Source organism: Schistocerca nitens, chromosome 1 (assembly GCF_023898315.1).
Source record: "Schistocerca nitens isolate TAMUIC-IGC-003100 chromosome 1, iqSchNite1.1, whole genome shotgun sequence".
Taxonomy (NCBI): Eukaryota; Metazoa; Arthropoda; class Insecta; order Orthoptera; family Acrididae; genus Schistocerca; species Schistocerca nitens.
This window is the reverse complement of record NC_064614.1, coordinates 1,136,320,837-1,136,609,194: the sequence shown is the minus strand read 5'-3', so window position 1 is coordinate 1,136,609,194 and position 288,358 is coordinate 1,136,320,837. Positions and strand designations below refer to the sequence as shown.

At 39.7% G+C, this 288,358-nt stretch overlaps 2 protein-coding genes across 3 annotated transcripts; one reads left to right on the top strand and one right to left on the bottom strand.

Moving 5' to 3' along the window:
* Window positions 1-79,868: 79,868 nt before the first annotated feature.
* Window positions 79,869-80,778, bottom strand: LOC126238740 (ankyrin repeat domain-containing protein 49-like). The gene has a single exon (XM_049947809.1). It carries the CDS (start codon window positions 80,690-80,692, stop codon window positions 80,147-80,149), a length of 546 nt encoding a protein of 181 aa, XP_049803766.1. The 5' UTR covers window positions 80,693-80,778; the 3' UTR covers window positions 79,869-80,146.
* Window positions 80,779-81,185: 407 nt separating this feature from the next.
* LOC126199530 (cohesin subunit SA-1) lies at window positions 81,186-231,076 on the top strand. 2 transcript variants are annotated; one of them, XM_049936454.1, is made up of 23 exons: window positions 81,186-81,350; window positions 81,499-81,687; window positions 108,758-109,041; window positions 115,965-116,158; window positions 116,314-116,487; window positions 132,849-133,053; window positions 134,360-134,585; window positions 134,703-134,856; window positions 134,997-135,145; window positions 143,249-143,471; window positions 143,648-143,866; window positions 144,106-144,288; window positions 149,420-149,632; window positions 162,234-162,401; window positions 165,852-166,040; window positions 167,337-167,490; window positions 191,688-191,717; window positions 192,378-192,511; window positions 197,794-197,964; window positions 216,483-216,691; window positions 220,490-220,647; window positions 225,009-225,075; window positions 226,861-231,076. In XM_049936454.1, exons 2-23 carry the CDS (start codon window positions 81,518-81,520, stop codon window positions 226,865-226,867), a joined length of 3,681 nt encoding a protein of 1,226 aa, XP_049792411.1. In that variant the 5' UTR covers window positions 81,186-81,350; window positions 81,499-81,517; the 3' UTR covers window positions 226,868-231,076. The 2 variants fall into 2 exon arrangements, with proteins under 2 accessions (XP_049792411.1, XP_049792418.1); XM_049936461.1 differs by lacking the exon at window positions 191,688-191,717.
* Window positions 231,077-288,358: the final 57,282 nt, after the last annotated feature.

Here is a 288,358-nt window from a genome sequence, read left to right as displayed (position 1 = left end):
TCCCTCATGTTTTAACAGATGTCCTATCATCTTGTCCCTTCTCCTTATCAGTGTTTTCCACATATTCCTTTCCTCTCCAGTTCAGCACAGACCCTCCCCATTCCTTACTATCAGTCCACCTAATTTTCAACATTTGTCTTTAGCAGTTCACCTACTTTTCTTTCTTCGTTTGTTGTCCTTGTGTCGACGTACTGTGTTGCTCCACAGGCTGAAAAATGGGGTTTGTAATTTGGACACTGACTACAATAAATAAAGTAGCCAATAGGTGCACAGTTGTGTTTCACAGATGTTTACTTTCACTTTTCACCCCCCCCCCCCCCCCCCATATACACATTTAATATGGCAAGAGCACTATTGTTTAACTTTCCATAAGCCTCATCAATAGTTTGTAGGCAAACATCCACATACTGCTACAATAGTTTCCTGTTGAACATCAACGAGCAGCCCTCTTGGCTCTTGTACATATTGTATATTACCTGTCACTTCCTATAGCTTACTCCTATTTTTCTCAGAATTTCGAACATCTTGCACAATTTTACATTATCGAACGCTTTTTCCAGGTCGACAAATCCTATGAAAGTGTCTTGATTTTTCTTTAGTCTTGCTTCCATTATCAACTGCAGTGTCAGAATTGCCTCTCTCATACCTTTACCTTTTCTAAAGCCAAACTGATTGTCACCTAGCGCATTCTCAATTTTCTTTCCCATTCTTCTGTACATTATTCTTGTAAGCAAATTGGATGCATGAGCTGTTGAGCTGATTGTGCAGTAATTCTCACACTTGTCAGCTCTTGCAGTCTTTGGAATAGTGTGGATGATATTTTTCTGAAAGTCAGATGGTATGTCACCAGACTCATACATTCTACACACCAATGTGAATAGTCATTTTGTTGCCACTTGCCCCACTTATTTTAGAAATTCTGAGAGAATGTTATCTATCCTTCCTGCCTTATCTGATCTTGAGTCCTCCAAAGTTCTTTTAAATTTTGATTCTAATACTGTACCCCCTATCTCTTCTGAATTGACTCCTGTTTCCTCTTCCATACATCATACAAAGCTTCCCTCTCATAGAGGCTTTCAGTGTATTCTTTCCACCTATCTGCTCTGCTGTACCTATAGCCTTAGAGAACTTCAAGTGTATCTCATCATTCCGTAGTGTTCTGGATCCCACTTTTTTGCATATTGCTTCTTATTTGCTAATGTCTTAAGCTTCGGCCTACTCTTCATCAATACTATATTGTGATCTGAGTCTATATCTGCTCCTGGGTATGCCTTACAATCCAGTAACGGATTTCGTAATCTCTGTCTGACCATGATGTAATCTAATTGAAATCTTCCCATATCATCCGGCCTTTTCCAAGTATACCTCCTCCTCTTGTGATTCTTGAACTGAGTATTTGCTATTACTAACTGAAACTTGCTGCAGAACTCAATTAGTCTTTCTCCTCTCTCATTCCTTGTCCCAAGCCCATATTCTCCTCTAACCTTTTCTTCTGCTCCTTCTCCTGCAACTGCATTCCAGTCTCCCATGACTATTAGATTACTCAGATAATACACATATCTAGAAGAAGAAAAAGGAAACTTTACCTGTTGGTCATGTCTAACAAAAATAGTTTTGATATTGATGCTAGAGCCCATTAAAGGCATACTGCAAATTTTAAAGAAAATAATCCAGACATCAAAGCAAGTGCATTTTAAGAAGAAGATAGCCACATCAGGACAACAAAATAAAGGAACTATGGGATATGATAAAGGAGGACACTAGTAGAACCAGCAGTGCAAAGGAACAGGTAACCTTAATAATAAATGATACACTGGTAACAAATTTTACTGGGCAGTTTGCTCCACATTTTCAGGAATTTCAAGGCTACAGTTAATGCACTGTTTTTATGGGTTCGTAACCCTTTCTTTCTCAAGAGGAGCTGATCACCTACCCACTGTGAAGTCAATATTTTATCTAAAATCAATTTAGTAGGTGGAATAATCCAATGGAGTTATTGGCTATCACACCCCATCTGGGGTTGTTCAGCCACTGGGTGCAAGACTCTCTATTTGCTACCATCTCAACAACTTGCACTTCAATGAATATGGGATGAAATGATTAGCACAATCACACAGTGATATAGAAGCCAGGACCGTGTAAATTAGAGGTGGTGTCAATAACTGCAAGACCATGAGCTGCTGATTAATTTAGTAGATGCATTTGTGCAGTTACTTTTAGATGAAGGATTGTGGCATGCAATGATGCTGAACACAACTTTGGTTACAAAAATATAACAACCTCCCCTTTGGGATCAACAGTGTGTTGGTCATACTCAAACATGTCATGAACAACTTATCCTGGGTGTAATTTAGTGTGTCAACTGTCTGGATGATATAATTGTGTCTGGTGCAGCCTGTGGTTAACACTTACACAAAAGTGTGTACCCTTTGACACATTCCAAAAGAACAGTTTGAAAAGCAGTCTTCACAAATGCAGCTTTTCCAACCAAGTGTCTTCATTTCAGCCACTTTATTAGTAAAGATGGGCTGTTGCCCACAAAAGAATCTCTATAGGCCACTGACAGACTCCCAGCTCCACAAACCTTTGAAGATCTGCAACTGTTTCTTGGTGCACTCAAGTACTATGGCAGTGTCATTCCTAATGCTGCCAAATCCTCATCTCTCTCAACAGGCTTTGAGAAAAGGTAGCTAAATCTCAATGGCTTGTTGCTTGTCAGCACACCCTACAGATACTCACAGATACCCAAGAGGGGTTTGAAGTCTGCCACTTGTTTTTATTCATGTATATAGTCCATCAGTGTTTAGTGCTCACAATGTGATTCTCAGAATATGTAATGTGGACTTTCTTGTTACATAAATATTCAAATGGTTCAAAATATTCCTTTGTTGGCAGCCCAAAAAACTACTCACAAATTGGGGAGCACATATTAGTCACCCTGTATGATGTTTGGAAGTTTCACATGTTTCCTTATGATACCAAATTTAACAACAAAAAAAGGCAGCACAGCAGCTCTGCCTCCTTGCTAGCACTGCGCACTTTCTTTTCCTTTAAACATCTCCTCAATGTAGTGTGCAGCATTCTGCGCATCACTATGGACTCAGCTTGTTGAGTGGTCACTCCACACCCCATTGAGGATGCATCCTGCATCTCTGTCATGAGTCTTGGATTGTTAGAATCAATATGTTAGTGTGTCAACAGTCTTGTGGCCCAAGACAGATGCCAGTCTAAAGCTGCTGGTGTTCAACAGCATGGCACATATAAACAAGCAGGCCTGTCCAATACAGCACTTTGGAGCCTGGCATGTGAACATCCTTTGGCCTGGAAGATCAAGTAGTATCTCCACAAAGTATGAACTAATATAGTTCCACTTCAAATTCATTAAATAGGTTGTCTCTAACTTCTAACTTGGCTTATCCATTGTCATCCTGATTATGTCTTAATTCATTTGCACATGTGGACTAATCACAACAAGGTCCAGTAAAACAGTTTACACATCTACCCTACTCCCTAATTTCACAGCTAACTCAGACCAAGCATTTCTTCCCCAGGCCTATGATTACCTATCATTGTGTCCTAAAATCGGAACCATCCTACCTGACATGCTTCCCACCCAACCTCCACAACATCCTATTCCATCGTTGTGCCACTCCCAGTCCCAACCCTTTGCCACAAGGATTGCATCCATACGAAAGACCAAGGTGCAAAACCTTCCCAATCCACACACCCAGCACTTCCTATTCATCCTGTCACAGGTTTATCCTACCCCATCAGGGGCCAGGCCATCTGTGAAAGCAGTCATGTCATTTACCAGCTCTGCTGCAATCATTGTACAGCTTTTATATTAGTATGACTACCAACCAGCTGTCCACCAAGATGAACGGCCACTGCCAAACTGCGGCCGAGAGCAAAGTAGACCACCCTGTGTTACAACATGCAGCTGAATGTAACACACTTGATTTCAATGGCTGCTTCAATACTTGAGCCATCTGGATTCTTATCTCCACCACAGCTTTTCTGAACTGCACAGCTGGGAGTTATTTGTACAACATATTCTCCACTCCCATAATTATCTCAGCCTCAGCGTATGGTAACATACTTGCCCCACACCCTGCACTCATCAGTTTCCAACCCTTATGTCCTATCATCTCCTCTCCATTCTCATCTCCACCCTGTTTATTTGCAACCCTCTGCCAATGCATCCCCCTGTCTTTCCCAGATCATCTACTTTTTTGCTCCCTTCCTTTCCCCATCTCGGCCCAAGTTGCTGGAGTTGGCAGCTGTGTGTTTATGCATGTGTATGTGTGTCTTACTGATGAAGACTGTGGCGAAAAGCTTTATTTGAGTGTCTTTTAATTGTGCCTTTCTGCAACTTGATGTGTTTTATTCAGGGTAAGTAACAATCTCTCTTTTCCTATGTTGTTGACATTTCTTGGTTAGTTATTCTCAAGAAGCATCCAGTAAGCCTCATATCCTGTCATGAAATGCATGTTGTCTAACTTCATCTGGAAGCTATGTATTGCTTCAATTTGTCCATTAATGAGATCTGCACTATAAATAGGGCAGATTAGTCAGTTGCACTGAAGTCTTCATCCTAAATCCTTTTGGCATAGCAAGGTAAGCAGCTAGCTTGATATTTTACACCAATTTAACCTAAGCTACTCTTACCAAAATCACACTAATACAACTACAGCATTCAAAGCAGTACAGATTTTTTCTACAAAATTATAGCAAACATTGTTAGTACTGTCCATTAGAAAGCACACCTCAATCCTCATCAGATACACAAAACCCTTACAAAATATGCTGTCATAATTATTACAATATAATTATTCACCATATCACTACCATTAAGCAATAGAAGTTATGATTTTAAGGCCAATGGTAACCTTTTATACCATTGCTTATTATACTCCTTTACTTAATGCATGCTTGAACATAAATGCAAATGCTAGCCAAATCTGCAGGTTCTGCTATTGTATTTGATCACAAATGGCACCTGCACAATGTTCTCAACATGTTTCAAGGGTCAGTCATGGTCAGAACAGTGTTCCATGTAGCTGTGAGTGCATTACATTGCAGCCCATTGCATTTGAATGTGGGCAAATTGTTGCTGCTCATAAGACGGATGCTTCAATAACCAAGGTAGCCAAATTGTTTTATTTGCTAAGTCACACAATGGATGAAATTGTGTGTATTGAGTAATCATGATGGATGTTCACTGAAGAGGACTGTGACAAAAAATAATAAGGTGACAGCTGCAATGGGCACTGCAGAACTAAATGTCATACTTGTGAACCCTGTCACTACCAAAACAACATGAAGGACTACCATAAGCATGGAATTGCAGAATGAGCTGGAATGCCAAATGCATCCCTCAGGAAAATGTAGTGTCAAAGCCATAAAATCTGGACTAAGGGGCAATAGAAGAATGTGACTTGGTCGGATGAGTCTTTCTTCACACTGTTTTAACTTCTGTCTGAGTTTACATCCCAAGAATTAATCATGGCAGCACTTTGGTGATAATGCAGGCAGCCCTGTAGCAGTATTCCATGGGCTCCAAAGAGAAAAGTGATAAAGTTACAAAAGGGTCTTGAAAACAGTAGAGGGGAGCCATGTTGAAATCAGGCCACTACCAATTTGGTCACAGCTGATGAGGAGACTGCATGATCAATGACTTTGCAATGCTTCTGTGATGACAGACCTTACTTGCCACCTATGCATGATGTAACCAGCAGGAGTGCCCCTTACAACAACGATGGGTTCACCAACATGTTTTGAAAGATTTGGTGCAATGCACAAGCTGATGTAAAAAGCAGAAATCAACACAGAGAAGCAGTATTTAAGGATGTGCGAAACAGCTGGGCAGTGGTGTGACTTCAATCCTGTGCTACTCCACACTGCACCACTGATGCAGATGCTTTAGCTTCATCTGGGACACAAACCATGGCCTGCCACATAAACCTCTGGATGCCAGGGACAGACTTGCACTTGGCCGCCATTCCAAGAGGATCGAACTGCAACTCCCCCAACCAGTGTACCACACACTCCTGGCCTGGCAGTGTGACAGAAAAGGAATTCAGCATGGTTGCCACTGGCAGTCACACTCACTATGTCCAGGAAACATGGGAACCTGAGGACACAGCAGGAGAAAGTGCAGTCAACAGCTGGAGGTCATCCCCACTGAGGAAGATGCCACCCTTAATGATTGCAAATAAGCCTCAAAGAAGTACAAATTGTAACCATCATTTTTCCTTCTTCAGCTGCTCAACACCATCCCCCAGGAGAGAATCCCAGACCATCCTAAGCCAACAGACCTGTCCTTTTGAAATTGGTGTCAGAATGACTGCTGAGGATGAACACAAAAATGAAGATATATGGATAAACAGAAGGTAGCTGCCAGAATCTTGGATCTCCTGCATCAGAGACATCCTGTAAAACAATATAAGTATGTGCCATATTCAGTGTTTTGTTAGAGCCTGTATTGTTGTTTTCCTAACCTTTCTTCCTCCTTTCATTTTTTGGGTATACTGATAATTGGGTCCATAGCAAGTAGGCAATATAGAGAAGCAATTTCAGCTCAGGATGCTACACAGCAGTTAATAAATCAAGTAGCTCAGATTTTGGGCAACTAAGGGAGAAAAGGAGAGAACAGGTGCTTCCTAGTACACCTATCTTGGACACCAACAGCACTGCATTGGTCACACCATTTTTGAGTAAATCAGGGGAGAATGTCTTTTTATTTTTTGATAATTTGGACACAGCCACTAGGTTTGGAAATTGAAGTAATGAACATCTGTTGAGGTAGCCAAACTAAAACTGGCATAGGACACTAGAACGTAGATGAGTTCTAAGAAAAGTTAAGTGAAGCACAGTTGTTCTGTGTCCTCAGGGAAGGGTTTATGGATAGATATAAAAGGAAGAATAATCATGTTACTACCATGAGAAACTGAACAATATGTTTCAGAAGCATGGGGAATCAATATAGAATTTTGTAGACCATATTTACAAAATTAATGCCAATATATATGAGCTAATGAAAGATGGCAATGCTAACAAAGATGTCTTGCTGGAAGATGAGCAGAGAGCACATGGCACATTTTTATGCAGGTGACAGCCAGAAATATCTCAAAGAATTTGGACTGAATTTCCAATACAAAGCAGTAGAAACAGCATTAGTGCTAACTGAAATTGATGTCATCATCAAGCCACAGGAAAAGTAGGTCACATTTAATACTGATGTTAAGTGTTTTAGATGTGGACATACAAGGTATACAAAGCATAATTTCAGAGAACATCAGAGCCAGATATGCAGAAGTTTTGACATTATGAGCTGAAATGTAAGGACAGAGATTCAGAGAGACATAGAAGACAGTCACAGAGCAGACCTCACACGTTGCAGTTAAATAGGATGCGGGATGGTGTGACCACTGTACAATGCTCCCAGTAAGAGTTAACACAAATGCCAAACTCAGTGGCAGACTTTTTTCTTAATGGTTCAAAACAATGGCTCTGAGCACTATGGGACTCAACTTCTGAGGTTATCAGTCCCCTAGAACTTAGAACTACTTAAACCTAACCAACCTAAGGACATCACAGACAACCATGCCCAAGGCAGGATTCGAACCTGCGACAGCAGTGGTCTCACCTAGAACTGCACGGGCACTCCGGCCGGCTCTTAATGGTTCCTTAAAGGAAGTTCTGTAAATTTTTGTTAGATATCTGTGGCAAGTAAGGATATACGAGGTGTGGCTAGAAAAAAACCGGACTAGTACTGGTGAAACAATAAAACGAATGCAATAAGGCTGAAAGTCGCGTGGCCTGTCACAGAAAGAACAGCGTGTTAACATCAAATTTTGTTTCAAACTAGGAAAATCTGCAAGTGAAACGTTTGTAATGTTACAACAAGTGTACGGCGATGATTGTTTATCGCGAACACAAGTGTTTGAGTGGTTTAAACGATTTAAAGATGGCCGCGAAGACACCAGTGATGACACTCGCACTGGCAGACCATTGTCAGCAAAACTGATGCCAACATTGAAAAAAGTGGTAAACTTGTTCGACAAGATCGCCGTTTAACAATCAGAGCAGTGTCTGAGTTAACAGGAGTTGACAAGGAAAGTGTTAGGCAGATTCTTCATGAAAGTTTCAACATGAACAAAGTGTGTTCAAAAATGGTTCCAAAGTGTCTCACAATTGAACAGAAGGAACGCCGAAGAATGATTTGTTCTGACATCCTGGAAAACATTGAAAGTGATCCCACCTTCTTACAAAATGTTATTACTTGCGATGAATCATGGTTTTTTACTTACGATCCCGAAACTAAACGCCAATCAATGCATTGGAAAACTCCTGGTTCTCCACGACAAAAAAAAGCACGAATGTCAAAATCGAAATTCAAGGCAATGATGATTGTTTTTTTTGACATCAAAGGGATTGTGCACATTGATTGGGTACCAGAGGGACAAACAGTGAATCAGCATTACTACATTAGCGTCCTGGCTACCCTACGTGAGCGAGTATGGAGAAAACGGAATGATTTGTGGAGAAAAAAGTCATGGATCATTCACCAAGACAATGCCCCAGCTCACAGTGCGTTGTCAGTGAAGACGTTTTTGGCAAAACACAACATTCTCATCTTAGATCATCCACCCTACTCACCTGATTTGGCCCCCTGTGACTTTTTTTCTTTTCCCTAAAGTCAAGTCAGCTTTGAAAGGAACTAGATTTGAGACTGTTGAAGCAGTAAAAGAAAAAGCGACGGAAGTAATGTATGGACTTACCGAAAATGATCTGCAGCATTGCTATGAACAGTGGAAAATTCATATGGAGCGGTGTAGAGACCGAGGAGGAGAGTACATTGAAGGAGATAACATGAAATTGTAAATAATTGTAAATAAATGTTTTTTCCAGCATCAGTCTGGTTTTTTTCTAGCCGCACCTCGTATTAGATAAAGTGAAATTAAATTCACCATGCCGGGAATTGAACAGCATGGTGAGACCATGTAGATTCATTCGGTTCAACACTAATAGGTTTCCAAGTGCGGTGAGGTAACTTCCAGGTTGATGCAGAAGTTCTTCCTGTGGTTGGCAATAGCTACAAAGTAATTCTCTCACTTTTAGAAGAATTCATTGGATTGTTTGATCCTCCTTGTCCACTGCCTGTGATGTCACTAGGTCAATGTCATATTCCCACTGGAAATGGAGCACCTTTTTATAGTAAACCATGTCATATATCTCTAACTTTACAACCTGCCATGGAAAACTTAATATGTCAATAGCTTCAAGATTGGGTCATAGAAACAAGTAGTAGCCCCTGGTCAGCAACTGTCATCATAATACTGAAAAATCACCAGATGGCTGCAAAGCATATTGGTTCTGTTGCCACCACTGCTGTTTAAATAAAAACACTGTCAATTAGTTAGTTATTTTCATGTTCTAAGTGCAATTGTGGCTGAACTTAGTGCCCATGAGATGCCTATCCAATGTCAAATATAACAGAAACATTAGACAATGTGAAATGGATACCATCAATTAGAGGTAGCACCTGAGGATCATCCAAAGACACCATTCTCAAACCCTTCTGGTCACTACCAATATCACCACATGCCTTTTGGGTTGAAAAACATGCCAGCTACTTTCCATCAATTGGTACATTATGTGTTACAAGGATTAAAACTGAGAGATTTGTTAACATCGAGTCCAGATTTCCAGGACAGTTTGTACTGTCCTGCAACTCCAACAGTTATGATTTTTGGACAACATGGTTGTGGATATGAAGTAGCGATTAGTACTATTAATCAATTATTCAAATCAGTCTTAATCACATTTATTAATTATTATTGTACCACCAACCAGTTTCAACCCGACGTAGGGGTCATCTTCTGGGCATTTACACCATTGTTCGCCTGCTGGTGGTGTCACTCCTGTCTACATAACGGCATGATGATAATCAGTCACTTGTCATGTTTAATTTCTATGATAGCTGTACCAAATCAGCAGGCTGAAACAGTAACCCATGCAATGGTAAACTGATGGGATACTCAAGTTCAGGACACACACAACAGTGATAACTGACCGACGTATGAACTTTATGTCTGATTTAAGGAAACATTTACACGAGTTATTGCACATTAAGAAATTTCAGACTAGTGCTTTTCATCCACAGGCAAATGATCAAACAGAAAGAGTTCATCAGATGATTGCAAAGATGTTAAGCTGCTATGTTAACTCACAAGATAAAAACTGGGACCCTCTGTTTGCATACATCACAGGAGCATACAATTAAAAAAAAAGAGTCCAAAATACCACAGGGCTGCTATGGATACTTTAAAAAGTAGACCACAAAGGTTCAGTAAAGTTTAGATCTGGGTGACTTTGATGGCCAGAAGAGATGTGACAATTCATCCTCATGCTCACAAAACCAGTCCTGGATTATGTGAGATGTATGAACAAGTGCCCTGTTGTATTGGAATACAGCATCACCATAGGGGAACAAAAATTGTGCCATGGTATGGATCTGATCAGCCAATACTCTCACATAGTCCTTGGCAGTAATGCAACATTAGAGAGTAACCATTACAACAGTATGGCACTGATAGCTTAGTGCGGGCCAGGATTTACTGCTGATGGTGGACATTATGCAACTCAAGAAGGACTAATGATGGTTACAATGTCTTCTTTATTGAGGGTTGTTTGCGATCATTAATAGGCAGTGCAGAGAACATGATGGTGTCCCTCCTAGTGGCAATGGGCTCTGGGTACTGACTGCACTTTCTGCCACTATCCTGTTGCTGCTGCATCATCAGGTTCCCACATTTCCTGGTCATAGTGAGTGTTGCTGGTGGCTGCAGCTGCAAGGACTTTGGATTGCATCATGCTCCCGGCCTCAGAATGTACTAGTCTTCTGTTGGTACCCCGGAAGGGGCAGTGGTGGCTGGAGCCTCCCATTGTACTCTTGGGATGATGGCCAAGTGCAGGGCTGCCTGCCCCTGGCTCCCAGAGACTTATACGGTAGGCAGCAGTTCATATCCCAACTGAGGCAGAAGAGTTTGTGTCATCGGAGTGGAGCAGAATAGCACAGGCTTAAAGTCACATCACTGTCCAGCTGTTTGACAATGATGAGCAGGTTCACATGTCCTCAACTACTGCTTCTGCTGTTTACATCAGCTAGTGTGCTGTGCCAAATCATCCGGATTGCATTGGTGACCAACCGGTTGTAGTAATTGGGTTGCAATACTCCTGCAAGCTGTATCACGTGTTGGTGACAAGAGCGGTCTGTTGTCACAGAAGCATTGTAAAGTCAATGACCATGCAGTCACCTCACCAGCTGCAACTGACTTAGTGGTGGCCTGGTTTCAATACAGCTCTCCTCTGCTGGTTCCAAGACTCTTTTCTGACTTGACCCCTTTACATTATCCCTTTAACATTACCTCCAAGTAGACAGTGGCATACTAATTTCATTGCAAAGCATATGTGAACTACTGCTACTTATTACAATAATGTGATGCTAAGGGAATTAGATTAGGGAATGAGACACTAAAAGTAGTAGGTGAGCTTTTATATTTGGTAGCAAAGTAATTGATGAAGGGTGAAGTAGAGAGGATATAAAATATAGACCAGCAAAGGCAAGAAAAGGATTTCTGAAGAAAAGGAATTTATTAACATTGAATATAGATTTAAATGTTAGGAAGTCTTTTCTAAAGATATTTGTCTGGAGTGTAGCCATGTATGGAAGTGAAACATGGACAATGAATAGTTTAGGTAAAAAGAGAATAGAAGCTTTTAAAATGTGGTGCAACAGAAGAATGCTGAAGACCAAATGGGTTGAACACATAACTAATGAGGAGGTAACAAGTAGAAATGGGGACACAAGGAATTTGTGGCAAAACTTGGCAAAAAGAAATGATCAGTTGATAGCACAGAGTGTGAAACATCAAGGAATCAGCAATTTACTATTCAATGGAAGTTTGGATGGAAAAAATTGTAGAGGGAGACCAAGAAATAGATACAGTAAGCAGATTCAGAAGAATGTAGGTTGCAGTAGTTATTCAAAGTTGAAGAGGCTCACACAAGATAATGTAACACGGAGAGCTGCATCAAACCAGTCTTTGGACTAAAGACCACAACAACATTACAATATATTTGTCTGTGTAATGCATAAGTCATGCCTATGAGAGAGAGCATGCAACAACTCTATAGTTATTTAAGTTTTAGCTACTGTACAGTTATTTAACCACTTCAGATAAGATAGCAAAAGAAGGTATAGCCTAAAGAAGACACAATAGTAGAAAAAGGAGAGAAAATTATACAGAAATTAAAAAAAGGAAATAATATTATGGTCAAAAATTGTGAACAATGGCACTTAAATATCATTGCTGTGTTGCTGTGATATTGATAAGAATATTTCAAGATGCCATCATGGATACCCCAGTTTACCTCCGTTTAATATAGATATGAGGCCACCCACATTCCGCATCAAACTTACGTTTTGTGTCTTTTTGATTCTCCATGAATGTTTAAATTCGCTATTTGTTGTAATATAAGGTTCAAAATTGTATGTATAGGTAATTCTGACTCTGTCCTTTTTGTATGTAACCACTTTACTAAATATTAACACTAAGTCGTTTGTGCTTAATCTTATGAAAATATCAGTACTGTGCAGAAATGCTGGGACCCATAGATTAGGAAATAGTGGAAATGATTGATTGAGTGAAAGCTACATTACGTAAAACAGATTTGTAAAAAAAATCACAGCTCAGCAAATTACAGTTGTATGTTCCATAGAGTAGTTGCCTTTATGATTAAACACCTTGTAAGAACAAATTGTAATGCTGAAATGTGATAACTATTCAAACCAGTAGAAGGTCAATATTTTCAAAATACTCTTAAAACAATTACTTATCCAACAGCAAAGAAGCTAACCATATTAAAAATCAGTTGAACACAATAAACAGTTATTCGCAAGAGCATCAAGTAAGCTGTTAGTTTCCCCTTGCTCTCAGTCATTTCCAGTACCAACGCAGCAAGGTCGTTTTGGTTGATGTTGCAAGACCAGATCAATCACCCAGACTGTTGCCATTGCAACTACTGAAAAGGCTGCTGCCCCTCTTCAGAAACCACATTTGTCTGGCCTCTCAACAGGTACCCTCCATTGTGGTTGCACCTGTGGTACGGCTGTCTGTATCACTGAGGCACGCAAGCCTCCCCACCAATAGACCAACAGCAGGGCCCATGGTTCATGGGGGTTGGAGGGGGGGGGGGGAGGTCAAGATTATTAAAATGCTCTTCAAACAATTATTTATCCAACAGTAAGGAAGTTGACCATATTAAAAATCAGTTAAACACAATAAACAGTTATTCGCAAGAGCATCAAGTAAGCTGTCTAAACTGAAATTACACTACAACACTACAAATTGCAGAATATTCGTAAGCCCCAATCTTTGGGTAATGTAATTGTACAGCTGCTTATTCTATGTAATTTCTGGTACCACCAAATAGATTACTTAGACAGGCATTGCATTCTTCACCACCAGATATCAGGTTTGCCAAACCTTCTACTACAGAGATCACGAAACTCATAAGGTGACTAAAAAGCAGTAACCCTTCAGCTAGTTACAGTACTTCGAAAAGTATGAAACTCTTGTTGCCATCCATCTTGAGCCATCTTTGTAACCAGTTGATTTGTCAGGGTGTATTTCCTGAAAGGTTGAAGTATGTAATACAAGAGTCGTTCAATAAGTACGGCCCCACATTTTTTCCTCAGAACATATTTATTGTTAAGAGTCAGAATTTAGTGACAATATACATCAACATGCCTTGTCCATATCCTATTTTTCTACCTAGTCTCCATCATGTTCTATGGCTGTATGCCAATGTTGTGGAAGAGCATGTATTCCCTGCTGGTAAAAGCTCTTCTTCTGTAGGCATAGCCATGTTTTCACTGCATGACTGACACTCTCGTCTTCTTCAAAGTGTTTTCCCCACAGAGAATCGATGTGCCTGTTGGCACAAATAATGGCATTCGCATGATTCAGCATGTCTGGAGCAGTGGCTGTGACAGGACATTCCAAGCACGCTGATCATGGAGCTAGTTAGTTAGTTAGTTAGTTAGTTACGTATTCCATTGATCAAAAGCACAGAAAAACCGTTATGATGTGGAACGTGTCAAATGCACAAGAAATGCGCACAGGAAACAAGTTTCTTTTCTTTTTTTTTTGTTTACATCTTAGTGTTATATCTAAATATTTCTATTATCTATCTTATTCCCTTAAATGGCACAAAATGCATACCGGTAATCACATTTTGTTTGTGTTTTGTAATTATGACTGTCTCCATTCATTACACTTATTTCTTCATTCTCTTTTGCAAATACAATTCTTTTAAGGACATACAAAGAATAAATAATCAGTAAATTAGACTTGATGAAGTAGTCCTTACATGGCTGACATTTGCTTAGATTAGCAGTTGTTGCATTTTGTTCTGAAGCTTGAATATCCTATCCATATAACAAAGTGTTGTGGCATACTAGACTTGCATTTGGGAGGGTGACAGCTCAAATTCTTGTCTGACCATAATGATTTGGATTTACACAATTTCCCCCAAATCACTTAAGGCAACTACTGAGATGACTATTTTGAAAGTTTCCTTCCTCGCCCTTCCCTATTCTGAGTTTGTGCCCCATCTTTAATGACCTAGTGGTCTACAGGAGGCTAAACACTAATCTTCCTTCTTCTATTCATGTAGACTGTGTGTGCCTCACACCAAATTTCAATTCCATATTGCATATATGAGTGGATTAATTGATAGTGTAGTTGTTTAAGGGCAGGAAAATATAATGCTGTCATTTGACACCATTGTGTCACTACGGGTACATACAACTAAAGAATGTGGTGAACAACTTCTTGGTACAGAAATAATTAGCACACCATTCAAGTGACAAAATTTATTGCAATATATTATTTAATATGAAATTTAACAAAACAATTATTATTTTTGTTCAAAGTGTTACATGGCATTTGGAACATTGAACTTGACTTCAGCCAGTGCATTTTTCTAGTTTGCTTCTTTGTTCCCTCTCTTTAATGTAACGTGGCCAATGAGAAAACTCATCATATCTGGCATCTGAAACAGGCCTCACCTCTCTCTGCGATGTTTTCACTGCATCCAATATGGGTTCTTCATCTTCAAACTCATCCTCAGTCAATCGCAGACATCTTCTTTTCATTGAAGCGGAGCTGTTTTCCTTCTCCATTAGAATTAAAGCTTCAGCTATCTGGTTTCTGAACTGCAGCATATCCATTCTCTCTTTATGTCCTTTTCCTTTGGCATCCAGATCTCTCAGGTACTGTAGCCATGAGTTGCATATGGAGAGATTGATCATGTGAAAAATTACTTTTACAGGCTACTTCTTAGTTATGCTGTACAGTGGGCACTTTTGTAGCTGGTTAGCTCTGATGGTCCCAATGGAAAAGATCTTTTTCAAAAATTCACACAACAGTGACACAGATGTAACATAATTATCGAAATATAGTTTGTACCCACAACCTTGTGGAATGTGTTCATTCAGTCACATCACAATGGAACCACCAAGGCCCAGGTGCTTGTGATCACTTTGAATTTGCATACTTTTTTCCTGATATAGTTCAAAATTGTATACATTCTGAAAACTCCATAACGAACAAAATTTTTTAGACCACCAGGGATTGGTTTACCACAAACAAACTGCTTCATTACAGTCCTTCCTATAAAAGGGATCATTTTCTTATCAATACTTTACCTTTCTTCTTGTTTCAGACTGAGTGAAGTTTCCCTGATTCTATTTAGCAGTGGTCTCACCTTCTAAAGTTTGCCTTCTGGGGAGCTACCTACCATATTTTTGACTAAACAAAGATGATTCCTCAGTTTGAATATTCTAGTCACAGAAAATGGGTCTGCAATCAAAGATGTTCTTGTGTAAGGCTCCCAGTACATATGCAATCTGGTACATCCTAATGTACCCATCAAAATATGTACTCCAATAAGTTTTCATCTTTCAGAGCTGTTTTGTTCCAAAAGCAATTCCAGAAAATCATTGGTGAAGTATTCTAAAAAATATTCAACAGGACTTCTTACTTCTTCATCAGCTGTAATATCTGGGCCACTGAAAGTAGTGTCAAGGCATGTGAAAGGCATTTTTTTACGTCTGAAGTTACCTTGCAGCTGTTCATTTTCTGCTTATGAAACTAGAGTGTGTCTTACATGTTGTGAGGTCCGGCACTCCTATTGTGCTTCTTCATTCCTCATACCTGCTGCATCTCCAACAGTTTCAGCTCCAAACTCTTCACTGTTTGAGAGCTCTGAAAGCTCACTGTCATTGATCTGTAGTAGAATCTCCTCAATTTCCATGTCAGAAAGTTTTGCCATATCAGAGTCTGAAAAATTAAAATATTTACTGAAATGAGGTAAGTGATGTGTAAAAATAATTGGAATATCCATTAAATATATTGATGATGATTAGCTTTCAAAATTATTTCAACCGAACATCAAAAACATTACCTACAAAAACGAGAATGCCCATGCAACAAGAACACAAGTCATTACAATGATATCAAATGACAACAACCAGATTTGAAAAAAATTAGCTAACAATATAACAAAAAACATTCACCAAAATAACACAGACACACACAATAAGCCTACATTTAAGAAACTTGTAACACTTTTGTCTTCTATAAATCTTTTTGACAGGCTCAAAACAGAAAGGAAAAAATGTGAAGCACATTCCACACACTACACACACATAACACAGCACGACAAATGTTCTACTGTTGACTTCCCTATTCAAAGGAGAAGAAAGTGCTCCATGTGGCACATGCCTGTACTATATTGTTGTCATCTACCACGAGCATGATGAAACATAGATGTTATACGTTGCCACTCTACGATCAGTGAAACATGATGGTGTCAATTGACAATATGATGATTGAAAAATTTTTTTCACCAGAAAAGTCAGAAATTTGCATGGTTTTTTTGTATGAAAATTTCAATGACAGAAATGTGACAGTTGGTTTGATAGATCTGCTGTCACAGGTTTTCACTTTAAAAAATGTGATGTTCAAAGTATGACAGTTCATCTGTCACATGGTTTCATAACAGCATCAAATTACACATTGAATACTGATATCTTTCTAAAAAGAATACAATGAAAGCAATATTTCAGAGCATTATTGGCTGTGATTGTATCTTTTGTGTGTTGAAAATATTGAACTGATGTCAGTTTGTGATAATTTGGTGTGTTACAAACATTCAATTTAATTCAGTTTGTGGTTTATTTTTTTGGAAGAAACGCCACCAGTGAGGTGTCGAAATATCAGTTGGTGTACATGCAATGCAAGACATCTTCATAACTGTTGAGTCAGTGAGACTGACAGAGAGTGCAGACAGCATTTAGAGGCAAATCGAATAAGAATTTCTCAAGTGTGATCCAGTATGACTGAACAATGGAAGAACGGGTAGCAGAATCTACTGTCCAGGAAGTGGGAGATGGAGTGGCAGCTTTAAGGCGAAGTGACTTTGCCACCATCAAACTGAACTGTTAGTCACGAGTCTGTGTAGTCATGTTTCTTGAGGGACGGGGAGAGGCTAACACGGTGCTGTAGCTTCCGGATGAAGGGAAATTTGGTTTACGGCTCGCCAACAGTTTCTGGGCAACAGAAAGAGGTACCTTCTCCTCCACCCTTATCTCCTGAACAGCCTGCTCATCTTGATAGATGGGACAAGAACGAGAAGCAGCAGCATGTTCTCCATGACAATTAATGCAGTGGAGGGAAGGAGATGGACAGGTGCCCTTGTGTGCATCCCTGCTACAAGTGACACATTTGGCCACGTTTTTACAGACGTGCTGGTATGATTAAACTGGTATCATTTGTAACACCTCAACGGATTGGGAATGTAAGCGCCCACAGAGATGACTTCATAGCCTGCCTTGATCTTGGTAGGAATTGTTAACCGATCAAAAGTCAGGAATAATGTGCGAGTGGGCATCAATTCGGCAGCTTCCTTCTTCGTAACTCTATGACCAGCAGTAACGTCCTGATCCAATAGATAATTAGTTATTTCAACCTCCATCAAGCCATCCAACAGCCGGGTGTAGATAACACTGCGGAACGAGATAAGTGTCCTGTGAGTCTCCACTTTTATATGATATTCGTGGAGGGTTTGGGCCTTGAGTAGTTTCTGGGCCTAGAGAGTATTACCAATTTCCAAAAGCAGTGTTCCATTGCGGAGAAAAGAGCATGACTTCACATGGCCGGTGATACCATTTGTATAACAAAGGGGTTACAGAAGCAAAAGTCTGGTTTTCATCTAAACGTGAGACTACTAGATATCGAGGCGCAACAGGAAGAGACAGGAGCAGGCAGGAGCCTCATTCCACTTTTTGTTTATGTGAAATACTCGGAGAAAGAGAAGGAAAATCAGTCATTAGGAAGAAGTCCCCCATGATTGCCAGCAACTCCAATGGTGCGCTCCTTTGAACAGCAACCCTCCAAAGGCGAGCCCCCCGCCTAAGGTGATTGTCCACACCTTAGGTCACACCCCCTGAATGACAGACAGAGGGACCAATTGGCAGAGGAGGAAGGTAACAGCTCAGGCAATCACCCCTCCCTGGTCCTGGCCTGTACCAGGGGGTACGTGCAGACCCTACATGCCAACCCAGGGCTGGGAATTACCCGTTACCCACGTCAAACACGTGGGTGGCCGTCAGGCACACACAGGGAGGAGGAGAAAAGATAAGAAGGAAAGGAAGAAAGGAGAGCAGAACAAGGAAAAAAAGGAACAGGGAAAGAGCGGAACAGGGAAAACTCAACAGGAAAAGAGGAAACAGGGAAAGAGCAAAACGAGGAAAGAGGAGGACAGGGAAAGGGCAGGACAGGGAAAGGGCAGTACAGGAAAAGAGCAGTGCAGGGAAGGAGCGATACAGGAAAAGAGCAGCGCAGGGAAAGAGTGATACAGGAAAGGAGCAAAAAAGTTCAAATGTGTGTGAAATCTTATGGGACTCAACTGCTAAGGTCATCAGTTCCTAAGCTTACACACTACTTAACCTAAATTATCCTAAGGACAAACAATGCACACTCATGCCCGAGGGATGACTCGAACCTCCACCAGGACCAGCAGCACAGTCCATGACTGCAGCGCCTTAGATCGCTCGGCTAACCCCGCATGGCGAAAAGAGCAGTGTAGGGAAAGAGCGATATAGGGAAAGACCAGTATAGGGAAAGAGCAGTACAAGAGAGAAGACACCTACAAGTAAATGAACGCAAATGAGATTCAATAACCCATAGAGGCATGAGACATCTCCCCAAGAGAGGGGAAAAGGACAGAAGAAGAGGAGACAAGCAGCACCGAAAGAGAAGTCATGCTGCGCGGGCTGGGGCCCCGTGGTCGGCAAGCACGTACTCACCAAAGAGCAGTGAGCCCCCTGGGAGTTGGACAACATGGAGGAAAGGAGGAAGTGTAAAAATGTTATCAAAGAAGAATTTAGAAGACTTAACAATGCACTCAGAAGAGAAACTGACAAATTGAAAGAAATGTATATAGAAGGAATATGCAATGAAGTAGAGGACCTACAAAGAAGAGGAAGGTATGACTTTAGTACCAGAAAACAAAGGAGCTGGGAGGTAGAGATAACAAAAGAGTAAGGACTTTCGGGATAAAAGACTTTAGAGCACAAATGGTCACTGAACAAACGGAGGTGCCAAAAGTATGGGAAGAATATATAAAGTAACTCTATGATAAGGAACATCCCCCACAAGGCATTGAAATAGGGACAGGTAAAGAGAATGATGGAGATGAAAAAGGACCTAGCATACTGGCAACTGAAGTAGAGAAGGTGATTAAGGACATGAAGAGGAGAAGAGCCACAGGAGATGGTGACATACTGGTGGATTTGCTGGAAGAAAGTGGAAAAGAGGCTTTTAGGGTGTTGACACATCTAAACAAAATCTAAGAAACTGGGGAATGTCACAATGGTCGCTCTTGAGAAGAAACAACAAGACAAGAAACAGTGATTTCACAAGAATCAGTTTAATCTCACGCGCAGTGAAGATTATTGCAAGAATACTCAACAGATGGCTGGAACACAAAATCGCATAAGTAATAGGGGATTACCAGTTTGGATTTAGGAAGGGAAAAGGAACGAGAGACACCATCAACATGGTGAGGATATTGTTGGAGAGAGTTTTGGCTGTTAATGAAGAAGTTTGTCTTTGTTTTATAGACTGGCAGAAGGCCTTTGACAGAGTCAACTAGATAAAATTGATGAACATCCATAAGGAAATGAGAATAAACTGGAGAGACCGAAGACTAAGTCTCAACTTGTACATGGGACAAAGAGTAAAGGTGCAGCTGAATTATGGAGAAACAAGCAGCATGGTTATAGGAAGAAGCATCAGACAAGGGTGTTGTCTATCGCCGAATCTCTTCAACCTGTATGGGGAATGGCTGGCAAGAGAAGTTTTGAAAGGATGCAGAAACTTCAGGATAGGAGGATGCCTCACCAATTCCATCAAGTATGCAGATGACCTGGTAGTCATCATCATCATCTTGGACAGTTTCCAGCCACTGGCTGGGTCTGTCGGGAACACAAGCCTCTCCATCGTGTTCTGTCTTTCCACCATTCCCCCTCTTCCACCTTCATCCAGTTCTCCCCTCTTCTCGTCACACATTCCTTCACTCCCTTCACCCAGCTATCTCTTCCTCTTCCTCTGGGCCTCTTCCCCTCCAGTTGCAGATCAAACATCCTCTTTGGAATTCTTCCCTCATCCATTCTCTTCATGTGTCCATACCACTGCAGTCTTGATTTTTCTATCCTGTCCTGTACTGGTTCCTCCTTTAGTCTTTCCCTCACATACACATTTCGCAATCTGTCTCGTCTTGTTACACTCAACCTGCTCCTCTGGAACTTCATTTCACTAGCCTGTATTCTACTTTTGTCGCTTTTGTGCATTACCCATGTCTCATTTCCGTATGTCAATATGGGGACAAAGTAGGTTCGGTATATAATTCCCTTGGATTTCTGTGGCACCTCCTTGCTCCAAATAAGCCCCCTAATGCATTTGTAGAACTGCCCTGCTTTTCTGCACCTTTCATTTATTTCCATTGCGTTTCCCCCCTTACTTTCAATCATGCTTCCCAGGTACTTGAAGTTCTCTACCACTTGTAGTTTTTCCCCTCCACAAGTTATATCCACATTTGGCCTATTCTTCTTCCTTGTTGTGACAATTATTTCACTTTTCTTTGCAGAGAAATGCATTCCATATTGTGCTGCCGTTGCCTCCCATACATCTAACTGCTCTTGCACCTCCTTCTCGCAATTTCCCCATAACATCAGGTCATCGGCAAAAAGCACTGCTTTCATTTTATGATCTCCAATTGCATCTGATACTTGCTGTAGGATTTCATCCATAACAATAATAAACAATAAGGGCGAAAGTGCACTTCCCTGTCGCAGCCCATTTTCCAGCTTGAACCATGCAGTACGTTCCCTCCCCACTTTCACACAACTCTCACTTCCCTCATACATTTTTCTGAGTTTTCGTGTTATCTCTTCATGATGACCTGGTAGTGCTTGCTAAAAATTGAAGACATCTGCAACACGTGATGAACCAGTTGATGGAAACTGGAAGGAAATATGGCATGGAAATCAACATCAAAAAATCAAAAGTGATGTGGATATCAAAACAGGAGAAACCTTTGAGGATAACCATTGACAATCAGGAACTGGAGGATCTGAAGCAGTTCAAGTACTTGGGAAATTTGGTGTCAAAATATGCCCAATGCACCAATGAAATTCGAGCAAGAATCACTATGGCCAAAATTGCGTTCAATAAAAAGAGGAATCTATTGACCAGCAAATTAAACTTGGAATTAAGGAAGAAACTGGTGAAGTGCTACATCTGGAACACTGAACTGTATGGAGCAGAGATGTGGACCATGAGAAAAAAAGAGAAAAAAAAACCTTGAAAGTTCTGAAATGTGGTGCTGGAGGAGAATGGAGAAGATCAAAAGGACCGATTGCGTGATGAATAACCCTGTACTGAGAAGAGTAGGGGAGAAGAGAGACATTCTGAATACAATTCTTCAGAGGAAGGCCAACTGGATCAGACACATACTTAGACATGGAGGGCTCATACATGAAGTTATTGAAGGGAAAATTAAAGGAACAGTAGGACAAGAAAGAAGAAGAATTCAACTTTTGGATGACATGAAAAATGGAAAGAGATACAGCAGACTGATGGAAGAAGCTGAAGACAGGGAAATTGGCATCAGAAATCCTTTGTATGAAGACACAGATCTGCCACTAAGCAGAATACTACTTAATAATAGTAATAATAAAATAATGATACCTCCATAAACAATAATCCCAAGCAATAGTAATAAGGGGTTTTTCCCCTGACAAGAAAACAATCAGTAACACTTCAGTACTTTACCTAAACTTTGCCTTATTAGAAAGAATAACTGTTCGTGGTCAAATTATGTTTAATAACTGTGCTGCAGTTCTGTTCTTTGTTTCTGTAGTACATTGTGTAGGGTGGTCATGGTGTGCTTTACTACAAGGTATGAAAATTTATTTGATACCTTTTTCCAATTATGTATCTACTTTAATTGATGACTGACATTCAATATTACTAATGCTGTCAGTAACTTACACCTAGCACTGCTAGACGGGAGGGGATGTAGTAATGCCTAGCTACCTAATCCATATCGATGCCTAGTGAAACCTTGAATGAAGTCTTGATGAAAGATGGTTTATACCATTAATAGATATTAATTTGGGCAAGTTGCCCTCTACAAGATACCTAATCTCGTTTGGATTCCCAAGTGATATTGATTATGTTAACATTAAATTAACCCTTAAGCCTTTGGTACTGGTACTGATCCCAGTACATACATGCTTGCTTGGTATTATAATCATGACTTAAGCAGTGGACTATCTTTGCTGTAGTTCAATATCTTGGGTTGTGTGATGTACCTTTTGCATTTCTTGCTTTTATGTTTTCATTTTCTTTAAAGGCAAAGAGAAAAGATGAAGCTGTAGCCCAGTGTAGAGCCTGCACCTACCGTCATGTATTTTTGATTTTCAAATGCTAGAAAACGTAAGACATTTTTCCTGTGGCTTGGTAAGAGGAAGGACTTGCTCTGAACGAATGAACGAAGGTAGACACGTTATTTTAGACCGTAATCAGCGGTAGCCATTTTGGTTATGAGAATAAGTGAACAGTCTGTATTTTAGATGTGTGTAGAAGAAATAATACATTCATATTTCGTTAGTGAAAAATCGAGTTATTATTCCAAGAAGTACTGTAATGTAGAAGAATTGAAGTCCACCTGTCTACTTCGGAGTTATCACGAAGATCCAATTACCATATCATGGATACGGTCAAGATTTTGTAGGTGGATACGGCAATCGGATGTATTATTATTAATTGGTAAGCATAAATCTACAACAAGAGAAAGACTATTTTGTCCATGTAGCACTGATATGAATTAATATGAACACATTTACAGACATTGCCCAGCTTATTGTGCTTGTCCGAGTGCTGAAAAATTAATCTCATTAATTCCATATATCTAAACATTTCTATTATTATATATTTATTGTTATATTATAAAGTGTCGACAAGTGACAGGGCTGATACATAGTGGGCAAAACTGTGAGTACTAGTATTGTTAAGATAACGAATATACATGTATGTTAATAATTTCTTTGTGTTCCATGTACTCTGATGACATGATGGAGATGATGATGTAACAATGGGAAAATTCTAACTGAAAGAAAAAGAAATAATAAATAAATTAGAAAGAAGAAGGCAACCATACCAAGAATGGGCAACAAAGTACAATAGGGGGAAGTATCAGTTACTAGACAACAATGAATAGACTGTACAATGCATGTAAAAAATGCATTCCTAGCAGACCTATTAGAAAATCCAAGCACCTGTTTCCTAAAATCCAGAACCTGAAGCTTCAGAGGTTAACACAATTGCAATAAAGTAGAGAGAATTACATTTCCTTATTAGTACAATTACATATAGCTGTATATGCATTCTGTCATACGAAGAACAGTGCAGAAGTAAAATCAAAACAGAGAAAATACTAATTTTGGTAACTACAGAGGTGTAAAGATTTCTGTAATGGATGGACAAAACAATAAGAAAATGTCATTTCAAAATCAAAATGCCAGTGTAGTAGACTTGCATTTGCAAAATGTAACAATGAGTGGTTTGGAACCATCAAGCAATGATTATTTGGATGCTGGGAGCTACGTGCCATTGTTGCATTCATGCCCGTACATACAGAACATTTCATTGCAAGCAATACCTTGATTACAGGAGATGAAATTAATGACACTTTGAGGCAAAGGAATATTTTATATGAAAGTAGTACACGTAGTACAGGCACAGATACTGACAGGCATAGGCCAGAAGTGACTAGGGAAGACATGTAAGCCTTATTTTGAGCCTTAACAGAAACAATACAAACAAACATGAATGCAATGAAAGCAGACATAAACATAATAAATTCAAAGATGTTGAGTTAAGACACAATACAAAGAGGCATGTCTAATATGAAAGCAGACATGACCACAATAAAGTCCAAGATTCGGAAGGTAAATACAAACATGATACACATTTCAGGCAAGGTAAAAAATTTGTGCACAGAACTCAATAATCTGAATATAAAGTTCACATAGCAGATTTTGCAAATCTCCATGGAAATGGATAGGAAAATTACTGAACAAATACAGATTTCATTTCGCAATATGAGTGAGAAATTAAAAGACAGAGTGGAAGAAAAATATGAAACATTATCATGCACATTTGGACAGGATCTATCTGGAATCAGGTAAATGCAGGATAATTTAAAGGTAATGTGAAATATTAACATAGATAATGTAGAATCAGAAGTAGTGAAGCAGCATTCGTCCTGTGACAACTTACCAGAAAATGCAGAGAAAATCACTATGGAGATAGGATTACTTAAGTTAGAACATAAAAGAATCAACTCAGATTGTGTTTTCATCTTCTGTATTATCCTTTACTGTTTCCAATTCTGGGAACGGAAAGACTTACCTTAGGGGTAATCTGCTCCCGGGATTGGAATGACTCCTTACCTTCTCCCGTAAAACCCACATCCTTTCGTCTTTCCCTCTCCTTCCCTCTTTCCTGATGAAGCAACCGTTGGTTGCAAAAGCTTGAATTTTGTGTGTATGTTTGTGTTTGTTTGTGTGTCTATCGACCTGCCAGCCCTTTCGTTTGGTAAGTTACTCGGTTGCTTCATCAGGAAAGAGGGAAGGAGAGGGAAAGACGAAAGGATGTGGGTTTTAAGGGAGAGGGTAAGGAGTCATTCCAATCCCGGGAGCGGAAAGACCTACCTTAGGGGGAAAAAAGGACAAGTATACACTCGCGCGCGCGCGCTCGCGTACGCGCGCCCACACACACACACACACACACACACACACACATATATATATATCCATCCGCACATACACAAGCAGACATTTGTAAAGGCAAAGAGTTTGGGCAGAGATGTCAGTCGAGGCGGAAGTACAGAGGCAAAGATGTTGCTGAATGACAGGTGAGGTATGAGCGGCAGCAACTTGAAATTAGCGGAGGTTGAGGCCTGGTGGGTAACAGAAGGTGTACACAATCAAAGGCAGAGCCACGTGTGAAAGCACCCACGTGATTTACAAATAACCTGCCTACACTGTGAAGCTTTCTGTGTGGGAATGACCAGCAACAAACTGTCCATTTGCATGAATGGACACAGGCAGACAGTGTTTGTTGGTAATGAGGATCACCTTGTGGCTAAACATGCCTTGGTGCATGGCCAGCACATCTTGGCAGTGTTACACCGTCCGGGTTTTCTGGATACTTCCCACTAACACCAACCTGTCAGAACTCCGGAGATGGGAACTTGCCCTTCAGTATATCCTCTCTTCCCGTTACCCACCAGGCCTCAACCTCCGCTAATTTCAAGTTGCTGCCGCTCATACCTCACCTGTCATTCGACAACATCTTTGCCTCTGTACTTCCGCCTCGACTGACATCTCTGCCCAAACTCTTTGCCTTTACAAATGTCTGCTTCTATATGTGCAGATGGATATGTGTGTATGTGCGAGTGTATACCTGTCCTTTTTCCCCCCTAAGGTAGGTCTTTCCGCTCCCGGGATTGGAATGACTCCTTACCCTCTCCCTTAAAACCCACATCCTTTCGTCTTTCCCTCTCCTTCCCTCTTTCCTGATGAAGCAACCATGGGTTGCGAAAGCTTGAATTTTGTGTGTGTGTTTGTGTTTGTTTGTGCGTCTATCAACATACCAATGCTTTCGTTTGGTAAGTTACATCATCTTTGTTTCTTTAATATATATGAAGATGGTATCTAGTGTCTCGGACATGTCCGAACTTGGGATCTCCTGCTTGCATGGCAGACACACTATCCATCTGAGCCACTGAGGACACAGGATAGTGCAACTGCAGGGACTTATCTCTGGCATCCCTCCCATGAGACACACATTCCCAACTTATTGTCCCACACTATATTCATAGTGCCACTGCCCATTATACTCATTACTCGCAGCTTTTTGCCAATTCCCATAAGAGTTCGGGCACTGTTTGTGCATCTGCACAGAAGAAGATGGTCAAATGGCCGGTGAGCCTTTTTTTGTCAATATTCATGTCTATGTAATATGTATGTACTATTGTCAATTTTATGTGAAATTTTATTCTTGGAGGAGAGCTATTTATGTCTGTATGTGAAGTGCAACGCGTTGGGCAAGTAAAATACTTGCATGTGAGAAGTGATACAAAAATAGTAAGGCCTGATAAAAGTGAAAATAACAGCTGAGCCATGATAAGAGTAAATGCTACAGTCTAGGAAAGTGAATACAGTGAGTGTAAAGTATGTGTGATGGAGAAATCAGAGGAAATTCGTATAACCACTAATTGATGTGTGAGGACCGCTGAGCTACAATGCACAATGAAAGATAATGCCAAGTCCTGCAATGTGGCCCTTACCTTCAATTTCACTGGCCGCAAACTTCATCCAGGTGCGAGATGAGGTATTGGTGTTCTTCGGGCTGAGTTTGAGCTGAATCTGTCGTATCCCGTTTACGGGCTGGAGGACATACACAACACCAACTTCATAAGTCTGGAGCGACATTACAAGGGATGCACAGACAGTGCTGGTGCTCATGTAGCGCTTGGGTCACTGTGACGGGTGCATTAAACAATGAGCTGCTGCTAGCCATAAGTACAGAGAACAATGGGATAGTGTGTGCCAAAAGGACACCTTCTCACAATAGCCATTGAACCGAAAGCAAGTGAGAAAAACAATTTTTAAAACAGGGTGAAAGGACAAATTAAGAAATTTACGATGTGTTTCCTGTTCACACCATACAGATTAACAAATGTAAGGATAAATAACAAACTAAGATGGTAGCACAACATGGACATGCAATTATGTAATATAAGTACATGTGAATGTATTTATGTGTATGAATTTGCAATGGACAAAGAAATGAAGCTTTGTAGATATATATGTAATAGCATAATGGTATTAAAACTCCATTGACATGCACTAAGTGACCAAACTATGAGCCCCAATGTAAATAAGACTACTGTATACTGTCTCCCTAAATAAAGAAACTTATTGCTGACAGTATACAGTAGGGGCACATTTGTGATGTACCTTTTGCATTTCTTGCTTTTATGTTTTCATTTTCTGTAAAGAAAAAGGGAAAAGGTGAAGCAGTCGCCCAGCATAGAGCCTGTGCCTACCATAATGTATTTTTGATTTTCAAATGTTAAAAAAATAAGATGTTTTTCCTGTGCCTTGGTAGGAGGAAGGACTCGCTCTGTGCTAATGAATGAAGGTAGACGCACATTATTTTAGAGCGTAATTGGCGATAGCCATTTTCAGAATGAGATTTTCACTCTGTAGCGGAGTGTGCACTGATATGAAACTTCCTGGCAGATTAAAACTGTGTGCCGGGCTGAGACTCGAACTAGGGACCTTTGCCTTTCGCGGGCAAGTGCTCTTACCAACTGAGCTACCCAAGCACGGCACACACCCCGTCCTCACATCTTTACTTCTGCCAGTACCTCGTCTCCTACCTTCCAGACTTTACAGAGCAGGAGAGCTTCTGTAAAGTCTGGAAGGTAGGAGACGAGGTACTGGCACAAGTAAAGCTGTGAGGAAGAGGTGTGAGTCGTGCTTGGGTAGCTCAGTTGGTAAGAGCACTTGCCCGCGAAAGGCAAAGGTCCCTAGTTCGAGTCTCAGCCCGGCACACAGTTTTAATCTGCCAGGAAGTTTGATAGCCATTTTGGTTATGAGAATAAGTGAAAAGTCTGTATTTTTAATGTGTGTAGAAGAAATAATACATTCATATTTCATTAGTGAAAAATTGAGTTATTATACCAAGTAGTACTGTAATATAGAAGAATTGAAGAAGTCCATCTGTGTACTTCATAATTACAATGAAGATCCGATTATATCATCATGGACACGCTCAATATTTTGTAGATGGATATGGCAATTGGACATAGAATTATTAATTGGTAAGCATAAATGTACAACAAGAGAAAGACTATTTCATCCAAGCAGAACTAATATGAACCCATTTACAGGAATAGCCCAGCTTATTGTGCTTGTCCGAGTGCCAAAAAATTAATCTAATTAATTCCATATATCTAAACATTTTTATTATTATACATTTTTATTACATTATACTTGTCATACATTACAGAATGTGGCATGATTGTTGACCTCCTGGTAAATGCTAAAAGTGAGTTAAGTAAGCAATACAGTGATAGACATCCACATGTCATCTCAGAACAAGGAGTTCAGAGATTTGCCTGCACTATAAAGCAGGTAAAGTGTCAATCTGTGGAAGATATAATGACAAAATACAATTCTGATGAAGGCAAAATTGTTCCAGAGCACAACATTGTGCATACATTGTTTAACAATGGACTCCACAGCAGATGAGCCATTTGTATTCCCATGTTGTTACAATGACTTTGTCCATTACAACTATAGTGGGCATGACCATGGATCAATGAAAACATGTCACTTGGGCAGATGAATCACATTTATTGTTACACAAGGTAGCTACGTGTGCATACGCCTTCATCCATGTGAACAGCTGCTTGCAAAAGGCACTGCGTTATGGGTGCAGGCTGGTGGGAGACATTCACCTGGGCCTTCATGGGACCTATGTTAGTAATCAAAGGCACGTTGACAGCTGTGGACTACATGAACATTGTTGTAGACCACTTGCATCCCTCCATGCTTGATGTCTTCCCCAACAGCAATGGCATGTTCCATCATAATAATAGTCTCTTTCCCAAGGCTAGAATTGTGCAACAGTGATGTCAGGAGCATGATAGTTGACTCACATTCATGTCTTGCTACTAAAGTTGCCTGATCTGAAAATGATGAAACATATCAGGGATACTACTGGGCACCAGCTCCTCACCCACAAACCACTGACCCGTAATATATGAAAATGTGACCTGGTTGTAGACATCCGGTGCCACATTCATCTGGAAAACTCCAAATGAATGTCAATTCATACTATGCAGAATTGTTGTTGTATTGCATTCCAAAGGTGGACCAATATGCTGTTAAGCAGGTGGTCATATGTATGTACTGATGCATTGGAGCAGCCCTTATACTTATGTCCATAACTTTGAATTATGTCCAGAAATACTACTGATGACTAGAAAAGGATAATTAGAGTATATAGAGGATAATTAGATTATATAGAGTATAATTAGAGTATACAGGGTGTTACAAAAAGGTATGGCCAAACTTTCAGGAAACATTCCTCACACACAAATAAAGAAAAGATATTATGTGGACATGTGTCCGTAAACGCTTAATTTCCATGTTAGAGCTCATTTTAGTTTCGTCAGTATGTACTGTACTTCCTCGATTCACAATCAACATGTGTGGGCTGACGAGAATCCGCACGCAATTGTGCAATCACGTCATCAACACAGATTTTCTGTGAACGTTTGGACAGGCATTGTTGGTGATGTCTTGATTGGGCCCCATGTTCTTCCATCTACGCTCAATGGAGCACGTTATCATGATTTCATACGGGATACTCTACCTGTGCTGCTATGATTAATGTGATTGGAAGAGAAGTAATAAAATGAGCTCTAACATGGAAAGTAAGCATTTCCAGACACATGTCCACATAACATATTTTCTTTCTTTGTGTGTGAGGAATGTTTCCTGAAAGTTTGGCCGTACCTTTTTGTAACACTCTGTATATAAATTTCATGTGCATTTATCTGGAACCAAACTTCACATAGTGACTGATTACAGACCACTAGTAACTCAGTTTAGTCTATATTCACACTTGGTTGACAAAACTGGTTGTCTCCAGATGCAAGCATTTCGTAATTATACAGCACTTATTCAGTTCTACATAGGCATGCTAACATTGGTGTTTTATCCAGATTACTGAGTGGACCAGACATTGACTTTGATAGTCAGGAAATCTTATCTTTTCATTTAGATGAGGAGCTCTCAAATGCTGTGGGCTCTGCTTTTGCTTCAGATGAGGTCTCCACACTGATCAGGGTCTTTGTCTTCAGTTCATTTGAATATCTGTTCTGATAATCAATGAGTACACATTTTATTTTATGCTGCATATTCAAGGCTGTTTGATGTCAGGAAATATATCAACCTACACTCAGTTATCTAGAGGTCTCTCAATGCAGTCTGTTTCTCAGAATGAGTCATACAGTTAGAGGAGACAATCCTATCTCTATGGGACATATCCCCATATCAGCCAACAACCTATTTTCGGAAGATGTTGTACAAACAAAACTTATTATTCAGTCACAGGGGGACAATTCCAAGGGCCTAAAGGGGCAATTGCTAAGGGCTTAGATGGCCAATTCATCTTAGATGGTTGGTTGGTTGGTTTGGGGTAGGGGAATAAACAGCGAGACCATCAGTCCCATAAGATAGGGAGTCCAGTGTGCTAACCACTGCACCACCTCGATCAGCTATCTTACACTAAAAATGATTTGCTTCACTGCATTATTCTCCTACAACGTAGCATGTCATAACTACACACTTATTAGATTGGCATAATATTGCTATGTATGTTTGCCATGAATCACTTGAATTTTCATTGTTGACCACTGTGTTGTTTCTTAAGAAGCATAATACCACGATACGACAAATATACCATATCTCTGTGAAAACTATCACATAATATCAGTTATGATTCTGGGTGATACAAACCTCAGCGCAGGTCTGGTCTAGCAATAGTAATGCTCAGCTCACCTATGTATATGCACACCACTGCTTGATAATAGTGCTACAATTACTTTCCTTAAAACCCTCGTATATACTTATTTTTAGTTTCTTACTTTGTAAATACAGAATATAAAGAAGTAGTTAAGCGATAGATAAGTATTATAGGCACTGAATTATTAACTGCTACTCAATATTCCTTATTACAGTCATTTAAGCTTATAGAACCACTGTCATGCTGTGGTGACATGCCTTGTCTGCCTCAGTGACAAAGACAGCCATCCTATAGGTACAACCACAACAGAGCAAAGCTCTTTACAAGGAAAATACAGCAATCCTGAACCCCGCTACATACCTGAACTGTCTGAAAGTGAGTCACAGTTCCATTTGAATCTTGAGTTATATGTAAGCGATCCATGAGGTACCTGAGTTAGGTAGCAGTGTGATAAGCCCAGTATGGCCTCACCATAGGCAAGTTGGCCATACTTTCCATATAGAGAGGGTAACTGTGGAGAGATTAACATTTGGTTCCTGAAGAAAGGCTGTAGTCTAATGGTTACAGGGGCAACAGTCTGATTGATTAATTAATCTGGCCTTGTAATATTAGCCAACATGGCTTTGTTGTAATGGCACAAGCTGTGATGCTAGCTAAGTGCTGAAGTGGTTAGTATCACTGGATCGTGTGCTGTAGGTCACCAGTTCAAATCTGAACACCAGAAAATATTTATTATTTAGTATTTAGCAGTTCTGGAAAGTTCTTTAAATATTGTATGTTTGCCATGTCAGTCACTGGAATACTCTCAAATATTCAGTGTTTATATAAATTACAGCATTCTGGGATGTTTTATGTTTGTATAAATCTTTCTGTAAGAGCGTATGTTGGTGTCAGTAATAAACATGCTTTCCATGTCAAGTGCTGCACTTTACTGATGACACTGTCCACATATAGTGGGAATTAATAATGTGTGGTGACAAGAAGAACACGATTTCTGTTCAATAGGTGACTACAGGGTTATCAACTCAACATCAAACAGGGGTAACACAGGAATAGGACAAATAATTAATTAAAAATAGACGTGATTGAGCTACTGTGAACATGTGAACACATTATCATAACCCAGATAAATGCAATGTCCCGAACCACCAATATTGCAAGTGTACATGCCTACTGGTTCTACAGATGATTAGGAATATGAAAAAATGTAGGTTGAATAAAAGGAAATGTTCAGCTCATTAAGGGAGATGATAATTTAAATGTGATATGTGACTAGAATTTGATAGTAGGAAAATGAACAGAAGGAAAACAGCTGAACATGGCTAACATTTTTTCCAGTTCTAGCATTGTATGATGAGAATTCTGAGACAGAATTTCGCACCAATGCCAGTAGCTGTGTTACAGGTGCAGCTCTAGTGCGAATTCAGGAAGGTGCTTAAAAATTGATAGCTTATGCTTCAAGAGTATTCACCAAGTTTGACAGATGTATTCACCAAGTTTGACAGGAGCTACCCTATAACCAAGAAAGACAAGAAAGAGTACCTTTCAGTCATTTGGGCTGTCAACAACTTCTGGCTAATTTTTTCATACATCATTCACTGTTGTGATGAACCACCATGTTCTGTGCCGGCTGATTAATCAGAAGGATCCATCAGCTCAACTGATGACGCAGGCACTGATGCTTCAGGAGTATGATGTCATAGCAGTATACAAAAGTGGACAGAAAGTGCAAGGATGACAACTGTCTTTCAAAGAATGCTTTGGCAGAAAATGGCAGTGTGAATGAAATCTTTGTCATCACTGTGTTAAACAATGTAGCTGCTGAACAGAGGGAAGGTCCAGCACTGCTGGAAACCGTGACTGCCTGGAAGAATGAAGAACTCACAAAAGGAGAATTCTATTCAATAAATGGGAACCTGTGTAAGAAAACTATGATCCATGGGGTGGAAATGGCAACTTATCATCCCAGCTCATCTGTGCCCAGCTATCCTTAAATATTTCTATTCTGCTCCAAAATCTGCTCACCTAGGATTCATGAAGATTCAAGACAGAATCAGATGCATACATTACTGTCTGGGTCTCTATTGATTCATTTGACACTATACTTGCCACTGTAAGGAATACCAATGATGGCACAATTATTTATGGGGCACCTAGTACCAATCCTGCCTGTAGCAGCACCATTTTACCAAACTGGAATTGATTTTTTGGGAAGGTTTTGAAGTTGACAAATAAGAATCAATGGATAATAGTCTGCAATGACTACCTCATGTACTATGCTATCACAAAACCTGTTCAAACTACTGAAGCTCCAGAAATTGCAAAGTTTCTTGTAGAAAGTTTTGGAGCACCCCATGTGATGATCATTGACTGTGTAAAAGTTTTTCGGTTTGGAGTAGTATCAGAGGCAATTTCATAATATGACATCACCCACAGAATAAAAACTGCCTCCACCCACAGACAAATGACCTAACAGAACAGTTTAACAAGACATTTGCAGAAATGCTCTAGATGTCAGCTGAAGTTCAACAGAAAGATTGAGATACAATACTGCCTGTCATACAACACAATGAAGCAATGCACTACAGGCTTCACATTGTTCTTTCTGCTCCTTGGCTGCAAGACTAAAATAGAAATGGATACACTGTTCCCACTTACGATACTCAGGATGATTGCATGAAACATCTCATCACTGGGACTGAAGAAGCAAGACAATTTGTTCAGAAAAGGAGCCTGGAAGTCAAGAGGAAAGGCTGAGAATGCTATAACACTAACCACTGGCCAGTGAGGTACAGGCCGGGAGACTTGGTGTGGTATCACCATGGCACCTGCCGCCAACGGGGCTGCAGGTCATCTGTCATAGAGCCCATGGCCAGCCATTCTTAGCACCTGTGCAGTACTGGTAAGTTGAACAGTGGTAAGTTGAACAGTGTCCCATGTACATAGCCACCTCCGCAGTAACATAGCAATGCCCGGTTGGTGTACCCATGCCAAAAATGCTGCACAATAGTACCACACCAGTCAGGCTGTGCCATACTACAGCTGGCTCATTGATGGCAGGCATATTCCTACACTTCATTGGTTTTTATAAGCATATGCAGGAGCACCATACTCGAGCTTGAATCAGCCCCATCATGGATTTCACTATATCTGATACCATGACACCACAACATTCGGTTCACCATCATCAGGACTTCAATCCCACTCTGGTATTGGACTAACCAGGGATTCTACTTCATGGCACTCCCATCTTGATTTTATCCATGGACTCCATGTATTGCTGTTCCAGTGGCAGTTGTAGCCAAGTCATTGTAGAGTGCTATTATTCTGTTTTCAGCTTCATAGCAGTAGGTGTTGGATTTACTTCATAAAGGACGTCGAGACATAATCCATACAAAGCAATAGGCCAGGCAGCACTCCATGTGGTTGGGAATGGACAAGGATCTTAAACACATGATTACATATCAGAAGGAATGTGTTGAGATCCTACCTGCCTCCTCACCAACAGTTTTTCAACTGTCCCTGACCAGGCACTCTCTGGCAAAAAATTCACATCAATTTCACAGAGCTGTTTTAGGGTTTGTGGCAGCTTATTGCAGTGGACACTTTTTCCAGATTTCTTTTGTGGTTCCTCTGAACTCCATGATGTCAACCAGCTCAATTTGAGTTTTAGCAACTATACTATCCCAAAATGGATTACATACTACCATTGTATCTGATAATGCCCCACTATTGGCTTCAGCAGAATTTGCATCCTTCTGTATGGCCAATGGCATCACCCACATCCGCTTAGCACCTTTTCCCCACAATCTAATGGTGAAGCAGAACGATTCATACATACATTCAAGGCACAAATGTCAACATTAAGGCAGTCCTACTCTAAGGAAATTGCTCTGTTCCTGTTCTTATAGACAAACAGCACGAGTCTCTGGGAGATAAGTCACCAGCTGAACTTCTGCAAGGGAGGTCTCAAGGGACTATGCTACATCTCCTCCATCATCCACATTCTCTGGATGCTTCAGTGATGTCCTCAAAATTCCAGGCCACTAACAAAGTGTACTTCTGGGTTTTTAACAGGGGTCATTCATGGGAACCTGGGACTATAGTTCAACCTGTGGACAGAGCAACCTATGTTATCTGGGATGCTATCATCACACACACCAGAATCAGCTGCATTCTTGTGCTATTCCTGATTCTGCTGTGGACCTTTCTATTCCAGAATATGTTCCAGCACACAATGTTTCTCCAGAAGTTATCCTTGGTGGATTTTGTACCAGCTGTCTGGCTCTTCCAGCATAATTCCCACACTGCAACCCCCATCGTCGTGGCCTTTACTGGGTAGGTCACCTCAGCCATGGGCACCACTCCCTCTGCTACCATTGTTGCAGACCCTGGTATTGCAGCCTCTGTAGTCACAACCCATAATACCCCCGCCACTATGGTCATTGCCATGAATGCCGCATCTCCTACTACCCCAGCAGCAACTGCCTTCCTCTTCACCATTGTCTGCTGAGATGCTCATGGATCTGGACATGCCTTTGCCCAGTCATTGTAGAGTTGTATTATTCTGTTTTCAGCTTTTCCTTGTGGAATAAACTTACTGTCTACTCAAGCCTGCTGTTATTTTTTGCTTCCCATTCATGGCCACAACACTTGGTATGGACTTTTATCCCTGTGAGGAAATGAGACTATCAGAAAAATTACTTAAGTGCTACTTAGGGTTGTTTCATATCCTTTATCACTTGTTGGGTTCACATATGAAGTCAAGAAGACTAAAGTGAAAAGATCGTCCATGGCATCCTCATGAAGCTTTACTACAGTCCTGAGGTGCAGTTACTGACGGGAAGTCAAAGAAACTGTATATCCACTCGATAACAGCAAAGCTTTGGTGGGAAGGGCTACCTACCACTCTCATCATAGTGAAGAGTTTTGTGACAGCACAAACATAATGTGAAGGTCTGCAAAATCTTCTGTACAGAGGTCTACTGGCGAGAACTAATGCTCAAAGTAGAGCCCTGTGTCATGAAGGAAAAACATAGCAATGCAGAGAGTATCAGAAAGCAATCAATGACAATCAGTTTAACTGTAAATGTAGCATTCAGGGACTTGAAAGCAAATATTCTTTTCTCTGTTTATCTGAACCTGTTTATCTGAACCTGTCTTAAACCAAAACAAACAGCATACTTTGTACCAGAGGGTTATAAATATGGAAACAGTTTTTGCAGATCTTAGTACTGTAATGGTAGTACTGTTATGTACATGTCTAGAGAAAGAGACTTTAGAGCACAGGATCTTAGATGGATGTATATTGAGAACCATTTTGAAATTGTTGGTATCATATGTGATGTAAGGGAAGTTTTTTGTGTGAATCTGCTGTGGCCCCCAACTCAAATAAAAATACCTTTTTAGATAACTTAGATAAATTTCTACATAACAAAGCGGAAAGAACTTGTAATGATACCAGGGAAGATCCAGACTTTGATGTAACATACCTAGCATTGAGAAGTTACCAAATATGCTAAGGCCACACAATTTCAACAAAGTGAATTCTGAACCTGCAAGACTAAAAGCATGCTTAGATAATATTTTTGCCAATTGTCCTCGTGATATGTATACTACCAATGAGAAGGAATTTATTTTCTCATGTCACTGTGTGTTAACAATAGAGTTAAAATATTTTATAAAAGGGGACAGGAACAAGTCCCTACAGTTATTAAAGTCTAAAAATACCTTAATAATATCAAAATACATTCTGTGAAAACTAATACACCAAATGATCATAACTGGCTGGGACAAATTATTTCTAATATGTGGTTCCAATGCCCAGCTACTAGAGTGTGCTAAAAAGTACAGCCTCTAAATTTTTATGTGAAAACTCTTAAAGTTTTTTTTAAATAAAACATACTTTATTAACACTCTATATATTTATTCTTTTTGTTTACATATTTATTTTTCAACGTAGTCACCCTGGTGATGAACACATTTATCTCAATGAGAGTCCAGTTTATTGATAGTGTCACTGTAAAATGTTTGACTTTGTTGATTGATTGATCAATTTTTATTGGTCCAGTCATATCACACAGCACAAATTGTATAATTGATATTGGACAGGTCAATGAAAAGTTGAAGTAATACGTAAGTCTTAGCAAATAGTACCAAATGAAAATTAGGTGCACATTCTTACAATTTAATTTTAAACAATATTATGAGAGGGAAAGCTGCCACTCACCATATAGCAGAGATGCTGAGTCATAGATAGGCACAACAAAAAGACTCTCACAATCACAGTTTTTGGCCATTAAGGCCTTAACAGCCGAAAGCTATAATTGTGAGAGTCTTTTCGTTGTGCCTATCTTTGACTCAGCATCTCTACTATATTGTGAGTCGTAACTTTCCTTCTCATAATATTGTTCCATTTCATCCTGGATGTTCCATTGTTTAATTTAATTTTTAAGTAACTTTTTTATTACATATTCAGAAATTGTTTTATGGAATAGAAACAGTGCTTTATTAGAAATGCCTTTAGTTCCATTTTAAATTTTGGATGCTTAGTGATTTTTATTTCCTCTGGTATCTTATTGTGTAATACTACACCAATGTTGATTATGCTCCTCTGATACGCTGTAGTCCTGTGAAGTTTTTGGTGAATATTTAATTTCACTCTAGTACAATAATTGTGTACATTTTTGCTTTGTAGCAGTTTGCCAGTTTTCAAGAGGTGGTCTCTGGTGAACAAGATAGTTCCATAAATGAACAAGCTTGGAACATTCAGAATATCAGGCTCAGTGAAATGAAATTTTCAAGACTCCATCTTTTTAAGGCCACAAATTATTCTTAGAGCTCTTTTTGGTATTCTAAAAACCTTCATGCTGTGTTGAGTGTCTGCAGGAAATGATCCCATATTGAAGCAGTCAGCGCAGGGGAACTGTGCATAATATGTCTGCAGTGCTGTTGTTTTGTTTGTTGTAGAATTTAGTGTTCTTAGACCATAGCTCACAGATGAGAGTTTCCTAGATAAGTTATTTATGTGTATGTTCCACTTTGAGCCTTGCTGAACCCACAGACTCAAAACTTTTATGACAGGGGATAATATTTTACTCATGCTTGAATAGACATTTGGTTAGAGGTAGGAAATAAATGAAAGTTCACACATACAGTTTCTTCAGCATTTGCAAAGAGTTTGTTTTTTGTGAATCACTCAGAAAGCCTTTTCATAGAACTTTCTGCTGTTGATTGCAAAGTTTCTGGGCTGGATCCAGTAAGCAATATGCTGACGTCATCGGCAAATAGGACAGTTTTTTGGGGACTCATATATTCAACAAATTCATCCAAATTAATCAAGAAAAGCTGTGGATCTAAGATTGAGCCCTGTGGCGCACTATATTTTATTGCTTATTCACTAGAAAGGAAGCAGTTGTTTCTTGTTTTCTTCTTAGTGTTGAACTCATACTAAAGTGATACCTTCTGGCTATGTGTTTTTTTTCGTACGAACATAACCAGGTATGTGCTACACCTCTTACCCCTTGTCTTTCGAATTTTATTTTATGGTTCAGGACATTGAAGGCTTTTGACAGGTCTAGAAATATTTTTGCAGCTAATTTATGTTGCTCAAGGGATTTTAAAGAGCAGTCTAAGAATTAAAAAATTGCTGTCTATGTAGATTTAGACTTTCTAAAATCATGTTGTTCCGCAATAAGATGTGAATATTTACTTATAAAAATTAAAAGTCTGTCATGAAAGAGTTTTCTAGAATTTCTGAGAAGGAACTGGCTGTTGCTGTGACATGGGTCAGTAATTTGATATTTGATTAGAAGAACTTTTTTTTGGCAGCAGTGAAACTTTTGCTGTTTTGAGAACACCTGGAAAGACACCAGTTTCTAGACAGAGGTTGCAAATTTTTGCCAATGGTTTTGCTATGTGGGAGCATATACTTTGAAGGACCAACAACCTCACCTCTGCTTACACAACTTTATCATTATCCTAGAAAGTGTTCCTTAAGCTTCGGAAGCAGATGAAAATATGATGGGGCCATGTTGGGTCTGTTTTCAGTATGACTCATGACAGTGAACCAAGGATGTAAGATTGTTGCAGATGTTGCAGTGTTTGTGTGTGGTCTGGCTTTATCATGATGAAGGACAGGGTGCTCCATGGGTGGACAAACTGGACAAAGCCTTTTAATATGTGCTTTCAGTTTTCTCAGGGTCTCTCATGCACAAACATAGTTACATTACAGACCACCAAATTACATGCAGAGGGCTGCAACTTGCATCAGCAATGTGAGAATTTGACTGAGTAATATGCATGACATGTAACACCTCAACCAATATTGAGAGCACAATAAAAAAATTCAGAGGTATTGCTTTTCAGCACACTTTCATAGTATATGAAACCTCTGACAATTATTAAAGTAAGTTAAATGCTCATCTTGTTCCAAAGAACTGTCATAAAAGAAGAAAGGATAAGCTGCGGCACAACAAGGAATTGGAAAATCTAAAAAATAAACTACCGGTGTTAAAAGGCCTCAGCAAAGTTACTAATTCTAATGAAATTAAGGATGTGCAGTATATTATTAAGAAACTGTAACAGACAGAGTTACAATTGGGCAAACAAAGATACAACACAAATTTTATAAAAAATATTAAAAATCAGTGCAAAGCAGCACCATCAGTAATCAATACTCTCAGAAAGTGAAGTCAGTTCTGTCTAATACTATAGTCTGATTCACAAATGATGCATGGGTGGGGGTTGCATTGTTGCCAGTTCCAAGCAACAGCAAAAAAAAAAAAAAAAGTGTAGCCTGGAAATTATATCTCTCACTTGCTGATGTAAAATTTGTCACTACCACCACCATCAGCAATGATAACTTACAACAAATAGTATAAAAACCCACTAAATAACTCACCACAATCATGTTTAATGCTCACACTGGCTACCTCATTCACAACAGAGTGCTCAAATACTACTGAATAGTCATTGGCTGTCAGAGAATGCATGCCTATATTTGCTCGCCATCATTTCTTGACTCCAATTATAACAGATTCATTTAACAAATCCTGTGTGAGCTATACAAAGGAAATCAAAAAGTTGATCAATAAACCTAAGAAAGTGTACATAGATTATATTAATTAAGGTTTAATCATCATCAGGCCAGATATTAATTAAGCAACATTAAGGAAAAATTGTCAAAAAGGTGAAAATTCATATCGTAGTATTTTTCAATATGTCAAATAACCTACTGAGAAAAAAACGCATTACACTGTAGCAACATTAACATATTCCATTAATTTGTGTCTTGCAGATGGTGTTTTTACTGATTACCTCAACTATGCAAGAGGACTCCATTCTTTAAGAAAGGTAGCAAATCTGAGTCTGTAAACTATGGGTCAATGTCACAAATCCCAGCACAAGCCAAAACTTATTTATTTATATATTTATTTTTGTGTTCAGTAGATCCTTGATGTGAGTGATTTCTAGGATGTAGAATGTATCAGATTATTATAGTAATTACCAATCTAAATGGTCATGAGGCTTACAAACTAAATCATATGTTAACAGATACATGAGGTTCAAGTGCTTAAACAACAACGCAGATTATAGAAGTAATAATGACTACACAAACAAATTACAAGTTTTACATTCTAATTCACATAAAAAGCATTCTGTCATCAGTTGATATGCCATTGCTGCATAGTCAGTTCTTGTAGGGATGCTTAAAATTAAACACAATTTACTAAATGTTACACACTGCCAAAAAAATTCCCATAAAGAATAGAAAGACCTATTCAAAATATAAAGTTTCAGCTGTTTTTTGAATTTAGTCACATCCCCAATGACAATTTAACATGGAGTTTATTGTATACTTTTATGCTTGAATAATGTACTCCTTTCTGTACCATGCTGAGATTTTTTATATCTTTGTGAAGATCATGTTTATTTCTTGTATCATGATCATGATATTCACTGTTTGTTTTGTAAATTGCACGATTATTTTTCACAAAGCACATTACTGAAAAAATATACTCAGATGACATGGTGAGGATTCTGATCTGTTTGAATAACAGAATGAGATTTTCACTCTGCAGTGGAGTGTGTGCTGATATGAAACTTCATGGTGGGTCAAAACTGTGTGGCAGACCGAGACTTGAACTTGGGACCTTTGCCTTTCGTGTGAAAGTGCTCTACCATCTGAGCTACCCAAGCACGACACACAACCCATCCTCACAGATTCAGTTCTGCCAGTACCTTGTCTCCTACCTTCCAAACTTCACAGAAGCTCTTCTGCGAACCTTGCAGAACTAGCACATCTGCAAGAAAGGATGTTGCAGAGACATGGCTTAGCCACAGCCTGGGGGATGTTTCCAGAATGAGATTTTCACTCTGCAGTGGAGTGTGCGTTGATATGAAACTTCCTGGCAGATTATAACTGTGTGCCAGACTGAGACTCGAACTCGGGACCTTTGCCTTCTGTGAAGTTTGGAAGGTAAGAGATGAGCTACTGGCAGAAATGAAGCTGTGAGGACAGGCCATGAGTCACGTTTGGGTAGCTCCGATGGTACAGCAATTGCCCGCAAATGGCAAAGGTCCCGAGTTTGAGCCTCGGTCTGTTTGAATAAGTTTCCGCAAGAGCATCTGGGGTGCACTCTAGCCATTATTCTGATGGAGACTTTGTTTGCTCATGCCTGGTTACCCCAAAATATTATTCCATATATTCATATAAATGAATGGAAATATTTTAGGTATGCAGTTTTAATTGTTTCCCAGTCAAAAAAAGATGAAATTGAGTGAATGGCAAATATTGTTGAATTCAGGTCATTAATGTGAACTGAGCAGTTTAGATTGTTGTTTATGTGTAATCCCAGGAATCTGAAAGAATCAGCTCTCAATATTTCTTTGTCACCACATTTTATTTCAATATTTTTCTGTTTTTTATTTGCTGTTTGAAACTGAATGGATCGAGTCTTGTTTGCATTGAGTGACAGAGCATTTGAAGTGAGCCAATCAGAGATTCTTTGAATATATTGGTTGCAGTGGTCTCTAGACAACAATTGGGTGTTTTGTCAGTGATAATGGTTGTGTCATCAACAAACAGGGTTGTGTCATACAGCATGACAGTTCATTGATCTGTGGCACTCCACATCTTACTGTGCTCCAGTCAGAGCAAGCAGGTGCCATTGCAGGCACCTTCTGCCTTCTGTCTTCTAGAAATAACTCAAGCCACATTCTTATTTTATCATTTAACCCATACTGCCAAGCCTTTTTAAGTAGAATTTTGTGATCTACACAGTCAAATGCTTTAGACAGATCACAGAAAATTCCAACTGGTGACACTTTATTGTTTATGAATTCAAGGAGTTGATTTGTGTCCCATTCCAACAGCTGAAAATGCCTCCTGACGGTTTTCAGATTCTCACTATTGATTAGTCTTAAAGCTCTATTGGTAAAACTACAATTGTTAGCTGGGCTTACATCATGCATTTTTAATAACTGCCCATCATAGTTGGAAAGGCCATTTAAGATTTGTGTTGCACATTTGTTATCAATTCTGTTATTGTCTACAAAAATATTGTCAATCAGACTTATGCAGTTCTTAGTCATCCTTGAGGGAAAGTCAACTGCCCTCAGATTAAAAGAGCTCATTGCATTCTCAAAATCTGTTCTATCATTATTACAGGTAAGGAAATACACATTAAAACTGCCAAGCATGATTACTTCTTTGTTTTTTGAGAACAGGTTTATTAAAAGTGATTCTATTTGCTTGACAAATATACTAAGCTTTCCTGAGCGTGCCCTGTACACAGTAATCATGTAAATAGGCAAAGTATTAATGTGGAGTTCAATGCACCAAGCCTCAAAATGTTAATCTACAGACTTGCACACTATATTCTTTTTGACATACATTATTACTCCACTTTTATTCATTGTACTTTTAGTATAATAAGCTGCTAGGTTGTACTTATATAGTTGCACCATTTCAGTCCTTTCTGTCAAATGATGTTCAGTAAAACATAATATGTGGACATTGTTTATTGCATCAGTGTCATTAATGCAAACAGACAACTGATCTAGTTTGTTTCTTAGACCCATTATATTCTGATGATGACAATGATGATGTTTGGTTTGTGGGCGCTCAACTGCGTGGTCATCAGTGCCTGTGCAAAGTCCCAGTTTTTACACAGTCCATTTTTTTTCACAATCCAATCTCATAACTGTCACAAATGATGATGATGAAATGATAAGGACAACACAATCTCCAATCTGGCTGGGAATCGAATCCAGGACCCCATGATCCAGATGCAGCAATGCCAGCCATTAGACCACGACCTGCGGACATTATATTCTGATGAAAAATACTAAGTTTGTCATTTCCTAAATTCTTTTTTCTGATGTCACTGTTTTGTTGTACATTGAAATTAGAGATTATAGGTGGTGTATCTGCAGATTCTTGACTTAAGTCAGCCCTGGTACCGAGGCTGGGTTAGAAAAATCCTGTAGAGTTGTGCGTCTCTTGGTTCTTGTGCTGCTTCTGCTTTCATCTGTTACTGCTGACGATGGTGAAGACACATCAGGTGGAGAAGGGTCTTGTACTGCTGTAGATTGTAGAGGGACTAAGACTGATGAAGCATCTTGAGCCACTGATGGAAGGTCAACAGTTGATGAAATTTCTACCCGTGCTGCTGGTGAATTCAGGGGAACAGCAGTTGCAGATTTGATGGCTGTCTTTTGAGAGTCCACTGTTGCTACACCTGAAGTTTGTGGTAGTGTTCTTGTTCAGTCGCCGCCCACGGTGGCCACGTGGTTCTAGGTGCTGCAGTCCGGAACCGCGCTGCTGCTACGGTCGCAGGTTCGAATCATGCCTCGGGTGTGGATGTGTGTGATTTCCTTAGGTTAGTTAGGTTTAAGTAGTTCTAAGTTCTAGGGGACTGATGAACTCAGATGTTAAGTCCCATAGTGCTCAGAGCCATTTGAACCATTTGAACCTGTTCAGTAATCTGTTGTTTGCACAGGTATGGTTGGATCTTCAATGCTTGTCACTGCTGGCAGGAGAATTGGGATACTGTTTAATATACTTGTTGATTGAACAGCTTTTGTTATTTCAGCACACATGGTGGCTTTACCCCTGCTATTTCAGTACAGACCATGTTTTGTAAAGTGCTCTCTCACAGAACTGTCAACTGGTAAGAAAGTTGCATTGGGAAATGATTTACGAATTTTTAATAGTTTCCTATTATTGTTTGTGATTTCAATATTAACAATGATTTTTCTATTAAATTATGTCTCCATGGAATAGCAACAACAAAGAAGGTAATTTGTGGGTTATTTCAAAGTTTGTCTTTCAACACCCTCATCGCCCACCTGTTAGTATCTATCAAAGTATCATGTATGAACAAATGTATGGGTACCTAGAACTGAATATTCCAAGATGGCCACCAAGTACGATACAGAGGCATATTTCCTCCACAAAAGTACTTACTTAAGAATAAATAGTGTTAAATTCAAATTTGTTTTGCTTTGCATACTTACTGTAGCAGTACTGTCTGTGTTTGTCACAGAAGTGAATTTAGTGTTCTTACTGCACTTTTTCTTAAATACAACTCATGTTGTGAGAAGGGGGATTTGTTACTAGTCTTGTAGGAAGTAGGCTGAAATTTTGCATGACAAGTTTTGAAAATTCTATGTAAGCTTTCTTAATTGTTAAATTTCCTTAAAACATGGCAGCTGCTAGCTTCAGTAGTGTCTGTTCTTGGCATAAAAGTATAGTTAAACATTTATAAATCACATTTCCCAACACATTCCATATTGTTTACTAGATAAATAGATGCAGTTTAGGCTTAAATTTTTTGAGTTATAAATGGTTAAAAACCTAATCAAATGATCTTGGTAATGCAAATTTTCTAAAAACAAACAAACTGCCAGTTCATTCTTCTGTAATTTATCTCTATATCAGCACAAAAATGTTAGAAACAGCACAAAATACTATTAGTGTAGTTCTTGTTTACATACAGAAAATTTCATGTCCTTGACAAACTTGATACATTCTTTAAAGTTAAACTTAATTCTTCTTTTGCAACTGACCATGAATGGGAAATGTGGGAGCCATTATTAGGTTGTGAGAAGGGAGATTTGTTGCCAGTCTTGTAAGAAATAAAAAAGGGAATGTAATCTGATAGTTTTATTATCAACACTAAAAACATGTATCTTCTGCCGTCAGAGTCAAGTGGAGAGGAACCTCGGGCAGGACCAGCAGTATGAAATGTACAGCATACTTCAGTCAATGTCAGGAAAACTAGGAATGTGCGAAGTGTTAGGAAGAAGGAAATGCTGCTGCTAGATAGTAGTCATAGATGAGGTGTAGGCCTTCACTTACAGAAATGTTTAGGTACAGCGTACCAGGCTACCAGCATTTTAAAAATGAATGAACTGCTAAGTCAAGTGGTCTTTATGTAAGGATTTTTCAAAGAGGACCATGCAGTTACAGTGGGTGGTGTAGGAAACAGTTTGGACAGAGAAGGGGCATATGAAATAGTTGGTGAGTTGGACAAGTTAGCTTCCCTGACTCACAGCGCCAATGTACACTTTGCTGAGCTGTTTCAGAATCATGATCAGCCATACATTAATGGAGATGTGAGGCGGATTAATGTGGGATAAATGTGGGATAAAACTGATAACAGCTGACTTTGCACATTTTGCTCTGGTGCCTGTTGCGACTATCGTTAGATAGGGTTCCACTAGGCATGGTCTTCACCTAAACATGACTGGGGAGGGAATATTGGTACAGTTGATTCATGAAAGTGTAGAGGGTTGATCTTCGACGATGCATGGTCAAATATCTGTTGCCACGGGTAGGAGAAGTAGATATTTTTTAGGATAAATCCAGACAGCAGTTTCCCCTCCCTAAAGAGTATCTCTTGAGTTAAGAAACTCTGAAACAATCACTAGTAAGATAGACTCTTACACACATACAAGGTGATCAATCCTTAACACAATCGCCTGGCAAGGACTTTGTTACCCCGCCCTTAGCTAGCTGTAGGCGGCACTGGTGGGGTGTATATTCCCCCTTCGCTCTGATGCCTTTGTTTGTGTAGAAATCTTGCACGGGTAGCACATGTTTGTTACATGACAATTCAGTGTACTGAGTGAAAGTGTTTCAAGTAAAATTGGGAAATACAAGTACTCTATTTGCCAAAGAGTAATTATATATGATTCATATGTGCGTACAGAATCAGCACTTGCAAGAAGATATTTCAAGAGGAATTTCCTGATGTGATTCATCAATTGATAAATAGATTTTATGAAACAGGAACTATTCTTGATATGAAATATAGACAATCACATGCAGTGCTTGTAGAAGACACTCTGGGCATGCTCTGGAGAGATCGCCTAGAAAATCAGTTCAACTTTTTTCTCAGCAAATGCGAATTTTGTATGATTCTGCTCAAATGACTACAAAGTTACTGAAATTACAGCCCTATAAAATAACAGCAGTGCAAGAACTTAAACTGGGTGACCCTGTAAAAAGGTTGTGGTTTTGTGAATGGATTGTGAATAGGGTGCATGACGGAGAAATTGACATCAGCTAATTTTCTTTTTTGACAAAGCATGGTTCCACCTAAGTGGATATGTTTATTCACAAAATAATTGTTGTTGGAGTTCTGATAAGCCTAATGTGATACACAACAACCCCTGTCTGCATGATCAAAAAATAGGACTGTATGGTGCTATTAGTGGTGAGAGAATAATAGGGCCAATTTGTTCTTTATTCAATATACAGTTAACAGTGGAAGATTTGTTGTTGTTGTTGTTGTGGTCTTCAGTCCAGAGACTGGTTTGATGCAGCTCTCCATGCTACTCTATCCTGTGCAAGCTTTTTCACCTCCATGTAATTACTGCACCCTACTTCCTTCTTAATATGCTTAGTGTATTCATCTCTTGGTCTCCCTCTTTCATTTTTACCATCCATGCTGCCCTCCAATACTAAATTGGTGATCCCTTGATGCCTCAGAACATGTCCTACCAACAGATCCCTTCTTCTAGTCAAGTTGTGCCACAAATTCATCCCCCCCCCCCCCCCCCAATTCTGTTCAGTACCTCCTCATTTGTTACGTGATCTACCCATCTAATCTTCAGCATTCTTGTGTAGCGCCACATTTTGGAAGCTTCTATTCTCTTCTTGTTTAAATTATTTATCATTCATGTTTCACATCCACACATGGCTACACTCCATAAAAATACTTTTAGAAAAGTCTTCCCAACACTTAAATTTCTCTTCTTCAGAAACGTTTTTCTTGCCACTGTCAGTCTATATCTTATATCCTCTCTACTTTGACCATCACCAGTTATTTTTCTCCCAAAACAGCAAAACTCATCTACTACTTTAAATGTCTCATTTTCTAATCTAATTCCCTCAGCATCACCTAATTTAATTTGACTACATTTCATTATCCTCATTTTTCTTTTGTTGATCTTCATTTTATATTCTTCTTTTGAAGACACTGTCAATTTCATTCAACTGCTCTTCCGACTCCTTTGCTGTCTTAGGCAGAATTACAATGTCATCAGCAAACCTCAAAGTTTTTATTTCCTCTCCATGGGTTTTAATTCCTACTTCAAATTTTTCTTTTGTTTCCATTACTTCTTGCTCAACATATAGACTGAATAACATTGGGGATAGGCTACAACCCTGTCTCACTCCCTTCCTAACCACTGATTTCTTTTCATGCCCTTCGACTCTTATAACAGCCATCTGGTTTCTGTACAAATTGTAAATAGCCTTTCACTCACTGTATTTCACCCCTGCCACCTGCCATCTGGTTTCTGTACAAATTGTAAATAGCCTTTCACTAATTGTATTTGAGCCATGCCACCTTCAGAATTTGAGAGTATTCCAGTCAGCATTGTCAAAAGCTTTCTCTAAGTCCACAAACGCTAGAAATGTAGGTTTGCCTTTCCTTAATCTATCTTCTAAGATTAGTCATAGGGTCAGTATTGCCTCATGTGTCCAACATTTCTACGGAATCCAAACAGATCTTCCCATAGGAAGGGAAAATTGCAGCTCTTCAAGCTGACCTAGACAAGGCAAGGGAGGATCTGGACAGGTTAAAGAGGGAGAAGGGTGAACAGAGGTGGGAAGTGGCAACAGGTAATAGGGGGAACAGGCAAAGGAGAGCATCAGACAGCTTTGTCATAAATCTTGAAAATAGATTTAACCTGTTGCCTCAGTCAGAATCGGATGAGCCTCATGTAGCTGAAGCTGTAGAAAGGGCACAACAAGCTTTCAAGGACTTGAAAAAGGTAGGGAAATTTGTAAAGAGAAAGAAAGTTCTGTTGTTAGGTAGTTCCCAAGGTAGAGGTGTTGGCCAACTACTGCAGGAAAATCTAGGTCCAGAGTACCAGGTCACAAACTTTTTCAAGCCTAGTGCAGATCTGGGTCAGGTAACAGAGGATGTAGGTGCTTTATGCAAGGATTTCACAAAGGAGGATGCCGTGGTTCTAGTGGGTGGTCCGGGAAATAGCATTGGCAGAGACTCTGAATATTCCATAGAGAGTGACCTGGTGAAGATAGCATCAGCAACGAAGCATACGAGTGTGGGATTTGAGTCTGTGTTGAGACGCCATGGTCGGCCTCATTTGAACTCTTCTGTAGGTAGGGTGAACTTGGAGTTGGAGTGGCTGCTTAGGACAGATATAGGGTCCCATATTGGTTTGATTCCTGTGGATGCTATCAATAGATGGGACTACACTAGGCATCGCCTTCACCTCAATAGGAAAGGGAAGGGAAAACTGTCTGGGTTGATTGCAGAAACCCTAAGGGGCGACACTGGCACAAGTGGTAAAATACCAGTGGTCACAGGTGTCAGAGGGATGCCTTTTTTAGGATAGGGAAGGGGGAAAGAAAACGAGTTTTAAGAGAGATTGGCAGACACACTCAGTTTGAGAAAACAGATGAACAGGAGTCAGATTTTACCATACAGCCTCCATTTAAACAGTGTTTAACAGAAAGTAATCAGAAACTGCCAGTTCATCTTCGCCAAAGCAGTTACAATCCCATCAGTATGCAGTATCAGTTATCTTTATTACACCAGAACATTCTGGGACTTAGAAATAAAGTTGATGAACTACTCATTTGTATCGATGAAATGAATTCATCTAACCAAATTGACATAATCTGCCTCTCTGAACATCAAGTGACCACTGATATAGATATGTTAGACATTTCAGGATTTAAGCTAGCTTCCTACTTCTGCAGAGTGGATATGGATGGAGGAGGAGTTGCCACATTTATCAAAAACTGCCATAAATTCAAGAACATTGACATTAATAAATTCTGTTTAGAGCAGCATCTAGAAGCATGTGCAACAGAAGTAGAGTTCCATAACAGATCCTATATAATAATAACTATTTACCGAGCACCTGCAGGAAATTATAATATATTTTTAGATCATCTAGAAGCTCTTTTGGGTTATTTAACAGGAAGAAAGAAAGAAATTTTGATTGCTGGTGACTTTAACACAGATTTTCTAATGCAATCTTCAGTAAACATTCACTGCAGTTAGTAATGTTGTCCTTCAATCTAACTCACACTGTAAACTTTCCAACTAGAATCACTAAATCCTCAAGGACAGCCATTGATAACATTTTTATAGACAAATCAAAGGAACAAAATCATATCATAAAACCTGTTATAAATGGACTATCAGATCATGACATGCAGCTCCTTGTTTTAGATGTAAATTCTAAGCAGATTATCAAGACTGCTAAATCTGAGTACAGGACAGTAGTCAATCAACCAAAAATTGAGTGTTTTAGAAAACTGCTCAAAGATATGAACTGGAAAGATGTTTATAGTGCTCATGACATGAATGAAAAATATAACACATTCATGAACAATGTCAGTACCATGTTTGAAAACTGTTTTCCTCTAAAAGTTACTCAAATTAAACAGAAGTCTATAATAAAACCATGGATTACACAAGGAATAAAGATTTCCTGTAAGACAAAAAGGAAAAAGTATCTGTTGACCAAGATTAGCTCCAGTGCTGATGATTTAGCTAAATACAAGGAATACTGTAAAACATTAAAAAAAGTAATTCAGACGTCTAAACAAATGCACTACGAGAAGAAAATAGCAATGTCAGGGAACAAAATAAAAACAATATGGGATATAGTGAAAGAGCAGACTGGTAGAACCAGAAAGGAACAGGAGCAAATAGCACTAAGGGTAGATGACACATTAGTAACTGATGGGCATAGTGTAGTAAATCTATTTAACAAGCACTTTATATCCGTTACTGATAGAATGGGACTTTCAGGATCAGTAAATAATGCCCTTGAATATCTGAAACTTGCCTTCACAAATAGCTTCAAGTACACGAATATATCACTCACTTCACCAAAAGAAATAACTTCCATAATAAAATCTTTAAAAACAAAGCATTCTAGTGGGTACGATGAAATATGAACAAAGTTAATTAAGGCATGTTCTTGTGAATTTAGTACAATTCTAAGTTACTTGTGTAACCAGTCAATTATAACTGGGACATTTCCTGACTGGCTAAAATATGCAAATGTTAAGCCTCTATTCAAGAAAGGGGATAAAGAGATACCATCAAACTACAGACCGATTTCACTTTTGCCAGCATTCTCAAAAATTTTAGAAAAAGTAATGTACAGGCAGCTGCTCAACCATCTGACCACAAATAACATATTATCAAGAACACAGTTTGGATTTCTGAAGGGTTCTGATATCGAGAAGGCTATTTACACCTACAGTGAAAATGTACTTAATTCATAAAATAACAAATTACAAGCAGCAGGTATTTCTGTGATTTGTCAAAGGCATTTGATTGTGTGAACCACAACATCCTTTTAAGTAAATTAGAAATCTATGGTGTCACGGGCAGTGCTCACTAACAGGAAACAAAGGGTGTCAGTGCAAGGGACTAGTGAATTAAGTCATCAGTCATCAGAATGGGAAGAAATTACATGTGGTGTCCCACAAGGATCCATCTTAGGGCCATTGCTTTTTCTTGTGTACATTAATGATCTCTCATCAGTTACACTGCCAGAAGCAGAGTTCGTTTTGTTTGCAGATGACACAAGTATTGCAATAAATAGTATGTCAAGTGTAGTTCTAGAAAGATCTGCTAATGATATTTTCATGGATATTAATAAATGGTTTAAAGCCAACTCACTGACATTAAACTTCGAAAAGACTCACTATATGCAATTCAGAACCTGTAAGAGGTTTCCACCCAGCATATGCATAAAATACGAAGAAGAGCAGATAGAAGAGGTTGACAGTCTTAAATTCCTGGGATTACAACTTGATAATAAATTCAGTTGGGAAGAGCACACCACAGAACTGCAGAAACGCCTTAACAAATCTGTATTTGCAATTCGAGTGTTAGCAGACATAGGTGACATAAAAATGAAAAAGCTTGCATACTTTGCCTACTTTCATTCCATAATGTCATATGGTATAATATTTTGGGGTAACTCTTCAAGTCAAACAAAAGTTTTCAGAGTCCCAAAATTGTGTAATACGTATTATTTGTGGAGTAAATTCACGGACGACCTGTAGAAACCTCTTCAAATAACTGGGTATACTAACAACTGCCTCTCAGTATATTTACTCATTAATGAAATTTGTCCTAAATAATATATCTCTTTTTCCAACAAACAGTTCAGTTCATACATACAATACCAGGAACAAAAATGATCTGCACAAGGACTTAAAAGCACTTACTTTAGTTCAAAAAGGGGTCCACTACTCAGGAACACTCATCTTCAATAATTTGCCAGTAAACATAAATAATTTAGTTACAAATAAAGATCAGTTTAAAAGGAGCCTGAAAGACTTACTAGTGGCCAACTCCTTCTACTCCATTGACGAATTTTTTAGTAGAAACAAATGATGTATTGTATATATTCATAGTATTAGTATTGTAATTTCAGCTTTAAAAAAAAAAAAAAAAAAAAAAAAAATACATGTTCCACATCCACGAGGATCTCCTCAGCACGGATCTATGGAACGAAAACTAATCTAATCTAATCTAATCATGACTTCTACCAGTTTTTCTATTCATCTGTAAAGAATTCATGTTACTATTATGGAGCTGTGACTTATTAAACTGATAGTTTGGTAATTTTCATGTCTCTCAACACCTGCTTTCTTTGGGATTAGAATTATTATACTCTTCTTGAAGTCTGAGACTATTTTGCCTATCTCATACATCTTGCTCACCAGTTGGTAGAGTTTTGTCAGGGCTGGCTCTCCCAAGGCTATCAGTAGTTCTAATGGAATGTTGTCTACTCCCGGGGACCTGTTTCGACTTAGGTCTTTCAGTGCTCTGTCAAATTCTTCATGCAGTATCATATCTCCCATTTCATCTTCATCTATGTCCTTTACCTTTTCCATAATATTGTCCTCAAGTACATTTCCCTTGAATAGACCCTCTATATACTCCTTCCACCTTTCTGCTTTCCCTTCTTTGTTTGGATTTGGTTTTCTGTCTGAGCTCTTGATATTCATATAAGTGGTTCTCTTTTCTTCAAAGGTCTCTTTAATTTTCCTGTAGGCAGTATCTATCTTAGCCCTAGTGATATATGCCTCTGCATCCTTACATTTGTCCTCTAGTCATCCCTGCTTAGCCATTTTGCACTTCCTGTTTATCTCATTTTTGAGATGTTTATATTTCTTTTTGCCTGCTTCATTTACTGCATTTTTATATTTTCTCTTTTCATTAATTAAATTCAATATCTCTTCCGTTACCCAAGGATTTCTACTAGCTCTCATCTTTCTACCAACTTGATACTCTGCTGCCTTCACTATTTTATCTCTCAAAGCGTCCCATTCTTCTTCTAGATATGTAAAAAACATTTTGTGGCCTTTTCTGGACAATTAACTGAGACAGAATGTGCCTCTGTGTTCTTTCAGCAGGACTCTGTGGCTGCACCAACTTCTCATCATAGGAAAATAATAATTAGTTTCAATATAAGAGTTATTATTAATGACATATGATGACATATGGCTTCCTTGTTCCCCCTGATTTAACACCTTGTGATCTCAAGGTCCAGGGGTGGGGGGGTGGGGGGGGGGGGATCAGGTTTGGGTGTGTATCATAAAAGGAGAAAGTGTACAAATCAAATGAACACACTTTAGATGAACTTGAAAAGAATGTTAATCAAGAAATTGCTGCCATTTCTCAGAGGGAACTAGGGAACTGCAGAGTGTAATGAGAAATTTTCTAAGCAAGTGTCAGAAATGCATGAACAGTGAAGGAAGACAGTTCTGGCATCTCTTTATTTGGTATATGTGAATAATATACATTAATTATTATTTTATATTATGTTGTGTTAGAAATAACTTATATGACAAGCCATAGTATTTTTACAGTGGACCTCCTGTCACCTATGCTCACCTGCCACAACGACTGGCCGCTCACTGTGAAAGCAGCTGTGTTAATGATTGATCACCCTGTACTAAGTGTTATACAGAAAAAGAAATCACTGGAAAAAGAAATGTGGGACATTTCACAGATTTAACAATCCTCCTCCAAACATGCAATCAATTAAAAGGAAAATAATGCAATAATTTGAAGCAGAGCTCCAATCTTTGAACTGCACAGTAATTAATGTCACTGAGCACTGGTGTAGACATGGAAATCCAACATGTAGTATTATCATTGTATGAAAGGACAGATTCTTATTGTAGGACTACTTCAAAGGGCAGAGGATCATGCATTTATATCAGAACAGGAACACACAGGTTAAAAGAGGAAAAAGATTGTGGGAAATGGCTAAAGACAACAAACAATGGGTGAAAGGGGAACAGCTCTTCAACTTCTTCATCTACATTTGAGCTTAGAGTACTGAATAAATTTGATTTGTTACCTGAGGGGAAGATTCTCATACAGGTGTAGGGAACAGTAGGATGCAGCAGACTTCTAAAAAAAGAAACAAAGTGTAGGTCAGTACCAAAAGAGGAAAAGAGTTTTGCTGCTACATAGTAGCCATGGGAGGGGCATAGGCCAGATGATGTAGAGCAAATTAGGAACTGGGTACTAGGTCATAAGTATTGTGAAGCCAAGTACTAGCCTTAGCTAGATTGCAGAGGACACAGAGAATTTGTGCAAAGATTTTGACAAAGAGGATCAGGTTATTGTAATAGGTGGAGTGGGGAACAGCTTGACTACAGACAGTAGTTACAGCATTAGGGGGACCAGGGATGAAATAGGCTTAGCACTTACATAAACAATTATGAGTTTCATGGAGGTCGAGAGTACTGTGACCAACCCTGAGTTAACACTGCTGTGAGACATGAAATGCCGAGTTGAGCAGGCTGCTGCTGATTGAAATGAAACCTCATATGAGTGTAGTGTATTTTGTTACAATTGTGAGACAGGGACATACTAGACATGGAAAACACCTGCATAGGAGAGGAAAAAGTAGGTTTCTACCAGAAAATGTACAGGGGGTGCAGGGGCAGAGCACCATCACACAAAGCAAGATCCATGTGTTTATTTGAGTGAGAGAAGTACCTTTTTTAGGTTAGAATCAGGGTTCAGGCACATTTTTTGAAAGAAGCAGAATAACATAAAAGCCCCACAAAATGCTCAAGATTACACAGAAAAATATGGTTAGCTTATTTCATCTAAATGTTACAGGACTGAGTAATAAGCCAATAAGGTAGAAGTGCTTCTTGTCTGTTTGGAAAACTTAGAGATCTCCTGTGCCTATCTGAGCACCACATAAACACTGGGGTAGATAAATTACATATAAAAGATTACACTCTAGCATCTTACTCTTGCAGAACAAATTGTTAAATGTATTAAGACAGCGCATGAGTTCAAAAATATTGAGACAGGTAGATTTTGTAGTGATCAGCACATAGAAGTGTGTGCATGTGAATTATTACTGAAAAACAGTTCACTTAATTGTAACTGTGTGTAGATCTCCACATGGAAATTTTAAACTGTTTATGTGGAATTTGGATTCCTTATTTTGCTGTCAGACAGCAGCAAGCGTTTCGTAGTCTGCGGTGATTTCACTGCAGATTTTCTAAAGGATTTCTGACAGGTAAAATGATCTGGAGTCCTTAATCAGATCCCTCAATATGTCTCATTGATAAACTTTCCAACATGGGTGGATAAAGGTAGTAGGAAGCCAACTGATGCTTTCTTCAGTGAAGCTCAAAGCAAGAAAATAACTGTTTACCCAGTAACAAATGTTCTCTCTGATCATGATGTACTGTTAGTTAGGATCAATTAGTGCCTTACATTATAGATACAGTTAGAAAAATTAATGACTCCAGGACAAATGTTTTTAAGAATAGTTTACAGGAGAATACCTTGAATGAAATTTATAGTGAACCAACTGCCAACATAAAATTTAATCTATTTCATGATTTGATTTGATTTGATTTTTTATTGGTCCAGTTTTATCATATAGCACAAATTGTACAATTGATATTGGACAGGTCAAAGATAAGTTACAATAATACATAGTATTAGCAATTAAAATTAGGTACCTACTACAATTAATTTTGTTACGTATTCAGAAATTCTCTGACAGAATAGAAACAGTGCTTTATTAGAAATGCCTTTAGTTTAGCTTTAAATATTGGATGAGTAGTATTTTTTATTTCCTCTAGTATCTTATTGTGTAGTATTACAACAATGTTAATTATGCTCCTCTGATAGGTGGTTGTTCTGTGATATTTTTGATGTATATTTGATTCCCTTCTGGTACTATAGTTGTGTACACTTTTGTTCTGTAGCAGTTTGCCTGTTTTCAGGAGGTAGTCCCTAGTGAACAAGATAGTTTCATAAATGAATAAACTTGGAACATTTAGAACACCAAGCTCAGTAAAATGGGATTTACAGGACTCCATCTTTTTAAGACCACAAATTATTCTTAAAGTTCTTTTTTGTATTCTAAAAACCTTTACACTGTTAGTTGAGTATCCCCAGAAAATGATCCCATATCGAATTAGTGAGTGGAACTGTGCATAGTATGCCTGATAAACTCATATCATTATTTTACAATAGTTTTCCACATAAACTAATCAGAAAAGATATTAAATAGCCATGTAAAAAACCATGGGTCATTAGAGGGATTAAAGTATCTTGTGAAAGAAAAAGGGAAATGTATCTGTTGGCAAAAAAAGTAGAGATCCTGCAGTAGTAGCACCCTACAAAAACTTCTCAAAATTACAAACAGAAGTTATTAAAAATCAAGGAACACCCACATAATGTCAGAAACTCCAACAACAGACTGAAGGCAATACGGAATTTAGTGACATGTAAGACAGAGCATCCAGCCACAGAACAGGATAATATTACTATTGAACTGAATGGTACGGCTATAAATGACAATCCACAGGTAGCAAAGATATTTAATTATCATTACTTAAATGTAGTAAAAGGTATAGGGGCATGCAGTTCAAGAGAAAAATCACAGCAGTATGTTGAAAATGCAACTATCATAAAATTCAATTATATGAATATATCACCAGCTTTTCTGAAACTAAGAAAAATATATTCCCACAAAAACAAAAGCTCATCTGAATCTGATGGTGTTTCCTATAGACTACTAAAGATTTATACCCATATAAAAATCCCTTTCTTTTCTGAAATATGTAGTGCATCACTAACCCAAGGTATATTTTGAGAGATACTGAAATATGTTGTTGCTGAACTCCAGTTGATTGGATTTCAGAAGAGTTGCTCTTTGAGAATGCGATTTTCCTGTTCACTCACCAAATTTTGCAAGCATTAGATAACAAAATAGTGCCAGCTGGTTTTCTGTAAGCTATCTAAGGCATTTGGTTGTATGCGTCACAGTTTTCTCCTAGATAAATCAAAGTTTTATGGGATTCACAGCATAGCCAAACGATAACATCATATCTAAAGGATGCAAGAAGTTGTACTTCGTACTTCAAACCAGTGTAATCTGGGGACATTATTCTGACTGGGGAGAAATCACATATGGAATTCCCCAAGGATCAATCTTAGGTCTGCTGTTGTTACTCATGCATATTTTTTTTTTCCCCAGATGACACTAAACTTGACATATGCAAGAACTAATCAGTTCATGCATATATACAGCAACAGAAGGAATAGTAAATGAGATCCTTAAAAGCATCATCAACTGTGTTTTCTGCAAATGGTCTCACCTTCAGCTTTAAAAAGGCACAACATGTATAGTTCTACACATCTAGGAGTGCTACACCAATGATAAACGTAACACACGGTAAGGAAATAATAAATAGGGTGGAAACTTAAGTCTCCACATTGATGAGACTTTAAACTTGAAAAAGCATATTTTGTAACTCCTAAAACGACTGGGTTCAGCACATTTGTACTTAGAATCATTGTAAATCTTAGGGGGAGAGAAATCAGTAAGCTGAGATATTTTTCATATTTTGATTCAATAGTCTCATGTGGAATAATGTTCTGGGGTAACTCATCTTTAAGAAAGAAAGCCTTCATTGTTAAAAATCATCTTGTAGGCATCTGTTTAAGGAGTTGGGCACTCTTGACTGCTGCTTCACAGTATATTTATTCCCTCATGTAGTTTGTTGTAAATAATCCACTGCAGTTCAAAAGGAACAATGGCGTACATAATTACAATACCAGAAGGAAAAATGGCATTCAGTACTCCACATTAACGTTGTCTTTAGGACAAAAAGGGGCGATTCTTCTGAAAAACCTAGAATTCTCAGCGAATTACATTTTACCTGGAAAAATCAGGGAAATCTCAGGAATTCTGTGTTTTCAACCTAGTATTGAAATGTAATTTTATTGTGTTTTATAAACCATAAATTTTAAAATAGTAAATATTTCAAAGGATGTTATTTATATGATTAACATTTCATATAAATTATCTATGTTTAAAAAGTGCAGTCAAACTACTTCTTATGGCCTACTATATTGCAACTGAGAGGAAAGAAAAATCATTATTGTGGTATGCTGCCCCCCGCTCCTTCCCCCTTCCCATTCATTTATCATCATCTTCCTTCCCATGCCTGGAATTCACAGGAAATTTTTTTAAAGTCTGAGTAGCCTTCTGGAGGGCACAATAACTCAACCAAAAGTGATTTAAAATGGGACAGTAATTACTAACATACATCTGTGTGTTTAATAACAACAATAATAATAATAAATTTATAAACGTTCAGCATGTAGCCATATTTACAAATTAACTTGTGATGTCAATGTAAAATGACTCATTCCACATTATTAAGCTTTATCATGTAACTGATCCATGGAATATGAAAGTAACTAATCAAGATATAACCGAGGACAAACACTTTGAAATATCAACTATTAAATTAACAGGACCAAGAGGTTAATCATTTTACATGTGTATAAATCTCCCAGTGGTAGTGTGGCCACTTTTTCAATGAATTAACAGAAGTTCTAGATAAAATCTCAAGAACAAAAGTCAACATAATTTTGTGTGGAGACATAAACACAAATATCATAAATGAGACTAGTAGCACCCTCATAAATACCCATCACTGTTTTGGCTGGTACCTGTTGAGCAATAGTGCAACAAAGGTTACTTCCATGACTGTATCAGTAATTGACTGTGACTCCAAATATTGACAAGAAAAAGTGTGATGTACCTGTACAATATCTTGTACTATCAGACCATTTCTGCCAAATAAGAACAGAAAAATCAGGTATGGAAAAATCTCCTAAACTGTAAGTCTACAAAAAACATTTATCAGAAATCAAAGTACAAGATTTTTCAAAACAATTAGCAAACCAAAGCAGGGATGAAGTGTACAGAGAAACAAATTTAAATGTGAGATTCTTTATTTCCCAATGTTATTTAAAATCAACTTTGTAAACACAGTTCCAAATGTATCCACATCAGTATCAATGCCTCAAAAAAACAAATAAACAGGTATTGAGATGTCCTCCCAAACATGTAAGACCACAGTTCCATGAAAAACAGTCACAATGAACCAGAGTTGTTGAATTTAGCTAATGACTGGTTCTGATCATACCTAGCAGATAGGGTACAAAGAACAGAGATAACATGTACCTCAAGAAAGTCTAAAGTTTAAGTAAGATGTGTATCAGAGCCAAAATACATTAATATAAGAGTTCCTCGGGCTAGTATTTGGGAACTAGTACCATTCTTGATATACATCAGTGACTTTCTGACAGTGTTAGTCATGGGAAGAAAAATCTCTCTGAAGATGACAGCAATATCATGGTACTGAGAAAGCAAGAGAACTTCTTGCATAGAAAAGAAACCCTCAAGGGAGTTTACAGTTCATCAATAAGCAATAAAGTGATACTGAACATGAAGAAAAAATATGTTATAAATTTCAGTTTGAAGACAGAGAGTGACATTATTAAATGAAATGTAGATGGCATCTCTGCAGACAATGCAAAATTTCTGGAACACATGAAGATACTTGCAAACAGGTAACAGCCAGTATCTTTTAGTTACATGATATTCATATTATGCTCAATTATTAACTACTACATTCTTTTCTGGGGATCAAATGCACAAAATCTGAACACAGTTTTCAACCTCCAAAAAAGGGCCATAGGAAAAATAATCAAAAATAAACTCATTGTAAACTGCATCATGTGAATACATCTTTTTCATAATATTGTTAGCAAACAGTAGCATACATAACATTTGTAATTTCTGCTCGAACAACTCTGTTCATGTCCATGGGACAAGATCTAGATTGAATTTACATTTACCAAGAAATAATTAATGTAAAAATCAAAACAGCATTTTCTACCAAGGAATAAAACTGTACAATAATTTGTCAAAGGAGATGAAAGAAATTGCTAAAAGAAATTTCCTTAACCCTTGAGCAGGCGCACCTATGTGTAAAGTGTGCCAACTACAAATAATGTTGTCTGCAGCATTCTGTTGTTGTTCTAGAGTTGTGAGCTTGTACCTATTCCTTTATTATTGCTTCAGCTAGTACTGTGATAAGTTGCACTGTCATATGTCCAAGTGAGCAACAGTAATATAAAATAAACAGTGAGGTAGGTGAGATAAAATTTACAATCCATCCAAGATAATGAATCCAATTCCATGCTAGCAGTGCAATCCACGAATGAGGCAGTTGTCTATAAGATAATTAGCAATCAGATAAGCAGTTGGGTGAGATGTGATGTAACTGCACCATTTAATGTTTTGAGTGGGCCATTACTGTGGGGTAACATTTGTAAGCAGCAACAGAGTGATATAATGAATGTTTATTTTAATATAGTTTTATGAAACAGTGATTTAACTCATAGAATGTAAGTTTATTTCATTGTTGTTTAATAAAACTAAGATTAAACTGTGATTTTGCTCATACATGTAAGGAAACATAAGCACAGCTATTCCTTACGTGTGTACAAAGTACACCACACGGCCGCTCTTCTTATAAAAAAAATGGCAAGCCCACTTGAGGCTTAAAAAGACAGTTAAAAAGTACCTGTTAACCCAAACATTTTATATACTGAAGGCTTACTTAGTTACCACAGATTAGGAGTTTATTACAAAGTATAACACAAATAATAATAATGACAATAAAACATCTAACATCCCACATAACACTTTTACTTTTCCCTTCTTTTTTTTCCTTTTCAGGATAAGCTCACTCCCAAAGCTATGCAATGTATAATACTAACACCTTATCCTCTTTTGGAACTCAACATCTCACTTGTTATAGAGGGACACTGACTCAGTTTTTCAGGCTATCAAATGGGAAGCTGTGGTTTACAAAATGGTCCTGACATCAGCTGACAGTACATGAATGTTATGAATCAACATGTGTATAGTGTGTGCAGTGACAGGGAATGAAAAATGAATGATCATTGTAGCATTAGCCTTTTATCATTATTTAATAACTTATTTGTAAAACAGTATTGTACATTAGGGGTAAACCGAATGAGGCAGCACTGTTTTAAACAGTGTCCTTGTATTCAAGAGGGTGGAGTCTCCAATCTTCATCCAGCCATCCTGATTTGGGTTTTCTCTGGTTTCCATAAATTATTTCAGGCAAATGCTAATATAATTCCTACAATAAGGCCATGGCTGACCCACCTTCCCCTAACTTGTCATTCTGGTCCTGTAAGTCTGTAAATTTCTGTGCATGTGAGTTATTTTATTTTTGTTGTTCTTAAATAATACCAAGACATGTCCAATATCCTTGTAAAAGAGAGCTACAGATAATTAAAACAACTACTAATATGATATTAAGTACCTCACAGTTTGGTTACAGGAAGGAAAAGTCAGTCATGAAAGCCACAGAACTCTCAGTGAGGGACATTTTATCAGCATTTGAGGACCATGCTCACATACATGTAACCTTCTGTGATCTGAGTAAGGCCTTTGCTGCGATGAACACACTGTTTTGCCCTAAACTTGATGGAATTTGTGGCAAAATTTTGAAACTTTTCATACCTCAATACAAGAAGTAGGCGGTATGTGCTGGAAGTCAGCAATCAAACACATTCAAAGTTAGGAGTATCCCTGGGATCTAAATTACGAGCTCTTCTATTCTCTGTACAAATAAATGACTTACTAGGAAATAGATGTAAAGATGTTTAAATATGCAAATGGTACAACTTTTCTGCTTGTAAACTATGTATTTGATGACATTGTCAACAATATGAATTTGGTAAAGTAAAATGCAGCATCATACCTTCATGCAAATGGTTTACAATCAAATGTAAAAAAATATCCAGAATGTGAGGTTCATTCTATTGAAGACCAAAAAAATAGAAAAACAAAATGTAAAATCAGTAGACATTACACTTGACAACAAACTCATGTTGAACTTGTAAGAGTTTGGCTGTCCAGAGTAATGTACAGGGTGTATCAAAAAGAATCATCCAATTTAAAAATAAAAAAATCGTCACTGTTTGTCATCTGAGGTACTTGCATGAACAACATACTGTGGGAAAGAGCAAACTCTCAAGTTTTACATGGTTCCCACAAGGTAGCAGCAGTGTGTATTCAAATCAGTTCTAGTAAAAATGGTGTCAGGACAAAAAAAGTGTTTTGTGTTCTATGTCTGTGCTGTGCAGGTTAGTAATAACTGTTCAGTGTGGCTTTTGTACAAGATATGGTATAGATCCTCCTACAGTGCAGAGCATTCGACGATGGCATGAACAATTCTGAGAAACGGGTTGTTTCTGTGACGGCAAATCGACAGGCCATTCCTGAGTGTCTGCTATAGTTTCATGAGAAGTCTGCAGAAATCCATTCATCATGCAGCTTGACAGTTTAACATGTCCCCAATGTCTGTCTGGTGTGTGTTGCGTCAACGTCTACACATGGAACCAAAAAAAATTTAGCTACTGCAAGCTCTTTGTGATGGTGACAAACAACAACAAATGGAAATCTGTAATTTCATTCTTGGAAAGATGGAAGATGACAGTTTTCTTCCACCTTTCCATTTAAATGGAATGTTACCTTGTAACTAAACAATAAGTTTAGTAATGAGGCAACATTCCATTTAAATTGAAAGATGAACCATCATAATGTGAGAACATGGGGTACGGAACAACCATATGAAGTTGTGCAACATGAGAGGGATTCTCCAAAATTTAATGTGTTTTGTGCAGTTTCACGGGAAAAGGTGTATGGTCCATTTTTCTTTTCTGAGAACACTGTTACAGGGAGCACCTATCTGGATAAGCTTGAGAACTTTCTTTTCCCACAGCTGGCGATTCAAATGACTTCATTTACCAACAGGATGGGGCATCACCGCACTGGCATCTGGAAGTGCAGGGATTTTTTAATCAAACGATTACAGAACAATCGATCAGTCACACTTGACCAAATGATTCAGCCTTACATTACTGGCCTCCAAAGTTACCAGACCTGACTATGTGACTATTTCTCATGGGGGTTCATAAAAGAATATTTATGTGCCTCTCTTACCAACAACAATGAATGAACTGAGACATCGCATAACAGCAGCTGTGGAAGCTGACCCTCAAGACATGTTCGCTGCTGTCTGGGAACAATTTGAATATTGCACTGACATGTGCCGTGCATATCAAGGGGGGCAAATTGAATGTCTAAAAAAAAAAAACTTTTTGAGTTTCCTGTTCATCAAAAAACAAAATTCAATGTATATGGTCATTAGTTTCAGAAATGTAGATGTGCCAAACTGGATGATTCTTTTTGATACACCCCATATTTGTGGAAATGACTAATGTCCATATCACTTTTGAATTTATAAGAATAGCATTTTTTGCTTTCTGTCGATCTATTTTAAAGTATGGATTAATACTCTCAGTAAACTGTAACAGAATTAATGACATCATTGTGATTAAGAAAAAGGCAATAAGAGTAACAGCAGAGTTGACAGTAAAAACACTGTAAACCGTTGTTCATTAGGTATTAGATTTTAACAGTAATTAATTTATATGTTATTGTTACTCTTAATTACATACTTGGGGAACCACATAATTTAATTGTAACACCAGAGACATAATTATAATACAAGGACCTGTATTTTCCACTCTTACCATAGAATTTATTGGCAAAACTGATAACAGCTGTGTGTACATGACAATGAAAACATATAACAAATTGTCTAAACATACCCCAAGGATGCCAATTAAATTATTTAAGAAAAAGTAGCACAGCTTCTTGTTACCTAGCCATTTTATCCATTTAAAGAATTTTTAGAAATATCCACTATGAGTGTAACAACATATTTGTGTAAAATTAATAAATCAAATGTATTGAAAGTATGTAATAATGCTGAATGTGGTAAAAGACTAGATCAAGCCAGTGGCATACTTATGTGTTCAGTGAAGCAATGTTGTCAGTGCTTGCCATGAGGTATGATGGGAAGGAAATAAGGTGTGTCAGCTCCTTGTCTATGTAGCCAATGAGGGAGTTGACAAGGTGTTTCAAAGGAACATTGTCACATTCTCATGTGAATATATCACTACTTCAGAGATCTTGGCACATTTGAAAGAACAGGAAAATACAGGGCTATTACAAATGATTGAAGCGATTTTATAAATTCACTGTAGCTCCATTCATTGACATATGGTCACGACACACTACAGATACGTAGAAAAACTCATAAAGTTTTGTTCGGCTGAAGCCGCACTTCAGGTTTCTGCCGCCAGAGCGCTCAAAAGCGCAGTGAGACAAAATGGCGACAGGAGCTGAGAAAGCGTATGTCATGCTTGAAATGCACTCACATCAGTCAATCGTAACAGTGCAACGACACTTCAGGACGAAGTTCAACAAAGATCCACCAACTGCTAACTCCATTCGGCGATGGTATGCGCAGTTTAAAGCTTCTGGATGCCTCTGTAAGGGGAAATCAACGGGTCGGCCTGCAGTGAGCGAAGAAACGGTTGAACGCGTGCGGGCAAGTTTCATGCATAGCCCGCGGAAGTCGACGAATAAAGCAAGCAGGGAGCTAAACGTACCACAGCCGACGGTTTGGAAAATCTTACGGAAAAGGCTAAAGCAGAAGCATTTCTTAAACAGGAAATTGGAAAACCAATGGATCGGTCGTGGTGGAGATCATGATCAACAATTCATGTCATGGCCTCCACGCTCTCCCGACTTAACCCCATGCGATTTCTTTCTGTGGGGTTATGTGAAAGATTCAGTGTTTAAACCTCCTCTACCAAGAAACGTGCCAGAACTGCGAGCTCATTGATGGGGACATGCTGCGCCGAGTGTGGGAGGAACTTGATTATCGACTTGATGTCTGCCGAATCACTAAAGGGGCACATATCGAACATTTGTGAATGCCTAAAAAAACTTTTTGAGTTTTTGCATGTGTGTGCATTGTGAAAATATCTCAAATAATAAAGTTATTGTAGAGCTGTGAAATCGCTTCAATCATTTGTAATAACCCTGTATTTTGACAACCAAGAAATAATGTTATTTACACTATGCTAATAGGTCTTACTCTACCCGAAGGGGGTCAAGCATCTGTGACAATGAAGATTATAAATTTAATTGATGCTTGTTTCACTTGCAGCAATGTAAGTTGTGCCATTAGGTCCCAACCTAACTCCAACTTGGTAATTTGTCATATATTCAGAAAAAAAAACAGTCAATATTTGTGACAATAGGAAAGAAGAGAATGGTTTCTATTTCAGCACTAGAAATTAATTTTCTCTCCTCTCTTTGGCTACATGAAAGTATCATCTCACTGGCAACGCAAAACTGACACATTGCCAGTCTATGAGCAGTAACACTGCCACAACTGCTGCTGGCCCTGTTCTTGACTTTTTGCCCTGGTGACTAATAAAGTATCTGAATTCAAATCTGAAGGTGCTGTAGTCATCTCCAATGGGAACTTGTGAAACAGTAGGTCGCTCTTTCTCCAGGAGAGGAAAAAAATGTAATGAGTTGTGCTAGTAATGTGGCGTAGTGGTTAGCATCACAGCCTGTTGTGTTGTGGATTGCCAGTTCAAACCTGGCCACCTGTAGTTGTATGTTATTTTTTAGTTAGCATTTATGGATGGTTATCAACATCCCTTACACTTGTAAATATAGCAGCACTGCCTATATAGGATATCAGTCCTGATTTGGTTGTACATTTGTGTTAGTAATAAAAGTGCTTTCCATGCTGTGTTGTACTCCACTGATAACCTGCCATTGGATTTGGACTTGATTGTGGTTTCAATGTGACAATTATTGTACAGTAAGGAAAGAGGAAACTACAGTCATTATATTTACAGAGGACTTGCAGCTCTACTATATGGCTTTAAGATGAAACATCCCATTGGGTAAAATATGCCTGGGGTAAATAGTCTCCCATTTGACTCCCAGGTGGGGATTGCCAAGGAGGACATCATCAGAAGAAACAAATCTACCATTCTATAAGACAGAGCCTGGAAGTAAGATCTGTTAATAAGATAGGTAGATTAGAGAATATAGAAAGAGAAATGGATAGACTGAAGTTGCATATAGTGGGAATTAGTGAAGTGCAGTGAGAAGAACTTCTGGTCATGTGAGTACAGCATTCCTAAGACAAGATCAAAATGAGACAACACAGGAGCAGCATGCAATGAATTAGAAAACAGGTATGTGAATGAACTACTATGAACAGCACAGTGGACTCATTATCATAGCCAACAAGGATACAATGTCAAGATCAATCACAATATTACGGAAGGGAATCCAGCTAGTAGAATTTCACAAAGAGCTCAGGTTTAATCATTGTTAATAGTTTGTTTAAGAACTGTGAAAGAAGGATGAATATGTGGGAGAGACCTGGAGGTGCCATACGGTTTCAAGCAGATTACAGATAATGGTAGGACAGAGCTTTTGAAACCAGATTTTAAACCACAAATCATTTCCCGTAGTAGACATGAACTGTGATAATAATTTATTGGTTATGAACTGCAGATTCAAACTGAAGATATAAGGAAATGTAGGAATTTGATGGTATGGGATCAAGGTAAGTTGAAAGACTGTTGAAAGTTTCAGTGGAGGCACTAGCCAACAATTGAGTGGAACAGGGGAAAGGAATACAATAGATGATGAACTGGTAGCTTTGAGAGATGAACTAATGCTAGAAATAGATAAAATTGGCAAAAAGATAAGACCTACCAGAAAACCTTGATAACAAGGAAGTTATTGAATTTAAAAGGAGATGATAGAAAAATGCAGAAAATTAATTAAACCAAAGGTAACATAAATGTCTAAAACATGAAATTGGCAAAAACTGAAAAATTGCAACACAAGAATGGCTTAAGGGCAAATGCAAAGCTGTAGACGGTTACACACCTATGAAAAGCACAAATACAAAATCAAACAATGGAAAATCCAGAATGGAATGTAACAATATTATGAAAATGATAGGTGCTACTCACCACATAGTGGAGATACTGAGTCGCAGATAGGCACAATGGTCTTTCCGTTGTGCCTATCTGAGACTCCGCATCTCTGCTATATGGTGAGTAGCAAGTATCGTTTTCATAATAAAACTGCAAATAGTGTGCATAGGAAAATTAAATAAACCTTTGGAAGAAATATAATTGCCTGTGTGAGTATCAACTGCTCTGACGACAAGTGTGTACAAAGCAAAGAAGGAAAGGCTGAAAGATGGAAAGAATATACACCGCAGAATGGCTATACAAAGGAAAGACACTTAAAGACTATGTTACACAATGGTTAGAGGGAACAGTTGAAGACAAGATGGGAGATGTGATACTCAGAGCAGAATTTAAAAGAGAACTGAAAGACCTAAGTGGAAACGAGTGCCTGGTGTAGATGGCATACCCTCATAATTACTGAAGTTCTTGGTGGAGTCAGCCATGACAAAACTAGTCCACCTGATATGTAACATACATGAGACACAAAATACCCACAGTCTCCCAAAAGAATGTAACAATCCCAATGCCAGACTGTAAATCAGGTGCTGACAGACGTGAAGTTTACTGAGTCATCACTTTTGTGAGTTGTGGTTGCAAAATACTAACACAACTTACTTACAGAAGAATAGAGAAACTAGGAGAAGTGAACCTCAGTAAAGTTCAGCTTGGATTTTAGACACACATGAACATGCACAGCATTGATGCCCTTACAACTCGTTACTGACAGCCAATCGCAGCAAGCACAGTATCCCTGATCTACGAGGGCTATCCACAAAGTACATTACGTTTTGGAATTAAAAATAAATAAAGTATTGGAATTTTTTTTTTATTATATACAGATGAAAGCCACACTTAAATACTAGTTTTCTACATAGTTGCCATTTAAATTAAGGCACTTATTGTAGCGATGGACGAGCTTGGAAATTCCTTCGTCGTAAAATTCGGCCGCCTGCGCCTTCAACCACGTGGTTACCTCTTTTGGGACAGAAAAGGTGTGATTTTTGTGGATTTCCTGGAAAGAGGCACTACAATAAACTCTCAAAGGTATTGCCAAACTCTGCACAACCTCAGAAGAGCAATACAAAACAAGCGTAGGGGAAAGTTGGGCTCAAAGATCTTGCTGATTCACGACAACACCCGGGCCCACACGGCAAATGCCACTCGTGAAGTTCTCGAATCTTTTAAGTGGGAGTTGTTTCCTCATCCACCGAGCGACTTCCACTTATCCCCAGCAATGAAGAAGTGGTTGGCTATGCAGCGTTTTGATGACGATGCACAGCTTCAAGAAGAGGTAACCACGTGGTTGAAGGTGCAGGTGGCCGAATTTTACGACGAAGGAATTTCCAAGCTCGTCCATCGCTACGATAAGTGCCTTAATTTAAATGGCAACTATGTAGAAAACTAGTATTTAAGTGTGGCTTTCATCTGTATATAATAAAAAAAATTTCCAATACTTTATTTATTTTTAATTCCAAAACGTAATGTACTCTGTGGATAGCCCTCGTAGTTATCTAAGTACAGTGAGCATAACACATACAATATAGTCAGCCAATTACAACATGACTATTTTGTCGCATGACCACATTATATACATATAGTATAGAAATAAGCAGAGCTATGTGCTCATATATAATTTTAGTTGTCACAAATACTGATTGCTTTTTCTTTCAGGGATATGGTCAGGCTGGGATGTAAGAGCATAACCTAAACTGCTGCAAGTGAAGCAATGACATACCTATTCTTGTTTGTGAGAAATATTTGGCTGTTTTTTCCAAATTTGTTGTGGTTCTGTATAGCAATTTCCAAGAATATGGTTGGGCTTGGACGTAGCAGCACAACATAAATTGCTGGAAGCAAAACAGTGACCATTATATTCTTCATTGCCACAAATATTTGGCTATTGTTCTACAAGTAGGTTGTGATTTCCAGGAGTGTGGTTAGGCTATTATTCTCCAAATATTTCATGATTTCTGAGGATGCGGTTAGGCTGGGATCCAAAGGACCACCATGAATCGCCACCAAAAACCTGGTTGTTTTTACTGATGGATCTGTAGCATAGCCCTAGGTCTAGGTCTAGGTTAGGTGGAAGCAAGAGTTTGGTTGTGAGTTGGTAAAGCCAACGAATGTGAAAGCAAACAATCTGGTTGTGCTGACAGATTCAAATGTAACGTAGCCTGATGTCTTGGTTAGGTTGGAATTAATAGTTTGGTAACAAGCAATTTCAGTGAGACAGCATATTAAAGATCTATTCAAGGCCCATCCATTTTTTTTCAGTTTGTTGTACTACAGTGCCATGAGGTCCGGTATTCGTATATAAAAGGGCTATCCAGAAAGTAACAGAAGTGTTGAAACAGAAAATTAACAATATGGAAAAACCAAATTTTATTATATAGATTGTAAAGGTAAATTCTCATGCGATTTTCCTACATTATCACCATTCAGATTGAGGCACTTATCATACTGTGGTGTAAGTTTTTCAATGCCGTCTCTATAGAAATCTGCTGCCAGCAATTGCAACCACCGATTTATACTGGCATGCAGTTAGGCGTCAATATCAAAGTCTTGTGTAGCGAGCCATGTCTTCATTGCTGGGAAGAGCTGATAGTTGCTCAGTGCCAAACAGGGCATGAGCAAACACCTCCCATCCAAAATCCCGCAGGAGTTCCCGGGTGCGATTGGCCATACGTAGACATCCGTTATCATGAAAAAACAAAACCTTTGCACTAAGTTTTTCTCGATGCTCGTTTTGTATTACACACCTTAACTTTGTCAGTGTCTGACAATATCTTTGTGGATTAACTATTGTGCCACATTCAAGGAAATCCAAGAAAATCACTTCCTTAGAGCCAAAAAACACAATAGCCATGATCATTCTTGCTGACTGCATTTACAAACACTTCCTTGGTTTCCTGGGAGAATTTCTGTGTCTCCATTCCATCTACTGACTTTTAGTTTACCAACTGACATGTTTCACCCAGGTCTCACACCAATTATGATACAACTAATAACTTTGGTACCATGTTTCTCACATCTTTGAGGAAAGTCAGTGCTGCAGCCAGTCTCTGTTTTTTGTGATCTTCCATTAGGATTTTGGAAATCCACCTAACAAAAAATATGAAGGAGCCAAGCTTTTCCACCCTAATTTCATGCGCAAAACTCTGAGAGACCTGAGGAAAATGTTGCAAAAGTTCCATAATTGTGAAATGACAATTTTCACGAATTTTGTCATTGATTTTCATCACCAGTTTGTCAGTCACAGAGTTAGGCCTATCAATGTGGTCCTCATCATGATGAGTGGTATGGGCATTTTTAACATCAATGCACCACCGCCTCACTCACCTTTCACTCATTATTACTTTTCCATACACATCAAAAAGGGCACAATAAATTTCAATTCCTTTGCAGTTTTTTGCAAGCAGAAAACTAATCACAGAGTGCACCTCACAAGTGGGGGATTTTCTACTGCAGCACACATTTTAACATATCACAGAAAGCAAAGTAGCAGAGACACAGACACTACCACTGTCAAAAGTGTACTGTGTGCAAGAACATTATTGGCACCAAGATGGTGGCTGTAGCCCTGCTCACCACCACGATAGGCAAAACCATCTGTTAGTTTCTGGATAGCCCTCGTAAAAACAGTAATGGTGAACCTACAAATACAGCATTTACAGATTTAGTGAAAGCTTTTGACAGTGTTGACTTCAACAGAATCTTGAAACTCTGAAGGTAGCTGGAATAAACCACAGGGAGTGAAAGGTTACTTTCAACTTTTACAGAAACCAGACTGCAGTTATTAGGAAGAATTGTAGTCCATGTCCATCAGGGACAATCAAAGATTGTGGCAACACCTGGTGGCTTTTACCCATGATGCTGTGAAAATGGCAGACACCCCTATTTCAAGCTTATACATCATGGTGACCATGATATCACTCATTACAAACACAAACACACACAAATAACATGAAAAATATTTAATTTCAGAAATAACATGAAACTAACAGGACAGTTACTGGAATTAGAGGATTTTTGGTGAGGACAAAATCAATATACAACAATCCTAACAAAGAAGTCATGTTGTTGTTGTTGTCGTCGTCTTCAGTCCTGCGACTGGTTTGATGCAGCCCTCCATGCTACTCTATCCTGTGCAAGCCTCTTCATCCCCCAGTACCTACTGCAGCCTACATCCTTCTGAATCTGCTTAGTGTATTCATCTCTTGGTCTCCCTGTATGATTTTTACCCTCCACACTGCCCTCCAGTACTAAATTGGTGATCCCTTGATGCCTCAGAACATGTCCTACCAACTGATCCCTTCTTCTAGTCAAGTTGTGCCACAAACTCCTCTTCTCCCCAATTCTATTCAATACCTCCTCATTAGTTATGTGATCTACCCATCTAATCTTCAGCATTCTTCTGTAGCACCACATTTCGAAAGCTTCTATTCTCTTCTTGTCTAAACTATTTATCGTCCATGTTTCACTTCCATACATGGCTACACTCCATACAAATACTTTCAGAAACGACTTCCTGACACTTAAATCAATACTCGATGTTAACAAATTTCTCTTCTTCAGAAACGCTTTCCTTGCCATTGCCAGTCATACCAAAGCAAATAACAAGGCAAAAAGCAAGCAAACAAACAACTCAGCAATCAGCAAAAGCACTAAAACTTGAAAAAATCTGATATCAGAAATTTAATTTGACACATGTACCAAAAATGAGTACCGCAAAATGATACCACAAACACACACATAGCTGGAAATTTTATTTGTCCTATATAGCTCAAATGAAATCCGTGATACTATAATCCCACAAACAGCTCCAAAATCTGGTGCTGGAATTTCACTTGACCCATGTAGCTCAAATGAAATCCATGAGACAACAAACCCACACATAACTTGAGAAATCTGACATCAAAAACTTCACTGGATCTATAAAGGTAAAACAAAAACCGGAGTACCACAAAATCTAAACTCAGACATGTAACTAATTTCAAAAACCTAATGTCAACAACATAGGTAAAACAAAGTCCACAATATCTACCAATCATAATGCAATGTAATCAACAACTAACAACACAACCCAAAATTTCACAAAAAAAGTTGTATCAATACCAATTTTGATCTACAAGGAAAATGTAAGTATGCTCCTAATCACACATACCAACTACAATTTAAAAAATAATAAAACCCTAAAAACATATTTAATATCCAAGTCAACCAACACACAAATTTGGTGATGACAAAAATATGTTAACAACACAATCTCTCGAAAGGCCAGCATGAACTTCTCACACAAGAAACTCCTCTGGATATAACGCCAAATGTTCTCACACTATAAGTTGTCCCAACCTCCCTCGTCCAAGGTGCAGCAATTTTGGGCAGTTTCATACCTTGTCCACAAACACAACATTTCACATAATCGACAATTAACCTAAATATCCGTAACTTTAGGAATTTAATCGTGGTTATCTTCCCCCATTGTAGTATGCAGAGACCTACTCAAAAGTTCATTGTCCCACTCATAACTAACAAAAAATAAAATATAAAACTAAATTTGCAACCACAAACACCACAACAAACTGAAAATTCCAAAACCTGAAAATGGATCTATTGTTCATCACTGGCAACATCAAAAGAACTCACTAACAAACTGTCACAAATTCTTCCCATATTATTCTCACAAACAGCACTCAAGAAGTCAAGTGAATTGCTTGCTAACAGTACTCACAAACAATTCAGGAACATGAACATTCCACACCAAAAGTGCCACTGGATCATTATCCATTTCACACACACAATGCCACCATGATGCACAGTTAGGTCACAGGTCAAAGCAGACAGGTGGTGAAGCGTACCCCAGTTGATCTCTAATGTCATTCCATCTCCATATTTATTAAGTAATGAAGGGGAAAAAAAAGAAAAAAAAATTGGAAAGGGAATTACATTCAGGGAGAATTAATATGAACGTTGAGACTTGCTAGTAACGTTGTACACCTCTCAGAGATGGCAAAAGACTTGGGATAGCAGTTGAATGGAATGGATAGTGTTTTGAAAATGGTTAGAGGATGACCACCGACTAAAGTAAAGAAAGGGAACTGGAATGTAGTTGAATTAAATAAGTTGATGCCATAGGAGTCAGATTAGAAAAGGACACTAAAATAGTTGACGAAACTTTTCTACTTTGGGAGCTAGATAACTGATGATGACTGAAGTAGAGAGGAATATAAAATGCAGACAGCAATAGCAAGAAATAGGTTTCTGAAAAAGAGAAATGTTTTAACATCAAACACAAATATAAGTATATATGAAGATAGTAACTGTTCTCGAAAGAACAGATACCATTGATGACCGTGGAGCTTCTCTAGAATAAATGATAATTAATTGAAGCCCTCAGCGGCTGACAGGTGTTGTTGATATATCTCGATGGGGACAGCTGAAAATGTGTGCCCCGACCGGGACTCGAACCCGGGATCTCCTGCTTACATGGCAATCTGGCCATTGACCTTTGTCTGTGCGAATGCGCACAGATTGCCCAAACTCTTACGGTAATCACCACCTTAGCTGGTGCGAGTAATGAATGGATGGGCAGATATCTATCAGGAACATTACGTATGTAGATTGTGGACAGTTGGGAATATGGGTCTCATGGGAAGCGTGCAAGGGATGAGTCCCTGCAGTCACGCTATTCATCTGCGTCCTCGGTGGCTCAGATGGATAGAGTGTCTGCCATGTAAGCAGGAGATCCCGGGTTCGAGTCCCGGTCTGGGCACACATTTTCAACTGTCCCCACCAAGGTATATCAATAACACCTATTGGCAGCTGAGGGTTTCAGTTATTTATCATTTACAAATTTAAATGTTATAAACTGTTTTCTGCAAGTATTTGTCCCTGTAGTGTCACCTTGCAATGAAGACAAGAATAGAAAATAAGGTTTTGAAATGTGACACTGTAGAATAATGTTGAAGATCACATAAATAAATCAAAAAACTAATGAAGTACTGAATCAAATAAGGGAGAAAAGTGCTGCAGAGATGAGGACACTTGCACAGGATAGACTAGCATGGAGAACTGCATCAAACCAGACTGAAAACTACAACACAACAGAATTAAGAGATGAGAAGAGGGACTGGAATAAGGTTAAGTAACCAGAAGCATGCAGTGTGGAGACATAGTATATTTGTCGTAAGAATCTGACTACTGCAAAGCTGGGGTTATTTTGGTGCTTTTTAGATAACTTTGGCTCACTGGTTGGAAAAAAGTTTTAAATTTTTTCTCCGCTTAAATTACGTCATTGGCATGGAGTCACTAATACTGGATTAACAGCACTGGACTCAATTTTGATCATAAATATCTTAACAGCTATTACATCCCAATAACTTCTGCCTGGAGGGTTCACATCAGTCAAGCTAAAATATAGTGAGTGTAATTTTGCATTCTGTCAGTATTAGATAATAAGGTGAGAGACTGATTTGTGTGAATTTAATTTAGGTAATATATGTAACAGTTTTGTAAAATGGTGCATATTTTTGCAAAATATGGGCTACTTAAGCCTACTCCAAAGTAGTTACCAAAAATCAAGATGAAGTGGTGCTATAATCTGCTGTTGATTCTGAAAGTTCCTTTGATGTGCAAGATGATGTCCAGAACCACAAAATATTGAAAAATAATCAGCAGTTGGGCAATATACTACAGTTTTATATGACAAAGAACAACAACCTGGAATTGGGACTCAGGTGATTGGTAATGGTGCTGAAGTCCTACTGCAAATGGCCAGAATAAAAAGATAAACTATTTTTTCCTCGATAGGATTTGATAAGAATTATCAGTCCAACATGAATAACAAAAAGCAGCTGTTTCCCAGCACCTGAGCTTCAGTAATTTGTTAATAAGGCTCCACACTGCACAGTATTTTTAACATATGACATATATATTTTCTTTGTAAACTGTTACAACAGTGCAATGTGTATCCCAAAAAACAATTAGTCGATCGATGAAATATACAGCACTAGTATATTTACTGTGCCACTTTCTGAATAACATTCAAAATCCCCTGTTCTCACCTTCCAAATTTAGTGTTTTATTTGTTCCTCATGCTCATGAATGACTACTCTTGATATATTTATCGAGTTTACTTTGTGCCAACATAACTTACATAACTGATTGTACAAGTCTGACAATAATAGAAAAATGGATTGCTCATGAATGCCTACTCTTCATATATTCATCGAGTTTACTTTGTGCCAACATAACTCACATAACTGACGGTACAAGTCCGACAATAATAGAAAAATGGATTTGAAATTTTCTCTGTCACTGTAGTTTGATTTCTTGCCACATATAAAAAGACAAGCAAAAATTGGGCCAAAGTAATCCAGGCAGTTTACGGTACATTTCAACATGGCAAGCTCCACAAAGAAATTTAGTTAGCCTAATATTTGTTAATTGAACATATTTTGGACTTCCAAAACACCAAGTCAGTGAATGTTGGTCCTTTCATTCGTTCAGCACTTTCCTTCGATGTCATCAGAAAGGAGAACATTCATGGATGTGGACTGAGATATGGCATAAATCAACAAAAGACAAATACATCATAGTAACAATCTCTACAGTGTGGTAACAGTAATCTAACTATTCTGATTGATATACCTACAATGTGTCAAATAAATTGGTAAGAAAGTTGGTACTTTGAAAACGGCTGCTGCCTCCTCAGTCTTACAATGTAGTGTTGTTTATCTGCTATTAGTAGCTTAATATATCTTAGGTCACAATTTTTTAAAGATAATAATTCCTACATCTGTAAATACCAAGCCTTCTTTACAGTATGTTATCACTTGTCATGCAGCTTTACAACAAACAATGCTGTACTCCATGCAGCTAACAGAAATGCTTAATCCTGGTATTCGTAGAGAGTGGCTAATGTGGTACACTTAATTTTCTTTCGAATTGCCAAGGTTTCCCAATTTCTTACTTTAAATTACATGGGAGCTTGTAGAATATCTTCCCACCAAGCACATAACTCCATTCTAAACCATAGAGAAGTCTACATATTTGTGTCTTCTATTGTGAATGTTTATATTACAGTTCAGCTGAAAATGATCTTGATAGTCGGCAACATAAACCAACAAGGAGTAAATGTATTGGGAAATGAGTGTAGGCTTACAGTTACCTACTTTATTCAATATTCTTACTCCTCACTTATGGTAAATTTATTTACTTAGGTACACGGCCCCAAAAGATAATTCCATATAACAATATGGAGTGAAAATCTGTTAAATAAGCCAACACACTTGTCTTTAAGTTAACACAATGATAGATGCTTCTAAAGGCATAACATGCTGAAATGTGTGAACCAATTTGAAATAATAATGAACACACACACTGAAATAACGGAATGAAAAAAGAGAGTATTCAGAAATATCAGACATCTCATTCAGTAGTGATACTGGAGAGAAAGATTTATGTTGCTCCCACTGATTACACAAATGAACACATGTAAAATCACACTCTACATTATATTAAGTAATATACTGTAGCCCAAACTGTGTGAAATAAGCATAAGAATTATCACATCTTCTGCTTCTCATAGCACCACTGCTGGCTCATTCCACATGAAATGAGCCAAGTTGACATTTTTTGAAAATCAGTACAGTCAAGATTTAGGCATAGTAATAAACTAACAAAATATCAGATTTAATGATTTGAAACTCATTTTTATTGTATTCAAGATATTTAGTCATGAATTGTCATCCCAAAGATTGTAGTTGACTATACTCCATAAACACCAAAAAACTTCATCATATTGGCTGAACTGATATGCTGACTGTGAAACAGGTGATGCAACAATAAGCACCTTACTGTTTCACAGTAGGTTTCCTTTATATCCTGCACTGAATATTTTTTTTTCTGGTAAGCTTTCTTTTGAATTTTTCTCTCTTTTTGAAAGTGACAGGAATTACTCACACCTGTGACAAAAAGGAAGATAAAGTTTGCTTCTTGTTTGAACAAATACTTCAAAATTTTTAATGTTCTAGGAAAGTGAGGTTAAGAAAATAGATTAGCTCCTAAATCTTTTAAGTTTTGGAAATAGCTGTATTTTGTCCAGGAATGTTGTCACGGGTGTGACAATATGCACACATTTTTAAAGATATTCCAGCGTAATGAAATACCAATATATAAAATTTAAAACAAGCTGTTTCTGTTCATGTGAAATCTTATACTGGTGAGATTTCAAATAAATACAGGTGTACTGACATTAAAATAAATGTAAATACTGTATCTTGCATTCCCAGATAATGACTTCTTCAACAGAAAGAATGAGAAAGCTGCGGGATAAAATGAAGGAAGATCCACTGAAACATAAATAAAACTTAAAAAAGGAGAGAGAAAGGAACAAAACGAGAAGAATGAAGAACAGAGAGCCCTGCTGATGAACCAATGCAGTCTACTAAAAAAGAGAGGGAATGATAAAACTAGACGAAGGTTGTGTAGAGAAAGGAAACGTAAAAATATGGCAGAAACAAACCATACCACTGAATTAGGATCTTACAAATATTCCCAGACATTAGGCAAAGCTGTACATAAGGCAAAAAAATCTCTTCCAAACAGTCCAAGGAAATGGACTGCTGTTGTCAGGAAACTGCTTAAGGAACTGGATTTTGCTGACATTGAAAAAATGTTAAGATATCCTCAACAGGTTCAAGAAGTTTGCCAACTGAAACAAGAAATAAAGTACTTGAGTATTTTTGTCAAGATGATGGAGAGGAATCAGAAGTCGGACAGTGGTGGTGAATAATACAAAGGAATTTTCAGATTATGCGAATGGTAAACTGAATGAAGTTCACGTTCTCTTCAATTCAAGCAGGGATGTAGACAAGACAAAGGAACGACAGTTAAGGCTTTGGGAAGATGTCATTCATATTCCTAAAGCACATTCTAACCATTATTTTGTAAACTATATGACAGTCGCCATATTTTAGCTGCGGAAACATCTGGCAGTGAAATGACAAGATATGAAATCTTTCAGGAAATCCCTAAACCCAAGAAACAGCTGAAATGTTCTGATGTTTATTCAGATTCCGAAGAGTCTAATGTTCAAGATAACCAAGGAACATCAGAAAATGAAGTACAGGCAACCATAAATCCAACTCAGGAAATTGAAGCTAGAACCTTTTTGATCTTCAAGCTACAGACTGAGAGTGGAAATGGACAGAATTTTGTTGTTTGCCAATCATTGTGTGTGGCCAATGAAATCAAGGTTATGTTTTTAAAACCATGTGATAAAGAAAACAAACTCTTTTGTGCTAATGAAAATGACATTTCAATTGTTTCTTTACAAAAGAATGTTGTTAAAATTTTGAATCCTTCTGTGATTAAAATGAAATGGAGTTTTTTTATTACTTTTGCGAAACTATTTCAGTATGTATTTCTGGGTATATTGCTTTAGATAGTTAGTTGATTATTCATTCCTTTATTTATTTGGACATGACAATGCTTCATTCTCCATACTGAGTATCATGTTAAGCTAAGAGAGTGTTTCAGTTGAAGATGAGCTGTCTGTTAGTCTCTATTAAAGAACTGCATTTTTAAAATTGATTTAACACCAACACCACTTCCATTAAGCAATGTGATTTGTTTGTACTGCAGAAATGTAATAAATCCATTATCACCCCCTAATTCTCTGAAATATTAAGAGATTGTACATGTCATTCCTGTGGCAACAGAAATTATGAATGGTGGGCTCCATGTGGTTCCCAAGTCGCGTAGCGACCGTAAACCATAAAATTACCAAATATGCAGCAACTAGTCACAAATTCATGTTTTATTTATTCACTTTTGCAAATCGATTGAAACTGACTACTCAGGGCACATATTGGTTGAAAGCACTGATGATGGCTAGAAATCAGTTGAAATAGATTTGCAAAAGTGAATAAATAAAACATGATTTTGCGACTGGTTGCTGCATATTTGGTAATTTTAACAGAAATTATGTTATTACTTTGAAAATAATGCAAGTTTCTTTCTGATATTTTCATGGCTAATGCAGTAAGTTTTCAGTATTATACAGTTATTAATTTGTTTACATATATTCATTCAATTCACAGATTTTTTCCCTGTAATGGGCAATGTGCTACATTGCACTTCTGAATTTTCTCCATGACATACAATTTTTGGTTAATAATATAGGTTTCCATCAATTACAAAAAGAAAATTATATTCAAATTTAGTAATGTAGGTCTAATCAATTTCCTTTTAAATGATGTATATTGAAAGGAATATTTAATATGGGACAATTTAAAATTATTATACAGCTCATTTATAGAGTTCAAGTGTCACACCCATGACTATGGAATCAGTCTGCTACTGTATTTTTATAAATAAAAAGACGTTACAGAAACAGAGGGGTTCACTTCTTTTTTTTTTCTCAAAAGAGCAGCATGTTTACTTAACTTAAAATATTTGACACAAGTTGTACATTTATTAACATGCTGCAGCATCCCACTTATTGTAAAATGTGACATACGTAATCAAAATGTATATATACCTGTAAGCAAAATTAAGACAACCTTGCTGCATACCTTTAGGACCATGTTGCCTTCATTGGTAAAACATCACTGTACATGGTATATATGTCCTTGCATTTTGCATTATTTATGTATAGGGCATCTACACAATATGGATTAAAAATTCTTTAATACTGAGGAGATCATAACAAATATTTATTTTAATAACAATAATATCCTGTACACAAATAAACAAAGTATCAATAGCAGAAAACAAATCATGAAACTAATTATTTTTGTTCGGTTAACTGTTCCTTTCATAAGTGAGAAGCTTTTACGTAAATTTTACACGTATTGCTATTACCAGTTGCAACAAATTCCTATAACTTTGTCATCTGGGAGCCTACAGCAATTTCCGACTCGAATGCTCTTCAAAATCACACATATATCACATAGTAAAGTTATAGTATTTGTACATAATTAAAAGCAATCATATTTTATTCACACAATCTTCAGTCACTTCGAACAGATACCCGATAGGTCCTCCTCGAACTGCAATATCTTCCGCTGTTTCTTCCACACTGTTCTTCAGCTCCGGTCTGACACTGGGATGCATTAGCAACAGCTGTAGTGTTTCCAAACTATGACTATGAGATGCAGCTAAGTGCAGAGGTGTTTGTGAACCCTCACTTGGTGCGTTTACACATGCGCCATGAGCAAGAAGTAACGCGACTATGCGTGCATTGTTCCAGCGACAGGCCGAATGTAGAGGACGCCAGCCATCCAATGTACCTGCCTCTATATCAGCACCAGCTCTTAGAAGTATTTCAGCGGTCTTCACGTGGTCACCGTAACAAGCTCGATGTAAAGGGGTATATCCATCTTTATCGCGAGCGTTTACAAGATCTGGATCGCCTTTTAGTAGCTCCTCAACAGATTCAACGTCTCCCCTCTCTGCTGCCAAATGTATCTCACCCCCATCTTCTTCCACATTCCTGTCATCGTCATCCCACCCACTTACATAAAACTGTTCCATATTATTGACGCTACCTTTCACATTATGTACTTCTCACACTATCAAAACACATTACAAACAGCGCCACTTCTGTCTTTTGTTTTTAGACAGTTCACAATTGTTGTTGGTCGTATTTTGCATATCGATCTTCGCGTCTACAACTTCATCACCATCAATTATGAAAAGTTAAATCAAAGATTTTACGGGTGTTCTTTGCGTAATATATTTGATTTTCAGTAGTAAACAATCTCAGTTTGTTTACATGTTAATCGAATTCAATTTTTTATCGGATATGTTGTATAATTACAAACCTTCCTGTAATAATCATGATAATTATATTACTTAAAATGGCAAAAAAAAAACATTTAACTGACCAAAGTAATAATAATAATTATTATTTAATGTCTTTCAATGATAGTGTTTGACATGATTCGAGCTACAGTACCGCCCTTTTTTTCCATTCTAGTCGGACAGTCAGTTATCTTTGGTATAGAGCTTTGGTATTGATTGAACTGTGGAGGGAAATGTTAGAGCTTGCATCATAGAAGCGTTGAAAATAAGTATTTTGTTTATTTTGGGAATAACGGCCAGAAGTACATGAAGTCAACTGAGATTTTTTACACGTTAGACTTCGCATAAAATAACTTGGAGGTCGCATTTTGTTTAAAGAAGTATAAAGGTAAGCGCCAGACAGCACAGAGGGTAAAGAAAGATGGAAGAACTTACAGTCAATCGATAAATGCAGTAACGTTTTCTTTACAAGTAAGTGAGTTTTTCCATAAAATATTTATAATTTCGATTGAAAGCTCCAATTTGTGTATTCTCAGGAAAGTGAAATAGACCAAAATGCAGAGACGAGGTGGTAAGCGTATAAGGATGGATGATCCTCCACCTCCAGAATACGAGTCACCGATGACACCCATGACCCCGATGGACGGAAGTGGATCAGAAATCCAAGAACCGTATACACCGTACACGCCGTACAGTAATCAGCCATCTACACCTCTTCACACGGGGTAACCATTTGTTTTACAAACAGATCTTGGTTTGATTAGGTTACATATTATTAATTTTCATTAATTGTAACTAGTTCATATCCATGAAGAGAGGAGTGTCTGGTACGTGGAAAGAAGTCTGAGATGTAAACCTACATTTAAGTGCAATACAATGAAATGACATAACAATATGAAATATTTTACTGCAGCACTAATGTTAATTAGCCTATAAAATTTACAGAGGACATAATGAATCTGAAACGTTTATTTCAGGAATTTGATGACACTTATTTTATGAAGTAGGCCTAGGAGTTGCTCAACTTCATCACTTTTAATCCAGTCTTAAAATTTATTATATTGCTTCAGAGTCATTTCATATTATCAAGCAGCTTGTTGGATTGGGACATTCACATGCACTCTTGTCTGACCCCTGTGCTAACGTTAACCTCCCTGTGCACGACCAGTTACGTTACCATGAGATCGAATTTAGTAACTAGTGAATTTTTGATGGCTAGTAAATATGAAAATTGAGACTTAAGAAGCTGACGATAGGGTAGCAGGCAATTCAGAGACAAGTGAATAAATAAAATAAATGACCTATAATTAATGGGAAACTAAGTGCAAGAAAAATTGTAGAAGGGAAGTTAAAACGAAATCTCGGAGGTGAGGAAGGCCAGAAAAATCATCCAAAGGTGAGATCAAGGGTGCAAAGAACCAAAAGAAAGTTCAAAGGAAAGGGTATTGTGAGGGAGAATCTGGATACCGTGTGCAATTAGACATCTGTGTCATATAGATAAATGGTTTTTTTCACTTTAGGTATATCTGATGTTTACTTTAGTACTTAATGGTCAGCATGTCTGATTACTACTTGGATAAACAGGTTCAATCTCTGTTACTATCAGGGATTGTTCCTTAATGGGAAGTTCGATCCACATCATGTGGTCCAGCACCAGTTGCTTGACCATCTCAGAAAAAAATCAATATTCATTGCATGAATTCCCTCATGTTTGATGGACTCAAATATATTTTTAAAAAATGTTTATAGGTCTGGCAAAATTTACGATACCAGTGGTTTTGTTTTTGCATTTTTTGGTTTTTTAAATGTTGAGAATGTCATGTGCTTGAGTTTGGGGTTACTGTTTGTTTTAGAATGGCAGTTGCATATCCAGGTTGTCCTCACTGAAACCCACCTACATCTTGTGGTTCTCCTATTACACTAGTTACCAAATTTAAACTTTTTTTTGCACCTGGTTTGTAAATGGGTGGCTTTACTTAATTTTGGAGATACTGAATACACTGGTAAAATCAGTTTTTCTCTATGACCTCACATTTCCTAGATACACAGCAGAATAAAAAATGGTAATAGCGAAAATTGACACAATTAAGTCAAACAAAAATACACATTTAGAACGTTTGAAATCAATATTATTTTGTATGTATATATGGACATGATGCCAATAAAAAGTCCAAATTAGTTCAGAAGATATTTCCACCTTTAATCATCTTTGGTTTTTGAAAAATGCGACGATGGAGCTCTTCTTTTGTTTGCTGTTTTATCAGCCTCCTTAACAAGACCCCAGCAGTAGTCACCCATCATCGAAGGGTCCCAGTGGCCTTGGTAAAGGTGTTTCGTGGTAAGAATGTCGTGGTGAAATTGTTCGCCATGCTCATCGCTTACAGCTCCCAAATTTTCTATGAATAAATCAAGGTCAGAATGTAAACAGTGAATTTTAAGTGACATCCTACACCACATGTTCTTATAGATAGTTGTCCAACAGATCATTCAGAATGGTAACATAGTTTCTGTCTTTTCTGTTACCCAAAAAGCCCTTCACAGTTGCTTTAAAAGAAGACCAAGCAGCTAATTGGATACCTGTGAGTTTGGTATCAAAGTTTGGATCTTTCAACAATTATCTTATTTGTGGTCCAACAAATACACCTTCTTTCAGCTTTGCCTCACTTAATTTGGGAAACTTTTTAAGTGATTGAAGGTCTTGCATTCTTTATCCAGAGCTTTTACAAAGTTCTCGATAAGGCTCAACTCGATATGAAGGGGAGACAAAATGTTTTTATTGGGCTCAGGCTATGGGATATTGTTCGCATTTAAGTTTCCAGGAACATATGACTTCTTTATAAGCCATTCCTTGACTGTATAGTGGTTCTTGCTGTCACTGTCCCAAAGGCACAAAAAAGCAGCAGAGTTTTGTGAATCAAGCCTGTAAACCTGTAAGGAATGCAACAATTTTTAAATCACAGCAAAGGTGCCATTCATGATCCTTAAATTTGATTGCCTCTAGAAGCAACGCCATGGTTTCATAAGTTTCTTTCATGTGTACTGCGTAAGTCAAAGGTACAGATGGAAATGCATTGCCATTCTGCAGTAGTACTGCTGTCAAGCTGGTTTGACTGGAGTCAATAAATAGTCTCCACTCCTGTGAATTGTGTTGTACACCTAGCATCATCAGACTACTGACATCTCTGCATAGACACATTGAATTCTGCATATTGAAATATTGGGCAAAGGAAGCACCTCTTGATCTGAAACAGGAAATTTTTGTACCTGGAGCTAGAAGGTTCCGTTGTTGCAGTCTCGACCCCAAGAGTTCAGCTTGCTCTTTCGAAAGTTTTGGATCTCGAACCAAATCATTCAATTCCTTTTGATTAAAGAGCTGAGGCAAAGTGTCATGATATTGAGGGCAGTGTTCTTCTATATGTTCAATACTTTCTGATTCACTCGACATGGTATTTGGTTCCGTGGCTTTCAAGTTACAAACAGAAACAGGCAATCCCTCATCATGGGATACAGGCAAATGCACTGACGATACATTTGGATACTTTATTGTATGTCTTGTTTTGCTTGAATGTCCTGAAATACTTATCAGACAGACACAACAGTCTCAATAATGCTCATTAGGCTCACACCACACCATCGGAACGGCGAATGGCATGACTCAGTGTTTTCCTTTCAACCACTTGGTCAAGGATGTAGTAAAGATTAAGCAGGCGATATGGGGTGTAAAATTTGTATCTTGATCACCAACAGGACAATCAAAATACAATTTATATACCTTCTTAAGCAAACCAGTGAGTGGTTTTCTTTGGAATTTTGGAGTGAATTTCCCACACACATAACAAAAGTTGTCGGGGTGGTTTAGACAGCAACGAGGTTTACTAGTATCAATTTTTCTTAGTGTAAGTTTCAAACACAGAAAGTTCGCTCTATCTTTCACGGGAAACACTCACTGAGGATCTCTTTCACACCAATGTATTACCACACCAGCCATTTATTGGCGATTTGTAGATCTTCTAGTTCTCCTCTGCAAATCAAAAACAAACAATTAAACATCAAAGCAGAACAACAGCAAAAAGTGAAATACTGAATACAAAAAATAAAAAACTCAATAATGGTACGTGCTAGAGCATTTTGAAAGGTATATTCGGATTCTACTCACCAAAATACATACTAGTTGATGTATTACATCCCAGATGCAAAATGGCTATTATTATTGTTCTGTTGCTGAAATTAAACATTGTGCATGTTATTTATGTTTGTTTGTGTTGTAATATGGTTGCCACACTGTATATGCTCAAAATTGGGGTGTGCGTCATTGTGACATTGTGGATCAAAGCACGCAGATAGAATAGCAACTTTCAGTTTTACCCAAATTTTTCGTTTGTGTAGATGATTTACTAAATTCCTCCTGACGGGTTTGGAGTGCACTTTGCAGAGTGTAGCAACACTGATATAGAGTATTATAGTGTTTCTGCTTCCTACATCGCCACTTGTTATTTGCACTCTTATTTACACACGGCTATACTGACTGCTGTAAGCTTTCCAAACGTTGAAACCAGTACTTCTCTTTAAATTAACTCCTCACACCTCACAAAGCTGAGTGCACTCTAGTCCAGCTCTTGAGTCATTCCATACCCAGGAAAACAATAATTGGTTGCTTGACCATCCCATAAAAAATTGACATTTGCTAGGAGAATTATCTAATGTTAAGTGAGCTCAAAAAAAATTTAAAACAATTTTCGTTGTTTATCTTTTAGAGACATTGACAGTTTTTGTTTCAGGCTGCAAACATCTGCAATTTTTTAAGTTATTCAGTAATAGGTTGCTCCCAGACCTTTCAAACAAGAAGTATTTAGTTCAGCATACACTGGAGCACAGAAAGAGAAGAATATTGCGGAGATTGGGAGGGTGACGGGAAGTGCTGGGCAAAATTTCAGACAGAATGGATCTCATTTTAGGGCTTGATTTTTAGGAAGTCTTGGCCCTGTCGAAGTAGCTGATTAACACATTCCAGACCAGGATAATACTGAGTCACCAATGCTGTGTTCCAAAGTTATTTTGTGGAGGGGTCAGCAGTACCAGGATTGGATGTGATGGCCCAGGAAATCTGCTTTTTAAGTAGCCTGGTGGTGTAATTGCATGCAGTGAAGGCTGAGGTGAGAATGGTGGTGTATTGCTGTAAAGAGTCTGCATGTGAACAAATACATTTACCTCAGATGCCAAGGCTGTATGGGAGAGGGAACATTTTTCATAGAAAGAATGGCAACTGTCAGAATGTAATAACTGTTGTTTGTTGGTAGATTTGATGTGGACAGAAGCGTGTAGTTGGCCTTTGGTGAGGACAGGCAGAAGGTATTCAGAGATTCTAGAAATTTTATCAGGTCAGCCTCACCATAAGTCATCAATGTATCTAAACCAAACCAGAGGCTCAACACTTATGGATCCGGGAAAGCGCCTCCACCCCCCCCCCCCTCCCCTCTCCACCCCCCTCTCTGCGGGTTCAGGGGTTAGAATAGGCCAGTGATATTCCTGCCTGTCATAAGAGGTGACTAAAAGGAGTCTCAAACGTTTTGGCCTATATGTGATGGTCTCCTCTTGGGTTTGACCTCCATATTTCCAAATTCTTCCGAAGAGTGAGCCAATTGGGGAAGGGCGCCTTACATGGTGCATTGTGTCCATCGTGCATTGAGACCTCTAGCCAGCTTTCTCGTCGTCGCAGTGCCGTTTCGCTCGTTCTCCATCTCTTGGGCGAGGGTACATTCCTGGGTGCGATTTCCACCATGCACTGTGCAGTGTTGAGTTCTGCGGAGACTACGGCCATGGACTTCCTTGCACCTGATATCCAGCATGGTAGCCAGTCTGTTGTAGTGGGACCGCCATGTACCCTGCTGGTTGTAGCCCCCCTGACAACAGAGGGATCACTCTTCTGATGCCTGCACTACTAACTCCCCACCTATGCCAAGGAGTTGATGCCTATCTCCCTGGGGCATTGGGACTCCCGGCAGTGGCCATCCTGCCAGGCGGCCCTTGCTGAGGCTGGGTGGTGCCCGTGGGGAGGGCTCTTGGTCGGAGTGGGTGGCATCAGGGTGAATGACCCGCAATGAAGCGTGGTACATCATCTCTCGCTGGTGGCTAGCCGCCAGCAGTCTCTAAGCATTCTCGGACTCTATTCAATGCTCAGAAATACGATCCCAAATCGTTCCTCTCCCTGGCCACACGGTGGGAGGAGCTTAAGGCTCAGGATGGCAGTGACACTCTCCCCGGTTCCTAGTTTGTACGAGAGCTAATGAGGAGCCTTTCGTGTCAACAAAGCCTCAATTCTTTGTAGAGCGTTTAGAGGAAAAGTTTGGGGAGGTGGAGGGCTTGTCCAAAATGCACTCTGGGTCAGTATTGATAAAAACAGCATCCTCTGTCCAGTCACGAAGGTCACTTGCTTGTGACAAGTTGGGGGATTTTTCAGTTACCATCACACCCCATAAGAGTTTAAATATGGTCCAGGGTATTTTCCATAGGGACCTTCTTTTGCAGTCTGATGACGAGATGCACGCCAATTTAGATCGTCGAGGTGTTCATTTCGTCCGGTGCATTCATCGGGGTCTGAAGGATAATCAGTAGGTACCGGTGCCTTCATCTTGGCCTTCGAGGGTGGTAAATTACCGGTGATGGTCTACCAATGTGATGCCAAGCCCTATATCCCACCCCCGATGCAGTGCTTTAAGCACTGGAAGTTCGGCCATATGTCTTCCCGCTGTACTTCCAGCCTCACATGTTGAGATTGCGGACGTCCATCACATCCCAATACTCCATGTGCCCCGCCTCCCATCTGTGCCAACTGCGGAGAGCATCATTCACCTTGCTCGCCAGACTGCAGGATCTTACAGAAAGAGTGGAAAATCATGGAATACAAAACTCTGGACCGACTGACCTATACTGAGGCTAAGAGGTAATATGAACAACTCCAGTCTGTGCAAATGATTTCCTCATATGCCACCACTACGACAACTGTGATAGCCCGATCAGTTCAGTGAATTCCAGTTGGACCACCGAGCCATACAACTCCACATGCCCCCTTGCCCATGGGGGGCACTACCCACCCTGTTACTGTGCCACCTACCTTGGGAGAAACACCCACCCACCCATTGGAGACGTTTGCCCCAACTTCTTCGGCTCCTCTCACTTACAAGGGTTCCCTTGGGCCCCTCCCTTCCCAGGTTTCCACAAGTGGGAAGGATGACACCCGACAGTGGCATAAGTGCTCCCAAGTGGCTGGTTGTAGGGCTTCGTGATCCTCCTCCATCCCAGAGACTGAATCAGTGAAGCCCTCCCAGCCAGTGAAACCCAAGGAGCAGTGAGAAAAGTAAAAAAAGATGACCTCTACGACCAAGGAAACTGTGCTGGCACCACCACCGCTACCTACCAGCTCTGCATCTGTGGGCGAGGTAGAGATTCTGGCGTCCGCTGAGGACCTAGATCTCGCCGGACTCTCAGACACAATGGATGTCACTCGCACAGGTACTCAATCGATGGCGGCAGGTGACCCAGCGGCATAATCTGCCCCCTCGGTCCCTTCATGCCTTTCTCAGCCATGGACAATATCATCCTCCAGTGGAACTGCAGTGGTTTTTTCCACCATCTTGCTGAGCATGTCCTGTCTGTGCTGATAGCCCAATTGCCTCCACCTTTTCTGTTACTGGGTGACTTGAACGCCCACAACCCTCTGTGGGGTGGATCAGTGGGAACAGGCGAGGCAGCATCGTTGAGCAAGTATTGTCACAGCTCAACCTTCCCCTTGTAAATAATGGTGCCATCACACATTTCAGTGTGGCGCATGGCACGTACTCGGCCATCAACCTTTCGATCTGCAGCCCTAGCCTATTACCATCTGTCCAATGGAGTGTGCATAACGACTTGTGTCATAGTGACCACTTTCCGATCTTTCTGTCACTGCCACAGCGTCACTCTTCTGGCCGCCCCTGCAGCTGGGCTATGAATAAGGCTGACTGGGACTTGTTCACCTCCATTGCGACTATTGAGCCTCTCTCCAATGACGCCATTGATGTGGTGGTTCTGTTGGTCACCACCACTATCGTTACTGCCGCAGAATCTGCTATTCCCTGTTCTTCTGGGTCCCCTTGGTGGAGGACTGTGCCTTGGTGGTCGCCTGAGATTGCTGAGGTGACTAAAGATCGCAGGCAGGCACTCCAGCCTCACAAGCGGCATCCCTCATTGGAACACCTCATTGCCTTTAAATGGCTCCTGCCGCCTCATTCGCCAACACAAGCAGGGGTACTGTGAAAGGTATGTCTCCACCATTGGCCTCCGTACCTCTCCATCACAGGTTTGGGCCAAGATTAGGCAACTCTATGGCTATCGGACCCCCGTCAGCATACCTGCGCTTTCACTGAATGGAGCAGTCTGTACTGACTCCGACACAACTGCAAACCGCTTAGCGGAGCATTTTGCTTAGAGTTCTGCTTCTGCGAATTACACACTGGCCTTGGCGCTTTCTGAAAGAACGGTTGGAACGTCGGAGTCTTTCATTTCACACGTGCCACCCTGAATCGTACCATGCACCATTCAGTGAGTGGGAATTCCAAAGTGCCCTAGCCGCTTGTCCTGATACGGCTCCCGGGCCAGATCGCATCCACTGTCAGGTGCTCAAACACCTCTCGGTGGACTGTCAGCGGTGCCTCCTAGACATTTTCGACCATATCTGGGTTGAGGGTGAGTTCCCGTCATAATGGCGGGAAAGCATCGTAATCCCCGTGTTGAAACCTGGCATGAACCCACTGGAGTTGGACAACTACCGCCTCATTAGCCTCACCAACGTTCTTTGGAAGTTGCTCGAACGCATGGTGAGCCGGAGGTTGAGTTGGCTACTTCAGTCCCGGGGCCTTCTGGCTCCGTCTCAGGGTGGGTTCCGTAAGGGCCGCTCTGCCGCCAATAATCTGGTGTGTCTGAAGTCTGCCATCCGTACGGCTTTTGCCTGCCATCAGCATCTGGTTGCTGTCTTTTTTGACACGTGGAAGGCGTGCGATTCGACATGGCGACATCACATCCTCTCTACACTTCATGGTTGGGGTCTTCGGGGTCTGCTCTCGATTTTCATACAAAATTTTCTGTCGCTACGTTCCTTCCATGTGCAAGTTGCGGCCTCCCATGGTTCTTCCCGAGTTCAGGAGAATGGGGTACCGCAAGGATCTGTCTCAAGTGTCTGCCTCTTCTTAATTGCAATTAATGGGCTCACTGTCTCAACTTCCTTGTGTACTGACGTCTGCCTATACTTTAGCTCCACTGGCATTGCAGCTGCTGAACGGCAGCTGCAGGGTGCTATCCGCAAGGCACAGTCTTAGTCTGTAGCGCATGGCTTCCAGTTTTCGGCTGCCAAGACCTGCGTTATGCATTTCTGCCGGCAACGCACTGTTCACCTTGAGCCACGGCTTAATCTTTACTGCGAACCTCTTTCTGTGTTGGAGACGCATCAGTTTTTGGGATAGGTTTTTGATACCCGGTTGACTTGGCGCCCTCAATTTGGCAGCTTAAACAGACGTGCTGGCGGCATCTTAACATTCTTAGTTGCTTGAGTGACATCAGCTGGGGTGCCGATCGTTCTACCCTTCTACGACTGTACCAGGTGTTAATTCAATCCTGTCTCGATTATGTGAGCCTGGCTTATGGTTCGGCATCACCTTCCGCATTGCAGTTGCTGGTCCCCATCCTTCACTGCGGGATCCGACTCACCCATGGAGCTTTCCGGAGAAGCCCTGCCAACAGCATATTTCTGGAGGCTGTGGAGGCAGGTGTCCCTCCATTGCGGTTCCGGCACCAACGATTACTGGCTGCCTATGCTACACACGTTTGTAGCTTGCTCGGGCAACCCAATTATCGTCTCCTGCTCCCTCAGTCGGTCGTCCATCTTGCGGAACGGCGGCCTTGGCCAGGGTGTACGATCGCCGTTTACGTCAGAGCTCTTCTTCTGGGCTTGAGGTTTTCCCTCTTTTCTGGGCCCCTCTGCATATACCCCTGTGGTGTGTGTCCCGCCCATGCCTTCCTCTCGATTTGGCACAGGGTCCGAAGGACTCGGTCCCTCCTGAGGCCCTCTGTTGCTGCTTTCTTTCAATCTTTGCCGCATTTCAAGGCTCTGACGTTGTCTATACTGACAGTGCAATGGTTGCTGGTCGTGTCGGCTATGCTCTTACCCTATGGGATCATTATTAATAACACTCATTGCCGACTGGCTGCAGTGTTTTCACTGTCGAGCTGGTTGCCATCTCTCGTGCCCTAGAGTATATCCGCTCCTGCTCAGGTGAGTCCTTCATTATCTGTAGTGACTCCCTGAGCAGTTTACGAGCTATCGACTATTGTTTCCTTCGCTCTTGTCTGATGATGGCTATCCAGAAGACCCTCCATACTCTTGCCCGTTGCGGCCGTTCTGTGGTCTTTGTGTGGACCGCAGGTCATGTTGGCATCCTGGAAAATGAATGTGTTGATGCGATGGCCAAACAGGTTGCCGATGCACCAGCCTTGGAGATTGGCCTTTCAGAGAGTGACCTAAGATTAGTTTTGCGGCAGAAGGTCCTTCGCACATGGGGTGGAGAATGGCGCACACCTTCCCCCACCCAACAAACTTCGGGCCATCAAGGAGGTTACCGGTGTATGGTGCTCCTCCTTGCGGGTCTCTCGCAAGGACTCTGTTGTCCTGTGCCGGCTGCGCATTGGCCACACCTGGATAACACACAGCTATTTATTGCGCCGCTAGGACCCGCCTGTATGTCACTACGGGTCAGCTTTGATGGTGGTCAACATCTTGTTGGACTGCCCACTTCTAACTCCGTTCAGGCAGACATTTGCGCTGCCTGATACGATTCCTGTACTTTTATCAGATGACGTTGCAATGGCAGATTTGGTTTTTAATTTTATTCGTGCAGGGGTTTTTTACCTCTTGATCTACCGTATTTACTCGAATCCAAGCCGCACTTTTTTTTCGGTTTTTGTGATCCAAAAAACCGCCTGCGGCTTAGAATCGAGTGCAAAGTAAGCGGAAGTTCTGAAAAATTTGGTAGGTGCCGCCACAACTAACTTCTGCCGTCGAATATATGTAGCGCTACACAGACATGCTTTACAAGCACAAAGATAAATACTGGTGCCAAAACCTCTGCGTCAGTAAATAAATTTAAAAAAAAAAGGTGGAAGACGAGCTTTTTTCGCCGCCCTGAGTTTCGACCACTGCATTTTCATACATTATCCAACAAAGTGAATACAAATTCCGTATTGCTTATCTTCGAATGTAGCAGCACTTCAATGTACTACGAAAATCCGACTGGCAAGACTGTTTGGGATGTTTGTCAATATGGCCAACTCTACGATCTGAATTTTTTCCTACCTGTGAGAAGACATGGTTGCTAATAGGAACTTTTATTAATTGTGAATCACATGCAGTATTCTCTTCACCATAAGAATAATTCGAATACAAACATTTTGCCATGTATGTGTTTCGTGTTTGCTGCTATCTCATTTAAATCCTGTCTTCCTAATAAACTACGAAACTAGAGTGAGACAACAGCAAACGCAGAAGAATATACATATCATGTCATGTTTATATTCGTATTATTGGTGTGCCTAATAGTGATACAGTCAGAAATGAAGCACGGCAATTGACTAGATTTTTAGATCTAAGATGGCTCTGTGCAGAATGTAATGTACTAAAGCGACGTCTGCAAAGATTTTCAAACGGAGAAAAATTTTCGCTAAACTCTCGTTCAGAACATCTTCTATCATACGCAGTCTATTATTTGGTTCTTGTTGATCATTAACAAAGAAAGCAGCAGTAACAACAAATAGCAGTCTCTTGCCATTGTTTCGCTAATGAGACGATTCCTCTCCACATTACAGTAATGCATTTTCAGTTTAGAGTGACGTAAACACCTATAACAAAGAGAACGGCACTTATCAGATCAAAGAAAAATAAGCAATGAATTCAAACTAGTCGAAGCACGTGAAAAAGGAAGGGTACCCGTATAAATGCGGACGGAGCGCCTGACGCATAACAATGGCTACCTGGTAAAGCTTAACTTCTAAGCTTACGACTCGAACCAAACTACTGTAGCTGTATCGTCATTCATTCGACCTAAATTGTGTCTCATATTACAATGGACCAACTTTGTTTAGTCTTGTAGGTGCGGCCTAAAACTTTCCTCTCCCCTTGAATTTCGAGTCTCAAATTTCAGGTGCGGCTTAGATTCGGGAAAATTTTTTTTCCTCAATTTCGAGTCTCATTTTTCGGGTGCGGCTTAGATTCGAGTAAATACGGTAAGTGTTTGTCCCTTTTTTTGTGTTGAGTCTGGCCTTAGGCGTATGATTTTAGACTGGTGTTTTTAGTGTGTTTCTTGGTGGTTGGCTTTTCCTTTTTTTGTTTCTATGGTCGGCCAACCACTGTCACTCTTGGTTTGATTTTAATTCCTTTTATCTGGTCTCTGTCTGTGTCTTTCTTGACCTGTGTCGTCTCTTTTCATCACCATTGATTGTTCTTATTCTTTGTGGGTGTTAAAAGTTTGTGGATAAAAAGGGACCGATGGCCTTAGTATGGTCCCTTCAATCCCACAAACCAACCAACCAACCAACCAACCAACCAGGAAAGTCCCTTCCAAGTGACCCACGAAAAGGTTGGCATTGGAAGGAGCCATCCTGGTTCTCATGGCCATACCCCTGATCTGTTTGTATGTCTGCCCCTTAAAGGTGAAGTAGTTGTTGGTAAGTATAAAATTGATTAAGGTGAGGAGGAAAGATGTCATAGGTTTGGAATCAGGTGGGTGCTGACTGAAGAAATGTTCAGCAGGAGAGCAACCATGTATATGTGGGATCTTAGTATAGAGGGAGGCGGCTTCAGTGGTGACAAGCAAGGTGGTGGGAGTGGGACAGGCACAGATTTCAGATGATCTAAGAAATGGTTGGTATCTTTGATGCAGGAGGGGAGTTTTTGTACGATGGGTTGCAGGTGTTTATCAGTTAAGGCAGATATACGTTTGGTGGGTGCTTTGGAGTTAGCTACTATTGGACAGCCAGGATGATTGGGTTTGTGGATCTTAGGAAGAAGGTAAAAGGTGGGGGTGTGTGGTTTGGGTGATGTGAGAAGTTCTATGGATTGAGGTATTAGTCCTTGTGGGGGGCCTGAGGTTTTAAGGAGGGACTGCAGGTCAGTTTGAGTCACAGGGATGGGATCTCGATGGCAGATGTTGTATGTAGAGATGTCAGACAACCGGCATATTGTTACTGTCAATATTACAAACCAGAACTTCCGAAAGGTCTTTATTGTCAACTCTAAAATTGGTGCCATCTATTATCATGATTACAGACTCAATCTTTTTTGCAAGGCATCGAACAGTTGTAATAATTATCTTCATAAAACACAATAACCTTTTTGATCATGTTTTTATCTATGTAATTAGATCCAGTTTTCTTTTGTAATGCAGGTAAAATTTCCTGTTCTTCTACTAACTGCCTTTTTAACTAACAAAACATTCTGATACTTTAAATTCATCACTAACTTTTGCTTGACTCCAAGAATTTTGTGGTAAACTGATATTCTCAACTTCATCTTCTTTCTTTGAAATACGACATTTAGTTTTTAGCTTTTCCATGGTCGAGGAACTTTAGAACTTCCATCTGGTGCAGTGCAACTTTTCTTTTGAAATTCTGTTTGATGGTAGTTGCCATTTTCTCGATTTTTGCATTCAGTGCTTGAGGTCTTTTTTCTTTTCTTAGTTTTCTAATTTTACTAGCAGGCAAAGGTTAAATTCCCTTTCTTTTTTTATAGTTTCTGATGTATTACATAATTCTTTGTCTGAACTATCACCATCCCTTTCTTTGTTAATGACAAATACCTTAGAATAATATGTTGAGCACAAAGACTTTTGTGATATTATATTGATTAAAGGGATTTTATTTTTGGAATAATGATTGAACATTATTTCTCTCAGATCTTTTGCTAAGGGCTTCTTATCTTTCTTAAAAGAAACACCAATAACACAGAGACTTGATTGTTGAACTGCACACTTCAAGAGTTCAGTGTTAACTGATTGTGAGTGAACAGATGTTGGTGGAAGGGGGAAGACAACACACACACTTGTAAAGGTTTGTCTGTGAGTCTGTGCAGACTTGCAAATACTGTCTACTAGTCTGCTGAAACTTCCTGCAGAGGACTGTTTCAACAAGTAATTATTTGTTACCTTCATGTGTTTTTTCATGAATTTAAATTATGTAATTGATACTCTTCATTCCATTTGTGCAGAAGTTGCAGATATTAAGAAATGTATTTTTCACTCATATTTGTAATTTTTTTCATAACGTCTATTGAATCTCAGAGTTGAAATTCATACTGAAGTTTGATATCATAAAGACCTATTAAATGTGTAATTTTCTGATTTTTGTCTGATCCTCTAACAAAGATATTGCAGGCCAAAGAATTAAACAATTAAAAAAATTCATTTCTTAAAATAGTGTATTTTTGTAAGTGTAAGCTTCTCATCACTGATACTCCATAAAAAAGTAATTATACTGTGAAACGTAATGTCACAAAAAATATTAAGGCTGATAAATTACTCCTCCTTTGGAAAAATACTGTTCAGATATTGAGTTTTTTTAATGTCCACCAATAACTTTGAGCTATTACATACATTTTAAGGAATACATTCAGCTAGATGATTATGGTTTTAATTTATAATCCTGTGTGTGTTGAGGTAAATGCTTTGTATTTGAAAGGTCTGGGGTAACCAATGCCAATGATTTATAAAACCACAGATGATTGTAAATGCAAAGAAATTCTGAAACATAAATAGCCACCGTTTCTAAGTGACAAAAATAAATTTTTTTTAAAAAGTGTTCAATCACGCTAAACATTAGGGAATTCACCCAGCAGATACCAGATTTTTCTGAGAATTATTATTATTATTATTATTATTATTATTATTACTATCATCATCATCTTCTTCATCATTATTATCTTTCCTCGAGTACATTGTATGGAATGACTCGGTCTGAACTGGGGTGCACTCAGCTTTGTGGGGTGTAAGAAGTTACTTGAATGAGTAGTACTGCTTTCAAGATCTAGAAAGCTTGCAGTAGTTGGGAGAGTGATGTGTAAATAACAAGTGGTGATGTAGGAAGAAGAACAATCATAAATACTTTATATCAGTGCTGATGCAGCCTGCAGAGTGCTCACCAAACCTGTCTGGAGGAATGTAGTGAATCATCTATCTACACAAACCAAACCCCCCTGTGGGTCCGAGGGTTAGAATAGGCCCGCAGTATTCCTGGGTATGGGAGATAAGATACTGCGTGAAGATGCTGACAAAACTCTACCATCTGGTGAGCAAGATGTATGAGACAGGCGAAATACCCTCAGACTTCAAGAAGAATATAATAATTCCAATCCCAAAGAAAGCAGGTGTTGACAGATGTGAAAATTACCGAACTATCAGTTTAATAAGCCACGGCTGCAAAATACTAAAGCGAATTCTTTACAAACAAATCGGAAAACTGGTAGAAGCTGACCTCTGGGAAGATCAGTTTGGACTCCGTAGAAATGTTGGAACACGTGAGGCAATACTGACCCTACAAATTATCTTAGAAAATGGATTAAGGAAAGGCAAACCTACGTTTCTAGCATTTGTAGACTTAGAGAAAGCTTTTGTCATTGTTGACTGAAATACTCTCTTTCAAATTCTGAAGTTGGCAGTGATAAAATACAGGGAACGAAAGGCTATTTACAATTTGTACAGAAACCAGATGGCAGCTATGAGAGTCGAGGGGCAGGAAAGGGAAGCAGTGGTTGGGAAGGGAGTGAGACAGGGTTGTAGCCTACCCACGATGTTATTCAATCTGTATATTGAGCAAGCAGTAAAGGAAACAAAAGAAAAATTCGGAGTAGGTATTAAAATCCATGGAGAAGAAATAAAAACTTTGAGGTTCACCGATGACGTTGTAATTCTGTCAGACACAGCAAAGGACTTGGAAGAGCAGTTGAACAGAATGGACAGTGTCTTGAAAGGTGGATATAAGATTAACATCAACAAAAGCAAAATGAGGATAATGGAATGTAGTCGAATTAAGTCGGGTGATGCTGAGGGAATTAGATTAGGAAATGAGACACTTAAAGTAGTAAAGGAGTTTTGCTATTTGGGGAGCAAAATAACTGATGATGGTCGAAGTAGAGAGGATATAAAATGTAGACTGGCAATGTCAAGGAAAGTGTTTCTGAAGAGGAGAAATTTGTTAACATCAGGTATAGATTTAAGTGTCAGGAAGTCGTTTCTGAAAGTATTTGTATGGAGTGTAGCCATGTATGGAAGTGAAACGTGGGCGATAAATAGTTTGGACAAGAAGAGAATAGAAGCCTTTGAAATGTGGTGCTGCAGAAGAATGCTGAAGATTAGATGGGTAGATCACATAACTAATGAGGAGGTATTGAATAGAATTGGGGAGAAGAGGAGTTTGTGGCACCACTTGACTAGAAGAAGGGACCGGTTGATAGGACATGTTCTGAGGCATCAGGGGATTACAAATTTAGCATTGGAGGGCAGTGTGGAGGGTAAAAATCGTAGAGGGAGACCAAGAGATGAATACACTAAGCAGACATGTTCTGAGGCATCAGGGGATTACAAATTTAGCATTGGAGGGCAGTGTGGAGGGTAAAAATCGTAGAGGGAGACCAAGAGATGAATACACTAAGCAGATTCAGAAGGATGTAAGTTGCAATAAGTACTGGGAGATGAAGCTTGCACAGGATAGAGTAGCATGGAGAGCTGCATCAAACCAGTCTCAGGATTGAAAACAACAACAACAATAACAACAACAATTCCTGCATGTTGTAAGAGGTGAGCAAACAGAGTCTCACATGTTTGGCCTATGTGATGGTCTCCTGTCGGGTTTGACCTCCATGCTTCCAAATTTTTCCAATGCCTATCTCCCTGGGGCATGGGACTCCCAGCAATGGCCATCTTGCGATGAAGCCTCAGTTCTTTGTGGAGCATTTAAAGGAAAAGTTTGGGGAGGTGGAGGGCTTGTCGTAAATGCGCTCTTGGGCAGTTTTGATAAAAACAGCATCCTTTGCCCAGTCACGGACAGTACTCGCTTGTGACAGATTGGGGGATGTTTCTGTTACTGCCACACCTTGTAAGAGCTTAAACATAGTCCAGGGACCTTCTTTTACAGTCTGATGACGAGCTGCGCCCCAATTTGGAGCGGTGAGGTGTTAATTTTGCCTGGCGCGTTCATTGGTGTCCGAGGGATAATCAGGTAGCCACTGGTGCCTTCCTCTTGGCCTTCGAGGGTGATATATTGCCTGAGAAGGTCAAGGTGATGGTCTACTGCTGTGATGTCAAGCCCTATATCCCTCCCCTGATGAGGTGCTTTAAGCCCTGGAAGTTCGGTCATATGTCTTGACGCTGTGTTTCCAGCCTCACATGTTGAGACTGCGGACGCCCATCACATCTCAATACTCCATGTGCCCTGCCTCCCATCTGTGTCAACTGCGGAGAGCATCATTCACCTTGCTCGCCAGACTGCAGGATTTTACAGAAAGAGAGGAAAATCATTGACTGTAAGACCCTGTACCGACTGACCTACACCGAGGCAAAAAGGAAATTTGAAAGGCTCCATCTGATGTGCATTTCAATGTCTTACGCTGCCGCTATAACTGCAGTTCCAGCCCCATCTGTTGCACCGGTTCCGGTCAGGACTCAATGCTGTAAGACTACACCTGCCCCCTTGATGGTGGGGGGCGCTTCCCTCCCTGTTCCTCCTGCACCACCTACTTTGGGAGCAACACCACCCCACCTCCCCACTATCGAGGACGTTTGTCCCCACTTCTAAGCTGGAGAAGCGTACCACTTCTTTGGCTCATCTCGCTCAGAAGGAGTCCCTTGGGTCCCTTCCCTTCCTAGGTTTCTCCTAGTGGGCAGGATGACACCCGCCAGTGGCTGAAGTGTCCATAAGCAGCTGATCGTGGGGCTTCATGATTCTCCTCAGTCCCAGAGACTGAATCCATGAAGCCCTCTCAGCCAGAGAAACCATAGGAGCAGCAGGAAAAGTCAAGACAGAAGACCTCTAAGACCAAGGAAATTGCGTTGGCAGCCACCACCACCACCACCACCACCACCACCACCACCACTACCACTACCACTACCTACCAGCTCTGCATCTGAGGATGAGGTGGAGATTCTGGCGTCCCCTGACGACCTCAATCTCGCCTGTACCTCAGGCGCAATGGTTCTAGACTGAGGCTCCCCTTCGGTGGCGGTAGGTGACCTGGCGGCGTAATCTGCCTCCTTGGTCCCTTCCCGCCTTTTTCGCCCATGGACAATGTTATTCTGCAGTGGAATTGCAGCGATTTTTTTTTTTTTTTTTCCACCACATTGCTGAGCTCCGACAACTTACCAGCCTTCACCCTTTTGTCTGCATTGCTCTCCAGGAAACTTGGTTTCCAGCGATGCGAACCCCCCGCCCTCCGCAGCTATCAGAGTTGTTATAAGAATCGGGCAGCTTATGCGAGGCTGTCTGGTAGAGTTTGCGTCTATGTTCTTAACTCTCTTTGCAGCAAGTGTGTACCTCTTCAAACACCTTTATAGGCTGTCACTGTTCAGGTGTGGATGCCTCAGGCTGTTACTGTCCGCAGTATCTATCTTCCACTGGATGGTGATGTCCCACAGCATGTATTGGCTGTGCTGATAGCCCAACTACCGCCACCTTTTCTGTTATTTGGCGACTTTACGCCCATAATCCTTTGTGGGGTGGATTGGTGGCAACAGGCCGAGTCACTGTCGTTGAGCAAGTGTTGGCAAAGCTCTACCTTTTCCTTTTAAATAATGATGTCTCCACACATTTCAGTATGGCGCATGGCATATACTCAGCCATCGACCTTTCGGTCTGCAGCCCAAGCCTTCTACCATCTGTCCAGTGGATTGTGCATGGTGACTTGTATGGTAGTGACCACTTTCTGATCTTTCTGTCAATGCGACAGCGTCACTCTCCTGGGCGCCTCCCCAGATGGGGACTGGGACTCTAGTGCCACTATTGAGCATCTTTTTCATGACGCCATTGATGTGGTGGTTCACACGATAACCACTGGCATGGTTTCTGCAGCGGAATCTGCAGTTCCCTGTTCTTCTGGGTCCTCTCGGTGGAGGACTGTGCCTTGGTGGTCACCAGAGATCACTGAGGCGACTCGCAATTGCAGGTGGGCCCTCCAACTTCATAAGCAGTACCCGTCACTGGACCACCTCATTGTCTTTAAGTGGCTCTGTTTCCGAGCCCAATGCCTTATTCGCTGCCGGAATCAGGAGTGCTGGGAAAGGTCTCCACCATTGACATCCGTACCTCTCCATCGCAGGTTTAGGCCAATATTAGGTCTCTCTCTCTCTCTCTCTCTCTCTCTCTCTCTCTCTCTATTCGCTGCCGGAATCAGGAGTGCTGGGAAAGGTCTCCACCATTGACATCCGTACCTCTCCATCGCAGGTTTAGGCCAATATTAGGTCTCTCTCTCTCTCTCTCTCTCTCTCTCTCTCTCTCTCTCTCTCTCTATATATATATATATATATATATATATATATATATATATATATATATATATATAAAATGGAGCAGTCTATACTGACTCCGACACGATTGCAGAACTCTTAGCGCGGAGCTTTGCACTCAGAGTTCCGCTTCTACAAATTACCCACTGGCCTTCTGCTCTGTGAAAGAGCAGTTGGAATGTCAGAGCCTTTCATTCCATACGCGCCACCCCGAATCGTACAATGCCCCTTTCAGGGAGTGGGAATTCCAAATGTCCTCACCACTTTCCCTGTTACGGATCCTGGGCTGGATCGCATCCACTGTCAGATGCTCAAACACCTGTCAGTGAACTGCTAGTGACGTCTCCTAGACCTTTTTAACTGTATCTGTGTTGAGGGTGAGTTCCCATCACAATGGTGGGAAAGCATCACCATCCCCATGTTGAAACCTGGCAAGAACCCATTGGAGGTGGACAGCTACCACCCCATTAGCCTCATCAACGTTCCGTGCAAGTTGCTCGAACGCATGGTGAGCCGGAGGTTGGGTTGGGTACTTGAGTCTCAGGGCCTTCTTGCTCTGTCCCAGGGTGGGTTCCATAAGGGCTGCTCTGCCACTGATAATCTGGTTTGCCTGGAAGTCTGCCATCCGCACGGCATTTGCCCACCGTCAGCATCTGGTTACTGTCTCTCTTAACATGCGGAAGGCATACAATACAACGTGGCGGCATCACATCATCACGACACTTCATGGGTGGGGTCTTCAGGGCCTGCTCCCGATTTTTATTCAAAATTTTCTATCGCTTCATTCCTTCTGCATGCAAGTTGGTCCCTCCCATAGTTCCTCCCGAGCCTAGGAGTATGGGGTCCCGCTAGGCTCTGTCTTGAGTGTCTGCCTCTTTTTAGTTGCTATCAGTGGGCTAGCTGTGGCTTTTTTGTATGCTGATGACTTCTGCCTGTACTATAGCTCCACTGGCATTGTGGTTTCTGAACAGCAGCTACAGGGCGCAGTCTTTGGCTGTCGCTCACGGCTTCCAGTTCTCGGCCGCCAAGACCTGCGACATGCATTTCTGCCGGCGTCGCAGTGTTCACCCTGAGGCATGGCTTTATCTTGATGATCTTGATGGTGAACCTCTTGCCGTGATGGAGACGCATCGGTTTTTTGGGCTTGCTTTTTGATGCCTGGTTGACTTAGCACACTCATATTTGGCAGCTTAAAAAAAACTTGCTGGCGCCATCTTAACGCGCTTCGTTGCTTGAGTCACACCAGCTGGAGTGCCGATCGGTCTGCCCTTCTATGACTGTATCAGGCGTTGATTCAGTCCCGTCTCGGTTATGTGAGCCTGGCTTACGGTTTGGCATTGCCTTACACGTTGCGGTTGCTTGACTCCATATTTCACTGCGGTATCAGACTCACAACTGGAGCTTTTCACACAAGCCCTGTAAACAGCACACCTGCAGAGGCCGGTGTGCCTCCATTGCGGATCCAGTGCCAACGACTAGTGGTCGCTTACGCTGCACATGTTTGTAACTTACCTGGGCATCCAAATTACCATCTCCTGTTTCCCAACTCGCTCGTTCATCTTCCCGAACGATGGCCTTGGTCAGGGTGTCCTCTTGCAGTTCGCGTCCAGTCTCTTTTCTCTGGGCTTGAGTTTTTCGCTCTCCCACCTCTTTCCTGGGCCCATATACATCTACCCCTGTGGTGTGTGCCCTGTTCATGCCTTCAGCTGGATTTGGCACAAGGCCCAAAAGACTCAGTCCCTCCCGAGGCCCTCCACCGACACTTTGTTTCCATCCTTGCCACGTTTCCTGGCTCTGCCTTGGTCTATACCGATGGTTCGATGGTTGCTGGCCGAGGTGGATATGCTTTTACTCTTGGGGACTATCTGAACAACGCTCATTGCTGGACGGCAGCAGTGTTTTCACTGCAGAGTTTGTCGCCATCTCTTGCGTCCTAGAATATATCCGCTCCTGCCCAGGCAAGTCCTTCGTTATCTGTAGTGGCTCCCTGAGCGGTTTACGAGCTATCGACCAGTGTTTCCCCCGCTCACTTCTGGTGATGTGTACCCAGGAGTCCTTCCATACTCTTGCCCGTTGCGGCCGCTCCATGGTCTTTGTGTGGACCTCGGGTAATGAACGTGTTGACACACTGGCCAAACTGGCTATCAGTGTACCGGCCCTGGAGATTGGCCTTCCAGAATGTGGTCTCTAGTCAGTATTGCGGCAAAATGTCCTTGGTACTTGGAGTGATGAATGGTGCACCCTGCCTTCCCCCAACAAACTTTGGGTTATCAAGGAGACTACAGGTGTGTGGCACTCCTCCTTGCGAGCCTCCTTCAAAGACTCAGTTGTTCTCTGCCGGCTATGCATTGGCCACACCTGGCTGATGCACCATCATTTATTGCGCCCTGAGAACCCACCTCAATGTCGCTGCGGGTCAGCGTTGACAGTGGTCCACATCTTGTTGGACTGTCCGCTTTTAACTGTGCTCAGACAGACGTTTGCACTGCCTGACACGCTTCCTGCTCTTTTAAAGGATGACGCTGTAAAGTCAGGCTTGGTTTTGAGTTTTATTTGAGCAGGGGGCTTTTATTGCTCGATCTGAGGGTTTGTCTGTCTTCCGTCTTGTGTATTGCATCTGGCCTTTGGCCTACGGTTTTTGATTGGGGTTTTTAGTGTCTCTCTTGGTGGTTGGCTTTTCCTTTTTTGTTTCCCTTTGTAGTCTGGTCCCTTCAACCCCCACAAACCAGCCAACCATAAACCAAAAATTTGAGTAAAACTGAAAGTTGCGGAAATCCCAGTTTCAAGCGTACAAAATATGACAAACATGATGACACTTACTACACTCTTGAACAAACATAAATAACATGCAAAATGTTAAATTTCAGCAATAGATTGAAAATAATAGGGCAACCACAAGAAGTTGGTAGTTTCAAGCAAGGACAACCTAGACATGCAACTCTAATGATAATACCACCTTTCCAAAATAAATATTAACCCAAAAATCAAGCACATGAAATTCTCAACATTCAACACAACCAAAAAATGCAAGAAATGAAACCGGGCAAATTTCTCATGACCTATATAGTTCAAAATGAAGACTCTAATGCCAGTGACCCTCCTACAACATAAAAACCCAGTACAGCAAAGAGAAAGCACACACAGTTCCAAAACCCTATCTACTGATTTTACCTGAAACTTGTTACAGCTAAAATGATGTCTCCAGTACCAAAAGTCAACACACACAAATTGTTAAATCCAGTATCCTAACTTTCACTTACACTATCCAAAAAGAAGTCCACATCACAACAAACCAAAACTCACTCACATAACTAATATAAAAAAAATGTGAGAAAGCAACAGTGATAAACAAGTATCCAAAGAAAATATTTCTTTTGCTTCAGTATTGTTTTTGGTTAGTTAGCAAAACCAACGAATAAGATCATGAAAGATGTGGTGATAGTTTGACTGTAGCAAACCTAAATGTCCAGGGTAGGTTGAAAGGTGACAATTTGGTTGTGAATTGACCAAGTGGGATCCAAGGCATCAGTTAAAATCTGTTACTGCAATATAACAGCATATCCGTTACTAATTGAAGTTAACTCTGAAAGTATTGGACCTTGAGGCAGTGGTGAAACTGAATAACTTATGGGTTGCTCACATGCTGAATACTTATTGTGCAATAGTATTGTCATTATATTGCGTGAAATGGTGAGGCCAAGAATGGGACCATATTATTGCTTAATATCTATGCCTGAACAATTCAGTGAGGACTAATTGGCATTCCACAACATGTACTGCGGCTACTTATGTAGGTGCTGTCTTCACGTACTGCAAAAAGAAAAATGAGGAAGTGACAGTGGGCATAAAAGTGGCTATGAAGGCGTTCTACACAGGCCTTACTAACACGCTAAAAGAACTTACAACAGATCTGGGCAATTATCGGAAATTTTTAAGGGTGAACAAAGAGTTTTTCAACAAATTAGTGAACCTTGTTACATGCTATGTACACAGAAAAGATACTGTGATAGGGGCAGCAATCAACCTGTGGAAAGGTTATCCATTACACTACATTACCTCACATTTTCATCATTCACTGCACTCACTGCTACCAACTTTATTGTAACAATACATTGAAGCTGTTTGCACCTGCTTGCAAAAATACATCAAAGTAAATGAAGTGAACACAGTAGCAAAGTTGTCTACCCCAGGGGAAAGGTAAACTACACTGAAGTGCCAAAGAAGCTGGTATAGGCATACGTATTCAAATATAGAGATTTGTGAACAGGCAGAATACGGTGCTGTGGTCGGCAACAAGTATCTGGTGCAGTTGTTGGATGAGTTCTGCTGCTACAGTGGCAGGTTATCAACATTTAAATGAGTTTGAACATGGTGTTATAGTCGGCACACGAGCGATGGGACACAACATCTCCGAGGTAGCAATGAAATGGGTATTTTCCTGTATGACCATTTGTCAAGTGTACCGTGAATCTGGTGAAGCATCAAATTTCTGACATCGTTGCGGCCAGAAAAAGATCCTGCAAGAATGGGGCTAACAATAACTGAAGAGAATCGTTTAAAATGACAGGAGTGCAACCCTTTCGCAAATTGTTGCAGATTTCAATGCTGGAACATCAACAAGTGTCAGTGTGCGAACTGTTCAACAAAACATCATCAATATTGACACAAAGTCTAACGCCTTGCCTGGGCCCATCAACACTGACATTGGACTGTTCAAGACTGGGAACATGTTGCTTGGTTGGACGAGTCTCATTTCAAATTATATCAAGTGGATGGATGTGAAGGTATGGAGACAACAACATGAATCTGTGGACCCTGCATATCAACAAGAGACTGTTCAAGCTGTCAGAGGCTCTGTAATGGTGTGGGGTGTGTGTATTTGGAGTGAAATGGGACCCTTGATACATCTAGATAAGTCTGACAGGTGACATGTACTGATGATCTGCATCCGTTCATGTCCATTGTGCATTCCGATGGACTTGGGCAGTTCCAGCAGGACAATGTGATACCCCACGTGTCCAGAATTGCTACAGAGTCGCTCCAGATAAACTTTATTGAACATACCTGGGATAAGCCTGGGGCTGCCAGGCTAGCTGTGCGGTCTAACAAGCTGCTTCCCGAGCTGGAAGGTGTGCCAGTCCCCGGCACAAATCCGCCAGCCAGATTAGTGTCAAGGTCTGGATTGCTGGACAGCCTGTGGATGGTTTTTAAGGCTGTTTTCAATCTTTCTTGGCGAATGCGGGCTGGTTTCCCGTATTACGTCTCAGTTATGCTGTGTCGGCGATTTCTGTGTAAACACCATTTTCATGTGCTCATAAACCATAATTACTCTACCATGCAAACATTTGGGGTTACAGTTGGCTGCACGAGACGTCACCAGGGGGGGGATCCACTTGGGGCCGAACCCACAATAACCCTGGGTTCGGTGTTGGGCAGCAGTGGGGTGGGTGGACTGCTGTGTGGGGTTGTGAACTACTGAGGGGTACAGCGGGAAAAAGCCTCTCCGTCATTTCTAGGTCCCCAGTGTAATACAATACATTATCTGAGATGCCTTGCAATGTGTTGTTCCGAAGAGACACCCCCCCCCCCCCCCCCCTGTACTCCTACGGATTTATGGATAGCCCTGCAGGTTTCATGGTATCAGTTCTCTCCAGCACTACTTTAGGTGTTAGTTGAATCCATGCCACATCGTGTTGTTGTACTTCCGCATGCTCGTGAGGTCCCTACACGATATTAGGCAGGCGTAACAGTTTTTTTTGGCTCTTCAGTGTATATCAGAAAAGTGGATTTTGTGGGAAGAGTCGAATAATGAATTTTCAAAGTAAAGGGTAGCTCCCTGTCATACAATGTGCTTGAAGTACTCGGAGCTTGACAAATTTGTTACTGGAGACGTACTTGTTGAAGATGTTCTTAAACCATGGAATCTCTGCGTGATCTGCCCATTAACCATGTCTTTGCCGGCATTTGCTGCGTTGTGTCAATTTTCTGGCATTCACAGGTGCATGTTATGCCATTGTGGTCCTCAGACACTAGTTCGTGGTGTAGTTTGTATGCAAGTTCCAGTAAATCATCTCTGGCAGCCTGTGCTGCCTTCCTACATTATTTTATTAGAAGTGTTTCCAATGGTACCTCCGTTTTAGAAATTTCCGAGTCCTGAAAAAAAGAGCTAATTAAAAATATACAACATATTATCTAGTTATTTAGCAATTCCTAGACCCAACACATTTCAGCTGCCTATGACTGCCACAGAATGGAATTGTGTGACATAACAGTTTAGTAAGTCACAGCAGTTACTAATTACAGATTAAACATGTTAACTGTACAATTAATGATGTACACACGCTGTTTACAATGTATGTCTTCAAGCTGTAACTATTGTAGCATACTGAGTAGAACAGTTAAGCTGATTGGAAGCTAATATGATCTTGTGTATATACAGAAAACGGTTATAATAAAAATAAACATGTATGCTCACTGGACAGCTGACCTGATCTCATTTGTCAATTCTGAGAACTGATAAAAGTCAAATAAACACATCTGCTTACTATCTTGATGCTATGTTCTTCAATTTCCTCAGCAACTGTGGACAGTGAGGAACTCCCTGAAAGTACCACATGATACTTCCATACATATCGTCCAGCTGGCTTTCTGATTTTGTGTTGTTGACTTCTTTCAGTTCTTTCTGAAAATTTGTATTTAGTAAACTGAAATTCTTGTTATATTGTCCTTAATAGGTGATGGATAAATTTCTCTATAAACTTTTAAGAGTACATTGCAGTCCTGATTTTTCAAGTCTTTGTTCATATTTTCTTCGGATTTCACTTTCTAGAATGCCTGAAGCAATCTATAAACAAAGAAATTACTGTAGAGAATGGGTAGGTATTGCTGTATTTATGCCATAAATAATTCAACCTTCTGAATGAACAAATAAGCAGTTGCAATGCTATTTCTCTGCACATAAAAATGCTTAATGTTGTTTGTTTTTACAGTTAATTACTGAATAAGTATTATGTATGTAATCATACTACTCACTTGACTGCACTTAACCAAATGATACATTGCCTGTATTTTCCTGTGTATTCATATTCATATGATGTTGCTGGATTTGTAGCTAACATGTCTGCAAATCATGAAGGCTCAGTGGAACTGCCTTTTATTGTGCACTACCACTGTTACTCATTACAATATATTGAGTGAGCAGCAATATTTTTAAAGCACTGCAATCTTCTCCAGTACATTGCACAAACTTTCAACACCGCTCTCAGATGGTCATTTTTATTGCACAGTCTTCAATATTGCAGAATAAATATTGAATGTGTGAGACCCTCTTGAAAATTACTTTTTAATTTGACTGTCTTGCAAAATTTATTATAATTAATTGCTAGGGTTCAGTGTTAATAAATGCCCAATACATTCCTTCATTTATTGTTAGCTGCTTGCGTATTGAATATTCATAGACCGTCTCATTTTACTTCTCAAAAGGTACTGGTTTCTTGTCATCTACATGCAACAATGACTGAATGCATTGGTACTGCCGTGAGCTGTGAATAGACAATTGTCACACTCTGATAGTAAAGTAGGTTCTTAAAATGAACAGCAGCATGCTAGTTTGACTACTTATGCTTTACAAATTTGTCTCACAAAAGTGGTGGTCATCTAGTAGGAAATGTACTTTGGCTTTACAACTGTATTTTCTGTATCACAATAGATAGACAATAAGCAGAGTGACAGTGTCCTGCATTTTATATTATTACAATAAAATGTCTAGCTAGAAAATATTGGTTACTGAAGATTTAGATCTTTAAACTGAGCAGAGGAGATTGTGCATGAGGATATTTTCTGGCTTCTGTCGCTCTCCAAAATCAATACACCACCAAAACAGACCAAAAGAAAAGAGAGCCCCCTCATAAAAATTTACTAGTATGTCGCTCCCTTTGCAACCAAAATTTATTATTCTCGCATGAAATGGAAGAGACACTTCTGTGACTGTTGACATCCAATACACCACTGCCCGTGATGCCAGAGGAGCTCAAAGGAAGAGCTCAGCTGCAGTATGTGCAGTCGGTAAGGAATTTGTAAAAGTGTTGCCTATTAATAGATTATATTTTTAAACAGTCACAGCATTCCTTTTTCAGCTCACTGTATTTGTTTTGCAAGATTAGACTGCTTTAGCAGTCAATTTGTTTGCTAATCTCATAAAATTGTAATGTTTTTCATGATTTTTCAGAGGTGAAGTCTACTCAGGCAATGATCAGTATGCAGGTGAGCCATCAGGGATGTACCATCAGCAGCAGCAGCAGCAGCAGCAGCAACAACAACAACAACAACAACAACAACAGCAGCAGCAACAACTACTCTACTCACCATCTGCGCAGCAACAAACACAGTATGAGGTCACTCAGCCACAACAGCAGCAGTCAGAGCCTAGTTTTGATCAGCAGTATGAGCAGCCAGCTACTCCACTTAACATGAGAATCCGTGTAACTCGTTCGCGAGCACGTAGTGCAAATGGTAGGTCTCAGTCTCATTAAGTCTCATTACATTTTTGCAGATGGTGCTGTTGTTGTGTTGACTGGTCCCAGTATGTAGAACGTGTGTGACTGAATCAGATAACAAAATAATTGATAGCTGATTGTTTTCAAAATAGCAACGTTAGCAATAACAAACCAGAAAGTCAGCTTGGTCACACCATGTGTCTCATTCAATGCTATTATAGTGCTCAGCAGACAAAACTTGTGACCATTAAAGTAATAGTTGTGGTTATGTTACCTCATGTACTTTATTCTGTTTAAAGAATGTCTGCAACCAATAGCGAAAGTGAGCAGAAAAGGCCAAAACAGTGCTGCAGGTTGAGAGGAAACATAGAAAGGAGTTCAATAATGAACTGCACAGCTGCCGCTATGGTTGATGTGCAGATAAGAGCAAACTGACAACTCCACCCCATTGCATGTATATCAATCACACTGTCATTCTGATTAAAGTATAGTAGCTGACTTAAGTTCACATTTAAGCAATGTTCAACAGAGGGTTTCCAGTCTCTCCCATTTATATGCTGTATTCAAAACTAATAGTCAGAAATTTGTGTTAAATTAGTAATTTACTCCTCATTTCACTTATTGGAGTACAGCTGTTACCTTGCAGTTTTTTAGCTGGTACTTCTAATCATTCACATAGTAAGGCGGCACTATGACTAATGCACTGGATGCACACTTGGGGGGGGGGGGGTGCAGGCTCCCTCTGTTCCATATACCTTTAATTTCCTGTCTCATTTTGATGTTAAATCTTTATCGTCATGTCTTTTTTTGAAGCTCTTTCTATTTTGTTTTGCAGACATTGTCTCCAACTTTCCTTTTTCATCATATTCCTGAAAAATGCCTGTTATAATGTAGTAAAATATTTCTGGTTCAATGGAACATAAAAAACATCAAATACTAGTTTCATTGCATAATGGTTTGGTGATGTCATGTATGAAATCATATGTGCACAAACAGAAAGAGAACAGAACAGTACACAGACAGAAGTTCTTTTGTGTCTACACTATTTTTTGGAATTTCAGGTGTGGTGACAGACCAATATATAGTGTAGCCCGAGACCTACATTGGGTTGGAAAGTGACAGTTTGATTGGTAGTTGGCAAGCACTATCTAACATTTCATTTAACCCAGTACCTGTGCATTCTGTAGTGCATTTCGCATGCTGTATTTTTCTAATTTACCTTAGTTTTTGTGCATGAGGAAGTAGTGTTTCACTATATTTTTTCATTATTTTTCGTGAAGTTTTTTCCGCTTAAAACATGTCTGATGCATAATGAAACCTTCTTGTTGCCAGTTAGTGTCTTTGTTTCTACATGCATAACAGTATTACATGTTATCATTCAATAGTCTTTTTTAGTTATTATTCTGTTTAGACGTAGGAATGATGATTGGTTTTTCTGTTGCTTTCACACTGTAGGTTTGTAGGGAAAAAAAAATTGTTTATCTCTCTATTGCAGCGGTTACTTTCCCAGTCTACAGGAGTTTGAAGGGAGCTGATTGACCTCTCTAACGCTTATTTCCTATGAAACAGTTAGATGCCTAACATTTTCAACTTGACATACAGTTAATCTGCGACAATTCAGTAATAGGCCAAACTAGGTTTTGTTTCTCTACTTGAGCATTCTTTTTCATTTATTTATTTATTTACAGTTTTTTCAGTTATCTATTTATCTTTAATTCCCACTTGTAATTCTAGAGAGAGATTTTCTTTAATTTCTGTAGATTTTCCTCCCAAATAACTGTGTACCAAAGACATTTTTGCCAGGTCTTGAATCCAAAATAAAGAATGTTCATGACACTTAAATGAGGGATTGCAGTGCTTATATTATGCTTTTAATTCACAAGCACTGGTGTGCTATTTATCAACAGTCATTCTGACTTAATATTCTACAAAATTTCAAATCTTACTTAGTAATTTCATGGTAACAGTCATTCCATTGTGCCATACCAGCTCTTGCAATACATACAAGATATCAGTTCTTTTCTAAGAGGAAGAGTGCTCAAAATTTTTTAACAAGTAACTTTAATTTTTGCCACTTATGTTAAAATATACATTCTAAATTGCGATTTTTTTTCCCCCCTCCAATTTCACAAATGACTAATGTCAGCCATTGACTAGTGGCTAGAGACAATTTTTCCCAAATAACAATTGTAAATGCTTCAAAAATAAATCAGAAGCAGTGTCCATGAATGGGGTTAGAAATTAGAGCTGTTCTGTATAAATTATAAACATAGATATGACATTGTGAAATCTATGAACAGTGTTTAAAAGAAGCTTGCACCAAATGACAGAGGATAATGAGTTTGAAAATTGATTAGAACAGTAATCAGATGGAGTAAATTATTTAACAAAGGGAACATTAGATGGTGAAAAAGTAGTGAACAGTGTGACACACCTCGCTGAAAATAACTTAAAAGTTCATGGCGCCCTCCATCGGTAATGATGGAATTCAGTATGGTGATGGCCCACCCTTATCTTTGATGACAGCTTCCATTCTCGCAACATATGTTCAATCAGGCGCTGGAAGGTTTCTTGGGGAATGGCAGCTCATTCTTCACGGAGTGCTGCACTAAGGAGAGGTATCGATGTCGGTCGGTGAGGCCTGGCACAAAGTCGACGTTCCACAACATCCCATAGGTGTTCTATAGGATTCATGTCAGGACTCTGTGCAGGCTAGCACATTACAGGGATGTTATTGCCATGTAACCACTCTGCCACAGGCCATGTGTTACGAATAGGTCCTCAGTTGTGTTGAAAGGTGCAGTCACCATCGCCGAATTGCTCTTCAATAGTGGGAAGCAAGAAGGTGCTTAAAACATTAATATAGGCCTGTGCTGTGATAGTGCCGCACATAACAACAAGGGGTGCAAGCCCCCTCTGAAAAACACGAGCACACCAAAACACCACCACCTCCAAATTTTACTGTTAGCAGTACAAACTCGGACAGATTATGTTCGCTGGGCATTCACCATATCCACACCATGCCATTGGATCGCCACATTGCGTACTGTGATTTGTCACTCCATATAATGTTTTTCCACTGTTCAATCGTCCAATGTTTACAATCTTTACACCAAGTGAGACGTAATTTGGCATTTACCGGTGTGATGTGTCTTATGAGCAGCCACTCAGCCATAAAATCCAAGTTTTCTCACCTTCCGCCTAACTGTCATAGTACTTGCAGTGGATCCTGATGCAGTTTGGAATTCATGTGTGATGGTCTGGATCGATGTGTGCATATTACACATTATGACACTCTTCAACTGTTGGCAGTCTGTCAGTCAACAGACGAGGTTGGCCTGTACGCTTTGTGCTGTATGTGTCCCTTCACGTTTCCACTTCACTATTACATCGGAAACAGTGGACCTAGGGATGTTTAGGAGTTTGGAAATCTTACGTACAGATGTGTGACACAAGTGACACCCATCACCTGACCATGTTCGAAGTATGCGAGTTCCGCGGATTGCCCCATTCTGCTCTCCCACGATGTCTAATGACTGCTGAGGTTGCTGATATGGAGTACCTGGCAATAGGTGGCAATTCAATGCACCTAATATGAAAAATATGTGTTTTTGGGGGGGGTGTCTGGATAGTTTTGATCACGTAGTGTGTATATACATTCATTAAGAAAGAACAACTCAAATTGGAATAAAACAGGACAAAAAAAAAGTATTTTTGATGTATTGGTAAGTTAGACTTTTTATGATTGGGATAGATGTGTCAAACAATGAATGTAAGACAGGTTTGTCAGGAATAACCTCCAATGCACCTTTAAACTTAGGATGATACTATAGAAATATGATGAACTTACAGCATTAAAGACACTATAGTCAACCTAAAAAGATAGTGATGATCACAGAGAAACATCAGTGCAGCTGGTGTATTGCTGGTTAGTCCAGGAATGGCAGTTTGATTTTGCTCGTTGCTTATTAAAGCTGCAAAGACTGTTACCATTGACAAAACATCATGATGATATGCCTTGTGAGAATGGCCAGTTTTACCAACTCTTTACTGTGAAAAGAGGTGACACAGCTATCAAAAAAGAAGGAAAAACCTGCCAGTAGAATTAGCCATTTAATGGTTTGTCAAAACAAAGGATTGGCTGAAATTGTTTGGTTAAGTGAGTGTGTGTTTCATTACAAATTCAAAGATTCAGAATTTATTCCGTAGATGTTACTACTTTTTAAAGATGTTTAGCATGACTTTCACTGCCAAAACTATGCGTGTGATGAATTCAAGTTACACAATGTGTGTTTTTTTTTACCACATGTAAACACAGATGAATTTCAGGTGGTAGAAAGTGTATTGCATCATTGTGGATGACTTTGATTACAGTGTTGTATTTGAAATACTGTGATTTTTAACAGTATTATAAATATACAAGAATGTGTATTACACACGAACTATTCAGTAAGGATTTTACGTAACATGATAGGATGAGGCATAGCAGTTTGAGTCACATTGGTAACAACATTAGTTTCTATACCTGCAAGGAATAGCATTTCTCAGTATCCAAGATTCATTTTGAGATTGTGATGGGTAATTATTTTTTCTGGTGTGAAGAATTTTTTTGGAAACTGAATCAAAACTAGTTTAGCTTACCATAGTTCTTCATAACAGTAATATTACTTGGTTTTACATAAATGCGTACTTACCTATACTTTTGCATTCAGTCTCATAAAATAAGTGTCTGATTAAAAAGTGGGGAACTGTGAAGTTGTTAAAGGTAACTGTTTTGAAAAAGTGGGAGCAAAGTGAAAACTGGTTGTTGTTACCCATAAGTTGTATTTGGTTGTATAGGTGTGTGATAATTATTTAGTTGTTCCTTAGAGATAAAATTTTCTTTATCTTCGAGTTGTGGCTAATGATAAAGTATCCAGGAGCTTTCGGCAGCTCTACTGCCATCCTGTAATGCCACTGGTGCTCATGCCAGCACCATTTACAGTAATGTTTTCATTGCAAACCTACCACATCTGTTTCAGCCTTCCGGTGACTGGTACTGAGCTGCACTGTGTTGCATGCCAGTGTCTTGTAAGAAATTTTTATCTCAATCACTTGACCTTGCAACACCAGGGGATACACAAAATATGAGTGGGTGTGGAGAGTTTTATGTGATGTAGACCATGCCTACTCTTCAACAGTGCCATGTAGAATTCAGGTGTGTTTCCACCTACAGTATCCTGAAAAATCATTGGTAACAGAACATGCTCTGGGAAATTAATACTGAGTTACATTTCTTCGAGACATCTGTTATTAAATAGACAAATGGTTTCTGGGCGAGCATATGAAAGAAGCGATTGAGAAAAAATTTTCTGACAACAGTGTCAACAAAGACGGTGGCCTGGAGCCAAGCACAGTTTAGAACCTGCCCATTGGAAGTTTGAAGATGGAGTGGTGATTGCACAATGAAAACATTACCATATACGAGACATGTTCAGAAAGTAAGTGTAGTAGGCTTTTATATTTTTTTAGAGAAAGTGTATTTGAAAAATAATTACAGGATATTGTTGATACGCTCATCGACTATTTTTCCACATAATTACCATTCCGTTCCGTGAATGTGATGAGCCATGGCCCTCCTCAAACTCTCCTTCCCACACTTATGAAACTCTTTCTGCTCCTGTCTGTTCCTTGAAAATTTGATTCCACTTGTGTGTGCATTAAGGGAGAGGAAAAAATGATGACCTGATGGTGAAGGTGCTAAAACGGGGGAATATTGGTGGGGGGGAGGGGGGGTTGGTTTCAAAGCATCCCAATCAAGTAAGTCTAAGATTGCCTTGATAGTTGTGGCTGTGTGAGGACAGGTGTTGGTGTGCAACAAGCACACTCCCCTCTGTTTACTTTGAATGCTCCTTTTGAGTTTTTTATAGGATGTCACAATATCATTGTGCTTTCATGACTACCCTTTCAGGCAGAAATTTAACCAAAATGATGCATTTTTGGTCCAAACCACCGAGGCCATGACTTTTTGCTTAAAATTGTGGTTTTGAATCCCACCTCCACGTCATGTAATGAGCCACCCACATTTCAACTCCAGTCACAGTAGACCTCAGAAAATCCTTACCTTCCAGTTCAGGTCACATTAAAAAAAAACTCATGAGAACTATTGACCCAATTTTTCTTGTGCTGCTCTGTCAGCAACTTTGAGACCAATCTGGCCCACATTTTCTAGTATTGTAGTGTTTCTCTGAGTGTCTTATATGTGAGAGCTCTGAAGAATTATGGAACTATTGTAGAAATTTCATCCACTGTCAATTGCTGGTATTTTGATTTCCCCAATTTTTTGCATCAACTCACTGGTCAAAATGGAAAATCTTCCATTCCACTGTTTGTAATGAACATTTGTTCTGCCACCAGTGAATTCCCTACATCACTTAAACACACTCATTCTCTTCATAACATCTTTGCTGTACACTGTTATTTCTTCTGCGACTAGGAAGTTCATCACAGCATGTCTCTACGCACTTGGCGGGATTTTGTTACTGACATCTTTCGCACAACTGGACACTCCAATGTGAATTTACGTACTACCACATTCCTTAGATGCTTAGTCCAGTCAGAAGATCCCTCTCTATCGCTCAGCATTGCCAGCCCTAAAAAAAAACTTATTTTCTGAACACACCTCATATGGCACTGGAGTGAGAACAAGTGATGTCACAGATGGCAGTGCACCTATATAAAGACAGCAACAACCACAACTTAACAGTAGCCGAGAAGCACTCGAACAAAAGCTTGTGGACATTTAACCACTTGAGTCTACTGGAAGCTTGAGAAAATTTTGTCAGTATGTATTGCTGTGAAACCATTCATTTGTACATGATTGTTATGTATCCTACTGAAACAGTATCATTAGTACAATCTTCACCATACTTGATAATACAGTAATCTTTTGTTCTGTAGCTGCAGCAGCTGCTGCCGCTGCTGGTATAACTCCATCTACACCAGTTGCTCCTCCTCCACCACCACCAAAGCGCGTGCTTGCAAGTGAAGAACCTAGGAGACGTCGACCTGGCCGCAAACCCATTTCAGAAATGCTGTCTGAAGATGAAACGTGTCTCTATTTTGTGGTCCGTCAGGGCAAGATATCACTCCAGGTGACATATGTGTTAGATTTTTTTTCTTTGTGGATTTTAATGATGCTTATGTGATTTATCAAAGGCTCATGGCATTTTTCTAAATAAAAAAGTCTACTTATAGCTGAGGTGACTCGGTTTGTAATTGTAGGAAATGAGATTTTTTTGTGATCTAGGTGATTGTGGATGACTGGATCGAGTCTTACAAGAGCAATCGTGATTCTGCCCTGCTTGCATTAATGCAATTCTTCATCAACGCTTCTGGTTGTAAGGGAAAGATCACACCTTCCATGCAGTCCTCAATGGAACATGCTGCTATCATCAGAAAGATGACAGAGGAGTTTGATGAAGTATGATTACAGTTTTCGGTAATTCTTCCTTAAGGTCATTCCGTTCAACTTATAAATGTACATTTTAATGCATTCACTTGCAAGTTTGTTTCTTAAATGTACTGATGCAGAGTATTGCAAAATATGATGCTTGCTTAATTGCTCATCTGCCCGTATCTTTTGTTGTGTATTTAAAGCTTGTTATGTTAGGCATATTACCTGTGTAATTACTGTTACTGAATGATTTACTCACAGAATTATTGTAATATTAGGCTTTTAACGATTTTCATTTATTTTGTATTTGCTGATAATTTTCATAGTATTTCTATTTGTCCGCCTTATGCTGTGTGGTTGATAGTATGAGCTTTTTTTGTGTTTTATTTCATACTGTATATGTTTTATACCTAGTATGCTATTCCAGGGTCAATAATAGCTGACATTTCAGGAAGTGCTTCCATAACTTTAACTCATATGTGTTACGTTGGCATGAATTATATTTGAAATGACAATTGTACTTTTTCCGAGGAAGGTGAGAGGGTGTCTGTTCAAAATATTCCATACCTAGAAAGCTGTGATGACAGCATCTAACAAATTAACTGTTTCTTTTTTTTTACTGATTCTCAGTTTGTTTGTACTATTCAGGGAAAGGGGAAAAGTAGATATAATTTTTAGATATACTTTCAAGCAAATGATTACTGAAATAGCATTTTAGAGTTTAGAATTAATTCAGAATATAGTTGTATCCAATAAAAGTAGCAGTTTCCAAACATATGCTTTCAGAAGAAAAAGAATACATTGCCACCTAGCTGGATAACCAAGAATGTGTTTTTTTTAGGCATTCAACAAGTGAACCAAAATTACAGCATAAGTGGCATCTTTTAACTGCCACACATTACTTAAATTGCTTTATGGCTGTTCTTTGAATAAATAATCAGTTTTGCCAGCTCTCAAATTTATAACTTTATCTCTAGGCTTAGCTTCTAAATCATGCTTCCCCACTGAATCTTCTGTCTCATTTTTCACAAAAGGCCACACAGTTATCATATTCCATTGTAAAGTCAAAGATGATAGAAAGTGCATTTTTGTGATTGTCTTTGAAACCTTGTTTTCAAAACATAAATTTATAATGGGTTTGCATTTTACCCTTTATCCACATGTAGACACATTGACATGGCTCTAAATGGCACACCTGCGTAGAATGAAGAAGACTGTGCTGAATTTGTGTTAATATTCTGCATCTTGTTCCCTGTTTGCAAGGCTTGCTCCCGTGGTTTACATTCTTTTGCCAGCAAGAAGAAATACTTGTCTGTGGTTAGAATTGTCCATGAATGATCTTTCTCTCATCTCCTTTTCTAGTATCAGTTGTTGTTTGCTGTGGGATGCTGTCTTGAAGATTTTAGTAGTTCATGATACTCAGATTGAAGTAAATAGCAACATTGATGACTCGTGTAGCTTGGGTAATTGTGTAGTGCCTCACAGACTGGTGTCACATCCATTATTTGACTTTTTCAGCTGAGCAGAACAGCCTTTTTTGATGCTCATCTCCAAGTAGAAGATAATCAGCCTATAATTGATCTGGTGTAAGATGATCCCTGATGGTTGCAGAGTAGGCTGGCTGCATTAGCTTTGCTTCCTACTTCAACCAATCAGGTGAAGCCATTTTGTAAACATCTCTAGGGCAATGCATCAGTGGTGTCACAGTTATCTAGGTGACTATTGTTTTTGCAGTGCTACACATCTGAAAGCTGGCAACAGCACTGTTAGCTGTCAAGGAGCTTCTTATACAGACTTGACTGCAGTTGTCCTTCTTAGATGCTGGTATTAGACAAGGTTGGCATGTAAATTTTAACCAGGTTGGAAGTAGGTTTAAGTAATTTGTTGGCAGGGGTCCAGAGTGACAGTTACTAATATATTGCTTGGAACGCCCGACTGATAAGTAGACCTGTTGTTAATGTATTGTATAGAAGAATGGTATCATCAACCCGCAAAAACTAGACAAGTGAAATTTAAGAGTTATTTCAAATTGCCTTATAATACATATCTTTACTTCAAATTGAAGGATTTTATGAACAACTGAACAAACAGAAAAGTACATTTGTACACTTTGGTGTCCTAGACTGACAGTGTAAAACCTTATTGCCTTGAACACTGCTGTAGTACTCATTTATTGTGTTACTGAATTTACTCATTTTTTATTGATGTACTTACATTTTTATCTTGAGTTACACCGTCCTGAAATGTATACTTTTTAATTGTATCGTCCATCTACTCCAAGGAAGAATGATTAAGGTTCCATTATTTATAATTGTAGTCTTGATAATGTAGAAGATTATTTTCTTTACCACTTGTCTCTTACTTGCTCATGTAAGGGACAGGTCATTTTCTCTTCCAGACACTTTTTTTCCTTTTGTGTGATCCACTTTGTTCTTTTCTTTTATCCTGAAACAGATGAATATTAATATTGGAAGGGATAAAGATAACAACTCACCATACAGTTGAGGCATTGAGCAGTCGACAGGCACATGAATAAGACTGAAAACATTGCTAAGCTTTTGGGCGACATTCTCTTTCAAAGCTAATTGATAAGGAACACACACATGCAAACTACAGTGGAGCTGCAGCACAACTCAATTGGGTTGAGGGGCTGCTTTGTGCAGCTAGTAAGTGGAGGAGAAGAGGGCAGATCTAGGATGTAGAGGCAGCCAGGGGATGAGATGAGACAAAGATGGTGGTGGTGGTGGTGGTGGTGGTGGTGGGACACCAGGGAGCTCAAGCAAGAGGTAGTTGTGTGTGGCACACAAAGTGTGATTATAAAATGAGTTAAGTTTGGCCAAGAGGCCAGGGAGGGGAAAGTGGCAAGTGGAATTTAAGGCCAGTAAGATTGCAGGATAGAAGAATGGGTTTGTAAGGACAGTTCCCATTACCATAATTTAGAAAAACTAGTGATTTCTTTGGAGGGGGGGGGGGGGTTGAAGTATCAAGTGGGCACATTCCTCTCTCATACACTTTCTTGCAGCCATTAGTCCATCAGCCACACATCCCTCTTTCTCTTCTCTCCACGTGCCCACATCATTCTCCTCTCACAACCCCTCCCCCCCTCCCACCAGTATCGGCCAGGAATGTTACATACTGCAGCCATGTCCAGACCTGTAACAATACATACTTCTCTGTTAATCAGATACTGAAAAGTCCTGAGTTATGTACAAATAATGGAAGAAGTAGGACTTACAACTCACTATGTAATTTTTAGTGTGCCTGTCAACTGCTTAGTGCCACAACTGTGTCAAGTTGTTAACCTTTACTCCTTCCATTATCTTTAACGATTTCAGATTGAAAGTAAATCTCTTCAAAACATCAAGACATTAGCTTTGTTCAGCAACATGTACTGTCAATTCCACGTAATCTTCTTCCAGATAAGTGCTGACATGTTTTCCTACTAAATAGTACGGTAGCGTAGTTTAGTATCATGTTGCTTTTCGGTACTAGTTTCACTCGTCTACAGCAAACTTCCAAGAATATTCTTTCTGTCAACTTATTTGAATGGAACTGTTCCTGTAGTGATTCTAAGTTCGTATGAAAGCTGACAGAGTTAGATATTTGTACTGTATATCTTCAAGAATACGGTAGTGTTGACTGATATCTTAGAGATGGAATGGTACAGATTTGTTGGAAGTTTAAACAGTGACAATTGCTGGCATTTGTTTATGCTTGTGGTTAGTTGACTGTATACAGCTGCAGTTTGCAATACAAGAAGTGGATATGGGAGATGGGAATTACATTGATTTATGGTCGATGGAGAGATTCTGTATAAGAATAAAACAGTGGAATGATCTAAAAGTGCTAACGTTGTGTATCTCATGAGGAAGCTTCTATAGTTATATTCCTAGATTTTTGTCTAATGACTCCTGAAATATATGGGCCCAAACGTTATAGACTTCAGATTTACTAGATGAGAAGAGCAAACTTTATAACATGGACCTCCACAACTGAAGGTATGCATTCTTGAAAAATAAACTGCAAAGAGCTGTTGTATGGTTGTATTATTGGTTTTACAACATGAGAGTTGAATCTCCAGGTACATCTTAATGAAGAAGAATATCACATGAGAGATTAAGAAATTATAATTTGTCTTTTGAAATGACAAGAATCTAGGGAGAAGAAAATATTAAGTGATGCACGATACGTAATTCACAAAAGTGATTCAGAGATAGTAATCAAAAATCAAACAATGGAAAATCCAGGACAGAATGTAACAATAGCAGAGAAGGGAAGTAGCTACTCACCATATAGCGAGGATGCTGAGTCACGATAGGCACAATGAAAAGATTCACACAATCATAGCTTTCGGCCATTAAAGCCTTTGTCAGCAGTACACACACACACACACACACACACACAACTTGCACACACATCTGCAATCTCAGAGATCTGAAACTACACTCTTTGAGACTGCAGACATGTGTGCAAGTTGCGTTTACGTGTGTGTCTACTGCTGACAAAGACCTTAATGGCCAAAAGCTATGATTGCGTGAATCTTTTTATTGTGCCTATCACGACTCAGCATCTCCGCTATATGGAGAGATAGTAGTCAGATTATTTGTTTTGAAAGTTGAATGCATTTGACGCCCCCTCATTCCGACTCAGGTTATAATAAATTCGTTGAAGTAATGGCGATAGTCAAAATATAAAACAAGGGGAATGAAGAAGACTGCCATAAAAGCAGCTTAACTTTAAGCAGGTCAACTTTAAAAAGAACAGTAAAGTTGTAAAACCAGTAAAAGGGAGGACCTTTTTGTGGTTGTCTTCTTCATTCTGCTTGTTTTAAATTTTGACTGTTGTAATTATTTCAGTGAATTTATTAAAACCTGACTGGGAGTGATGGAATGTCCAATGTGCTCAACTTTTTCGTGTAAATGATTTGCAAATTAGTAAGTTGACTACTATATTTAAATTTGCTTTTGTCGGCTACATATCATATGTAACGTTATATTTTCGTTTCACTAGATTCTTGTCATTTTAAAAAATGTTCAGATTTCTAAATCTCTCAGGTACTATTCTTATTTATTTAAATGGACCTGAAAGTACAATTTTAATGTTGTGGAACTTGTAGTGCTAGTAAACAGTCATAGAACATCTGTTTGCAGTTCATTTTTAAGGAGTAGATGAGGTGACATGTTGTCTCACATATAGGGTAGCTTTGGGTGTTTTTCATGAATAATGTGCAACAAACATCATACATGCTGTCAGATGTAAAATTTACCAACTAGGATGCAGGGCTTGTTTAGTTATAATATTGGCATTTAATTGATCCAGTAAAATTGTTTTGCAGAGGAGATTGTTGTTTGAATAGAGAAACTTAGTAGCAAATGCTTTAGGAAATTGCTGCTAGGTTCTAAAGCAAAATAACTGGTGCTGCGAAGAATACTTTTTGTCTTGTGCCACTATTTTAAAATACTAGCGAATATGGTAATGCACTGCAACTACATCTGTTTAGGTGCAACTAAAATGAGGGACTGGGGCAGTGTTAACAGTGCCATATAACAGATAAAATTCTGGAATATAAAAGGAGAAACAGAGAGAGATGAGATGAATTCAGACAGTAGGCAAGATATAAGAATAAAGAAAAACATACTCTGAACTTTACATAAACAAATACATGCAAAGCATTTGACAACAATCAGTTGTAAGAATTTGACCGTTGTAAGAATTTGACGACTGACAAAGGAATCTCATTTTCCAAATCTTGATCTCTTTAATAGTTTTAACTTTTTGTTTTCAGATATTCTCAGCAGTGTGTTTGCTGGGTAGGCATATATTGTCTCGGTTCAGTATTTTTTTAGAAATGCGTTTCTTCTTTGGAAACTACCTTGCTCCATTCCACTGCAAGACCTTTGACATACCTTACATTTAGTATTACAGTAGTAACAGACACCTAAAGCAGCATGAAGTGCTTTTTTGCGTTATGTTTTAGAGGTAGAGAATAATACTTTTGTTTTACTGCTAACTTAGTAAGCATTTAGTGTGTGGAGTGCTTTTTTATTATTTGAATGTTTGATACTTTGAAAATACTTTTTCAAATTATATCACATTTTTTTCATGTGCAATATTATCTATATTATTTAAGAAATTTTGTTTCTCAGCCCTTTGACTGATGGATAAGTAGAGTGGCAGAAAAGAAATCTCAAGTGTTGTGCATCACAGAAAGAAAAGAAGCATAGGAATTTCATTTTTCACTTGATACTGCATTGTACAGATGATTAAGGTACTCATCTGTTTAGTTTGTGTTAAGAGGCTACTCTTTGCCGTGCATTAGAATTACTGCAAGGGTGGACACTGAAATAAAAGCGAGCTAAAGCGTCACTTGTTTCTTGCTTTACTTTTTGTATTCAGTACTGTATTGATATCGTTGCAAGTTTTGCAAATAGAAACGAGTTTGAGGCAACAATTAAGTTTCTGAAATAAATCTCCTTGGGTCTTGGTCTGTTGAGCACACTCGTGTGTTAAAATGTAGGTATTTCAGACCTTTCGAAAGCAACACAGGTTTGTGCTGTTGAGAGGGCACACAGTTACAACAGAAATCTACTTTCCTACTTGGATTTTAACTCTGTTCTCCAAGGAAATGCACATGTAAAAATGACAGAACCAGCAATATTGATAGATGGATTTGCTTCCAAATCATAATCATTTGATTGTTATGAGTATCTATAACAAGCCTGTGTTAGTACTTAGAATTGTACTTCATATCAGTGTAAAATGTACAACAGTAACATATGAGTGGCAACACATACTTAATAAAAGGAAGTTCCAGTTTCCACCATGGCTGTTATACCATCACTGTCATTTATGTCGCAAGATCAGCAGATTTCGATGCTGTGCCATTTTCAAGCACTACCTCTGTCATAATTTTGTGTGTGTGTGTGTGTGTGTGTGTGTGTGTGTGTGTGTGTGTGTGTGGCCGTGGCCGTGGCCGTGCGTGCGCGCGCGCGCTCATATTTTAATATGCAATGAATTTGTATTGGTACGAAAAATTAAGATTTTACCTTATTGGCAGTGTTACAATACTGCAGTTAATGTAGGTCACTAGGTCACTAAATTATCCGTGGTGCACACACACACACACACACACACACACACACACACACAGAAGGCTACATTCACAGTTTGTGGTGGAATTGTGGAGGTATTTTGCCAAGGAGGTAATAATGAATTCTAACTGCCTTGCACAATAGGGATTCAACAACACCACTGTACTTGGAGATGAGTGCTGCATTGCCTCATTTCCTATTAAGAGAGACAGAATGCATGTGTATGACCTATATGTGCCTCAAAAAGAACGTGGCAAATACTGTACGCTCAGTTATTGAAATAACCAGACAAGTTTGATGAATATATGAGATGAAGAAACATTTTGTTACGTACTCCAAAAAAGAAAGGTTACACATACTCTTCCCCCCCCCCCCCCCCCCCCCCCCCAAGGGGCTCGCCACTCTTTGGCAGGTTCGTGCCTGGCTACCACGGGGCCCTGGCCTTTGCGGCATTTTTTTCCCTTCTGTACTGCATGTCTATCCTCTTGCTATTCTTTTTCCCCTCCCTTGGGGAACATGTCTTGGATATTCTGGGGAATGTTCTGCATTCTGTCGCTGACGTGCGAACAGTCTCCTCTGTTTTTCGCTCCCTTTTCCTTTCTTTGTTTCCCTTCTCTTGTTTCGGTGTTTGAGGATCCTCTTTTTTTTCTTCTTCCTCTCTGTGCGCTCCTGAAAGCCGGCCCATGCGTCTGACGCATAACAGGTGACTGAGTAACCCGTAATTCCCAGTCCCAGGTTGACTGGTAAGGTTCGCATGTGCCCCCTGGCACAGGCCAGGCCCAGGGAGGGGTGATTACCTGAGCTGTAACCTTCCCAAATTGCTGATTGGTCCCTCCATCAGGTGTTCGGGAGATGTGACCTGAGGTGTGAGCAATCACTTAAGACAGGTGCACCCCTTTATGAAAGGGGCCCCCATTTGGAAGGAGCGTGCCATCGGAGATGCTGGCAATCGTGGGGGATTTCCTCACGATGATTTAATCATCTTCCCACTCAGATTCTACAAAATGTAAACGCAGTGAGGCTAATGGTTCAAAGACCCTTCCCATTGCACCATGGTTCCTCGTGGTTTCATGTACTGAAGACGGTCAGGCCTTCGCCACAGTAAATTCATTTATTATTCAAAAATGTGTAGATGCAATTGCTTACCCTGTGAAATCCTGCTCTTTTTTACGGAATGGCACTTTGCTTTTGGATACCACTTCTGATTCTCAAGCACAACATCTGCTTGTAGCCTCAATTCTCCACGGTTACCCTATTCATGTTGAGGCCCACAGAACTTGGAATTCTTCCCGAGGTGTAATTTACATTAGGCTGCTCGACGGTCTGAGGCCGAAAATCAATCTTACCTCTCTGATCGGGGTGTCATTACCGTTCATCGTGTAGTGAAAAAGGTAGATTCCTCCTTAGTGCTCACCTGTCCTCTCTCTCACCTTCGATAGAGTGGTGCTTCCGCCCAAGCTCAAAGCATGCTATGAAATTATCACCGTCAGGCCATGCATTTCGAACCCGATGCATTGCTACCAGTGTCATCGTTTTAACCACACTAGAATGTCTTGTCGACACCCAGCCACATGTGTCACCTGTGGTAGGGATGCGCGCGAGGATGATAGTCCACCTTATTCTGCCCACTGTATCAACTGCCATGGCAGCCATGCCGCTTGCTCTGGCAGCGTCCAGTGTATCTTGATGAGCAGGCTGTTCACGAGATCCCGGTAAAGGATAAGGTGCCTTATCCTGGTGCTCACAAATTATTGGCTAGTCACAAACCCTGTGTTCTCCCGTCTGGTACCTATGGTTCTGTACTTGTTACCCCTTGCTCCATGAAATACGTGGCCACGCATACATGCGACCTCCAATTCAGCTCTGAGGTCGTGAAATTGCCCAGTGTCAAGGCAGTTGTGCAACAAGGGGCAAGACCACCAGCTACACAACTGATAGGCTGGAAAGGACAGAAGTAGTACTCCCGTGAAGACTTCTTCTGTCACTCCAGCCAAACAACACCTGAGTCTTCATCTGATCCTTCGCCACCTCGAAGACCATCTTCGATAGTGTCGGCACGTGATACCTTAGCCTGCCCAGCCTCCATGTCGCCGGTGTGCACCAGCAACTGTTTTTTGGCCTCAGACTCCACAGACCGACCGCACAGGAAAGCTGATGCTTCTGTGGACTCCATGGAGCAGGATCCTGCTTCTGTGCCTTGTTGTAGTGCCTCTTCTCCAGCTGCCACTTGGCAGCTGCTGAGGTGACATCTCCACATCTCTTCATCATGACTCTCCTCCATTGGAATGTTGGCAGCCTTCGGTCCCACAAACAGGATTTACAGCTGCTTTATAGTGCCGCAGCGTCTCCTTGTACTCTGCCTTCAAGAAACGAAATTGCTTTCACATTTCTTACCGATATGTTCTAACCTTCCCCCTGAGGTTGGCATTCCCTCTCATGGGGCGTCATGCAGATGATACGGGATGACATTCACAGTCAACCCATCTCACTGGCTACCCATCTTCAACTGTGGCAGTTTTCCTTTCCCTTCCCCAACTGGCTTTTTCTGTCTGTACAATATATGTCCCTCCATCATTTGCTGTCACCAGAGGAGACATCCCTCAACTTATTGGGCAGCTACCTCCCCCATTTTTACTACTCGGTGACTTTAATGCAAATCATCCCCTTTGGGGCTCTCCCAGGACCTGTCAGAGAGGTCCCCCCTTGGCTGACCTCAACCACCTTAACCTCTTCTGCCTTAACAGTGGAGCACCCACTTTCCTGTCCAACTCCTCGCACACCTATTCCCATTTGGACCTATCCTTCTGCACAGCCCAGCTTGTCCATTGTCTTGAGTGGTCCGTTCTTTCTGACACCTACTCGAGTGACCATTTCCCGTGTGCTATCTGTTTGCTGACTCCTACCCCATCTGCGTGCACGCCTAAATGGCAGCTTTCTAGGGCTGACTGACAGCTTTACTCCTCCCTGGCGACCTTCAAAGAACAAGATTTCCCCAGTTGTGATGATTAGGTCAAATATCTCACAAACATTATCCTTACTGCTGCAGAACATTCCATTCCCCGCTCTTCTTCTCTACCACGTCGTGTCCCAGTACCATGGTGGACTGAGGCATGCCGTGACACAATTCGTGCACGTAGATGTGCTCTCCGCATCTTTAACCACCACTCTGCATTCATTATAAACATATGCATGCAAAGTGTTGCTCCAGTCTTCAGGATAGCAAAAGAGCTAGCTGGATTTCATTCACTAGTCCTCTTAACAGTTCCACAACTTGCTGTGTTGTGTGGTCTGGCCTCCAATGGCTCTCTGGAACCAAGATTGATTCCCCAATTCCTGCCCTGACAGTCGCTGCCAATGTCATCGTGGACTCTATTGCTATCTCCAACACCTTGGGCCGCCATTTTGCGGAAGTTTTGAGCTCTTCCCACTATCACCCTGCCTTCCTCCTTCGGAAGCCAGCGGAGAAGGCTTGGGGGTACCCTTCTCCTCTCTGAATCGTGAGTGCTACAATGCTGCCTTCACTATGAGGGAGCTCGATCATGCTCTCAGTTCATCCTGATCCTCCATCTCGGGGCCAGTCGCCATCCACATTCAGATGTTGCAACACCTTTCTCTTGCGGGCAAGCGCTTTCTGCTTAACACATACAACCACATCTGGGCAGAGGGCACATTTCCTGGACGCTGGCATGAAGCCACCGTCATCCCATACCTAAGCCTGGTAAGGACAAAAACCACCACCTAGCACTGCCCCGTCTCTCTTACCAGCTGCATTTGCAAGGTGATGGAATGTGTGATTCATGCCCGGCTGGTGTGGTGGCTCAAGTCTCGCAATTTACTGATGAAATCACAGTGTGGGTTTCGAGTGCAGCATTCTGCAGTTGACCATCTCATTACTTTGTCCACCCATGTCGTGAACGATTTTCTGTGGAAATCCCAGACTGTGACTGTGTTTTTCGATTTGGAGAAGGCCTACGACACCTGCCGGAGAACTGGTATCCTCCATACTCTTCACATGTGGGGCTTCCGTGGGTGCCTGCCCTGTTTTCTTCAGGCATTTTTACAAGACCGAGTTTTCAAGGTGCGTGTGGATTCTGCTTTGTCGGACACCTTTATCCAGGAAAATGGTGTGCCTCAGGGTTCTGTCCTCAGCGTCGTTTTCTTTGCTATTGCCATTAACCCTGTAATGTCCTGTCTCCCACTGGGCATCTCCAGCTCTCTTTCTGTAGACAATTTTGCCATCTATTGCAGTTCTCCGTGGATCTGTGTCATTGAAAGGTGTCCTGGAGCATCAACAATGGCTTTTGTGTTGCCCCTTACAAAACAGTCTGTATGAATTTCTGTCGGTCCAAATGGTTTCTCCCACCATCACTACATCTTAGGCCTGTTGCCCTTCCATTCGTTGCAACTCATGCTCGATAGAAAACACTCTTAGTCCTCCCATGCGTCTTACCTGGCAGCCGGCTGTATGCAGTCCCTCAGTCTCCTATGTATCCTCAATGGTACTTACTGGGGTGCTAATCGAACCACTCTCCTCCCTTTGTACCGGTCCCTTGTCTGTTCGAAACTCAACTATGGGTGCTTTGCTTATGTGCCTACATGCCCATCCCTCTTACACTGTCTCAATGCTATCCATCATCATGGCATCTGTTTGGCCACAGGCTCCTTTTACACCAGTCCAGTTGAGAGTCTGTATGCTGAAGCTGCTTAACTACCCCTGTCCTATTGCCGTGACTTTCTCCTCAGCAGGTATGCATGCCGTTTGTCTGCCATGCGTGGCCACCCCTCCTACGCCTTCTTCTTTGATGATTCCTTTAATCATCATATGGGGCTCGCCCCTCTTCTCTGTTACCTCTTGGAGTCCACTTTCACCACTTTCTACAGCGGCTTAACTACACACTACCTGCAACTTTCCCAGTGGGTGTGAACCCTTCACCACTTGGCTTTGTGCAGTGGCCCATGGTAACCTTGGCCTTCATTCGCTTCCTGAGGACACTACTCCAGCCTCGGTCTATCGCCTCCAGTTTCACGACCTTCGCATGGAACTTCGGGATGGTATCTTTGTCTACACTGATGGCTCTTGTACTGACTGTGGGGTTGGGTGTGCCTTCGTCATTGGCACCCATGTCTTTCGATATCAGCTTCCGGCACACTCCCCAGCCGAGCTCTTCACCTTGTATCAGGCCACGGAGTACATCTGATGACACAGCATTTCCAATTGTGTCCTTTGCTCAGACTCACTAAGTGCCCTCCAAAGTCTGTGTGCGCTATACACTGCTCATCCCTTAGCTGTATGCTGCTCATCTCGTAGTGTAGCAGGTCCGAGAAAACTGTCACTTGCTCACTCTTTGTGGAGCCAGTGTCATGTTTCTTTGAGTCCCAGGTCATGTCAGCCTGTCAGGATACGAGGCTGCTGGCACTTCTACCAAGGCTACAGTCCTCGTGCCTCAGCGATCAAAGGAATCATCAAAGAAGAAGGCGTAGGAGGGGTGGCCACGCATGGCAGACAAACGGCATGCATACCTGCTGAGGAGAAAGTCACGGCAATAGGACAGGGGTAGTTAAGCAGCTTCAGCATACAGACTCTCAACTGGACTGGTGTAAAAGGAGCCTGTGGCCAAACAGATGCCATGATGATGGATAGCATTGAGACAGTGTAAGAGGGATGGGCATGTAGGCACATAAGCAAAGCACCCATAGTTGAGTTTCGAACAGACAAGGGACCGGTACAAAGGGAGGAGAGTGGTTCGATTGGCACTCCAGTAAGTACCATTGAGGATACATAGGAGACTGAGGGACTGCATACAGCTGGCTGCCAGGTAAGACGCATGGGAGGACTAAGAGTGTTTTCTATCGAGCATGAGTTGCAACGAATGGAAGGGAAACAGGCCTAAGATGTAGTGATGGTGGGAGAAACCATTTGGACCGACAGAAATTCATACAGACTGTTTTGTAAGGGGCAACACAAAAGCCATTGTTGATACTATTTTGAAAAGATCAGCTGTCTTTGGCTAATGTTGGTGCTCAGCAGATTCCAATATCTGTGCCACTGTGACAGCAGCTTAAATAAGCTCAAGTAAATTTGACTTCTTGTTGAACAATGGAAAATCCAGGATGGAATAATGACAGTATTATAGAAAGGATAGATTAATGACAGTATTATGGAAAGGATAGATTGTTACTCACCATGTAGTGGAGAGTTTGAGTCTCAGACAGGCACATCATCTCCACTGTGTGGTGAGTTGCGGTATTGACTTCTTGTTCATATTTAATTTCTTAAATTTCCTTTTTTGAAAGCATGAGGCATCTGCATCTGGTGTGTGCGTGTGCGGGTGTGTGGATGTGTGGGTTTGAGAGAGAGAGAGGAATTGGTACTTTCATTCTCAAGTAGTCTACCTATTTCCTTCCTAAAGATTTCAATTCTAATTACGTGAACATGTTATGCGAATTCTCCTTGTATTATTGTTATTGAACAAATTTGGTCTGCTCTTATGGAGACCTAAACTTAAAGAACAATTTCAGTTTGTAAAATGTTATTTGATACTGCTTATTAATGGATTGAACTGTTAAAGAGTCTGTGAGAACTTCATGAGACAGAGTGAAGGAAACGGAGTGACAAGGCTTAGATTTCAAATGGATTGTCTTATGTTTGTGTTTCTTACTGATTAAAATTTTCTGTCTTACTGTTAAAACAAGTCAGCAATAAAACATAAAGGAGAGAAAAACACCAAAATAAAATTTCATTTGCAAAGAAAGTGCGCCATTTACATTAAAAAAATAAAAAAACGAAAGAAATATTAAAAAAAAAACACTGCGCACACACACACATACACACACACACACACACACACACACACACACACACACACACACACACAAGCTTCTGCAGGCAGCAAAATGTGTCAAAGGCTTTAGGATGATGACTGCGCAATACTGCACAATAACAAAATGCCTTTGGTGAGTGTGATGTCACAACTGTTAACATTTCCAACAGGTCACTGGAAAATATTGTGAGTGGTGGTTTGTGAAGCATTACTCTCAAACCTATTTCCTTTCGTGCAAGATAAATTATTGTATGTGTGAGAATGTGTGATGTAATATTAATGTGTGAACACGAAAATTGAAATACTGATTTTGAATATTAATTGCAAAGGAGGCCAGTGACCCCTATATAGCTTGGAAAGAACTTTGCCACAGGTGTGCACAAAGAAAAAGGTGTGGATATGTGGTCGTTAAGAGTGGTAAAAGAAAGTAGAGGCCTTCACATTCGTAACACTGATGTTACATTCTCTATCACGCATTATAATCTCCAATACCTGAGCACTGAAAATTAAAATAGATATCAATGTCTGCTCCATGCACCAATCAAGTGCTATGGTAGAAATGACACATGAAAGTAAAGTCATTTCGGGAAATCGCATCTAGGAGCTTTCGTGCTTACGTGGTTCATTTGCAGTAATCGAGCAGTGAGAACGTGACAACTGCTAAGTCGATGATGATGTCAGCTTTGCAAAATCAACATGTAGTGGTATAGAAGTCTGAAAAGGGGTGTCATTATTTTGCTTACTTGTCAATGTAACTATGTGGTCATTTGCTGCCATTACCAGAAAATTTGAAGTAAGTTCCTTATTTTTAATCTCTTCATTTTCAATAACTACAGCTTCGGGCTCCCCTTATTCTGCGGAAACTATACTTTTTAGGGTATGCCTGCAAGGAGACCGTGAACAGGTCAAAGTGAAAAAACTCAAAGCTAGACAGACACAATTTTTGCTTAGAGAAAGTTATAGGAATGTGGAAATTCGTAATAATGCTTCTGTTTTATTAAATAATCATAATTTTGATATGTGAGCATCGAAAATTGAAGAACTGATTTTTCAAGTTAATTGTACAAGGGGACTAGTGAAACTTATATAATTCGGAAGAAACGTGGCCTTAGATTTGCATAAAACATCATATGTATACGTAGCCATTAGGAGAGGTAAAAGGAAGTAGACAGACACTTGAGAAAAGTTTCCCTTTGTCTCTGACATTGCTACCAACTTCTACCACAGGCAACAATTGGGTGCTATGGCAGATACGACACACTAAAGTAACAACGTTTTGTGAAGTTGCATCCTAGGGATGTTCATGTTTAAATGTTGCAGATAGTTCATTTGCAGTTACACACGCATACTCGGCAGCTGCAGTGCCGCATCTGCTGTGTCTTTGATGTTGTTGACTGTGGAAAATGAAATGTAATAACAAAAGTGTCGGGGGCAGCAAATGTTGTTTATTAGCATTGTTTTTTCATTTACTTTGGTATAAGAGTAAAGGCTTTGCAACAACTGCTTGAAAGTAACATGCTCCTAAAATAGCGTAAAACATCTTGGCTTTATTTTATGAGCATAAAATGGAGTCGTAGGATCAGCGACATACAAGACATAAAAAAATAATCCATGAAATACTTGAAAATGACCTAAGGCTGTGATTGTACAATCACACTTGAAATAAAAAGAACGGCAACTGTAGGCAACATGAAGTCTTTCAAAACATTCATCACAGCTGCAGACCATATCACATTGAAAATTACAAAATTGCATATAGTAAAACACAGACTAAAAGTCCTCTCCTTAAGAAATAAAATCATGATATAAACCGTTGGTAGGCATAAGGGAGAAATATTTGTGGGTTGTGGGCAGCTGCTAATGTATAAAAATGTAGTTTAAACTTCTTTTACCAAAGAGTCATGCTGCCATGTATAGATATTTACCTAGTGATGAGTATTTGTTGGCCCTGTTCCCCCAAACCCAATTCCCAGGTTGACAGCTGACTGGTTAGAAGTACTTTGTGCTCAGTGATTTGTGTAAAGGAATGTCACTTCATTGAAAGTGTTAATCTTGGATGGTATCCAGATGCTAATTGCATTGTATGTGCTTTGGGGGGGGGGGGGGGGGGGGAGAATGTGACAATTGTCAGTTGCATATTGTTACTTTGGGGCAAGTTATCGGAGGCATAGTATCAAATGCTGTGTTTGATAACACCAGCAGACTTTATTTGTAGTTATAATTAGTGTTTTCTCTCTCTTTCTTTGTAAGTGTATTGCTCCTTGCTATACTGCAAGTGAGAGGGAGGTTAAACAACAGTACAAGTTTATACTAAGTGTGGTTTAGTGTTAATAGTATGTAGTGAATGCATGGGTTGCAGTTACTTCAGTTAACTCAGGCTGCAGTCTATCAGCTAGATTTTAAACTTAATTTTTTTAAAATATATTTATGCCTTTGTGGTGAGAGTTATTAACAAAACATAAATACTTTTATGCAGGAGAGTGGAGAATATCCACTCATCATGTCGGGGCAGACCTGGAAAAAATTCAGAAACAATTTCTGCGAATTTGTGCAGATACTTGTGAAGCAATGTCAGTACTCCATCATTTATGACCAATACCTAATGGACAATGTAATTTCACTACTGACAGGTTTGTCTGATTCCCAAGTCCGTGCATTCCGACATACAGCCACATTGGCAGGTAAGGACTATAAGCACTGAAACTTTACCAACTGATTTTAGAAATTTAAACTTAGTGCTAAAACTATCACTTTTTGACTGAAGGTGTGAATATTTGTACGTTCACAAACATACTGCAGTCTACTGCTTCAAATTTTACTTTTAATATAAATCTTTTCTGTTTGTTAACCTTCTTACACTGTTCCGTGCAATTCTGTAACCATACTTTGCTTGACACTGGATGCTAATAACCTAGCCATCATATGCCATTAATCCATATCTCCTTAGCACTGTCAAATTTTGTGTTGCCTTTTTAGTCATCTTTCTTTATACTTCATCATTTATTCTTTCTGTCTTGAAACGTAATTTCAAGTACTGCATTTATCTGAATAATAGGGAAACATGTTCCACTTTAAGGAAGAATGTATTTGGAAAAGAAACTTCAACAGTATATTGAATTGCATGGTGCTTTTATTTCACTTTCTGTCCTGAGTGTGGCATCCGTTATCTTGTCTTCTCACTTTTTGTGTTTACTTTTGTCTTTCTCCCTTGTTTCCTCACTCTACACTAGGTGGTTATTGGTGCAATTTAGTTCTGCCAGTTTGAAATACGTTGCAATCCATTTCTTACTTCTAATGTGATAGATAAAATATTCTTATAGTTCTCTATTTGTGTATGTTGTTATCAAAACTACTTTCTACTCATGTAATTAATAATTTTGCATTTACTTAATTTTGTCCTGTCCACCCAGTAGTTGAGGCCCACAGAACTTGGAATTCTTCCCGAGGTGTAATTTACATTAGGCTGCTCGACGGTCTGAGGCCGAAAATCAATCTTGGTGCTTTTATTTCACTTTCTGTCCTGAGTGTGGCATCCGTTATCTTGTCTTCTCACTTTTTGTGTTTACTTTTGTCTTTCTCCCTTGTTTCCTCACTCTACACTAGGTGGTTATTGGTGCAATTTAGTTCTGCCAGTTTGAAATACGTTGCAATCCATTTCTTACTTCTAATGTGATAGATAAAATATTCTTATAGTTCTCTATTTGTGTATGTTGTTATCAAAACTACTTTCTACTCATGTAATTAATAATTTTGCATTTACTTAATTTTGTCCTGTCCACCCAGTAGTATTTTTTTCTTCATATTTTTGTTTTTCTTGACACCATTTATGTTACTTATCATCCATCTGAGATACGAGAGACTTCTCTCTACTTTAGGTCATGGCTTAGTTGCCCACCTATTTTTCAGTATCAGTCACCATGTCCTATTATCATTTCCTATATAGTTCCTTTAAAGAAATCTGTACTTTATTGTTTGTTATATTTTCAGCCATGAAGTTGATGACTGCTCTTGTTGATGTTGCTTTAACTGTATCAATAAATCTTGACAATACCCAACGCCAGTATGAATCAGAACGACAGAAGACTCGCGATAAGCGTGCCAGTGATCGGCTTGAATCTCTTATGGCAAAACGACAGGAACTTGAAGAAAACATGGATGAGATAAAAAATATGCTTACTTACATGTTTAAATCTGTGTTTGTTCACAGATACAGGTAATAACATACAACATGACACAATTTCTGTGTTTCTTAAAGGTATTTTATCAGTACTTCGCAATATGCACAAATTGCTTATTATGTCCTGTGCTATGAGAAATATGAATTCTACAGGGATACTCTTCCTGAGATTCGGGCAATTTGCATGGCAGAAATAGGAGTTTGGATGAAAAAGTTTCATCAAAATTTCCTTGATGACTCATATCTGAAATACATTGGTTGGACGTTACATGACAAAGTTGGAGAAGTTCGTTTGAAATGTTTGCAGGTAAGAATGTTAGAAAACAGTAAACAGAAAACTGTTTAGCAGTCTGAACTTCATTCTTCTATTCTCATCTTCACATCACTCTTGAGAGTAATTATTCATTATCTTGCTGTCTTTAATTGTGTTAAAATCGTTTTATTCAGGCTCTGCAGCCGCTGTATGCCTCAGAAGAGTTGAAAGGAAAGTTGGAGTTGTTCACAAGCAAATTCAAGGATCGTATTGTTGCAATGACTTTGGACAAAGAGTATGATGTTGCAGTACAAGCTGTCAGGCTTGTTATAAGCATTTTAAAGTAAGTAGTCAAATATTTTTAGTAAGAGATTGCAGATAATTATCTTATATTCTGTCATACTTCATAGGAATCTTCTTTCTGCATTGTAACTATTCATTTGTGGAGCTGATAATTCTTATACAGCATGAAGTACTTTTTATTTAAACACTGATTATACATATTCTAATCCAGTGGTGTATTGTGGTTTGAAATTAGGTAATCCTCCTCCTCCTCCTCCTCCTCCATCATCATCATCATCATCATCATCATGTTAATAAAGGATTGCATGATCTTTCTAATAGCTTTGTTTTGTGTACTCCACATTCATGATAAAAAACATAGTTTTCGTATCTTGTTTTCATTTTAGCAGTCTATAATTTTTGTTAAGTCAGTAGTCTGTATTCCATCTGCCTGTGACTACTATTATCAGAAATGTGAAGTATGTGTGGGATGTTCTGCATATGTAGTGTGTAGTTGGTGAAGTGTACTATGAACTGAGAGCTGCTGCACATAAAGGGAAGAAAACCAGCCACGTGTGAGGTGAGGGACTACAAGCAAGCAAGAGAGAGAGAGAGAGAGAGAGAGAGAGAGAGAGAGAGAGAGCTCGTCCCTGCTGCTACCCATCTTAAAAATGTTGTCGTGGTACTCACCTGCAATGTGAAATTATGGCCTTGTGTGTAAGTAGCCATGGTCAGTGTCCTGTGAGAAATCGCTGGTGCTTGCATTACTATTCTCACTATCAGTAGTGCTGTTGACCTGTACATTGTCAGTGAATTGTTCTGTCATCTATTCAGATGTTATTCCTCTTCGAATTTACATGTGTATCCATTATGAGAAGCCTACTGGACAGTAAAATACAAAACTGTTGCTTTACATTTCAAATTTACCATTCATTGTAAATGTAATATTCTTCTGTTACAAGTATTGTTTCACTATAGTGCAAATTTTATTGTATTTAAATTGGGTTTAAGTATGGAGGTAACCTGAGAACTGATCGCCATACACAGTGAGGATAACATCAGTTTTAAAATTTCAAATCTTTCCTTAGCAATTTTAACAAGAAACAAGCACAGCTCTGGTATTTAATCACTTCATGAAACAAAATGCAGTTTAGTAAAAGCCAGTTAATTATTTCAACATGCTGAAAAAACAGGACACGCGATGATTAACTAAAAATAATAATAAGCATAACCAATATATTTTGTCTCAGACTTAAATATTAACAACATATTAGGTGAAAATTCATATTCACCAGCAGCATACACAATAATAGCTTTCTTCCCTTACAAAACCAGTGCAAGAAGCCTTTGTTCCTCTCACGATTCCAAAAATTGTGAATAGTGTATAAAAAGTGCATTAAGCCATTAACATATATAACAAACCTACCAGTGTTAGAGTACTTCTCAATGACTTGAAAATATTGTAGTCAGTCTTAGTGAATCTCTTCTTTCCCCAGTAATAATTTCTAACCACCCTACCCCCTTTTTGCTGTCTATATCTTAAATTATTACTAATCGTGTAAACCAAGTGCCTACTCCCTTTCTTGCCCCCCCCCCCCCTCCCCCCGTTCCGCCCCTCGTATTCACTAGAGGCAGGTCTGTCTCATTGTGGAGTCTTAGTAAACTGTCCTTCCTTTTTAAACTTCTGTAAGCTATCCCTCTCTCCTTTCTTAAGAAGAAACTGTTGGTTCCAAAATGTGTCTGTTTGCAGTACTGGACATTTTACCACCTAAGGGTTAAGTATTGTCTTATAATTTAGGGGACTATGTTTTGTTTACCTTTGAAACAATCTTTCCTACTCTGAATGAGATTCCTTCACTATCTGTTATATTTTTAACTCTCTTGTTGACAATAAAATCTTAAACAGAATTTTCCCACCACAGTTCTGATAACCCTACTGTGTTGTTTAATTACTCTCTAAGATGCTGTAACCCATCTTCATATTCCAGAGTTCTGAACTTTGTGTTTGCTTAGTAAGATTCGTATTACTTCTTTGTTTATTTCTGGTGATAACATGTGGACATGTAGATTGATATGTCCCATTATGTGAAACTTTTGTCTGTTTTTCCTCAATTCATTACCCTCAATATTTGTTGGCCATGCCAGAAAACAGATTTCCTAGGGGCTCTACATTTACTAGGACAACCCTACCCATGGTACACTTATTTACCAGCGTCTGATGAGGTTAGCAAAACTTGTGAACAGTTCTGAATCTTGGTGGAGCAATGCTCGCAACATTTTCAGTCCAAACACGGGTGCTTCTGAATGTCAGACCTGGGGTCAACACACCCAGTTTGCATGCTTATCACATGTCAGCAGAGGTTTTTAGCCTCCAGTCAGTACCATAATTTGGTGGTTAGCCTGTCTCTGTGTTGCAGTAGGCAACAGGAGTTGGACTCTTCACTGTTTGCAGTGATGATTTATGAGCAGGCAACCAAATTTGTGTGGAGTGAAGTTCTGTATTGGACATAGGGGTATATTCTATTGCTTCCCTTAACCAGCAAGATAAAACTGTGGGCTATCCAGTTCTTAGTAGTAACATTTTATAGCTTTTAAGAAAAAAATGTGTAAAACGTAATCTGTCCAAAATCACTTTATGATTGACACTTCATCAGGAGCATGTGGAGGCGCGGAACAGAGTTGCCCATGTCCTGCGAGGAACACATGCGTGATCTTACATTTCATTCATCTTGTGCAAACCTGCAAACTGTTCACTTTATAAATATGGAAATTGCATCAATATTGTTGTTTAAAGAGTTACACTTTACATTTTGATCGTAGTTCTATTTGTGGCAACAAATGACTAAGATGATAGGAGATCTAAATGATTAATGGAAAATCTCATATAAAGATGTGAAACAAATACTAACAAAGAGATAGAGGGGCTGGCCAGTACTTACCTCAGCTCAGTACAACCGATAGATACACAAAAAACAGAACCGAAAATTTACGTTCCTAGCTTTCGGAACAAATGTTCCTTCATCAGGGAGGAGAGAGGGGAAAGAAAGGGAAGAAGGGAAAGTAGATTCAGTTACTCACAACCCAGGTTATGAAGCAACAGGGAAAGGAAAACAGGGAGGGTAGCAAGGATGGAGGCATGGTTGTCAGAGGGAAACCAAAGATATTCTACTGTAAGTACTGTGCCAGCTTCAAACCAAAGAGGATGCATACAGAAGTAATGAGGTACATAGTATAAAGATAAACACAACTATGTAGGATGAAAAGATGCGTGAATGAATAAAGAGGAAAGGGAAAGAGGAGAAGACTGAAGAGTAAATGGGAGTGAGGTTGTTTAACGTAGGTTCAGTCCAGGGGGATGGCGGGATGAAAGGATGTGTTGGAGTGCAAGTTCCCATCTCCGCAGTTCAGAGGGACTGGTGTTGGGTGCGAGAAGCCAAATGGCACATACAGTGTAGCAGGTTCCTAGGTCCCTAGAATTATGCTGGAGGGCATGCTCCGCTACTGGGTATTGGACATCTCCTAGGCGGACAGTTCGTCTGTGTCCGTTCATGCACTCAGCCAGTTTAGTTGTTGTCATACCGATGTAAAAGGCTGTGCAGTGCAGGCATGTCAGTTGATAAATGACGTGTAGTTTCACATGTGGCCCTGCCTTGAATTGTGTATGTTTTACCAGTAGCGGGGCTGGAGTAGGTGGTTGTGGGGGGATGCATGGGGCAGGTTTTGCAGCGGGGTCGGTTACAGGGGTAGGAACCGCTGGGTAGAGAAGTAGTTCATTTTCTCATGACATTGCCGAATTTTCGACCTTCGGTTCTTTTTTTTATTTTTTTTTATTTTAGGTGAGTACATTATGCGAATGACATCTTAAGAAGACATCATATTTTCATATGTCCATAATCAGCACTCTGTTGGAGATCACAAATGCGAGATAATTTGAGTTAAACATGATGCACAGTGGTCCTCTTGTGCGTCATCTAGTAATTTTGACATGAGAAACAGTTTACTATAGGTTTGTAATGACACTGTTATGAATTTCTCTGACCCTCCTACTTAACTCTAACACAAAAAATGGTAGACGTATTTATCATGATGAGAAAACATATCCTAAAATAGGTCGTCCTCTTTTGTTTAGAAAGAATAAAAGTGATACAAATAACAAGGCCTCTGTATTTCAGCAGTTATATTCGAAACAGTAACATTTATTTTGTTTGATAAATACTGAATTCCTGAGATGAAATTCCTTTGGAACTAGTTGCTGCTAATGCCTTCTTCTCAAAATTTCAAGCCTTAACAGCGATATAATTTTTTTATGTATGTACTTACAGGTGTAAACTACGCACCCCAAACATGTCACTGGATCCGCCTGTGCTCCACTTCTACCGGGGTAATGGAAAAACTCTTCTCTCTAATAAATTCATGAAGTGTCACAGGCACTTTTGTCATTTAATGAAATCATCATCTCCTCCACCGAATTTCCCAAAAGAGCTTCATTCTGCCAAGCATCTTTCCATGATGCTTTGTATATATTTGACAGCTTCTTCAATCTTCTCTTGTGAGTCCTTCAACTGCAGAGGGTGTTAATTTATTATTATTCCTGGCAACGTAACCTTTATAATTTGGGCCCATATTAAACCTGTTGGGTTGAAATGGCAGTGGTAATGTGGTAGCCCAACGACTGTATGTCTGTTTTTTTGCCAGTTTGTCGATTTCATATAGGGGCAACTGTGGTTTATAGAGGGGTGTTTTCCATAAGCACCATCTTTTAAAAGTCATCCCTTCCATCAATGTTATGATGGGTGAAGCCAGTCAGTCATTCCCTCCTTCGACACGCAAGTCACGGAAGTGGCGTCAACTCAAAAGACTTGCACCAGGCAAACAGTCTACCTGACGGGAGGCCGTAGCCACAAGACATTTCCATTTCCATCCCCTCCTTTCAGTTTGCATGATAAATGTCTTATTGACAGGAAGTGTATGGTAAGGGGCATTGTCTAGAAAAATTGTTGACCATTTTCCAAGATTTGGTGTTAGTGAAACTTTGAACCCAATTGCAAATGTAACATGATTCATTTCTCCGTAATGGTCAACCATTTTCTTTGATTTAAAAACAGGAGACTGTTTGGAGAAAACATTGCGAGGTACTTACATGAAGAAGAGTAAGTGTGCTGCAACCCCCCCCCCCCCCTTTCCCTTTGCCAGAAGGCACTGTCTTTGTTCCTTTAGCTGTGTCGTCTATCCAGCCCTGTTTGACAATGTGACCAGAATTGACCCTTGTTTCATCAAGCCACACCACTTCTGTCGATATTTAGGCTACGGATGTCCTTTGAAAATCGGCATCGCCATGCAGCTATATCTTCCTTCTCCATGAGCAGCTAATATCCATAGTGAAAGTGAAGGTATTTAAAACAGAAGACAAGGATGTGCGATTGCCTTGAAAAAGTCCTGATTCTTTTAAGTGTGACAATAACTTCCTGGGTATCCAGATGTTCTTTCATGTGGTGGTGATTGTAAACATGACAAAGAATTGCATTCTCTGCAGATGAATTGATATTGGTAATCTGCTTATCCATACAGTGTTTTTCTCATGGGCTTTAAGTTTTGTTGGTTCCTCAGCTTCCTTTTCTTTGTAGAACATTTCCTTTCCAATCTTCACAACACTGCCTTCGTATGGTAATCCCCTGGCCAAGAGAATGACATTGAACTTTTCCACTTACATGTTTCGAAGAACTTCTTGATGATGATCAGTACAGAACAATGAATACAGAACAATGAATAACCATAACAACAGATACCAGTAAGAACAAATAACAGTAACAACAGTACAAGAATGACTCCTACAACAACCATAAAAACGAAAACATGGAAAGTCACAGGGCTCCATATCATGTAGGACAACAGGCTGGCTGCAACTGAAGCCCACTGCAAGCAAGAAGTGTTGTGGTGTACAGTAAAGGTTTGGCAGCTTATGGGATTTGTTGCAGCTGCAGGTAGCATGGTATTGGCGGAAAGTGGCCAGAGCCTGCCACATGTGGCAAAACTATGGGTAAGGGCAAAATAGACCACCCTGTGGCACAATATGCAGCTGAACATAAAGACACTTGATTTCAATGGCTGCTTCACTACCCGAGCCATCTGGATTGTTCACTCGACCACCAGATTTTCTGAACTGCACAGATGGGAGTTATGCTTACAACAAATTATCTGCTTCCATAATTTCCTGGCGTCAATCTATAACAACATACTGTCCCCTCACCCTCCACCCAAAAGTTTTCACCCCACTCTGTCCATCACCTTCCCATTGTAATCTCCCACCCTGCTTATTTGCAGCCCTCTGCTAACCCATCTGCCCGCTCTTCTGCTTTTTTGCCCCCCCCCCCCCCCCTCCCGCCTCTCTGCCACACAACATCCTAACACTGTGCCTGTTGGCAGTCTAGTCCCTGCATGCTCCGCCAGACAGCGTTTGTGTCTCTTCCCGGCTGTACACTACTATCTGTTCCCCCTCCAGAGTGATGCTGTGTGTGTGTGTGTGTGTGTGTGTGTGTGTGTGTGTGTGTGTGTGTGTTTTGACTGATGAAAGCTGTGGCGAAAGCTTTGTTTGTGTGTCTTTTAATTGTGCCTGTCTGCAACTTGATATATTTTCTTTATGGTAAGTAGCAATCTGTCATTTCCTACATTGTTGATATTCCTACCTGTAGTTCCCATTGTTCGATTTTTTTAGGAAGCAAATTCCTGAACTTTATATTTCATTAATAAATAAAAATTGTGTCAATAGATTTCAATCTCTATTTTATTCTAATGCATCAAATACAAACTTTGTTTTGAGACATTCTGTGCTAGTGAATATTCCTACAGTGAAACTCTGCTTTTACACGTTTCATGGGACTTCAAAAAAATGGTGTAAAATATGAGAAATAATGTTTTAAGCTGTAAAAGTTACGTATAGGGTACCAACTTGCATTTTCACACTTTACGAATGATATATGTACATAACATGCATCAAAAGACTTGTCAGGGACTTGTTTATTATATAATAAAGTTTATTACCTAACAAAACCTGCTGATGTAACTAGAACAGATAACTGCCTGGGAAGTAGGAATGTTTGACCCAATTTCACACGTCATAATCAGCTGCAGCTGTCATTCATTATTTAAATAATGAAATACTACACTAGTTCAAATTTTTCCGTACTTTGCATGGCACATTTCGAGAATTTTTTCTCGTTGTCCAGTGCAAGTATGTAAATAAGTATTTTGTGTTGTTTGCATTGTTGTGTGTCTCTACACTGTAGTCTCTCTCTCTCTTTTTTTTTTTTTTTTTTTTTTTAAATCAGGTACTGTGCCTCCTCAGTTATGTGGATAACCGCACATACTCAAATTATGGCTCACATTGTTTGTTTGTGTAACATCGCAAAAAAATACATATGTAAATATTGCACTTGACAACGATAAAAAATTCTCGAAATATGTTTTGCTCAGCATGGAAAAAATTTATAACTGGTGCTGTGTTTATACTAAAAACATTTGAGCAACGCAAAAGTGATGATGGTGTCAACTAGCGATACAAGTTGCCAAACACTGTAACACACTGTATATGTTTCGACAAAGGTGTCATGATCATCACAACAATCATGAAACTACGTTTTCACAGTAGAGACAGTTTGGAAATGGTTGTGATCGGTCATAATATCTTTATTCGAACGAACCTAGTTACTCCCATCAGCCACCACATCAAGTAGAGCTTGGCAGCCGCGGGAGATACGGCATGAATTGTTCCAACTTTGAGATGTTTACTGGTTCAAATCTGCTGAATATAGCGCCCTGGTGTCAAGAAACTTAGTCACATACTATTTGTTAACACTATTACAGGGCTAAGATCATGCCAGCGTCATTTTTGCTTAATGAACTCCTTTTTGTATAGTGTAAATCACAGGAAAATTATAAATTTGGTGAAGCAAAATTGGGTGCAGATTAACATTGTGGTCATAGGAAATTTGACAGGAACGATAAAAAATGTCGTAAATGGCAGGAAAACGTGAATTCTGGGAACGTAAAAGCAGGCTTATACTGTATGTGTGATTAATTGGCACACGTTGGTAGTAATTTCTACCTAACTTCAATTTGTGTCGTAATAAGTGCTCATGTAGTAAATTCTTGAACTTCTACTCCGTAGGCACCATAGGGACATACTAACAGATAAGGATTGTGAGCATGTCTATGAACTTGTATATTCATCACACCGGGCTGTTGCACAAGCTGCTGGAGAATTTTTGAATGAGAGATTGTTTGTCCCTGATGAAGAAGCCGTTGCTGGAATAAAGACAAAACGAGGAAAGAAACGACTGCCCAACACACCACTTATCCGTGATCTTGTACAGTTTTTTATAGAATCTGAGGTAGGAGCTCCTACTTTAACTAAGAAATTAATTTTAAAAATATTTTATAGAAGACACTTTAATTCACGGAATCAAAGTTTCTTTGAGATGTGACCTGAAGTCATATTATTGAGGAGTTCAGAAATAATCCTCTTTTTACCTAATTTTATGTGTTGACTGACTTATGTCCCGTGCAGCTTCATGAGCATGGTGCTTACTTGGTGGACTCTCTAATTGAGTCTAATGAGATGATGAAAGATTGGGAGTGTATGACAGACCTTCTCCTGGAGGAACCAGGGCCGTCAGAAGAGGCTCTGGATGATCGGCAGGAGACGAGCTTAATAGAAATTATGGTCTGCTGCATTAGGCAAGCAGCTACTGGAGAGCCACCTGTTGGCAGGGGTCCTACACGTAAGGTAAGGTACAATTAGAGCTGTGTTGCCAGTGAAAGTTGGACTATTTTATGTGTTTTCATATAATGCTTTAAGATTTTGTCAAATAGCTCCTCTTCCAACATTCAGTAATTACATTTAAACACAATGTATCGTTTTGCTTGCCAGATATTCAGGAAAATGTATAGCATCACAAATTCTTTTACTTAACAGAATATAAAGTGTTTGAACATCAGTATAATAAATCTTGCTTTGTATTTCAGATACTCTCAGCAAAGGAACTGAAACAGGTGCAGGATGACAAAATAAGGTTGACAGAACATTTTATCCAAACACTGCCACAACTGCTTGATAAATACAGAGCTGATCCAGAGAAATTGGCAAATCTACTAGCAATCCCTCAGTATTTTGAGCTTGACATTTACACTACTTCACGCCAAGAGACGGTAAGCTAATTATGGGACTAACCCATATTGTAATCTTCGTGTTAAGATATAAACTATTATAATGCTTTGAATGAGAAATGATCAGTTAATGACAAACATTCTTAAGGTGACATCTAAGCACCCATTTATATTACTAAATGCCTAAGATGGTGCACAGTCCAAATTGCTGGATGGCTACCGATTGGCTTCCAGGGGCAAGAAAAATTTGGTTTTCAATAGTTCTTGTAATTATTGACCAAATTATAAAATTTTAAATGTTATTGTAATCTAAGCTTTGATAGGTATAATCTTACATTAAGGTCTTAACATAATAAATCAAGTATTAATGTTAGAAAATGTGTATGTGGTTGGAGGCACCATGAACTCAAGGCATGTAAAATTACCTGTCATTCAGTATTTAAGAATGAGAGCACTTCGTGACTTGCAAGAAATTTTGCACATAGTTTCAAACCTTCTCGAAATTTTTTCTTGCTGACGTCTCCCACAAAATAATTGAATGGAAAAAATATTAATTATAACATTTTTGCTGTTCATACAGTAAAACTTTGGCATCAGGTATGATGTTTTAATGTGTTACCTCTTTATTATTAACTCTATTCACAACACATTTTGTGGGGACAGTATCCACATTAAAAACAAAATGTACTTCCAAAATTAAGTCATTGTACAACTCATAGTTCATGATATGGCACATAGTTCAGGAGATACGACAGTATTACGAAAAGGATAATTGCTACTCACCACACAGAGGAGATGCTGAGTCGCAAAGAGGCTCAGCAAATAGATTGTCAGAAAGTAAGCTTTTGGCCAACAAGACCTTCATTGGAAATAGACCACACACACACACACACAAAGGTTTAACTTTTACAAGCTTTTGGTGCCAATGCCTCCTTCTGGCCGAAGAGTTGGGTGGGAAGGAAGAAGGATGAAGGAAAAGGGTTGGAGAGGTTTAGGAAAAGAGGTACAGTTCAGAAGTCACCCAGAACCCTTGGTCAGGGGAGACTTACCGTCCTCTCCAGTCCTTTTCGTTTACCCCTCTTCCTTCCACTTCAACTTTTCAGCCAGAAGACGGAGACACTGGCTCCAAAAACTTTTAAAAATTAAACCTGTGTGTGTGTGTGTGTGTGTGTGTGTGTGTGTGTGTGTGTTTTTCTGCCACTGCTTGGTGAGTAGAATTTTTTTTTTATATATATATAATTGGGATGTGCAGGGTTCAAATTCTAATTTGGCAAGCCAATTATGGTTGGTTGGTTTGTTTGTTTCATGTTCCATGGATCATTTTGCATGATAAATTGTTATGATGTGGACTGAGTAATTTTACATTCACACCACAGACTAATTTGTAAATATGGTTCATGCTGAATTAGTTTTTTATATACATATAAACCCCCCCATGAACCATGGACCTTGCCGTTGGTGGGGAGGCTTGCGTGCCTCAGCGATACAGATGGCCGTACCGTAGGTGCAACCACAATGGAGGGGTATCTGTTGAGAGGCCAGACAAACATGTGGTTCCTGAAGAGGGGCAGCAGCCTTTTCAGTAGTTGCAGGGGCAACAGTCTGGATGATTGACTGATCTGGCCTTGTAACATTAACCAAAACGGCCTTGCTGTGCTGGTACTGCGAACGGCTGAAAGCAAGGGGAAACTACAGCCGTAATTTTTCCCGAGGACATGCAGCTCTACTGTATGATTAAATGATGATGGCGTCCTCTTGGGTAAAATATTCCGGAGGTAAAATAGTCCCCCATTCGGATCTCCGGGCGGGGACTACTCAAGAGGACGTCGTTATCAGGAGAAACAAAACTGGCGTTCTACGGATCGGAGCGTGGAATGTCAGATCACTTAATCGGGCAGGTAGGTTAGAAAATTTGGAAAGGGAAATGGATAGGTTAAAGTTAGATATAGTGGGAATTAGTGAAGTTCGGTGGCAGGAGGAACAAGACTTTTGGTCAGGTGATTACAGGGTTATAAATACAAAATCAAATAGGGGTAATGCAGGAGTAGGTTTAATAATGAATAAAAAAATAGGAGTGCGGGTTAGCTACTACAAACAGCATAGTGAACGCATTATTGTGGCCAAGATAGACACAAAGCCCATGCCTACTTCAGTAGTACAAGTTTATATGCCAACTAGCTCTGCAGATGATGAAGAAATAGATGAAATGTATGACGAGATAAAAGAAATTATTCAGGTAGTGAAGGGAGACGAAAATTTAATAGTCATGGGTGACTGGAATTCGTCAGTAGGAAAAGGGAGAGAAGGAAACATAGTAGGTGAATATGGATTGGGGGGAAGGAATGAAAGAGGAAGCCGCCTTGTAGAATTTTGCTCAGAGCATAACTTAATCATAGCTAACACTTGGTTCAAGAATCATGAAAGGAGGCTGTATACATGGAAGAAGCCAGGAGATACTGACAGGTTTCAGATAGATTATATAATGGTAAGACAGAGATTTAGGAACCAGGTTTTAAATTGTAAGACATTTCCAGGGGCAGATGTGGATTCTGACCACAATCTATTGGTTATGAACTGCAGATTGAAACTGAAGAAACTGCAAAAAGGTGGGAATTTAAGGAGATGGGACCTGGATAAACTGAAAGAACCAGAGGTTGTAGAGAGTTTCAGGAAGAGCATAAGGGAACATTTGAGAGGAATGGGGGAAAGAAATACAGTAGAAGAAGAATGGGTAGCTCTGAGGGATGAAGTAGTGAAGGCAGCAGAGGATCAAGTAGGTAAAAAGATGATGGCTAATAGAAATCCTTGGGTAACAGAAGAAATACTGAATTTAATTGATGAAAGGAGAAAATATAAAAATGCAGTAAATGAAGCAGGCAAAAAGGAATACAAACGTCTCAAAAATGAAATCGACAGGAAGTGCAAAATGGCTAAGCAGGGATGGCTAGAGGACAAATGTAAGGATGTAGAGGCTTGTCTCACTAGGGGTAAGATAGATACTGCCTACAGGAAAATTAAAGAGACCTTTGGAGAGAAGAGAACCACTTGTATGAATATCAAGAGCTCAGATGGAAACCCACTTCTAAGCAAAGAAGGGAAGGCAGAAAGGTGGAAGGAGTATATAGAGGGTTTATACAAGGGAGATGTACTCGAGGACAATATTATGGAAATGGAAGAGGATGTAGATGAAGACGAAATGGGAGATAAGATACTGCGTGAAGAGTTTGACAGAGCACTGAAAGACCTGAGTCGAAACAAGGCCCCGGGAGTAGACAACATTCCACTAGAACTACTGACAGCCTTGGGAGAGCCAGTCATGACAAAACTCTACCATCTAGTGAGCACGATGTATGAGACAGGTGAAATACCCTCAGACTTCAAGAAGAATATAATAATTCCAATCCCAAAGAAAGCAGGTGTTGACAGATGTGAAAATTACCGAACTATCAGTTTAATAAGTCACAGCTGCAAAATACTTACGCGAATTCTTTACAGACGAATGGAAAAACTGGTAGAAGCCGACCTCGGGGAAGATCAGTTTGGATTCCGTAGAAATGTTGGAACACGTGAGGCAATACTGACCTTACGACTTATCTTGGAAGAAAGATTAAGAAAAGGCAGACCTACGTTTCTAGCATTTGTAGACTTAGAGAAAGCTTTTGACAATGTTGACTGGAATACTCTCTTTCAAATTCTGAAGGTGGCAGGGGTAAAATACAGGGAGCGAAAGGCTATTTACAATTTGTACAGAAACCAGATGGCAGTTATAAGAGTCGAGGGGCATGAAAGGGAAGCAGTGGTTGGGAAAGGAGTGAGACAGGGTTGTAGCCTCTCCCCGATGTTATTCAATCTGTATATTGAGCAAGCAGTAAAGGAAACAAAAGAAAAATTCGGAGTAGGTATTAAAATTCATGGAGAAGACGTAAAAACTTTGAGGTTCGCCGATGACATTGTAATTCTGTCAGAGACAGCAAAGGACTTGGAAGAGCAGTTGAACGGAATGGACAATGTCTTGAAAGGAGGATATAAGATGAACATCAACAAAAGCAAAACGAGGATAATGGAATGTAGTCAAATTAAGTCGGGTGATGCTGAGGGAATTAGATTAGGAAATGAGACACTTAAAGTAGTAAAGGAGTTTTGCTATTTAGGGAGTAAAATAACCGATGATGGTCGAAGTAGAGAGGATATAAAATGTAGACTGGCAATGGCAAGGAAAACGTTTCTCAAGAAGAGAAATTTGTTAACATCGAGTATAGATTTAGGTGTCAGGAAGTCGTTTCTGAAAGTATTTGTATGGAGTGTAGCCATGTATGGAAGTGAGACATGGACGATAACTAGTTTGGACAAGAAGAGAATAGAAGCTTTCGAAATGTGGTGCTACAGAAGAATGCTGAAGATAAGGTGGGTAGATCACGTAACTAATGAGGAGGTATTGAATAGGATTGGGGAGAAGAGAAGTTTGTGGCACAACTTGACTAAAAGAAGGGATCGGTTGGTAGGACATGTTTTGAGGCATCAAGGGATCACAAATTTAGCATTGGAGGGCAGCGTGGAGGGTAAAAATCGTAGAGGGAGACCAAGAGATCAATACACTAAGCAGATTCAGAAGGATGTAGGTTGCAGTAGGTACTGGGAGATGAAGAGGCTTGCACAGGATAGAGTAGCATGGAGAGCTGCATCAAACCAGTCTCAGGACTGAAGACCACAACAACAACATACATATAAAATATATATATATATATTAATAATTCCTACTCACCACCTTTTATACATTACCACAATAGAAATTCTTCTGTGAAATAATAGGAATTGTCAAAGAGAAACTTTTTATAAGTTGTTTTCAAATTTAACTTTGTTGTCTGAAAGGCATATCAATGGATAAGCGATCAAAAAATTTTATTGCAACATTGTGCACCCATTTTCGTGCAAAACAAAATCTTAATGTGGAGTAATGAATGTTAATTTCCATGATGCCTGGAATCACTTCAAATGAATGCTGGGATGGTTGTTTCGAACAAATTATGTCCAATTTCCTTTCCCTTAATTGTCCAAATGACCAATTGCTCATTCTCCAACTACTATAGTATTGATAGGATGTTAAACCCTAATCTCCCTTTCTTATTTCTTAGTGGATGTCATGTATTATTTTCTGTGATATTTATTGTTTTAGTACCTCGACTATCTGCTGAAGAAGATAAAGTCAATTGTTGAAAAGCATCATGATACGGATGTGTTGGAAACATGTTCAAAGACATTAGAAATACTATGCACTGAGGGAAATGCAATTTTTACTCGATGTGATGTTGCGCGTAGCACACTTATTGACTCTATTGTTCACAAATACAAGGAAGCCATAGATGAATGGCATAGCCTCATGCTTGGGGTAAGTGTCTTTGCAGTACCACGAAAATTATGATAATTGTGTGCAGGAAACCTTACCGGTTCTTTTTATAGTGTATAATTTTCTTACATGAAGTTCTGCTTTGACTTTCAATGAAACAGATGTGTATATGTTGTAAATGATTGTCATAGTGCATTATAATGCATATATTTTTGGAGTGTTATACCAGTGTAGATGCAGTAGTTGAACTTGTGAAAAATAGTCATGCAACTATAATACCTATTGAGAACTGCATAAGTATTTTCTTTGTTTGATGGAATGTAAAATATTGCAGAGTCACCTATCCACTAGAATGGCATTTTTAAACTTATGTGTCACGTAACAAATCAATTGTATTTCTTTGGAAATTTCTGATGCCTTATTTGTGGCAAGAATCATTGTCATAAATAGAAATTAATTTGATATTTTAGAATATGATGGTTTCTACTGATGGATGCCAACAAAATTCATTGTCTGTAGTTGCAATTGTAGATCATTGTCATTATTGAGCATGCTTAAAGGATGCTATACCACACAAGCGGACACTGAGACTGTGTAGCGTGTCTCTCTCAATAACTTTGCCTCAAATTGCAGGTTCAGTAACTGTTTTCATAAAAGACAGCTAATGTCGAAAATTTCTTATTAAGATTTTTCCAGCCCTTTGACAAATTATACAGTAAAACCCTAGTTTTACACCTTTCAAGGGTCTTCAAAAAAATGGAGTAAAACGCAGGAAAATGTAAAACTTTTTCAGTGGTAAAAGTTACATATAGGAGCCCGCCTTTCATTTTTATAGTTTATTTATGATTTATGTACATAATAGGGTCAAAATACTCATTATTTACTATCCAGTAAAGGTTATTCGAATTTTCTACTATGTCTTCACTTTGGGGTGGGTGCGCGTGCGCACGCACGAACCCACACACACACACACACACACACACACACACACACACACACACCTGTGAGTGTAAGCCATCACTCACATGATTTGTGTGTGAAACCCAAAAAAATACCTATGTAAATATTTGCACTTGACAATGAGAATAAATTCTCAAAATGCATTTTGCTAAGCATGAAAAAATATTTAACTGGTGCAGTGTTTCATTATTGAAAACAGAAACATTTGAACAACACTGGTGTCAACTAGTGCTACAAATTGCCAAATGATGAGGCACGTGAAATGTGCTTGAGAGCCATCATGATGAGAACAGCAATTATGAAGTTGCACAATCCCGGTAGACTCAAAACTACTGTGACTGATTATTATTCGAAAAAATCTAGTTTCTCCCAAGTTATGCCAAATAGAGGTTGGCAGCGGATGGAAATAGAACATGAATCCTTCTGCCATTACCAATTCAGACCTTTCGGGTAGTGTGTCATCATTTCAAGAAACTTAACCGCATAACATTTGCAAACATGTTTAAAGGTCAATGCCATGCCTGTGTCATTTTATGTCATTTATGTCAGTTTTTTTCTACAGGAACAGTGTTCCATAAAGCTTAAATCACAGGAAAATTACAAGTATGTTCATGTAAAATCAAGTACGAATTAACATTGTGAATGTAGGAAATTTGATGAGAGAGATAAGAAATATCATAAATGGTGGGAAAATGTTAATTCCAGGAATGTAAAAGCAAGGTTGCACTGTATATAATTCAGTAGTCTTGGGAGACTGGAATTTGACGGCAGGAAACGGAAGAGAATGAAAAATAGTAGGTGCGTATGAATTGGGGGAAACGAATGAAAGAGGAATCCAACTGGTAGAATTTTGCACAGAGCATGATTTAAACATAACTAACACTTTTTTTAAGAATCATGAAAGAAGGTTTTGTACATGGAAGAGACCTGGAGACACTGGAAAATTTCAGACAGATTATGTAATGATAAGACAGAGGTTTCAGAACTAGATTGTTAATTGTAAGACATTTGCAGGGGCAGATGTGGACTCTGGCCACAATTTATTGGTTATGAACTGTAGGTTAAAACTAAGGACATAGCAAAAAGGTGGGAATTTAAGGAGGTGTGACCTGGACAAAGTTAAAGGATCAGAGGTTGTTGAGAGTTTCAGAGGGATCATTAGGGAAAGATTGACGAGAACAGGGGAAGGGAATACAGTAGGAGAAGAATGGGTAGCTTTGAGAGAGGAAACAGTGAAGGCAGCAGAAGAAGTAGTGGGTAAAAAGACAATGGTTAGTGGAAATCCATGGTGGGAGTCCATGGGTAACACAAAAGATACTGAATTTAAATTGATGAAAGGAGAAAATATAAAAACGCAGTAAATGAAGCAGGTGAAAGGGACTACAAAGGTCTAAAAGATGAGATTGACAGGAAGTGCAAAATAGCTGAGCAGGAATGACTAGAGCATGAATGTAAGGCTTTAGAAGCACATGTCACTAGGGGCAAGAGACATGCCGCCTACAGGAATATTAAAGTGAACTTTGGAGGAAAGAGAACCACGTGTATGAATATCAAGAGTTTGTTGGGAAACCAGTCGTAAGCAAAGAAGGGAAAACTGAAAGGTGGAAGGAGTATGTAGAGGGTCTGTACAAGGGAGATGTACTTCAGAGCAATGTTGTAGAAATGTAAGAGGACATAGAGGAAGATGAGAAGGGAGATAAGATACTGAGTGAATAATTTAACAGAGCACTGTAAGACCAAAGTCAATATAATGCCCCAGGAGTAGATGACATTCTGTTAGAACTACTGATAGCCTTGGGAGAGCCAGCTATGACAGAACTCTTCCATCTGTTGAGCAAGATGTATGAGACAGGTGAAACACCCTCACACTTCAAGAAGAATGTAATACTTCCAATTCCAAAGAAAGCAAGTGATGAAAGGTGTGATATTTACCAAACTATCAGTTTAATAAGTCACAGTGCAAAATACTAACACGAATTCTTTACAGAAGAGTAGAAAAGCTGGTAGAAGCAGATCAGTTTGGGTTCTGGAGAAATGTTGGTACATGCTTGGCAGTACTGGCTCTGACTTCTTATAGGAGGTAGGTTAAGGAAATGGAAACCTAGATTTAAAGTGTTTATCGACATTGAGAGAGCTTTTGACAATGTTCACTGGAATACTCTCTTTGAAATTGTGAGGGTAGCAGGGGTAAAATACAGAGAGTGAAGGGCTATTTACAACTTGTACAGGAGCCCGATGGAGTTATAAGAGATGAGGGGTGTGAAAGGGAAGCAGTGAATGAAAAGAGAGTGAGACTGTCATAACGTATCCCCAATGTTATTCAATCTGTTCATTGAGTAAGAGTTAAAGGAAACAAAAGAAGAATCTGGAGTAGGAATTTAAGTCCATGGAGAAAAAATAAAAGCCTTGAGGTTTGCTAGCGACATTAAATTCTGTCAGAGATGGCAAAGGGCTTGTAAGAGCAGTTGAACAGAATGGGCAGTGTCTTGGAAGAAGGATATAAGATGAACATCAACAAAAGGAAAATGTGGATAATAGAATGTAGTTAAATCAGGTGATGCTGAGGGAATTAGATTAGGAGTGAGACATTTAAAGTAGTAGATGAGTTTGTAATATTTTTATTTAGTTTCGCGTCCCTGTTCAGGCACCAGTATAAAATGACTTTTATCTTAATGATACGTGTTTGGAGAGAGAGAGAGAGAGAGAGAGAACGATTTTTTGATTGAGATTTTTACTTTAAGTCGTAACTGGTACCTGAATTTTGGTTGCTGCCTCCTTGAATGATCAGCTTCTGCAGCAGTTGGTGACGTATTATAATTTGGAGGAAGTTATTGTTCTTTAAGGTTTAAAATAAGACTGTGTTAGTTACTTGGCCATATTGCGGATAGCTTTGAGCCCAAGTTTTTGTAGCTTTTCATACCTAAGGGACCACTGTTGTAAGTAAATAAGATCAAACAGCAATCTGCTTTTCGTGAGAAAAGGAGATTGCTTGGCACACAAACTTCCTTCAAACCACACATCCTGCTACATCAAAATTGGTCAGTGGAGTTCAGCATCATACTATTGTACAAGAACATAATCCAATTACCGTAATTAAGAAATTATGAGAGGTTGTTACTTATTGAATGAAAACTATAGGGAATGCATTTCTTTTCCTGTATTTTAGTGAACTTTGTACACTTACAATTCTGTCGATTGATGGACGGCGACGACAAATGAAGTTCACCTCCTTTTCCAGAAACAAGATATTTCTATTCTTCGCTGCCAGAAAATTTTTATACATAAATGTTTGGCAACTCTTACACATACTGTACTCATTTTTATCACTAAAATATCAATTTTCATTAAATGCAACAATACATTCTGAGCGACATCCTAGCAACATGCCCTCTTTCCACAAGATACAGATTAACCATCCTCCCCTTTTTAAAAAATCGTTTTTTTTTAGAGTCCATACATATTCAAAGATTCACAAATACTATCATTGCAGGGACTGCGCACTAAAGAGTTTCTTGCTGCCCAGCTGCGCTTCACTTCAGTACTTCTTGAATCACATTTACGGTATTTACATACATTACTGAGCTTCTCAAAATAAAATCAGGCACAAATTAGTTTTAAAAAAGGGGGGGGGGGGGGAGTGAGGCACACACAACATCACAAGTTTTGCTATTTGGGCAGCAAAATAACTGACGATGGCTGAAGTAGAGAGATAAAATGTAGACTTTCAACATCAAGGGAAGCTTTTCTGAAGAAGGGAAGTTTGGTTACATTGAGTACAGGTTTACGTGTCTGGAAGTCTTTTTCTGAAAGTATTTGTATGTTGTGTAGCCATATATGGAAGTGAAACATGGATAAGAAGAGGATAGAAGCTTTTGAAATGTGGTGCTTAGAAGAATGCTGAAGGTTAGATGAGTAGATCAAGTAAGTATTGGAGAGAAAAGAAATTTGTGGCACAACATAACTGGAAGAAGGCCTCAGTTGGTAGAGCACATTCTGAAACATCAAGGGATCACCAATTTATTACTGAACTGAAGTGTGGCAGGTAAAAATGATAGGAGGAGACCAAGCGATGAATACAATAAGTAGATGCAGAAGGATATAGGTTGCACTAGTTCCTCAGAGCTGAAGGGACTTGCACTGGATAGAGTAGCGTGGAGAGCTGCATAAAACACGATATAAAATGCAGTACATTCATTTTTGCTAATATGTGAATATATTTTATTTCTTCAATGTTTTGTCCTGCTCAGCGGACCTAATTAACAAGTATTCATTCATTTTCTTCCAAACTTTTTTCAGTGAAATAAAAAAGCACTGAATGATAACTATTGTTACAAAAACATTGTCTGCACTGCATTATTGAATTCATCTTCTTAATGTCTTGGCCTGCATGGCTGGAGTAATAGTGACCAGTTTACAATCCACAGCAGTCGTAACACTTGCTTGCTTCACATGACCGTAGTATTGGTACAAATACAAAATGGAATCATTCCTTATGAAAGCAAAATATTAAAATAATAGTGCATTAAAAATAACAATACATATCAACTTTATGATAACTGAATTAGTGAGTGTAGATAATTTTACATTACCTGTGTACCAGTATAAACGTTAACGTCAACAATTTTGTGACGCTTCAACTGCTATAAGTTATCTGTGTAGTCTGAATTCCAATAAATAGTGGCAAGGGCATGACTGACCAACAATACTAATATATTTATTAAAGGACATTCTCTACACAATATGAGCTGCACTTAGATGTTTGTTACTCAAACCGGTATTCATGTGTATTACCCAATATCAATGGCATCTGATGCAGAGGAACAAATAAATTTATGTTCATCAATTTTTACAACATGACAACTGAACTGTCTACATTATAGCAGAATCATATTGTCTGACCACAATCATCTACATTATCTCCTTGTTGCTGGATTACAGAAGAAATGATTCACTAAATAGAATAGCTGTATGGTTTTCAGGATATGAAGTTGATTCACACTCTAGTTTAGGCATAAAATATTTCTTAATATAATGTAGACGATCCATTGAGAAAATAAAAAAAATTGCCACCATTTTTGCTTCCAGTGAAAAACTTCCGAATACTGAAAGGTAAGTACAAGTAGAGTTGACAAAACAATCAGACACAAGGATGTATGTATGTGTAAGTCAAAAGCATAAGGTGGAATTAAATGGAGGAGGGGGGTTGACAGCAAATTTGTTTAGGCTATTTATATTAAATGGAGAAAAAGAAGAAAGCATTGACAGGTGCAATAATTGTTAATCTTTTGTTTATGACAATTTGAGGACATGTGTTAAAAGCTGATTCTGAGCACGTCATGTACAGTTCATTGCCACTGGAATGATCTGGTTGAAACACAGTGCGTTCCCTTTCCTCCAGTCTTCCCACCTCTTCTGTGTTGCTTCACTGCCCAAATCTTCTCTTCACATCCCCGTACCATTTTAATCTTATTTTCCTCATGCATTATCTCCCTAATACTACCATTTCTCATCTTTTCCATTTTTGTGGCACTTGTTCATCTTCATTTATTTACACCTTACTTTTTTTCCCTTTCCTTCGTGGCTCAAATTTCCACATGGCACAACAGAATCGGTGTACAATACATTTGGTATATCACTGTTTTGCTTTTCTGAGGCACTTCTTTGTTCTATGATGTCATTTCTCTCACTCTTCGCATAAAGTTATCAGCTTGCCTCACACATTTCCTTGCCTCTTTGCCATTTCTTCCAGTTTTCTGTATTATACTTCCCAGGTACTCGAAACTACGGACTGTTCTCAGTGGCTCCCCATCTAGTGTCATGTGTGCTATAGGTTTAGCCTTTCTCCTTGTGACCAACAGCACAAGCTTCTTTGCTTTAAATTTTAGGAGATACCTCTGCAAACTGTCTTTACAATCATCTAATTGTTTCCCTGCACCATCAAACCATCAGCAAACTTCCTTTTCTTTCATCTGTCTCCTACCTCTCTTGCAGCTTGTCATTAGATCATCCATTACCACTGCGAAAAGTAAGAGATAGTACTTCATTGTTTCAGACCATTTCATTGTGTCAGCTTTGTTCTCTCTGCTTACTCTCTTACACAACTTATACATCCCTTACACAGTCCTTTTGCCTCAGTAGTCTGCTTCTCTACCCCCTATCCTCATATTTTGTAAACTGTCATTGTCAGTTTTGTAAAGTCCTTGTCACTACTACTGTGGAGGTCGAGTTACCACTGTTATGATAGGCCAAGTTTGAGAGTTTGTGAAACAGCTTCTGGTGCAATTCACAGCTAAGGTAATTTCTCCCTGTCACTATTACATAGCCATGCCCCAGGGTCAGATAACAGAATAGGAGAACAAATGCTCTACAATACTCCAACAAATTAGTAACGAAGTCACACAAATGAGTTAAAAAGTTTACTTATCTTTGTGACTTGTTGAATAGTGAAGTCTGCAATACTGCTTTTAACATAACACCAAAAAAAAGGCTGTCATGGCTAAGTGCAAATATCATAGGTAAACTTCAAAGTTCATAGCAAATGCAATTTGCAACAACTGTCTGTTCACTTCCAAGAGTTCACTAATAGATGTTCTATGTCTAGGTCAGCCCCGGATGATGATATTTAACCAAGTGGGCGAGAGCTGCTCTTCTGTCTTCTGAGTAGGCTTCTGTAGGTTGTCATCCAGTCATTGGTGAATTGTTCTCGGCCGGCAGTTGGCCAAGGCGAAGTCTAAATCTTCATTCTTAGTGCCGCCCATGGCACTGGTGGAACTCGCACAAGTGGCGAGTCTATGACACTGACACCAGCTAGCATCTTTGCTTCTGTGGCACTTTTGCCCTGGCTGTCTTATTCAAATGACACAGCATATTAGTGCCTCCCAAGCTTTACTTTTGGATGCAGTGTTGTGTGCTTTCTCTAAACGCAGGAAGACTACCAATATCTCTCTCTCATACTCATATAGGTATTCCTGCAACTGTCTCACTGCAAATATGAGCTCTACTGTGGACTTTGTTGGTCTGAGGTCTGAAGCTGCAGTATTCTTTTCTCAGCTGAATTTGCATTGTTTTCCAGATTCATCTGACCATAATATTCTCATATCTTTGCACTATTGCAAGGAATGTCCCTGCAGTCTTTTACATCCTTCTGGCCTCCCCCCCCCCCCCATTTTTTTTTAAATGGGTACAGTTATTCCCTTCTTCCATACTGCTTTCATAAGTCTGTGTAGCCATTGTGCTCACATCTTTTCCTTTCACACTTGATTCATCCAGCCCCTGCGTTTCATGTTCTTCAGTGCCTCCTCCACCTCTATCCTGAACAGATCTACATTGGACTCTTGCTAATCCGGCCGTTCCTCGCACACATTGGAGCCAGATTAGTGGAAGTGCTGATTTATTGAGAGTGTCTAAAATTTAGTGTAAACACATGGAGATTATACTTTATTAAATTCAAGGATACATTCATAGAACACTTAGTCCTTGAATGTGCACATACACACTGGTACCGCTCACTGTCAAACAACTCACAAACTTTTAGTTGTTGCAGTGATGATTGCAATGGCAGTATACTTTTATCACACAACAGCTTTACATTCATTACATTGATACCGCATGTTTCTTTTAAAGTTTGGTCATAAATAGTTGCTCGTCCGGCATTATCCTCAGCAGCAATGATTTTCTGCAAAAAAAACTTCAGTTCAACTTATCTTTAATTTCTAGTTTCCACTTGAGGTGTTGCATAAAATGTTCACTTTTAGAAGCCATGATATTGAACCGTAAAGAAACTTACAATTTCAAACGTGGTATAGCATTATTCAACATTTTACTTAATTAAAAACATTTTTTCACTCGAACATTCATTATTGTATGCATAATTTTTGTTTGACTGGCTAGAGACTGTATGTGGGCTGTGTTACTGAAGCTGGATTAGCGAGAGTTTGTTTTACCAGTTCACCCCGTGCTCCATCTGATGTCAACATGGTGCATTTACCTTATGTACTCTATTATAAGATCAGGTTTTTTTTTTCCCAAATTTGTCTCTCAAAACCTTTGGGTTTGTCTTATATTTGCATATTAAATTATTGCTACTGAGGTCAACATTTTTATGTTATTTAATAGATTGATATTGGGATCGTTCTAAATTTACAGATGAAGCTTGGGCTATTGAGGTCACATGCCGATTTATTTTGAAGAATTAGGAAGAGTGGGTAGGGCAAGCAAGACTCTCACTCACAGTTTCAAGATTTCCTGATATGCCAAAGCACTTTAAAAAGTATTGACCTTGCTCGAACAATCACTCATCTGGTGCTCGTGCATGGTATATGCGAGAAACTCTGCATCTGCACAACAGTCTGTTGCTCTGCTTAAAAGTTGACAATTCGTGAAACACAGGATGACAGAGAATTTAATGCTGTCATCTTACAAACTCTTGTTGTATTTGAACAAGCTTTGTTTGTTATAACAATATAACGAAAAGGATAGCTGCTACTCACAAAAAAGCGGAGATACTGAGTTGCAGAAAGGCACAGTGAAAAGACTGTCGGGAAGTTAGCTTTTGGCCAGCAAGACCTTTCTCAAAAATAGACTATACACACACGCAAATGCAACTTTCACACATGACCACGTCTATGGCACCTGGAGCCAGACTGTGAGCAGCAGTGCATTATGGGAAGGCAATTGGGTGGTGGTAAGGAGGCTGGGACGGGGAGCAAAGAGTTAGCAGTGTGGGGGTGGGGGACAGTAAAGTGCTGCTGGGAGCATGCAGAGAGAAGAAAGGCAGAGAGTAGGGCAGCTAGATGCAGTCGGAAGGTTAGACAGAGGGCAGGGGAGAAAGGGGGTGGTAGCGGAATAGGAGAGAAGTAAAAAGACTGGGTGCGTTGGTGGAATAGAGGGCTGTATAGTTCTGGAATGGCAACAGGGAAGTTGCTAGATGGGTAGGGCAATAACTAATGAAGGTTGAGGCCAGGAGGATTATGGGTGTTTGTGTTTCTTTGTTGGCTGAAAGCTAACTTTCTGACAGTCTTTTTGTTGTGCCTTCCTGTGTCTCATCATCTCCGCTATATTGTGAGCAGCAACTGTCCTTTTCATTGTATTGTTACATTCTGTCCTGGATTTTCCATTGTTTGTTTGCAATAAAAGTTTTCATACATGAATCAATACCAGTTAACAGTGAAAGGGGAACAAGTCTCCAAGTGGTTCTAGGCGCTACAGTCTGGAACCGCGTGACCTACGGTCGCAGGTTCGAATCCTGCCTGGGGCATGGATGTGTGTGATGTCCGTAGGTTTGTTAGGTTTAAGTAGTTCTAAGTTCTAAGGGACTGATGACCTCAGAAGTTGAGTCCCATAGTGCTCAGAGCCATTTGAACCATTTGGAACAAGTCCTGGAAAAAACATTACTTTTCTGAATGCAAGTCAGTATTTTATTTTATTTAATTATGAGATACTGTAATGATTTATCGAGTGGGCTGCAAAAGAGAAATCATCGCTGTTCACTTACTAGAATACAAGGTAAAATGTTGCCACTATTCAGTTGGCTTTAGAACAAGGGTGAGTTTCAAACAAAGGAAATTAATCCAGAATTAAATATCAAAAAATGAAATAACTTATATTAAACTGTAAATGGTATCACAAGAATAAATTACAGTGGCAAGACCAGTCATGAAGATAGTACCAAAAGACATTGGGTCTGATTCAAGAGATTGAGAAGGTCCAGAGAAGAGTGGCAAGATTCATGACTGGTACATTTAGCCATCATGAGAGCATTACAAATCTCATAGAAACTTTGAAGTGGGACACTTACAGATAGACGACGCGCTAAATGGAAGGGGCTGCTCACTAAATTCCGGAATCTGATCTTTGCCGAAGATGTAGAGCATATATTGTTACCACCAACTTTCAAACCGCGCAATGATCACCATTCAAAGACAAGGAAATTAGAGCTTGTACTGAGACGTTCAGACAGTTGTTTTTCCCTCGCGCTATCCGCGAGTGGGGGGGGGGGGGGGGGGAAATATGACTTTGGCGCAAATTGTGCCCTCTGCCACACACTGCTTAGTGGCTAGCGGAGTATATATGTAGATGTAGACATCACTAGATTGCAGGATGAGTGAAAGTTTGAGAATTTTATTGAATTGCAATTGTGATCTTTTATTTATTAGTTGGTATTGTTAAATATGACCTACACTCCAGAAGGTATTTTAATCTGTGTTTCACAGTTGCTCAAGCACAGTATTACAGGTTTGGAAGGGGAACAGTGATATCAGCTTGTCTGAGAACTGGGATGAGTGCAGGTAGGGAAACAGTGAGAAAGCAGCAAATTACATCATACTGCCAACCATGGGAACCTGTACTGTGTACTTTGGCTTTTTATGAACACTTATCATATTTAAACTGTAGAGTGCCCTAGTCCATTTGAAATGATTTTAAAATTGGACAAATACACAACAATGATATACATTTCTGCAGGAGAGTGTAAAAGCCTGGATAGGGACTAGTGGTGTACTTAAGAGTACGTGTTTCCTGCAGCAGTATTGTTGACCCTCGTCATGACATATGACTGGGGTGAATGGGGGTGTGTCAGCTGCTGGTTCTATGCAGCCAGTGATAGAGCGGTGGGCACAGAATGTGTGGGGAACCAAGAGACATAACATCTTCACATCAGCATAGAAGTGAAAACTGATATGTATTCGGCCATAAAGCAGATGGGTTCCCAGTTTGCACCATAACGACAGCCTAACATATATTTGGAAGAAGTCATGAAATATTTGTGACAATGAAGATATAAATTTCACAGCTGTGCTGTTAGCCTGATAGTGATGATTAATAACAGGTATACCACAGTCAACAGACTAAGTAAAGAAAAAAAAAAGGAGTGAAGATAAAAAGTAATGTAAACGATTTCTTTTCATTCGTTTTATTTCTTCATGTATTATCAAAATGTGTCAGTCAGTAAGTGGCGTAAGCTTAAAATAACATTTTAGGCAGATACGTAATGTCAAAAAAAAAAAAAAAAAAAAAAAAAAAAAAAAAAAAAAAAGTTTGTAATTTTGATCAGTGAGAATATGTTTTTAAAAATAACATTTTCTCAAGGAGCCTCTTCGAAAAACCTTGGTGACAGAAACCACTATTTGATAATTGCATATCACGCTGAAGAACGTGTGATACATGGCAGTGAACACATTATTTTTTATTATTAGTGATGAGTACAGAAATGGAGGAAAAAAGTATGGAGAATGAAAACTACTACCAGAAAATAAGATATTTTTGTTGAAAGTGCCGAGGGAGTTACTAAACCTTATTCCTTGACTTTAGACTGTCCCATCGCCACCATTAAACGTTTACATCTATACTCAGCAAGCATCTGATTTAAATACAGAATTTGTGCATGCTATTTAAATCATAGAGAATCTCTCTCTCTCTCTCTCTCTCTCTCTCTCTCTCTCTCTCTGCCAACCAACTTTGTGAAATGATGAAAATGCTACTCATCACTGGTATTAGCACTGGATAGTGTTGGGATTCAATGGTTTTGGTAACAGAGGCAATGTGAAATGTGTACCTTTCCTTTTTAATGGGATTGTTTATGTGTTTGTGTTATGTTGTATGCTTACCCCCACTAATTTCATGTTCAGCCTCACACAGGCTTCATAATGCATGGGCTTGTTTTACACAATATTTTTTTGCATTTCAGAATGAAGTACCAGATGAAGATGAGACATTCAGTGTTGTCTACAGTTTGAAAAAAGTTGCCATTTTCTACCAGTGTCACAATATGGGTCACTGGGGTGTTTGGGACCCTGTCTTCAGAGATATAATTGAAGCACAGGGTGGCTCTAGCTTGAAGAGTTTACCGCAGGAGGTGAGAAAATGCTAAATAACCATTTTTACAACTTTTGAACTCCCAATTATTATGATTTCATTAAAGAGGATCAGCTCAAATGATGATGGCTGTTATTGTTTGTTGTGTCTGTGAAAGGACTTCTATAACCTAGTTACGTAGAAGTTTTTAAGGCTTAAGAACAACACAAATTGAGTCAGAGAAAATGTCTTGGAAATGTACTACAGTACCCATTTTAGTGAATCTCCACAGAACCCAATATTTTTTCCTTAAAGAGAGGTTTACCTTAATGGGGATTTAGCTTAGGTACTTGGGAGGAATGACCCAGAATCATAGTTCAGGCATGTTTATGTGTTGTAAGAGCTATTTAATCACAAGTTGCCAATAATATATTACAAATTTAAATACAGGACACACACACACACACACACACACACACACACACACACACACACCAGTTTTTGTAGAACACATTCTTCGGGTCTTTAAAATCCCGAAGAAATGTTTGTTTCGTGCATCTTGCGTATTTTAATGTCAGAAGTTTTCGCTCCAGTTGCTTCATGTTTGTTAGTATTTACTCATCTATGTTGAAAGAGGAATAGTAGTCCCTGATGGTGTATATTCCTTGCACAGCAGCTACAAAACTTTGTACAACAGGCTCGTCCTCTCTTTCATCATTGTCAACACTACTTCCCACCTCACAGTGTTCCTTCACTAGCATTTCACACATCTCAGTTACATTCATTTTGGGTGTGTAAATCAAAATGTCGTCATCACAAGAAACAGTCATGGAATGTCAAATGTTCAATAACATCTGTGATTATGTTCTATTCGTCTTCTTGAACAATGTCATCAACAGCAGCTATTGTACCACAACCAGCCCTTGCAAAACAGTTTAACACAATATGTTGTTTTGCACGATTCCAGGCAACTAGAAACATATCTATAGGATGCAGAATGTTGAGTCTCGTCACTTCCTTCCTCTCGAGGGGTGTAATTGACTTCTGTACAACTGCTACTCTGTATTTGGTTTTAACAGTGTGTCTTGTGCCCCCATATAGAGGCTGCAGATGACATGCAGTTTGGTGGAACGAATACATCATTTACATTCCTAGAAATTGTATTTTCTTGTGATGTGCAGGGCTTTGTTCAATAATAAGCATTATACCTGCTACACCCATCTTGGCTTATAAACACCTGAGAAATCTTGTAAAGATTTCTGGTGTCATTCAGGCAGTATTTACACACAATAGTACAGTCATTCTGTTCTCTCTCTCTCTTTCTTTCTTTCTTTCTTTTTTTCTTTTTACACCTCCATTCCATTTTTCTTTGTGAACAGAACATATTTTCACAGGAAGTAAAATGTAAAAGTCAAAAGTTTCATATGCATTAAAAATGTCTCTGGGCTCATAACGCTGTATTAATTGTTTATTCAAATGGTTAAAATTTTCTAGAACCATAGCCTCACTGCTTCTGCTTACTCTCTGAAATGAGAGATTACGAGGTTTTTTAAACCTATCTAACCAGCTGTTCAAGACACTGAAATTTTCAATACTTATCTTCTGGGCAATTTCTTGAGGCTTCTCTTGCAGTATATTTCCACTTACTAGGATTGTTGCCACTTCTCATCCCTTGAAGACCATATTAAAAGAATACTTCCCACATCACTAAATTGTGTCATCCAGATGTTCTTGCTATTGCATCTAGAGGAATTTCTAGCTTCGGCATTTAACAGTGCTTCCTTGTTTTTGAGAATGCGGCACAGTGAAGGTGGGGCCAAATCATTCTTCTTCACCCTATTGGAAAGTTTTGTGTTGCAGTTGTCTTCAACATTGTGGGTGATCATCAGCTTTTGTTAAATTATAAGCTCTCTGCATTATGTTTGTGGGACATAACTTCAGGGCACTAAAATTAATAAATTTGACAATAACAAAGTCAACACTTTTGCACTTCATAACTCCGTGAGTGTGGTTCCAGATCATGTGACAATGCTCCCATTTCTGATTCCTTCAACCCTTCTCCGATATTGCCACAATGGAATTAGATGTAGATATGTGTCGACCAAAAGAATAGATTACCTTGTACTGCTGTCACACTACAAGAAAGGCGTATAAAAACAAACACTCTTTTGGGCATGTTAGGAATTGCTTAAAAACTGGATTTTAATTTGCAGCATGTTTCACATTTATTCCTTAAAAGTGGACTTTTTCTTAAAGCAGGGTTTGTTAAAAGTGGGGAGGAATAACTGTTCTTATGATAGTTTCACCAGGACCATGACAAATATTCGTGAAAAGCAGGATTTTCTTAAATATGGGTTCATTAATTTAGGATTTTACTGTATATTTTTGCACTGAAGACTGCAGCAATTACACCTAGGCAGTTTATAACAGTGAGAGAAAGTTCAGCTGTTTCAGTGAGAAAGCGTGAAGATATTTTGCATGTACCATAAAATTTTTTACTGATTCTTCAGAATTTTCTCCTACGGTTTACTGAATTGGACCTGTAAGTTCTTATTTTCGTAGAATCACTCAAGTACATTTTCTTGTCTGTGTCACTTTAAAAAATTATTTCAGTCATGTTGATTCAAAATTGTGATCTGTTTGGGAAAAAATATAGTTGCAGTATCCTTCAACTGTAATTTTTTTAGGTTTGTATGATCAATATGATGGGGCCACTGTTTTCTTTGTTTATGTGCATCTTGAAATTTTCTGCCACACTGGAATATGTGATGACAGTTTGATATTGGCTTGAAAGTCAGTTACTTCCAAGCACATTATTCTAAATCATTTGATTTATGGCATTGCCCGTGTCACCAGTTACTATGGATAATATTCTTATTACAATCATGACACTTGCTCAAAACGTGTACTGTGCACTTATAAATTGTGCAGCATGGGAACCATGTGTCTGTCCTCGATGGTTCATCTGAAGATGGCTGGCAGGTGTACCGTTGAACTATAGATTTTGGGAACAGATGACAGTAGGCTACAATTTTCATAAAAAATTGATAACTTCATTCTTGTTTGGTTAGTCACACAGTAGTATGTAAAACAGGGTGCAGCTGTTGCTGTAACATTTAACATCAGCCTACTAATCTCTGCATTTTGGAAGTTTCTCTTGTGTACTTCAGCTTATGGAACATAAACTTTATATAATTATCTGTTTGGTAATTAGTTTAGGAATACAAGTAGCTATGGTTATAATCAAACATACTGGTACATAAGTGACGGACTTGGGTCACAGTTGCATATTTTTAAACCAAAATCACTGCATGCTGTGGTGTTCCCTTCATGTGTCATTTCTTTTTGCCCTCTATCTGTCACACCCATAATTGCTGGAAGAAGAATGCTTCCTGCAGAAAATATGAATGTACAAACTACAGCTGAAAATTATTGCATTTGTTTTGTTGTGATTTATATGCAATTACATTGTTCTTTGGGGAGAAGTGAGAAAAAGTCCTTATCTTCACAGGCTATTAAATACTGCATTTCTGCTGCATTTTTTGGAATACTGTGGGATCTCCGCCACATTGAGGAGCTGATCGAAGGAGGTGCAAGTGGCAGTGAAGAAGTGGCTACCTTAAAGGGAAGGCTACATAATTTTATGGACACCATGAAGCAGCTTCTCCAGACAGCAGTGGTTCAAGCTTACAAAGAAGAGGCAAGAAATTAAGATGTATTATATTTTTAAATTTAGTGGCATGTATGATGCACATTTCACAGTCGTATTTGTTCGTTTAAGTGTGGAAATTGGGAAACCACTTGTCTTTGACAATTTTATGATTGTTCACACTTACTTGTTATTTTTTCTTGACATCTTCCCTCCCTACATTTTCCCCTTCTACACTCCTTTTTGTGTGTGTGCGCTTGCAAGATGCAGTTGATTTAAAGGTTTACTTACAAAATTGTATTTGCTTTCCCTTGTTTGTATACTATGTAAATTCTATGGTTTACATAGCATACTTTTCTCGTCATTTTCCCCCATTTATCTCTGTCTTACTAAACCTGATATCATATTTGAGGAAGCACAGTGTTTCTTTGTTTTATTTGTTAGCTGTATTTGATCTTTGCAGTGCCCAATTGTTTATAACATGAAGCATAGCTTCACAGTTTGGATTTATAAACTCCTCTGAAGATTAAACTGTTCTAAATGGAGTTCGAACCTTGGACCTTTGCCTGTCACAGACAAGTGCCCTACCTACTGAGTTACCTGAGCATGACCCACAACCCATCCTCACAACTATAGTTCTGCCAGTACCTCATCTCCTACCTTCCAAACTTTACAGAAGTTCTCCTCCATACCTTGCAGGCCTAGCACTCCTGGAAGAAAGGATATTGCAGAGACGTGGCTTAGCCACAACCTGGGGATGAATTTTGCATTCTGCAGCAGAGTGGACACTGATATGAAACTTCATATCAAAACCAACAGTCACGGGTTTGAGTCCTGGCCTGACACACAGTTTTATTCTGCCAGGAAGTTTCATATCAATGCATGCTGCACTGTAGAGTGAGAAATTCATCCTGGAAACAATATCCCAGGTTATGGCTAAGCCATGCTTCCACAATATCTTTCTTCTAGGAGTACTAGCCCCACAAGTTTGAAGGGTAGAAGATGATGTACTGGCAGAAGTATAGCTGTGAAGATGGGTCCTTGAGTTGTGCTCAGGTAACTCAGTAGGTAGAGCACTTGCCTGGAAAAGACAAAATTACCAGGTTTGAGTCCCGGGAAGCTTCATATCAATGCACACTCACATGCAGAATTGAAAATTAATTCTGGGAACTTTACCTTCTACTATTACACATATACAGTAATTGCACAAACTGCCATTCATTTGATTATTTTTCTTGCTATAGTTACTTAAATATTTGACAGACATAGATTAATGTAATTTTCAGCTGTTTTACCAACTTATGGCTATATGTACAATTGTTCGATTATATATTTATTTTATTACAGGCATATATCACTGTGTGTGACCTTCTTGTGGTTTTCTGTAACCAATTAGCAAGCAATCAGGCGTTAACTGACCTCGTGTATGAGCCAGACAGAGCCTTGCAGAGTATGCTCAATGACTTCATTCAGCAGTATGTGTTTATTGTTGAAGAAGATGGTCAGTACTTAACAAATCTACCAAACTAATTTTTATTTGCATCTTGGAAGTGAATTTTCTGTTATTTTGTACAGAGTAAATGCTTGCATAAAGTATTATAAGTTTATTAGAAGAAATGAAATTATAGAATAAGAATTTTGGAACTGCATGTAGATCAAATGTACATTCTAATATTTTAATTCTTGGTTATATCCCTGTATAAATTTATATATGCCTAAAGCAGTATTTTTTGCCAGCCCTTAGATGTTTATTGTCATGAAAACATATAGTTTTGTTAATTGAATGTCTAGACAGTGGAGCATATTGTTGCCCTGTATTGTACATAAGTGTTGTATTGTAAAAATACAGTGAAACCTCCATCCATCACAGGTATTTCTATTGCCTATGGGAAAAAATACATATATTGCAGTGATCATCATAGAATATTGGCTCCCGTGGTATTTAATTTTGTTACCTCTTCCAAATTTCTGACTTCTTCATCTATCATTTTGATCTTCCCTTTCTTTTCTATTTCTCCACTGTATTCTGTCCTGTATTTGTCTAACTAGAAGCAACCATAACTGTATGGCATGCAAGAGCATGGTGTCAACAGCTTTTATCTGTAAACCTTATGGTATTTTGTACTCTTCATTCTGTGGGCTTCCTTTCCTGTTGCTTCTGTTTTAACAAGTGCAGTGCAGACTATTTAAAGGTAGTCTTTTTACAATGTGCAGTATGTGCACTTGTTAATGTATCTGCAGGTCTGTTGTATCTGGCTTTTATTTATGAGTTTTGTGGTGTTAATGTATTTAGAGTAATTGTAAAGTACCTACTGTGTGTATATTAGCGGCATAAACTATAAATATTTTGTTATTTCTTTGTAATATAAATTGAAGAACTTAAAAGAGAAACAGTAAAAGTAATCTATCCATTACCAGTACTTGTTGAAACAGAATAATAGTTAGTTATATATGACACAAATGAGCATAATTGTTAAGAAACGTCCAATCACTCTTGTTTTGTTGCCACTTCAGTGCCGTGAAGTTCAATAGCACTGTGTCTGCTAGAGGACATTAGCAATTATTCAGTTAAGTTCCCAAAGTTGTGTGTGGTTTTTTTTGAGTGCCTTATACAACTGTAACAGCATGACCACAGTGTAATAATCATTGTTATGTGGCCTTGTGAAGGCCATTTATATAAAAATACTTAATCTTTTGGATATTGCATCTTTGTTTGTTCTCTTGCATGTTTTAGGTGTGTGTGTGTGTGTGTGTGTGTGTGTGTGTGTGTGAACACATGCCAGCATTATTCATGATCATTTTCCTTTTGTTTTGATAATGTATCAGTTGCTTGACTTTTGACTAATGCTTGCTTTGTTGAGCCCAGATTAGTTACCTTATTTTCACGTGCCACCTTTATGTGTTACATAATAGTTCATATGTACATTCAATGTCTGTTTTTCTACTACATTTTGAATACTCTGTATTGAGAAAATTTACTACCTTACAATTTGTGCAGAAGTACACCAAGCTCCAATCTGGCATGGCTAGTGATGTGATTAGAATTGATTTAAATTTTTGGCAAAAAATTGCAGTGATTTGGATTATCGTGTTCAGATTTCTGGTAGTGGGTCTTCACACTGAGAAAGTAAAGTTTCTCAACGTATATTTGTTACAATCATTTGTAAACATTAGTAATATCATTTGATAAGTTCACTATATTTTCGAACAGTTACATAGCTTAGAAGAACTGGTTTATAGATTTTCGTCATTGAATTTTTTATTGAAACTGCTCTTAATAGGTGTTCTGGGCAAAATAAATTTGTAATTTGAAAATTAATTCCTTTTTGTGTGTTTTCTTTAGTTAAATTAAACTACACGAGAACATCACAACTAAATACTTATTCCATGTGAAGTGAGAAATAACACATTTCTTGTGACTGCTTTGACTTAAAAATGCATCTAAGAGTCAGGATTCTCATACACCGATGGGTAAAAAATGAGTAAAGCTACAAGGGAAGTCAATTACAAATATTCTGCTCCCATAATCTTGCATGTTTTATGTGCAGTAGTTAAAATTTTTCCGAGTAAGCCTCTTTCAGTGCCAGTTCTTGTTTGTACATCTACATACTACGCAAGCCACTGTTTGGTGCATGATGGAGGGTTCCTAGTACCACTACTAGTCATTCCCTTTCCTGTTCCACTCCCAAATAGAGCAAGGGAAAAAGGACTGTATGCTTCCGTAAGAGTGCTAATGTGTCTTACTTTATCTTCGTGGTCCTTACGCAAAATGCTTGTATGCAGCAGTAGAATCTCTCTGCAGTCAGCTCTAAATGCCAGCTCTCTAAATTTTTGCGACAGTGTTCCTTGAAAAGAATGTCGTCTTCCCTCTAAGGATTCCCATTTGAGTTCCCGAAGAATGTCAGCAATCTCTGCATGTTGATTGCTAAGCAAATACCAAACATGATAATCACTGCTATTGAGCACATTATCTTTTTACATGTAACTGCACATTTTTTGGATTTTTATTTTATTTATTTTTTTTTATTTGGGTGAAGTGAACAGAAAATCTTCTATATAAAATGTCTCTATAATTAGAGAGACTAACTCACAATTTGAACATGGTGAGATTTTGTGCTCTGAAAATAATAACAGGGAAAACAAAAAACATAGAATCTCATTTAAAAATATTCAGATGCCTAAATTGTAAATAAACTGTTATTAATAATGTTGAGCAGAATCAGCCTATGGCCATCTGCCTTCCATGATCAGTGCACTATGAACAGACCTATTGAAGTACAGTGAACCCTGCTTTTATGCTTTTCAAGGGGCTTGACAAGATGCTGTAAAATTTAGGAAATAATGTTGAAAGCAGAAAAAGTTACACATAGGATTTCCACTTGCATTTTCACGCGTTATATATTATATATGTACATGACGAGCATCAAAATACTTTTCAGAGATTTGTTTTCTGATAACTATTCTAATAAAAACCACTTATGTAACTGGAACTGGCAACTGTCTGAGAAATAGAAACATGTGACTTAATTTCATTACTTCACAATTGATGTTTAAAGAGTCTAGCAAGTAGAATCGTTTGACCTAATTTCGTACACCATATCAATGTTTTTGGAAAACCTGCAGTTGTTATTCATTAAGTAAGTAAAACACTGCACCACCTACATATTTTTTGTGCTTGGCATGACACATTTCGAGACTTTATTCTTCTTGGCAAGTGCAAATATTTACAGAAGTATTTTATGTTGTGTTAGCATATGTGGTGTTCTGTATCTCTTGGTCTGTAATCGTATTCTTAAGGTTACCAGGTATGTTGTTGTTGTGGTCTTCAGTCCTGAGCTTTTTCATCTCCCAGTACCTACTGCAACCTACATCCTTCTGAATCTGCTTAGTGTATTCATCTCTTGGTCTCCCTCTACGATTTTTACCCTCCACGCTGCCCTCCAATACTAAATTGGTGATCGCTTGATGCCTCAGAACATGTCCTACCAACCGATCCCTTCTTCTGGTCAAGTTGTGCCACAAACTTCTCTTCTCCCCAATCCTATTCAATACTTCCTCATTAGTTATGTGATCTACCCATCTAATCTTCAGCATTCTTCTGTAGCACCACATTTCGAAAGCTTCTATTCTCTTCTTGCCCAAACTATTTATCGTCCATGTTTCACTTCCATACATGGCTACACTCCATACAAATACTTTCAGAAACGACTTCCTGACACTTAAATCTATACTCGATGTTAACAAATTTCTCTTCTTCAGAAACGCTTTCCTTGCCATTGCCAGTCTACATTTTTTATATCCTCTCTACTTCGACCATCATCAGTTATTTTGCTCCCCAAATAGCAAAACTCCTTTACTAATTTAAGTGTCTCATTTCCTAATCTAATTCCCTCGGCATCACCCGACTTAATTAGACTACATTCCATTATCCTTGTTTTGCTTTTGTTGATGTTCATCTTATATCCTCCTTTCAAGACACTGTCCATTCCATTCAACTGCTCTTCCAAGTCCTTTGCTGTCTCTGACAGAATTACAATGTCATCGGCGAACCTCAAAGTTTTTATTTCTTCTCCATGAATTTTAATACCTACTCTGAATTTTTCTTTTGTTTCCTTTACTGCTTGCTCAATATACCGATTGAACAACATTGGGGAGAGGCTACAACCCTGTCTTACTCCCTTCCCAACCACTGCTTCCCTTTCATGTCCCTCGACTCTTATAACTGCCATCTGGTTTCTGTACAAATTGTAAATAGCCTTTCGCTCTCTGTATTTTACCCCTGCCACCTTTAGAATTTGAAAGAGAGTATTCCAGTCAACATTGTCAAAAGCTTTCTCTAAGTCTACAAATGCTAGAAACGTAGGTTTGCCTTTCCTTAATCTTTCTTCTAAGATAAGTCGTAAGGTCAGTATTGCCTCACGTGTTCCAGTGTTTCTACGGAATCCAAACTGATCTTCCCTGAGGTTGGCTTCTACTAGTTTTTCCATTCGTCTGTAAAGAATTCGTGTTAGTATTTTGCAGCTGTGACTTATTAAACTGATAGTTCGGTAATTTTCACATCTGTCAACACCTGCTTTCTTTGGGATTGGAATTACCAGGTACACACATGCAAACTATCACTTACATGCTTTGCTGTGAAACATCGCAAAAATGGTGATGTAAATATTTTTACTTGACTATGAGAATAAATTCTCAAAACCTGTCTTGCTAAGCTTGAAAAAAATACATAACTGATGCTGTGTTTAAACCAAAAGCATTTGAGCAATGTGAAATGAACTAAGGTGTCAACCAGTGCTGCTAGTGGCCAAGCAACAAAACAACGAAATGTGGTTCAAATAATGCAGAAGTGTTAAGATGACCACAACAATCACAAAGCTGAGCATGCACAGCAGAGACAACTTGGAAATAATTGTGGTTGGACATGATATCTTTATTCAAAGACTGTAATTTGAACAAACCTAGTTACTCCCATCAGCCATCACGTTGAGTAGCACTTTGCAGTAGCAGGAAGTAAAGCATGAATTGTTTTGACTTTATCCGTTTACTGGTTCTGATCTGCTGCGTAGAGTGCCCTGGTGTCAAGAAACTTAACCAAGTAATGTTTGTAAATGCACTTGGCGGCCATTGTAATTTTGTGTGCATTATATCAGTTATTTTCTCCATGAACATTTTTTTGTGAAATGGGGAAATTGTTGATGTGTTAATACAAAATTGGGTGCAAATTAACATTGTGGACATAGGAAATTTGATGGGAATGGTAGTCATAAATTGCAGGAAAATGTTAATTCCGGGAACATAAAAGTTCAATGTTATATGGTTTTCTGGTGTTTGTGTCCCAGCACTTTTGTCGTGTGTTACTCTGCTGTGGGAGTAGGTCCGCTAGTATAAAAAACATGGTGAAAAGCGGCATAGCCACAGCCCTTAGGTTGGTACCATATTCTATCCTTGTCTCCGAATGAAGTATGTTCTAAAATAACTCACATCATGCCAACTCTGCATGTCAGTTTAGGAGTTAAACCCATATTTCTGTTTCAGAAGACTGATGATCAGATTGCCATAAAACCAATTCCTTCCAGGTGAATGCCAGTTTCTTATCTCACTGTTGACCAGTTCAAGACATTTTTTTCATCCCTAATTACATATATACTATTGAAACAAAAAATTCTTAATATCCGTTTCAGTACTTTTCCAGAGAAACAATTGAACTTATTGACCACACTGTCAGAGCAATTGGAATCCCTTTCCTCTATTTTGGATAGCAACCTAACTGTGTGCCTTCTGAGAGGTGGCAAGCAAATAGAAACAAAAAAGTTGTTGAAACTGGTAATTGGTAGTTAGTGATGTGAAAACATAGCATCTATTTTGGGTAAAATTAGAATCTTCTCTTTGTGATTAGACATGTTTAAATGTTTGTCTTATGACGAAATTGATCAGAAAAAGTTATTGGAGATACAGTACAACCCCACTTTTACTTTCCTGGAATTAATGTTTTCCTGACGTTCTCGACGTTTATCACTCCCGTCAAATTCCCTGTATCCACAATGTTAATTTGCACCTAATTTTGCATCAACATATTTACAGTTTTCCTAAAGTTTACACTTTATGAAAAAATAAAATGGCATTGGGCGTCAAGTAGTGTTTACAAATGTTACATGGGTAAATTTTTGAGACCAGGGTGCTGTACTCAGTGGATCTGAAATGAGTAAAAGATGGAACAATTCGTGCCATATCTCATGCCAGTGCCATCTCTACTTGGCCTGGGGGCTGATAGCTAGGTTCATTCAAAAGAAAAAACTAATAATAATAAAATCGTGACCAATCACAACCATTTCCAAACTGTCTCTACTGTGCATGTGCAGTTTCGTGATTGTTGTGACATCTTTGTTGAACCGTAGTTTGCCTGTTTCATCATTGGGCCACTTGCAGCATTAGTTGACATCTTCACTCACTTTCCGTGGCTCAAATATTTTTGGTTTAAACACAGTGCCAGTTATGTATTTTTTCATGCTGAACGAAACAGGTTTCAAGAATTTATTCCTGTCATAAAGTGCAGTATTTACGTATGTATTTAATGTGATTTTACACAAACAAACAGTGTGAGTGACAGTTTGCATATGTGTGGTTTTCTACATAACTGAGGACGCACATTACCTGATAACCTCAAAAAGATGACTGCAGTGCAAGAGACACAAAACAACACATATGCAAACACCACACGAAGTACTTATGCAAATATTTGCACCTTACAAAGAGAAAAAAATTCTAGAAGCATGTCATGCCAAGCATGAAAAAATGCATAATTGTTGTAGTGTTTCATTATTTACATAACGAATAAGAGCTGCAGGCTTTCCAGCAACATTGATTACCATCTATGAAACTGAGTCACATTTCTTCCAATTACATCAGCAGTTTTTACTATGTAATAAAACTTTATCAGAAGGTAAACAAGTCCCCGAGAAGTATTTTGATGCCTATTACATACATATATCAAAAGTAAAATGCAAGGGGATAGCCTATACGTAACTTTAACAGCTTAAAACATTATTTCCCACATTTTACATTTTCCCGTATTTTACGCCTTTTTTTGAAGTCCCCACAGGGTTTCGCTGTATAGTATTAATGAAAGAAAATAAATATTTTTTACTACCTGTTTCTTACAGTAAGAGCTCTTAGGGTGGAATGTTTGCTTTTGAAAAATCATCAGTTTTTTTTTGAAACGGGCTTTGCTTGTATCTGTCCGTTGGCTGTATTTCAGTTCTCTGCAAATAATTGTTGCTGTCGAGAAGCAGCATTTTCTCACTGGTGAACAGAATGCCCTCTGATTTGAAGTGTTTATTGACATTATCTTTCTCTCACTCATTTGGTTAGTTACAAAATCTGCAGAAAACTGATTTTGAATTTGTAGCATGTAAGCCCTGATTAGTATATTGGAGAGCCCTTTCGTGGGTATCATAGCCAGGCGACCTGTACTTGACAGCGCAACAGATGAAACTGGCAATGTACTTAGAGTATTTGTAAATAAAACTTAAAATAATGCTGTTCACACTTTACAGGAAGACTTTCAATTTGATCCAAGTATGATGACCAGTTGTGTTTTCTAGTCACTGTATTGTGAACACAACAGTGTGGCAGTAATCTGTGAGCATAAACAAACAAGAACTTTGGCAACCTGAGAGACAGGAGCAGTACAGAGGAGCAAGCTGCACTCTCTGCTTGCAGGGCTCTCATTTTAGACCTGTGTTTTTGTGTTTTTTCAAAACCAGAACTTATACATGGTCAAAGGGATTACTGATCGTGTCTGGTGCTGTGTGTCATACTCAAACCCTGTAATAGACCAAGATTAGTCTCTTCACTCATTTCAAATATTAAAAAATAATAATGAGGGAAGCAAAACAAAACAAAATGGGGTGCATGAAGGATTGGTAATGGTTTACCACTCAGTTGTTGGTTGAAGTTGGCAGCATTGTAACCAAGTTTGGACCGAAATATGTACTGCTATCTTATGCATCCGTTGTTCAAAATATTCCACACCTAAAGCTGCTGTGTTAAAGTGACCACATGATACCAACTTTAGCTAGCAGACAAACATTAGTGTTTCTTTGTTCTAAGATACAAAGTCCAAAGGCTGCATCATATGTTCCTGCTGCCATTGTATCAATATTATAAGAAGGAAAGTTGTACTCACCATATAGTGGAGATGCTGAGTCACTGCTAGACACAACTAAAAAGCTCTCACAACCAGTTTTCAGTCATTAAGGCCTTTGTCAACAACACACACACACACACACACACACACACACACACACACACACAACTGCAGTCTAAAGCTACTGAAACCACACTGCGAGCAGCCAGTGCTTGATGAAAGTGGCGACTGGGTGGGGAGGGAGAGGACAACAAAATGCTGCAGGTTAGGTTAGACTGAGGGCAGAGGAGAGGTTCCCGTAACCTACCTGACCTCAACCTCTCTTTAATCACTGTCCTCACCCATCCAGCACCTTTCCTACTGCCATTCCAGCACTACATAGCCGTCACCACACCCAATCTTTTTATTTCTCTCCTTTTCTGCTACTTCCCCCCTCCACACCTCTCCCATGCCCTCAGTCTAACCTGCAGCACTTCGCTGTCTACCCTCCCCCCCCCAGCCCTCCACCATACTATACCTCCCCCTCCTCACTCCAGCCTCCTCCTTACCCCACCCAGTCGCCACTCTCATAACTGCTGGTGCTGCTGCTCGCAGTATGGTTTCAGTTGCCCGAGACTGCAGTCTGTGTGTGTGTGTGTGTGTGTGTGTGTGTTGTTGTTGTTGTTGTTGTTGACAAAGGCTTTAACGATTGAAAGCTTTAATTGTTAGAGTCCTTTTGTTGTGCCTATCTGCGACTGCATCTCCGCTATATGGTGAGTAGCATCTTTCCTTCTCATAATATTGTTAAATTCCATGCTGGATTTTCCATTGTTTGATTATTGCCATTGTATGTTATAGGGATCATTCTACTGCCTACTGTTGACATGGCACCGGAATATAAGTAACGAATGCACTGGCATGTGATTGTGTTCATGCAATGCTGTGCTCTTTGTTGTGCCAGTGCATTCTTGTGCACATTCTTTTTCCAAACTGAGCTGTGCTAGATGTACAGTACTAATAATCAAAAATTTTCATTATTTGCATGCAAAAAATAAAGCTTTTTCAAACCATCCCTGATAAAATAGTTCATTTAAATACAATTTTGTTTGGAAAAGCATTTATTACATAAATTTTCATATTCATGTTTTGAGACAGAATTCACATGCTTATTCATATTTGCCACAAATGCAAGTTTTTCTGGTCAGTACTGGTGTTTACTGATGTCACTGTAACCTTGACCAACTTGGAAAGCTAGGTAACATGCTGTGGTTGAATTTATGCGTAAGTAAAGAACAGTGTTTCATTTTAGTTGTTGAGAACAATATTCTGATATTATTATAACAATAATGGAAAGTCCTGGTGAAAAAATATATAAAATAAAGAAAGGCAATCACTTATCTATAGAGGACTGGTGTGGATACACACAAACATGTAACAGAAAACAGTTAATTCTAACTTCACAGTTCCTTCTCTTTTTCTAGTAAGACTACAATGAACGACACATACCCAAATGTACATGCTTGCGGTAGCGAGTCTCACCACTACTTCAAGTGTGTATATTTGGATGTCTGTGGTTGTGTGTGTGAATATGTGAATTCTTACTAGAAAAACAGCAAGAACTTCATAGCTAGTGTTAAGTGTTTTCTGCCATGTATTTCTGTGTGCCACGCAGCAGAGCTGTATAGGTAAGTGATTGACCTTCCATTGTTTTACATATTTTTCTGTTACAATTTAATTCTTTTGGTGATCACAGTGAATATTTCACGTAAACTGGAATGGAAATAACTTGTGTTACTGTAGTTCTCCATTTCCTCATTATTATTTTTTCTTTCTTTCTTTTAGAATTGTGTATGTAGTCCATATTATTAGTGTAACTTGCTTTATTTGCATGAGGCACGATTTTACAATCTTATTCAAGGCATTTTCAGAGCCATCCACAATTTTTCCCATGTTTTCTATTCTTGTTATTTTTTGATTGATGTCATTTGGTCATTATATTCTCATTGCATTCATAATCTATTTTTATACACATTCTGTTCATAACAATCACCTCACTCATGTGTTAGCTTTTATAACCATTAATATCACTGGGTAGAGGGCATTGAAGTTTGTAGAAAGTCTTAGGTTTTAGAAATGTATTGGTATCTAGATGCGTATGTCAGCATGAGTCTTTCACAAAGAAATGGTTAATGACTTGTAAACTGACTGAGGGATCACTTTTCTCTGTGTGTAAAGCTTTTGTTCAGACAGTATATTTACAATATCCTACTTCAGATTGTTGAACATTTTTTTATGAATTTCTCACAAGACATATATCAAGTATGACATTTGAATCTCATTGTCACAACAGTGCAGCTGAAACAATTCAGAATTCATAACTAGTGAATAACAAACATGAAGTAGTGCAATATATATCATTGTTGTGGCTTACTTTACAGTGACTTCTTGTTAACTGGGACTCTAAAAGTAATTGAATTGATGTGCTTCAATGTGTACCATTTGGTTATGATTTTTTTCTGTCAGTTATTAAATAAATGGCAAATTTTCAGTTTCAACTTAACGTTTCAGAATGTATAATTTCAATGACAACATTATGAATTTATTTAGGTGTTGTCAATGTTAAATGTGAAAAACAGTTACCATTTCACATTGAGGAAGACATCCACGGACTTTTCTGTTTTTCTGCCCAAAGTAATAGTCTTGGTTAAATAATCCACATGAATATTGTCCATAACCTGAAGCTTTAAAATTTTGGTTTAGAAGACAAATTTTTAATTTTGGGGAAAGAACTGGGAATTAGTTTCTGGGTATGCACTGTTCTCCTCTCTCTCTCTCTCTCTCTCTCTCTCTCTCTCTCTCTCTCTCATACCTGTAATGCTACTATAGGAACAGTGTACTTGCCTGCTGTTTTAATGTACCTTTATAAAGATTTTTCAAGATAAGAAATGTGTGTGGAAAGTTTGAAATGATAGGAAGGAATTGTAATAAGTTTGCAGTTATCTATAAACATGTATACACTAATGAACAAAGTGGCAGCAGCCACTAGGAATTTGAAAGAACTAAAGACAGTTAAAGTAAAACTCCTTTTTAATGAATTTCTGGGGACCCAGATACTTTTCCCTTAAATAGGGATTTTCGTAAGTGGGGGTTTTGGCAGAGTGCATGAAATGAGTGACGCAGAATAATAAGTCAAGCGTATTTAGGTGATACAAGTGCTGTTTAATTACAAAATTAGCAATCTCCTCTACTACAAATTTAAATGCAGTAAATATATTATTATTACACTTTGCACAGAACACGTCCTTGCCTTAAAGAAACGGTAGTCTTGTTTATTTTGTCCTTCCAGATATTGTAGTGGAAAAAGTTGTTGCTCTAGCTGGTTGATATTAGTTAGAATTGATTCATCTACATTAAAGAGGAAAATAAATTCCTGACAGTATCAGTTCCTTGCACAGCAGCAGCAGCAGCAAAACTTGATGCAACACTCTCTTTTTTCCATCAGTGTCATTGCCAGCTCCTACCTGTATTCCTTCACAAGCATTTCACATTCTTAAATCTTGGGTGTGGAAGTTAGGCTGTCATCATCACAACAAACAGTGTCCTGGAATGTCACATTTTCAGAAATATCACTTTTGCTACTCCATTCCTCTTCAGGCACAATGTTGTCTTCAACATCAAATGATGCATCACAGACAGCCTTTGTGAAACAGTTTAACACAGTGTGCTGTGTTATTGAATTCCATGCAGCAGCAAACTTTCACATAGCATGTTCAGTGTTAATGTAATTGACTCGTACACTACAGCTACTCTGTACTTGGATTTAACAGAGTTTATTATGCACTTGTCCAGAGGCTGCAGATGAATTCTGCAGCTTGAAGGAAGAAACACAACATTTGCATTCATCTGAAATTATGGCTCTTTAGGATGTACAGGGTATAGGTCATTGATTAGCACAATTATCCTTCCTGCTGCACCAGTCTTGGCATCTAAACACCCCAAAAAAGTCTTAAAGATTGCTGACATCTCCAGGGATTGCTGTTGTACTCATAAGTACAAAGTAGCATTTTTATGTTTTGGAAACATTTGGAGTTAGTAGTCGTGGCAACTTTTCACTTCCATCACTATTTATGCACAATAGCTTTTTTTATCAACTTGGCATTTCTCTCCCTTAACATGATATAATTTTGCAGGAAGTAAATTATTAAAGATGCTATTTTCATCAACACTGAAAATACAACTAGGCTCATAACCATGTATCAGTTGTAGCAAAGTAATGTTTTTGAAATAGTTCACACTTTGTGTGAGCAGAGACTCACTTTCTCAACTTGTCTTTTGAAATGACAGAGATTGTTGTTTTTTAAAAAAAAACAGTTCAACCAGCCATTCGATACACTGAAGTTTTCTGTGCCAATCTTCAGAGTGATTTCATAAGCCTTCTCTTGTCTTTTATAGGAATTCTTCCACTTCTGAGCCCTTGAAGCTGCTTAAAATAATATTTTCCACATCATTAAACATAGACATATGAATGTTCTTTTTTGGATCTGCAGGAATCTTTAACTTCAGCATTTGACATGCCCTATCTTTAAATGTTAGGCATATGTAGGTGGCACTAAATCAGGGCTTCACAACATACGTGCTCCCGGAGCAAGCTGCGAGCAGCAAGGCGCGAGCACGGAGCAGCGCGAGCACGCTACCCCCCACTACCGGACCAGAGCGGAGAGTGGGGAGAGTCACGTGGGGCACACAACAATTGCCGCCAGTCAATGTGAATCCGCGGCCACCTGCAGGGATATCACTCACGAATTATTACTGCGACAAATGAAACAAATAAAGGAGAATGTACACGTGCCACATAATTTTATTAGCTTAGTGTATGCCTCTACCATCTGTAGACACTGAAACTAAAGAATTCCACGACAATCCTATATTTTCAACACTTTCTTCAACACTACTTAAAATATCACATCCGGTTGTAGTGTTCTTCATGGCTACTACATCGAGGAGCTCCTCCCTCACCTGAAGATCTCTGTTAACACCTCTAATAAATATGGCAAGCTGCGCTGTTCCAGTGATATCAACACTTTCGTCCAGAGCTAGAGAATACGCCATAAAATCTTAACAGATATTTGCAAGCTGGCTCTGGACGTCGTCTGCCATGTCCTGTATGCGACGCATAATGGTCATGTTAGATAATGGCACAATCCGAAACTGTTCAACTTGAGATGGACACAAATGTTCCGCTGCAACTACCAAACATTCTTTTATTAAATCGCCATCAGTTAAGGGGCGCAGGGATTTTGCTAAAAGCAAAGCAATTTTGTAACCCACTCTGAAAGCTGCCTCAGTTTATTTTTCTTTGTCGTCCAGATCTTCTTCGGATAGCTTCCTTTTATGTTTAATAACTTCCTGTGCACGATCTGGTCAATCACATTTTCCACGTCCGTAGTCTTTCGCGTGGTACGACATATAATGTCGCTGCAAATTAAATTTCGTAAAAGAATTCAGCGTTTTGTGACATACTAAACATTTTGCAACACCATCTTTTTCAGTAAACAGATACAATTCCTCCCAGTGGGGGTTGAACTGCGAAAGCATGGTTGGGGTTACACAACGGTGACTTCACATGATTCTTAACCAGCGAAGTGACTGTTAAGAGGTGATCGTAGTACTTTAAACGTTACACAGTCGCCGCGAATTCAATAGGCACGCTGCGCCCCTATTCAAACGTGCGCGTGCATTTCCCCTCCCTCCGTACTCCGCGACCTTGCAGCTGCTCGCGAGCACGTGCCTGAGCAGATGCGAGTACTCGCGCTCAAAACCGGCCAGTTGTTAAGCCCTGCACTAAATCATATTTCTTCACCATGTTGGAAAGATTCATCTTAAGATTGTCATCATCAGTTTTTGCTGAACTATAAACTTTGTATGTTGCAGGCAATAACTCCACAAAAGTCTGATACTTTCTACACTTCAGTAACCAAACAACTATACTTTCCACACTTCGTACTTGTAGATCAGTGACTATAACATCAGGATATGTTGGATAGAAATTGATTTCCAATTCTTTCAAAGCATCTGTTTCTATTGCTACAAGGAAAGTCAAGTTATTGACTATGTGCTTGGCACACATTGACCTGTTGAACTGATTACCATTTACGACATCACAGGACAAAAATTACGATCAGCATGGGGTGGAAAGAAATCGGAATCTCAGTAAAACATATTAGAAGTTACATAAAAACTAGATTTCAATTTGCAAACTGTTTCATATTTACACCTTAAAAGTGAATGTTTACTTAAAGCAGGGTTAGTTAAAAGCCGGGAGAAGCAACATTGTTCTTAAGGGAATTTTGCCAGGACTGTTGGAAATATTCGTTACAAGTGAGATTTCCTTAAATGCGAGTTCGTTAATTAGGGGTAGTCTGTAATCTTGAATTTGTGTGACACCAAGATTTTTTTCATTACAAACAAGAGGTAAGGAAAAAGCACCCTTTAAGTATCACAAAGAAAATAAAATTATTCCACACCTCTTGTCAGGAACAATCCATGATATTCATAATAAGAGTCAAGTAAAAATGAAATATAAATTATCAAATTTGAAGTTTTGTTTTCTGTAGTGATATGTGGAGGCTGATTAAACAGGGTGTATACGACCCAGGAGATCCGGGAAAAACCCAGGAATTTTTTCATCCAGGAGAAAACCGGGAAAAACGTGAGAATTTTTTTAGAATTCCAGGAATTTTTCATTGTTTTAGTTTCTGTTAGTTTTATGTAATTTTGACTGATAAGAACCATTACTATAACAATGGTGCTGCAGAATATTACTGCAGCAATAAAACATGAAAGAGAGTAAAAAGACTAAAATAAAACTTAAGTTATTGATTGGCGACTCCATAGTGTCCTGTGCACTACGACCAGATAATGGGTATACTTGAAAGGAGAGACAGCATTGGTCGTATATTTTTGTTTATTATCGCAAAATCGATTTTCGGTCACTTAGTGACCATCTTCAGTGCTGTAATATATAACTTAAATTAGTAAGCACTGGTGTGATCGCCGTAAGCTTATTGACACCAGTGCTTACTAATTTAAGTTATATATTGCAGCACTGAAGATGGTCACTAAGTGACTGAAAATCGATTTTGCGATAATAAACAAAAATATACGACCAATGCTGTCTCTCCTTTCAAGTATATAAAACTTAAGTTGCAAATGAAATGTGTCATATACAACAACAAAACACAGTGCTCATACAAGTGTCTGCCAGCACCAAAATGTGTCAAAGGCTTCAGGAAGACTGTGGAATGCTGCAGAACAACAAATTGCCTCCAATGAGCGTGATGTCACAACTGTTTACATTAGATTCATTTGAGCAGTAGTGAGCAGGCCATGCACATGCACAGTTCAGTCATTATGTGTAGTATCTTCTTCCGCTTCTGCCTATAGAAATGTAGCTGTTAGCTGTATAAGCAATAGCAGCAAGCGGCCAGATGCTATCCGGAAAAATTTTGCTGGTGCGCCCAAGCTACCAGCTTTATCTTCATGCATGTGCAACAGGCTCGGATCTAAGGGGCATAGGCAAACCGTGGTATTGGCTCCGGGCAGCAATTCGGGGAGGGTAGGGGGAGGGGGGGGGGGTTGACCCTTGTTTCGCAAAGCGCCTAGCATCCCGTGCACATTGGTCTATTGTTTATTCATATGATTTTGAAACACATCTGTGTTAGTTTTTGAACACATTGTAAGTGGATTTCTGAATAAATCATAAATTGTTTTTTGAATGCGTACACAGTGTACGTGATGTCTTTGCCAGGGGAATCCCCGTCGCATTTAGAAATAAACTGTCCTGCAGATAAAAGGCGACAGGGCTATATGAGCGGAGCAGAATAAAGCTGAACGGCTGAGTGCCGATCGCTGTTTATATGGATTCGGTAGTCTCCACTTGCCCTGTATTTACGTTTAGTGATGTTACTGTTTCCTCATTGTTTATTGCTATCATGTCAAATGGAAACAAAACATTTCTGTGGCTGGGGGCTATCAAGTGAATTAAAATACATTCACATAATTATGGAAGGGAGGGCTAAAATAAGTTATTAGTTTCAGTTTTTATTATATTTCCATCTTTCTCACAATCGAACATTAATCACCTTGCAGAACAATGAAGTTATTTTTGTCAGTTTGGTACAAAAATTTGACTTTTATTAATCTTTTCTGCAGAGACAGCCCATTTATTTGAAACGAAGTGTTTAATTCCATGCCGTTGGCTAGTTTCAACTGTTAGCAAATTTCAAGTGCACGTTTTCATCTTCTAGCATGTATGGCATTATGCCATAATAAAGAACCAAACACGATAATACTGATACTCTGAGAAAATTTACATGCAAATCTGGACATACAAATCTGCACTTTAGGCCGAATTATGCATTTTAGTATGTTTCACGGAATTCCGATGCTCTTGGAGTATCCTCTGATGTCTTGTTTCTCTTGTGATATAAAATATTTTACACGTATGAACATACGGGCTCCCCCCGTCATTGTAGCTGCACAAGCACGGTGGCGCCTGTTATCTGGCACTCTGTGGCAACTGCTGAAAAGAACGTAATTCTAACAGTTGTGGGAAAATATTGCAAATGGTGGTTGGAAAAGCGTTACTTTAAAAGTAAATTTCCTCTTATGCAAGATGAACTATGTGCGAGAATGTACGATGAATTTCTTAAATCACACAGAGTCTGACTCTCATTTAAAAATCAACTCTTTGTGAAGAATTTCAAGCCCAGAGGATCAGACATTTACGTTGTTATTAAAAATTTTACTGGCCCATTTGTGTGATATGTCTTAAAATGTAACACGTGGAAAAACAGATCAACATTATATGTGAAAACTTAGATTTTCTTGCAGCTTATTAATCTTTGAGACCAATATTATATGTGAAAGCTTTGCTTTTCTTGTAACACCATGTATATTAATTTAATCCATTGACGTTTCCTATTTGTGTGGTCACATTACTGAACAATAATGTTGCTATTGGCTGACTACATCATGTGTCCAATGCTATGAATATCCGCCGTCATTGGCTGGCGAGATCACATGACATGAACTATGACTGGCTGCACATCCTAATCTCGATTTCAATGCTTTGGAAAGTAACATGAGGTGTTTCATGGAATTTGAATTTATACTTTCGTCATACGAAAATATGCAGCCTACTTGTTGCTGCACATCACAGATCTTTCGAAAAAGTGTTTTTTCACCCATAAGTTTTGTTTTGTAAAGTGCCGGGATATTCTACACCAGTGTAGAAAACCATAACGATTCAATGGTTAATACGTTTTACATTTCTGAGGAAAAGTATACTGTCACTTAACACTGAAAAAGTGTATTTTCACCCAGGAAAAAGGATATTTTTAACTGGGAAATCTGGGAAAAATCCGGGAATTTTTTTCCTTGTCCTGTTAAAGGAAAGCTGTAATGAGTAAGGACGTGTGTGCTGTAAATGTTGTGCATGGGTACAAAAGAATAAGTTTAGTACATTACATTATGACACTTTTAACGCATCCATGGTGGATGGCTTTGTCTTTATGAAATAAATCTGAATGGTGGTTGCCTTTAAATTCCTGAATACTAGCCTTTCCTTCTTTTTTTTATTATTGCATGTCTTTAATAATAACTCTTTACCATCACTCTTTGAGTAATATAATATGTTGATTATTTTAGTGAGAATTGCAAACTAATTGTGATACTAAAAATATAAGTCACAGTCTCCCTCAGACACTGTTGTCATGCTCCTCCCCCCTCCCCCTCTCACCTAAATTAAGGCAAACATTGTAATATTTTTCTGCCCTTAACCCTGGTAATACCAGAGAGGGATACTGTATGCCAACTATTTGTAAATTATGTAATTTAATCATGTAAATTAGATTTTAGAGTTTGTTTTTAATGAATTCTTCTACCAAATTGTACAGTTGCTTCAAATTTTTTCAGTTAAACTTATTGCAAACATTTCGTTCTTTCCTCCTGAGTAATAGATGCAACTTCACAACAAATATCATCTGCACTACTAAATAAATATGAGTCATCGCTTAACATTGTTACCAAAAGTCTCAACGTTTCTGACTGATTTGCTTCACATTGTTATGCAGTATGCTAATAAACATTTGGACAGACATAAGCTATTTATGCAAGTGAAAAGTTGGTATCAAAAATCTTGAAAAGTTCTTCACTGACTTCAAATTTTTACATGATGCTCTTATAAACACAGATAGATATGGCCTGTATATTTTCTTAATCAACAGTGCACAGGATTTCTGTTGAAAATCGACTATGAGAAATAAAATGCTGTGCTGTGAAAATGTGTGGTTTTGTTTTCTTTCTTGCATTCAGTTTAACTGCAATAGCAACCCATTTAATCAATTAAACAAATTGTTTCTCTTGTATATATTTTTTATTCTTATCTAAGTTTAAACAAAAATGGTATACAGAACTATCTGCTTTTTTGTTTTCTTCTTCACAGTCAGTTTTAACGGAACATAGGAGAGCTATACTTATGGCTTATCGGCTTATGATCAGAATGCTACTATATACTCTGAATTGTCTGAACTTGGTAACCTGTTTGGCAATTAAAACTATGCTGAATACTGTCATTGAAGCTACTGTCCTCACACGTCCAGCAGCAAGATAGATCTTTCATAGCCCATACACCAATGATCCCAAACAATGTATCCATTCATTTTAAGCGACTTCAATTCCTAACCATTGTTTCAGTGGCAATAACAGTCAAAAAGGCTTGAGGTTGGAGACAGTGGAAGGAGGAGATGGACAAGGAGAGAGGGAAGGAGGCAATGTGTTGTATAAATGTAAATCTCAAATTTCTGTTGCCTTGAAATAGAATCAGTTTTGACTTAGGAAATTTTGTGGATCAAGTTAAGTTCAGCAGCAGTCATCAGTTCACAGCCTAGTGGCATTAAAAAACAAGTTTCCTTTTGTGCAAATATGAGTTAAAAAAAGTAAATATTGAAGAAATTGTTATTAACATAAAAAATTAACGTAAATGTGTGAATATACCACTGTCACACCCCGAAACTCGAATTGTTTTAAGTTATGCGATTATCGACTGTGAAGTAATGAGTGCACAAGTAATAACTGACCTCATAACAATTCTTGGACACAACTGGTAATTGATATGATTAATTTAAGGCATTTTATAGACACTGGCAGTATAAGAAGGGGAAATTCAAAATATTTGCAGTTGAATATTAAGTACATGAAGTTCGAGAGCAGCCAGTAGTGACCGAAAACCTCTTACAAAAATACTCTCTATATAGACTTGAATACAAACAGCTTCACAATTCTCTTTAAATTGTTAACTACAAAACAAGTGCATGAAATGCTATGCCAACTGCATAGTCATTTATTAATAAGATCAGCAGTACTCATATTTAAGTCATTTTGTTACTACCAAGTGTGGCTCAGTGGTAGTGTCCTGGAACACAGTCACAGGATCACTTCTTCTACCCCACATCACTGCGGAATATTTTTTCCTCTTGCCACTTTTCTTGATTTTGACAGTGTTTGTTAAAGTGCAAAATGCTGAGGTGTTCAAGTTTAGAGCACAGAGTAAAAATAAATTGTGGCAAAATATAGTATTTGACTTGCACAATACAATACAGCTGCCAGTGCTTTGGAGGAAGAGCCTATAACTGTTGAACTATTTGTTAGATGAGTCTATGAAGAAATACCCACACGAGACAGAAAATAAAGCTAACTGGAGTTGCAACACAATGAGGGATTTGCATACAAATGGTTACAAAACTGGAATAAATGCACAAAGTGTCAGTTTGAAAACATTATTTTCTTTTCATGTCTTTTATTTCCAGTTCTTTAATTTCTGTATCTACTTTCAGTGCTACCATTCTTATTATATTTTCCTCAATTAATACTGTACTTTTTTATGTTTGCACTCTATGCTCTGTAATCTTCTTTCATAAAATTTGTATTTCACATCAAAACAATTTTTTGTTTTTTCATGTTTGGGATGCAATTCTAACACTGTAGATGCCATGACAGAATCCTGGTTTGTGTACTGCATATCTGCTGGTAATTAGAGGTTATTTGTAGTTCAAAATACAAAATGTACTGCTGTCACTTAATTTCGCTATTGTCTTACCAGCTCATTGTAAACACTGTCATCTTTCACTGTCATCACCAAGGAGAAAAATATTTTGAATGAGTTGAAGCTACAGTCATCTACTCATTTACTGGTGTGAATGAGCTATAACCTTTGGTGTTATTTAAATTGGTGTTAAAACAAGAAATGGACAAGAATGTAATGAATAACAGAAACTACCTTTCAAGCAGCAAATTCGTTTCAAAAACTTTATCAGATTGTACTAAAATGTAACTTTGGAATGAAAATCTGCATTGTCATTGTAGTGTTTGGAAATGGAAATCAGTAGTTTCTTCAGGCCCAAAATTAGCATTTGCCCATTTTGCAGTAACAGTAGGCCTGATGAAATTACCACTTTCAATTTTTTGCAGTTCAACCTTGAAAAGTTATGACAAATGTTTTGCTACAGTTTTTGCGGTACATGTAATTACATAGATGCATCTTAAAATTACAAACTGTCATGCATGAATGTTTTCTTGGTTCTTCCCTTAATAGTGTCTTAACACATTTTCAAATATACCCAAGAATTTGTCCATATATTGTGTGAATTAGCCAGCAGTAGCTTCTTTCCATGCCTCTCCTTTGCTGTGTATTTACAATGTAGTATTGATACCTGCATTTGAAGCGCGATAATTGTGTCAATAGTAGATTATAGCAACGTTTTGTGCTAATTTAGAACAATTCTGAACCTCGTTCAGTGAATCCTTGTTAAATGTTATACAATAAAGTGGAGCCCTAAACAGAATTATATTTCTGAACTAAGGTTAAAATTGACCTCCAGTCAACGACGTTTCTTTTATAGAGTCATTCCTTATTGTGCTGTTGTCAAGGAAGAAGTTTCATTTAAAAAATGTGTGTTTTTGATGATGATGTGAGAAAGTAATAAAATTGAGAGTTAGTTGACCTTTTCTAGAATTTGGATCTGAGATTTTAAAATGTATAACGTAGTTTCATTCTAGAGTCATGAGCGTGTACTAAGAAACAACAAAGATGAAGTCTGTGTCTCGTTATGAATTTAAGTAAGTGTTTCAACTTGCGTAGTGTGACATTTGAACTTTTTTGTTCTGAAAGCCTCATGCTAATATTTATTCCCTCTCCAAGTATGACTTTTAACAATGTGCATTTCATGTATGACTATAGACCAATGTATTAAAAAAAAGGGTTCCTCTTTCAAGTAGTTCAGATAAGATTTAATTAAAATTGCATTCCAGTTTCGACATGGATTCTAGAGAAAAACATAGAACTAACAGGGTGAAAGTAAGCTAGTTCAGTAGCTTCATATATTTAAATTTAACTCTTTTTGAACACATGACCTTTGTAGAAAGTATAGAGATTTAATTTGTGTCCTAGTGCCAGGCAGTGCAGGGTATGTGCTTCACAAACTGATGTAATTTGATTATGGTAACATTTGCCCATAGCTCAATGTATCTAATGACAACCAAAATATTTCAGACAATGGAAAATCCAGAATGGAATGTAACAATATAATGAAAATGATAGTAGCTTCTCACGATATAGCAGAGATGCTGAGCCACCGAAAGCACAACAGAAAGACTGTCAGAAAGTTAGCTTTCGGCCAACAATGCCTTTGTCAAATGTAGACAGCATACACAGCTGGCTCTAGCTGCAGAGACTGTGGCTGTGTGTGTGTTTATTCATCTACTTTTGACAAAGGCCTTGTTGGCAGAAAGCTAACTTTAAGTCTGTCTTTCTGTTGTGGCTTTCTTTGACCCAGCATCTGCACTATATGTTGAGTAGCAAGTTTCCTTTTCTTATATTGTAATCAAAATATTTAGTAGATTTATCTGAGTAGGCCACAAATTTTTGACACAGTTCGCAGTTGTTAGTAGCTTTGGTGTTACAGCCAACACATTTTCCATAAGAGAGTGCTCTATCACATAGCACAGTTAGAAATAGTCCCTTCTGTAACAGTAACAGTAATAGTGATTTCTTTTATCATAAATGAGGGTGCTGGTGCAGTAATAATACACTACCTTCTATGGCCAACCAGGTTTAGGTTTTCTGTGATTTCTCTAAGTCACTTTGGTGGTAGCAAGGATGGTACCTCAGGTGTGGCTGAATTCCTTCTCCATTTTTTCCCATTCCAAGCTTGTGCTTCTTCTCTATTGATCTTGTCATTGATGTGATGTTAAAGCCTAATCTTCCTTCGTACTTCTATCGTAAATTCACTTTCAAGAACAGATACTAGTGTTGTGGTCATTGGTGTTCAGCATTAAAAATTCTGTTGTTAGCAAAAATCTATTTCATGAGATGAATGCAGAGCTTTCTGTGACAGTCATTTTGAATAGGAGGGTATACATTTCCAGTGTTATCCCAAATTCAGACTTACTGTGGGTGCAGGTGGCAAAAGTGGGTGTGGTGTAATCCTTGATCTGATCTGATAACTGTGATGCTACTCTGTATGTTTTGTGTAAAATATATTTTTTTTTATGATGCGGGTCACTACAAATCTGTAAGTGAAATTGTTGGCTTTTTATGACTGAAAACAGTGATTCACCTTTTGCTGTGGTCAGTCATCATCAGTTATCTTAATCCTAGGAAGGATGATTAATTAAATAATACAAAATCCATTTTAACTCAGTTTTGCCATGTTTGTGGGAATAAAGCCATGGGTTAGTAAGTAGTGTAGTTATCATTTTGGAGTAAATTCTGTAAATTCATTGATGTAAATACAAATTTATATGTTTCTGGGTATGAATTCACAATTGGTTTCATGAAGTGGTTCATGAGGTTACGTAGATAGGGAGTAAATCAGATAAAAATTGTATGGTTGTGACAATTCTTTGCAGAATTCAATCTGGACATTTTTTTCCCCTTTAGAGTATTATATCATGGAAAATGCGTCTTTCAGCCAGTATTGTGATGACAAAAGTGAAGTATGTCTCGAATTCATTCTTAATGCTATGCCCTTGGATTCATTAAGCAAATCAGAAAATAGTATGAAATATGTATTGACAGAAGGAAATAAGATCCATTACCAATGCCTGTATCCTTAGGATGCCGTCACTATCCATATTACTTCAACATGCATAAACTGTAATTGCATGCCATTGTTGTTGCTATTCTTGGAAATCAGTTCTGTTGTATTTCATCATGTAATAGTGTCCCTCCTCCCCTCAGTGTTTCATTTGTTGCTAGAGCCTGAGTTACATTATTTAACCCAGCGACGTCTCCTTAATGCATGACACAGTTCTTTTAAGAAGATAATCGTTGCTTTTCTTTCCATTTTTATCGCCATGATGATGCTGTTCCACCCCTCTCTTCCCCCTTCTATCAAATTTCTGTCATATACATTGAAGTACTGGCACTTAATGCTGTCTACAATTTTTGATTGTGTGTAGTTTTAATATAGCATTATAATACTCTGTTTATTCCATGAATTTATCACCATTTGAATAGTGTATTGTAGTTTACTTTGATGTGAAAATTGTGAAACTATTCTGTATAATATTAGAGAGAACTTTTTCTAATAATGGATAGACATTGAGGAACTGTTTGACCAGTAAGTTCTAATATCATGCTCATTGTATTCTCATTAAGTCACCATTTTTTATTGTAAATTGTCATTGTAAAATTAGAAAGCAATTAGTAGTATTGTAATATAGTTTATAATCAGCCACTGGTCCTGCACTTTCACATCTTCAGTTGAGATTTTAAAAATCTACATTATCTTATGGCAATTAAAAACATGCTAAATGCTGCAGATAATATTGAAATTGAAAGCATATGCTTTTGTTATATATAACTTTAACTAAGAAACTATGGGTTGTGATGGATGGGGCTGTTGTGAATAGACCACTCTGTCTGAAACATGTGAGAAAGCAAGGCCATTGCTCTAAAGCCTTGTGATGCCATCTTCAGGCTGAAACATTCGTTTCTTTCTCTTTGTTTGCAGGAAGCGTAGGGATCCCAACTGAGCCCCAAGGTATGTTAACTTCGTAAATATTTTCAATTGTGCTACATATTAGTCCAGAATATGGGCTTGTATGAAGGCTTGGTAGGCAGTCAGTGAGGTCTGTAATTTTGTTTGACAGTTGTCAGAATCAGTTTTTTTTATCTCAATACAGTAAAGTATTTGACAACACACAGCCAAAAATTTTAGTATCCAAACTAATACATAAATTGTATGATCGTGCTTGTATGCGTATGTGAGGACTCCCAGATACTGGAATTTCTCAGTAGCTTTTGTTTTATTTTGGTTCTTTTTGAATTATCGGTTGTTCCTCCCAAGCCTTCTTCTTCAATCATTTATCTTCTTAAGTGAACAGAGAGAAAGACATTTCAGAAGGTCCCTCATTTTGGAATAAACTTAGATAAAAGTTACTGAATAGTTAAAGTTGTGAGCTCAGACTTGTATTATTGCTTGATTATTTGCATGCTAACTTTTAATTTGTGCAGAGTTAACTTCATACAAAGTAAGTTTCGGTACTAATAATTGAAAGAGGTGTTACTGTAGAAGATAGTTTCTCCAGTCCCGGTCTCTCCTCCCAGTTTGAAATTGAGTGTGATCGAGGTTTCACTGTACATATTGTTATGCATCCCTCAAAATCACTCTGCTAATGTAACACTTTATCTGCTTCCACAGATGAGCATGATGAACACCTAAAAATTGAAGAACTCCACAAAAGACGAAATTTTCTTGCGTCTTTCTGCAAGCTTATTGTATATAATATAATGCCCACAAAAGTAGCTGCTGATGTATTCAAACATTATGTCAAGGTAAGAAATAGTTTGTTAATTCAGGAGATAAATCAATTTGTAGCGGCAAATACTGTCATCGAGATGTGCTTCTTTGGCTTCTATTAGCTGCTTGCTAAATGGAAAACAATTTTTAAATTGCACTTAAGGTTCTTACATTATGGAATACAGCATGGGGCACAAAATGTTTATGGATTTTATACAAAAGTTTCTTTCAACATATGACTGAACTTAATGCTGCAAGTTGACATCTTACTGTCGTAGTGTAAGTCTATTCTTTTATTCACAGTCCTGCACCTCCCTCACCTGCCCTCCCCTTCCTCTTTTTACTAAGACTTCCCTTTTACTTTTCTACAATTTATTCCAACTGTGTTACACCTTTCAACTAGCTGATCTACATCAAATGCATCTGTCTGTGCCCCGTTATCTAGTATTTGTTCTTATTTTTCTGTCTCTCCAGCCACTTCTAAATTTCTTTCCACGGGGGTTTCCCTCTTGTAAGTTCTCATACTGCACACCTTCAGCCCCATATTTCTTGAAAGAAACTGTTATCAGCATTACCGTCAGTTTAAATGTCTGTGCCGATACTCTTCAGACTGTGGTACACACAAGTTTTAGTGCCATTCAGAACTTGAGTACTGTATCACACATCCAGTTTATCAGGCTGTTGCTTGTCTCAAAAGTAAAACATTCAGTAGATAAATGGTATATTTCTATTCCTCAAAGTTTTAGTATCAGCTATATGCAAGCAATGCAGCTTCTTTCTTGTTGAGGTAGGAGGTTTCAGGTTGGGATAACTGCACAAGTAGATGGTGATTTTCAACAACAGAATATTTATTTTGTGCAATACAGTGAGTATGGTGGGGTTTGTATTGGGGTTGTATTCATTATTTACTTATAAAGACGGTCATATTTGATTTTGTCAATGCGTTAAATATTCGTGTTCAGAAGAATGATGCGGTATGGTCTTATCTAACTTTGCAAATTTTATTTTGTAAATTTTTATTCATTGGTAGATTGTGGTGATAGAAACAACAGTCCATATCATCTATTTTTTGTGTCATCCAATGTTATTAGGACAAACACACACAAAACTAATTGAGGACTATTTTTGCAAAACCAGCTCTCTGCAAAAATGGCCAAAATGAATTTTTTGTGATGTTTAGTATTTGAGATAGCCACCTTTCTTATTGAGAAAAAGAGTTGTGCTTCAAATCTCAATTACTGCCATGGCCAGAAGTTCAAATCTCAATTACTGCCATGGCTAGATGTTACCAAATGCCCTCATGTTATTCCAAAACTAGCTTTCTGCCATGAAACTGATGTACAGTGAAACCCTGCTTTTACACTTTTCAAGGTACATCAAAAAATAATGTAAAATGTTGTAAATAACTTTTTAAGCGGTAAAAGCTATGTATATGATCCCCCTTGCATTTTTGTAGTGTACATGTTATATGCATGTAATAGGCATCGAAATACTTGTCAGAGATTTGTTTATTATCAGTAAAGGCCGTTTAAATTTTGTACTATCCTTATCCCCTGACATAACGAGATCTGGTAACTGTCCGGGAAGTGGAAGAGTTTGATTTAATTTCATAAAACATTGATGTCTTTGGAAAGCCTGCAGTTGTGTCATTCATTATTTCAGAATGAAACAAAGCACTAGTGACATATTTTTTCGTGGTTAGCACCACACTTTTCGAGAATTTATTCTCATTGTCAAATGCAAATATTTATGCAAGTATTTTGTGTGGTGTTTGCATATGTGCTGTTCTGTGTGCGTTGCACTGTAGTCATCCTTGTGAGATTATAAGGTTTTGTGTCTCCTTCAGAAAACCACACACACAAGCACCAATTAACCGATAGATTTGATGTGTGTAGACGTTTTGACTGACCGATGGATGAACTTTCTTTGCACTGTGTGTTGCACTGTCGTACCAACCGCTTGATAAGTTGTTCTCTCTACACTATATATGGGATTAAATGCTGTTCTAATTTGAGATGTGAAGTGGATAAAAATTCAGAGACATAGTTTCTGGAGAAATTTAAAGACTAGATGTCTATATTTCTAGTTTTAGATTTTATTTCTGATATTCATTGAAAAGGAAATCTAAAAACAGATACATTGATCTTCAATGGACATTTATTCAGAAAATACACTTACTTCATTGTTATAAGTGTTAAAAAGTGTTAAAAATGTCCGGCCTATATCCAAGCCTCATGCTGTGAAAACAAAGTGTGGGATTTTTGTATACAGTTATAACAATTGCTAAATGCTTCATTTCTTATGTATTTCTTGAATGTATTACATAATGTGCGTCACGACTGTCTAGTCTTTTTCTTTAGCTGAAGGATCATCTTTTGTGCTACCTATATAAATAAATAAATAAATTAACATTTACAGGTAAATTAATGACATTTACAGGAACATCTTTTGTTTTATTTATTTTGGTTTACCATGGTGTATTTCCTCAGGCAACTAAAAATCACTTTGCAGGTTCCAGGAATCATTTTAGTTAATAATTGTGGGGATACAACAGCACTGAATTTGGTGTCCTGTTAATGCCTGTGAATGGCCAAAAATCATAATGTAGCTAACAGCATCTCCTTGCAGCTTACAGCCTCTCTCATGACTTTATTCTATTTTGTTAAGAATGGTTTGATGTTCAGAAGTCAGCAGCACCGAAATGCGTGGTTCATCCATTCTTAGATAATTACGATAATTATTGTATCCCAGCTATTGAAGTAACAGAATGTGGGTGAATTTCTTTCCACTTATCCGCCCGCAGCTTTCTATGCTTTCTTAGCTTTAAAACAGCCAAGGCAAACAACTGGTCTTGTTTCTGTGTAAAACCAAGCAGGATCTTGTACAACATAAACAAAATTAACTTAAAGATAAATCACAATTATAGGGCAGGGCTGAGTGCTGTCTGTTGGTATCTGTGTAGGCTACCATGAAACATGTCAGTTGGTCGGCTGATAAATTGGTGCATGTGTAGGAGTCTTCGTTCAAATGAACCTTGTCACTCCCATCACCATACTGAATAGACCTTGGCAGTGGCAGAAGATAAAGTATGAATTGTTCCAAGTCTTACTGATTCAGATCTGTTGATTAGAGTGCCCTGGTGTCAACAAACTTAACCCGATAATGTTTGGGAATGCTTCTTGAAGGCCAACATCGCTCCAGCATCGTTTTGTGTCAGTTAAGTTTTTTTCTCCACAAACATTGTTTCATAAAGTGTAAATCTCAGAAAAATTATCAATAAGTTAACACAAAATCAGAAGCGAATTAACATTGTGAACCTAGGAAAAGTAATGGTAGGAATAAAAAATGCCATTAATGTCTGGAAAATGTTAATTCCAGGAATGTAAAAGTGGGGTTATACTGCATCAAAATTTTAATGATACCATTTTCAATATTCATCATTGTTAGAATTGCTGCCTCATGTCATTTGCTTTCTGTTCATTTGTATTATTATTAGGGTGCAAAGATATGTATCACAATATTAGGAAAAGGATAGAGTGCTACTCTTTGTGAAGATGACCTGTTGAGTTGCAGACAAGTGCAACGAAAAGTCTGTTACTTATAGCTTTTGGCCAAAGCCTTCTTCAGCAAAGAAAACAAACACACACACACACACACACACATACATATTTACACAAGGAGGCATACCTCATGCCCACATGACTGCTACAGTTCCAGTGGTTGCAGTCATGTTGTGCATGAGGCATGCCTGCACATGCGCGTGTCTGTGCATGTTCTCTGCTGAAGCGGCTTTGGCCGAAAGCTATAATGTGTAACAGTCTTTTAAGTTGTGCCTGTCTGCAACTTTGTAGGTTATCTTTATGGTGAGTTGCGAACTATCCTTTTCCTAATATTATTAATATCTCCACCTGGAGTTTCTGTTGTTTTATTATATATCACATAGAGATATAGAAGTGCAGGCAAAGTCATTACAGTTGTAAGAAGTTTACAAGGGCATATCTCCCATCAGGTCTTAAATAAAATGCACATTCAGTTTTGCCAAGAGAGAGCCGTGGAAGGAAGTATGAGTGTTCATTCTTAAAGTACAAACAACGTATGTATTATGTGTCATGACCAATGGAATGCCATTACATAAGACAAAAATAAACTTTCACACATGGCCAGAGACACAAGCAGCTCATGGAGCTAATGAAGTCTTCTCAGGGGTGAAGCCACCTGGAAAATAATCTCCAAAGGGAAGAAGTTCATAATAGGGTTCTAAGACTTCCCCAGCTCATACATTTCACAAAATAACAACAGTATTTTAATGGCAGTTTCATCAAAATTCCTGGAAAAGTCAAAGTATTGCAAAATGACTGGAATGTGTATAATCTCAAATGGAAGTAAAGCGGTATTTTAAAGTCATATTTGTCTTTCATCATTGCCAAAACCCAAGTTCGTCACAACTAAAAGCATTGTCAAGGTTCAGTTTTCTGGTAGATATTGTGGGGAATCAGCTGTAGCAGAGGTTCTCACGAAAGACCAAAAGACCTCCAGAGCCATGGATGCAGCAAAAAAAAAAAAAAATGGAAACAATGTCTCAGGTCAGGAAAGAAAGGTCAAAATATGCAGAGGTGCTGAGGTTCATTGAAATACCTGATTATTTATTTATTTAGAATCCAATAGATCACACATGTGATATAGGATTTGTCATTTGATTACACGTAACACATAACAACACATACTCATAATAAATGGACAAACATATACAAACATGCCAGGGAGCTCTACAAAACAATATTGCAGGGGATAGTGCAGATATAAGTGGTGTGGCGGAAAAAGTAGATGCTGGGGAAACAATTTTGAGACACTCAACTATAAACATATTGGTTAGCTTTACTTAAAATATTGAAATGTTTGCCTCAATGTAATTACTGCATTCCACATCAGTATTACTTAAGAAGTTATTTGTAATATACTTGTTTATTGTGTTTTCTTGGTAAATGGATGATACAAAATAAAGTTGTACATCAATATGTTGTGCAGAAAGTAGATTTTAAAATACTTGATATTTTTATGGTCTTTTTTAAATATGTGTATGCAGATTGTTATTTTGATTTATGGATGTGTCAATTACTGTTTTCAAATTAATGCATCACATGTGAAGTTTGCAAAAGTTTCATCCATATAAAAATCCCTAAAGAGTTTTTTGCATTTCCAGAAAAATGACAATTTTGCAGAAATCGAGTTTTGAAGAAACAGTCATCAATTTGGTCTTGTTAATTAAGCAGAAGTGGATGTGTTATAGCTGAACTATTTTTTTGTTTATTATTTTCAGTACTACAATGATTATGGAGATATCATCAAGGCTACCTTAGGAAAGGCTCGTGAAATTAACAAGACCAATTGTGCTCGGACCATGGCCCTCAGTCTCACTATGCTCTTCCGTGATCTCCAGAGAGATGGGAGTCGGATTAATAGACAAATTGAAGATTTCATAAGTTTAAAGGTAACCATAGGCAAAAAAGTCAGAATTTTTTATTAGTGTGTTTGATAGTGTATGTGAAGTTTTCCCTGGTTCTTTTGCCTTTCAAAAAATGAACATGTATGACAAGACAAAAGAAATTTACAAGCATATATGTGAGAGGACTGCTGACATGACATTTAATCAGTGTGTAATGAATGTAGGACAAAAAGGATTATTTGAGATAAACCGTATATGGGAAGAAGGGAGCAGAAGTTGTATATATATATATATACAACTTGTGTGTCTATCGACCTGCCAGCGCTTTTGTTTGGTAAGTCTCATCATCTTTCTTTTAGATATATTTTTTCCACGTGGAATGTTTCCCTCTGTTATATATATATATAACAGAGGGAAACATTCCACGTGGAAAAAATATATCTAAAAGAAAGATGATGAGACTTACCAAACAAAAGCGCTGGCAGGTCGATAGACACACAAACAAACACAAATATGAAATCCCCAAACCACCTTCCCTACCCTCTGGCTCCTATCCTTGTAACCGCCCCCGGTGCAAAACGTGTCCCATGCACCCTCCCACCACCACCTACTCCAGTCCTGTAACCCGGAAGGTGTACACGATCAAAGGCAGGGCCACGTGTGAAAGCACCCACGTGATTTACCAACTGACCTGCCTACACTGTGATGCATTCTATGTGGGAATGACCAGCAACAAACTGTCCATTCGCATGAATGGACACAGGCAGACAGTGTTTGTTGGTAATGAGGATCACCCTGTGGCTAAACATGCCTTGGTGCACAGCCAGCACATCTTGGCACAGTGTTACACCGTCCGGGTTATCTGGATACTTCCCACCAACACCAACCTATCCGAACTCCGGAGATGGGAACTTGCCCTTCAGTATATCCTCTCTTCTCGTTATCCGCCAGGCCTCAATCTCCGCTAATTTCTAGTTGCCGCCACTCATACCTCACCTGTCTCTCAACAACTTCTTTGCCTCTACTCTTCCACCTCGACTGACATCTCTGCCCAAACTCTTTGTCTTTAAATATGTCTGCTTGTGTCTGTATGTGTGGATGGATATGTGTGTGTGTGCGAGTGTATACCCGTCCTTTTTTCCCCCTAAGGTAAGTCTTTCCGCTCCCGGGATTGGAATGACTCCTTACCCTCTCCCTTAAAACCCACTTCCTTTCATCTTTCCCTCTCCTTCCCTCTTTCCTGACGAAGCAACCGTTTGTTGCGAAAGCTAGAATTTTGTGTGTATATTTGTGTTTGTTTGTGTGTCTATCGACCTGCCAGCGCTTTTGTTTGGTAAGTCTCATCATCTTTCTTTTGGGAAACATTCCACGTGGAAAAATTATATCTAAAAAGAAAGATGATGAGACTTACCAAACAAAAGCGCTGGCAGGTCGATAGACACACAAACAAACACAAATATACACACAAAATTCAAGCTTTCGCAACAAACTGTTGCCTCATCAGGAAAGAGGGAAGGAGAGGGAAAGACGAAAGGATGTGGGTTTTAAGGGAGAGGGTAAGGAGTCATTCCAATCCCGGGAGCGGAAAGACTTACCTTAGGGGGAAAAAAGGACGGGTATACACTCGCACACACACACATATCCATCCACACATACAGACACAAGCAGACATATTTAAAGACAAAGAGTTTGGGCAGAGATGTCAGTCGAGGTGGAAGAGTAGAGGCAAAGAAGTTGTTGAGAGACAGGTGAGGTATGAGTGGCGGCAACTAGAAATTAGCGGAGATTGAGGCCTGGCGGATAACGAGAAGAGAGGATATACTGAAGGGCAAGTTCCCATCTCCGGAGTTCGGATAGGTTGGTGTTGGTGGGAAGTATCCAGATAACCCGGACGGTGTAACACTGTGCCAAGATGTGCTGGCTGTGCACCAAGGCATGTTTAGCCACAGGGTGATCCTCATTACCAACAAACACTGTCTGCCTGTGTCCATTCATGCGAATGGACAGTTTGTTGCTGGTCATTCCCACATAGAATGCATCACAGTGTAGGCAGGTCAGTTGGTAAATCACGTGGGTGCTTTCACACGTGGCCCTGCCTTTGATCGTGTACACCTTCCGGGTTACAGGACTGGAGTAGGTGGTGGTGGGAGGGTGCATGGGACACGTTTTGCACCGGGGGCGGTTACAAGGATAGGAGCCAGAGGGTAGGGAAGGTGGTTTGGGGATTTCATATTTGTGTTTGTTTGTGTGTCTATCGACCTGCCAGCGCTTTTGTTTGGTAAGTCTCATCATCTTTCTTTTAGATATATTTTTTCCACGTGGAATGTTTCCCTCTGTTATATATATATATAACAGAGGGAAACATTCCACGTGGAAAAAATATATCTAAAAGAAAGATGATGAGACTTACCAAACAAAAGCGCTGGCAGGTCGATAGACACACAAACAAACACAAATATGAAATCCCCAAACCACCTTCCCTACCCTCTGGCTCCTATCCTTGTAACCGCCCCCGGTGCAAAACGTGTCCCATGCACCCTCCCACCACCACCTACTCCAGTCCTGTAACCCGGAAGGTGTACACGATCAAAGGCAGGGCCACGTGTGAAAGCACCCACGTGATTTACCAACTGACCTGCCTACACTGTGATGCATTCTATGTGGGAATGACCAGCAACAAACTGTCCATTCGCATGAATGGACACAGGCAGACAGTGTTTGTTGGTAATGAGGATCACCCTGTGGCTAAACATGCCTTGGTGCACAGCCAGCACATCTTGGCACAGTGTTACACCGTCCGGGTTATCTGGATACTTCCCACCAACACCAACCTATCCGAACTCCGGAGATGGGAACTTGCCCTTCAGTATATCCTCTCTTCTCGTTATCCGCCAGGCCTCAATCTCCGCTAATTTCTAGTTGCCGCCACTCATACCTCACCTGTCTCTCAACAACTTCTTTGCCTCTACTCTTCCACCTCGACTGACATCTCTGCCCAAACTCTTTGTCTTTAAATATGTCTGCTTGTGTCTGTATGTGTGGATGGATATGTGTGTGTGTGCGAGTGTATACCCGTCCTTTTTTCCCCCTAAGGTAAGTCTTTCCGCTCCCGGGATTGGAATGACTCCTTACCCTCTCCCTTAAAACCCACTTCCTTTCATCTTTCCCTCTCCTTCCCTCTTTCCTGACGAAGCAACCGTTTGTTGCGAAAGCTAGAATTTTGTGTGTATATTTGTGTTTGTTTGTGTGTCTATCGACCTGCCAGCGCTTTTGTTTGGTAAGTCTCATCATCTTTCTTTTGGGAAACATTCCACGTGGAAAAATTATATCTAAAAAGAAAGATGATGAGACTTACCAAACAAAAGCGCTGGCAGGTCGATAGACACACAAACAAACACAAATATACACACAAAATTCAAGCTTTCGCAACAAACTGTTGCCTCATCAGGAAAGAGGGAAGGAGAGGGAAAGACGAAAGGATGTGGGTTTTAAGGGAGAGGGTAAGGAGTCATTCCAATCCCGGGAGCGGAAAGACTTACCTTAGGGGGAAAAAAGGACAGGTATACACTCGCACACACACACATATCCATCCACACATACAGACACAAGCAGACATATTTTAAGACAAAGAGTTTGGGCAGAGATGTCAGTCGAGGTGGAAGAGTAGAGGCAAAGAAGTTGTTGAGAGACAGGTGAGGTATGAGTGGCGGCAACTTGAAATTAGCGGAGATTGAGGCCTGGCGGATAACGAGAAGAGAGGATATACTGAAGGGCAAGTTCCCATCTCCGGAGTTCGGATAGGTTGGTGTTGGTGGGAAGTATCCAGATAACCCGGACGGTGTAACACTGTGCCAAGATGTGCTGGCTGTGCACCAAGGCATGTTTAGCCACAGGGTGATCCTCATTACCAACAAACACTGTCTGCCTGTGTCCATTCATGCGAATGGACAGTTTGTTGCTGGTCATTCCCACATAGAATGCATCACAGTGTAGGCAGGTCAGTTGGTAAATCACGTGGGTGCTTTCACACGTGGCTCTGCCTTTGATCGTGTTCCCCCTAAGGTAAGTCTTTCCGCTCCCGGGATTGGAATGACTCCTTACCCTCTCCCTTAAAACCCACATCCTTTCGTCTTTCCCTCTCCTTCCCTCTTTCCTGATGAGGCAACAGTTTGTTGCGAAAGCTTGAATTTTGTGTGTATATTTGTGTTTGTTTGTGTGTCTATCGACCTGCCAGCGCTTTTGTTTGGTAAGTCTCATTATATATATATATATATATATATATATATATATATATATATATATATATATATATATATATATTCAGTTCATTAGTCACTCTGCTATGAGTTTTCATAATCAGACTGGATTGTTAATGTGTTTCTGCTTGACCAGTCACATGTCGTCTTTTGATAAGTAGGTTGCTAATGTTGTCCTTAGATTGTTTGGATCATTTCAGTCACCCTCTTGGCCTTCACTTGGGTGAGGCAAAAGTTGGTACTTATTGTGTAGTATTCAAACAAGTGGCTCTATACAAATTGATAAATATGATAAAGGACAGCTGACAATGACAGGTCAACATGTCCAACTGTTGTGCAGAGTACCTGGGTTTGATTTGTCCCATCAGAGATTTTTCTCTGGTGGGAGGATGGGAACGTGGCCCACTCAGCTTTAACTCAATTGAGGAATTGAGTTAAAGGAGTTAAATAGTAGTGGCTCCCAAGTTTCTGAAAGCTGGTAATGGCTGGCAGAGCGATGTGCTGCCTTTCATATAGGATCCAAATGACACTGTTGGCAGAGGAGGATGATAGGACAACTGATCACAGAGTTATGAAGCTGTTTTTGATGGTGCTGGAGAAAACACTTTTTTTGTTTTGAAAACTTATGGAACTCGTAGAGCTTGCATTGTTAAGTTAGGGTATAAGAATGTACAAATGCCCCTTGGGATTCCAGAACAGCTTGTAAAAAAGCTAGCATTCTCTTCTTGCGTAACATATTTTGTACAGTTAGTACATTAAGTTATGTAAGAAACTGTCTTGGTCAAGTCAGTTTTTATTTATTTATTAGATTACAGTGAAACCCCTATTTTACATTTCTGTGTGATCCATGCTTAAAAACCGCACAGAATTGCAGGGGGGGGGGGCGGAAGGGGTGCGGGGGGGGGGGGGGGGGGGTGCAGTGGATGAGGCAGCAGACTGTCGATTTGTTATTGTTGTACCAGGCTGATGGCAGCTTGTGGAATACTGCTACATTTGGTAGAATACTGACAAATGCTGCATAGAAAAGAAAATACGGTTGTATGTCGTAGCCTTCTTCAAAACGTGAAATAAATATTCAGGGCTCTGGAATGACTCTTCCATTGACATGTATTGTTATAACTGATTTCCTGTAATTTTTTTAAGAAATTATGATACCATATTTTTCAAAAGTTCAAAATCATTAAAGAATATCCAAGTGAACTTACAGAAACTGTAGTTGTTTTCCATATGCAGTTCCCATATGTAGCAACTTTTTCCTATCAGTTTTTCTATAGTATGTTTTTTCTCACCAGAAACGATGATTGATTGCAAACCAACAAATAGATTTCATACAACTACTAATCCGATTTTCTCAACCACTACAACTACTATATAAACTCTCCATCAAAATAATATCATAGTTTTAAAACCAGTTTCAGAATTCTTTGATAAGCGCAAACTTATTCTGTAAAACAAGTTTCCTCATTTCTAGACATACCGTGGCAAACAATATGAAAACAATACAACAAATAGTGTTGCAGACGATGCTAATACTCTGAGGAATGTTTACTGCCAGTGTGAACAGAAACAGAGACAAGAAACAAAGTTGGAAACAGAAACATGTTCCCAGCGGCTATATGGCCGTGGCTTCACACTACCTTTTGCAGTGATGGCCTCACTTGCGGGCTTTCGACTATCGACTTTTGTGAGCACTTGTGAATGACCCCTGTGTGAACTGTGTGCATTTAGATTGTTCATTTCCTTCGTGATATGTGACATATATGTGTAGTATGTCATATCAAAGCATCGGTGCATTGAAAGTATATCACAAAAACGTCACGCATACCATTCAAATACAAAATTCACATGAGTAAGCTGTAGCATAATGGATGATGTTATGGTTAGCTGAGTTCAAGGTTATGGGTTCGCAACTTGCTGTGCGCAAATATTTTTTCAACTTTTAGCATTGCTATCATGCTCTGGAATTCTGTTATGATTGTAATAAATATGTTCTGCATTATTCGTTGGTAGTGAACATTTCCGTCTGATGAGAGATCGAATGATGAAATAAATATTTGTCCATTTATTTCCAAATGTGTGATGATTTCTGAGTGTGTGTTTTGGCAGGAACCTAAAAGGACAACTTCAGTTGCTGCAAGTGAAACAATGGGCAATAACATTCAAATTCTCCCTTGTCACAAGTATTTCGCACATTGTGCAACCACAAACATATTCCTCTAAAGAGTTCTTACTATTGCTGAGATTCTCCTGTCGCTAACACATCCATTAACATCAGCTTGGCACTACAGTGATCGACAAATTGATTGCCTCATTCCTGGTCACCTTCACGGCGCCGAAAAGTCATGATCGTGTCAGTTCCTGCAAAAAGTAGTGTGAAACATACTCGACCCATCGTTACACAGTGAAGCTAAATGTTGTACGTTGTGTTGGCCATGCCGATCGTGGATTACGTAAGCATTTTCTCTTTCACGTCTCCCTTCTCTGCAGTGGCCTAAAATATTCCCTTAATTCTGCCACCACCCACGGTCTAAGCCATCTGTCTTTGGTGCTAATTACAACTCATTCAGTCACATCAAATGTCAATAGGAAGAAAATGGGACGTAGTCAAGTGAGACATCAAATAAGAACATAGAATCAAGTAAACCTTTCTAGGAAGAAACACAAAATTAGGGAATTTTTACCATCTTATGGGTTTTTCAGAGGGTCTACAAATTCATGGTGTAGAATCACAAAAAACATTAAATTTGAGAACTTAAAATCGAAGTTTCACAGTACTTAAATTTTGCTCCTTGTTGATGCCAGCAATGTTAAGACAATTTACATTGTCTCTCAAGCAAGCACATTGCAATTTTGCTAGTGGGTAAGTTAAAATTACCCTTCAAGAATTAAGTTACATTGCAAATATCGGTAATAGTCTTGACTGTGCCTTAACAACAGTAGTACAATTCCTTGTTTAAATCAAGTTATTTACTTATCTTAAATGTGAGTATGAGAATGAAATCTTTTTAGAATTTGATATTGAAAATAAAACAGATTTAACTTTGTATTATTAGTACAATTTTCATTTAATATTTTATTACATCATCATACAAATTTTCATTTTCGTAGTCTGGTCATTTAGCTAGAAGTTCTTGGATTGTGCAGTTGAAAAATGGTGTCTCAGTGTTCTGTTGGTGTTAATATTAATGAAGCATGTCATAAAAGTGTGTATGGAGTGTATCCTAAAGACATTACTTTAATCGAAGATTACTGAGAAGAAGAAAAAGCGTTGTTTTACTTACTAGCAGGCCCAGAGGTCAAATCAGCATGTGTGTATTATGAAATGAAATACTTAAAAAAAATTTCATCACCTTTTTGGTCAGTCTTGCATGGACCCTTTTAAGAAACATAAGACACCTATAACAAAAGGTCTGTGAGAAATAACATTTGATCTTTATTCTGAAAATAAAAGCCCTTTTGTCAATCTCATACCAGAAAAATCATTGTGTCCAACATGTTATTCTAAGATATTTGCAATTCACAAGAGAAAGGATAGTGAAACCTCAGATACAGAATTTTGTGACTTATCGGCAACCACTAAAAAAGTACGAGGGTGAGTCAAATGAAAACCTTAAATTTTTTTTATATTATTTATTGTGCAGAAGTGACACAAAGCTGTATCAATTTTCAACATAATCTCCCCCACGCTCAATGCATGTCCTCCAGAGCTTACAAAGTACATAAATTCCTTTAGACAAAAATTCTTTTGGTAGTCCGCGCAACCACTCGTGCACCATGTGGCATACCTCATCATCAGAATGGAACTTCTTTCCTCCCATTGCGTGTTTGAGTGGTCCAAACATATGGAAATCACTTGGGGCAAGGTCTGGTGAGTAAGGAGGATGAGGAAGACACTCAAAATTCAGGTCTGTGATTGTTGCAACACTTGTACGGGCAGTGTGGGGCCTTGCATTGTCATGTTGCAAAATGACTCCTGCTGACAGCAATCCACATTGCTTTGATTTGATTGCAGACCGCAGATGATTTTTTAGGAGATTTGTGTGTGATGCACTGGTGACAGTGTTCCCTCTAGGCATGTAATGCTCCAAAATGATGCATTTTTCGTCCCAAAAGAGTGAGAGCATAACCTTCCCTGCTGATCGTTTTGTTCAAAACTTCTTTGGTTTTGGTGATGAGGAATGACACCATTCCTTGATTGCTCTCTTCATTTCCGGTTGATGGAAGTGAACCCAAGTTTCGTCCCCAGTAATGATTCTTGCAAGGGAGCCATCACCTTCTCATCCAAAGTGCCGAAGAAGTTCATCACAAGCATCAACACATTGTTCTCTCATTTCAGGAGTCAGCTGCCATGGTACACATCTTGTAGACACTTTGTGAAACTGGAGCACATCATGCACAATGTGGTGTGCTGACCCGTGACTAATCTGTAAACATGCTACAGTGTCATTCAGTGTCACTCGATGGTTTTCCTTCACTATGGCTTCAACTCTTGCAATGTTCTGTGGAGTCACAACTCGTTGTGCCTGACCTGGATGAGGAGCATCTTCCATTGAAGTCACACCATTTGCAAACTTCCTACTCAATTCGTAGACTTGCTGCTGTGACAAACATGCATCACCGTACTGAACCTTCATTTGTCGATGGATTTCAATGGATTTCACACCTTCACTACACAAAAACCGACTAACTGAATGCTGTTCTTCCCTGGTGCAAGTTGCAAGTGGGGCGGCCATCTTTATACTGATACTGCAATGGTATGTGAGCATCTGCACTATGCTGCCACCTACAGGCCATTCTGCACGTTGTAGCACACTTACCAACTTACTGGATAACGGCGTGAAATTTCAATTTGTTATTACAAATTTAAGGTTTTCATTGGACTCACCCTCATAGATACAGTTTGTGAAATCATGGGTGCCTGCTAGTAAAATTAGGAAACTAAGTCAAGATAAAAGACCAAGTGCCTTGAATACAAAAATTGATAAAGTGGCAGCTACAGTCAAAAAGAATTTGGAAGTTTAATTTCAAAATACAATTTGTACTAAAACAGATTGAAGTTCTAAAACTTCACCAACCGAATATGATGATTTGATAGAAAAACTAAAAACTAAATGCAGTGCTTCAAACAAAGAGGATAAAATTAAGATTATCAGTTTACTGCCGAATTCTTGGAATTGAGCTAAAGTTAGTGATGAATTTAATATGTCAGAATGTCTTCTTAAGTTATGAAGGCAATTAATAAAAGAACAGGGAATTTTACCAGCATTGCAAAAGAAAAGTGCATCTAATTTGGTAGAGGAAAACACAATCAATAAAGTTATTAAGTATTATGACGATGACAATAACAGCCATTGATATTCTATAAAAAGTAACTATACTATACAGTGTAATAGGAGAAATATTATTAAAGCTGAGAAATTAATCTTCCTTTGGAAAACTACTGTTCAAAAATAGAGTTTTTTTAATTTGTGGCTGATAACTTTGAACTATTAAAAATATATTAAAGAATACATCCAGCTAAATGATAATGATGTTAATTTGTAGCCCAGAGTCTGTTGAACTAAATGCATTTTATAGGACAATCCACTACTGAATAATTGTAAAAAATGTAGATGCTTGCAAATACGAAAAAATGCATGCAGCCTGGAACGAGTATGGCTGCCATTTTAAAATAATAAACAATAAATTAAAAAAAATATATATTTTTGTGACTACTGAACATTGGGTAATTCACTCAGCAAACATAAAATTTTTATGAGAAGGTCCAGCACCCACTGCTGGACCACTTGGTATGGATTTGTGACCCATGGTAGTAAATGATTCGGTAATGAAGCATCTAATTCTTATAGGGGATGCACAAAAATGTGGGAATAGCAAAAACACAACACATTTCCATGCCTAATATGTTGTAAGAAAACCGTTGGCATTTGAAACAGCTTCCAGTTGTTCCAGAATGGATAAATCCAGGTCCTGTAGGGTTTTCAGGGGATTATTATACCATTCTTCCTGCAAAATAGTGGCAAGTTCAGGTAATGATGGTATAGGAGGATAGCGATGATGCCCCAATCTCTGCTAAGCAGACACTGAAGGCTCAATAATATTGACATCTGTTAGCTGTGGAGGCCAGAGGGGATGTGACAATTCATCCTCATGCTCACAAAACCAGTCCTGGATGGTGGGAGCAGATGCCATGTCGTATTGGAACACAGCATCACCATTGGTGAACAGATAGTGTACCATAGGATGGACTCGATCAGCCAAAATGGTCGCATAAACCTTGGCAGTAATCTGACCTTGCATAGGAGCCATGGAACCCGTGGAATTCTATGATACGACTGCCCAACTTGTCATCGAACCTATGCAACATTTCACTCTTGGAATGTGAACTCAGCCTGAAGTAGGAAACAGTGTGCAACAAGACTCATTGGACCACATGACTTCCATTGCTCCTTAGTCTAGGTGTTATGGCTCTGGCACCACATTTTCCTTTTATGAGCATTTGCATCACTGATCAGTAGTTTTAGAATTCTAGTTCACCCTGCAATTATCTGCTTATGGAATTATATTTGTGATGTTCTGGTGCTAATAGGAATCAAGAGCGCGACATTCAGTTCTACAGTGACTTTTGCAACTGTCTTTCTCTTATTTTTCATCCTCTTATTTTTTGTCACAATCAGTGACAATCTGTCATGATCACCCAACACATACTTTGGTCCTTGTTGTGATTTAGTAGATGGTGTTTCTCCACTTTCTTGTGTGTGGTATAAATCTTTGATATGGTGCCTCTTGAAATACCAGACACTTAATCATCTTTAGTTACTGAAGCATTCCCCATATGAGCATTAACAATTTTATCATGTTTTAAGTCCCTTAACTCTGACATAATGCACTCATAACTATGCAGAATACTATACTGACTATAACTGACAGTTGCAACATATTGAGAACATTGCATAAGTGCCATTTGTGGTCAGATAAGAGAGCGAATCAGCAGGCTTGGTTAGCATGCATATTTCACGTTGTTTTCATATTTGTGTCCAACATCTGTACCTTTTCCATATAAGACAGTGGCAGTATGTAAGCATGAAATACATGGAAGGGCTTTTATGTAAAACATGCTTTCAGAACTGTATGGATGGATATAAAAACTCTAATCCAGGTAAGGTTTTGTAATAAGAGATTGTGCAAGTTTCATATCTCTTACACTACTTATATGTAAACTTCACTATATGTTCAAAAATATCTGGATGCCATTACAGAGGCTGAGTGGAAGTCACAGGATAGCTGTTAGAACCTGTGAACCTGTGAAGCATGAATGGCACTAGTAAAATATTATTATTAGAGTTCCATAATTTATTCTCAATGTTTACAAATTGTCGTTCTTCTGCACCGGACTTGACTGTCACTCATTCAGCTGTGTGTTGGATTCTAGCTGACATCTGTCCAATCAGCTCTGCAGTCACATGCTCAGGTGAGATTTAGCAACACCAGTGTCTTGCCAGGTTGTCGACGACCAGGTACGGCCATTGCTGGCTGCTGGGATGTGCTTGGTCCCTCTCCAAATTCTACGATGATACTTGATGACCCATTTGAAATGTACTTGATGTTGGTAGTTGTATGGTCAGTCTATCTCCTCGACTACCGCTGGTAGACTTCAGCACCTGGAGGTGCCTCAGTGTTGAACTAGAACATGGACCACAAGAGGCACTGTTGCTGGCTTTAGTGTTGAAGTTCAGTGCTTCGATGTGGGCTTGTTGGAAGATGTCAGCTCCTCCATCAGTAGATGGTATGCAGTGGGCAGCATGATGTTCATCAGGTGAAGGCCATCATCTTGAGTACATCTTTGGCTATTTCATAGACAATGCTGGACGTTTAGGACATAGATTCACTACAATATTGTCACCATGGAATGGAGTGCTATTACTGTGAATGCCATTGATCCCGATGATCCATTCATGATGAGAGCTAGGGTGTTTAAAGGGAGCTGGCTCGAGCCTATGATGCAAGGCTCAGTTTGTAACAACTGCTTGTGTCCTTAATCTGCTATATTCACATAACAGACCATTAAGTACTGCATCAGGTCCTCATTATGTGCTCTTCCAGAAGGGAGTGAGCCTCATGCAATGTGTCTTATGAGCTAATGAATATGAATATGCTCATCCTGCTTCCTTTTGTTTTCTGTTGCATGTGTCTTATGAGCTAATTAATATGCTTGTCCTGCTTCCTTTTGTTTTCTGTTGCAGTTCCCTTTCTGCTGAATGCGTATTGTAACTCAGAAGACAGTGTTGCATTACGTGACACACTGGCCTACATCCTGCTTCCGTTTCTTGTCTTTGGCATGACTAGAGTTTGCGTGTAACAGTGTGAATAAGTTTTATTAAAAAATTCTAACTTCTATCCATTACTATTATGTGCCCTAACACCATATTAGTAGACATAAAAGTGGGATGTGTTCACTGATGGCTTTGTGATGGCTTGAACTCTGCTAGGGGCACTTTCAGTGAGATGTCTGAACGTCTGTAGAGGAATTGCAGTCCATCTCTCCTCAAGAGCTAAAACAAGAGATGATAGTGATGTTGGATGTTAGGGTCTAGGGTGAAATTTACATTCTAACTCTCACCAAGGATGTTACATTGGGTTCAGGACTGGTCTCTGTGCAGACCAGTCCATTTCGGGAGTGTTATTATCCACAAAGTGTTGCCTCACAGATGCTGCCTTATGGCAATGTGCATTGTCGTGCTGTGTCACCAAACTGTTCACCTGCTGTAAGCAGTATGTAATCCTACAAAATATGTTCATATCCTTCCACATTTAGCTTTTTCTTCAACACTGTGACGGGACCACACCCTAATCCTGGAAAACACCTCCACACTGTAATAACACCTCCGTAGTGCACAACTGGCACTACGCATGACGGCAGGTATGTTTGCCAGGCATTTGCCAAACCATTCCATCAATTTGTTGTAGAGTGTAGCGTGATTCATCACTCCGAAGCACTCATTTCTAATCATCCACTGTCCAGTAGTGTCATGCTATACATCACATCGAGCTTCACTTTGCAGGGACTACAGAAATGTTGTGTACCTTTTGAGGTGCTGCTCAACCATACCCCATCCTTTTTAATTCCCTACACGCAGTCATTATTCTATCTGGACTGCTGAGAGCACTTTGGAACTATGAATGATTCTCTCCATTGATTTAATGCAATTGTTTACAACGACCCTCTGCAATGCTTGACAGTTCTTGTCTGTCAGTATGTGAGGGTCCGACAGTGTTGGTTTAGATGCGGTTGTTCCTTCACATTTTCACTTCACAGTCATATGACCAGCAGTCAATGTAAGCAGCTTTAGAATGGTTGAAATGTCCGCAATTGATTTATTAGTTAGTTGACATCTGATTACTAGTCCATGCTCGAAGACACTGAGCTCTCCTGACCCACCTATTCTACTGTTACAGCTTCTTACTGACAACACAGTACTCACCCTCGTGACATCCAGTGGTCAGTTTCACAATTTATAGGGATGTAGCGACATGTCTGATCAGATGGTGTATATTTTAGACTTCTGCAATGTGGTTAATAGTTTACCCACGTTACTGAAACATTGTGTATTGGTAAAATTAATCACATACAGGCATAGCATTCACAAACACTTAAGTAGTGCTTATATTTGTGCCTCTCAGGAGTTTTACTGAGTGGGATAGCGTAGCGGTTAGCACACTGGACTTGCATTCAGGAGGACAACGGTGCAAAGTCGCATCCGGCAGTTCTGATGTAGGTATCTGAGATTTCCCTAAATTGCTTATGGCAAAATCTGGGATGGTTCATTTGAAAGGGCACAGCTGCTTTTCTTGTCTATCCTTCCCTACTCAGTGTGCGTGCTTCATATCTAATGACCTGGTAGTCGACTGGACGTTAAACACTAATCTTCTACTACTACTTGGAAGTTTTTAATTATATTGTCTAACATTTCTGTGTATCCATAACATGTTTAGGATTTTTTTTAATTAGTACAGTTCCATCCTTCTGTTGGTTTGAAAGCAATGAAACTAAAATTTATAAATCAACTGTTCGTTGAAGCTACATGTATTATGTATAGGTAAGGACAGAGAAAAGTAGTTTAATTTTTTGACCAATTTTGGTGTTACTTTATCCCCAGTTTGGTATTATTTTTTGTCCAGACCAGTGTTATTTCAGACTGCTAATTTTTCAGTTACGTTCTTTCTTTTTGTGGTATTTCATTGGTTTTAAGTCTTACGTTGAAAATGGGCATATACCTTTGAATTATATTTTTGGCATAACACATCTCATTTCCATTATAAACAAACCTTAATTTCAAGCCTATTAAGGCTTAATGCAAGGTGCCTTATTTATCTTGATGTCCCCACGTAACTTCTTTCCCAGCAGCAAAATAAAAAAATGCACCAAGAAAGCATTGTTTAGCTACCAGAGAGACATTAACCAGCATTATTTCCTTTTTCTTAACTTCTTTGTTCCAAAGAATGTGTGTGTGTGTGTGTGTGTGTGTGTGTGTGTGTGTGTGTGTGTGTGTGCGCGTGTGCGTGTGCGTGCGCGCGCTCGTACGCGCACGTGCATGTTTCTATACCCAGTGATCCAATTCCTCTCTTTAAGACCTGTTCAGAAACACTTCACAGGACCAGTCACATAAACCAGATATCATTTACTTTGACTTCACTGTACAACCAGATGGTAAAAGTACCTGGGGCAACTTAACCCATCTGTTGGCTAGAGTTGATACTAAACAAATGGGAACACAAGGGAATGCATGCCGGTCATTCAGTCAATCACTTTCAGCTGAAGTGTAGTGGAAAAACTATGTGTGTCAACAAAGAGAAAGTAAAAATGCTACTTATATATGGAAAATGTGTTAGTGGAACACTAATTGCAATAAGGTAGGAAAGGAGGTTCTTCTCTGGAAATTGCTTTCTGTAGAGTTCCTTTGCCTGAGTAGTTTTGTGTCTACCTTCAACCGCAATAATAGAGAAGTAATGAAGATGCTGTTTTTAATCACGGGCTGTCTTTACTGTACACATCATGTATACTATATTACTATTCTATATGTAGCTGTGTTATAAATGGTAAAATACTGCTGCAGTTACTGTTCTGTTAACTTACATTGTCAATAGGTTAGTAGCATTTCTACCTTCTGTTCAGTGGCGTACCTTGTACTTTCACAAAGCTTCAGCAGAAAATGGGTGACTGAGTGAACAGTGTGCATTTTCATTCTGTTTTTGTCTAGTGTCAACTCCGGGAAGTGGACATGTTACATTACTAAGGCTGTGTGCACTGTAAGTCAATCAAATTTGTGTTACTGTCATGTACCTGCTATTAGTACATGGTGATACATTTCTTTTGTGTTCTTAAGGAGAAGTGGATACTGAATAAAAAATACTGCTGCTATTTAAAAAGACATTTTGCTGTTAAAATCTTTGTAACTAACAAATTTTCAAAAAAGACAATCAAGCCAGTTAATGTCCCTCTGGTAGGTAAACAACATTTTCTTGATACAATTTTTTTTTTTTCTTCTGGACAAAAAGTTACTTTGGGTAATAAAGGTAAATGGAACACACTCCATAGTGTAAAGAGTACTATTCAGATCTACACTTGTGCGTCTAAGGAAAACTGCAGCAGACTTCTGACAATGTCCATATTTTCTACTAGCATGAAAAGTTGCTATTTCACAGAATTTTGAAAGAATTTGTATTCCTTCAGAATATTTATGCTGCAGAGTCCTGCCATTCCAGGTAGTTAACAGGCTCTTTGCCTTGTCATCATTAACAAAGTTCACCACCACCACCCTATTGCTGAAACAAGAAACACTGCTGGTATGTGTGGCCATAAAAGCTGGAAGCCTAGTTTGAAGGTGCAATCCTTGTTTCACTCTTTCTTCAGCTGTTTCTAAAGTACTTCTCTCCACATTTTAAATGGCTTTGTCATTTCATTAAGAATTCATTTCCCATAATAATTAATCCTAATGAATCCAAATTCACACTGTCATAACTTGGAATGAATATCAGTTTTATTTGCTGACTCCATATTTCACAAAACTTTTACACGACAAACCATCTTGAGAGTGACATTATTTTGGAGAGAGTTTTAATTTTGTGCTTGACTTAAACTGCACATTTTTGTAAGGCATAAATGTAAATACAAAAACTGCCAAATATGGTGCTTCAGCTTCAAAATCACACCAATCAACATGGCGCATGCTTGGTGTGCTTCAGTCAGTCAAGCTGAGCGAGATCTGTAGTGATTAGCACACTAGAACATTTGGGAAGACAATGATTCAAATCTGTGTCCAGCCATCTAGGTTTAGGTGTTCCATGATTTGTCTAAATCATTCCAAGCAAACACTGGGGTGGTTCGTATGGATTGGTATGACCAGTTTCCTTCTCCATCCTTGAAACAGTTCAGAACTTGTGCTCCGTGTCCTCAAAATGAGAGGTTTCTTAAATATTTCATGAAGAATTGCAAAAAACAAGTAAATAAATAAAAAAGGTTAGTTTGTTAATATCATGAGACTTGCGAGAAAGAATACAAAAAGTGCCAGTAGCAGATACAGCAGTCACATTTCAGGAGATTTTGCTACATCTAATCAGTTAAAAATTACAAATACCTTCAGTAGGAAGAAAGTCATAATAAATACATCTGTAATAAGAGGCTCGTGTTCAGTTACAGATTTTTAAAAACCTCAAATTTGAGGTTTGTACACTGCTGGCCACCGTAAACGCAACACCCTGAAGGAAGCATCCGAATCAAGTGAAATTTACACCCTGGGTTTGCAGCGATGAGATATGCAACTGATTAGAATTTCAGCGCAGACGCACATCACGCGCGCCTGTGGCGCCACCTCATAGCGCCATTTAAGGCTTGGCGATTTCGACGAGTGTACATTCGGCACGTGTGTTTACCTTGTGGTTGTTTCACAAGACGATCAGTTATGCCTCGTAGACAACAGCGAACATCGTTTGATCAAGTATCCGAGTTCGACAGAGGAAGGATAGTGGCTTACTGAGATTGTGGATTATCATACAGAGAAATCGCTAGTCGTGTTGGACGAAACCAAACAACTGTAATGCGGATGTGTGACCGTTGGATGCAGGAGGGTATGACGGACCGACGTGGTCGATCGCATTCACCTCGGTGCACCACTGCACGTGCTGATAGGCAAATTGTGCGCATGGCAGTGACGGATCGCTCAGTGACATCCCGAACCATAGCACAGCACATTGCGTCTGTAACGCATCATCCAGTGTCTGCGCGTACCATTTGACGCCGTTTACAGCAGAGTGGTCTGTCCGCAAGACGTCCATTGCTTCGTCTACCATTGACGCAGAACCACAGACATCTCCGTCGCCAATGGTGTGATGACAGACGGATGTGGACGGCAGAATAGAATGACGTTGTCTTTACTGACGAGGCACGCTTCTGTCTGCAGCACCATGATGGTCGGATTCGAGTGTGGAGACACCGTGGAGAGAGGATGCTGGACAGCTGCATTATGCACCGCCACACTGGTCTTGCACCGGGTATTATGGTATGGGGCGGTATTGGATATTACTCTCGCACGCCTCTAGTACGCATTGCCGGTACTTTAAATAGCCGGCGCTACATATCCGAGGTGCTGGAGCCAGTTGTCCTTCCTTACCTTCAGGGCTCGGCCACAGCCATATTTCAACAGGATAATGCACGACCACACGTGGCACACATTGTCCAAAGGTTCTTCGTCAATAACCAGATTGAATTGCTTCCCTGGATGGCTCGCTCTCCGTATCTTTCGCCGATAGAAAACATGTGGTCCATGGTTGCTCAACGAGTGACCCAGATTACATCCCCAGCTGCCACACCAGATGATCTTTGGCAACGTGTGGAAGCTGCTTGGGCTGCTGTACCCCAGGAACACATCCAACGTCTCTTTGACTCAATGCCGAGACGTGTGGCAGTGGTGATCTCCAACAATGGCGGCTACTCTGACTACTGATTCTGGCAGGAACCACATGTCACAGACATCTGTAAACATAATCATTTGATACTTGGTCAACATGTTATCTACAAAATAAATCTTGTTGTGCTACCTCTTGTCTTTCTTGGTGTTGCATTTACGGTGGCCAGCAGTGTATGTGTTTAGAGGTAATGATATAGGCTCTGATTACTTCCTAGTTACTTCAAATATGTAATATTAAAAATGTAATTTAAAAATCTATTAAATGTGTTATACATTTCATGATTCCAGTCTCATCTCAAATTTTTGTCTAATATTGTTTATGATGTGTGTTTATTTATTTTAGGAATTAGCAAAACGATTTGCGCTATCTTTTGGACTGGATGCTGTGAAGAACCGTGAAGCAATAACAGCACTTCATCGTGAGGGTATATTATTTGCAGTTGATCCACTGGAAAATATTGAAGACCCTACAGGCCCCCCTCCCAACCTACCATTCCTTGAGATACTCACTGAATTTACGAATAAACTACTGAAACAGGATAAACGTGTTGTGTAAGTATAATGTAAGGAATTATATATTAAATTTATTGTATAGGAAATTTCTGGAGTAAATTACAAATAACTTATAGTTGTAAATTGTTTCTTTAGCAGTGCAGTTCCTTGCTCTGAATTGGTAGAAATTGTTTTTTTTTCTTTGCTAATTGCACACTTCTGCATTCAAACAATAACGTGCACAGTAGCAGTGTAAGTCATTTTTGAATGCTTCATTTTACCGTGCTCTCCTGTGTTCAGGTGCTGTGTGTAGGAATATTGATGAAAAGCTTGCTGATCAACTTTGAATGTCACTTGTGACATCTCAAAAGAAAAAGAAGGGAAAAAAAGACCTTATTATTCATAATGTTAATAAGTGCTAGATATGAGGCATACGAAGAGACTACATTGTGCAAAGGAGCTGGGGAGCCTCATTAAAAATAGGAGTACTTGAAAGAATTGCATTGTTGTCATTTTGATGATTGCTGAGCATGTGATCATGTGATGAATTGCAATAGTACTTGAGTAACGTGGAATGAACGACTTAAGTTGTGACATTGACTATTGGTTTCATAGATAGTCGTAGTTGTATCGTTTCCATTGGCAATTAGAAGTTTGGAGAGTGCATCCATATTGACACAACTTTACTGTTCCTCTGTTGCATTTTTGAAAATATTTTTGGATAGATAAAAAATATACTCACCAAGTGGTGGCAGGAACAAATGCACAAAAAAAGTTCAGGAAAAGTGTAAACTTTTATAGCTAGTCGGCAGTTGGGTGGAAGGGGAACAAAGAGGGGTGAAGGGAAATGACTGAAGAGGTTTAGGAAAGGGGGGGGGGGGGTTTACTGAAAAGTTGTCCAGAACTTTGGGTCAGGAGAGACTTACCGAATGGGATGAGATGCAAAGACACTTTACTGTACACTGCAAGACTTCCTGCTGATCATCTGTCACCAGTTTGTTTGCTAATTGGACTGCACTTTTCTTTCCTTATTGCCACTTGCGTTTAGGTGAGTCGGTTACATTTTTGTACATTTGTTTTTTACCAATTTCCAATGATCATCTGTTAGAGCTGTCTTTTGCATTATTTTATTTCCAAAACACAGTCGATTCCATTTTCTCCAGTGGCTTCCTCTCTTTGTTTTCTCTCTTTAAAAAATTGTGTCTGTTTCCTTGTCTTTCCCAAGAACTTCCCCAATCACACTTTTATTGTTGTAATTTTTTCCTATCATAGGGTACACTTTCCTCATGAGAAATTCTGGCATACTCATTGCCTTTGATTAATCCGTGTCTGTTCTTGCGATTTTTGTTTGAAATTTCCTACAGTTTTCTGATTTTTTTTTCTGATCTTTATCGTAGCTTGTCTTCGTTCTTTCTCTTATTGTGCTTTTTTATCACTGCTTCTACCATTTGTTGTACTCCAAACCTTCTTTTCTTGAAACAGTCTTTCCTTCCCATTCTGTCAGGTAAGTCTTCTATGACCAAGGGTTCTGGGCAATTTTTTTTGTAACTCTCCCCATTTCCCCAAGTCTCGCCAGTTCCTTTCCTTCATCCCTCTTCCTTCCCTTTCAAACCTTATGCCAGGAGGAGGAGCCACTGGTTATGAAAGCTTACACATTTCCTTAATTTTGGTGTGTATTTTTTCCTGCTGCAGCTTGGTGAGTAGAATATATTTTTTTAATTTTTTTTTTTCCTATCCAGTTACATTATCTTCTACGTGTTTGCTTGCCAAATACTTTGCCAGTTCATTGTTATGTTTAATACAGCGGCCCTTTTATTTCTGTCAGTACCTCATGTACACTAGCATATGAACTTTTGGTACATCGTAGATGTCATCATTACAAATCAGTGCAGCAACTAGAATTTCCATTCAGTTGATAAATGGGTAAAATTTGTCTAGTAATCTTGGATCTTTCCTGTACACATTATCTTAAATTTTCTACTATAGGGAAAAATTGTGTACTCATTTATGGTTTATCTACAAAAATGTGGGCGTGTCTTGTTTATGTATGTATAACAATGGGGTGATTTTCTTTCACCCAGATGATCAGAAGTTTCTGAGGAGTACCAAAAGTTTATTTGAAAGTCAAGTCTCCAGCAGTCTTTCCATTTCAGACCTCGAATCACTGAGTATTTATGATTGGTGTGACATTTGTAAAGAGTTTAACAATCACAAAGTTAAGGCAGCTGCTTATGACTAGACTACATAGGAGACAGAGCATCTTAGATTGCCAAACCTTGATCTGAATAAATTTGATGCAATTATTTAAACATTGTACAAAAATGCCTTTAGTTTGCATTCATTGAAGGATCAGCAACTTCTGAAAGTTGGCAGTAGTCATTTGCGTTCAAATTCTTTCGCCAATCACAAGGATATTTTTCAGTGCATGTAATATGAGCATTTTTTGCTTCGTTTTATAGGAGACCCTGAGAACCACAAGGGCTCAGAGCAACTGTCATTGAGCCCACATAAAATTGACTAACAGAGAAATCTGTGAAACAGATTTTTGTGAATTTTCATATATACAATGTAGGCCCATGCTACAATCACACGATCAGTGATGATGTGCTTTAGGCCCTCATAATTCTCAGCACCTTTTATACAGTATGGACATTAATAAAACTGACAGGGACATATTCCTGACTGAAAATGGAGAAAAAAGATCTTTTGAATATGTGTCCGGAAATGCATTGTTGCCACTATAGATGGTGCTGATGAATGACAGTTTCTATGACAAAGTACTGTCTGTTCCTTGTGTGTTGCAGGCGGTGTGATTGATGCAGTGTACTGTAAGCAGCAGAATGGTCTGGGAACAAGCTGGGAAGGTATTTGTATACTGCCAAGCACATGAAATCACTCAAGAGGCAGCATGGCTTTACCAAAACATGTACCCTCATACACTCACAGACACTAACCACACCACACGGCGTTTCAGGCCTGTTTGGGTGTTCTGCTTGGGCATTCACGAACACCATCTCAGCTTGTTCCCAACACGAATACTGAACCAATCTGCTGCTTACAGTATTCTGTGTCAATCGCACGCCTGAAACACACAAGGAACAGATGGCACGTGGTCAGAGGAGCTGTCATTCGTCAGTACCATCTAGCATGGCGGTGATTCATTTCTGGCCACATGTTTGTAGGGCCTTTTTTCCTCCATTTCCAGTCAGGAATCCGTCCCTGCAGTTTGTTGATTTTGTTAATGTTCACCTTGTATATTTTTTAACATCATTAATATCTGTCATTGTCTTATTTTAGACAATCATTAATCCTGATACTATATTGTTGTATGTACTCTGGCGTCACTGTCTAGTTTCTATAATATTGAGGATTGTTGCATGTACAGGTCAAGAGCAAAAATCTTCTGTGGGTTAATGTGTAGTACATGATTACCTTTGTTTACAGGACTGAAGACCACAACAGCACATTAACAACATAATTTTCCACAGATAACTTGGATTTTCTGCGAAAAGGATTACATTTTTATAATACAGGAAGTTACTATGCATAATAATCGCAAGTTTCTAAACGAGTAATATGAATGAATCCTTTGATTGTGCAATTTCTATCTCTCTTTATTAACTATTACCCCTTTTCCCAAAATTATTCTGCACCTAACAATGGATTCAAAGAGCCAAAGCTCTCACTTTATGTATTCCAATAAATGTTACGTTTGTAAATACAAAGTTGCTCAATTTATTATCCAGGTGCTTGATGTTTATATTCCAGTTTAAATTTTGGTTTACTTTTACTTGAAGAAATATGACAGTCAAATACTTCTAAATTATGATTATTGGTTGTCATTTACTGTTTGTACAGATTGAATTTCCTGGATCGGCGGATAGCTGCTGGGATGCCCTCTAGCAGGGGCGAAGATTGGCAGCCATTACTTATGTACAGGAACAGTTTAGTTCATGGAGAAACTGACCAGCCTCCAGTTACCTCTAAACGAGCATACGGTAGGAAGAAGAAAGAAGGTAAATTATTTTTGAAGTGTATAAAATTTTTGTAAGAGTACCTGCTGCTCACGTACAGAGTGATTCACGAAGATATGAAAATATTTTAGTATGTTATTCTACAAGTAAAACTAAAGAAAAGAGTTCATGTAAACATTTGGTTTGCAAATATTTAGTTACAGAGTTATGATTAATAAAATATTTTGCCTGAAATTTTACAACTTTGCTAATATGAAGCCATTGTAGAACTGTGCGGGGTTAAAGTAAAGCACGATTTCCATTTATTTTGTTGTTATTGGTCTGGTGAATCTAATAAACCATTTCCCAGATGTGTATCTGCAGTAGTTTAACAAAACATCCAGAGAAGCAAAGACATAATTTTCTAAAATTTTTAATTTAATAACTACTTGTTCCAATTTGTTTTTTAAATTCCAGAAAATTGCACAAAGTTTGCAACAGAAATTGTTGAGCATTTAATTTTGGAAAAATGATGGTAATAATGTTGACTGAAACTGTACATATGTGTCAGATAATCTGCTTTTATTAATACCATAGTACATGTGAATTCATGTTAAACTGGAAAAAACAAAGCTCATTGTTAAGGAAGTTTTACAATTTCACAATACATTCACAATAAATACTCAAAAATGTCTCTGAGTACAGTGCATTTAGCTACATGTGTATGAACAGATTTTGTTGCTCGTTTCAATTTCACAAGGTTGTTCTTAATTTTGTCTGTTGCATTCCTAATGCAAGCAAGTAATGCCTCATGTGTATTGACTTTGTCCTCGTAAGCTATGTCTTTCATCCATCCCCATACACAAAAACCCATTGGTGATAAATCGACCAATCTGGGTGGCCACAGACGTGTAGCACCAAGCAAATCCTTTCTGGGGAAAGTGTTCATTTAAATGTGTAGTAATGGCGTTGGTGAAATGTGGATGTGTGCCGTCTTGTCAAAACTACATTTGCAATCACGAAGCAAGTGGAACATCTTCAAGCAAGCGGGGTATTTCTTCTTGAAGGTTAGACATCCTGGGAAAATGAATGGACCAGTAAAGTGTGTGCTGATTATACCACACCACACATTTATGCAAAATGGCTGCTGGAAATCATGTTACATGTGGGCTTGCTTCAGACCGTATGTGTTTGTTATGTAAATTATTTATACCATCTCAAGTAAATTGCCTCATTAGTAAATAAAATGTATTTGTGTAACTGCCAATTAGTATTTAACCAATTACACAACTCCAAGCGAAGGGCAGGCTCTCCCGGATGTAAATGATGCATTTTCTTGTTTATGGTAAGGATACAGATTATTCTATTTCAGCGTACGCCATACCTTAAATTGTGAAACGCCTAGTCATTGAGAGAGAATTCGAGTACTGGTACCCGGGCTACGTTGAGCAGCATCCATAATATCATCGTCGTCTTCATGTATGAGCACTCGTACTGATAATGAATGCTATGTAGAGAACCTGTCTCCTGTAACATTCGAAATACTCCACAAATTGTCCGTGCATTCGGAATCCTCCAAGTTGGATAACGTATGCGATGTTCATTAACTGCAGCCGTAATGTTACCATCACATTTGCCATAAATGAACTTCATATTGCTGTATTCCTTTGCCGTAAATTCTACAAACTACAATAGTTACTATGTGGTTTCACTTAAATACACTGTTGTTATTATGTTCTTTCACTGAACAATACAGAAAACTAACTCATTTCAAGGTTAGGAAACGACTGAAACAACTCACTAACGGTTGCCAACAATGACGTAAACATTTTTATATTCTTAATGGAAAGTAAACAGATTTAATTGTGTAATAATCTTTGCTTCCCTGGATGTTCTGGAAAACTACTGCAGATACACGTCTGGGACATGTTTTATTAGATTCACCAGACCAGTAACAACAAAGTAAATTGAAATTGTGCTTTTCTTTAACCTCGTACAGTTTTGCAATGGCTTTATATTAGTGTAGTTGTTAAATTTCAGGCAAAATCTTTTATTAGCTGTAACTCCGTAACTAAACATTTGTGAACCGATGTTTTTATGAACTTTTTTCTTTAATTTTGCTTGTAGAATAACATTAAAATATTTGCATATCATCGCGGATCATCCTGTATAGCTGTGTGACAGTTTGCAGTGCCTTTGCTAACAGCATCTATGTCAAGAAGTAGGACGACAAAATGTAAACCCTGCAGTTTGGTAGCAAAACTGTCCTTTGTATAGAAGAGAATAGAACATTTACGGTCTGAGAGAGCAGAAAGAGTGTTTTGTTGTTAGTAATGCTTTTACATAGCTACTTCTGTATTGCACTTATCATCAAGTTGATGGAAAACATTTGGCAGTCCATATAGTCTCGCTGATAAGTTTGACATTCCACACAAGAACACATTACTAAAATTTATATTATACACTGTAGAAACATTATCAGAATTACACGTTTCAGAAATATTGGGTCACATTAACTTAAGCATTACCTTAGAGCATCAGCATTTTGGCTGGGTAAGCACATACAGACCACTTCCATTGCACATCAAATTGGCCATATATTGAAGTTCCCATTGTCAAGTAACTAACATCCAGGAACATGATGATGACATGGGGACTCATATTAAGATCAGAAAAGTTGAATTAAAAATGTTAGGTTCCAATTTGATAGTCTGATCCACAGAACCGCTACCATACAGCACTCATCTTTGTATCCCAAAAGAGAAATTTATGATTTATTCTGAGCTTGAAACTCGGTCAGCAAATTTACAAAGAACTGACTTCCTTGACATTGAGCATTTGGTCTGCAAACTGATCACTTTGAAAGTAGTTAACACTTTTCATATGTGCTTATTTTGTTACAAACTATGGATATATAAATGGTAGGTGCATATAGAAAGGCCTTGATAAAATAACAGTCTGGTGCAAAGATTGATAATATGATTGAAATATAGACACATGTAATGTTGAGCACTATAAGAATATAGAAGTCTTTGACTACAGTCATAAAGAGTCGTAATTAGGACCAATTGTTCCATAGGAAAACTGTGTGTGTGTGTGTGTGTGTGTGTGTGTGTGTGTGTAAAAATTTATTTATGAACAAAGCAAGTAGCAAATATTGATAATTCATAGGTACCGGTAAACTACATTTGATGAGGAAAGAGATTGCTTATGGAACTGTGGTGTGGCATGTCTTTGAATAATAATCAAATGTATGTGCTGCCCATTAAAAGTTATGCTGACAGAGGAAATCATAAATAAGAGGGATAACATGAGTGGTCACTTCTTTGGCTAACATGGGTGTGAGCTATAAATGCTGAAAAATCTGAAGGGTAGATAAAATCAAACAGTGGAAACTCCATTTTGGAATATAAGTAAAAAGATAGGTTGTTACTCACGTGAAGATGACACATTGACTTGCAGACAAGCACAACAAAAGATTGTTACATGTTTAGCTTTTAGCCAGAGCCTTCTTCACAAAGGGTGAAACAAACACACACACACACAATATATATATATATATATATATATATATATATATATATATATATATATATATATTGACATAAGCAAGTACACCTCATGCACACGACCCCCATCTCCAGCAACTCGGTCCAGAGCTACCAGAGAGGGTTGCCATGTGTGTGTGAGGTGTGCTTCCTTATGTGAATGAATGTGTGTGTGTATGTGTTTTCTTTTCTGAAGAAGGCCTTGGCCAATAGCTAAATGTGTAACACATATATCATTGTGCCTGTTTGCAATTCACTGTGACATCGGTACGGCAAGTAGCAATCTATCTTTTTCCTTATGTTGTTGAACTGGTAGATATGATAGATACTTAATAACTTCTGAAAAATTACGTGAAGAATTCTGTGTATTTGGAATAAATATTCAGTTCTCTGTATGCTGCTCACCTACAGATAAAATTAAACGTTTCCCCAGTGCTCTGCCTTTGAATATAACGGGAAGCAATCTTAATGTGTTGTGCAGTAAAAAGTATCCTGTCATGCAGGCCATAGTGATTTGCAGAGGATCAGAGTAGAAACAGTGATAAGTGGTTCAGCACATTTGGTTATAATATTCTCTCCCTCCCTTTACTCTTCCTCTTGGCTTTAAATGACTTACGAATTTCACTGTTTATATTACCGTTTTTATCAATTTTTCTGTGTGAAAGAAGAACATGCTCTGTCCTTCCTAATTTACTTTTATAAGCTGTTATGATTTTAAAATAATGCACAGTTTATACCAGGAGAAAATTTTGAGGTATGAACATTAGCAAATCTTATGTCTGGCCAAAGGTGTAGCTAACATCTCTTTTAATTGTTAGTTTAGTTTTGTCACAGTATGTATGTTGGAATTAACCTTGTCTTTTTGCTTGCAAACAGTTGAAGAAGAGGAAGCGATGGATGGAGATGGTGAAGAGGTCACATCAGATCAGGAGTTCAATGTTGGGTATGTTATTTGTTAGAATTTATTACTTAAATAGGTCTTACGATTTTGGTTATGTAATAGTGCCCAAGTTGTTCTTGTCTGAAACAGTTTCCTAAACCAATTTTGATTTATTAAAGGCATATAATTGTAGATCCATATAGTTACTTTGGAAGAAAATACAAAGCAAATCGTCAAAATAAAATAAAAGTAGCATAGTATTGTAGTGAGTGATTTGGGGGCTGTAGAGTTATAGGGATAGCAAGTGAATGGTGCTTGGTAAAATAATTTAGAGGTAATTATGGTGGAAAGTAGTAGTTATAGAGACTTGAAAAGCCATATGGTGCAGATGTGGACAGAAGCAAAGACATTTGACCTTTTTTTTGGGGGGGGGGGGGGCAGTTGACAGAGAAAAACTAGGAAAAGTAAGGTACCATGGTGGAAGGCTTTTGGGTTTGATTCTTTGGGTTTAGCTATACACATCACATATTAACAATTTCGGTACATACCATTTCTTTCCTTTTGAATTAGTACTGAGTTCTTAGGGCAGAAACAACAGATGCCAAATGTTATGTTTAGGCAGATAGTCTATGTGGTTCAGATTTTGCTGGCCTTCGCAAACTGTGCTCTAATATGGGACCAACTGTAGGGCAGTTAGAGTTTTTTTTAAACACATTTGGGACTATCTCCAGTCACCCTGGGTGGGGCAGCTAGACTGCTGCTTTTAACACATTTTTCGAAAATCATAGCTTTATAACTGTGAATTCAATAAACGTTTATGGTGTTTCATTTGAAATTATGATGCTCGGTTTATCATTTCATAGAAGCCTTACTATTACATATTAAAATTGTAGAGAAATTATGAAATGTTTTACTGACTCATGTTTTTAATCCAGATGAAAACTTAAACACACACACACACACACACACACACACACACACAATATTTGCTATACTTTGGTATATAATGAAACATTAAGGCACACAACGAGCTGCATCAGGCGCCAGTTGGCTGCACTTTTTATGATAATTTTTACTATCTCAGTTGTTTGAATGTTCGTTTAGACCATACATTATTTCAAAAGCATCACTATATTATTTTCTTTAAGTTATTACTTATCTGAGCTTTCAGCCAGACAGAAATATGGATTGGTATCAGGATCATCAACTGAACTGAACTCACAGACTACTACTTCCAGGGCATGAAAGATATTAGTAGCCCCAAAATTCCTGGTGTCAATACTGTATAGAGACAAGCAGTGGGCCAACAAAGATTAAAGCGGTAGAGGGCTCAACACAGGGTAGGAACTTACAAAGCACTTATGTGGATGTGGAGTGCAGACAATTTAGAATATGGAAAGTACATAGTAAGACAGTACTGAGACTCTTCCTCGTGCAGTCTACATGGCTGCCAACAGAGATCAGGAGGTGCAATATCAGCTACAAATTTTTACGCACAGCATGAGCAAGACTCAGGTGCAGTTCGTCTGACTGTTGCTGCTGGAGTTCTATTCAGGTTCCATCCATGAAGTGTTAATGTTGTCTGTCTTTTCAGTGTTAGCTTTGGACGTTAAGAATGAATTGCACTTGTAATATCCATGTGATTGCTACCCATCAGGATAGTTTTCAATCAGTAATTGTTCTGAATGTGAGGGGGGGGGGGGTTCTACCACCACGAGCCCACGTATGGGGCAGACCTTATTCCCTGTATTCCCTACATTCTTGATTGAAAAGGCTGTAGTAAATATGAACAAATACTACCACTTTGAAAACTTTTCCTTAGTTCAATATATTATTCTTTTTTTCCAGGTTTTGATCACCCGTTGGATGTACTACCATTTTCATGGGTGATGTGTCCACTGTAACAGTGGTGATGTGTTACAGTTATTGGGTGAAGGAAATTGCAGGAATCCTGCCTGACTTCAGTCCATTTTCAAATAGTGGTTGCAGATTGTACGATACACCATTCTACAACTGGACGGTACCCAGCACAGCTGGTAATCAAGCAAAACAAGTTGTGTGCCTACATCTTCTGCCATTGAAGATAAACTTTACGTGACAACTGTGATTTTTAGGAGTTAATCGTAGTATTTGTATAGTTTGGACCAAGTCCACGTTTCATTTCTGATCTTTTGTTGTAAGCAAATGCTACATCGACGAGACTAGGATATACACTTCAGGAACTGGTGCTGAACATACGTGTGAAATCAAGCTTTAGGAGAGTGCATTTATTTTCGTTCCATTTATCCTCCTAAAGTGTTTAAAAGTTCCTCTTGCTAGCTTGTGTGAGTGTTATGTTGCTCTATAGCTGTATGTGGAGAAATATTTCATTTGACTAAATTGTAGACATACAAATACTGCAATTTCAGGCCATTTTGTATTCGTAAATTGCTACCTTCATGTAGGAAACAGTAACATATGGTGCCAGTTCTTTGAAACTAGAAACGTATCGATAGTGAGATCTTTGCCCTCTCTTCTATAGTGATATAAGACTGAGAGAAAAGCATGTGAAATAAATTTTGTACATGTTTGATATTCTGTGAGTTTGTGTATTTTATGTAAAAAAAAAAAAGCTGGCTCAGGCTCAGTTGTTTGCTTGCACTTCCAGGATAGTGTATAGTTGGATATTTTTGTATGTAATTTGTCTTAACTGAAGCTTTTGGGTTGTTTGTTTTGAATGTGATGTTACTGCAGTGATCATGTGTTATGTTGTATATACTTACTTGCACTGTTCTAAAGAGATCCCTAAGTGTCAACACCACATTCTGAACATTACACAGACTGTGACAAGTAGAGGAAGAAATCAAGTAAGAATATTGGAATGTATTTTCTTGGAACTAGGTGGATATTGTGTTTGAATTATCGGCAAATTTCCAAATACTAGGGACCACTGGCGCTATTGTCGGTACTCTACAGCTATTTCAACAAAAACTGATTTGAAATAGATTGAAAATTTTTCTTTCTTGAAGAAGAAATTGGGAAGAATAATTTTGACTGAAAATTTGTAAACTGTACATTTGTGCTTCGCATTATAAAATTTAACAGTATTAGCTGGAAGTATGTATTTTAATGCACAATGATTATTTTGTTAGTGTACAAAAATTGTAAACACTTTTTGTTTGACAATGATTCAAACGACATAAATAAGTTTCTCTGTTCACGTGTGGCAAATAATATTTGTATTTCCTCATATTGTAGAAAGGAAAAAGAACTTGATTTGTTTGTGTCACTGGTGGTGAGCAACTTGTAAGCTACAGGATAATTTCTTTATAATGTACAGTTTGTGTGTAACATACAATGTTTATGTGAAATTTTGTGTGAAAATGAGAGAGGTTAACTGAAGTTTTTGTTTTGTTTATAATGTTCATGCTAAGTGTATCATGCCTAGCTTTATTTCCAGACTTCAGAAATTTTTTGGTATTATTGTGATGAGAAATATATGTAACCATTTTTTGCCAGCCCCAACAAAACTGCGTGGTTCCACTGTTTACATGAAAGTTATAATTAAGTCTGTTCATTACATAATGGGAGTTTCATTGTTAAGAAGTATTATTGGCTTGGATTGGAAATTTTAATTGCAGTGTTCAGTGTAGATTGTAACTGTGTTAATTTTTTACACCTCACAGTTTCAGCTGTTAGCATTGTCAGATCTGTTGAAATGAAACAAAACTTATTACAATACAGTATGAAATATTAACTACAATATTTCAAGCCACCTAATGTAAACCCTGCAATTCAAAGTGCCTTGTAATTGTATCATGCGTAAGCTGCAAATGTAGCTGTGGCAGTTTAGTGAGTAGAGAAGTAGAGTCCAGGCTGGAGGAAGGGGAAGGGTGGGGAATTTTCCTCATTAGATTCCCTACAGGGTGGCCCCAGGTCTACTATCAGAATGAGTATCGGGGATCTTTCCCGGGGATAAAAGTTGTGTGGGGGCAAGGGACCTACCACCCCTCACTCCTAGTGACTCAGCAGATGGAAGGGCTGCACACTACCTGCGTTCAGGTGATAGTCCAGTCATTGTCTCACAGCCCAGGCTTACTTATAACGTGCAGGTACGTATAGAAAAATACATGTTTTATTCGCATGTAATTAATCATGCATTGTAACAGTACATTTTGTTCAATTTTAACAACTCTAATGATGGTGATTGGCTGAAACTATTCGGTAGTGAAGTGTAAAATAATAAATAAATAAAACCACAACAATAAGGTGCCCAAGTGATTGTGGTACGTTACTCAAACTGTCTTCTTGGTCCTTCTCCTTCATAAGTTGCTTTCTTCCAGACTTCATTCATGATGTTAGCAAGTTCCTTTTCATGATTTATTACACACATTAGTTCTTTTGTAATGGTTGATTCTGAACCTGTTCTTCTTTCAGCTGCTTCTAAAATTGAGTTAACAAGAAAAATCCATTCCTATGCAACCTCTCTCCATATCTGTTTTATTAACTGAAGATTTTAACCATTTATTTTGCACCCTCAGAAATACTGGAAAGAAAAAGTGTTAAGTTACTTAAATTAGGTGTATATGGTTATGTGAACAATTTTCCTCATGATATTTCAAAACACAGTATGTTACCTATAAGAATCATTGCCCACAGAAGGCATGTGGGGACTGCATTAAAAGGACTACATTGTTGCTCCTGTGGCTGAAAAAATTGTTGCATTTTGCATTATTGTACATGAAATGTGGTGAAACAATTCCTTTTTGCTACAAAGTACGGAATAGTTACACATTGTACAGTTGACTATCTCTGAGAGCCAAGTCTGTGTCTTCGCTTTAGGCCCCTACACTATCCAGTGGTCTAAACTATCATGTTGTATATCATTCACAGACACAGGAGCTGATGTTTATTTCTTCTGGTCTTGCTGTCCATGCAGTACTCAAAGCCAGTCTTCCTCTTCTCATAAAAACTTAAGCCTATTTGCAGAGTCCCAGGTAAGAATCCCTCAACACATTTGTTTAACAACTCAGCTTCAAGACTTCCTCTTTCCATTTATAAGCTTGAGAGCAACATTGCTAAATAGTGCTAAAATCATGTTAGCAAGAAAAATCCTTTCTTATGCAACATATCTCAAATACTTTGTCTGTCCAGTAGATATAAAAGTTGTATCATTTGCAAAATTAGAACCTTTCTCAACTTTTAGTTGATTGATATCTTTTGAAAACACATTAGCATGCATATATGGATGCAAATACTTCATCTGGGAAATCTCTCTTCACATCAATGAGTGATAATATGGGTAACATGCAGTAGGATAATTATAAATTTATGTATAAGAATACAGCTTAAGTGTGAAATTTTCATTCGTTTTTGTGAAACTGTGTGGAAAATCATGGGATGAGTAATTTGTATCAGATTCATTTAATATTTGTAATTGGATTGTTGTTATTGACCACAATATTTTTGCACCTGGGAGTAATTGTGCCCTGGTCAACTTTCTGTGATCTTTTATCATATTATTTCACGAGGACATGCTGAACCACTTCATATTATATGCACAACTGTCCAGGAAGCATTCACGTTGCATTGTTTTTCCGTTTGTCACGACTGTACTTGTTTAAAGTATTGTAACCACATTTTTCCGATAATGGCCTCAGGAGGCAAAGTGCAATAATATTGTGGTGGGGTAGTGCATAGTCTGTGCTTACTGTTTATGTACAAAAATAACAAGACCCTAGAGAGCAGACTGTCCCCCCACCCCTCCTCTGTGCCAGTTATTCAATACAGTTTTACATACATGTACAGGAAGTAAAAACTGTTACTTAAAATGACATAATTTGACTTCATTGTGTGCTTTAGCAGGACTGATTGTATTGTAATTATGAGTATTGAGAGTTTGTTGCAGATCGTGCTTGATAGGCCTACTGTGGTATTTTATGTATATTTTTTTCATGAAGTCCTATATGCAGAGAGAGAGAGAGAGAGAATGAATGAATGTATGAACAATTGTTAGTAATTTTTCTGATTATTGTAACACAGTTTTTGTGTGTAAATATAATTTTAATAAAAAAAGATAAAAATACTCTTGTTTACTCAACCAGTAATTCAGAAGTGCGGTGTACCAATTTCATGAATTAGTTTGTTGATATTGTCTTGGTAATTATAAATACAGCAGGGGACTTCTAACATTACAACTGGCACATGAGAAGTTTGATTGATGTCATTGTCACAATAGATATGTTTCATCATGCAGTATATGGAGTGTCGACATGACACTAGCCAGTACTAAACAATGAAAGTGAGGATATGAGAGTAAGTCATTTGAAATTTTGGGATATGTGAGCCTCACCAACACACTTTTCTTACACTGGGCATCAGGAAAGTGTGTTGTCTGCAACGAAAATTTTTAACCACCCTTTCTCTTGTAGTAGAAGACACATGAAGCAGAGTATTTTGTCCCTGAAATTGGAGTATTAAAATTTGAGACTTTATTTATCACATTTATTTTGTCCTAAATAGCTTTAGCTGCAGTAACGTGGTCAGTCTGCACATTAGTGATTCAAGACTGCCTCAGCGGAATGAAGTTCCATGTATTTCTCATAAAAAATGGTGATTGTTGATACTTACTGTTAAATGACAAACACTACAGTATCCACTATTCACTTATCTCTGAAGATTAAAAAGGCTTACAACAATGGACGTCACGTTTTTGCTCAAGAGCCAACATTTACTGCACCTTGGGCCGCATATATATTCATCTTATTAATTGATAATGTACATAAATTACTATATCCATGAGTTGCCAGAAGAACAGTAAAATATTCCACCTTTTACACCTTGTCTGACATGAAACAAGTGGCGAACTGGTCAGCACCTGTTCAGGAGTGGTGCGATTGATGACATATTCCCCAGAGCTATCAGCCCTTACTCTTTTCCCCCTTACTCAAGAAACAGTCAACAATGGAGATGCACATTGTTGTAGATTTTACACCAGGGAAAACCCAATCTCCCATTTCGAAGGAAATTAAATGCTTTCAGATTCTGGGGGGACTACAACATCGTGCAAAGAATGAATGAGTTGGAGCATTCTGAAACCTACTTTAAACAACAAACACACAGAATCAAATACTGCCACTTTTAATGTAAATTCACTCTTAAAAACAGGAAAACATGAAACTTTAATATACTTTCTAAAGGAAAAAATAATAACAGCATGGCAAGATCAAGATGTACTGATGAACATTCTTTCGATTCAGGATATTTATTGGAAAAACCAGGGAAAAGAGTTATGAAAAATGTACACTAATTTGGAACAGCTTTCATTGTCACAAAAATGTGTGAATAGTAGAATTCAAATCAGTTAATGAAAGACTTTCTGCACCAGCATTTAAATCACCAAAGTAAGTTTACACTATTTTAAATACACAAGGCCCCCCCACAATGAACTATGGACTTCGCTGTTGGTCGGGAGGCTTGTGTCCCGTAGAAATACATATAGGTGTAGTGTATGTGCAACCACAAGGGGGAGGGGTATCTGTGAGAGGCCAGACAAACATGGGTTCCTGAAGAGGGCAGCAGCCTTTTCAGTAGTTGCAGGGGCAATAGTCTGGATGATTGACTGGTCTGATCTTGTAACACCAACCAAAACGGCCTTGCTGTGCTTATACTACAAACAGCTGAAAGCAAGTGGAAACTAAAGGCGTAATTTTCCCCCAAGGACATGCAGCTCTACTGTATCGTTATATGATGACGGCAATGTCATGGGTAAAGTAGTTCCCTATCTGGATCTCCAGCAGAAACTACTCAGGAGGATGTCGTTATAAGGAGAAAAGAAAATGCATTCTACGAATCGGAGTGTGGAATGTCAGATCCCTTAATCGGGCAAGTGGGATAGGAAATGGATAGGTTGAAGTTACAGTAGATAGTGGGAGTTAGCAAAGTCAGGTGGCAGGAGGTACAGGACTTCTGGTTAGGTGAATACAGCATTATAAACATAGTCAATTAGGGGTAATGCAGGAGTAGGTTCAATAATGATTAAAAAAATAGGAATGCGGGTAAGCTGCTATGAACAGTATAGTGGATGCATTATTGTAGCAAGATATACGCGAAGTCCACATCCACCGCAGTAGTAAAAGTTGGTATGCCAACTAGTTCCAGAGGTGATGAGATTGAAGCAATGTATGATGAGATAAAAAAAAAATGTGTCAGATAGTTAAGGGAGATGAATATTTAATAGTAATGTGGGGCTGGAATTTGATTGTAGGAAAAGGAGGAGGAGGAAAAATATTAGGTGAATATGGACCAGGGAGGGGAGGGGCGAAGAATGAAAGAGGAAGCTTCCTGGTAGAATTTTGTACAGAGCATAATTTAATCATACCTATCACTTGGTTTAAGAATCATGAAAGGAGGATACATACATGGATGGGTAGATTTAAGATTGACTATATAATGGTAAGAAACAGATTTTGGAAGCAGATTTTAAACTGTGTGACATTTCCAGGGGCAGATGTGGATTCGAACCACAATTTATTATTTATGAAGTGTAGATTGAAACTGCAAAACAGAAGGAATTTAAGGAAATAGGGCATGGATAAATTGAAACAACCAGAGGTCGTAGAGTGTTTCAGAGGAAGCATTAGGGAACGATTGACAAGAACAGGAAAAAGGAATACAGTAGAAGAAGAATGCGCAGCTTTGAGAGATGAAATAGTAAAGGTGGCAGAGGATCAAGTAGGTAAGAAAATGGGGGCTAGTAGAAATCCTTGGGTAACACAAGAGAAGTTTCATTTCATTGATGAAAGGAGAAAATGTAAAAATGCAGTTAATGAGGCTGGCAAAAGGGAATACAAATGTCTAAAAAATGAGATTGACAGGCAGTGGCAAAAAGCCTAAGGAGGATTGGTTGGATGAAAAATGTAAGGATTTAGAAGCTTATATAACTAGGGACAGAAACATGCCACTTACGGGAAAATTAAAAGAGACCTTTGGAGAAAAGAGAACCACCTGCATCAATGTGAAGAGCTTGATGGAAAACCAGTCCTATGCAAAGAAGGGAAAGGTGGAAGGAATGTGTAGAGGATCTGTACAAGGGAGATGTACTTGAGGACAATATTATAGAAATGGAAGAGGACTTAGAGTGTAGTATACACCACTTCTAACAAACACCGAACAACGCACTCCAGTACGCGGCCGCCAAATAAATCGCTGGCCGCACTTCTCTGGGCGGCCCGCTGCTTCCATCGCTGGCCGTCTTTATATGCACGCTCCCTTACGTGACCGAGAAATACATTGCTGGCCGCACTTCTCCGGACGGCTCGCGGCTACCATCGCTGGCCACCTTCCCGCACGCGCGTTTGTCAGCACGCAGCAATTGGCTACGTCAGGAAACATTGCGATTGGTTTTCCCTGGAAAACAGCGACCCCAGCCGACGGCTCCATTAACTAGCAAGCCTTATATAAACCCGGCCGCCGCCGCAAACGACAGTTCTCATCGGGAAGTGCAGTACGCCGTGTTCCAGCTGCTTGTGGATGACTCGCCGCACCACTCGAGGTTACCTGGCTGCTCGGCGGAAAATCTTGCGACTTCACTTGGAGAGACTGAACTTCACTGGACTTGGGAATAATTACGGGACGTGCACCCCACCATGCACATTCGGACATTGGTATAACCAAACTTTAATTCTGCAGTACTTCTGAGTGTGAGCGTGGGTAGACGCTTGGCTAACATAATTGTTAAAAAGTGATTTGTGATTTAATAAACCAGACTGAAGAAGTTATTGTGTTATTCCTGGTTATAACATAGAGGAAGATGAGATGGGAGATAAGATACTGCATGAAGAATTTGACAGAGCACTGAAAGACCTAAGTCAAAACAAGGGTCCAGGAGTAGATGACATTCCATTAGAACTATTGATAGCCTTGGGAGCGCCCGCCATGACAAAACATGAAGTTCAATAAGAATATAATAATTCCAATTCCAAAGAAAGCAGGTGGTGACAGGTGTGAAACATACCGAACTATCAGTTTGATAGATCACGGTTGCAAAATATTAACACCAATTCTTTACAGAAGAATGGAAAAGCTGGTAGAAGCAGACCTCAGGCGAGATCAGTTTGGATTCCAGAGAAATGTAGGGAAACATGAGGCATTAATGACCCTCCAACTGCTCATAGAAAACAGGTTAAGGAAAGGCAAACCTATATTTATAGCATTTGTAGACTTACAAAAAAGCTTTTGATAGTGTTGACTGGAATACTCAGTTTCAAATTATAAAGGTGGCAGGGGCAAAACACATGCTATTTGCCACTTGTACCAAAACCTGACATCAGTTGTAGGAGTTGGTGGGGGAGGGGGGGGGGGAGAGCATGTACGAGGTGCATTCAAGTTCTAAAGCCTCCGATTTTTTTTTTCTAATTAACTACTCACCCGAAATCGATGAAACTGGCGTTACTTCTCGACGTAATCGCCCTGCAGAAACTGGCGTTACTTCTCAACGTAATCGCCCTGCAGACGTACACATTTTTCACAACGCTGACGCCATGATTCCATGGCAACGGTGAAGGATTCTTTAGGAGTCTGTTTTGACCACCGGAAAATCTCTGAGGCAATAGCAGCACGGCTGGTGAATGTGCGGCCACGGAGAGTGTCTTTCATTGTTGGAAAAAGCCAAAAGTCACTAGGAGCCAGGTCAGGTGAGTAGGGAGCATGAGGAATCACTTCAAAGTTGTTATCACGAAGAAACTGTTGCGTAACATTAGCTCGATGTGCGGGTGCGTTGTCTAGGTGAAACAGCACACGCGCAGCCCTTCCCGGACGTTTTTGTTGCAGTGCAGGAAGGAATTTGTTCTTCAAAACATTTTCGTAGGATGTACCTGTTACCATAGTGCCCTTTGGAACGCAATGGGTAAGGATTACGCCCTCGCTGTCCCAGAACATGGACACCATCATTTTTTCAGCACTTTCGGTTACCTGAAATTTTTTTGGTGGCGGTGAATCTGTGTGCTTCCATTGAGCTGACTAGCGTTTTGTTTCTGGATCGAAAAATGGCATCCATGTCTCATCCAGTGTCACAACCGATGAAAAGAAAGTCCCATTCATGCTGTCGTTGTGCGTCAACATTGCTTGGCAACATGCCACAGGGGCAGCCATGTGGTCATCCGTCAGCATTCGTGGCACCCACCTGGATGACACTTTTCGCATTTTCAGGTCGTCATGCAGGATTGTGTGCACAGAACCCACAGAAATGCCAACTCTGGAGGCGATCTGTTCAACAGTCATTCGGCGATCCCCCAAAACAATTCTCTCCACTTTCTCGATCATATCGTCAGACCGGCTTGTGCGAGCCCGAGGTTGTTTCGGTTTGTTGTCACACGATGTTCTGCCTTCATTAAACTGTCGCACCCACGAACGCACTTTTGACACATCCATAACTCCATCACCACATGTCTCCTTCAACTGTCGATGCATTTCAACTGGTTTCACACCACGCAAATTCAGAAAACGAATGATTGCACGCTGTTCAAGTAAGGAAAACGTTGCCATTTTAAGTATTTAAAACAGTTCTCATTCTCGCCGCTGGCGGTAAAATTCCATCTGCCGTATGGTGCTGCCATCTCTGGGACATATTGACAATGAACGCGGCCTCATTTTAAAACAATGCGCATGTTTCTATCTCTTTCCAGTCCGGAGAAAAAAAATCGGAGGCCTTAGAACTTGAATCCACCTCGTAAGTGAAGCTGTGGTCAAGAAGGCAAGTGAGACAACACTGTAGCCTATCAGTAATGTTATTCAATCTGTACATTGAGCAAGCAGTAAAGGAAACAAAAAGAGAACCTGAAGTAGCATAAAGTCCAGGGAGAAGAAATAAAAATAGAGGTTTGCTAGTGTCATGGTAATTCTATCAGAGATAAAAAACGACTTGGAAGAGCAGTTGAATGGAATTGACAAGAGTGTATAAGATGAACACAGTGAAAGCAAAATGAGGATAATTGACTATATTCAAATTAAATCAGGTGATGCTGAGCGAATTAGATTAGGAATGAGACATTGAAAGTAGTACATGAGTTTTGCTATTTGAGCAGTAAAATAGCTGATGATGAGTGAAATAGGGAGGAGATACTGTACACTGGCAGTGGTAAGAAAAGCATTTCTGAAGAAGAGAAATTTGTTAACATCGAGTATAGATTTACGTGTTAGGAAGTCTTTTCTGAAAGTGTTTGTATGAAATTTAGCCGTATATAGAAGTGAAATGTGGATGATAAACAGTTTAGACAAGAAAAGAATACAAGCTTTTGAAATGTGGTGCTGCAGAAGAATGCTGAGGCTTAGATGGGTTGATCACATAACTAATGGGGAGGTACTGAATAGAATTGGGGAGAAAAGAAATTTGTGGCACAACCCAACTAGAAGAAGGGATTGGTTGGCAGTACATATTCTGAGACATCAAGGGATCACCAGTTAGTACTGGAGGGAAGCATGGGTGGTAAAAATTGTAGAGGGAGGCCAAGAGATGAATACATTAAGCAGATTCAGAAGGAATTACATCGCAGTAGTTACTCAGAGATGAGGAGGCTTGTATGGATAAAGTAGCATGGAGAATTGCATCAAACCAGTCTTTGGTCTGAAGACCACAACAGCAGCACCAATAGAAGAGGAAAAACAGAACACAAATAGAACAAACTAAAAATTGTTGGCGAAATGTTTCAAACATGCCAGATAACTTTCATCGAAGAACACAAAATTATTACTTGGAGACATTAATGCAGAAATTGGTAAAGAAGTTCAGCACAGATTAATAGTAGAAAAATTCCCTGCCCATAAAAGAACCAATGCAAACGGAGGAAGTCTCTTTAACATATGCAAGCAGCATAGCATAATACTAAAATTTACATTCTTCAAAAAAACTTCCTAGAAAACAAACTACTTACATATCAGTAAATCTGATTTATGGTGAAAAACAACTCGATCATGTTGCTATAAGTAGATATTCTGGAATGGAGGTAAAAATTGCCAAGAGTTCCAGTTTACATTCAGAGTACTACCTTTCAATCATTTAATTCGAGGTTAGGCCAATATTTAGAAGAAAACCAGTACCAACCCAGAAATATGATATACAGAAGTGGCCTACTGAAAATTATTACAAAACGCATTTGGTAAAAGAATACCTAAATGTTGGTAACAACCTCAAAAAGACATTATTGAGACTGCCAAAGAAACTATCTCCTTAAAAAGGAGTGGAGACATGCTTGGTGGAATGATTGTTGTGATGGGTTAATTGTAAAGAGAGAGTGAGCATGGGATATCTGGAATGCAGATAAAAATGACAAGAACAAAAATTTTGTAGGAGCAAGGGAACATGCATCAAAATGTCTCAGAGTACAACATAAAAAAGATGAGCAAACGTCAGTTTAGTCATATTTTAAGCAGAAGAACATGAGGAAGTCTTATAAAACATTCAAAAATAGTTTAAGGACATACACACCACCACGTTTACAGCTTTTATATCCAAAAACTCAGAAGACTGTGTATAACAAGACAGAGGACTGTATACTTGCAGACTACTTCAACTGTGACCCACCAGAACAAGAATTTCATTTTGATAATGTAATCAAAATACAACAGACTCAGTACCACAAATGATAGAGGAAATCAGAGAATTCATAAAACAACTTAAAAATAACAAAGCATCAGGAGAAGACAATATAGTTGCTGAATTGTGGAAACACTCCAATGACGACATTACTCTGTCTAACAGAAATCATATATGAATTTTAGACAGCAAACAGCTTGCCATCTGAATGAACATTGTCATTAACAAATCCACTACATAAAAATGAAAAGAAACTGACCCTAACAATTATAGGGGATCTTCTTCTTACTAGTGACATATTATATCTTGTCGATGGCACTTTTTAAGAGAGCAGAGCAGTACTCGGGCTACGGCTAGGAAAATATCAAGCAGATTCAGGAAGGGAAGGTCTTATGCCGAGCAAATAATAAATCCCGAAAATGTAATAGAAATGAGGAAAATCAGAAACTTGAAATATACCATATGTTCACTTTTGTAGATTTTAAAAAGGCATGACTTAATTGATAGAAATGCACTAATCAGCATTTTAGATAAATTCAGTATTGACTGTAAAACAACAGAAATAATTAAAGGACTTTAACAAACACAACATCAAAATTAAATTTTATGGGGGAACTGTCAAAACCTTTTGAAATAAAATCAGGATAAGAATAGGGAGATGAATTATTTTACCCCTACTTTTTAACTGCCCATTAGAAAGGAAGGAGAGATTGGAGAAAATCCATCAATACTAAGGGCATTCAACCAGGAAGAAACTCAAATAAAATCACCATGTATTGTCTAGCTTTTGCAGATGACATGATATTAATTACTAACTCACTGAATAAATAAATCACAGAACTACAGAAACAAGCAGACAAAATAGTACTAAAAATGTCATTTGGAGAAAAAACGTATTTGACGACAAAATATCGATGATGTCCTTCCAAATCTTAAAATTAATAACAACATATAACAATACAGCCTTCCACAAAATTCATATGAAATGTCTGATACCACCTTTTTTTATATGCATCCTGATAGGCATTGGACAATTCAGTGCTTCCTAAGGCCTTATATGTGTGTCTTTATATGTATCATTCTGTCCTATTTGATAAAAACTTGATATTTATTGCAAAGGCATGTGGAATGTTCTGGAAGGACGTGCATTGTCATAATTATTGGTGGATTGTTGTTATTGATAAAATTATGTACACATACTAAATTAAGTAACTAATCAAGAAATTTAAGTAATAAGTCCTTAGCAGTAAATAACTAGACACTGCAGAGATGTTAGCATGAAAAATCAATGCTTCTAATTAACAAAATGGTAATCTAAAAATCCAGTAACAGAAGACCTCACTCACTATCTTGAGAAACAGCTTAAAAGTTATTACCAAGTGATGTATTTTTCACTGTTATTTATTTTTATGTCTTCCTCTGCAATTCATATTCTTTGCAATTAAATTTCTAATTAAGTCTCCAATTGTTTACATCTCACAGTTTTCCAATTTCCAGAATTTGAGGCCTTATTTGTGCATTTTGTGTATGTAATCAGATATAGCGTGAACTCTGTACTACTATTGAATGTTAGTAACCAAACCCAAACTGTAATTAATTACGTAACTAAAATAATGCAAGAGACATTATTGTAATTAAAGTTCAGAATGATTTCTCACGAAAAACTAAAGATATTACTATAAAAGATTGTCATTCAAAATTGTATTTTATACCTTATTCGGCTGTAACATCAGTTTCTTTATGTTTTGTAAATTTTAATTGCAACATCAACACAAAATTAATAATTTTTTATTTTGGAAGTTATTGTTGAAATTCTATATAAAACGATGCAGCGATGCTGTGACAAGTCATTTTTTGGAGTTATTTTTGGAAGTCAAAGAGATTAGTGAAGTCTGTCAGTGTTTTGTTTACATGACGAGTGTGCAGTTTGGTTGTCAATGTGAATAAATTTTGTGAAACATGAAAATTTCACATTCATTCATCAATGGACCAGGCAGAAGAAACTGAAGTAAAGTAACATTCATATGAATCGTTACACACACAGTATGTAGAACAAACTGTTTTAAACAACTAGGAGAATGAATAACAAGCAACACAAAAGAAAAGATTTGCATGGAAAATAGAATACATAAAATGAAAAGGACATTCTAAACAACAAAAAAACATGTACGGTATACAAAAAAAAAGTCCTTGAATACAAACCTAAGAGAGTATCAAACAGTGGAAAAGGCCTGAAGCACTGTATGCATCATAAACGCTTAAACTAACAAGATTTGGGGATTTCAAAAAAACTGACAAAAGTTGAAAGAAGAATTGTAAGGAAGGCACTGGGACCTTGAAGCAATAGTGTAGTAATGTTGAATAGAAATTAAGATCAAACAAAGAGCCCTATCTGAAAATGGAAAAGCTAACTGAAGTACGGTAATGAGGAAAAGAAGACTGCTGTTTTATGGACACACTTATTGGATAGATAATAACAGACTAGCCAAGCAGATCTTCAACTTATTAAGCAAATACAAACCCACTTGGTTCACTGAAGTGGATAAAGGTATTAGCCTGGATATAATAGATGAGAGAATACTTTTTAGAAAAGCAACACAAATGGCCTGATTTCAGGAAAGAAAGTAAATCCTGGAAGAAAATGAATGACTGTCTCGAAGGTTGGAGGAAGTCTGCAGGCAATGAAAATTAAACACAAAGAAGCAAAACCAGAGTTGAATTATGGTATCCTCCAAAAGGGTTATTCAAATAAATACAGCTAAAAACTGTGGCTGCACAAATACATGATTTGGGCTGCATGCAGCCTGTGGGTCACACCTTGATGACCACTGGTTTACAGTGTTACCAGTACATCAGTCATATTTATAACATCAGTTAGCAACAGTAACACAGAAAAGGAACATGTGAAGGCAAAAATACAGTATTTACATCAATTACTGTACCATAACTTGAAAAAAACAGGAAAAAAAATATTCTCAGATTACTTAATGGTGAAGAAAATCCTGTGTATTGCATATTGGCAGATTGGTATGAAAATGCCTGGTAGCTTGGTCACCAGCAAAACATTCTGAGGTGTCCAATGTGGTAACACTACTTGGCAGGTAGATGCACTGTAGTTTAGTATTTCTATCTCCTATTCTGCAATGTGAATTGCAGCTCTCATGAACCTCTTGTGATAAGACTTTAGATTGGGTAAGTTAAGATCATGTACGTTGTGGGACTTACACTTGTCTATTGTTAGAACAACAAGGCTATTCTGAGTCACCATCCAATTATTAAAATAAAGACGGAATGATAAGTCATCATTCCAAGCTGTCTTACGATGGGAGTAGGTGCAAAGTAAAGAATCAATGTTTATTTTCTTAAAACAATGTGGTTTCTCATATTTACCAACTACCCATAGATGATGTTTATCATTGCCGTCTGTATTGCATACTGATACAACAGTTAAACAATGTTTATTATGTGCTCTGCCATGGCACTTGTAACCTTTTATTTCAAGGATATGATTTGGGAAAAGATTGCAAAAAAGATCCAGTTTCGTCCATATCATAGACATTTCACAAGGCATACTTTTCTCTCAGTTGGTCAAATTCATGGAACCAGTTTCTTACTCCTGTTTCATTAACTTTGCTTCACCACAAGTAACTAATAATGAAACTGAATGTCTTTTGGAGCCAGAACTGTCAACCGATAATATAACTGAAATCTTGAATGTCTAAATTCTTTTTAAATCTTGTTTGCTTTAGACTTAATTATAGGTTCACTTAAAGGTAAATTGGAAATATGCATTTTGTTGTTCATTCTAGATGTAAAGTTTCAGTATCTTCTTACTTAGCCATGCAATCTTTAATAAGTATTGTGGATAATGTAGATTTGGAAAGTTGTATTTCTTAGCAGTTGTCCTTTTCTTCAATACATGATGACTTCCTATAGGGTTTATAGTTTGAACTACAGATCTATGCTTGGCTGCTTCCTCTTGGCTATGACTACTGTCTTAATGCTGGTTACTTAACATTCCTTGTACCAGCTTACTTTTAAGAAACGAAAAAGCTACTTGGCGCACTGTTTGCATCATGATTGTTGAACAATTTTGCTCATGCAGCTGTAGCAGAGAAACAAAGTTTGGAAGATTGGATTAAATGGAAAAATCTGATGCAATGGAGCAAAGATAGTTCGTAGTTCATTATAAATGATAAAACTTCAGGACTACAAGATCATGTACAGTGTTGCCAGAACAGAAATTTAGTTTCTGTTAATCAAGTTCTTGCTTTAAGTGAATTGTGTTAAGAGGTGCTTGATGTGTAGCAGACTGCTTGCCTGTAATGTCCAAAATCCACGAATAGCAGATGGGGTATTTATATCCTAAGAATCATCTTTAACAGAGCTTTAAAACAGTAAATGTGGTATCTGAATCTGTCTATTACGTCTCAGAAAGACATTCCTGCCCATATATGTGCACATATTTTTCGTAATACATGCTATTTCTGCAGCTAAATCTGCTGTCTCCATAACTACCTGACTGGCTAGCCACCGAGTGCTGTGATTTGCATCCTATCATGCTTCTGTCAGCTGCATCTCCACACAGACCATTCAAACCTTTGGGCTCCAGAACTTGTTTTTGGCATTTCATGGATATCACAGCAATGTGCCAACTCTCTCAAAAAGTGCTGTGCAGAAATAAAATGTCATATACCCCCATTTACCACATCATGAAACAAAGTGCTGCTGATGAGGTAAGTAGCAGCACAAGACACCTAATGACAATCTCACTAGCCATCATATTCTATCTACTCATCTGCACATGAAAATATAGTTATAATAGCCTCTACTCCACAGATTCACTTGTGCATGCATTCAACACATATAATACACACATTTCCTCTCCACCCATTCCGTGACCACATCTTCCTCCACCATCTCTATCCATCACATCCTTCCATCTCTATCTATTTCGTCTTCCATACTCTCCATCTCCTCCATCCCATTTCTCTTGGTCCATCACCTTCCCTCCCCTCTCTGCTCAGTGTACCCATCCAGATGTGTAGCTCCTGCAAACCATGCTGATACTACCTGCAGAACATATCCCCTCCTCTCTATCTCTCCCAGTCCATGTCTACCAGTATCTCCCTCTATCTCTGTGTGCCAGTCTTCCTCTTCTCCCCTCTCCCTATCCATCCTCTACTGTCCCCTTCTTCATCCATTCCCTGCTCTATCCCTATCAATCAAATTCTTGAGCTTTCAATGGCTATCCCCACCATCATTGTCAGGAGTAAAAACCACTGACTGCCAGGGCTGGCACAGTTTTCCACTTATACTGGCAAAATTACAGCCTATGGCAATAGACATAGAGGACTGAAATGACATGTACACAGAAGGTGAGTTGGACAGCTCATAGCAGCTCTGGCAGTGGGACCATGTGATCTCAAATGGTGTGAGTGGCTGGAACCACATTTGAAACTGCCGCTCCTACCTCATTATAAGTGTTGAGCATCCATCTTTGCTTCCATTCAATGTCCAGAGTTCACCCCCACACCCTGGTAAATGTGTGCTCCTGGTCTCTATTAAAACTGTTGCTGTTTATCCTAATCTTTGCCGCCCCCTTTATAGCTGAACCCCAGTACTTTGATGCATGAGCCAAGACTTTGTTCTCAAAATGTATTTTCTGTCCGTTTTCCAGACAATGCTTAATTATGGCTGATTTGTCAAGTTCCCTTTGTTTAATATGTCACTTTTTGCTCGATACAGTTCTCTGCTACTGTGCAAATTATCTGACCTACATAGATGCTGTCGCATTCACCAGGAACATCACACACACCACTACGGACGCCACGCATATGAAGAATTATGACGTCTTTGGCAGGCTGTAGCGTGTTTCGTATCTTGGGGGGTGGACTGGAATGTGCCAGTGTCTTTCCAGCAGGCGTTCTGGCGAGCTGCTGTTGCCCACAGTATGGCAGGAAAGCAGGCAGCCTGACCTCTTCTGCCGATTCACAGGGCATCTTTTGGTGGCACATGAAAACGTTTGCAGTGTCTTTCCTGCTATGACATTCTCACTGAACACATGTCTAAAGCGCTGCAATTCAAAATGTAGGTGGTTCATCAACAGAAATAAATTTTGTTCTGTGTACTAACGTGTTCAGGACTGCTTTCTTGTGCGCAAAGTGGAGAAAACTGACTGTATTCAAGTACCAATCAATATCTGTTGGTTTCCTGTACACAGAATGACCAAGCTGCCCTGCCTTTTGCTCAACTAAAACGTCCAAGGACGGCAGCTTTCCATCTTTTCCATGGTAAATTTAATATTGGTGATTGATGAATTGCTGCAGAGCATTTTGACCCCGAGGCATTATCAGAAAGGTGTCATCAACATACCTTAGGAAGCAAGATGGACACAACATGGCAGGGTTCAGAGCCAGCTCCTGAAAGTTCTCCATGAAGAAATTCACAACTTCAGAGGACTGTGGTGATCCCATTGTTGTGCCATCAGTCATTTCATGATATTTGTGACAATACAAGAAGTACGTTGTCCTTGGAACACGATGGAGCAACTTGATGATTGCAGGTGGAAACTGTTGGGCCAAAAGACCCTGTGTCTTTTACTGGCATCCTTGTAAAAAGTGACACAACATCCACACTGACCATTGCATCATGTTTGTCTGTTTTCATTTTCTTGAGTGTTTCAGCAAAAGTCTGTGAGTTTACAATATGATGTTTACAGTGTCCCAATTTTGGCGCTAATAACCTTACCAGATTTTTTGCCAATCTGTAGCTGGGTGAACTGATTGCTCTAACAGTGAGCCTACGATGGATATTTTCCTAGCTTCCCTGTCTTCCTGACAATGGCCTATGCTGGATTATGACTAAGCTTACGGTACACTTCAGCTTCTAATAAATGTAGTACGTTAAGGTGGAAGTCTTCAGTGTTCAGAAGCATGCTGCATTTCCTTTGTTGGCTGCCAAGACAACAAACTCCTCATTATCATGTAATAAGCTTAAGCCATGTCCTTCCACCTGGCTAATATACATGCACGTATCAACCTTCCCTCAGCCATGCATGTGTCACTCATGTAAAACAGGTCGATAAAGCAGGTTGATACTGCTCTCACAACATGCCTTTCATGCAGGGGAGTTGCACATCATGGGCTTCAAGTCTGTTTCTTGCCTCTGACGTCTCAGCTGTCCTGCAAAGCAGGTCGATAACGTAGACAAATGCTACATTAACATAGTATACCCGTTTTGCAGGACAGCCTATATTTCAGGGGTTGCCAAACACTGTTTTAAATAATGACTAACTGAAACCCTCAGCTGCCGACAGGTGTTGTTGATATACCTCGATGTGGACAGCTGAAAATGTGTGCCCCGACCGGGACTCCAACCCAGGATCTCCTGCTTACATGGCAGACGCTCTATCCATCTGAGCCACCGAGGACACAGATGAATAGCGCGACTGCAGAGACTTATCCCTTGCACGCTTCCCGTGAGACTCAAATTCCCAACTCTCCACAATTCTACCTATGTAATGTACCTTATGGACATTTGCCCATTCACTCATTACTCGCGCACGGTTTGGCGATTCCCGTAAGAGTTTGGGCAACCTGTGCACATTCGCACAGACGAAGGTCAATGGCTGGGTAGCCTTTAACAGCCTTCGTCTGTGCGAATGTGCACAGGTTGCCCAAACTCTTACGGGAATCGCCAAACCGTGCGCGAGTAATGAGTGAATGGGCAAATGTCTATAAGGTACGTTACATAGGTAGAATTGTGGACAGTTGGGAATGTAAGTCTCACGGGAAGCGTGCAAGGGGTAAGTGCCTGCAGTCGCGCTATTCATCTGTGTCCTCGGTGGCTCAGATGGATAGAGCGTCTGCCATGTAAGCAGGAGATCCTGGGTTGGAGTCCCGGTCGGGGCACACATTTTCAGCTGTCCACATCGAGGTATATCAACAACACCTGTCGGCAGCTGAGGGTTTCAGTTAGTCATCATTTATTCCAGGGAAAAGCTGCACGGTCATCTACAGCATCTGTTCTTTCGAGAACATTATTTACTGTCTTCATATATAAACACTGTTTTGCCTGTATTCCTACTACTATTGGAGCTAGTCAGTTATAAGCCCCACAGTGCCGCCATTAATAAAAGTTTTTTGTTTGTGCGCCAGATTTGGTTGAAATCTATCAAGGTATTTGGGAGAAGATCCTGGACACACACACACACACACACACACACACACACACACACACACACACACACAGACATGAACGAGGGTAAGTCAATTACTATCCGCAATTTAGTTATATTTTTGTTTATTTTGGTAGTACTGTCCTTTTACGTTGATGACACATACTTCGTTTATTTGTTGTTATATCTTTGCAATTTTCAAGCTGCTAGGTTAGTTTTGTTATTGCTGCCATGCTGTTAATCATGGCTGCCCCGCTGTCCGTTTGCACCAAAGAAGAGCAACGTTTAACAGTGGTTTTACCACAATGGAGTGTCTACGAATGGATTAGAAAATTCCGAAATGGTCGCACAAGTGTCATGCACAATGAAGGAACTGGGCGACAGGTTACCGCCACAAATGAAGAAACCACCGAGTGTTCATGTGAAATGAACTATTGACGAAGTGGCACATTGTCTGCAAATTAGTCACGGTTCTGCCTACAAACTCATCCACAACAGGCTTGGGTTTCATAAAGTTTGTGCAAGATGGGTCCCAAAACAACACAGTTGCATAAACAAACGCACTTGGACATCTGCAAAAAATATTTGGATCACTATTGTAACAAAGAGGACAACTTAGACAGGAACATTACTGGTGACAAAACATGGACCCATCATTACGAGCCGGAGAGTAAACGGCCGAGTATGGAATGGACACATCCAAATGCGCTGTGCAAGAAAAAGTTGAAGACCCAACCGTCCGCAGGAAAACTGATGCTTATGGTTTTTTGGGACGCAGGAAGTCCAGTACTGGAACATTATAGGGAAAGGGGCACAACAATAAACAGTGCACGTTACACTGAGATGCTTACTGCCTGGCTAAAGCCTGCAATTCGAAGCAAACACCGAGGATTGCTGTCAAAATGTGTTGTGTTGTTGCACGGCAATGCCCGTGTGCATACTGCTGCTGGTGTGAGTTCCATTTTAAACAAACCGTACTGTGCAATGCGCATGATTACACAAGTCTGGCACTCAACAATTGTCGCACCGTTTAGTTAAACAAGCTTGAGCACAGTCATATGAAATCGAGTGGGAAAAATCTGTTTTCATCGTTCGACGGCTAAAAAAGAAAGCAACAGTGACTTCGGATTTCAACTGTCAAAAACAAAAAAAAAAAAAAAAACGCATAAAGAGCAACCATTGAATCGGTTTTTAACTGTCATGAGACTGGCACAAGTCATGTTCAGTATGATATACACCGTTTGATGCGACAAATTGAAATCAAGGAACAAAATGTTCCACAACAGATTGGAGTGTCTCAAGGGTCAACTTCAGAATGTGTTGTGCAACGTATGCCTTTTGTTCACCTACGCTTGTAATGACAGCACTAAACACAGCACCTTTCAGATAACACTACAGACAGAAGACACATGAAATAAAGTCAGGTGATGTGGACGGCCAGGCTGCAGAGAAATGGCAGCATTTCCAAAATGGCTTTGCAGCAACTGCTTCACCAGCTGTCCAACGTGCAGAGGAGGACCGCCTGGGATAAAAATGTTCCTACCCGCACATCCATGCTGTTGGAAGGTTGGAATGATGCTCGTGCGCAAAAGAATAATGCACACTGACTACGTGGTGCTCCGTGGCTCGAGCACTCACATACACAATCTTGTGCGTGCGGCGCACCCACAAAATTTTTAATTTGGTAAAACAAAGTGAAATAAATATTTCTCACTTGCCTTTATCAAGAAGTAATGAACCATGAAAACACTGACAAAGAAGTTAAAATTTCTTACCTCTAAAACATACCTATTTGTTTCAGATGTACACTCCTGGAAATTGAAATAAGAACACCGTGAATTCATTGTCCCAGGAAGGGGAAACTTTATTGACACATTCCTGGGGTCAGATACATCACATGATCACACTGACAGAACCACAGGCACATAGACACAGGCAACAGAGCATGCACAATGTCGGCACTAGTACAGCGTATATCCACCTTTCGCAGCAATGCAGGCTGCTATTCTCCCATGGAGACGATCGTAGAGATGCTGGATGTAGTCCTGTGGAACGGCTTGCCTTGCCATTTCCACCTGGCGCCTCAGTTGGACCAGCGTTCGTGCTGGTCGTGCAGACCGCGTGAGACGACGCTTCATCCAGTCCCAAACATGCTCAATGGGGGACAGATCCGGAGATCTTGCTGGCCAGGGTAGTTGACTTACACCTTCTAGAGCACGTTGGGTGGCATGGGATACATGCGGACGTGCATTGTCCTGTTGGAACAGCAAGTTCCCTTGCCGGTCTAGGAATGGTAGAACGATGGGTTCGATGACGGTTTGGATGTACCGTGCACTATTCAGTGTCCCCTCGACGATCACCAGTGGTGTACGGCCAGTGTAGGAGATCGCTCCCCACACCATGATGCCGGGTGTTGGCCCTGTGTGCCTCGGTCGTATGCAGTCCTGATTGTGGCGCTCACCTGCACGGCGCCAAACACGCATACGACCATCATTGGCACCAAGGCAGAAGCGACTCTCATCGCTGAAGACGACACGTCTCCATTCGTCCCTCCATTCACGCCTGTCGCGACACCACTGGAGGCGGGCTGCACGATGTTGGGGCGTGAGCGGAAGACGGCCTAACGGTGTGCGGGGCCGTAGCCCAGCTTCATGGAGACGGTTGCGAATGGTCCTCGACGATACCCCAGGAGCAACAGTGTCCCTAATTTGCTGGGAAGTGGCGGTGCGGTCCCCTACGGCACTGCGTAGGATCCTACGGTCTTGGCGTGCATCCGTGCGTCGCTGCGGTCCGGTCCCAGGTCGACGGGCACGTGCACCTTCCGCCGACCACTGGCAACAACATCGATGTACTGTGGAGACCTCATGCCCCACGTGTTGAGCAATTCGGCGGTACGTCCACCGGGCCTCCCGCATGCCCACTATACGCCCTCGCTCAAAGTCCGTCAACTGCACATACGGTTCACGTCCACGCTGTCGCGGCATGCTACCAGTGTTAAAGACTGCGATGGAGCTCCGTATGCCACGGCAAACTGGCTGACACTGACGGCGGCGGTGCACAAATGCTGCGCAGTTAGCGCCATTCGACGGCCAACACCGCGGTTCCTGGTGTGTCCGCTGTGCCGTGCGTGTGATCATTGCTTGTACAGCCCTCTCGCAGTGTCCGGAGCAAGTATGGTGGGTCTGACACACCGGTGTCAATGTGTTCTTTTTTCCATTTCCAGGAGTGTATTTGTGCAATGTCGCATGTGGTAACTTTAATTTGCCCAGTAAAAAAGAATTCACAGCAAACATTTATATTGATTATACCCATGTCATTCCGTGTCCATATAGAACAAGCAGCAAACGAATTCAAAATGTCTTCTGCTTGAACTTTAATTCTGGGAGAAAAATTAAGATTTGAAGGTTTGACGATAACACTGTAATCTCGGCAGAGTCAAGAAAGGGCTCGAAAGAGGAACACGCTCCCACGTTCCTTGTCTTTCTCTGGCCAAATCAAAGGCACTCCCCAGAATAAAAGTCGCAGTATACAGTGACTGAAATTCCGTCTTTTCGGCTTGCTTTCATGTTTACTTACAAGTGACATGCTATAACACGCACACTCAATTCGTCAACAACTGTTTTAAAGTATCTGCTTGCCAGTATTGAGCAACAATAAAGAATAATACGAGATACAAGGTAGTTGACTGTTACAAACTACCTCAACAGCTTCGTCTTTCTTTAAACGAAAAGGAAGGCATGGCAACAGCGTGGTTTAAGATTTCAGTGAAATTTTTTTAACGTAATCTGTGTTGTTATCAAATGGTTCAAATGGTTCTGAGCACTATGGGACTCAACTGCTGAGGTCATTAGTCCCCTAGAACTTAGAACTAGTTAAACCTAACAAACCTAAGGACATCACAAACATCCATGCCCGAGGCAGGATTCGAACCTGCGACCGTAGCGGTCTCGCGGTTCCAGGCTGCAGCGCCTTTAACCGCACGGCCACTTCGGCCGGCCTGTGTTGTTATCGTTTTGTTTGTTGAGATAATGGCATTGAATGACGTGGGAGCTTATATTGTAGACTGAAGGGGTGTTACCGCATTAATAGCTAGTACAAAGAAGGGGGTCTATTGACGGGGTGCGTGGAGCAAAAGCTCTTGGCTGGGCAAAAACTATCGCAGTTTCCTAACGTTACGCGGTCACTGAACGCGTGTGGAAAGCTGAAACACAATACTGGGTATTGCCTCTATACACACTTTCGAATTCGAACAGTTTCCTAGTCCCTATGGATAAATTCGTCATAAGTTTGTCGTCTTCATCACAGATGGACATTACTAACAGCGACAACAGTGAAAATCGTGTTCAGCCATAAAATAAGGAACCCGAGAATGTGTCTTTTGCCTATTCCCATTGTACATCAGCAAGAAGTGTCAAGAAACCATCAGGTCATACCACGAAGGATGGAAAATAACTTTTCCTTGGATTTATTACGACAGAGAATAGGACAAAGTGTTCTGTAGTGTTGGTAAAAACTCAGTATTGTGCTTCCATCTACTTCTACACACAGGGATACATATAATGCATTTGCTTGAAATGGATTTTCCTAGTGGCAACACGCAATTGAACGTTTCAGAGTTCATGAAAAATGTACGCTTCACTGTTCGTTCGAGACTGGTCTGGCAACTACGAAACAAAGTACCAATGTGTCATCCCTTATCTCAACACGAAAATTAGAAGATATGGAAAATGCACGCAAGGCGATTTTAAAGATGTAACTACCCTCCAGTTTTTAAGTCAGCAAGGAATAGCAGTTCGGGTCACACAGATGAATCATCAAATATTCGTCAGTTGTTGCTACTTAGAGCAGAAGATGCTCCTGACTTGAAATCTTGGCTACAGCAAACTTCATACAAGTAGGTTTCTCACGATATATTGAATGAAGTTGTCTCGTTACTATCCAGTGATGTACAGCAAAACATTGTGAAATCTATTAAGGAGGCACTATACTTTTCTCCTATTGTAGCTGAAACTTCAGACATACCAGTTAAGAAACAACTATCCATATGTTTCAGATATGTCGATAAAAGTCTTCAAGTTGAAAAAGTTTTATGGGATTCTATGATGTAGCCGCAACAAGTTCTAGGACGTTGAAGCCATCCACGATGCTGTAAGATACTGCTGTGGTCAATGTTATGATGGCGCGAGCAATGTCACTGGACATTTAACAGGATTAAAAAGTACGATTACTCAGTCGGAGCCGAGAGCTATATTTGCTCGTTGTTCGGTGCATAATTTGAATTTGGTAGTACAAGATGTGATGCAAAGTACTAGTCATGTGCGACACATTCTGATGAATCTTCGTGAGTTAATATCATTTATAAAACGTAAGAGGCTAGCGATGTTTCAATCGCTACAAGAAGAAAAAAATTATGGTGTTGTAAAAAACTTTCACAGACTGATTTTGCGACCATTCTGTCTTGCGATGTGGTGTGTCAGCATACAATCACTAAAATCGTCGGAAAGTAGTTACAACGTTCTCTTGAAATTATTGGAAGGTCTGTCAGAAGAAAAAAGTGTGGTCTGTGGGAACGCTAGATGATATTTTTCAGACCTGCGTCAAATGAGATTTATTATTTGCCTGAAAATGTTAATTTCAGTTTTCGGCTGGATTGAGCAACTTCATTACTAGTTTCAGAAGAAATCATTGTCATACCGTGAAATCAAAACATTCGTGGAAGCTGTGTCTGCAAGTTGAGTTTCACAAAGGGATGTATTTTTTGAGTTGTGGAATGAAACCATTAGGAAAGCGGAGGAACTTAACATTGAAGGACCAGTTTTGCCGCCGGCCGTGGTGGCCAAGCGGTTAAAGGCGCTACAGTCTGGAACTGCGCGGCCGTTACGGTCGCAGGTTCGAATCCTGCCTCGGGCATGGATGTGTGTGATGTCCTTAGGTTAGTTAGGTTTAAGTAGTTCTAAGTTCTAGGGGACTGATGACCTTAGAAGTTAAGTCCCATAGTGTTCAGAGCCATTTTTGACCAGTTTTGCCCAGAAATAGGAAGATGCCACAATACTGCAATGTAGGTAGCGATCATCGTATGTATCAAACGCTGGAGGAAATGTACAGACAAATATTTTTTGATAACAATTGATACGGCTATGCATTCGCTAAATTGTAGATTTGACTCAGAGGTTCTCGAACTTACAACTTGAAGCTTTTGCTGTCGATCAAACTGGTGCTGATTGAATCCTGCAATTCTATGGGGCAGACTTTCATAAAGACTAGCTAACACTGCATAGGAGCATATTTCTGGATGTGCGCTGAACGAAGAAAGAGGAAGTGGCCAACTTGTCAGACGTTACAAATATTTTAAGTAGAGAAAACATTGGTCCCATGAATGAAATGCTCACAGAATTTTTGAAGTTTGTTGGGATGATTTTAGCTAGACCTGTTACTTCTTGTACCTCTGAGCCGTCCCCTTCAGCACTTAGACGATTGAAAACGTTTTTGCGGTCAACAATGACACAAAAAAGATTGAACGATTTGGGAATATTGCATGTTCATAAAGAAGCGACTAAAAATACTGACACTACCAAAATAGCAAACAAATTCATATGCACAAATGACGTAAGAATGAAAGCGTTTTATACTGAAAGTTAATATGTTATGATTATTATTTGGTATGCAAAGTGAGTTACTTTGTAGTTCTGTTCACAAATAAATCTTTCGTAGTTGTTTCTCCAATAAATTAAAACTACCTGATTTATGAAGATTTTTTTCATTTTAATTTGTGTGAATGTATTATTTTCCTTTAATAACGTGTTGATAACATCGTTGCTAGTGCAATCACTGTGTATGTAAGTTGTTTAAAGTATACAACACCTGATACAGATGTAATTGGCATTTTTATAGTGAATTAAAAGCTGAAAGAAGACAAATAATTTAGTACAGAAAGAATCGATTAATGTTACGATTACATATTTTTAGAATATTCGTTACAAAAGCTTGTCATTATAATCCAAGCCCACTATCGCGACAGCCTTTGCCAGTGAGTCGCTTTGGTCACAGGGTTGCCCCGTATTCATTTCATGTCTAGTCAGACATCGGAAACGTATGTCCTGTACGGGTGTGCAGTGGTGTGACGTTAGGGCTTGCAATCCGGGACAACCTGGTACTTTAGTGGCCCGCACAGAAAGTAAAAGATTGTTGTTAGTTTATTATGAGTTAAAAGTAAAACAAAAAATTAAAAGATATAAAAATGTAAACACAGATATATGTAAACGGCAAATAGTAAAGTCAAACGGATATAATGCTCAGATCAACACAGCTTCGTAGAATCAGTCAACGCTAAATTCAGTTTAGCGCAAAGTATGTTAACAAATTTTCTCCTTGCCATCTCTCGTACCATTCTGATTGCAGTACGTTCCATGGACATCACAAAAGTGCAGCGCAGATTAGTTATTACAAAACAATGACAACAATAAAAAATACCAAAATGTCACATTTAGGTGGAAAATGATCCATTCTTGATGTTTAGTGTACCCGAGTCTGTATAACGCATGTTTTTATGAACATTTAACTCTTATCATATCTTTATTCGGCAACACTGTCAATTATCCGCTAAGAAGTAATGGTTTAATAACGGGTAGTCTACTCAGTTTAGCAGGCCCAGATCTATTGGGGGGCGGGGGGACGGGAGGACAAACGGGGATGACTGCCCCGGGTAGCAATTTCAGGTGGCGCCAAATCTACACTACTGGCCATTAAAATTTCTGCACCAAGAAGAAATGCAGATGATAAACGGGTATTCATTGAACAAATAGATTATACTAGAACTGATACGTGATTACATTTTCACGCAATTTGGGTGCATAGATCCCGAGAAATCAGTACCCAGAACAACCACCTCTGGCCGTAATAACGGCCTTGATACGCCTGGGCATTGAGTCAAACAGAGCTTGGATGGCGTGTACAGGTACAGCTGCCCATGCAGCTTATCAAGAGTAGTGACTGGCGTATTGTGACGAGCCAGTTGCTCGGCCACCATTGACCAGACGTTTTCAGTTGGTGAGAGATCTGGAGAATGCGCTGTCCAGGGCAGCAGTCTAACATTTTCTGTATCCAGAAAGGCCCGTACAGGACCTGCAACATGCGGTCGTGCATTATCCTGCTGAAATGTAGGGTTTCGCAGGGATCGAATTAAGGGTAGAGCTACGGGTCGTAACACATCTAAAATGTAACGTCCACTGTTCAAAGTGCCGTCAATGCGAACAAGAAGTGACCGAGACGCGTACCCAATGGCACCCCATACCATCACGCCGTGATACACCAGTATGGCATTGACAAATACACGCTTCTAATGTGCGTTCACCGCGATGTCGCCAAACACGGATGCGACCATCCTGATGCTGTTAACAGAACCTGGATTCATCCGAAAAAATGACGTTTTGCCATTGTTGCACACAGGTTCGTCGTTGAGTACACCATCGCAGGCGCTCCTGTCTGTGATGCAGCGAAAGGGTAACCGCAGCCATGGTCTCCGAGCTGATAGTCCATGCTGCTGCAAACGTCGTCGAACTGTTCGTGCAGATGGTTGTTGTCTTGCAAACGTACCCATCTGTTGACTCAGGGGTAGAGACGTGGCTGCACGATCCGTTACCGCCATGCGGATAAGATGCCTGTCATCTCGACTGCTAGTGATACGAGGCCGTTGGGATCCAGCACGGCGTTCCGTATTACCCTCCTGAACCCACCGATCCCATATTCTGCTAGTAGTCATTGGATCTCGACCAACGCGAGCAGCAATGTCGCGACACGATAAACCGCAATCGCGATAGGCTACAATCCGACCTTTATCAAAGTCGGTAACGTGATGGTACGCATTTCTCCTCCTTACACGAGGCATCACAACAACGTTTCACCAGGCAACGCCGGTCAACTACTGTTTGTGTATGAGAAATCGGTTGGAAACTTTCCTCAGGTCAGCACGTTGTAGGTGTCGCCACCAGCGTCAGCCTTGTGTGAATGCCCTAAAATGCTAATCATTTGCATATCACAGCATCTTCTTCCTTTCGGTTAAATTTTGCGTCTGTAGCACGTCATCTTCACGGTGTAGCAATTTTAATGGCCAGTAGTGTATATTCATGAAGAAAGAAATCTTGTTTCACAAAGTGCCTTAGCATCCAGTGCACGTTGGTATATGGATTATTCATATGATTTTGAAAAGCATCCCCGTAGGTGATTTTGTGGGCAGGCGAAGCCCACTTCCATTTGACAGGATATGTCAATACGGAGAATTGTCGAATATGGGGTACGGAAAATCCACACGCAAATCAACCACAACTACTGCATCCTGAAAAGGTCACTGTGTGGTGCGGGTTTACGGCATCATTTATTATAGGGCCATATTTTTTTGAAGAGACAGATGCTTCCGATCCTGTTACCTGAAAAGTCACTGGCAAGCGCTATAAGTGTCTTTTGCGCAATCACGTCATTCCAGCTCTCCAATAGCGTGGATGTGTCGGTGGGATCATTTTTATGCAAGATGGCGCACCTCTGCACACTGCAAACCCAGTTAATTAACTGCTGAAGCGTCTTTTCGGAAATGTTGGAATTATCAGCCGCCATTTCCCTACAGCCTGGCCGTCCCGATCACCTTATCTTAATTCGTGTGACTTCTGGCTGTCGGACTATCTGAAAGATGTTGTGTTTAGTGTTCCGATTGCAAACTTAGCTGCATGGAAGGCAGGCATTGCGCAACACCTTCTGAACGTGACCACAGAAACACTTCAATCAGTTGTGGAGCATGCTGTTTCTCGATTTCAACTTGTTGCAGATAACGGTGTACAGCATATTAAACGTGTTTTGCGCCAGTCACACGGAAATTAATAATCCGATCTGATTTTGATTCATGCTTTTTATGCGGTGTTTGGCTTCAGGACAATTAAAAACCGATTTTTCCCATCCGATATAATATGAGTTTACCGTGGTGGATGGGCTTACGTAACTAACAGTATCACACCTGTACACCCATGCACACTGTGTAGTACAGTTTGTTTAACGTCAAACGTACACCTTAGGCATTGTTGTATGATTCATTTGTCATTTATAGTCCATCACTATTAAATTATGATGCTTACAGCGCCATCTATTGCTACATTTTGTAACTATTTATTTTTCTTCTGCCATACGTTTACCCCCTTCTCCGATAATATTCCGTTGCAAATTTGACATCATTCTGATCAGTGGTTTTATTTCTACAGCGGTTTGAAAGTTTAACTTTAATTATAATCATCCTGTATATGAAACTCTTCCAATAACTGTGCGCTACAGAACCACCATATTCTAGGAAAATCGACATTTTTTCCCTTACATTTTTGACGTCGTATATGAAGCGCTTGAGAGGGGGGAGGGCGCCACTATCAAGTTTTTGCCCCCGTTCGGAAATATCGTAGATCCGGGGCTGCAGCTTAGCACAATGGTTAGAGAAGTTTGTGGTGTCACAAGTGAGTGATATTCTGAAGTGAAAAGATATAACAGCAATTATCAAGACGAAAAAGATTGTAGCAAAATCGCCACAAATGTAATTAGATCTCTTAATACCGCAGGCTATTCAAATGATCGCGTAGATTATCAGTTGGATGTAAATGATGAAACTAAAAACTTCTTTGTCTGACAAAATCCTTAGTGATTTGAGACTGGAGGCGGCTAACCAAAAGCGTAGTGTGATATGAAACAATATGCACGTATCAAGGCATGCGTTGTTTTCAGTTCGTGGTGTAAGAAAAACACAGCTGACGGTTTATTACTAAGGACAATTGAGAACGTGTGAAAATAAGTGCTTGAGCTTATTGTGACTATAATGATTACACTGAAATCCAGTAATAGCGCTTTTCAGGGATATAGAGAGAAAATAGGAAAACCAAACAGTGGAAATGTTTTAGCAACCATCAAACTTCTTTCAAAGTACAATCCAGTATTACGCGATCTAATAAATAAACCAAACTAGTCCTAGACGCAAAAATACCTTAGCCCTTCAGTTCAAAATGTCCTTTCCCGTACAGCTGAAAAAGAAAGTATTAATGACATTAACGCTGCCTCATAACTTTCTATTATTATACATGCAACATAGAACATCTCAAAAAGATATCGATAAACTCAGATATTTATATACGTTACAGGGCAAAGACTTGTGACGTGAAGATAAATGAAAGCTTCTTAAGTTTTCGTGAAATAAAAGATCAAGGGGCGTTAGGGATAGAAAAGGAAATACTAAGTGCAATAGATGAAAAGGGACTTTTTGACTAATTGCTGTGATCAGGGTTATGACGGTTGTGCCAATATGTCGGGCATTCACAAAGCTATGACAACGAGAATTCAACAAAGACAAAAGACTGAAAGACAAAAGACTCCAAAATATGAGCATCGTGCAGTGCACACTTTGACTCTGTCACTTAACAATGCTACACGTGGAATTCAAGAAGTCAGGTCCTTTTACGACGCAGTAGAAATGCATCTATTCGTTATTCATAGAATTAAAAGATGGTAGCTTTTGGTTTCTTCTTGTACCTTAAAAAAGCTTGGCTTAACACGTTCGTCTTCGAGATAGCAGTCTGTAAAAGTCTTTCGTTATGCCATGTCTATTAGGCTACTTAATGATCTGTAAAAAGTAATATTGACATCTAAGTAAAGAGAAGAAAGAGAACAAGCTGTTGTTTTGAAAAACTAATTAGACAAATGTGAATTAATTTTTCATACAGCGCTGCAATCAAAACTTTGCAACTCAACATCTCAAATTATGCAATCGAAATATGTAGAGCTTGGTAAAGTGTGTTCTCTTGTTCAGAAGCAGCTGATAATTTATCTTATCGACACAATTTTTAAGAAGCAAAATGCTTCAAATGGCTCTAAGCACTATGGGACTTAACACTTGAGGTCATCAGTCCCCTAGACTTAGAACTACTTAAACCTAACTAACCTAAGGACATCACACACATCCATGCCCGAGGCACGATTCGAACCTGCGACCGTAGCAGCAGCGCAGTTCCGGACTGAAGCGCCTAGAACCGCTCGTCCACAGCGGCCGGCTGTAGAAGCAATGTTATCGGCTTCATCTTTGGCAAAGAAATGGGACATTTTAATGGCTATTTTGGCACAATTGCAACGAAGTTGAAGAGCATACTTGAGGGTGTACGTAATGTTAACCATATCTTCAAAATTATTTTCCCAAATTTTATAAATTATGTTTCCCGACAAGACATTGACAATGCAGCAGCAGTTCTCCAAAATGAATATGAGGAGGTTTTATCCAGTAAACTCACAGACCAAAAAACCTTTGAAAGAAGAAATAGCCTCGTTAACCTTTACAGCTGATTAACAAAACTACTAGTAACAGAGAATTCAATCATAGCTGAACGTTGCAGATTAATGCACAAACTTTTACCTGCTTTTAACTAATCCTGTTGCTGTTTCTTCGGCTGAACACTTATTTTTGAAGCTCATACTTATAAATAACTATCTGTGGAATTATATGACCCAATACAGAGTTAGTGATCTCAGCCTCCACAATATCCAAAGTGATCTACTGATGCCAGTGAAATAATCAATACCTTGCATCAAAGAAAGTATGGCGCATGGTCCAGTTTCACTAGAGGTCAAGATGAGTACATTGACGTTTTATAAATACAAATCAATCAGACAACAGACAGTCAATCACTAAAATGTGTATTTTCAATAACATTTGTAGGTATTAATAATTTTTGTTTAATATTTTGAATATAGTAAATGAATGATATATTTTGTTATACTACATGGGATTTTACAACATATTCCATTAAATTTCTGTTTCTACCTGCTGTAATGAAAGTTGCTTTAGTTAACGATAGGTTGCACATTTTAGATCGGCGGGTCAGACATTTAATTTTAGTAGGCGGGCCCATATCACGTACGTTATGTCCCTGGCTCTGTGGGTTCGTCCAAGTGCATTTGAACCTGAGTTTGATCTTATTTCCGTTGCTTTTAAGTCAGCTGTGTCACCGACTCAGCTAGGGTTGTCTCAATGTATGCTTATAGTACCAGTATATTTTATTTTATCACAGCAAATATCTTTATGACACAGGCAGTGTTCATAAAAGATTATGAATGAAAGGTAATCATTTTAAAAAATATCGAGACTTCTCAGAAAACATTACCACATTCCATCATTGATATGCACCCACAGAAATTTTGGAAAGTCGGCGCTCTTGAAAATAAAGACTCTCATAGCATTTGTCAGTTATGGTAGGAAACCCAGAACCCATGTTCTCGAAAAAAGATGCTCCAACAAAATACTGTGCTATTAGTCTTCGTAACTCACTTGCCTTTGCAGAATGAAGTGGTACAGTTGATCTGCGAGCGGGTTATCTGTTGCCCATATTCTGCAATTCTCTGTATTCACATGTAACTGCAGATGGAAATCGGCTTCATCTGTCCACATAATGTTCCCTGACCATTCATTGTCCACTTTTGTGCGAGCAAGAAATTCTCTAGAAAATGTTTATCTAAGTGGAAGGCCAGCATGAAACAACTCCTGAACCTGGGTAACTTTGTATGGATAATGGTGCAGGATGTTTCGTAGAATTGTATGCACTGTGCTCACAGGCATGTCCAAAACTTGGGCAAATCGCCATGCATTGCATGTTCACAAACCACTGCTTGAGCCCTCCTGCAGTGCTGTGGCCACATCTTCAACAGATGTTGGATCAATTGTTTTCCTTTCTCTGCCACATCGCATTTCAAAAGAACCTGTGTTTTGAACTTTCGTACTCATTTTCTGCAGATTCTTGGCAGATATCGGAACAACGCCTTTTTTCATGCCCTTGAGTGTACGTAATTTGTGCTACTGGCACACAGTCACCATTCTCACAAGGGAGTTTTACCAACAAAACGCGATCCTGCATTGAGACAGTCATGGTAAGCACCTCAGACACAAACCAAGGGACAATCGTGTACTCCACATCTTTTGTTTTGCATATTCTGCCGCTTACAGCACCATTAGTGTGAACATTTTTGTTGAATTGTTTTAGTTCCTCGATAATATTCAGTTCACATTTGACGTCATTCTGAGCAGTGGTTCGTTTTTTACAGCGCTTTGAAACTGGAACTTTAATTATAATCACACTGCATATAAAGTATGTATAACTGGAATCTTTTCCCAAACCCCTGGTTAGATTTCAACCAAATTTCAACCATAAAACAAACTTCACTAGTATCAGTACTGTTGGTTTTATAACCTCCTATCGGCAATAAGAATGGAGATACGGTCAAAAACGTATTTTTTCAGTCCCTGCTATATAGCATGCCGGGCACAACGGATGTGACGAGTGGAAATATTATTGGCCTGCCTTATGGACCTGTGTTGTAGGAGCTATATATGTGGATGGGATGATTGGGGGCAGGTTGAGATGAACAGAGGTGGGGATGATCAGAGATGGGCATGAACAGAGAGAGGAGGCAGGAGGAGATGGACAGAGAGAGGGTGGAGGAGGGGATGGACAGACGGAGGGGCCAAGGAGAGGAGGAACAGATGGAGGGGGAGAGGAGGTAGATAGGGAGAGGGGGAGGAGATGGACAGAGAGACTGTGCAGGAACAGGTGGAGAAGGAGGTGGAGGAGGAGGAGGAGGAGGAGGAGGAGGAGGAGAAGGAGGAGGAGGACTTGGACATGAAGTTGGGACTGGAGGAGTTGGACAGAGAGAAGGATGGGGAGAGCACAGAAAGTGAGAGGGGAAGAAGAAGATGTGCAAAGACACAGAGGAAGAGGAGATGGACAGAAGAAGAGGAGATGGACACAAGGATGAGGGCAAAAGATATGGTCAGAGAGACAGGCCAGAGGCCAGCGATAGAGTTGGGAGGTGAGAGATGGAGGTGTGCAGATGAGGTGGAGAGAGATGGAGTGTGGAATGGGTGGATACTATGAGTGGTGAAGAGGACGTGTGTGTAGTATATGTGTCAAACAGATATGTGGACAAAACAATGGAGAAAAGGCTAGTAGATATATAAGGCAGGCTGTACGTATGTCCAGTATCTCCCACTGAATCCCTGCATCGATTTTAATCAAATCTGACTCATAAAAAGCAAACTTCATAAGTATCAGAACTGTGGTGTTTATACCCTCCTAGTTCCAATAGGAACAGAGATAAGGTCAGAAACTTGTGTTTCAGTCTGTGGCAGCTCCAATACGAACAGAGATAAGGTCAAAAACGTGTGTCTCAGTCCATGGCATATAGGCACCTCTGCATGTCAGGCAAGTGTGTGAAAGTAGTATTCGCCTGCTTTTCTGGGCAGCCTACTTGTCAGGGTCATGAAACATATTTCCAGCCTGTGTCTTGTAAGCTTCCTCAGTGATAGCCATGTTGGAGTAGTATCAGCTTGCTTTATTGTTTTGCATGTGCCACATGTGCAGATGGGCATTGGTAGTGTAAGGCTGAGATATATAGAGAAGGGGGTCAACATAGAGAAGGGGTGGGAGAGAATAGATAGAAAGAAAGTGGCGCAAAATGAGATGGACGCAGAGAGGCACAGCATCCAGGGGAGAAGATGCCGAGCAGCCACCAGAGTAGACTGGAACAAGACAATAGGACGATAAGTAAAGAACACAAAAAATGATGCCAATGAAAGAAGCAAGCCGTGTCGACATAGGGGAACAGCGATAGGGAGGGCTTGGGTGGATACTGGACTGGCAGAGCAGAGTCCATAGAGATGCAACCAAGGCCCAAAAAGAATGTACAATGGGATCTTGGAGCACGCGGGGCTGTCTAGCTCAGTACAGAGATGTCCACAAAGGAGACGGATGTGGGTGCAGTGGTGGCGACTGCTGGGAACTGTATCACAAGGGCTGGCTGGCCATGATAGGACCAGTGAGTGAGCGGATATTGGCATCGGCAGGCTGGCAAGTACAGGAGAGGTGGCTGAGACAGGGTTGGTTACTACAGAAGGGTTGGCTACGACAAGTAGAGGTCTGTATTTGACGTTTATGCTCGCTTTAAATTCAAATGGCTCTGAGCACTATAGGACTTAACTTCTGAGGTCATCAGTCCTCTAGAACTTAGAACTACTTAAATCTGACTAACCTAAGGACATCACACACATCCATGCCCGAGGCAGGATTCGAACCTGCGAGCGTAGCGGTCTCGCGGTTCCATACTGTAGCGCCTAGAACCGCTCGGCCACTCCGGCCGGCTGCTCGCTTTAACTCTCTAGCATGTTGTTCCCTGAAAACCCGGTAGATGTCAATGCAACCGCTTTGGACTGAGGAAGCATCTGCACTCGACCTCTTGTCGTGTGTTCAAGCATTTCACGCCCGAATTGCCCGGCCGTCTACTCCAGCTATCCAAGCGCCCTTCGATCGCTCGCTGTTGGATTACGGCATACGAACTTGAGATAAAGGAAAGTATGAATGCGAAACTTGATTCGAAAGCATTTATCCTGAGTGCGAAAGACAATGGTGTCAGCAATGTTTGGGAGAGATTTTCATTAGTGGCTGATAAGGAAGTCGGCAACATGAACTGTGGCAAGTGGTCTGCTCTCCTGTCTTAAAGACCCGCCACCACACATCTGAAGGCACAGGTCTGCAGTACACGACAAAGTATAAATCCTAAAGCATTCCCGGTTTCATTGAAAGCTACGGTAATTAAAAAAAAAGGTGCTTAGAAATGAGTACCATAGGTCTTCGTCGATTTACATTAATATTTGTTGAAGGATTTCACCATCTACGTCAGAAGCTTGTAAACATTGGTTCAGAATTGGGACATATAGACGTCTCCAATATTTGGCCTCATCCTACGGCAGTATCACGAATCACTGAAAGGACAAGTCGATTAAAAAAAATGAGCGAGTATGATGCCATACATTATCCAGGGCATAGACTTGAATGCATATGAATGTACAGCGAATATTTGGACCAATACACATTGGAAAATGTTTTAATATATGTTACTGCCCACTTGCTAACAAGATTAGACATTGATAAATACACTCCTGGAAATGGAAAAAGGAACACATTGACACCGGTGTGTCAGACCCACCATACTTGCTCCGGACACTGCGAGAGGGCTGTACAAGCAATGATCACACGCACGGCACAGCGGACACACCAGGAACCGCTGTGTTGGCCGTCGAATGGCGCTAGCTGCGCAGCATTTGTGCGCCGCCGCCGTCAGTGTCAGCCAGTTTGCCGTGGCATACGGAGCTCCATCGCAGTCTTTAACACTGGTAGCATGCCGCGACAGCGTGGACGTGAACCGTATGTGCAGTTGACGGACTTTGAGCGAGGGCGTATAGTGGGCATGCGGGAGGCCGGGTGGACGTACCGCCGAATTGCTCAACACGTGGGGCGTGAGGTCTCCACAGTACATCGATGTTGTCGCCAGTGGTCGGCGGAAGGTGCACGTGCCCGTCGACCTGGGACCGGACCGCAGCGACGCACAGATGCACGCCAAGACCGTAGGATCCTACGCAGTGCCGTAGGGGACCGTACCGCCACTTCCCAGCAAATTAGGGACACTGTTGCTCCTGGGGTATCGGCGAGGACCATTCGCAACCGTCTCCATGAAGCTGGGCTACGGTCCCGCACACCGTTAGGCCGTCTTCCGCTCACGCCCCAACATCGTGCAGCCCGCCTCCAGTGGTGTCGCGACAGGCGTGAATGGAGGGACGAATGGAGACGTGTCGTCTTCAGCGATGAGAGTCGCTTCTGCCTTGGTGCCAATGATGGTCGTATGCGTGTTTGGCGCCGTGCAGGTGAGCGCCACAATCAGGACTGCATACGACCGAGGCACACAGGGCCAACACCCGGCATCATGGTGTGGGGAGCGATCTCCTACACTGGCCGTACATCACTGGTGATCGTCGAGGGGACACTGAATAGTGCACGGTACATCCAAACCGTCATCGAACCCATCGTTCTACCATTCCTAGACCGGCAAGGGAACTTGCTTTTCCAACAGGACAATGCACGTCCGCATGTATCCCGTGCCACCCAACGTGCTCTAGAAGGTGTAAGTCAACTACCCTGGCCAGCAAGATCTCCGGATCTGTCCCCCATTGAGCATGTTTGGGACTGGATGAAGCGTCGTCTCACGCGGTCTGCACGTCCAGCACGAACGCTGGTCCAACTGAGGCGCCAGGTGGAAATGGCATGGCAAGCCGTTCCACAGGACTACATCCAGCATCTCTACGATCGTCTCCATGGGAGAATAGCAGCCTGCATTGCTGCGAAAGGTGGATATACACTGTACTAGTGCCGACATTGTGCATGCTCTGTTGCCTGTGTCTATGTGCCTGTGGTTCTGTCAGTGTGATCATGTGATGTATCTGACCCCAGGAATGTGTCATTAAAGTTTCCCCTTCCTGGGACAATGAATTCACGGTGTTCTTATTTCAATTTCCAGGAGTGTATGATACTCGTGGTAACCCTCTTTTCTGAGAAGAAAAAAAATCTCGATGATTTATTAAGAACTACGTTAAGAAAATATTATTGAATTTGTTAGAATTAAACTCCCAGCAGTTGTATAAGGTTTTATCTGTCATTGATATAGGGCAATAATTGTTTGAAGAGAGTTCTGAAACTCACTTTCGAGGACGATTATTTGATAAATGAGGTTTTAGTGGTTTATTCCATGACTTAATGTGCGTTGTCCAAAGTGCGACAGCGGTTTGCGGTAGCGACAGGAACCTCGGGGATGAAAGGGGCTGCGCATTTTGAGTTTGGCCTGCGATGCGCGGCTGGCGCGGACGCCGTCGCAGCACTCCACAAGTGACCAGTGCTGCGACGGAAGCCATGCGACTGAAGTGTTCTATCTACTATTGTCGCATGATGTCTAAGCAATGAAAACTACAATAAGACACTCACAGAAAGTAATACTCTGTGAGTTAGTCTATCAGCATCGGTGTCTTTATACAGGGTGTTACAAAAAGGTACGGCCAAACTTTCAGGAAACATTCCTCACACACAAAGAAAGAAAATATGTTATGTGGACATGTGTCCGGAAACGCTTACTTTCCATGTTAGAGCTCATTTTATTACTTCAAATCATATTAATCATGGAATTGAAACACACAGCAACAGAACGTACCAGCGTGACTTCAAACACTTTGTTACAGGAAATGTTCAAAATGTCCTCTGTTAGCGAGGATACATGCATCCACCCTCCATCGCATCGAATCCCTGATGCGCTGATGCAGCCCTGGAGAATGGCGTATTGTATCACAGCCGTCCACAATACGAGCACGAAGAGTCTCTACATTTGGTACCGGAGTTTCGTAGACAAGAGCTTTCAAATACCCCCATAAATGAAAGTCAAGAGGGTTGAGGTCAGGAGAGCGTGGAGGCCATGGAATTGATCCGCCTCTACTAATCCATTGGTCACCGAATCTGTTGTTGAGAAGCGTACGAACACTTCGACTGAAATTTGCAGGAGCTCCATCGTGCATGAACCACATGTTGTGTCGCGCTTGTGTAAAGGCACATGTTCTAGCAGCACAGGTAGAGTATCCCGTATGAAATCATGATAACGTGCTCCATTGAGCGTAGGTGGAAGAACATGGGGCCCAATCAAGACATCACCAACGATGCCTGCCCAAACGTTCACAGAAAATCTGCGTTGATGACGTGACTGCACAATTGCGTGCGGATTCTCGTCAGCCCACACATGTTGATTGTGAAAATTTACAATTTGATCACGTTGGAATGAAGCCTCATCCGTAAAGAGAACATTTGCACTGAAATGAGGATTGACACATTGTTGGATGAACCATTCGCAGAAGTGTACCCGTGGAGGCCAATCAGCTGCTGATAGTGCCTGCACACGCTGTACATGGTACGGAAACAACTGGTTCTCCCGTAGCACTCTCCATACAGTGACGTGGTCAACGTTACCTTGTACAGCAGCAACTTCTCTGACGCTGACATTAGGGTTATCGTCACCCGCACGAAGAATTGCCTCGTCCATTGCAGGTATCCTCGTCGTCCTAGGTCTTCCCCAGTCGCGAGTCATAGGCTGGAATGTTCCATGATCCCTAAGACGCCGATCAATTGCTTCGAACGTCTTCCTGTCGGGACACCTTCGTTCTGGAAATCTGTCTCGATACAAACGTACCGCGCCACGGCTATTGCCCCGTGCTAATCCATACATCAAATGGGCATCTGCCAACTCCGCATTTGTAAACATTGCACTGATTGCAAAACCACGTTCGTGATGAACACTAACCTGTTGATGCTACGTACTGATGTGCTTGATGCTAGTACTGTAGAGAAATGAGTCGCATATCAACACAAGCACCGAAGTCAACATTACTTTCCTTCAATTGGGCCAACTGGCGGTGAATCGAGGAAGTAGAGTACATACTGACGAAACTAAAATGAGCTCTAACATGGAAATTAAGCGTTTCCGGACACATGTCCACATAACATCTTTTCTTTATTTGTGTGTGAGGAATGTTTCCTGAAAGTTTGCCCGTACCTTTTTGTAACACCCTGTATTGAAAGCTTCATAAGTACAAGGGCACCCTGTTCCATCACCGTTAGAGTTGGAAAACTGCCATTTGGTCGAAAATTCCTTTGCTTGTTCCAAAAGTTTTTCTATTCAAGGAACTGAAAATAAATAGCAGAAATTTCGTACACAAAGCTGGACAGTACTTCTTCCACAATTCTGCTGCCGCGCGGTCTATGGGGCCTTGTCACGTACCCCTCCCCTCCCCCCCCCCCGCCCCCCGCCATCCCCGCCGGAGGTTTGAATCCTCCCTCGGGCATGGCTGTGTGTGTGTGTGTGTGTGTGTGTGTGTGTGTGTGTTGTCCTTAGCGTAAGTTAATTTAAGTTAGACTAAGTAGTGTGTAAGCCTAGGGACGCATGACCTCAGCAGTTTGGACCAATTGGAACTTACCACAAATATCCAAAACAATTCTGCTGCCGTATTCAGTAGAGATTCGGAAGGAAAATACTGGAGACCCTCCATCTGGAATGTAACGTATGTACCATAAAAGATATCTTCTGTAACACGTTTTACAACGATTTGCAGAATAAAGATGTAGGTGTAGAATTTACAAAAGGTAACACACATTCAAAGCCTTAAGGAGTAAACTCAGCCATGTGGTCGTTAGAAAGTTGACTTCGAAATGACTGAAATCAAATGAGGAGTGTCGTTGGCACTAGGGAGAAATTGAACGAGAATCGGCGGGTGCGAGAACGTTTGATCACATATACATCTGGCCTGTTGTTGGGATCTTCTTTTCGTTATACGTGATGGAAGAGCGTGACACAAGCCACTGGAAAGCATTGATAGCAGTATTTATTTTAACAGCAGCAACTTGACCGCCTCGATTGGCGAGTCTACTCGATTACTTAATGTTCCATGAGAACATAGCGTTTAGTATTGAGCCATTTTATTTCATTAAAAAACAGTTAGAGCGTACTGCAACAGATTCAGCGAATGAGCGGATAGAAGGATCTACACAGAGTGAGGAAACATTAGCGGCTTAGAGTGGCACGGCTGTGTACCCCTCTTTCAAACGTTCGGTATCCAACAACAACAGCAACCAAGTGAACCTGGATACGGCGTCAACTGGGCAGGTCGACGCCAAAAAAGAAACTTTAGTCTTGGATTAGCGTAATCCAAGAAGTGTCAATTAGATTTTGTCTCGCTGGCTCTATTATGACCACCAGAACTTAAGTGATGTGTGTGCCGGTATATCAGGAAAATTAAACGATAGGCAAAACCATTTCTTTCTTAAAGAGCAATGCGAATTTCCCAAAATCAATATCGGGGAAATTATTGAAGTTATATATGCGGGAAATAGCTAGAAACTATTTCAGTGCTTAAGGAACTAATTAGATCCTATCCATAGTCTCTGTAGAGTCGGAAACACATCAGTTTGAGTTGCAAGCTTACTGCGCTGCTCTTTGTTTTGCAGTCTTACCGACGAACTATGCAGATGAAATACACCCTACAAACTACGATAAGTTTATTGACTTGTCAGTGACTTTGTTAAGGGTTTAGACTAGTTACATTAGACTAATGATTAACCCATTTACTGTTAAAATTCATTTAATATATATCTACAAAATAAAAGGTCAAAAACTGTCTTCTTTTGCGATAAATAATAGACTTTCACTACAAAAAAGATTTAAGGTGACCAGTTTTGAAAACTGGTGTCCCGGCGGAGGTTCGAGTCCTCCCTCGGGCATGGCCGTGTGTGTTTGTCCTTAGGATAATTTAGGTTAAGTAGTGTGTAAGCTTAGGGACTGATGACCTTAGCAGTTAAGTCCCATAAGATTTCACACACATTTGAACATTTTTTGAAAACTGGTGAAGTGGGACACACGTGTCCAACGAACATAATTAGAGACACGTTTTTATATGAACCTAGAATTTTTAGAGTTAAAATTTTAATTTTAGAATGATCGTATCACAATGGAAAATATGGAAAAAGTATAACAAATCAGTACCAAAACACATTTATTCCCCTGACAATGAAAAACGTGAAATAGCGCACACAAGTTTTCATCATAACGTTCGAACATGACTTTGACATACCACACACCAAATTTTTCTACATTCTTCGAAGTTTTCTGGGGCAAATACGTCCCACTATATACAAGTCATGTACAAACCAACAGAGTTACTGGGGTGTATAGTAATGTTTCAAAACAATGTCTGTGATGTACAAGAAAATACAGTTAGTTACTTCAGATATTCTTGGAATGGAGAAGATGGTGAGTTGATCTGATTTTAGTGAAACAAACGCACTTTCCTCTGCCTATGAACGTACGCCGTCCCATTTGATCGCTCACGTAATTCTGTTTATCCATCCCTATTATTTTTCTCCAAGTTCCGAAAGTATGTCGCTACATGCTAACCCTAGAAAGATATGAGCTATAGACGTCCCAGTGCTCAAAATTCTGTATTGTTTTAATGGGCCATATGTATCCCATCATCCTCGAAAGGGTTAAAATCTTGCTTCGTGTCTAGATGACTGAGGAAATTATTGAATAACGAAACTCACGTCGATTCCCTTCTCAGTTACAGCATGTATTTGAAACAGAAGCAACGATTATCAATTACCTCTACGTCTTTGGTTGGCCGCTAAACTATAGAGCATTACGAATCAAGGCTTTGTGTTGCGCCTGCCGAATAATTATCGAAGTAACAGCGCGTAAGCACAAATTAATTCCATTTGACAGTAGTAGCGGTAACGAGAACGTTCAGTTTGAAGTATTCATCACGTGCGGAAGTGAAAGGTGCCTTAGATATTTATTCGCAGTGGCATCGATACAGAGCTGCCGGGTCACCGTGGAAAGAGATTTCTGGAACACAGAGTTTTTCTGTTGCGCTGCCTCCAAATAACGCGTGAGAATCACTGGAGTGGCTCCGTATCAGCTGCGTGCCAAACACGCCAGCTGCACATTTCAGGCGTCGAAGGGCTTTAGTGTTACAAAGAGACTAATTCACGATTCATTGTTGCCGCATGGAGCCGGCGCAACAGCAGTGGAAGTGCTTGGCACTCACCGACAGTCGTCTGAGATGGCGGTAGTTGCGCTGGTGGTTGCACTGCTACTGCCCGGAGCGAGTTGTTGGGCGTCCCCAGTTCCACTGGAAAGCGACGTGCTGGCCCTGGCAGTAGACTTCTTGCGGTTCAGAAGCGCCCGAACCGTCGTCGCTTACACCTGCACCCATTATGGTCAGTCTGATGTTTCATTGTTCGCCACAGAACACTGTAACAAGCTATTCTATTCTACCTGTATGCATATTTGGATGGATGTTGTTGTCTTCCAACCTTCAGTGCAAACCACTGCGACTGCTGTAGGTGTCGCATAGAGCAGTGATGCTTGAGGAAATAGAGGGTAGCAGCAAAGTTTATGAAGGGATGTTGGTGGGGATCAACCCGTGGCCTGATTTTCTGCGATTTACACTACAGGCCATTAAAATTGCTACACCAAGAAGAAATGCAGATAATAAACGGGTATTCATTGGACACATATATTATACTACAACTGACATGTGATCACATTTTCAAGCAATTTGGGTGCATAGATCCTGAGAAATCAGGACCACCTCTGGCCGTAATAACGGCCTTGATACGACTGAGCATTGAGTCAAACAGAGCTTAGATGGCGTGTACAGGTACAGCTGCCCATGCAGCTTCAACACGCTGCCACAGTTCATCAAGAGTAGTGACTGGGGTATTGTGACCAGCCAGTTGCTCGGCCACCATTGACCAGACGTTTTCAGTTGGTGAGAGATCTGGAGAATGTGCTGGCCAGGGCAGCAGTCGAACATTTTTTGTATCCAGAAAGGCCCGTACAGGACCTGCAACATGCGGTCATGCATTACCCTGCTGAAATGTAGGGTTTCGCAGGGATCGAATGAAGGGTAGAGCCACGGGTCGTAACACATCTGAAATGTAACGTCCACTGTTCAAAGTGCCGTCAGTGCAAACAAGAGGTGACCGAGACGTGTGACCAATGGCATCCCATACCATCACGCCGGGTGATACGCCAGTATGGCGATGACGAATACACGCTTCCAATGTGCGTTCACCGCGATGTCGCCAAACACGGATGCGACCATAATGATGCTGTAAACAGAACCTCGATTCATCCGAAAAAATGACGTTTTGCCATTGGAGCACACAGGTTCGTCGTTGACTACACTAGCGCATGCACTCCTGTCTGTGATGCAGCGTCAAGGGTAACCGCAGCCATGGTCTCCGAGCTGATACTCCATGCTGCTGCAAACGTCGTCGAACTGTTCGTGGAGATGGTTGTTGTCTTGGAAACGTCCCCATTTGTTGACTAAGGGATCGAGACGTGGCCGCACGATCCGTTACAGCCATGCGGATAAGATGCCTGTCATCTCGACTGCTAGTGATACGAGGCCGTTGGGATCCAGCACGGCGTTCCGTATTACCCTCCTGAACCCACCGATTCCATATTCTGCTAACAGTCATTGGATCTCTGCCAACGCGAGCAGCAATGTCGCGATACGGTAAACCGCAATCGTGATAGGCTACAATCCGACCTTTATCAAAGTCAGAAACGTGACGGTACGCATTTCTCCTCCTTACACGAGGCATCACATCAACGTTTCACCAGGCAACGCCGGTCAGCTGCTGTTTGTGTATGAGAAATCGGTTGGAAACTTTCCTCATATCAGCACGTTGTAGGTGTCGCCACCGGCGCCAACCTTGTGTGAATGCTCTGAAAAGCTAATCATTTGCATATCACAGCATCTTCTTCCTGTCGGTTAAATTTTGCATCTGTAGCACGTCATCTTCACGGTGTAGCAATTTTAATGGCCAGTAGTGTATTTGTTGAAACCTTTTTATTCCGGAGCACACGTTGCGGGACAATGCTTTCCACTAGCATGGAGTGAGGCGTGGTGGCAGGAACAAGCAGTCTGGATCGCAAAGTAGCACTGGGAAACGACCCGACTCGGACAGAAGTAAAGTTGTGAGGACGGGGCGTGAGTCGTGCTTGGGTAGCTCAGTTGGTAGAGCACTTGCCCGCGAAAGGTGAAGGTCCCGAGTTCGAGTCTCGGTCCGGCACACAGTTTTAATCTGCCAGGAAGTTTCATATCAGGGCACACTCCGCTGCAGAGTGAAAATCTCATTCTGGAGTAATCATATTGTCTAATTTACAATGCTCGCTTGTTATCGGAAGATAGGAATCTTCATATAGACATGGAATATAACCAAACAAGAAACCATTTCATAGAGTTGCGTAAATTGACTGTACTAAAATGCCACCATTTGCTTTGCCAGTCAACCACTAATGATGAAAATCTCTTCCGGCGTTAGAATTCGAGCCGGCTATCTCCGAGTTACAAGCGAAACTGGGTTTTCTCATTTGTTACGGTTTTTTAGCCTCTGGAGCGCTGAGATCTAACTCTAGAGTCATGAGAACTGTGCTGCCTCTCTGCTTTTGTTCCTCTCTTTCTCTTTACGAGGCTGCAGCGAAAGGGAGGATTTGTCTGCCAGGATTTCTGGACATCCTTCTGTATCCTCCCCAAGGCTCGTCTCTTCACTGCTTCCGGAAGGAAGTTGTGGTTGGGTGGTTCTGTATTAGTACGTCTCGTTCTCATGATGTATGGCTTCTTCCACTCTGTCTCTTGGCCAGATAAACTCACATTTCGTATTGATATTCTACCTGTCAACATGTGCAGCATCTACTACAGCTCGCAATTCCTAATTAATATCTAGACTGTTTTATTACCGAACGTTGGGAAAGGGTGGCTGTATCGTGTGATGAGGGTGGTGTGGAGTGAGAAGAAGATTCAAGAAAAGGAGTAGGATGGATTGTAAGAACTGTAGGGGATTCACACTTATAGGGTCGAGAAGAAATTGAAAGAGGAGCAGCACGCCTTCAGACCTGGGAGATCAACTGTTGACCTCATATTTTCAGTGAGGCAGCTTCAGGACCACCACTATGAATCTGGGGAAGGCCTTGTGATGGCCTTTCTCGCAACAGAAAAGGCATTTGATAGCGTCTGGGTGGAAGAAAGGTATGAGAAGCACTAGAAAAGAAGGCAGTGGGAAATGAAACAATAAGCAGGGTGGAGGAGACGTGCTGTAGATGCCTGAGTCGCGTGAAAGTGGGGAATGAGAGGACGGATTGGTTCCAACACACAAGAGGTGTGAGACAGGGCAGTGCATTGTTACCTCTTCTCTTCTTTGTGGTCTTGGATGAGATAATGACTAAGGTTGTAGGAGGAAACTAGAGAAGAAAAGATGAAAGAAATGGTTTTCGTGGATGACTTTATGATCTCGAGGAACAGGGAAGAGAGGATTCAGGAACAGCTGGATGCTTGGGAAGAAACTGTAAAACAGTATGCAATGAATTTTAATCTTAAAAGTGAGAGAGCCTGGTTACAGCTAGAAAGAAAGATTGACCAACAAGCAGAATGAGGACTGGAGGTGAAGAGTTGAGGGAGGTGGAGAATTTTCAGTACTTGGGGAGTGTGACAGAGGAAAATGGAAGGAATGAGGAAGAAATCAGTGAACGTGGCAAACAGACAGAAGCATTCCTGCAAAACGCTAGGATCCTGGTTTGGGATAAAGACGTCCCACGAAGAAGCAAAGAAGTGATATACAGAAGTTACTACAGAAGAGGTGAGGACTGGACCAGAGTGAGCACGGGAAGATGGCGAGGAAACAGGACTAGATGGCGAGGTTTATGTTCCAAACAGTCGTACCCTGGGACTGTTACTGTTCAAGATGATGATGATGATGACAGGTGTATGCGATGTGTCGGCATGCTTTTAGTAATAAGAGTACGTGTGCCCTCAGCCAGTGTATTGCTCCCTTGGTTGCAGAAAAAAATCTTAATTTTTGATCTTTTGTTTGGACTAAGGAGGAACTGGGAAGTTGTCCTCCCTGTTTCTACGCTGTCCCACGCTTCTGTTCACTCTCTATTGATGTGTTCCTTTAGTTTCTAATTTGAAATGGCTCTTGTGCCTAGTATCTCTTCCGCCTTCTCATATTCTCCCTTTTCGAAAAGATAGTGCCCGATCACCAATGATTGGTCTAGTGGAGAGGTACAGTTTACCCTGAGGATGTCACTCCATTAGAATAGCCAGTTTGCTCACCAGATTCGGAACGGAATTGCTTGGGACGCACTATACAGAGGGAACCTTATGAAAGATCATTGCTGATGTCATGAAGGTACTTTAGCAAACGGAGGCGTTATCGCAAGCAATTGTGGATGGCCTCTGGTGCATCCTACACAGCTGTCTGAGGGCATGGCAAGCCATATTGACGTTCTGTCGGAGGGACACTGTATACAGTGAGTTTCAAATACGGACCTGGCCGTTTTCTTGATGTACGTTATAATCTACCGTATTGCTGTGACAAGTGTGTGGACAGTGTCTGTTCAATGCACACGTTCTTATCGTGTCTCATGCCTCAATGACGGACGTAAGAGCAGCTTGGACAGCACGCCTTCACAAGGCAAACTGCATGACGGCGCTGTGTAGCAGGCTGCCTCACTATGGGTTCAATTACTACAACAGAGGGTGCTTCACGTAGGGCGCAAAAGCGGTGTTTGGCGATGCACCAGAACAGGGTAAAGCATTACACACGAGGTGTGGGATTTAGACACACTGGTTCGCTTGCGTGAACTGATAAGTAGCCTGCGGTCTATGGAAGAATCTCAGCATTATGAATACCGAAACTAAAAAAAGAAATCGCACTGTTTCTCAGACCTAACATGACGAAATCAATGATTTCTTTTCGGCACCAGTCAACCGCCATACTGCAGTTACAAAGTGTCAGTTAAAGGCCACGGATCACTCATCCAACACAAGTACTTTCAACCTATCACACGTTACAATAAACACAACCAGAAAAGTAATAATGAGAAGAAATGATAGACAGTGACAATCTCAGCGTAGCCATGATCAAAAATGTTGCGGAGAACATAATACCAGCGTTGATAGGCGTATTTGATTTCACTCTCGTGAACGGGGTACATCTGACCTAACGGAAACGAAGTACAGTTGGACCTATTCCTAATAAGGAAAAAGCCACAGCAGTCTTGTGATTGTCAGCCTCTCAACAATTTACCCGCTGTGTACAAAGCCCTGGAGAATATCGTTCATGAACAGTTAGTCATATTCAACTCAAATGATAAATCACTATCAGTTCGATTTTCATATGCACTACATCACGAATCTTACCTTAGTAATATGGCACAAGTAACCTTGATGCCTCAATATCGACATTATTAGACTCCATGTAAGCATTAGATACCGTCTTATGTGACATCTCTCTCTCTCTTTATTCGTTTAGTCGGTTCCGACTCTTTGTGACCCCATGAACCAAATCACGCCACTTTTTCCTGTCTTGCACTTTCTCCCGTAGACCTTCCAGGTTGGAACATATTGCTTCTGTGATGCCATCGATCCATCTCATCCTCTGACGTCCTCTTCTTCTAGTTCCTTCAATCTTCCCCCGCATTAATGTTTTTTCCAGAGAGGCATGCCTTCGCATTGTGTGTCCAAAGTAGGTCAGCTTTTGTTTTAGCATTAGACCTTCCAGGGAGAAATCTGGTTTAATTTGCTCCAATATTGATCTGTTGGTTCTCTTTGCAGTCCATGGAACTCTAAGAAGTTTCCTCCAACACCACAATTCGAAGGAGTCAATTCTTCGCCGTTCGGCCTTTCTAATGGTCCAGGTCTCACATCCATACATCACAACTGGAAAGACCATAGCCCTCACAATACGGATCTTTGTTGCTAGTGTTATATCTCTGGACCTTATAACCTTGTCAAGGTTTGACATCGCCTGTCTACCGAGCAACAGGCGTCTCCGGATTTCATGGCTGCAGTCGCCGTCAGCAGAGATCTGGGAACCGAGATAACTGAACGTGGTCACTACCTCCATGGTTTCTCCTGCTATATCCCACGAATTGGTAGGTGTAGTTGCCATAATTTTCGTTTTCTTCACATTCAGCATAAGACCGGCCTTTTCACTTTCGTCTTTCACCTTCAGTAAGAGTGTTCTCAATTCTTCTTCACTTTCTGCCAACAGGATCGTATCATCCGCGTACCTGAGGTTGTTTACATTTATTCCAGCTATTTTCATTCCTGTGACATACTCTTCATAAAAATGCGAGAGCTTAAGTTTTCGAATAGTGCCTGGTATCGATCTGAAAGCTGGTTGAGAAAAAGCCAGTAGCATGTTATGTGTGAGAATGAAAAGTCATAGTGGAAGAAAATGCTTTTAGGAGTGCGTGAAGCTCATTTCTGAGACCGCTATATTCTTGCTTATACTCACTAGCATGATCCAAAACCTAAATGCGATAGAGTCACAAGCAGTTTTAGTGTCCCACCAGTAAATAATAAATTCCCAATCCCGCAAACACTTATTTGCTATTTTTCTTGACTATTTATTTATTGCTTTGTAGAGCATTGCCTACAACTGAACCACCAGCTGTAATCACTCTAACACAAATTATTACTATCAACAGCAATTTTTTCATGTACATGCGTACAGTACTCATTATTACACCCAACACAATACTACTTCCCATTATCATAACTATTGCTACTGTTAATAAAAACTATACCAACTTTTAAATCCAACTAAGTCTTACCGTTATTATTGTCCTACGACCAGTTGTCCTATCGGTCATTAGCATACACTAGAACTAATTCAAACAGATTATAAGTAGTAATAACATCAGATCTTCTCTGCAACATTACACATTCCACTTTTTGGTCCCCCTTCAGGTTCCCTGGGAACTGTGGAGGGCGTTGTGATAGCACCTGCCTCTTCTGTTCCCTGAAGACTTCCCGGTTGCAGAGGACGACTCTCCTGGTACGAGGGAGCAACGTTTCTGCAGGTGAATCGTCTTGCATATCGGGATATCTGTCCGTTCGCCGCATCTCTTGACTTCAGATTTCTCTGCTGCGTTGCTTCTCGATTTTCTGCCGAAACCTCCTGTAGCGCAGTAGGCATGGGTTGATTGATAAGGGCCGGCCGGAGTGGCCGTGCGGTTCTAGGTGCTACAGTCTGGAACCGAGCGACCGCTACGGTCGCAGGTTCGAATCCTGCCTCGGGCATGGATGTGTGTAATGTCCTTAGGTTAGTTAGGTTTAATTAGTTCTAAGCTCTAGGCGACTAATGACCTCAGAAGTTGACGCCATTTGAACCATTTGATTGATAAGGTAACGCGCTTACTCAAGCCTCTCTTGAAATAGCGTCGGCAATATGGTCCAAGTTCTGTCGTTCTATCTCACAGTGCAGTATCTCCTTGAAATGAAGTGTTTCGTGGCGATTCAGTTGAGGAGATCATTATCAGCAACATTGGTATACAGTGGACATCCCCAGATAGTATTTTCTGGAGTGCATTCTTCAATACAGGCATATTCTGTGATTTCTTTTCGACTAATTCGATACCAGTAGGTGGCGCAAGCCCCATGACCCGTCAAGAAATGTGTCCGGCCTTTTGTGGGTTTCAGATACCTCATTCCCAGTCTGTGTTTTACATTTGAAAGAATACCATTGGTGTGCCCCACTGTTCGGGCATCATCCCTTCGTTTCTGCCACAGGTGGTGGATCTGCTTGTGAATTTCCTGCTTGCTTATGGCCCATATTCATATTAAATTCAGTAATTCATGATGTAATTCCCTCTTCAGCCAACACAACGACGCTTTTTTCGTATTTGGAGATAGAGTGGATGTATTCCATCTATTACCTACATCTCAACTTACCCCGAGTACCAAAAGCGTCCATCAACCGAAGAAGTATTCTGTGATGCAGCCTGTTATATATTCGTGCTGGTGTTACGTGTAGTAGTGTGTGATCCTAAACAGTCGCAGTTGGCATAGCGTTATGCAAGTTCTACTCGAATCCGCCAAATTTATAAATTTTGATCCATCAAACTGGATCAACCATTCTGAATTTTGTAATTCCGTCGTCGGATTCCTAATAATCGATCCAGAGACTCTAAACACAGCACAGTTTTGTAGGATTTTATATCCATTTTTCTATTACGTCCAGGTTTTGAAGCCGCCAGCTGACAGCCACGGCAAATGACTCCGCCGCATGGTGGGAAGGCCACTCAAAAGCTGGACGTAATAGAAAAATGGGTATAAAATCCGACAAAACTGTGCTCTATTTAGATTCTTTGAGTCGCTTATTAGGAAATCGACGTCGGAATTACAAAATTCAGAATGGCGGATCCAATTTGGCGGATCAAAAATTACAGATTTAGTGGATTGGAGTTAAAATTCGGGTATAAACTACTGTGAAGTCCTTGATAACGAATTAGAAGTCGAAATTGCCGTATTGAAATGTTTTATTCGATATTTTACAGTTTTCACTAGAAATCATAATCACATTCGTCGCTTATGTCATTATAGCTTTCAGAAGAGTCGTTGTCGAGTTGTCCACTGGGAGATGGTTCGGAAAGCAGATCTTTTACCTAAGGTATCATCTGTTTATCTTCTTCAATTGCCATTTTCTGGCATCTCGAGATGAACGAATTCGAAGACGCTAGAAGCCGATGGAATACGATATGCGTTGTTTTCTCACGGAAATGTTTGGATGCAAAATTATCTCAGTTAGGCCGGGTATCCTTAGCCCAAGCTTCCTGTACACCTTCAGATAGTCAACCAATCGATAGTGGAGCAGCTTGGATTATAGCATATTTGTACGTGAGAACTATTTGGACTGACGTCGACATCGGGTATTACTGCAGAATATTTTGAGGACGGCGAAGTTGGCACCAGACTTACGAGAAATGTTCATTTTTTTCACAGTCTTGATAGATATGTTTTAATTCTAGAGTTTTCTGCATACAATTTAAATAGGTCTCCAGCATTTCGCGAAGAAAACAATATTACTCGGGGAAATTTTAATGTTGTAAAAATAATGACTTGCCAGATTGCGAAAAAAATTATGATCACAATTCCGAATAGCTCCTCAAGAATTCTACGGAAAACCCAAATGACATTTTTTGTGCAGATAATAGTGATGAGATAATTGCAATAATTATGGATCCATTTTTACGCACGGTAGAAAAATGACCGTCCACTAAAACGTGGAAATATATGCAAGCAAATACACTTGAACTCGTTGACTATACTGTTGAGGTAGTAGGAGAGCCATTTACAAAAGTGCAGCCAGCCAGAAAAAAATTTGTAGACAACCATATTCTGACAACTAGGCAGGAGTGCTGTCATATGTCAAACAGGCCACACAAACAATATCTGCAAAATGTGTCCTTGTCCGATTCAATGTTTATCGTTAATTGTCAAGGTGCGTACCATATCGGCTTGAGACTTGACTGGCACTGCAACATTGGGTAGGTATGCCTCCGTGCAATATAGCCAAGATTTCGCGGGACTTGAGTCGGAATGTGCATTTACTTTTTTGTTAATCTGTCCGTTTTGAAACGAGTAATGAAACCGTTGTCACCGCCTAGTCCACACAGTTGTTGCTAACATCACTCCGCATCGCGTTCGTGTCACTACTCGCTGCTTCCACACTACCTAGCTTTGTCGAGCAGATACTTTTAGTTTCAACTTCACATGTCCACACTATCCTACGTCCAGTCGATAGTAGATTAGCAGCTCGTTGCAGTAATCCATTAACTAACTCTACAGTGGTATCGCAAAGTCACTTTTAATCAACTAGGTAACGTATTTTGGCAAAGCCGCCATAACACTACAACTGTCACCGCCAGTTTGTACTTTTGTTTTTCTCAATGGTACGCTAATTCTGTAACAATATCACATTGCCGTCAGATCTCACTAATGCAGTACCAATTATTTTTCGCCCACTGTTTTGCAGTTCTGTTTGTGGGCTCTTTGAATGTCTAGTTGGAGTGAGATCTTCACACCCTCCTGCTAGTTCAGGTGCGCGCCATTGTGGTCTCGGGTCTTCTTTCTCGATAGAGGGTAGAATGTGAAACCCATTAGGTCAAGCACATCCGCCTGTGGTGTTGACTAATCTTCGCGGAAGTCAGGCTGTGGCCCTCTCTCCTGCTTTAGTGTGAATTCGGGCAGCACATTCTACGCACTGGACAGCAAAGCCAAGCCCGTCTTGCCAGACCCTCGGGATAATTGGAGCATCACATTTCTGCCTTTCCGTACCAGCTCCAAAGGCCCAGACAACATGGTGTCGCTCGGCTAATATGAGCGCGTCAGTTCCATTTCGCTCCCAAAATTTCGTGTATCCAATGAGACTGTACTGTCCCATCTAAAGCATGGCACACACAGGCTGACCACTTTAAGTAACACTGCTTCAGCCCAGTGTTAACCTCCTGATGATAAGCTATCGGTCTTGTATACAAAAAGTGGGAAGTTTCATGTCCTTTTCGAGATTTTTTGTAAATTTTCTTACATTTCTTGTCTGTCACATTGGCACTAGCTTGAAGCCGTCCCACATACATTGAGGTTTTGAAAGGTTGGAAGTTGGGAGGAAGAACTAATTGTTTGGACAATCAGAGGTGGACCATCAGAGGATCCGAGAGCTGAGCACCATCTGGGGCTGTTCGGCAAGCTTTGTTTTTTTAAGCTTATATCTGCAGGCTGCACAGGAAGGATATGCTGGTGCTTCATTCTTCACGCAATGTTACTTTCACTTGGTATCTTGCACAGTGCTAGTATCACTTTCATTAACATAATTTAGTTACTCAGTTATTCTTGATCTTTAATAACTGTTGATTAACCTTTGTGAAATTTAAGAGTGAATAAAATTCTGTTAAAGGCAGACTTCACCTTAGTTTCAAGTATCTCAATTTGTCCTACAACTTCTTTGGTTAGGCAACCCATTGAAATACAAATGTAGCCTGCTGTACTACTAAGTAAAGTTTTGCTGTTTCAGCATTTCCTTTGCATACAGTGGCCAGACTTGATGTTAGGTAACTAAGTATTGTATTTTGTAATTGCAATGGACATGGCATTCCACTCGATGTCAGTAGTAGGTGCCAGCAGAAAACGATGAACAATCTGTGTTAATACTAGGGAGTTAATACTGTCGGCATATGCAGGAAGACTTTCTGTCGTCTCCGTGCCCTTGAAAAGTTTAGCATAGTTCCAAAGCATGTGAATCGTAAACTGCTGCCAAAGTTCCACTACACAAAATGTAATCTCATATGCCGTGAGTGGTGAAAACTCTATGCACAATATGAGTTTTTAAAGTCAGTACCGCCATTAGACTGTTGTTTATTTACAGTGTTACATTTATACTTACACAATCACGATTTCGGCTTCAAAGTGCCATTATAAAGTGTTTTAAATGTTATAAATTGCCTAAGATGGCTGAATGTAATGAATATAATTTTTGTAACATCCTCAACGTGTTTCATCCGTACTTCCATACTGCTAACAGTCACAATCTCATTGCATTTTAGCCATTGAGTGTCGAGCATCTCTTATATTTTCTGGGACAGATGAAGACTCAACGATGGCGTCATTTAAACCCTGTACGAAAAGCAGAGAGACGTCATGCCTTTACATGTAGAACGTGGGAGGCTTTTAGAGGAGCTGCATTTGATTATGACACGCAAGGGCCACTGTGGGTGACAAGCTGTCGCGGGAGGGAACTGACGTTATTGCATGTAAAATAAGTCACTAACTCACCATCATTCACCATAAGAAAACTAGTGGTATGCAAGTCCAGCCGTGGGTAATAGTTAGTGAGACACTAAATATAATAGACGAAATTTGCTATTTCGGCAGAAAAAAGCTAACTCTAGTAGAAAAAAGAGGATACAAAATTTCCGAAAAAGAGAAATATGTTAACACTGAATACAAAGTTTATGTAGTAGGAAGACTTTTGTGAAATGTGGAAATGGAACATATATGATAAACAGTACGGAAATGTAGTGTTAAAGAAGAACAGAAAAGATTAGACTGGTAGATCGGGTAACTAATCATGAGGTACTGGATCCAGTCGGTGGGAAAAGATATTTATTGCACAACTTGACTTAAAGGAGGAATAGATTTGATAGTATACATCCTGAAACAATGAAGAGTCAATTTTGCAAAGGAGGGAAGTGTGGAAGGTAAAAGCTGTAGAGGTAGACCAAGGCCTGTAGATTCAAGGCATGTAGATTCAAGCCAGTGTAGGTTGCAGTAGTTACACAGAGATGAATAGGTTTGCACAGAACAGACTAGCGAGGAGAGACGTGTCAAACCAGTATTCTGGCTGATGACTATAACAACAACAATACCAATATGCGGTAAGAAATCTATAAAAGTGATACGTCCGACGACTTCGTAGTTCTAATGATTCTTTCTGTTTTATTGTACGCGGAGTCCCGTGTAGAACGCTGACGTCGCGGCTGTTCCCTTGCAGACAGCGTGCGGCTGTCCCGCCTGCTGCTGGCGGAGCGCAGCACGTGGCTGGTGCTGTCTCCCGACGTCGGCAGCATCCCTCTGGGCGGCAGCGTCTTCACCTTCCTGCACTACGACTGTCCCCACAACCGGCGAGTGCTGTATGCGGTGAGTTGCTCCCACACTTTACTGTTGTGTATTAAACCGGGGACCTAGAAACGACGGCGAGGCTTCGTCCCGCCATAGCCCTCAGTGGTTCACAACCCTACAACAGGCAACAGCAGTCCACCCACCCCACCGCCGCCCCACACCGAACCTAGGGTTATTGTGCGGTTCGGCCGCCAGTGGACCCCCTCCCCTCCTCCCCCCCGCTGCCCCCCCTCCCCGCGGGGAACGTATCACACACCAGACGAGTGTAACCCCAAATGTTTGCATGATAGAGTAATTATGGTGTACGCGTATGTGGGGATAGTGTTTGCGCAGCAATCGCCGACATGGTGAACTGAGGTGGAATAAGGAGAACCAGCCCGCATTCGCTGAGGATGATGGAAACCCGCCTAAAAACCATCCACAGGCTGGCCGGCACACCGGAATTCGACACTAATCCGCCCGATGGATTCGTGTCAGGGACCGGCACGCCTTCCCGTTCGGGAAGCAGTGCGTTAGACCGCGCGGCTAGCCGGGCGGGCCAGACTTTTGGGAAATGGAAATCTGTGGTAACGTCTTATGGGACCAAATTGCTGAGGTCATCGGTCCCTAAGCTTACGCACTACTTAATAACTTAAACTGACTTACGCTAAGGACAACACACACACACACACACACACACACACACACACACACACACACACACACACACGTACACACACACGCCCGATGGAGGACTCTAACCTCCGACGGAGACAGGCAGTCGGCCTAACCCTTCTCAATCCGACGACAACCCAACGAACCAGACACTGGGGGGGGGGGGGGGGGGGGGCACTTACTCCATTGCATACCATTTGGAGCAATATATATGTTAGGATTTACACTGCTTACTTGTCCAGAGGCATTACTTCCTATGTGATCGTCATCATCCTCATCCATCACTATCATCACCACTTTGTTCTTCACTCAAAGAGTAGCACGCCGCGGCCTGAGGAAGAATTTCATGGTTTTCATCTGAAGCAGTACTTCATCAGCTACCCATTGATTAATAATTGTTTCAAAATCTGGGCTTGACAAGCGTACGCTATCTTCTTTCTTGCTCCTTTTTATGGATGTAGATTCTCACGTTCTACCTGAAAAAATAATATGAAGAAATATTCTCATTACTCTCTTCTCCTGTTGACTATAGGAATTTAAGTGATGTTCATTTTATTGTTTAGTGTCAGACTCATACAACTTTACTATATTGCTTCACATACTCAGAATAATTCACTACAACATTTCGTTATGTTACACGGCACAGGGGTACGCTTTCTGGCAGTTGAACAGAGTTGCGAGTTGTAACAATATATTTTCTGCACTGACAACAATGTGTAGGTGTACCAATAATGCATTCTCTGAATTCCAACAAAATGTAATCGATTACGAACCAATCTAATTCGATCGCACTGGAGCGTAGGGCACAGGGTCCAGCGGACCTAGGTTATGTAAATTTGTGGTATAAAGCGCACCATTCCACAGTGGTGGTTGTCAACACACACACACCACACACACACACACACACACACACGCGCGCGCGCGCGCGCGTACACACACACGCCCGATGGAGGACTCTAGCCTCCGGACGGAGGGAACCGGCCGGCCGCGGGGGTCTCGCGGTTCTAGGCGCGCAGTCCGGAACCGTGCGACTGCTACGGTCGCAGGTTCGAATCCTGCCTCGGGCATGGATGTGTGTGATGTCCTTAGGTTAGTTAGGTTTAAGTAGTTCTAAGTTCTACGGGACTAATGACCACAGCAGTTGAGTCCCGTAGTGCTCAGAGCCATTTGAACCATTTTTGGAGGGAACCGCGCGGCCCATGATAAGGCGTCGCAGACAGCGCCAGACTTTACTATACTTTTTGCCGTAAGGCCAGTTTCACATCAGCAACTTTCTAGGCAGTATCGGCTACTCATGGTGCCCACGCATCAAGATATTTCGCGTAAATCAGCAACCAGCCACTTCAGTGATGTCAGTGATCAGTTGATTGAATGTAGAGTCTTATAATCCTGAGTATGTTGCAGAAGTAGGAGACAGTGGTGTCACCTGCTGAAATGGGTAATTATAACTAGTTTTCGCCGCGCTCAGTCATATTACAGTAGTGAGTGCCACTATTATAGCAGTATCTTGGCGGTGGAACACTTTTATACCTCCTCAACCGGCATGGTGGTGGTAAGATCTTACACACTACTTACGTCAAGGACAACACACACAGCCATGCCCGAGGGAGGACTCGAAACGGCGTGACGTCTTTCCTTATTTGGGTATGAAACGCGAACCTCGGCATAAGATATTAATCGTTGAGTTATAAATGTGTAATTATTCCGAAACAATAACGGGTAATCAAAAATTTTCCGTTTGATGGGCGTACCTTCCAGAATCAGTATGCCAGTCAGGCAAAATCGTTGTGTCCATTGAGGCAACTATCCAACCGACGCACCAGGTTGAACATACCCCTTAGGTAAAACACCGTTTCCTGCCTTGTCAGAAGTCCTTGACTTCCTGATCCGCATCCTCGTCTGACAGGAATCTTCGATGCTTGAAGACGGTTTTAAATGACCTAAGCATGATACACGTGGAGAGCTGAGGACTATAGGGCGGGCGCTCGAGTATGTCTCACTTGCTGTCTCTAATGGATGAGGCTGACCTCCCACATCGACCGGCCTCTTGTGTCTTATCGACAGCACGGAACTTAGCGTACCATTCCACAATGGTGGTTTTCAACAGACATGCTGCCACATACACATTCTTCATTCTGTGATGGATGTCCACTGACATGTGTCTTCAGAGTCTTTCGCGGTGGCATCACTGGATAAAATCTTCTCGGCTTCCAAGCCGAGTGAATTCCAACAAAATTCTCGAACTTACACGTGATCGTAGGTATATAAGCGAGAAATAGCTCCAGCCAGGCCCGGCAGTCAGTAGTTTTACTCCTGACTACGATGGCGGAGGTAGCCAGCGACAGCCGCGTGGAATTAGCCGAGCGGTCTGAGGCGCTACAGTCATGGTCTGTGCGGCTTGTCCCGGCGGAGGTTCGAGTCCTCCCTTGGGCATGGGTGTGTGTCTTTGTCCTTAGGATAATTTAGGTTAAGCAGTGTGTAAGCTTAGGGACTGATGACCTTCGCAGTTAAGTCCCATAAGATTTCACATACATTTGAACATTTTTCTAGCCAGCGACAGCTCGAGAATTTTGTTGGAATTGACGTGGTATGAAAATCGGTAAGATTATATCCAATGTCTACCGATGTTTGCCCTTCAGCAGCCATGAAATGAGTAACAGCACATTGGTCCTGTTTGGACGCATTTGGTAATAACGTCACATTAGTTCACGTTTACACTTTTGTCACACGCACGGCGGAAAGACGCGAATACGACACTAATCCATTGGCTACATGTCGGTGTTTATGTACACGCGTCAGAGTCGCGCTACGTTGTATATACGCTGCAGCAACAACGTCAAATAGAAACTTTTTGATCGTCCCATGTAGTAATCGAATTTTCAAAAGTGAAAGACCGTAGAATTAATCTCTTTTAGAACTGCGATACTAGAAATAGAAATTATTATAGTTACATTGGAAAAAACGAAGTCGATAGCCATATGATTGTAATTATTATATCAATTAAAATAGACTATATATCGTTTAGTGAAAACTTACAATTCATCTGCTTGGAAACGGAATTACAATTTCTTAAACGGTTTCGGAAATATTTGAAGGGAACATATTAGCTGAACGTACGGTGATTCAACAATGTACACTGAACGCTGTGTCCCGAAATACTTGTGTCGGCTTCTGCATTGCATTACGTCGTCAGATGTACCATAGAATCTATTCCGCCATACACATTTTGTAATGACCCACGGATGTACGCGAGTTTTTCACCTACCCTGGGGGTTTCACAGCCCTTCAGCCACTTTCCGTGGATCCTCACGACTGTAGTAAGCCAACAGCCCACAAGATTTCGCCGTTTCGGAGATTCTCGTTCCCACTCGACGGACAATAACGAGGTCAAAGTCGGTGGATTTCCCTGTTTGTGGGCCGTATCCACTTCGCTCATACACCTCCATTACTGTGTAATGTGGTCGCAACGTCGCCAGACGCTATTGTCTCGCGGTGAGTTGTCATAAGATTTTGGGCTCATCAGTGTACACGGTGGTTCAGCTGCCCCTGTCGATTCGTTTTGTGCAACCCGCACTTTGTCCGTATCAGGAACCGTATCCAGACAGGCGACAGCCGTGTAATTGTTATATACTGGATATGGAATAGTGATATCGTCGCAGAAGAAGCTGAGTAGTAGTGTGGTGTAGTGGTTATCATCCTAAACTGTTGCATGGAGGGTCGTCAGTTCAAAACTCATCTACACTGTACAGTTTTAATTTCTACATTCGGTTCGAGTACATTCTAGAAGTATCGACAAATGTCAAGAATCATTGTACTGGAATGGTCTGTAGCTGTATATATACTGTATGTGTTCTGGCCGGAGGCAGTTCGCTCCGCGCTCTGGTATGTGCAAGTGCTAAATAAACCTTCGTTAAGTAAAGTTATTGTTCGTCATTCATCTACTTACATCTTCTTCTATGTGACGTTATTCTGGTGGAGATACCAGGTATTGGAACTTGTAATAGCGCACATTATCGACGTCACGGTGACTCCCATCAGGCCACGACAGAGCCGTTTACGTGGTGAAAAACCCGAGTTCGAGCTACGTTCAATAGATCGCAATCTACCGGAGACAGAAGAAGAAGAGGACGTTACGATGACAGCAACTATGTGCCACCACATGAGACATCCTTGCGGGTTCTCTGAGTACGATGGCCAAGATCCAAACAAGTGGCTTCAGGAACGTGATACGCAGGGTTGTGGAGGAACAGATGAAGAGAGAGAAAGTGTTGACGTTGTGAAGGGATGAGAATAAGATGTCTTGGCCCAGAGTTCAGATCATGAAGATATCATAAACGAACCTGAAACATACAGCGTATAGCCAAATTTAACAAATGGGATGATACCAAGTGTTTGGCTAACGTATTTTTCTACTTGGAGGGCACTGCCAAAAAATAGTATGAGAACAACGAAGAGAAGTTCACATGCTGGGAAGGATTCCTGGCGGAACTGCGCAAAAGTGCAAGGCTGAAGATAAATTAAAGTGCAGGGCACAGCGTCCAGGAGAAACTAAAGCATCCTACATTCGAGACGTCTTGGAGCTGTGTAAAATAGTGGATCCTAGAATGAAGGAGGAAGATAAGGTTGCGCATCTCATGAACGGTGTTGCTGAGGGCATGTATCAAGCCCTACTCCTGAAGTAGGTTGTAAGACAGTTATCTGATGTTACTTACGAAGTTGAAGATTTCGACCTCGACGCAAGACGACGAAAGATCAGAGATATGGTCCACGTCCTTCGAATGAATTCCTGTAAGGATCCTGTAACACAGGGTAAATTCGAAGCTCCAGCGACAGGCAACAAGCGGAAAGGTGACGAAGAGCGTAACGGCAAAAAACGTTCTAAGAAGATCACCGCCAGGGCGAGCATCAGTCACAGGGAGTCGGAGTATGCAGGACTGATGACTCCTTCCCGGACTAGGACGACGTAACACCGAGGAGGGAGCAAAGTCGCAGAAGAAGC

Bases quoted from the DNA above. Each gene is read 5' to 3' on its own strand.
- LOC126238740 (XM_049947809.1), bottom strand. From the start codon at position 80,692: ATGGAACAGTTTTATGTAAGTGGGTGGGATGACGATGACAGGAATGTG.
- LOC126199530 (XM_049936454.1), top strand. From the start codon at position 81,518: ATGCAGAGACGAGGTGGTAAGCGTATAAGGATGGATGATCCTCCACCT. The intron at 109,042-115,964 runs GTAGGTCTCAGT...TTTGTTCTGTAG, and splicing joins GCGAGCACGTAGTGCAAATG to CTGCAGCAGCTGCTGCCGCT. The intron at 149,633-162,233 runs GTAAGTGTCTTT...TTTGCATTTCAG, and splicing joins GGCATAGCCTCATGCTTGGG to AATGAAGTACCAGATGAAGA.